At 39.9% G+C, this 261,315-nt stretch overlaps 1 protein-coding gene across 1 annotated transcript; it reads left to right on the top strand.

The window, feature by feature from the left end:
• The first annotated feature begins 43,432 nt into the window (after positions 1 to 43,432).
• Positions 43,433 to 236,826, top strand: AMPH (amphiphysin). The gene is made up of 22 exons (XM_074283200.1): positions 43,433 to 43,489; positions 49,352 to 49,549; positions 137,313 to 137,393; positions 157,165 to 157,219; positions 166,903 to 166,997; positions 173,062 to 173,157; positions 183,090 to 183,197; positions 184,150 to 184,235; positions 184,914 to 184,989; positions 185,908 to 185,990; positions 192,421 to 192,559; positions 193,909 to 194,037; positions 201,601 to 201,717; positions 205,267 to 205,290; positions 207,512 to 207,535; positions 211,217 to 211,249; positions 213,681 to 213,737; positions 214,763 to 214,873; positions 228,706 to 228,918; positions 230,820 to 231,080; positions 232,441 to 232,542; positions 235,126 to 236,826. Exons 1-22 carry the CDS (start codon positions 43,433 to 43,435, stop codon positions 235,231 to 235,233), a joined length of 2,253 nt encoding a protein of 750 aa, XP_074139301.1. The 3' UTR covers positions 235,234 to 236,826.
• The last annotated feature ends 24,489 nt before the right edge of the window (positions 236,827 to 261,315 follow it).

The raw sequence follows: 261,315 nt of genomic DNA, 5'->3' as shown, positions 1-261,315 counted from the left end.
ACTATTGCAAAGCACCTTCAAAGCATTTGTGATTCCTGGAGGGAATCCTTGTTTCTCTACCATCTCTCTTTGCCTTCAACTGAGGCAGGATGGCTCTTGTTTTGTCCCTGGGCTTGTATATTTGCCCAAACTTCAATCTGTGCGGTTAACATTACCCATTTAATAAGGATGAGTAGCACTAATTTTTTTGAAGGGAAAATAAGTGATAGCAATGAAGAGAGAACAGAGGGAATAGAGGGATAGAGTCCATAAAGATATTCAATCAGGGTTGAGCATTTTAGACTCCAGCAGAAATCAGCTTTTCATGATTTAGGCTCTCTCCCTTCAAGAGGAGGAGGAAAAAACCCAAAGCTTGGAGGTCTTATTCAGAAAAGCAAATTGTCTCTGAAGGGGTGGATGCATCCCTTCCCCAGCCGTCATCCACATCTGTGCAGAAATGATTTAAGCAGAAGCAAGAAACAGAAACTGTGGCTGCTACTGTTCTCAGGCTCCAAAAGAAGAACAGGGGCACGCAAGCTCAGGGACCTGATTCAGTCCAAGCATAGAATGTCCCCAAGATGGTGGCCAGACTCCAGATTCTGTCTCCTAACTTAGCCCAACTTTGCATGGCTTCTAGAAATCTCCACAAAACCAGCCCCTAAAGTGCCCGTCACAAACATCAATATCTGGAAGAATCAGTGGTAGCATCTATAGGTCAACGAGAGTTACCGATAGATTGTAGCCAGCCTATGAAAGGCTTTCACTGAAAACACAGGAGGTCCTTCCATGTGATTCAAGATAAATGACCCAATCATACAATTTTATTTATATATACACATATATATAAATATTTATTTATTTATTTACTTACTTATTTATTTATTCCTTAAAAAATAACTAAGGATGGTATCAAGAAGGATCTCTAATCCTTACATTTGGTGCTGGCGACAAATAAAAAAGGTTGAGCACTTTCCAAATATTATTTCATTTGATCCATATTTCAACATACTTATGTAGGTACTATCATTATCCCCATTTTCTATTTGTGGAAACTGAGTCAAATAAAATTAAGTGACTTGCCTAATTTCACAGAAAGTGTCTGAGTTTGGATTTGAATACAAGTCTTTCTGATTTGGGGCTCGGTCTCTCGCCACTGCATTTCCTAGTGCAGGTAAGAGGTGGCAAAAGATTGTACCGGGTGGGTGGCTATATGAGTAAGGATATGGATGTATGCCAGAGATAGTGTGATGGCGGAAACAGCAACACTTGTCAACAGATTGGACAAGCAGGGTAAGAGTGAATGAGATAAGGATGGCATGGAGATTGGAAGCCCGGATGCCTGGGAAGATGACCGTGCTCTCAGGAGTAACAGGAAGGTTTGGATGAGTAAAGGGTTTGGAGGAAAGAGGAGTTGCACTCTCAGCATGATGAACAAGGAACATCTTGTTCAATATTCCACACAGTGAAAGAACGGAGCAGGATGGATAATTGACTGACTTAAGCTCAGAAAGACAGGCTTAAATCCTGACTTTGGCTCTGTATCAACAAGGATGTGTTTTTTTCTCAGAAGCAGTTCTCTAAGTCTATATTTTACCAAGTTGTTGAGATTTCATTTTTGGAGGATGTTTCTACACTGTAAAATCACATCTGGAACACACACACACACACACACACACACACACACACATTACATGAGAGAAATTGTACACCTTGAAAAATAAAACTACAATAAGAGTTTGAGAACTGTCTGACATCCTGGAGTTTGTAGTGCAGAGGGACAAATGTTCCCTTCTCATCCCTGAGTGCAAATCTAGAACAATTGTGTTTTTTAAGCTAGAAGGGAGACTCGAGTAACATTCAGCACACACAGAGTCAGTGAAAAAAGGAATAGAGATTTCAAAGTTTAAGCATCAACAGCAGGGAGAAGATAGCGTCGGCTATGCAACTCAAGCTTTAAGAAATGGATCCACAACTCACTTCCAGCTGATCAATGATGGACAGAAATAACTACACCCAGAGAAGGAACACTGGGAAGCGAATGTAAATTGTTAGCACTACTGTCTATCTACCCAGGTTACTTATACCTTCGGAAGCTAATAATTAATGTGCAACAAGAAAATGGGATTTACACGCATATATTGTATCTAGGTTATATTGTAACACATGTAAAATGTATGGGATTGCCTGTCATGGGGGGGGGGGGAGTGGAGGGAGGGGGAAAATGAATTGAAAAATGAATATTAAAAAAAAAAAGAAATGGATCCAGTTAGAATTTAATGATACAGGAAAAAGGAGGAAATGAATGAAGAGTGTGAAAGAAGAACTGAGAGACAACAGAGAAAGAAGAGATCAAGGAGGATCATCAATCCCCTACGGGCATTTTAGAGCTAAAGAGAGAAAGTGAGACTTCCTTTGGACTCATCTCCTCAACACTGAGGAAAGTTCTCCCCCATAATTTTGTTCTTTTCACAACTTTCCTTTATGAATGTCCAGGAAGAGGTACCATAACATATTCTGCTGGCTCCTTTAATCTAAATATTTCCTATATCTTTCTTTTTCTTTTTTTTTTTTTCTTTTTTACTTTTTTTTTCTTTTTACTTTTTTTACCTTTTTTTTTCTTTTAACACACAAAACACAAATGAAATTAGACAGAGACATATAAAGTTAAATTGGCTCAGATGGTTAAACTTCTGCCTGAATATTAGGGGTTTTTTTTGGTTTATTTGTTTTTTCTTAACTAGGGGCTCTGGGCTATTATGATACCCTTAACTGCTGGTCTGACATAAACTTCATAAAATAGCAAAGGGACCCTATGGAACTAAAATTCTAATAAATGCCATTATTTTTAAAGAGAGCAAGCTGGTTGGTATAATAGATTGGAGTTATTTAAATCTCCTGAGAAAAGAGTTGGGAGAGAAAAGATCACACTTTAACTCTTTCCTCTCCCCCCCTTACCTTTGGGAGGGGATAGGGAAGAACCTAGAAAGATTCCACTGTGGCCCCTATCCAAAAGAAAGGGACTACAGGGAAATCAGAGACTTAGACTTAGAAGGGACATTAAAAGTCACACTGTACTCTGAGCAAAATTCTACAGAGGAAAAATCCAGAGCCAGAGGTTAAGAAGTTCAGTGATGTGCCTCTCACTGTACTACACCAAGTGAATATTTATGTTTACTGATTGATTTCTTTATCCTTTCTCCCTATTCTAGCCCTCCCAGGTTTCAATGGTAGATTTAAGTATTTATATAAACTGCCCAACCTGTGAGTGACCCTGCATGCAAGAACCAGCCCTGAATTAATGCTTAGTTCTTTCTAAAATACTTGGATCTGATTTTGTTTTGTTTTGTTTTTTCTTTCTAAAATGACTCTTATTTAACACAGGAAAAATAGCTTTAATATCCTCTGCTCTGTGGTCACCGAAAACATTGCCAGAAAATGTTTGTTATGAATATCATTTATCTTTTGGTCCCAATGATAATGATATTGCAAACCTTCCTTTTTGCTTTAAGCAGCAGCATTCTTCCTAAAAGCAAGAACTGCATCCCCAAGAAACCAGAGATAAAACTTATCTCAGAAATACATTCTGGGAGATATTATTCTGCAATTCAGACAGTACAAAAGCAGATATATTTGTCATTGGATGTCTCCCACAGAGAGATCTCAGAACCATTGGCAAGTAAGACAGAAATTCTCTATCAGAAAGAAAGTTATAACAAATAATAATTTTAAATAATTCTTTTAAATGGACCATAAAGACCAACTAGTACAATCCTTTCACTTTGCAATTAAGGAAGACACTGTGACTTATGAGAGGCAGGATAAAAACCCAGTCTCATGCTACCTGTTACCCCAGCAAAAAGTGAAACATCTTGTCAGCAAAACAATTGATCTGAAAAACAGATCCAAGAGGAATAAGATTGTCAGATTACCTAAAATCTACAATTACAAAAAAGAACCTAGATACAATTTAATGAAAAATTATCAAGGGAAAGTGCCCTAACTTATAGAACAAAAAAATCCACCAATCATCACGTGAAAGAAATCTCTTAGCTAAGTTTCCAAGCTCCCAGGTTAAGGAAAAATAGTGGAAGCAACAAGAAAAAAGAACAATTTAAATATCATGGCGCTATAGTAAGGATTACACAAGACCCAGTAGCTACTAGGCCGAAGAATGGTTACGTCTTAGAATACTGTATTCAACAGAGCAAAGGAGCTGGGGTTACAACCAACAGTAACTTACACAGCAAAATCAAGCCTAAAACTGAATTTTAAAAAGAGGGGAGTGTTAAATGAACTGAAAAACAGTTAGATTTTTTGTGACAAAATTCATCATATAAGATTCAGGAGAAATAAGATAAACATTAAGAACAAATTATAAGGGATTTAATGAAAATCAAATTGTTTACTTGTCATATATAAAATATTAGTAGTGTTCTTATGACATTATTTGGGTAGTCTGAAAGAAAGGATTGGAGTTGGGCTGATTTGGACATGGTGGAATGAATCTAAAATAACTTAAGGAAGAGATAAAAAGGAGTACTCATCTTATACAAATGAGACAAAAAAGGAGAATTGATACAAAAGAAGATAGTGGGAAGATAGTGCTTATTGGGAATGAGGTAAATTGGATGGCACAGTGGATAGAGCACCAGACCTGGAATTAGGAAGATTTCAGTTCAAATATGATCTCAAACACTTTCTAACTGTGTGACCCTAGCTGGGTGAGCAAGTCTATCTATCTGTCTGTCTCTCTCCTTCTCTGTTTTTCTGTCTCTCTCAAATAGCATTTTATTTTCCCAAATACATGCAAAGAGAGTTTTCAACATTCGTCTTTGCAAACACCTTTGCATTCCATTTTTTCTCCCACTTTCCTGCCCTCTTCTCTTCCTTAGAGAGCAAGCAATTTGATATGTTAAATGTGCAATTCTTCTAAACATATTTCTATGTTCACCATGGTGTGCAAGAAAAATCAGATCAAAAAGGAAAATATTATAAAACACATAAAGGAAAAGAAATCAAGCAAATAAATAGCAACAACAAAAATTAAAAATACTACGCTGTGATCCACATCTAATCCCCACTGTACTCCTTGGATACAAATGGTTTTCTCTAGCACAAGTCTATTGGACTTGGCCTGAATCCATTGCATCACCCAATTTAAACCAATTTTAAGATATTAATTCAACAAACATATATTAAATATATTAAACCTGCCTGTGTATAGAGGGAAGAATCAGTAAAACCCAAATTTAACTGCACACAAATGACTCCTTTTTCTGGCCTTGCTACAAGTCCATTTAGAACTATGGCACCAAAAGATAAAGCTTTCTTCTTTGAAAGTCTACTCCCTGGAGTAGAGTGCACCTCCTGTTGCGTCTGTGAGACCCATCAACATTTCTGCTGCAATAGGAAGTAATGATGGCTCTTCTGCAGACAACAGTTCAATTCCAGTACCAATTTCTGGGTCCAAAACGAACTCCTTATCAAGGAAGCCCAAGTTGGGAGTTGTCGGATGCCTTGATGCCTTCGTGAATTTCCTCACTTCAATGATGAAGGGCCCAACCTGTCCCTTGTCCATATCCTCTTCTAAGCTTGCCATGGCGGGTGGTCTACCCAACTAGCTGGGAGTAGTCCTCGCTTTCTCTTAGAATTTGGGGGATATCAGAAGATTACATGGGTTCTCCTTTGTTCTTTTCCCATGACGTATCTCATAACAAGAGAGCAAGCAATTACATAGAGATGATGCCTATGTAGTCCTGCAAAATATATTTCCATGTTGCAAAAAAAATACAAAAAAACAACAAGATAAAGTGGGTTTTTTTTTAAGTATCTCCAATCTGCCTTCAGACTTGATCAGCTCTTCGTTAGGGGTGAGTAGCATTTTTCGTCATGATTCCTTTGGAATTGTTTTGAATTATTTTATGACTAAGATAACTAAATCATTCATAACTGACCCTTACACAGTATTGGTCAGCCCCTAATTTATTTCTTTGATGACATCTTTTTCTTTACTTCCTCCTACATTCTTCACCACACTTACTAGATAGAACTCATTCCCTCTAGAAATTATTTTATGTAAGCTTTGTATTCCCTTATGTGGGTAGATGCGGTACCCTTCGCGAGGGCAAGAATGGTTTTGTTTCCATAGCTCTGGTACCAGAAGCATGCCTGGCGCATAGGGGAAGCTCAATCAATGTTTGGGGATGCATTGATTTGTAGCCTCACCCCAAGCGGAATAGAAATTTCTTTAGAGCAAGGGATATTTAGCTTTTATCTCCGTGTACCAGGACCTAGCAGCAAGCCTGGCATAAACCAGGAATTTAAAACTGATGAACTGAAGTTGTGACAGTGTGACATCAGTTGCACTATGTCCCTCAATAGGCTAGGAGTATCTTGACAGTAGGGATTGTTTTACCTTTCTTTATATCCCTGGTTATTATCACAGGTCATGGCACATAGAGTACATTCAATAAATGTTTGTCAACTTGACCTTACTCTCTATTATGGAAATTCCTACTATGTTTAAGCTCAGTATTTCAAAACTTCCTGTTCCGCATGTTTTCTGACCACTTTCAGGGAGTTTTCAATCAATTTCCATGGAAACAGATTACTATTTATATCCTCTATTCTCTAGCAGATGGAATTTCATGGGTGGCCCTAGTCTGATTACTGTGACTGTGGTAATCTCTTTCAATTTGATCTCAATCTTAAAAGTAGTCATTGACTTATATTTCTTTTTTCTTTTTTTTTTTTTTTTAATTTTAGGCTGGGGTTAAGTGACTTGCCCAGGGTCACACAGCCAGGAAGTGTTAAGTGTCTGAGACCAGATTTGAACTCGGGTCCTCCTGAATTCAGGGCTGGTGCTCTACCCACTGCGCCCCCTAGCTGCCCCAACTTATATTTCTAAGTGATTATTATGTCATAGAACCCAACTGCTTTTCCACTAGTCCCTTAACTAATCCACAAGCATTTACTGAGTGCCTGTGCACATACTCCCATCAGTAGTTACAAGAGTAAAAGGACGAGCAAAAAGGAAACCACTTCTTCAAGAAGTACAAGCTGTTTCCTTTGAGAGGCAAAGTTACAAAGTACATAAACCGCTGATCTTGGAGTCAAGAGCAACTGGATTTAAATTCTGCCTTCAATTGTATGATCCTGGATAAGTCTGAGCCTAAATTTCTCCGTCTGCAAAAGGGAGGTGAGGATTGGACTTTATAGCACCTGAGATAATACGATTCTCCACTTGGAAGGTACAGTCTAGGTAAACTTATGTAAATATTGTCCAAATCTGTCACTGAGAGCTCTCAATGTGGTCTTGGATTAGGACTTCAAAAACCTGGAAGATCCAACTCAGAACATCAAAAACCAATCTAACCATGTTTGGAGAGGTTTATCACCAAGAATATGGTGAGAAGATGATATTTTTGACCACATCCGTTCAGAAAGACCAGGATGAAGATAAAAGTGATTCAATCTCTCTCTCTCTCTCTCTCTCTCTCTCTCTCTCTCTCTCTCTCTCTCTCTCTCTCTCTCTCTCTCTCTCTCTCTCTCTCTTTCTCTCTCTCTCTCTGTCTCTCTCTCTCTCTCTCTCTCTCTGTCTCTCTCTCTCTCTCTCTCTCTCTCTCTCTCTCTCTCTCTCTCTCTTTTTCTGTGTGTGTTTCTCTCTCTTTGTTTTTCTCTCTTGCTCTTTCGCTCTCTTTTTCTCTTTCTCCCCCCTCTTTCCCTCTGTCCCTCCCTCCTACTATTTTTCTTTCTCTTTTTTCTTTCTTTCTTCTTTTCTTCTTCTTCCCCTCCTCCTTCTCCTCCTCCTTCTCTATCTTCTTCTCCTCCTCCTTCTCTTTCTTCTTTTCCTCCTCCTTTTCCTCCTTCTTTTCCTTCTTCTCCTCCTCCTCCTCCTCCTCCTCCTCCTCCTCCTCCTCCTCCTCCTCCTTCTTCTCCTCCTCCTCACCTCCCTCCCTCTCTCTCTCCTTCCTATTGAATTACCCAATTACGCAATCACTACTCAATACTCAAGAAAATAGAATCTCCAAAATGCCACAAAGAACACCCAAGAAATATAGATGGATCCAATGAGAAGACTGAGTAAGGTTAGGCTCTATTTGACTTTCTGGCTGACTCTCAAGGAAAAGTGTTTGTGAGGAATATTACAACTGATGTTTCTGTCCACTCAGTCTATCGAGGAGGTATCATGGCACAGTCCCAGGGACTTCTTCACTGGCTTACCTATTTTGTTGTTCTTTCTCAATATTTACTTTGCTAAATTGATTTAAATAAGTAGCTTGATGGGGAGGTTTGACCTGAAGAAAAAAAGGCTCTGAGAACACAAGATCTGGCTACAGGTATGTGAAGGTCTGTAACATGGAAGATGGCTCAGATTCATTTTGCTTGAGCTGTGCTGGACTATCTCCAGATATGGTGTTTCTTTTCTCTGGAGATCCTCAAGCAAGGGCTGAGTATCTTTTTGTGACATAAAATGAAGAAAAAAAAATCTTAGATATAAGTTAATTTGGATGGCCTTCAAGGCACCTCTCTTTCTCCCGCTTCCCTTTCCTCTCTGAGACTCTCATTCTGTGATTTTGTAACTTGATTTCAAAAGCTTAATCTTAAAAGCAAATTAGGTAGAGCCCATGGGAAGTGGAAGAAATAGCTCCAAGGAATTATCTTTAAGATTTTTTTCCTTCCAAATAAAGCTTTCAGCACATGATGTTGCTTTTCCCGAGGCTTGCCATTGATCTTATTGACTGGTCTGTGGTCTGTCTCCTCACCTGGATTATCTTGGCTTCCCACATGATAGGATCTCCTGGGACTAATGTACAAAAGCAGTTATCTCCCTCTCCAGGGAGGCTGAGATGCCTTAATACTGTCAAACTGCTTCTAATCTGACTGTCAGATCATGGCCTGGCCGGGTGTCTATATATGAGAGTGATGATTTCCCCATCACACTAAGCAGTTCACCAGCGGAAATGCTTAGATAAGATCTAAGCTATTTCTTACAATTGTCACCTATTGAATTAAGAAAGTCACCACTCCCAACGGCTCAATGGCACCTGGTTTGCTAGATTTGAAGGAATAATAGCTTATTCCTCACCCACCCATGCAAACTCAGTGTGTCAGCATCTCAGCTTTATGTCACATTTTCTGTTATATTTTTGGTTTGTCATTTTAGAAGCTGAAGCTTTAGCCAATCATTGCAGAGAAGACATGACTCATATTCCTAATCCATTACCGAAGCAGCAAGGTCAATAGAATAATAGAATAATAGTTTTGAAGACGGGAGAATTTAATTCAGAAATGCCTTCAGACCCTTAATTAATATGCAATCTGGGAAAATTATTTTGCAATATAGTTTTAGAGCTAGAAGAAACCCTAAAAGCCAACAAATCCAACCCTCTCATTCTCTAGTTGGATAAACTGAGATTGCAGGAGGTGAAAAGATAGGCCTGGTATCACAAAACATGTAAGTGACAGAGAATTTGAACTCAAGTCTTCTTGGCTCCAAGCCTAGCCCTATATCCACTGTAATATTGGACTAATTTCAGTTTCCCCATCTGTAAATGGAGTTAGTAATATTTATTTCACAGGGTTATTGTGAGGATTAAATAAGATAATATTTGTAAATATTAGCAAACATTAAAATACTTAATAAATGCTAGTGATGATGGTGGTGAAAATGATTGATAAAGATTGTGGTGGGGATGGTGATAATTTTGGACACTCATGGAAAATGGGAGAGATTCCACAAGATTGAAGATGGGAAAATATTGTCCTGTTATCAAAAAGAAAGAAAGAAAAAGAAAGAAAGAAAGAAAGAAAGAAAGAAAGAAAGAAAGAAAGAAAGAAAGAAAGAAAGAAAGAAAGAAAGAAAGAAAGAAAGAAAGAAAGAAAGAAAGAAAGAAAGAAAGAAAGAAGGAAGGAAGGAAGGAAGGAAGGAAGGAAGAAAGAAAGAACTGGTCAATTACAGCCCATTGAGTTAGGCTTTGAGTTTCAGAAACATTGAATATGGATTCTGGAATATGAGGATATAGGTTTAAACTGGAGAGGAAAAAAAGGAACCCTGATAACTGTCTTCAAATAGTAAAATGTTGTCTTATGTAGAAAGGACTAGACTTGCTCTGTTCCTTGCCCTGCCCAGAAGGCAGAATAAGGGATTAAGGGAAGGAAAAAGCCAAAAGGAAACTTAAGTTTATGTCAGGAAAAAGCTTCCTAAAATGAGGATTTTCTTCTTCTGTAATGATCTTGAAAAAGAGTTGGATGATCAATTTATTGGATTTTTGGTGTGTGGCTTAGATTAGGTCCCTTCCAACTCTCATATGCTGTGATAACAACAGCACCTACCTCCCAGAGTTGTTGAAAGGATGAGGTGATCATTTGAGAATGTGTAACTTATTCTAAGCATATCATGTTCCACCTCTCTGCTCAGAGAACAGAGGTCTCATTGTCAGTCCTTGGAAATCAAGGTGGGTCACAGCACTGACAAGAATTCTGTTGCCTTCAATGTTGTTTTGAATAACATTTTGTAGTCACTGAATTAACAGTCTATTTTTATGCTGGGAGGACTTGTGTGTGTGTGTGTGTGTGTGTGTGTGTGTGTGTGTGTGTGTGTGTGTGTATTAGAAACACATTATTTGCAAACTTTACAATGCGACATGAGACATCATTTTTATTCTTCCCTCATATAATCATTTGAGAGAAAGTGAATAGAGATCCAGCTTCAGAGTCAGCATATTAATTAGCATTGGCGAATGTAGTCTCCACTTCTACAGAGATAAAATCATATCCAGACCCTCCCCACTTCCCCAAAAAAGTCCTACTCCAATTCAGCCAGTTGATTAGGGTTAAACAGTGACATCCATTGTCACCATTACTATTTCATTTAGTACTAGAAATTTTAGCTGTATCAAAGAGACAGACAAGAAAAAGAACATTAAGGAATAAATATAGAAAGGAAGGAGAAAAAAGCATTTATTAAGTATCTACTATGTGCCAGGCACTGTCCTAGGCATTTTACAAATATTATCTCATTTGATCCTCATAATGAACATGGGAGATGAATGTTGTTACTATGCCTATTTTAAGTGTACATTGATCATTTATCAATTGGGGAATGTCTCTTATTCTTAGATATTTGAATCAGTTTCCTACATATCTTAGAAGTGAAATTTTGTCAGAAAAACATACTGTATTTATCATTTTTCTTTTAATTTCATCTGACTTGATCTTGTATGAGCAAAAATGGGTTACTTTTATATAATCAAAATGGATCTGTGATACTCTTCTATTGATTAAAAAGGTAAATTATTCCTTGTTTCTCTAACTTATTTATGAACTCTTTTGTTCTCCTTTGTGTCTAGATCACATACTCCTTAGGGACATTCTTGGTATATATATACACACATATACATATATAGTTTCTGTCCAATTGCCTTTGAAATACAAGTTAATGGACTTGCCCAGGGTCACATGGACAATATGTACCTAAGGCTGTATTTGAACTTATCAACCTGAGTCCAAGTCTCACACTCTATCCACTGAAACACCTAACTGCCTTTTGTTAAGGGGCAAAGAGGAAATAAAGTTATCATGTTTGTGATGGTTTGCTTATTTAAAGAACTTTAATCAAATAAAATTAATTGAAACAAGTTCAACAAAATTGTAGTATATAAAAATAAACCCACATAAATTGCCAGTATTTCAACAAAACCCAAAAGCAAGTAATCAAAAGAGAAATTCATTTAAAATTACTATGGAATATATAAAATATCTGGCAATCTACCTGGGAAGGATGCATACAGGAACTATATGAATACAACTACAAAATACTCTTTACACAAATAAAAATATCTATATAATTGGAGAAAAATTGGTTGTTCATAAGTAGGTTGAACCAATATAATAAAAACAATATTACATTCAATTAATTTATTTATTCAGTACCATATTAATCAAACAACCAGAGGCTTAATTTTATTGCTAAAAAAATTCATCTGGAGAAAAAAAAATGTCAAAATTCCAAGGAGAAAAATGAAAAAGTAGCAAGAAAGAAGTCTTAGGCATACCAGATTTAAAACTAGACTACAAAGTAGTAATCATCAAAACAATTTGATTAGACAAAAATATAAACAGAATAATACAATCAATTAAGTAAATAATATGTAAAAATTAAATGAGCACAATAGTATACTGACTGATAAACTCAAAGATATTGGGATTAAAAATTTATTATTTGACAAAAATTGCCTGCAATAGCAGAAAGCAATTGGACAGAAAGTATGTATATGTATATAAATACATATATGTATATATATATATGTGTGTATGTATACATATGTGTATATATACACATATATGTATACATATATACACATATGTATACATACACATATATATATACATACACACATATATATATACATATATATACATATACATATATATATATATATATAGCAACCAAGAATGTCCCTAATGAGTATGTGATCTAGACACAAAGGAGAACAAGAGAGTTCATAAATAAGTTAGAGAAATAAGGAATAAATTACCTTTTAAATCAATAGAAGAGTATCACAGATCCATTTTGATTATATAAAAGTAACCCATTTTTGCTCATACAAGATCAAGTCAGATAAAATTAAAAGAAAAATAGACAAATACAGTATGTTTCTCTGACAAAATTTCACTTCTAAGATATGTAGGAAACAGATTCAAATATCTAAGAATAAGAGACATTCCCCAATTGATAAATGATCAAAGGACAGGAGAGGTAATTTTCTTTTTAAATTTATTTTTATTTTATTTTATTAAAGCTTTTTATTTACAAAATATATGCATGGGTAATTTTTCAGCAAAAATTTCTGTTCCAAATTTTCCCCTCTTTCCCCCTTCCTAGATAACAGGTAGTCCAATATATGTTTAATATGTTAAAAATATGTGTTAAATCCAATATATGTATATATATTTATAATTATCTTGCTGTACCAGAAAAATTGTATCAAGAAGAGAAAAAAACCTGAGAAAGAAAATAAAATGCAAGTAAACAACAACAGAAAGAGTGAAAATGCCATGTTGTGCTCCATACTCAGTTTTCACAATCCTCTCTTTGGGTGTAGATGGCTCTCTTTATCTCTGAACAATTGGAACTGGTTTGAATCATCTCATTGTTGAAGAGAGTCACATCCATCAGAACCGATCATCGTATAGTCTTGTTGCTGTGTATAATGATAGATGAGGCAATTTTCAAAATAAAAAAAATCAAGCTATCAATAGCTACATGAAAAATACTCTAAAGCAGTAATTATTACAGAAATGCAAATTAAGTTTCCACCTCATATTCATTAGATTATAAAAAAAAGGCAAATGGCATGTTAGAATGAAGCATATGAATACAGCTACATTAATGTGCTATTGGTAGAGCAGCTAAAAACTGGTTGAATCATTTTAGAAAGCAATTTTGAAATGTGTGTGAAAAGTTACTAAAGTAGGTGAGATTTTTGATTGTGTAAAACCACTACTAGTTATATACTCCAAATAAATCAAAGAAAGAGGAAAACTACACATTTGTTGCTGTTCAGTCATTTCAGTTTGTGTCTGACACTTTGAAACCTCATTTGGGATTTTCTTGGCAAAGATACTGGAATCATTTGCATTTCTTTCTCCAGTTTATTTTTACAGATGAAGAAATGGAGGCAAACACATTTAAGTGATTTGTTAAAGGTTACAAAGCCTAATAAAAGTGTAAGGTCTCAAGTCTTTCTGACTCCAGGCCTGGTGCTCTATTCACTGCACCATCTATCTGGGGGAAAAAAAGAGTCATGTATGACTGAAAGAACTGAACAACAAAAAATCATGCTTATAGACAAATATTTATAGCAATTCTTTCTGGTAGCAATGAACTGGAAAGAGAGGAAGGGAAATGGGTCATTTGCTCATACAAAGGAAGAGGCTAAAGAAATTATGGGTGTATGTGGGTGATGGAATACTATTCTCGTCTAAAAAGGATAAAGGAGATAGTTTCAGACAAAACTGAGAAGTGTAAACTAATGTAGAGTAAAATGTGTAGAATTACAGGCCAATCTCTCTCTCTCTCTCTCTCTCTCTCTCTCTCTCTCTCTCTCTCTCTCTCTCTCTGTATATATATATATATATATATATATATATAATATATGTATATATGTATATATGTATATAATGTATATATATACACACACACTCTGTCTCTTCCTTCCTCCTCCCTCCCTTTTTCTCTGATACAATAGAATCACTACTAGTAAAGGGGTCATTAGATGATTGCAAGTTTCTCTAACTGGGACAAAGTTAACAGAGAATGAGTCTTCAGGACCTGGGAGGTGGACAGCTCTTCACATTAACTAATGCTTTTTGTAGTTCACATTTAAGTTCAATTTCATGACCTTATTGGAGTTTTCTTGGCAAAGATATGGAGTGGTTTCCCATTTCCTTCTCCAGCTCTTTTTTTATCTTTTAATTTTCTTTAAAATTTTTAAATATTATTTTATCTTTCCAAATGCATGCAAAGATAAATTTTAATATGCACCTTTGCAAAACTTTATATTCTCTGCTTTCCCTTCCCCCTTCCCCAAGACAGGAAGCAATCCAATATAGGTTAAACATATGCAATTCTCCTAAACATGTTTCCATATTTGTCATGCTGCAAATACACAAAAAATTCAGATCAAAAGGGGGAAGACATGCTTTTCCAACTCATTTGACAGATATGAAACCTGAAGCAAATGACGTTAACTGACTTTTTCAAGGTCACACAGCTAGTGGGTATGTGGGGCCAGAGTTGAACTTGGGAGGGAGTCTTCCTGACTCAGGCTCAGCACTCTAACCATTGTATTACCACCTAGATGCTCTTAGCAGACTCTTTCAATAAATAAGGTCTTCCAATGAGGTAAAATAATCACTAACATGACCAGGAAAAGTGAGAACCTCTACATTCAGGTAGGGTAGTAAAAACAATCCTTTTTCTTTGTAGTTTGCAGTCATAGCTGGCAAAATTACCATTCTCACCATGTAGTTCCCCTGGCCCCATTTGGAGAAAATTTCAGTGTAATCACTTTCACTGAAAGAGTCATGTCAAAACTGAATGGGGAGGGGATGAAGATGTATGTCACAAACTCTGACATGTTCATTTTTATGCAAATCTCTTTATTCATGACACATCTGATAATGTTTGGGAAATATTGGATAAAGCTGACATACTGGTGGTTTAGCCTTTGTAGCCCCATCTGCAAACTCCCTGATGGGATTTTCAATAACTATCTTCAGTGTCTCTATTCCTTTCCTATTCTTTGAAAATTGGATTATAAATTTCTTATGGATTTCCCACCTCCTCCCTCACACCACCCCCTACACCCAATTAAATGCCTGGTTTCTGGGAAACATTAGAGTACTTTGAAATTTTCTTCCTCTAAAAATAACACAAATAAATATTGAATTGTGTTTATTGATTATGGTATTCTTCTTGTCTTCTAGTCTTTGCTTTTGAATGGAATTAACATAACTCAAAGTTACATTGCAAATTATTGCCACGTGCATTATCTCACATGACTCTCAGAGGCAGATACTAGTTTAATAAGCTCATTTCCCAGATGAGGATTCTGAGGTTCAGAATGGTTATATGACTCACACAAGGCCATCTTAGGCCAAGTTAGGGAACTTGCTGGTTCCAAACCCTTTGCTGTGTCTACAAAGAGGGCAGTCTTCCCTGGGAATCAAAGCTGTAACTCTCATGTGATGACTGGGGCTTTGCTCTGGGTTTATGAAATAAAGAGACCACCTGCAGAACTTAGAGGAACTCTAGTCACTAGTACTATTTTATTACTTGTTTTGGTATCAAACTTCGGCTCGATACCAAAACAAGTAATAAAATAGTAGTAGTGACAATATCACACTCCCAGTTATGATAGGTTTCTTAGCAACATTTGAGGACATATTTCTTTTTTTTAATTTATTTTAATAGTTTTTATTTACCAGTTATATGCATGGGTAATTTTACAACATTGACAATTGCCAAACTTTTTGTTCGAATTGTTCCCCTTGGGAACATATTTCATGCTTCTGGATTTTGGGCTTAACTGAATTGTAAAAAATTGCTAGTTACAACTCCATGGGAGACAACAGTCTACAGCTTTGAAGACCACTTGCACCAATATCTGGCTGGACAAATCCCACTCTTCATGTAATTAGATTTTGCCTTATTTCCTTCTCCATTTGGCTTCCCGAAGGGGATGGAGAATGTGGTAGTAAGGTGATACATATGAAAGGAAAAGAGAAAGTTGTTCAAAGTTGTTCCTGGTCTTCAGAATCTGGGTCTCCCTCTGCTGCCCACTTACATCTGACTCTCCTGCCTCACCCCCCTATCTGTCCTTTTCCCAAACTCCCGCTGTACTTAGTCATCTCAGAATTCAGCCCAAAGCCATTGTAGATCCTCTGACAGTTGTGAGCAAGTATGTCTTGTCTCTAACAAGAGTGGATGGTCCCTGAGGGCAGGAGGACAGAGTCTTCTGTTTCTTTTGTATCCCCTCTCTCCCAAAGTGGCAGTTCAGTGCAGGACTGGGAATATATAATATGCTTGATGAACAATTGTTCATTGAAAAATGAAACTCTCATCAACTCTAGAAATAGCACTGGGCTGCAAGTCAAAGAGATTCAAGTTCATAGGATCACAGATTTGAAGCTGGAAGGAACCTTAGAAGTTAGAAAATTCAATCCTTTCATTTTAGAATTAAATAAATCAAGGTCAAAGAGATTAGCTGACTTGCCCAAGGTCACACTGCTAGCAAATGTAAGAGGCAGGAGTTCAAATCTCTACTCCATTCTTAATTGTCATCCTCCTTAGCTTTTGATATGGTTAGATACTTTCTTCTCCTGGACACTCTGTCTTCTCTGGACTATCATGACATTGCTCTGTGTTGGTGGTTCTCTGTCTGTTCCTTCTGTTTCATTTGCTGGATCTTTCTTCAGCTCATGCCCACTGACTGTGGGTTCCTCCAGGACTCTGTTCTGGGTTCTCTTCTCTCCTCCCCTGTACCATTCCACATAGTAATCTTTTCAATTTTGATAGGTGCTATTTTCCCCAGATCATTCTCTGGGCTCCATAGCCATCCCTTCTCTCTCTTGAACTCTAATTTTACATAACCAAGTGACATTTGTATTCTTTGAATGAGATGTTCCAGAAGGATAGCAAACCCAAAGGGGCCCAAAGAAAACTTAACTTTCCCTTCAAATATTCCCTTTTCCCCACTTTTCTTATTACAATCAAGGTCACCAATCAGTCATCCAAGCTTGCAATATCAGTGCTATGGAGTGTAAGTGAGGAATCACATCCATTCAGACCAAATATTCCACCTATCGTCAAGACTTGTTCTGCCTACTTTCAGGAGAACTCTTAGATATGTCACCTTCTTCCCATTCATACTGCTTCCACCATGGTGGCCTGGCACAGGTCCTCATCATCTCAAGGTTGGACTATTGTGTGATGTTCTCTTTCTCTAAATTATAATCGTTCTCTTGGAGCAGGTTTCTTGGGGAGCTTTTGGAAGCAGCCTTAGTTTCAGTTCAGTTTCAATAATCACCTCAAATGCAACCAGGAGTTAAAGTCCAAATCTTTTATTTTCTCCTCCCAAGTCTTGTCTCCTTCACTTGAGGCTCGACTAGTTTTCTGGAGGCCTTCCTCTCTCTTTGGTTCCCAAGAGCTCTTGTCTGAATGTCTCCAGCCAGCACAAAGGTAGAAGTGGGAATGAATCTTGACTCTGAATCTCCTGAAGTTTTCCTTGGCCCTCCTCCGAAGTCCGCTCCCGAAGTTCTCCCAAAGTTCTCTCCCAAAGTTCTCTGAAGTTCTGAGAGCTTTTCACTTATATGCCTCACACTGAGTATACATCAATCATTATATCACCAGGAAACCATTATTTGTTGTAGGATTAAGTCAATGCTAAATTAGATTTAACCATTGTCTCCTCAAGTCCACTCAGTATCTTCTTTCAAGTTCTGGCCCATAGCATCTCCTTGTAGGATCAGATCAATCATCCTGAACCACGCTAACTTAGATAATTATCATCTCTATCCATTCCACTGACTTAGCACTTTGTAAGAATCCTACCACTATTGTATCACTTGCTGATTGGCTCCTGCCTCAAGTCTCTCTCCACTTCAGTACATCCCCATTCAGCTGCCAAACTGCTTTTCTCACACTGCAAGTCGGACCACATTACTATCCCCCCCTCTTCACTCAATAAACTGAGTGGTTCCTTATTATCTTTAGAATTAAACAGAAAAGCCTCTGGCATTTAAAGCCCTTTACAACCTGCTACCTTTCTTTCTAGTATCTTACATTTTATTTCTTTGCATGTACTCTGCTATCCAGCCAGACCAGTGTTCTTGTTGGTGCTCTAGGTTCTGATTCTATGCCTTTTCACTGGCTGTCCCTCATGCTCACTTTTCTCACCTCGGACTCCTGGCTTCCCTGTTTTTATTCAATATTTAGCTCTAACTCCATTTTCTGCAGGCAGCCTTTCCTGGGACACATCCTTCCCTTTTCACTGGCCTTTCCTCTGACAGAGTCTTGCATTTGGGAATATTGTCTCTGCCATTAGAATGTAAACTCCCTTAGGGCAGGGTCATAGTTTTGCATTTATTTGTAATTCCAGTATTTAGCCTAGAGCTTAATAAAATGCTCATTGACTCACTCAATCCACGACATTACATTGCCTTGTCTTCGAACCAATCATTTTTCTCTCTTTGGGTCTTGGTTTCCACATCTATCACATAACAAGGTTGGACTAGATAAGCTGTAAGGGGCCCTTCAGTTTGTAATATGTTGTTTTTAAAAGTCAGAATATTGGATGGAACAGAGGAATCTGCTGTTGAACAAGGCAAGCTTGGTATACAGAATCTATGGCCCCATCATGTCTCAGACCAACAATTCAACCCCCAAAGGGAAGACCAGCCAGTGGAGAGCCAGAGTATAGTCCCTGGGTCTGGAGGTCAGAAAATCAGAGTTTGAAAGAGCCCAAGGGCAACTGGAGACATTGGAGTACTGTAATGAAAAGGCTCTAAATATGAGGTCAGAGAATTTGAGTTGGTTTGGTAAAAATTGTGAAGAAGATTTAAATCTGATAAAAGAACAGAATTCCTAACTAGAGTCTTTAAAAAGTAGAATGAGTGGTCTCAGGAAGCAGTGGCTTCCCCTTAATTGGAAACTTTCCAGCACAGTCTAGAAGATCACTTGTCAGAGACATTGTAGGGGGATTAGATCACATATAAGATCCCTTTCCACAATCTTGGATATGGGGGACTCTTTAGCTTCTTTCATATATACATATACATATATATATATACATACATACATATATATATATATATACATATATATACATACATATATATATATATATATATATATATATATATATATATATATATATATATATATATCCCCCCTTGAGGCTGGGGTGAAGTGACTTGCCCAGGGTCACACAGCTAGGAAGTGTTCAGTGTCTGAGACCAGATTTGAACTCGGATTCTTCTGAATTCAAGGCTGATGCTCTATCCACTACACCACCCAGCTGCCCCCTCTTTAGCTTCTTAACCAGGCTGTAGCCACTGTTAAAAAATGCAGAAGAAAAATGCTGAAACTGGGTAGCTAGGGAAGAAGAAACATTTTTAGCTACAAACAGAGTTTTCCCCCTGACAACTAAGAAAATGAACACAATTCTCATGAAAGCAAAAACTGGTGGTAAGACTATTTCTATGCGGACTATTTCCTAAACATCATCCATGCTAAATGAAGATATTGTATTCAGTGCAAAATAGGAATTGAGGAAGATAAAGGAACCCTTTTCTCATTTGTATTAACAACAGACAGACACTGCCAAATGAGCATATTTTTCATATTTATGAATTTGTTAACCATGCCAGGAAAAGTATGGAAGGATTAGAGAAGGACAAAAGACTACAAAAAAAAGTATGGAAGGATTAGAGAAGGACTACAGGTCAATGAGAAGCCATTCCCTGGAAAAATTTTAGAAGAGATTATTAAAATGATGGTTAATGAACATCTAGAAAGGGAAGTTCCAAAGAGGCAATATCATTTTGTCAAGAAAAGATCAGGTCAGAATAATTTTTTTACCATATTCATATCAAAGGATATTAAGCTAGTAGATCTGGAGTAGGAAATCATAACAACAACAATAACACTTTTCAAGTTTTCAAATTTGAGTCTCGGAACAGCCTTGTGAAGAAGGTGCTATTGCATCATTTTACATATGAGGAAACTGAGGCACAAAGAGATCTGGGGTATGAAATAATAATAATAATAACACTTTCAAGTTTTGAAAGTTTATTCATACACAATCTCATTTGAGCCTCAGAACAGCCTTGAGAAGTGGATGCTATTACATCATTTTACATATGGGGAAACTGAGGCACAAAGAGATTATGTGAGTTACCCAAAGCAGCAATTCAAGAAATATCTGAGACAGGATTTGAATTTGAGTTCTTTCAGAGGCTGTACCACTTAGCTGTCTTCTTAGATATAATTTATACACACACACACATACATATATATATATGTTCCAGCAAAGTAGTATGCAAAGTTTGCCTTATTATTCTATGGGAAAGGTGGAGAAAACATAACAGTTCAAATTTGCTGACTGTTGAAACAGGTAGAGTGTCCACTTGTAAAGAGTAATCATTGATGATTCAATGTCAACATAAAAGAAAGTTTCCAGAGCAGCACACCGGGATTCTGAGCTTGGCCTTTTGCTCATTAAAACCTATGAGTTTTTTAGAAGAAGACATAAAAAGCACAATTATCAAATTTACAGGTGGCACAAACTGAAATGCTTGATTATACATTAGATAATGGATTCAGAAGTCGAAAGATCTTGACCAGGTAAGACAACAAGAATATGCAATTCAACAGGCATAAATATGAAGTCTCTCATATAGGGTTCAAACAATCAGTTCGGAAGGTATGGGTAAGCAGTAGTAAAAAATCCAGGAGTCTTAGTGGATCTCAAGCTTAATTTCAGACTAAAGTGTGGAATGTCAGTCAAAAAAGTTAATGAAAACTTGGATTTTATTGAGAAAGGCATCATATTTATGATAAAGAAAGGTGATAGCCTTATAATACTCTGTGTTCTGGTTAAGCCATAGGATGAAGATCACATTTAATTTTAAAGGTCACATTTTAGGAAGACTGTGTTGACAAGTTGGAAAGTAATCAGCAAAAGGAGCTCAGGATGATGATGGGTCTCAAAATTAGGAATTTTGAAGAGAAGAAAAGAAGAATCAGGATCGGAGTTAGAGCAAGCATCATAACTGACTTTAATATTTAGCCAAGAGAGCAGAAAAGGGAGCAATGGATAAAAGCTGGATGCAAAGAGGTACATTTGGGCTTAATGTTAGGAAGACATTTTCCTTCACTTGAGAGTTTCCAAAAAAGGCTATACCAACACTTACCAGACATATAGTTTATTCAAGTGAAGTTTCATCTATGAGGTCCCTTCCTACTATGAAATCTGCCATGGATTTTCTGATTTGATTTCTAGATGTCTTTTTCTTTTTGTCTTCTACCTAAACCATTTTTATATTCCTTTAAAAAACACTTTGAACTCACCAATAAACATGTGTATGGAGAGGTAGGCAGGGGGCTCAATTTGCATTTTTTGTGCCCATAGTTTTGATTGACTCTGAAAAAAGACAAAAATATAACCCAAACTCAGAAATGCCTCAATAAATTATCTTAACCATTATCTTCAAGAAGATCTGAAAAAAATCCCCCAGTTACATCAATTCTCCATGCTTTTCCTCTTTATTATTTCTTTCTATCTTCTCTTCACTATGAGGTATTTGTGTCTTCTTTGAGCTAGTCTCATCTGTCCTAATAAAAATATCCCTAAATTGAGTCCTTCCTTAAACATTTTTATAGTGATGGAGGACTCATTGTCTCAGAAGGATACCCATTCCAATTTGGAAGAGCTTACATTGAGAGCAAATTTGTCTCTTTAGAATTTCTACCATTTAGTCTCCCTAACTTAGAGAGTATGCTCCTTTAAGGCAGGTACTATCATTTGAATTTTTTTTTAATATTCCCTGGATATGGCCTAATTCCTTGTTGTGGCCTAATTCCTTGTATATAGTAAGTAGGCCCTAATTTTGTCATCTAGCATAAGTAGAATGACTCTCCCTTTTCAATCGCTGTAGTATAGTTCACATATTTAAAAAAATGATTATGTTTCCTTCATTCTTCTGTTTGAAGCATAAAAAACTTGATAACCAGTACTCTGTTCTATTCCAGCAAGGTTCTTAGGAATAAAAGTATAAAAATACTAAACCCTACTGTCATGTGTACTACCGAACACCAGAGGGCACTGTGGGAGAAGCACCAAACTCTATGGCTCTTTCAATTCAATTCAACAAACATTAAGTACTACCCAAGTGCTAGGCACTGCTCTTGATAAAGGGAGTACAAAGGGGGTGGGGGGGATTATCTGCCCTCAAGGAGTTTACCTTCTATTTTCAAAACAATAGGCTGTCAGTCAGTTCTTGGCTCTGTCCCTCTACAGGAAGATAGTCATATATTTCTGGAATTATAGGTGGTATTTCCACCAATCTGATTATCACATTACAATCAGGAAAACTTTCCCATCATTCTCCCTTATTTTAGGACTTCATTGATTCATTGCTTTCCAGATCACTTATAAATAAGCATTTAATCAGATTAAATAACTTGCAATAAAAACCAAGCTAATTCTAGCATTTAATATAGACATTGGCAGTCAATCCCCTTCACTCTTCAGATTCAGCCCCTCCTAAAGATAGAAAAGCTCTGAGCATTAAAATTTGTCTTTTACCTCCCAGCCTGGAGAGGAGAGCTATCCTAGAAATTCTATTCTCTGTAGCTTCCATTTAGAAGATTAATAAAAGGGTATTTTTTTCTTCACCTACAAAATCCATGCATCTGGCAGACATATTTCCTATTAATCCCATTCAGAAAATTTGGACTATCTTGGGACCCTCTCCTGAGAACAGTGAGCTTCAAGAAAACAAGGTAGCACCAGGTGCTGAAAGTGGGGGTCTTGGCTCCCTCATTTTACCCTGATCTCTTTATAGCTCTGCCTCCTTAAATTTGGGCTTCACCACAGGAAAAGGCACTCTTGTCTGCTGCTGGAGTCCCTTCAAAAGCTAATTCAAAGGCAGGGAGGGGGAGTTAAGTGAAGAGTGAACTGTTACCAATTGGTTGTCATTTTTTTATCCTTTCCCTGCCCCCTTTTCCCAAGTCCCCTTTGTGTGCTAGTGGTATTTCTTATGCAAGTATACTCTGCCTAATGTCAGGTCTCCTTATGGAATAGGTGATCTATATTTTACAAGGTAAATATTTCCAGGTCCTATAACTGCTCTTCAGATTGAAACAATGCAAATACTTGTAGCTCCTATGAGGTCAATTCATTGTCCCTCATTCTGGAAGAGGACCAAAATGATATCATTAGGTTAGAATGGAGTTATAGTGTGTCCAACCATGGCTGATTAGATCAATATGAGCTTGGAGTGTTCTGCCACAGGTCAGATACAGATAGTGCCTATAAACATTTGGAGGGGATTCTAACTTGGCACATCTCACATTTCTTCTGAGCTACTTCAATTCTGCTTTGCTCATGGAGCATAGCACCTTCTCTGGTCAGGGCACGCCATGCTGGATGGTCCTTTTCCAGGTTCTCTCTTGTCATACAATCAATTCTAAAATTGTTTATATATATATATGCATATATATATATATATATATATATATATATATATAAGCTAAAGTTTAGTTTGCCTTTTTCAGCTCATTTTACAGATGAGGAAACTGAGGCAAACATGGTTAAGTGATGGGTCACTTCACTAGTAAGTGTCTGAGGCAAGTTAAATGCAAGTCTTTCTGACTGCAGACCCAGTGCTCTATCCATGGTGCTACCTAATTATATCAGTCATTACCTCTAACATCCCATTGAATCCTAGGAACCTTCTGTAGAGCATGAGTTTTTCTTCATATGGCTAAGTCTTGCCTCACCTCTTAAAGTATAAATTCCTTGATATTCATACTATGGGCACAGTTGCCCACAGACTACTAAATTGAGGGAGCCATGAACAGACTCCATGAGGAAAGAGAAATTGGAAAGATACATTTTGAGGAATAAGAGGAAGTTTAGAAAGACCCTCCTAAAGGGAGCAGTAGTTGGCTCAGAGAGGGTCAAGGAGAGTAGCCTAGGTCAACAGAGAGCAGAAGGATGGGAACCAGTGGATGGATTTGGTAGACAATACAAAGAAGGGTAAAGATAAAGAACATTGAACTCAATCATCTCCGAACTCTTTCCTATCACTTCTAAATCATATTTTCCTAAATTTTGTGGATTCTAGAAGGCATCTTTCAAATCTTAATGGGCAATTTTCTTAATGCAAAGGACCATGGGAATATGTTTCCAAAACCAAATTTCATTACTTCACCATTTTGCCCAAGGCAATTTCTGATGGATTTTCATTACTGAAGAGCAGATGAGAGGTAAAGCTCTGATAAGGGAAGTTAAAGAGAGCATGGCAGATCTAAAGCTGGCAAAGTTTTCTAATCGACCCTTTTATAGATAAGGAATCTGACGCTTGGAGTGGATAAGGGATTGCTAAAAGTTATGCAGACAGTGGATGATAGAGAATTTAAGTGAGGAATTAGAAGGGACTTCAGAGGCCATCTTGCCCAATTCCCTTATTTTAAAGGTAAAGAAGCTCAAGATCACAGGCTGGATTTGAACCTAGGTCCTCTGACTGTAGAATTTGTGCTCTTCTTCCTATCCCTTATTGGGCATGTTCTTGAAGCAACTGCCAGGGACTGTGACCTTTGAGCAATACCAGTGAACTCTGAGAAGGAAGCTGAGAAAGTAGTGGTGGGTGGAAGGTGTCCTAGACTGTGATGGGAGTCTTTCATAATTAATTTCTTTATTCTTGTTTTTGGCACCTATGAAACCCACCCTAGACAGAAATGGCAGCTGACTTGACTATGCTTTATAATGAGTCTGAAATTTTCCATCCCAAGAGCAATTAGCCTTGTTTCCTGTCAACATTTTCCTTGTCAACTGAGTCTCATTAGTCTACAGTCTGGATTAGAGAATGGGGAGCTGGAAGGAACTTTAAAACAAGATCAACAATGCGAAATCCCTCATTTCACTGATTGGAAAAACAAACCCCCAAGAGTCAAGGGCACTTGCTCAGTCAATCAATCAATAAGCATGGGGGATACAAAGAAAGACAGTCCCTGGTCTCAATGGGAGAGACAATGTATATGGATAAATCAACAAGATACAGAATTAAAAAGGTGGGATTCACATTCTGACCCTCTAATTGCAAATATCCTTGTTCGTTTCTGCCAGACTGCCTCATATTGCCTGCTGGAAATCTCCCTTTAGTCATCGTGATGAATGTGATGGTTAATTTTTGCCTGGAACACAGTGCCTGGAACATAGGAGACTCTTAATAGCACTTGTTGATTGTTAATGGGAACCCCTTCAGTGAAATTCACAACACACACACACACACACACACACACACACACACACACACACACACACACACACACAGAGTTTTATAAGTCCTTAGTCTTTACCATATTCCCAAGGCTGGATATGGGGAAACAATGAACAGCACAAAAATACAGAAAGCTAACTGTGCAGTGACAACTTCCCTACCTTTAAAGGGAAATGTGGAAGTCAAAGAAACGAGTGAATTTAAATGAATTTTATTAAATACATCAAAGAATTATAGAAGTTTATGAGTAGATTGTTCTGATCTTTAAAGTTCCTCCAAATTTATGACTAGCTAAAATGTTTCCCAATGATTTTAGGTCTACTCTCTAATTTGTTCCCTCACTAATCAGTTAGACAAATGTAAATTTTATTAGCCCATTTTTAAAGTTAAAAAAAAGTTGGGTCAGAAAGATATTGACATGTAATGGGTGACTCAAAGCACATTTGCGAGCTCTCCTTATTGGTGGCGATGGTTTACCCAGTGCTCTCATCTATGTAAGAGATAGAGTTGGTGAGAGCTTGGGAGAAATCTTTTTCTTCCAAGTTTAAATGAGATGTTTGGATCCAGACTTTCTTCGAGTCCTTTAAGGGAGAGAAAGACTCGGAATATTAGGAAACCCCAGCACATGGATCATGTCCCTAATTTCGAAGTTCCTCATCGATGTTAGAGAATTTTCCCTGGGTTCTAATATTCTTCCTCTCTTGGTTGAGTTGAGTTATCTCATTCCTAATGGGAAACTTTATTTATGCTGTGTATCATCTGGTATGCATTCTCCTGTATGGGCTTTCTCTGCTCCTTATTTTGTTCCTTAATTGGATAAATGGCCCTATTTCCTATTTTCTATGTGTGCTCATTACAGATCAGTCAATAGAGGAGCAATCCTTTTCCTTTAAGGAATAGTGATCAGGAGTGTTGAATTTAAAAATTGTTTCTCCAAAACTAACCTTATTTAAGAAAGAAGTTAAATATGATTCTAGCCTGCCATCACCTCTCTTGGTTCCCCTTTGACAGGAATCAATTTCTTTTGCATAAAAGGGGTGAGGATGGGAAACCAGTCTAGAGATATTTAAAATTGCTTCCCTATCAGCCACATGTAGTCACATATAACCTACAAGGACAAATGCAGTGTTCGTATATCTCACTCCTAACCTATCCCTCATATCTTACAGACATAATAATTATATTCCACATTTATAGAGAGCCTTAAGATTTTACTGTGCCTTTCTCACCATACCTCCATGAAGAAAATAATGATAATTGCTATAATTTATGTAGCCCTTTGAAGTTATCTCATAACTCTGTGAGATAGATGTTATTAAGATTCCGGTTTTTAAAATGAAGAAACTGATCTGCAGAAGCTTTAAGTGATTTTCCAGAGTCATCTAATTAAGTAAATACCTGAGGCTGGACTCAAATACAGTATCTAGTAGCTATGTAAGATTGTGCCAATAGTATTCATTAACTTCTTATTGATGAGGAAATTAAGGCTGAGAAGTTGTGAGTTCTGCCATGATCTCAGAGTCAGTAAATGAATTCAAATTCAGCCATCTTGATTCTTAAACCAGCACTCTGAGGGAGCCATTTCTGGAATTAATCAGCACAGAAAGTTTTAGGGAGAAAACTTTACCCACACAGATTGGCCACAGTGTCTATCTGTCTCTGTCTCCGTCTGTCTCTCTTTCTCTCTCTCCCGCAATAAAAATAGTGAGAGTAAATATTGTGAATGACTTCAGAGCATGGCAGCTTCTCTCAAATTAAGAAAGATATTTTTACAAAAATAATCAGAGCTGTCCATCAAGATAATGAGCTTTCTCAGAAGGCGCTGATCTAGAAACCAAGTATAGATGACCATCTGTTAGAGACAGTATAAGACCAATTTCTTGAATTGAGAAAGAGGCTGTAAAAGAAAATCTCTTTCTTTATGTGATTGACAATGTGGAAATAGCACTGAACTTGGTGTTTATGGATTAACTTTTGAGTTCTGATTCTGATACCGATCACTTGTGTGGTTAAGTACATTTTTTTAATCAAGTATCAATTTCCTCATCTCTAAAATGGATTAATGATCCCTGCACTGTTCAATAAATATTCATTAAGTACCCAAGCATTGGAGATACAAACAGTATGTATCTCTTACCTTCAAGAAACTTTTATTCCATTGAGGGGAGGAGGTTATAATGTATACATGTAAAAATAAGTGGATATAAAGTAATTTCAGGAAAGATAGATCACTAAGAAGGGGATGGGGGGGGGAAAGGTTTGGATTACTTAATGAGAAAAGGTTTCATAAGGGAACAGAAAAAAAAAGGAAAAAGGACTTAATAATGTGTTCTTTTTTCAGTCATTCAGACTGAATGAATAATCAACTAAAATACCCAAATCTTTTTTTCCCCAAGAATGACTATTAAGCCGTCTCCATATCCTGTACTCAATGCAATTTTTGTTTAGTTTTATTGCAGGACTTAACATGAATTCTAATTCAGTTTTGCCTTTTTTTAAACCATCATTCTATCCATTGTATTTTCTGTTGGGTTTTTATCCTGATATTTAATGGCAGCAAGGTGTTTCTGTGGTTAGTTGATAATAGCTAGATAACATGTCTACAATGGTGAACTAGACATTTTTTCTGAACTTCTTCAAGTCTCTCAAAAACAGAATTTATATACAAAAGATAAAGCAATTTTAGCTGTCTACAAGATCTTAAACTCCCAGAATTCAAGAGTATGTAAAAAGGAAAAAAACCCAAATTCAGGAACTGATGCTCACTGACCTTGAACTCTCTCGGCATCTCTTCCCTACTTCCCAAGCTATTGGCAGGAAGGTTGCTCTAGCTGATGCAGGATATGACAAAGGCACACATGTATTCCAGTTCCCCCTCTTTTCCAATGCCATCCTGAAGTGCTAAAATTTGTTCCAGCCTTGATGGTCAATTTTGCCACAGTTTTTCAGGAACAAAAGTCTACCAGGGGTGGCATTCCAGTATTACCAGCATTGTAAAACTCTTTAAATTCTGTTGCTGGGGAAATCAGCTTTTTCTGCTGCTCCAGAGAACTAAGGAACAGAGAGTGCATGTGCATGTAAGGAACACAGTATACATGTGCAGGGCTATGTAACACTCTGAGAGCAAAAACACAGTATCCAGGTGGAACCCAGTTCTGATTATTTAAAAATCCCTTGGGGTGGACAACAAGGCTAGTGAACCATAATTTGCCCAGTGTGGAAGAGTCTGGGATACTTTGAGATCCAGGCCCAGTTTTGAAATCATAACCACAGGGGAGAGAGTCAGAAATTGAATAATAAGAAAAATAAAGAGGGAAGGAGAGTCTGAAAGCATCAAAGATTTCAGGAAGCAGAAAACTTAAAGACCTTAATCATACACAGATAAATCAAGAAAAAAATAATAGCAGCAGAAGGAAATGTAGCCTCTTCCAGACCTGCTAAACAAATTTAGGCACTTATGAATAAATAGTGCAAAATAAAGGAAAATGATTCCACACTTGTTGAGCATCAAATCAAGGGCTAGAAATGAGAAAAAAGATAATTCTATTGTTTCAGAAAGAGAAGAACCAACAGAGTAGGTGAAGAGGTATAGGAAGGATTTAAAAAGTGGGGGGAAGGAGGCTTTACTTTGGAGGTGAACTATATGAACTGATGCAGAGTCAAGAAAACAAAACACAACTACTACCATGTAAATGAACAACCACACACCAAAAAAAAATCAAAAGTAAATGGAACAAAAGTATAAATGTTAATAGCTCTTAAATGAAGAGAAATGAGAAGACACCCCAAACTATCCTTTTCTGGAGGTGGGTGTTAACATGTGACACAAGTTTTCAGATTTTTTTTCAATATATTGATCAGTTATGCTGACTTTTATCCCCTTCTCCAAAAATACTATTTGTCATATGGGATGGCTCTTGGGATGGGGAAGGGATACATAGGATCCTGTGGTGATTTATGAAAAAAGATATCAATATTTTTTAAATGTCAAGCATGCATAACACCTACCAGCAATATCATTTTATTTGTTCCTCACAAAAATTCTGGGAGATAGATACTATTATTATTATTCGTGTCTTACAGTTGAGGAAACTGAAGCAGACAGAGATTAAGTGACATGACTGTGGTTATATATATAGCTAGTAAATGTCTGAACCAGAGTTTGAAGTCAGATCTTCCTGACTCCATGTCCAGTATTCTACACAACTGGGTGAGACAGTAGTTATGATCCAAGCTCTGTTAGGGAAGGATCATTGTGGACAGTAGGAACAGCACCAGATTTAGCATCAGAGAACCTAATTTCAGAACATTCCCCTAATTCATTCCACCTGTGTATTGGGGGCAAGTTCTTCCCCTTCTCAAATGTAAAATGAGAGACTTGGACTAGGCGAGTTATCTTCCAACGGGACACCTGTGATTATATGATTTAGGGATCTGAGGGGAGTGGGTCTGAGCATCTAGATGCACAGAAACATGTCACTTTCATTCTAGTTCATTTAAGAAACAAAGTGATCTTGTTCTACTTGGGATAGAAAGCCATCTTCTTCATCAGTGATGCATTTGGTACCCTAGGCCTCTTTAAATATCGAGAAGGTGCCAGGTGTCAACTGACATTGCCAAGAGAAGAGAGAAATAGGGAAGTAAAAGGGCTTCAGCATTTTGTTATTGTTGTATCCTACTACTTTGCACAGGATTCTTCATGCTGTGCATGAATCACTCCTGTAAACTCCCCTATCCCCGCCCCCATCCCACATCCCTGCCTTCTTGGTTCAGAGAAATATTAAATAAAGTGTGTATTTACCATAATGCTTGCTTCTGTAGAAGTGATCACAATTGCTTTCAACTCAATTTACTAAGTGCTAGAACTTGCTAGAACTTTTCTCTGATTATTGCCAAATTGCTGGTATTATTCAGATATCGAAAAGTCCATGTGTTCATTATTCCTCACATTGACTTTACCAGTAATAATGAATGTCCTTGGAGAAAAGGAAGGAGGTTAGTGTGTAGGGGAGGTTAATAGCCTTGGTCTCTGAAGAGCAGATGACAGTCACCAAAAAGAAAAGGAAGCTGCTGCCTAAAGAGACCCTTGATTTAACTTACTTTTTCACTTTGATTGATTGTACCTAGAGACCTGCATCCAGAACGCAGGGCTCACCAGCCACAATTTTTCACTAGGAGATTGCTCAGGGCTAGCTTCTATGTAAGATCATAGATCAAGAATTGAAGGGGTGCTTTGGTTTTTCTTCTCAATTGTACAGATGAGGAAACTGAGACCTAGAGAGGGAAAATAACTTGGTCGATAATAAATGGCAGGTTTGAAGTAGTATTTGAACTGGTCTTGCCTCAATCCACTGGGCCATACCACCATATAGATGAGACTGAGCTATGCGATTCTGCCTTGAAAGTGAGTCAGCTTGGAACATGGGGAGGGTGTGTAGTTTGTGGAGTGAGTCCTGAACAGAACACAAAACAACTGCTTTCTCCAGGCTTCCCATCTGGGATCATGGCAGACATGGGGTACATCTTTGAGAGCCTCCAATAAATCCTGGTTGGGACTTTCAATTATTGGCTGGGAAGAGCCAGACTGGGAGACACCCTTTCCTTCCAGGGCTTGCCAAAAATGCTGTTCTCAGATACATTCTTCCTTGTTTCACCTAAAAGTTTATTTCTTCTCCATGACTCCTCCTCTTCTTCCCTTTTCTTCCACCTTTTAAGGTTTCTTCAGATGACTAAGAGGGAAGGGTGTTTGCTGCAGTTCTTCCGGGCCCAGTGTCTTCCTTTTCCTTGAAAAGCAGCAATTCAGGGCTAACTGATGGGGATGTATCTGAGAAAAGGGATCCTACCATCATTTATCTTTCCCAAAGAGATTATGGCACTGCTAAAGCTGCTTTTAGAGCTTGATGCCCCATCTTATTCTTTTTCCACCCATCCCACAGACTGCTAAACTGGCAGAGTTCCCAGGTGCCCCTTTAGGCATATGGGCAGTTGCACATGGATTCCCTGGTGATAGGAATAGCTTTCTAGTCCCAAAGAAGAGGAAGAAGCTGGCCCTGAAAAGCTGAGCATGTCTTCTGAAACAAAAACATCTACCTACTGTGATCTGGACCCATTTCCAGGTGCTGGCAACTAAGGTACTGGCAGCAAACTTGATCTCCCTAAACTCTCCTCTTCCCTTCCCCCTCACCCATGGGAGAATTCCCATCAAAAATGACTTGCATGTATATTCACTGCATCAAACACTATGTTCTTAATTCCCTATCTTCATACCATATCCCTGCTCTCCAGCCTTCACCTCATGGGAGACTCAAATTAATATCACTGTACTTGGAAAGGATATGTCAATCAGTTGTTTTATGACTCCATCCACTGTGCATTTGACATTCTGGACAAAAATACTCCTTCCTGGCTTCCACTACCCAATATATATTATCTTCTAAAAGGCTGGCTATGAACTCCCTGGGGTCCAAAACTGACTTGCTTTTTACATTTATGTCTGTAGCACTCAGCACAGTACCTGACATAAACTGCTTCTTTTCTTCCTTCTTTCCCTCCCTCCCTTTCTCTTTTCTACCTTTCCCCCCTTTTTTTGTTTTTCTTCCTTCCCTCCCTCCCTTCCTTCCTTCCTTCCTTCCTTCCTTCCTTCCTTCCTTCCTTCCTTCCTTCCTTCCTTCCTTCCTTCCTTCCTTTCTTTCTTCTCCCTCCCTCCCTCCTTCCCTCCTTCCTTCCTTCCTTTCTTCCTTCCTTCTTTCCCTTGACTCCTTCCTTCCTTCCCTTGACTCCTTCCTTCCTTCCTTTTTTCTTACCTTTCCTTACTTCTTTCTTTCCCTCATTCCTTTCCCCCACCAATTTAAAGAACAAAAAAAAAAAAAATAAGAAAAATAAAACCCTCAAGCAACTATGCATGATTCAGCAAAATAAGTTCTAACATCAACCCTATTCAAAAATAAACATGTCATTCTGCATCGTGAGTCCATTACCTCTCTGACAGGAAAGTGTTGGTGATTAGTAGTTTCCTCTTGTAATTAAAGCTAAACCTAGCTCTTGGAATATTCCTCCAATTCCTCAGAGTTCTTCCTTCTGGGGCCAGGCAGAATACTGATAATCCCTCTTAGCATGATACCTCCTCGAACACTCAGTCAGCTATCATGATCTCTTCCCTCTCCCATACTTCTCTTATTCACACCAAATTCTCCCAATGTCTTTAATAGATCTTCATATAACATGTTCCTAAGACCAGTCATCTTTCTGATCAGTTTCCCTGGATGTCCTAGAGTTTATCAACATCTTCCCTAAGTCCCAGATTAGAATGCAGAACTCTATTTGTAACCTAATTAGAACCATCACAGCCCTCCCCCCTCCCCCCAACACCCTAGGGATAGGCTCATAGGACAAAGAATCAAGATTGAAACTTCAAGGGCCAAATATCCCAATCCCCTAATTTTACAGATAAAGGAATTTAGGCCCAGGGAGATTAAATAACCTGTCCAAGGACATTATTTTTCCATTAATGCAATCTAACATTACGTTAACATTTTAGGCTGCCATTTTGCAATGTCAATAGCTATTGAGTTTGTTGACCACTAAAACCACAAGATCTTTTTTTCCTCATATTTGGCTGTCTAGCTATTCTTCCCTAATATTTTTGTGAAGCTTAAGTTTTGAAGCTAAGTGGAATATTTTGCAAATATCTTTGTTTAATCTCTGTACATCACTCTAGTTTATCAAGAACTTTTTCAATATTTCTCATCTACCATTTTACCTATCCATCCTACCATTGAGTCATTTGCAAATTTGACAGACGTGCCATCTCTGCTTCTGTACAAATCATTGATTTAAAAACTTTGAGCAGTACAAGAACAAGAAGACATGCTTGATCACTGTACTAAAGATTTCTTTTCAAGTTAACATTGACCTATCAATGCCTACTCTTTGGGGTCATTCGTTCAACTAATTTTGAATCCATCTAACTATGTTCTCATCTTTTCCATCTTTTTCCAATTTGTCTATCAGAAGAACATCAGACTCTTCCAAATGCTTTGCTAAAGTTTAGTTAAGTCATTTACATAGCATTCTCCTCACCTCTAAGTCTAATAACCTTGAAAGAAAAGGAAAGCAGATTAGCATCGTATAGTCTATTCTTGATGAAGCCTAACTGATAGTTTGATGAAGCTGTCTTTAAGTGATGACGTCTTCCTTTTCTAGATTTCAAAAGTCCATTTACAACGGACTTTTGAAAGATGATAAACAAAAAATAATAAATGAAAGATAGCACATTAAAGAATTTCCCCAGAAATCAAAATCAAGCAAATGAATTGATACATTATAGATTCCATTCTCTATCCTTCTTTGAAAGTGGAGACAATTAGACAACTCTGAGATAGCACTACACACCTGTCAGATTGGCTAAAATGACAGGAACAAATAATGATGAATGTTGGAGGGGCTGTGGGAAAACTGGGACACTGATACATTGTTGGTGGAGTTGTGAAAGAATCCAGCCATTCTGGAGAGCAATCTGGAACTATGCCCAAAAAGTTATCAAACTGTGCATACCCTTTGACCCAGCATTGCTGTTATTGGGATTATATCCCAAAGAAATACTAAAGAGTGGAAAGGGACCTGTATGTGCCAAAATGTTTGTGGCAGCTCTTTTTGTTGTAGCTAGAAACTGGAAGTTGAATGGATGTCCATCAATTGGAGAATGGTTGGGTAAATTATGGTATATGAAGGTTATGGAATATTATTGCTCTGTAAGAAATGACCAGCAGAAGGAATACAGAGAGGCCTGGAGAGACTTACATCAATTGATGCTGAGTGAAATGAGCAGAACCAGAAGATCGCTGTACACCTCAGTGCTGTATGAAGATATATTCTGATGGAAGTGGATATCTTCAACATAAAGAAGATCCAACTCACCTCCAGTTGATCAATGATGGACAGAAATAACTACACCCAGAGAAGGAACACTGGGAATTGAATGTAAACTGTTAGAACTACTGTCTATCTACCCAGGTTACTTATACCTTCGGAAGCTAATAATTAATGTGCAACAAGAAAAAGGTATTTACACACATATATTGTATCTAGGTTATATTGTAACACATGTAAAATGTATGGAATTGCCTCTCATCGGGGGGAGGGAGTGGAGGGAGGGAGGGGATAATTTGGAAAAATGAATAAAAAAAAAAAGAAAGAAAGAAAGTGGAGACAATTTCCACCTTTTTTTATTCCTATGGCACATTTTCCATCACTTTTCACAGACTATTGACAGTGATTCAGTTGTCATATATTCCAGTTCTTTCAGTTTCTTGGTATGCAGTTCTCTCAGGCCTGAGAATTGGAGCTCATTGAGGGCATCTTGATACCCTCTTACAATCTTCTCATTTGTCTGGGGCTTCAAATCTCTGATTGCCATTTTTTTGTTTTGTGTTTCCTGATGTGAAGATCATTGTTCTTGGGAGAAAAAAAACAGAAGCTAACTTACATTCTAATTCAGCTTTTTTCTCTCTTATCCATTAACATCAGTCCATCCACTTTAATCAGTAGTATGTTTTCTTCTTTGACCTTTCTCTTACCCACAATAAAACTCAACAAATCTCTGTGTTGTCCTTGGCTCCTGGTCAGCTTCAGATCATTCTGGTCTTTTGCTCCTGACACTACCATTACAACCCTTTGGAATAAATTGATAAATGGTCAAAGAATATAAACAGACAATTTTCAGATGAAGAAACTGAAACCATTTCTAATCATATGAAAAGATGCTCTAAAGCACTATTGAGCAGATAAATACAAATTAAGACAATTCTAAAGATACCACTATACATCTCTCAGATTGGCTAAGATGAAAGAAAAGATAACGACAAATGTTGGAGGCGAATGTGGGAAAAGTAGGATGCTTTGTTGGTAGAATTGTGAATGGATCCAGCCATTCTGGAAAGCAATTTGGAACTATGTCAAAAAGTTCTCAAACTGTGCATACCCTTTTTTTCCAGCAGTGTTTCTACTGGGTCTGTATCCAAAAGAGATCGTAAAGGAAGGAAAGAGACCCACATGTGCAAAAATGTTTGTGGCCCTTTTTGTAATGGCAAGGAATTGGAAACTGAGTGGATGCCCATCAGTTGGAGAATGGCTGAATAAATTACGGTACATGAATGTTATGGAATATTATTGTTCTATAAGAAACAATCATCAGGATGACTTTAGAGATACCTGGAGAGACTAACATTAACTGATCCTAAGTGAAGTGAGCAGACTCAGGATATCATTGTACACGACAACATCAATATTATACAATGATCAATTCTGATGAACATGACTCTTTCCAACAGTGAGATGACTGATGCCATTTCCAATGATCTTATGATGAAGAGAGCCATCTACACCCAGAGAGAGGACTATGGGAACTGAGTGTAGATCACAGCATATCATTCTCACTCTTTTTGTTGTTGTTCATTAGCATTTTGTGTTCTTTCTGATTTATTTTCCTTTTTGATCTGATTTTTCTCATGTAGCAAGAGAATTCTATAAATATGTTTATACATAAAAGAACAACCCTTTGGCTTCACATTTCCTGCTCTTGCTTTCACTTTTTTATGAATATGTCTTTTATCTTTCTATTTAATTTTTAAAATACCTTTTGATTTTCAAAATACATGCAAAGATAGTTTTTTTTACATCATCCTTGAAAAACCTTGTGTTCCAAATTTTTCACCCCCTTCCTCTCCCCAGACCGCAAGTAATCCAATGTATGTTAAACATAGCCTATCCATGATAAATATATCTTTTAAAGAAATCTAATGTGATTAGTGCATTTTCTGGGTAGCCATTACATGATAATTAATTAAATGTTCATTTTCCATTTCATCCAAATCATCCTTTATTCTTTATAGTTTAATTTACAAGAATTTCTCATTCTTCTTGGACCAACTTCTCCTGTATGAGATTTTACCTATACTTTCTCTGAACCCTTTAAAATCTACTTTCCAAAGATGTAAGGTACACATCACATCACACTTGGTTTTCTTCTCCTTATCCAATATGAATTCTATAACAGAAGGGTCATATGCCCCAAGGTTACCATTGTTAGTAATTGAAACCAACCCCTACTTTAGAATCCTTGTGATCTTTTAGAAAGATTGAATTATCCTTAAGGTGCATTTTGAATGTTTTCAAGTGTTCTGCTTCTGATGGAGGTTATAACAGATATTGAAATAAATGGTTGTCTTCTTCCCCCATCATGATAATATTGTGATCGATGTAAGGTTTGTTTTAAATCTGTTTCTTTAATTCCTTATGTAATCCCTCCCTCCTGGAATGTAGGATGATTTCCAACAAAATAACAACAAAATACCAGGCTTTTTGATGGTTGAAACTGGCTTCTGGGTTTCCATATACTGGAGTGACATCAGGTAGAGATTGTAGCATGTATTCTGTATAATCCATTTATTCTCCAAGATTTCCAGTGGCCACTCTCAGCCAATCCCCACACAAATATCTAAAAAGAAGAAAAAAGTTTCCATAAAATTAACTAGTTTATATTTTTAAAAGTCTAATATTATTGGGATATTTCATAATTATGGTCCCTTAGCCCTTCAAAGAAGAGGGGAGAGATGCCTTCTAATATTTCTCCTTTGAGCTAATCCTGTTTTTTATAATTTCACAACATTCACCTTTTGATTGCTTTGTTAATTGTCTATTTGTGTAGTTGTCATCATTGTGTACATCGATTACCTGGTTCTGCTGACTCCAATCTGCATCAGTTCATATGAGTCTTTCTATATTTCTGTGCATTCTTCCTGAAACTTAGCATTTTCTCTACTAACCTGATAATTAGAAATTCCTTTCATCCTTTTCATCTTCTTCAGGACAAACTTTTATGTTGTGGATCCCAAGGCACCATGTAAACAGAAATTACTAATAAACATAGTAACCCCTCTGCCTGACTCTCAGATGGACATTTAAACTCCTGGTCATTTCAATTAATGTCTCAATTCCCCAGGTAATTCTTCACAAGTACAAGGTGCAGCGTGCTTGCTATTCTATATTAATAGAGGCAATTTCCTTACTGGAAGTTCTCTGTATCAGTGAAATCATAGATCTAATCTTCCTAAAGAAATCTCCCTAATACAATGGCAGCCTAAGGAAGGCAGGAACTTGCTTTCCCTTTTCTTTTTGTATCTCCAGCATCCCACACAATGCCTAGGACACAGTGGGTGCTTAATAAATAAGTAAAGAATGAATAAAGAATAAATCAAAGCAGATGCAGAACTGTGGAAACTAATGAAACCTTGCCTAAATCTGGTCTCTAAGTGAAACAGTTTAAGGCAGGATAAGGCAGGCACAGGGAGGAAGCATGAATTCAAAGCTGAAAATTGTTATTGAGTTTTTCTGCTGCTATTTCTACCTTTGTCAAGGTATAATTTGGAGTCAATTTTAACAGATTTGCTGCCAAGTTATAAAGTTAATATACCAAATGTTTATTTATCTTAACTGAGCATAGTCCTGTCACCCCTTTTCTTCTATAAATACATCCATAATTTGAGCATGTGATTTCTACTTTTCATTTTGGAGCACAGGATCAGAGATATGAGAGAGTCAAAAGCAGACAAGACATAAATAAGACTCTCCGGGCATCATCCATCAGGACTGAGTTATTAAAAATAAATAATAAATAAAAAGTAAATAAAAAAAAAAAACATTCCTTGGGAAAGTCATGCACAAGCGTGGAAAGGTCTTATGTGTCCATTTCTCCTAGATAGTTTGGTATTACCCATATTTTCTCTTAAAGAGGCAGCCTGACGTAAGGGATAAATTTGACCTTGGAGACAGGAAATGTGACTTCTGATCCACAAGATCTGTGTAACGTTGGAGCTCTCACGTAACTACGTAGCCCTCTAGGCCAGTTGTGGTCTCCAAAGAGAAGGCTGTGGTCTAATATGAAGGAGGTTGTGATAACCTGCAAGAACTATGTGATTAACCAATGGGAAAATCAGATTGGGGGGCTTATCTCATCCTCCATTCTCTCTCACTTCCATAGCCATTAGTCTTGAACATTTATATTGCTTCCTTCAATACTTTCACTCCTTTCCCCTTTACCTTTGGACCACCATGGCTATTGCTATGGGAGGTGAAATCCTCCACTCCTCACTCTAACACCTTTTATCTATCTAATCTCTCCTCAATCTCCTTTGGCATCTCAATCCTAGATATGTTCCAGTTTCCCTTAAGGCTCTATATTATTTTGTTTGGTAATCTTATCAATTCTCAATGGTTAAATTATTCTTTTAAAAATATATAGATAGATATGTATACATATATTTTCTAAAGCTTTTTATTTTCAAAATACAAGCATAGATAATTTTCAACATTCACCCTCGAAAAACCTTGTAATCTATATATTACTTTTATGCAAATGATTCTCCTAACTGCTCCCCCAGTATCCACATTCACGTTTCCAAGTCTCCATTATGCATTTTGAATTGGATATTTTATAGTCATTGTAAATTCAATGAGTTAAAAATTGAAGTCATGGTCTTCCTTTCCCCAGTTCCCCTCCCTCCTCAAGCCTTAATTACTTCCTAACTTTCCTATTATTAGGGAACACCACCAAGCTCATATTTTACTAAGGCTCATAATTAAAGTCCCATCCATGTTTCTTGACTTTTAAGTCCTAGCCAAAACTTCTCTTTCTTCAAGAAGACTTTCCCAATCTTCTTTGGAAATAGTACCTTCCCTCTGTGATTTGTTCTGTCTAGATCTTATTTATACTAAATGTTTTCTTGTTGTCTCTCCTATTAGGAGACAGAGAGAGGCTTAGAGACAGAGACAAAGAGAAAATTATCAAATCTTCTTTAAGTAATCCAAGTGAAAGCTAGGAAAATGGTCCAGAAAGGATGCTACAATTGGGAAACTGAGGCTCAAGTGAGTGAAATTATTTATTGCAGGTCACACAATTAGAAAGTGCTAGATTAAGGATTGAAAGCTGAAGCTTCTGGTTCCAATTCTCCTTCCAAAGCAAAACAGCTCCTCTCCCACAGTCTCATAATATTCATAAAGTGTTCATACATTAGCCAGAGAAGAAATTTCTTAATTGGGAGGAAAGTTTCTATTAAATTGAAAGTAGGAAAAAAAACTATCTATGTGAAACAGAAGATTGACTGAGATTGCCCTTTAATTAAAATAGAATTTGAATCTTCAGGCCAACTTAAATGTCACAGAATGAGTTCTTAAATGTTTAATATATGAATATTTTCAACTGATCTTTTTTTTTACAATAAATATATTCACATTCAATTCTGGATTTTATATTTCTGGTTATATTGACCCTAGTAATTATGAAGATACTTCTTTGAATTATGTATTTGATGAAGAGTCTACATTCTGACAAAAGTCACTATAATAATATGCAAGAAATGCAGTAAGCTACTAAATAAAATTTCCTTGACATTCCCAGGTCCTTTTTGAATTGATTTTTTTCCTATTTTGAGCATATTTTCCTCAGAAATCTTATGAAGAAGAATGACCAACTCTTTGATAACCAATGTATATTGTCCTTGCAATATACTTCACTGGAAATTATCCTGTCTTTGAGAATTGTGGTTGAAGAGACTCCTGAATTCTAAGTAAATCTAATTTTTTTAAAAGTGGAGAGAACAACTTTCTTTAAACAATGATACACACAGATATCTAAAACTAAGAAATTATTTTTTTCATTTAGCACGAATCTTTTTTTTGCTAGAATTCTTCAGGTGTTGAGAAAAAAAATAGTTGCTCAAGACATCAGTCTATGAGACTGTTGTGGTATTGATGGATAAGGATGGTCTGACTTCCTGAAATAGTTTTATCATTTTGTAAAAACAAACAAAAACCAAACTCTGTTCTATTGCCTCACATAACTGATATCCAAGCTTTAATCTTTGTGAAGTCACAACTCACTACATGTGGGCTATACCTTCTCACATTTTTTTCAGCACTTAGTGAATTCCTTTTTCTCTCATTCTCTTAATTTCAAATTCCCTTATCATTACCTTTCATTATTCCCTGCCTTTTCCCTAGTCTCTGACAAAAAGGTGACCCTTTTATTTGCTAAAGACAGTTCTCCTACACATGGATTGAATCCATCATCTCCCACCTTCTCCAGAACATTTTATCCTCAATTATTGACTTCCCTCCTCATTTTTATTCCCCTATTTATTAGTTCTTTCCTACTAACTTCAAACAAGTCAAAATCTTCCCCTTATTAAAAAAAAACACTGTCATTAGATCTTACAATCCTTCTATCAATCACTTTGTATCTCTCTTCCCATTCTTAGCCAAACCTACTAACAAAAGCTGTCTATACTTTCTGCCTCAATTTCCTTTACTCTTTCTCTTAAGACCATTACAATTTGGTATCCAACTGCATCACTCAACTAAAAATGGCTCTCTCCAAAGTTACTCTTAATTAACTCAAAGTGAGTTCTTAAGATATAGATCATCTTTTTCTCAAGATCAAGAAAAGATCTTTCCTCACTCTGAATGCCTCTCAATCTATCTGATATTTATGGCATTGTTCTTCACTCTCTTGTCATTCACATCCTATAAGGTCAGAGGTCTGCTTCTCAGTCTCTTTTCCTGGTTTATTTCCAATATAATTCAATATAATTGAATCACACCCATAGCTGCACCAGATCATATGGCTGTAGACCCTAGTTCCAATGGCCTTTTGAATTTTTTTTTGATCTCATTCACTGAAAATTCCTTAAGATCAGACTGATATAACAGGTGGGGTTTCCTAAATTTCTTTCAATTCTCATCCTGCCTCTAGGAGTTAGCACAAAGATTATGCATGTTAACCCAGAGTTTCACTTTGCAAGAAAAAAAAGAGACATGATGGATTTGGCAATTGTTTTTTACTAGTATCCCTGAAGTTATGCAAACTACTCCCTTTACTATATTGAATTTCTCTGTCTATCATTTCATGCAAATGCTTCTAAGCTCAACAATACTTTTTCTTAACAAAATTAAATTCTCTCTTCCTAATTCTCATTCTTAAAAATATGGCTTTTCTATTTGACTTCAATGTTCCCCAAATTCTTTCTGCCAAAGACTTCCATGACATTGTTTGAGCTGGATTTTCTTCATCTCTTCGACTACTTGTTCATTCTCGTTCATTGGGTCCCAACAGTACCATACAATGGTTAGTCCTGAACTGTTATATTATGCCAGAATTCCTGGCTCCTCACATGATTTCTACTGCATACAATGGCCAAATTCTCCATCTCCATCTGCTGTTGTCTGCCATAGACTTCTACACTTGAAGTTCACTAATTCAAATTTATCTTTCCCTCCCAAATAAAAACCCCATCCCAGATCCCTATAACAAAAAACATTACCTCCATCTTTTCGGTAGGCTCAACACCGTTTTCCTTTGTTTGCTCTCACAATGAATTCATTACTGATCATGTCTTGCTACTTCTTTATCTACCTTTATTTCATCATAGCATCTATTTTACAATGAATTAGAATGTTATATATCCACATCTGGGAACTGAAAACATCCCCTTTGCTTTTTCTTGTGCGGGGAATTATGACATCTCCTCCCCTGGCTGGGAATTTCTTGAACAGAGGTTGTTTTTGTCTTGTTTTGCCTTTCTTTGGATTTATAGCACTTACCACAATGCTTGACCCATGGTAGATACTGAATAAGTTGCTAATGAAGTGACTGATTGATCTCATACTTGATTGTGAATCAGAATAACTTGTACATATCTATATCTATATATCTAAGGCTAGAAATGCAAAAGCAACCATAGATTGTTCCCATCATCACATTCAAGTGTGCTGATTCCTAACACTATACGTGGAATTGTTACGACCTATAAACGATGATTAAGTAAGCCATATACAATTTTTTCAGAAAGTGTTGTGATTCATTAATGCTTTTTTTAATAATCCCCCTGACCTTTCAATTGATTTGTATGCCATGAATGCAGCATAAGCAAATCCATTCTCAGTGTAGCAGTGATCTCTGTGTGTATTTTGCATTATATTTCAATCTAATGCTTTTGTAGTCTCAGAGAATTCTTCAGTCCCCAGTGGCACTGTTTATGAGGCTGGTAAGGTTATTATAGCTTTGTCTGGGTGAAGCGAGTTTGTGTGTCTGTTTTGCTTTTCTGGATACATTAGTGATGAATTATTAATGCAGGTAAGAGATTGTTATTTTTGGACTTGGTCAAATTAGGAAAGAAAGAGCAGAGAAAGAACATGGGGTGATTTAAGAGAAGGATAATCCTAACCAAGAAGTAGAGGGGCCTGGAGAAATGAGCATTTGGTCTGGAGTTAAAAGAATATGGATCTAGGAAGGAAGGAATCATTTAGTCTAGAGCTTCTTAAACTGTGGGTTGCAATCTTATGTATTGTAATTGAGAATACGGGGGTCATGAAATTGGGATTTATTATCAGCAAATGTTTGATTCATATACCTCTTTTCCATACCCACATACTCAGGATAAAGTAAAAATTTCTTAGGAGAAAGAGGGTCGTGAAAAAGGGGATTGGACTAGGTCAGAGCTTCTTAAACTTTTCATAGGTGAAAGCTCTGAGGACCAGAGAAGTGAAAACACTGATCTAAGATCTCACTGACAGAAACATTGGATTTGAATGCAGGTCCTCTAACTGCAGAGCCAGAGATGATGATTCAGGGAGAGATTAGTTCAAATTCTACCTCTGATAATTATCTACTGGGTGACTCAGACAAAGACTGTCCATTGTAAACAGCTGGCAATATGGAATCCCAGGGCTTGTTGGGAAATTGTAAAGTTCTTTAATAACCTCCAAGTTTCTCTCTGAATCAAAAGGGCCATCTGTTCTTTTGATGGTAAGGTTTGGTTCTGATTCTCGGATGGCCATTATCTTCAGAGAATTAAAGGTGAGGATGATCCATGGCATGGAGAGCAATGTAGGGGTGTGAGAATGTCACAATACCTCATGGATAAGGGACAACCCAGGAGAAACAGCTTGAAGGATGCAGAACCACAGACTGCAGATGGACCAGTCACCAGGCAGTCACCTGCCTGAAAAGTTCTTCGGTATTGTCTCTGGATAAAACACCTCGATGTTTGTTTATGACACAATGCATTTTGGTCAGGTCTTTATTTTAGAAATCTCCAGCTGATCAGAAGGCGATTTGGAGAGGGGAGCTTGGAAAGAAGGAGGCTGATGAGTTAGCTTTTAGGAATAAGGTCATGTGATGAGCCTCTGGATGATCTCAGGGGGCTGTGTGGTGGAGGGAAGAGAGGCAGGTTCAAGAGTTATGGAGTGAGCATCAGGAGACTCTGGTAACTGACTGGCAATTCCCAAATTGCAGACCTGGGGTACAGAGAAAATGACAGCACCCTCAGCCTAAATGGGGGAGACTGGAGGACAAATGAATTTAGGCCCTTTGACAGCTGGTATTTGACCATTCCAAGGTGGAAAAGGGCAAGTTCATAAGGGATTCTCATCTTTTAGTGTCTGAGCATGGAGACAAGGTACCCCCTCGTTTCTTGGTATTCCCAGAAATCTAAGACCTTAGATTTCTAAAATCTGGGTTGCATGGAAGAATAAGGTGCTTATTATGTCTTAGAGAAGGAATATTCTCATGGAGGGGATCCCAGATCTCTAAAGAAAATGAGACCTTAAGAGAAGCATGACCCCATTTTTAAATTCAGGATTAGAATGCTGCTTTTTTTTTACCCAAATGTTCATATAGTAGAATCACACTAACTCAAAGGACATTTGTGAAGGGGAAACATTCATTTAGACTCTTCCAAGTGATTAAAGTAGAGGAGTTAATAGCAGTTGGAGAGGGCCCAGGAACTCACAAGGTTCCAAGATTACTTAGATGAGGTTGCACAAATTAACAGATCAATATGATAACAGTAGTAAAACTGAACTGAAGACTTCAACCACATCTTAGAGGGCATCCAAAAGAAAAAGTTTTGGAGGAAAAAGAAAATAAAATCTGACTATTGTAAAGGGAAGCCTGTGGTCCCCTGAAAAGTGCATTAGAGATCTAGTCAGAAGACAAGGGTGCAAATCCACCTTTGTTCCTTATTCCCTGTGAGACTTTGGGGAAAACCCCATGTCTTTTCCCCACTGTGAAATGAGGGGATTTGACTAATGATCTCTGAGCCACTTCCAGCTCTAAATATGTGTTCTTGGTCCACAAGTTTAAAAGTGAAAGATGAGTTTGATATAAGAGATGTCAGGAAGAAAAGTAACAGGATACAGCAGAGAATACTGGACTTGGGGTCAGCAAGACTCCCAGTTCAAATTCTGCCTTATGATCTTTGCAACCTGGCTGATTCACTTGGTCTTTCCAACCCTTGGTTTCCTTATCTGTAAAATGAGTATCTTAGTCACATCCTCACAGAGGTGTTGAGCTTGTATGTAAAGTACCTTGATGACTTAGATGAACAATATAAAAGTGAATTATAATTATTATTCTTAATGATTACATAGATTTGTCCATAGAGGAAGGATTGATTCCTTGGGTCTGGAGTCCTGAGATAACAGTACCAAAGAGTTCTGAGGCCATTCTGGATCCTGCCACAAACCTGTTAGAACTGTCTCCAGGGCAGCCAGGTGGTTCAGTGGATAGAGCACCAGCCCTGGAGTCAGGAGGACCTGAGTTCAAATCTAACTTCAGACACTTAACACTTAACTCCCGGCAAGTCACTTAACTCAATTGACTCAGAAAAAAAAAAGTTGTCTCCAAATATCACTGACATATGGCACAAAAAAAAGAGCCCTGGAGGAGGAGTTCAAACAGCTCTCCTGATACTTGGAGTATCTGTGACCTGGGAAAGTTACCTCAACTATCAAAGCCTCAGTGACTCCATCTGTAGGAAGATTGGACCCAAATATCCTTCCAGTTCTAAGTTGAAGGGTAAATAGCCCTAAGTGTTGAGGGATTTGGAGTAAAGAAGAATAGTCAGTAGAGAAAAATTGACTCAAAAACATGACATGACATCAAAAAATAGCTATTGCTGGAAATATGGGAGCATCCAATGAACAAAAGAGCAGAAAGGCGTCAGATGGTATCAGACTGCTCCCTTTCTAATGGTTTTATGTAACTCAGCACTTGGTGGGGTTGGACAAAGTGGCTGCCTTTTAGCCCTGAAATTCTAGGATTCAGTGACTAAATCTCAGGTCTTATGAGCTAACCCAAAATACTTCCTTTTATCCTAAGTTATCTCTTCAGTGGAAGAAGCATAGCAAGAACCATAGTGGGGTATTAGCCAAGAGGCAACTCAGGAGCTGGCCATCATCTTATATATAAGGGCTAAAGGCTATGTGGGCAGGTTCAGTGGGCTACAGCCAGGACCACATCCTGGACAGGTGACCATCCGGTGTTGGCTAAAAGACTTGAGTTGGGAAGGAGGAGGGATGGATGGCGGAGGTGGAACTACCTTCTATGATATCTGCCTCTGCAACTTCCCATCATTCATGAGTCTAGCAAATCGAATCCCTTTGTTAGATGATGCTCTTTAAAAACCTGAGGACACTCACTGGGGGCCCTCTAGATGTCTTCTCTTTTCCAGGTCAATAAGGCCCAGTTCCATCCTCTCATCTTCACATGGCACCAACTTGAAAGGTCATGCCGCTTCTTTATTAATCAGTGACAAGGTCTTGCTTTGACAAGCTTCAGGCTAAGAAAATGACCCATTATCAACTTTTTATCTAGAACTTCTTCCTCTAGAGTTCAGAGCTGTCAGAACAGAATGGCATCATCATCATACGTGGGATTCTAATACTGATCTGTTTCCTGGCCATTGTGTTCATAGATCTTATGTACTATGGATGGGTTGTGGGAAATGGGGGAAGGACATGACCTTGACCAACTGTAGATCATTTCTATGAGATCTTTGGGAGCAGTCCTAAACCAAGGCCAATGGCTATTACTGATCATTTGTTTAGTTTCCAAAGAAAAAAAATCCCTTTGTTTCAAGGCTTCACAGAATGTTGTAGTGGAATGGATGCCTTTCTTTGTAATTCCAGGGAGTTCCTGGTACATAGTAAGCACTTAATGTTTGTTGACTGATTGATTGACTTCCAATGTGTGAAGGACATTTTCCATAATCCCTTATATTTCCAGGACTCAACATAGGAAAATTCTATGGGCTGGAAATAATTGCTTCAGTAACTGACAGTTAGGAAGTCACCCACTGGAGTGTGGTTTTTATTGCCCCCATCACTCATTCATTGGGCACTTAGCTTGGCTCTAGAGATGGTTATTCCCCTCTCCTTTTGGATATGACTTCTCCCCCCCATAAGTGACCTGTGACTGACTTTCCCTCAGTGTATGAACTCCCAAGGCAGATTTCCCAGGCAGAACCTCTCTCAAGGTTAAAACAACTTTTGTCTTAATTTGAAGAAAAGTCTAAATTCAAAACTGAAAAGGGCTGCCTCAAAAGGTAAGTGGACCTTTCTCGTAGGACAAGCAAAAGCTGAGGGACTCCTTGTCAGGTCACTGTGGAGGATCTGGGAGGACATTCCATGCTTCACATCCTCTTTATGGAAGGAGGCCACCTAGAATAGCCATTTCTTAATTTTCAGTCAGCTGTCTTCCTCTGGACTTCATTATGTCCCTAAATTGGATACTTCTCTGGGTGCCCCCTTTAGAGCTTTTTATATGTTCTCCTGTAATGTCCTTCTGGAGGTGTCTGGATCTCTGGAGGATCTGGTGACCAGCCTTGGTCTTTAGTGGAGAAGTGAGGGAGGCAGGAGACTATGCCAGCAGCATAGTCAAGGATGGAGTGTCTCATTTCCAGTCCTCTCAGCCCTTAAGTACCTCAGGATGATTACGTCATTATAGCACACTGAGCATGTGCTAACTAGAGAACCATTATCATCAATCACCCTGAGCAAGGGCTAACTATAAGAATCCTGTAATTGATATGTAAATGCCTCTTGCTGGAAGTATCCCTTGCTTCAAGTAGAATATAGATGGTGATGCCCCCCTTGACGTCTCAGAAAGGGTGACAGGCACCCAAGGGAGGTGGGGAGTCAAACCAAATGGTGCCAGCAGGTTCCCTCTGGGCTGAAGGGTCTTATATGTTTCCCAGAGTTCCCCCACTATCTGCCGCCCTCTAGATTCTCCCAGTCAATGGTGAACTCCTGGAGGACAGGGAGTATCTTTTGCTTTTCTTGGCATCCCTAGCACTCAGCACAGTGACTGTTACATAGCAGGTCCTTTACAGACTGCTCAGGGTAGGAGAGTACTGCTCTGTGGCTGAGCATCTTGGACAGTTAACCAGGGCACCGAGAATTCAATAACTTGTCTGGGGGATGGCTCACTGCCAGGCTATGTGGGGGGGGGGGACTTGGATTTGAACCCTGCTCTTCCAACCAATATGGTTGGTTCTGTCCATCACCGCACCTTGGGGGGTCGCTATTATTTGCCTCTGGACCGTCACTAGTAGTCACGCATTGGGTTGAATGGATTTGGAGAGCTCCAGGGATATGAAGACTTAGAAGAGTCCCCTAGGGCTTCCTTCCTTCTTGGTTGGTGCTCTGAACTAAGAACTATGGGCATGGGCTGATGGCTCGATGTCCACCTAAAGTTCCATAAGGCTGGGCTGGAGCTGTACATGGGAAGGAGCAGAGGATACTTGGATACTCAGTTACTTTAGTGATGCTGGGTCCTAAAGCCCGCTTCCTCTCCAACACACCACCCACATACAGGGAGGAGTAGATGGGCTGGACAGAGCCTGGGGGAGCTGGAGACAAAGTGCCCAGGCCAGGAGGAGTGGAGCTGTTCAGGGCAGCGCTAAGGACTTTTACCCAGAGACTATTTATAGTCTTTAAGTTAAAAAAGAAAATTTCCCTCCCCCCCCCCCCCCTTATTCATATATCCTGCTTAGAAGGAGAAGCACTTTCTCCAAAGAAAACTTCAGGTAAAATCAGCCCCACCTCCTCTTGCACTCTCACAAATGAGAATGCCCTGGAGCTGTGCAGCAGTAGCTTTTCTTGCCCAGATGTGACCCTCCCCGCCCCCCCCCCCCCCCCCGTCTTCTTTCTCTCTGTGTGTGTGTCTCTGCCTGCCAGTCTGTTTCTGTCTCTCTTTCTCCGTTCCTCCCTCCCTCCCTTTCTCCTTCCCCCCTCTCGTTCTCTTTCTTTCCTCACTTCTCCCCTCTCTCCTCTCACTCTTCTTTTCTCTTTTTCTTTTCTTCTTCTTCTTCTTCTCCTTCCTTCCTTCCTTCCTTCCTTCCTTCCTTCCTTCCTTCCTTCCTTCCTTCCTCCTTCCTTCCTTCCTTCCTTCCTTCCTTCCTTCCTTCCTTCCTTCCTTCCTTCCTTCCTTCCTTCCTTCCTTCCTTCCTTCCTTCTCTCTCTCTCTCTCTCTCTCTCTCTCTCTCTCTCTCTCTCTCTCTCTCTCCTCTCTCTCTCTCTCTCTCTCTCTCTCTCTCTCTCTCTCTCTTCCTCTCTCTCTTCCTCTCTCTCCCTCTTTCCCTTCCTCCCTCCTCCCTAACCGCCTCCCTCCCTCCCTCCCTGCGCCTCTCCCTCCTCTTGCTCTCCGTCGCTCTCCATCATTCTATCCTATACCTCTCCGCCGGCTGCAGCTTCTCGCTGCCTCTCTGCTCTCCCCCTCCCCCATCTTTTCCGCAGCCCGTGCCCCCAGCCCGGGGTTCAGTGCCGGGCTCCCTGGGGCTTCGCTGCGCCTTTAAGCTCCCCCCTCCTCCCGCGGCCCCTCCCGCCCTCGCCCGCGGCCGGTGTCCCTCCCCCTGCATCCCTGGGTGTCTCCATCCTGCCGCTCGCTCGCTCCCGGCTGGCTCCGTAGTCCCCGCTCTGTCGGTGGGTCGGGCTTAGCCGCCGCCCGCCGCCGCCGCCGCCGCCGCCGGCCTCGGCCCGAACCTCCTCCTGCTCCTCCATCCCCTGCCTCCTGGAGCCGCAGCAGCAGCCCCAGCCATGGCCGACATCAAGACGGGCAATCTTCGCCAAGAACGTGCAGAAAAGGCTCAACCGAGCTCAAGAGAAGGTGCTCCGGGGCGCGGGGCGGGGTGCGCGCGGGCGGGGAGAACCAGGGTACGGGACCCGGGACGAGAGGACCCGGGAGGGGGAGGGGGCGGCTCCGGCCAACGTGTTGGGGAATCCCTCCTCCCTGTGCCCACGGCACCCACGGGGACACACACCACGCTGCGGCACACACACATCACTCACGGACACACACACACACACACACAAATCACTCACGGACACACACACACAAACACATCACACACAGACAAACATCACTCACGGACACACACACACAAACACATCACACATAGACACACACACAAACACATCACACACACATCATTCACGGACACACACAAACATCACTCATGGTCACAGACACACGCAAACACATCATACACACAAACACACAGCACTCACAGACACACAAACATCACTCATGTTCACAAACACATCACTCACGGACAGACACACACACAAACACATCAGACACACAACACATCACTTACGGACACACACACAAACACATCACACATAACATATCACTCACTGGCACACAAACACACAAACATCACTCATGGTCACAGACACATATCACTCAAACACATCGCCAAACAAGGATACACAACTTAGAGAAGCACAAGACAGACACAACACATACACAACAACCAGAGAGCTGGCAGACACAAACCCAGCACCCATCCGAACTCTGGGATCCTCAGCCTGGCCTGCTCCGGAAGTCCCCTCTCCTCCTCCCTTCTCCGCCCCTCCCCCACTATTCGGCTTCCCTCTTTCCCGGAGATTAGGGGTGTCGGGCGCGTGGGGAGCAGCACTCCTGGGTTACAGGAGGAAGAGTTGCCTTGGAAGGGGACTAGGGGAGTGGGGCACCCGAAGGGAGCAGCAGGAGCTGCTGGAGGGGCTTACAGGGGGGATGCGGGCCGGAGAGGGATTCGCAAGCATCCTCATCCCGGGTCCGCGGGGCTTGCACAGGGCTTGCACACGCGCACTTTCGTTCCTACCCACCCGTGTGGGTGTCTCCCCCGCAGAGGTCGCCAGTGACCTCTCTCCCTGAAGGGTGGGGGTGGGGGGAGGTCAAGGGGCTGGCCCCGAGGCTTAGTCTTGCCCGCCAAAGTCGGGAGCTGCGGGAGAGGAGAGCTGGCGGGGCAGAGGGAACACGGCGTCCCCCGTTCGGGCATCCTCCTGCACTTGGCTGCAGCGGGATGGAGAGACGCGGGGAAGTGCTGCCCATCGCATCCCTTGGTCCGCGGAGGGAAGCAGCTGGCTTGTTGGCCGAGCAGCTCCGAGCTGGGAGCCGAGGAAGCCGGGTCCGTCTGGGGCTGCGCGCGGCCGTGGTGCAGCGTGTCCCGAGCACACGGACCCGGGCCTCTCGGGCTCTGGCCTGGGCCGCCCCCACCACTCCGAGGGGCTAGCTGGAGACGGGGAGGGGGTGCCCTGGAGCCGACCTGACCCTCGCCAGAGAGGCAGAGCACGTCCGGTTGTGGCCGCTGGCGGCCCCTTCGCGACGATGCCCTCTGCCCGTGGCGGAAGAAGCAGCCGCTCCTCTGTCCAGGGCGACATTCAAGGCAATCTGGGGCGCAGGAATGGCCCCTCTGCGGGACTACGGACAGCAAGGCCGCCTCCCCGCTGAGCCCGAACCCCCTGACACTCGTATTTGTCTCTGCGTGGGGAGTGGGGGGGCCTTGGGGCTGAGCCGGGGACGGGGAAGGAATCTTCCGGGCAATGACAATGGCGCGCCTCCCAGGCCGGCTCGCGCTCACGTGGTGGCAAGCTTTTCCTCCCCGGGGAGGGCCCCAGGTGTGCGAGCAGCGGCTCTCCCGGGAAGGGGCAGGCCTGGGCTGCCCTCCCTTTTGCAATTAACTCGCACCCTCCCGGCTTCTGCCTCCAGCCCGAAATGTATAGCCCTGGAGAGTTGGGGTTGGGAGAACTACTGGAGAAGGCCGGTCCCCGAAGGAGGGCGTCCTCGGGGTCCGTGCAGTCCTGGTGCCCCCTCAGCGCGGCTCCGCACATGCCCACTGCCAGCCGCCTAAGAGGATTGCCCTCCTTTTAATATCCCCAAGCCCTTCTTGAGCACCTGTGACCCGGCTCCCGGGCTGCTCGCGGCAGCTCGGTGACCCACTCTTCCAAGTGCTTCCTGCAGAGTTTCCGGCCCTCACAATTAGACTACTGGCCATTTGACTCCGTGCCGGCTTCTTCTCCTCGTTTTGAGATGCTCCATTTTCCCTAACTGTATTTACTCTTGTCTCTGCCCTGGCTCGCCTTCAGAATGGATACGGATTGTCTGGAGGGCGTTACAGTAGATCCACCCCCATCTTTTAAAAAGATCCTTCCTTCCTTCCTTCCTTCCTTCCTTCCTTCCTTCCTTCCTTCCTTCCTTCCTTCCTTCCTTCCTTCCTTCCTTCCTTCCTTCCTTCCTTCCTTCCTTCCTTCCTTCCTTCCTTCCTTCCTTCCTTCCTTCCTTCCTTCCTTCCTTCCTTCCTTCCTTCCTTCCTTCCTTCCTTCCTTCCTTCCTTCCTTCCTTCCTTCCTTCCTCCCTCCCTTCCTTCCTTCCTTCCTTCCTTCCTCCCTCCCTCCCTTCCTCCCTTCCTCCCTTCCTCCCTTCCTTCCTTCTTTCCTTCCTTCCCTCCTTCCTTCCTTCCCTCCTTCCTCCTTCCCTCCTTCCTTCCTTCCTTCCTTTCCTTTCTTTCCTTCCTTCCTTCCTTCCTTCCTTCCTTCCTTCCTTCCTTCCTTCCTTCCTTCCTTCCTTCCTTCCTTCCTTCCTTCCTTCCTTCCTTCCTTCCTTCCTTCCTTCCTTCCTTCCTTCCTCCCTCCCTTTCCTTCCTCCTTCCTTCCTTCCTTCCTTCCTTCCTTCTTCCTTCCTTCCTTCCTTCCTTCCTTCCTTCCTTCCTTCCTTCCTTCCTTCCTTCCTTCCTTCCTTCCTTCCTTCCTTCCTTCCTTCCTTCCCTCTCTCACTCTCTCTTTCTCTCCTTTTCTAACCTTTACTTCCTCCCTTTTTCTTCCTTCTCTTTCTCAGCTGATGAAATGCAGGCCGGTATATTAGACAACACTGGATTTAGCACTAAGGGGACTGGAACTTGAATGCCAGCTTACCAGGGTGATCTTGATGAGATGTAGTTACACTGCAGAGAACAGAGGTTTTGGAGTTAGAGGAGCAGGGTTCTTCTGCCTCTGTTACTGACTAAGTGACCGAGAGGAAAATCATCACCTCCCTGTCACTCAGATTCTAGACTGCAATTTAAGTGGCACTAGATGCCCTCTGATGGCCTTCCAGATATGTCTATTTATGATTCTGTGACCTTTCTGAGCCTCTTTTTTCTCACTTGCAAAATGAGAGATAACAAATCCTGTGCCATTTGGGGAAAGGGTTGTTTTGAAGATCTAGTGAGAAATCAGGTGCTATATAAAAGGCAAAGCATGGCTTGGCTAGTTATTGTTATTATTGATGTTAATCATAATCATCATTGGGTGATCATGATGGGAGCCTGTGGAAATAGAGAAAAGAACCAAAATGGCAAGAAAAAAGAGAGGTGTGGTGATGAGTAAATGAAACCATCTTCACTAAACTTGGAAAAACACAAGACACTTGTCAAATGAAAATATTTTTATTGTTCCACTTTCAATCTTTTATTTTTTAATTCCATGTAAAAAATTTATATTTTTGCAAGTTCTTTCCTTTCCCCTCCCTCCTCTTTTTCCTCATTGAGAAGATAAGCAATTTGATATAGGTTATGTATGTATAATCATGCAAAACATGAATATATATGTATTTATACATATTAAATAGAACAATTTGGATAATCATTGCCCTTGTAATTTTTATTTTTAGCTCTATGTTCTCTCCTTCCTTCCACCTTCGCCACACCCACTGAGAAAGCAAGAAATAGGATACCTGTTATAATATACAGCCATGCAAAATATATTTCCACATTAGCCAAGTTCACACACAAAAAAAAAAAAAAAATTAAAGGAAAACATGCCTTAAAATGAAATCTCAGTCCATCAACTCCAGTCTGGAAGTTTAGCATTTTATATCATAAATCCTTTGTATTTGTGGTGGATCATTGTATTGATCAGAGTTTACAGTTGATTTTCCTGAAAATATTGCTGTTACTGTGTGGATTGTTCTTTTGGCTCGCTTTGCATCAGTTCATATATATCTACCCAGTTTTTTCTGAAACTACTGCCTTTATCTTTTCTGATAACACAATACTATCACTTTCATAATTTGTTCAGGCATTTTCCTATTGATGGGCATCTCTTCAGGTTCCAATTCTTTGCTACCACAAAAAGAGTTGAGCTGCTATAAATACTTTTGTACATGACTCATTTTCCTTCTTCTTTGATGAATGATTGTTTTCACTGAAAAGAATGTGGTGTGGTGGGAATGGATTTGGAAGCAGGAAGGACTTGAGTTCAAATCCAGCCTCAGACATTTACTAGCTGAGTACCCTTGGCAAGATACTTAAAATCTCTTTGCTTCAACTTTATCATATTTTAAAAAATCATATAATTCCCAGAATTGTTGTGAGACCCAAATGAAATAATGTCTGTAAAATGCTTTGCAAACTTAAAAGTATTAAAGAAATGTGGGTGTTACTATTGTTGCATTTCAATTTATTTCCTCTTTTGTACCCCTTTTCAAAGAAGTAGTTGGAAGGCCTCTGTCTGCCTCAGTTTCTTCAGTTGTTAAAGTGGAAGTAATTCTAGCACTTACTCTCAGGGTTGTAAGGCTCATACAATATAATATTTATAAAGTGCTTAACACAGTAACTGACTTATAGTAGTCACTTAAAAATGCTTATTTCCTTACCTACTATAAAGAAATCTCATTTGGGCATATGATCCTTATTTGGCACCAGTCAGTCAAGAAGTATTTATTAATGCCTGCCAAGCATTGTGCTACAGGCCATGTTCTTCAGATAAAGCCAACTCCAATGATGCTGGGTGTGTGACGGTCCCTGTATGGGCACTGTCTCTCTATACCTTTGTGTTGGTCTTTTTGAGTTGCTAGGGACAAAAAATCCATCACGAGTCAATGTGTGACACTGTAAATCTGTGTCTGATTCTGTGCTCATGTAGTCAGGGTCAAAGGCTTCATTCTTTTGTAAGGATGGATGTGTTCCATGGCAATAGGTGTCTTTCCATACTCATCCTTCATTAACCACTTGCCATGTGAAGACAAAATGGCTGAGGAGGTGTGAAACTGTGATGGAAGCATCGGTCCATTTTTGGTACTCCCAGTGCCTACTACAATACGTGGTACAAAGTAGACGCTTAATATCTGCTTGTTGCTTGGTTTGACTGATGATTAGTCAACTTTGAATAAAGAAAATGTTATCCTTGAAGGTTTCATTGTGTTCTTCCATTCTGTTCCTTCATTTAGCTCCTATTCCCTTTAATAGCATTTTAAGATTCTCCCTTTCCACTTGGACCTTTTTTCTGTGTCTACAGAATATAGTGTTCTCCCCATCCTACTCAGTACTTCCAATGACTTCACCTATTTCCTTCCCTTCTTTTCCTTTCCTCTCTGTCAAACTTGTTACATTGTTCTGCAGTTATGACCCTACCACATAAAGTTCTCTTCACACCTTTTATCAGATTTACATCCCTCCACTTCACTGATGCTGGTGGCCACATCCAGAGGAACTTTGACTTCATGGTCTTTGACATCTCTACAACATCTGCATCTTTCATAAAAGGTCCAGTTGTCCTCTTGCTGAATTTTCTGTGGCACTGGCCAGTCCTGGCTTCTTCCTAACACTCTTTTTGGTCTCCATGTTGGAATTCCCCCAAAAAATCTATACTCAGACCATTTATCTTCCCTTTTGCCTGAGCTTTTACCTGCTCCTAAGGTTTTGACTATTGACCCACATGAATGCTTCTTCTTTCCTTCTTCTGTATATTTATAATTGCTTTCAAACTCTATAGTAATTGATTTTGTCTGCTATGTGATATCTCTTTTAGATTTTTGTTGGACTATTATTTAAATCTTAGATTGTAACTTAACTTTTCATGTTGTAATAATCTGGGGAAAAATTGTGTTTTCATAGTTCTGCTTAAAAAAAATCAGCTCTTAAAGTCCAAGATTGCTGAGATACAGCTAAGTCAGCAATTCATGTGAAGAATATTTAGGGGTCAATTGTCTGTAGAAATCCATAGCGTGACATGAAATCTCAAAGGGCTAAGGTTATCCTAGATTGAATTGGAATACATAGTGATTATAACAAGGTTAAGGATTAATTTTCTGTTTGGTGCTCTAGTCATATCACAGGACTCTGCGTTCAATCTGAGCACCACATTTTAGGAAGGAAATCAACAAGATTGAATGTATGCAGAAGAAGCTAATTGTGATGGAGAAGAAACCAGAGATCATTCCATAAGAAGATTAATGAAAAGAAATGGGGGTATTTAGCCAAGAGAAGGGAAGATAAAAGGCTCATGAAAGTTGTTTTCAGGTAAATGAAGTGCCATCAGATGATAAAGAGATTCAGCTTATTTTGCTTGATTTTAGAGAGAAAATGAGAAACAAAGGGTAGAAGTTTCCCAGAGAAAGATTTAGATTTGAGGTAAGAAAACTCTTCCCAATAATCAGAGCTGTCCAAAAATGGAATGAGTCTTTTGGGAGGCTGTGGGCTTTCCTATATTGGAGGTCTTCAAGAAGAAATAGGATTACTTGGGTATTTTGCAGTGCAAATTCTTATTCAAGTATGGCTAGAACTAGATAGGGACTTCAAAGTCCCTATCAGCTCCGAGATTCTGTGATTCTATGATTCATATAACTGTTGGTATTCACAATATGAAATCCTTGTCCAATGACTAACTAGTTGACATATAACTGGAGGAAATGAACCATATTCAATATTGATATTCTCATTATAAATGAAAAGACATAAGTTTATTAAAACAGAATGAAGAGATGAAGAGAAAGGTCAATATGTAATAGCAAATACAAGCATTGATACAGCTGGTTTTATCATATGCCCAAAGACAACTAGGAACATTATTTCATGAATCCTTGGTCATCTTATTTTTTGTTCTTAGTGATTATTATTTTTTTCTGCTTCTCATCTTTTGTTCTTAGTGATTATTTTTTTTTGCTGAGGCAATTGGGATTAAGTGACTTGCCCAGGGTCACTCAGTCAAGGAAGTGTTAAATGTCTGACGCCATATTTGAAACTCAGGTCTTCCTGACTTCAGGACTGGTGCTCTATCCACTACACCAATTAGCTGCCCTCTCAATGATTATAATCAAAAAGATTACCTTAAAATAATTTCATCTTGCTCAACAAAATCTTTTTTGAAGGATGAAAAGAGAGCTAGGGAAGTTATACAAAAAATCTGATGGGATCCTTCAAAATAATTCCTTATATACATATATTGGTACCATTCTTGGCAAGTGGAAAGTCAGTGCTTTGGTATAAGTGAATCTGGGATGATGAAAATGCTTAGAAAAAAACCTTGGCTATATTTCTGATAAAGGAATGTTTCTCTGATAGTCTCCCTCATCACCCTTGATCACACTTGGGGCATGGAGAATCTCAGACCTAACATTCAGTGAAAGAGTTCTGCTGCCACCATCCTTATTCTCCACGGCAACAGTTGTTTAAGTAGTTTCAGACAACTAGTGAATTTGCAGGACTGAGAACTTCTGGGTTAAATTAACATTTTCATCTATTTCAGTCAACTGCTGACTCTATCTACAATTTCTTAAGGCAGCTGTTTCCAAAAATCATGGGATTTAGGATTAGGGGTAGCGGGGATGTTAGAGAACATCACATATATAACCCTATTTTATAGATAGGGAAATTGAGGAACAGCAAGGCTAAGTTACTTACCTGGGGACACACTACTGGGTAAGGACCTAAAGCAAGATTTGAATAGGAGTCTTCCTGATTGCCAAGAAAGTTCTCTATCCATCATAAAAGTGTGCCTCTCAGTGTCCCATGGTGCATCTCCATGAAATGTTCCTTCTAAAATCCTCTTTGTAGTTTAAAAAATAACAGCATACAGTTTTAATCCATAGGGAGGATCATTCCATCCTAGAAATTCATGATTTTTAAAAATATTTATTTATTTAGTCTTCTTTATAAATTTTGAGTTCCAAATTCTCTCCCATCTGTCTTCTCACCCACTAATAATGCATTCCAGCCATCATCTGCGCTTGTCAAATCATGTAAGACATATTTCCATGATCATCATGTCACTCAAAAGTAAAAACACCAAAAGAAAACAAGAATATTATACTTCAATTTGCACTTAGAGTTCATTAGTTTTCTCTCTGGAGGTGAATATTATTTTACCACTATTCCTTTGGACTTGTCTTGGATCATTGCATTGACTGAAGTAGCTAAATCTTTCATGTTTGATCTTCCAGTAGTTTTACTTTACTTTCCATCAGTTTATATAGGTCTTGCCATGTTTTTCTGAGCCATTCCACTTATCATTTTTTATAGCACAATAGTACTTCATCACAATATTGTATATCAACTTCTTTAGCCATTCTTCAATTGATGAACGTCCCCTCAATTGCCAATTCTTAGCCACCACAAAAAGAATTACTGTAAATGTTTTATAGTCATAGATCTTTTCCTCTTTTTAAAAATTTTTCTTTGGGATAGACCTAGTAGTGGTATCAGTGGGTCAAAGGTTATGCACAGTTTTATAGCTCTTTGGGCATAGTTCCAAATTAATCCTCCCAAATCATTGGACCAGTTTACTACTCTACCAAACATCTCACTAGTGTGGCTATTTCCCTTTGCCCTTCATCATTTGTCCTTTGTTATAGCTTTGAAATGGTACCTAAAATGTTTTAATTTGCCTTTTTTTTCTTTTTTTTTTTTAAATTATATATATATATATATATATATATATATATATATTTTATAATATTATCCCTTGTATTCATTTTTCCAATTTACCCCCCTCCCTCTATTCCCTCCCCCCGACGACAGGCAATACCATACATTTTACATGTGTTACAATATAGTCTAGGTACAATACATGTGTGCGAATATCACTTTCTTGTTGCACAATAAACATTAGAATCCGAAGGTACATGCAACCTGGGCAGACAGATATTAGTGCTAACAATTTTCATTCCCCTCCCAGTGTTTCTTCTCTGGGTGCAGCTACCTCTGTCCATCATTGATCAACTGGAAGTGAGTTGGATCTTCTTTATGTTGAAGATTTCCACTTCCATCAGAATACATCCTCATACAGTATTGTTGTTGAAGTGTACAGTGATCTTCTGGTTCTGCTCATTTCACTCAGCATCAGTTGATTTAAGTCTCTCCAGGCCTCTCTATATTCCTCCTGCTGGTCATTTCTTACCGAGCAATAATATTCCATAACCTTCATATACCACAATTTACCCAACCATTCTCCAACTGATGGACATCCATTCATCCTCCAGTTTCTAGCTACAACAAAAAGAGCTGCCACAAACATTTTGGCACATATATGTCTCTTTCCGCTCTTTAGTATTTCTTTGGGATATAATCCCAGTAGTAGCGCTGCTGGGTCAAAGGGTATGCACAGTTTGATAACTTTTTGGGCATAATTCCAGATTGCTCTCCAGAATGGCTGGATTCTTTCACAACTCCACCAGCAATGTATTAGTGTCCCAGTTTCCCCACATCCCCTCCAACATTTGTCATTATTTGTTCCTGTCATCTTAGCCAATCTGACAGGTGTGTAGTGGTATCTCAGAGTGGTCTTAATTTGCATTTCTCTGATCAGTATTGATTTGGAACACTCTTTCATGTGAGTGGATATAGTTTCAATTTCTTCCTCTGAGAATTGTCTGTTCATATCCTTTGACCATTTATCAATTGGAGAATGGTTTGGTTTCTTATAAATTATGGTCAGTTCTCTATATATTTTGGAAATGAGACCTTTGTCAGAACCTTTGTTTTTAAAAATATTTTCCCAATTTGTTACTTCCCTTCTAATCTTGTTTGCATTAGTATTATTTGTACAGAAACTTTTTAGTTTGATGTAATCAAAATCTTCTATTTTGTGATCAATAATGATCTCTAGTTCTCCTCTGGTCATAAATTCCTTCCTCCTCCACAAGTCTGAGAGGTAGATTATCCTCTGTTCCTCTAATCTATTTATGATCTCATTCTTTATGCCTAAATCATGGACCCATTTTGATCTTATCTTGGTATATGGTGTTAAGTGTGGATCCATATCTAATTTCTGCCATACTAATTTCCAGTTTTCCCAACAGTTTTTTCCGAATAATGAATTTTTATCCCTAATGTTGGAATCTTTGGGTTTGTCAAAGATTAGATTGCTATAGATGTACCCTTTTTTGTCCTTTGTATCTAATCTGTTCCACTGATCTACCGGTCTATTTCGTAGCCAATACCAAATGGTTTTGGTGACTGCTGCTATATAATATAGCTTTAGATCAGGTACACTTAGACCACCTTCCTCTGAGTTTTTTTTCATTAGTTCCCTTGAAATTCTTGACCTTTTATTCTTCCATATGAATTTTGTTGTTATTTTTTCTAGGTCATTAAAATAGTTTCTTGGGAGTCTGATTGGTATAGCACTAAATAAATAGATTAGTTTGGGGAGTATTGTCATCTTTATTATATTCGCTCAGCCTATCCAAGAGCACTGAATGTCTTTCCAATTATTTAAATCTGATTTTATTTTTGTGGCAAGTGTTTTGTAATTTTTCTCATATAATTCCTGACTTTTCTTTGGTAGATGGATTCCCAAATATTTTATACTCTCAACATTTGTTTGGAATGGAATTTCTCTTTGTATCTCTTGCTGTTGCATTTTGTTAGTGATATATAAAAATGCCGAGGATTTATGTGGATTTATTTTGTATCCTGCCACTTTGCTGAAATTTTGAATTATTTCTAGTAGCTTTTTAGCAGAGTCTTTGGGGTTCTCTAAGTATACCATCATGTCATCTGCAAAAAGTGATAGTTTGATTTCCTCATTTCCTACTCTAATTCCTTGAATCTCTTTCTCGGCTCTTATTGCCGAGGCTAGCGTTTCTAGTACTATATTGAATAGTAATGGTGATAGTGGGCAACCTTGTTTCACTCCTGATCTTACTGGGAAAGGTTGCAGTTTATTTCTATTGCATATTATGCTTACTGACGGTCTTAAATATATACTCCTGATTATTCTAAGGAATAATCCATTTATTCCTATACTCTCAAGAGTTTTTAGTAGGAATGGATGTTGGATTTTGTCAAATGCTTTTTCTGCATCTATTGAGATGATCATATGGTTCTTATTAATTTGATTATTAATATGGTCAATTATATTAATAGTTTTCCTAATATTAAACCAGCCCTGCATTCCTGGAATAAATCCTACTTGATCATAGTGTATTATCTTGGAGATGATTTTCTGAAGTCTTTTTGCTAATATCTTATTTAAGATTTTAGCATCAATATTCATTAAGGAGATTGGTCTATAATTTTCTTTCTCAGTTTTCGATCTACCAGGTTTAGGTATCAGTACCATGTCTGTGTCATAAAAGGAGTTTGGTAGGACTCCTTCATCCCCTATTTTTTCAAATAATTTATATAACTCCTACTTGATCATAGTGTATTATCTTGGAGATGATTTTCTGAAGTCTTTTTGCTAATATCTTATTTAAGATTTTAGCATCAATATTCATTAAGGAGATTGGTCTATAATTTTCTTTCTCAGTTTTCGATCTACCAGGTTTAGGTATCAGTACCATGTCTGTGTCATAAAAGGAGTTTGGTAGGACTCCTTCATCCCCTATTTTTTCAAATAATTTATATAACATTGGGGCTAATTGTTCTTTAAATGTTTGGTAGAATTCACATGTGAATCCATCTGGCCCTGGGGATTTTTTCCTGGGGAGTTGATTAATAGCTTGTTCTATTTCTTTTTCTGAAATGGGACTATTTAAGCAATTTATCTCCTCCTCTGTTAATCTAGGGAGCCTATATTTTTGGAGAAAGTCATCCATTTCACTTAAGTTATCAAATTTATTGGCATAAAGTTGGGCAAAGTAACTCCTTATTATTTCTCTAATTTCCTCTTCATTGGTGGAAAGATCCCCCTTTTCATTTGTAAGACTATCAATTTGATTTTCCTCTTTCTTTTTTTTGATCAAATTTACCAAAGGTTTATCTATTTTATTGGCTTTTTCATAAAACCAACTCTTGGTTTTATTTATTAATTCAATAGTTTTTTTACTTTCAATTTTATTGATTTCTCCTTTTAATTTTTGTATTTCGAGTTTAATTTTTGGTTGGGGGTTTATAATTTGGTCTTTTTCTAGCCTTTTAAGTTGTAAGCCCAATTCGTTAATCTTCTCTTTCTCAATTTTCTTCAAATAAGCCTCTAAAGATATAAAATTTCCCCTTATTACTGCTTTAGCTGCATCCCAAAGATTTTGATATGATGTCTCATCATTATCATTATCTTGGGTGAAATTGTTAATTGTTTCTATAATTTGCTTTTTCACCCAGTCATTCTTTAAGATGAGATTATTCAGTTTCCAATTACTTTTTGGTCTATTTACCCCTAACTTTTTACTGAATGTAGCTTTTATTGCATTGTGATCTGAGAAGAAGGCATTTATTATTTCTGCCTTCCTACATTTAATTTTGAGATCTTTATGTCCTAATATATGGTCAATTTTTGTATAGGATCCATGAACTGCTGAGAAGAAAGTATATTCCTTCCTATTGCCATTCAGTTTTCTCCAAAGGTCTATCATACCTAGTTTTTCTAATGTTCTATTTACTTTTTTAATTTCTTTCTTGTTTGTTTTGTGGTTTGATTTGTCTAAATCTGAGAGTGCAAGGTTGAGATCTCCCACTATTATAGTTTTACTGTCTATTTCTTCTTAACTTTTCCTTTAGAAAGTTAGATGCTATACCACTTGGTGCATATATGTTTAGTATTGATATGGCTTCATTATTTATGCTACCTTTCAGCAGGATATAGTTTCCTTCCTTATCTTTTTTAACGAGATCTACTTCTGCTTTTGCTTGATCTGAGATAAGGATAGCTACCCCTGCTTTTTTGGCTTTACCTGAAGCATAATAAGCTCTGTTCCAACCTTTTACCTTTACTCTGTATGTATCTCCCTGCTTTAAGTGTGTTTCCTGTAGACAACATATTGTAGGGTTCTGCTTTTTGATCCAATCTGCTATCCGTCTCCGTTTGATGGGATCGTTCATCCCATTTACATTTACAGTTAAAATTACTAATTCTGTATTTCCTGCCATCGTATTATCCCCAGATTATACTTTTTTCCCTTGACCCCCCTGATCCCCCTCCCCGATATTTAATTTACAGACCCCCCTTGTGACGTGCAACCCTCCCTCTTTTTTTTTTTTTTTTTTTTAGGATCCCTCCCCCCTCCCTCCAAGTCCCTTCACTTATTCTTCTTTTCCTTTCCCCTTTTCCTCTCCCCCCTTTTAATGAGGTGAGAGAAAATTCTCTGAAAAACAAATATGTTAATTATTTACTCTTTGAGCCTCTTCTGATGAGAGTAAGATTCACACAATGATTCTCCCCCTCACTAAGTTCCCTCAGATATGGTGTATTTTCTATGTCTCTTCCTGGGATGTAGTTTCCCTCTTTTTATCACTCCTTCCCCTTTTTCTGAACCGACCTCCTTCCCTTTACCACACCCCCCTTTTTTTCTTTTATATCAGTAAAATCAAATTATCCTTGAGTATTTTTTATATACCCACAACAAAGTTACAGTTCTCAAGGGTTCTGTGTACCTTTTTCTGTTTCTCTTCAGTCTTGTGGATGTAGATCAAATTTTTTGTTTAAGTCTGGTTTTTTTCTTAGAAACATATAGAATTCCTCTGTTTCATTGAATGACCATCTTCTTCCATGGAAAAAGATGCTAAACTTAGCTGGGTAGTTCATTCTTGGTTGCAGTCCTTGATCTTTTGCCTTTCGGAATATCAGGTTCCAGGCCCTTCTATCTTTTAATGTGGAGGCAGCCAGATCTTGGGTGACCCTTATTGTGGCACCTTGGTATTTAAATTGTTTTTTTCTAGCTGCTTGCAGGATTTTCTCCTTTGTGTGGTAATTCTGCAGCTTAGCCACAATATTCCGTGGTGTTCTTTTTTTAGGGTCTATTTCAGAAGGAGTTCGATGAATTCTTTCCACATCTACTTTCCCTTCTGTTTCTATTATCTCTGGACAGTTCTCTTTGATAATTTCCTGTAAAATGGAATCTAGGCTCTTTTTTTGGTCATAGTTTTCTGGAAGTCCAATAATCCGCAGATTATCTCTCCTAGATCTATTTTCCAGGTCTATAGATTTTCCCAGTAAGTATTTGACGTTGTTCTCCAGCTTCTCATTTTTTTTGTTTTGTTTGACTGATTCTTGGGTTCTCTGTGAATCATTCATTTCTATTTGTTCCATCCTGACTTTTAAGGAGTTATTTTCTTCTTTCACAGTTTTTAGTTCTTTTTGTAAATGCCCAATTTCGTTTTTAAATGAATTATTTTGCTCTATTGAGTTTTTTTCCATTTCCCTAATTTTTTTTTTTTGAGAATTATTTTCTTTTTCCAATTCAGAAATTCTATTTTCTTGAGACTTTTTTATCTTTTCCAATTCAGAAATCCTACTTTCCTGTGTTTTTTTTAACCTTTTCTAATTCACTAATTTTGTTTCCCTGCATCTCCTGTGAATTCTTTATTTTTTCCAACTCCAATTTCAGGACATTGTTATTCTCTATCATAATTTCCCTTTCTTTTCCCCATTTTTCTTCGATCTCCCTCAATTTCTTAAGAGCTTCTTCTAGGAGAGAGTTATGTGATGGGGGGCAGGAATCGTTCCCCTTTAGGTTGTTATCTGATTCTCTGCTGTCAACTTCCTCAGGGTTGGACACCCGCTCTTTCTCTGTATAGAAGGAATCTATTGTTTTTCTAGCTTTTTTGCTCATACTTAAAAAAAATCTTTTGGGGTCTGTCTCTGGGGTAGGAAATTATTTACTTCTTTACCAGCTTCCTCCCAGACGGGATGGATGCAGCGGCTCCTGAGCCTGAGCTAAGAGAGAGCTCTGGGAGAGAGTTCCCCACCCTCTCCCTGGGAGTGCCTCAGAGGTGATTAGCACTACTGTGCTTCGAGGGCGTAGAATAGTGAAGACAGCAAGAAGCCCAGCCTATGTGTCCGGGTGGGGAGTGGGTGTCTGCAGCAGGTGACGTAAGAAGCCCCTGCGCTCAAACTGGAAGTGTCTGCCAGAAACCGCGGTCCCTAGTTCAAAGGTTCCGCTTCTCTGGGACTTCCTGGAGCTGAGTTCCACTCCCTCCAGCTAAGCTAGGCAGTGTGTGTTGCCTTGGGCCGTATCCACCCACTTGTCAGTCTCTTAACTATTCTCAGGAGGTAGCTGAGGCCACACCCCCTGGTGCCTGAGTCACCCCCAGGGTCCGGGGAAAATCTAGTCTGAGTTTTAAAATATTTTGGCTTTCTCTTCTGAACTGCTAAATAATTAGCAGAGAAGAGCTAACAGCCTGTGCCAGATTCCTTTACCTCAGTGGCTTCTCTGATCCCAGAGCCCCTCCCAGCGCAATGGGCGCAGCGTGCCCCTACCCCACCGTCTGTGCTGGTCTTTCTTATTCCTCCCCTGAGAACTGACCTTTCCTGTTGAAACTCCAGATTCTCTTCAGCTGGTAAGTCGTGCTTCCAGTCCTTGTGGTATCTATCAGTCCTGAGCTAATTTTGAGACTTAATTTATCTAATTGGTTGTGAGGGAGTGAGGACGTTCACTGAGTCGTGTGTTTCCTCTCCGCCATCTTGGCTCCGCCCCCTTGCCTTTTTTTTCTAATCAATAGTGATTTAAAGCATTTTATGCAATTATAGATTACTTTGTTTTCTTCTGAAAATTGCCTGTTTATATCATTTGATCACTTATCATTTGGGGAATAGCTCTTATTTTTTAAAAAATAGATTTGATTCATTTCTATACTCAATATATTTTATAAATGAGGTTTTTATCAGAGAAACTTACTGTAAAAAATTGATATATCATTTTCCATGATACATTTTAACAAAATGATGTTTCCCTGATTATTCCCTTTAATTTTATCTATTTTTGTCTACTTTTATCTATTATATCTACTTTATGCTGGCATCTAATCCATTCTGTTACCTTCCTCTGTTTTATGGGTGATCTGATCCCATTCACAGTCAATTATGATTACTAACTGTATATTTCTCTCCATCCTATTTTCTTGTATCTTTTCTCTTGTTATCCTGTCTCTCCTCAAAAGTGCTTCTAATTACTTCCTCCTTTAACCTGTCTCCCCTTATATATTTTTCCTTACTTCTTTCCCTTCATATTTCCCTATTGGGTAAGTTATATTCTTATACACAACTAAGGGTGTACATTTGAATTATATATACATGTGTATATGTATATAAATGTGTCTCTACATATGTATATGGATACATATAAATACATGTATATACATATATTTTTTCCTCTTTGAACCAATTCTGGTGGGACTGAAATTTAAGAATTGTCTGCCTACCTCTCTTCTTTTCCTCTCCCACTTCCTTATGTGCCTCTTTTAGGTAAGACATTTTACCCCATTCTGCCTCTTCCTCCATTTTCCAGTGCATCTCTCTTTCTCACCCCTTCACTTTTTTTGTGATCATTCTAACATAATTGACTAACATTCATGCCTTCTATGTAAACTCTTTTTAATTGCCCTAATAATAATAACATTCTTAAGAGTGACACAAATCATCTCCCCACATAGGAGTGTAAACAGTTTCACTTTGAAATCTTTATGATTACTTTTTCATGGTTACCTTTTAGTGTCTTTTGAGTCTTATGTTTGAATGTCAAATTTTCTGTTCACCTCTGGTCTTTTCATCAGGAGTGCTTGAAAGTCCTCTATTTAATTTTAAACCTCCATTTTTCTCCTTGAAAGGCTATACCTAGTTTTGCTAAGCAGATGATTCTTGGTTGTAATCCTAGCTCCTTTGTCCTTCAGAATATCATATTCCAAGCCCTCTGATTCTTTAAGGTATAAGCTGCTAAATATTGTGTTTTTCTGACTAGCTCTCTGTTTGAATTGTTTCTTTCTGGCTGCTTGTAATACTTTCTCCTTGACTTGGGAGTTTGGGGTTATAATATCCCCAGGAATTTTCATTTTGTGATTTCTTTAAAAAAAATCATTGATGGATTCTTTAAATTCTATTTTAGTCTAATCTAAGATCTAAGATATCAGGGCTATTTTTCTTGATAATTTCTTGAAATATAATACCTAGGTTTTTTCTTTAATTATAGCTTTCAGGTAATCTGGTAATTCCTAAATTACCTCCCTTTGATCTATTTTCCCGGTCGGTTGTTTTTCCAAAGAGATTTTTCCACATTTTCTTTTGCTTTTTTTCATTCTTGTGACTTTGTTTTATTATTTCTTCAAGTCTCATGAAATCATTAGCTTTCACTTGCCTCATTTTGAATTTTAAGGAATTACTTTCTTCAATAATTTTTTGTGTACTCCCCTCCCCCCCTTTTAAACCACTAGTCCAATTCTGTTTTAAGGGGATTTTTCTTCAGTATTTTTATGCTCCTTTCACCAAGCTCTTAATTCTTTTTTTTATAGTTTTCTTGCATCAGCCTCATTTTTTTCTCAATTTTTCCTCTACCACTAATCTCTCTCTTTAATTATATCAGTAGTCCTTGGTAGGTTTGGATCCACTTAGCATTTTTGAGGCTTTATTTGTAGCTATTTTCATATTGTTGTGTTCTTCTGAGCTTGTCTTGATCTTCTGTGCCATTGTAGGAGCTTTTTATGGTCAAAATTTTCATTGTTGTTTGCTTTTTTTCCCCATCTTCTTTCTTGACTTTGAACTTTACATTAAAGTTGAGCTCTGCTCACCTTCCAGAGATGAGGAATTGTCCCAAGCTCCGGATGCCATTTTCAGAGATAGTTCCAGGAGTGTGCAAGTTTTCAAAATACTTCCAAGATGGTGGTGTTAAATCTTTTTTTTTTTTTTTTAATAATTTTCTCACATAATTTCTTTTCTTAATTTTTCCTCCACTACTCCCCATGCCTGAAATGTAGTTTCTTCTTATCTCCACCTTGTGAAATCTCTAGGTTTATAGATACCCAGAACATTTATTATGTGTTAGACATGGTGTCAAGTGCTAGAGATACAAATACAAACAGCATGACTGTCCCTGCAAGTAGTCTAAGGGAAGTTTAAGGGAAGGAACAGAACACACATAGAGAATTGATGGAAAAGAGGGATGAATATAGTGGGGAATCTATAAAAGCATCCTCCCAAATAAAGTCTTTCTTGATCTCTCTCTCTCTCTCTCTCTCTCTCTCTCTCTCTCTCTCTCTCTCTCTCTCTCTGTCTCTGTCTCTGTCTCTGTCTCTCTCTGTCTCTCTCTGTCTCTCTCTCTCTCTGTCTCTCTCTGTCTCTGTCTCTCTCTCTCTCTCTCTCTCTCTCTCTCTCTCTCTCTCTCTCTCTCTCTTCTCTCTCTCTGTCTTTATTTGGGCATTCATTATCCACTGTCCTTCCCTTCTTTCCTTGCCTCCCAAATAAAATGGAAGCTCTTTGAGGACAATGTTTGGTTTTGCCATTGTATCCCTTGCACCTAGCATAGTGGCTGATGCATAGTAAGTACTTAGTAAATGTTTATTGGATTAGATTTAAATGATCATTTCCTTTAAAAACAACTATACATGCAAAATAAGCCTTCACTCTTGCCCAGTTGGCTTATAAACAAGTATCTCTATACTTTTCCTCTGGAATTGTGTTCTAGCTGGGATATGGTAACTGTTTTGAGAAATCCATTTTGGGAAAGGTCCAGTTATATTTTATCTCATCCTGTGTGGAGGAGGTCTTGATTGTCTTTGAATTATCCCCAGTTCAGCCTCTCATGGCCCTCTGACTCCTCTGAGCTCAGCCACTGGTTCATAACTGATTTAGGACCTGAATAATAAGCTATATACAAAGTTCATTTTGTAGTGGCCAACTCAGGCTCTGACCCCACTTGCCTTCAGGGGGTTATGAAAGGCAAGTCTCTTTCTTTCTTCTGGGTTACCCTGAATTCAAATTAAAATTTTTGATAGGGGCCCTTGTATGACTCATGTTACTTACACAGTAGAAAATTGTGGTTAATGAGAAAGATTCACTTATTTTAGGGGCATCCTAAACATTAGTGGGCACGGCCATGGGTTTTTCTTTTGGAGAAAATAGAAAAATCAGGCATTGACTGGCTGTGTAAAAAAAAAATCTCAGAAAGGAATTTTCTGTGTCAGCTGTTTCCTCATACTGAATGCAGTACATAGAGAATCAACTTGAAAACCAGAGGACATGAATTTGAATTTCAATTCTGTCACTCACTGCCTCTATGACCTGATAAAAGTCACATCACCTTTTAGACTCAGTTTCTGCATCTATAAAATAATGAGGAGATACTTCTGATTCAGATCTCAAAGCAAAACTCTAGAATGCACTAATAAAGGATTGTGATGTGTCCCTTAAAGGAGCATGTGTTCATAAATGACAAATCACATTGGAATTCATCTCCTTCATGGGCAGGGAGACCAGCTAGGGAGACTGGGAGAAAAGGAGCAATTTTTTGGGCTCGAAACTATGATTTCATTGGTACAGGGAATCCCAAGGGAGGAAACTTCATCTACTCATACAGACTAGTACTGATAAATTGCACTGCCATTTATAGCCTTAGATAGTTACTTGAATCATTGAGAAGTAAAATGATTTGCTTAGGTTCATATGACTAAAATGTATGTATGTATGTGCATACTTATAGACACACACATAGACGATAGATAGAAGCTAACTTTGGAGAGATGAAATTGGCCACTATGCTGTCTGCTCTCTTCATATAAATCACCAGAATTATGGGTAAGAGGGGTTTGAACCTAGATATTGCTTTCTCTCTGCTTTGACATGTGACCTCTCTGAAAAGGAAACACCATACTGGAATTTCTTAAAAGCACTTGAAAAAGCTCCTCACAAAGTCGTTATGAACAAGATGAAAATGTGAGAGAGAAGGAATAATAGAATGGGGTGGATTAAAGACGGGATAAATAAGCAGACCAAGTGACTGATTTGTGGAAGCACATCAAATGTAAAGGATGTCTCCAATGAAATGCCATAGATCTTTAGATTGAGAAAATCATTGGTATAAAGGCAGGATGGAGAAGATATGGTCACACAGAATCTGGAGGTGTGAAGTCTTTTTAATGGACTGCAAGTTCAATATCATCCATTCTATTACTGAGAAATCTTAAAAAGCAAATACAAACATTCATCAGCAATGAACAAATGCTGGTTGATTTCAATTGTCAAATTGAATGGTGGAAAAATTGAATGGTGGAAACTTTGCAAGCTCTGGCTTAGTGGTAAAATCTCTGTGTCAATTGGAATACTGAAGGAGGACCAGGCTTAGGGCTACATGTTGTTTTAGGTCAAATCATCTGATCATGTTCCTGATGTAATTATACATATTTAAGAGAATTAGTGAAGAGGATAAAAGCAGTGATAGTCCCACTGTACCCTGCCCAGGTCAGTTCCCATCATTAGAATTGTAGGTAGTTCAGTTCACTATCTGTGAAGAACATTGCCATTCTAGAGCAGGTCTGGAGGAGGATATTCAAATTAGGGAGTCAACTTGAAATGAAGCTCTCTGAAGCTTGGTGGAAGGAATGGAGATGTTTAGCCTAGAGAGATCAGAGATGGAAGACTCAATAGATTAATGCTTCCTGAGACATTAAAAGAAAGAGAAAATGGCCTCCACCAACTAAATAGATCCTATTTTGTGGAATTATGAATAAAACCTGAATAGGAATGGCGCAGGGGAAGAAGTGGTGGCTTATGAATCAAGGAGTACCTGCTCTTAGCAGCTCAGATTTCACATGAGGTTACAGAAATGGAGAGGGCTCAGATAGAGAACAAACACAAAATCCTTCACCCATGTCGCAATCACTAGCATAACATTATTTCCTTTCCTGCTCAATTAACTTCATCTTCGTTATCTTCATCCTTATGGGATTTTCACATCCTGAGTTACAGAACTGATCTGAGAATGAATTTTGTGCTGCTTTTGTTCAGGCTCTAAGATTGCTTGTTATAATTCTGGTGATTTATATGAAGGGAACGGACAGCATAATAGCCAATTTTATCTTCTCCAAAGTTGGCTTCTGTCTTTTGTCTATGAGTGTGTATATAAGTATGCACACACACACACACACACACACACACACACACACACACACACACACACATATCCAGGTACATTTTTGTGTGTTGTCTCTCCCAGTGGAATACGAACTCCTTGAGGTCAGATTCAGTTTTGTTTTTGGCCTTTCCCAGTACTTAGCAGAATGGCTGATATGTGGCAGGTGCTTAATAAATACTTGTCCATTGATGACTACATTAAAGATCCAAACCCTGTGCCTTACATTTGGCAGGACAATGAACAAATAAATGCTGGTTGATTTGATTTGTCAAATTGAATAGTGGAAATTCTCTTCAAGCTCTGGGTTAGTGGCAAAATCTCTGGGACAATTGGAATACTGAAGGAGGGACAGGCTTCGGGCTGCATGTTGTTTTAGGTCAGTTTATCTGGTCACATTCCTGATGAAATGCAGAGGGGAGGTCAGCACTCTGGGAAGCTCAACATCAGGAGAAAACGGCTGACAGTGCACATATCAGTTAACAGCAGGATCCCAGACTAGTCCCAACTCATGTTTCCTTTTGTTCACCCTATAATATGGGAAGTGCTTTCTGGGTCACCAGAAATCCTAGGGCTAGTATCACCAGTATTTTTCTACAATTATGTTATGGAAACTGTTGCTTGTTTGTTCTTTAAATAAAAGGTGGGGGAGAGTAGTGGCTCACTTCAACTTTAATAAAGTAATTCTAGTTAACGTAGTTGATTAACTATTTAAAGTACTAACTCTCACATTGGTGAAATTCTCTGGACAAAGTATCTTTTTCCTCCTTCCATCCAATTTCCACTTAGTCTGCCTCCTCAGCTCAAATTCTCCTTAAAGTTGTCCCTGACATTTTAGGGCATAGTAGAAATGGACTGTGGTCTTACTCTGATTCTTGATTCTAATTCTTTGAACTCTTCAGTCTGTTTTTCCCCTAAAACCTCTTCTTATTTCTGTAGATTCTCATTTTTTAGTTAGTTTTTTGTTTTGTTTTCACTGTTTTTTCCATTTTTATCATTGTAATACACAGTACTTAGCACAATGCCTGATCCTTAGTAAGTGCTTAATTAATGCATGTTCTTTAATTAATTTTTAAGCATCTATTCACTCATCTTACTGTTTTGTACTGAAGTACTTCTTAGAAATGTGAATGCATCTGAGATGCATAGAATTGAGGAATCAAATTTCAGAGTTCAAAGGGACTTGGGTAGCCATGTAATCCAACACATAATTAAAAAACCCCACTAAAGCATCCAAGAAGTAGTCATCAGATCCCTGTTGCCATGCCTATGAGAAGAAAGCTACCGATTCCCAAAGATGGAGGCTACATTTAGAGCTCTCCAATAGCTGTGAGGTGAGGAACTAGACAATCCATTCTAAACTGGCTTCTTTGCAACTTTCATTCATTAGTGCTGGTTCTCCCCTTCAGGGCCAAAAATGAGTTTGATTCATTTTCATGTAATGGCCCCAGATACTTGAGCAGAGATCTCAAATCCCTCTGGACTCATCTCTTCTGTATGATAAGCCTTTCAGGCTCCTTCACCTTGGACACATGTGCCACGGACTCAAGGCGGCCCCATCCTAGTAGCCCTCTTCTGAGCCCTTTCCTAGTTTTCAGACTTGCTAGATTTTAACATTTAGTGCTGAGTCTTCTCATCCAGCTGCTGTCTAATCAGGGGAGCATCTAGAGCAGAGGAACTTTTTTGGAAATTCTCTCTCTGTTTTGATGTAGCCCAGGATCATATTTGATCTTCGGGCTACTATGTCACACAATATACAAAGAGTATTCTAGATATGGGGGCAGCCACTGCCAACTCCAGAAGAAGGGAGATGGAATGTCCTGTAGGGAACAGGAAGCACTACAATATGGCTGGATTATAGAGGGCAAAGGTGAGAATAATGAATAGCAAGAATAGACGGAGAGGAAAGGGCCACATTGTGAAAATCTTTAAAAACAAAGTTTGGTCCCAGAGGCAGGAGAGAGTCGTTGGGATTTATGGAGGAGGGGAAAATTTATACTTAAAGAAAATCACTTTGCCACCTGTTTGGAGGATGAATTAGAGTGGCAAGAGTCCTAAGACAGGGCTTCTAATTAGATAATTTTTACAATTTTGAGATAAAAGATAATGAGGGCTGGCATTAAAATGTTGATTATGAGTTGAGAGGAGGAAATATGGGTTCAAGATGCTAGAGAGAAAGAATAATAATAATATTATTAATATATTATTAAAAAGAATAATAATATTATTATTAATATATTCAGTAATATTCAGTAATCTCTAGATGTATCGTTGAGCAAGAGGGAAGGGGTGGCATAAAGGCTGTGATCTTGGGAGACGGAGAGGATGGTGAGATCTTCAATAGAAACAAGTAGTCTGGAAGAGAGAACAGTTTACAGTTTTGTTTTTGGCCTATTGAGATTCCTGTAGAACATCCAGTGTGACAAGAACAAGATTATACGATAATCAATTCTGATGAATGTGGCTCTTTTCAACAATGAGATGGTTCAGGCCAGTTCCAATGATTTAAAGATGATGAGAGCCATCTACATCCAGAGATAGGACTGTGGGAACTGAATGTGGCTTACAACGGCATTTTCACTCTTTTTGCTGTGATTTGCTTGCATTTTGTTTCCTTCTCATTTTTCAATTTTTTGATCTGACTATTCTTGTGCAGCAAGATAATTGTTATGTATGTATACATTGGATTTAACATATTTTTTTTTACCATGTTTAACATGGAATTTTGGATTGGAATTTTGTGAGCTGGTTGTTAAGCACAGTTCTCAGTTCAGCCATTATTCCACTAATAATGTTATTTGTCACTTTACAAGAATTGGTGTCAAACACAGAAGAATCTGTCTCCAATATGGTATTATCTACTTTCAGTAATCGTAGCTTTAATAATGAATATTTGAAAGCAAACTTAATCACATTTTGTTCTGATGTTGCTAACATAATGCTGGGAAGAAAGTCTGGAGTAGTCACAAAGCTGTTAGAAAATTTTCCTAAAATATAAATTTGACACTTTAAATCATCAATTGCAATTATCACTTGGCGATTCAATATGTGAAATAAAACAAGTTAACCATTTAGAAGTATTTCTGGATAGAATATATTCTGCTTCTTAACCAATCCAATAAAAATCAAACCAAGCTAGGAGATATAACTAAAGCGCTTGACATTGAAATGATGAAAATTGATTGAGTCCTGGAAAAGGGATGGACAGCACAGAGCCTACAAGCTGCCACTTCTCTCTGGTGAAGATGTCTTGCATCATATATGAATTTCTCTCATTTTTCTCACTGTCTGGGTTTGGCGGAGAAATTGCCTAACGTGAATTCTTGCAAGAGCTTTCTTCAGTGATTGACATTCTTGAAGAATTTTCATTACTTTCGACTGCATTGCAGTCAAGATTGATTAATATTCAGAAAGTTCAAAAAATTAATCAGACACACCATAAGAGTTTTGAAAAATTAAAAAAATTGCTATTGGAAAGATGATATCATGGTGAAGATTGGATTCAATCGGATAAGTTCAATGACATTCTAGTTAATAAAAATTGATATTCTTAGGAATACATAATAAAATAGTGTATGTCTTTTGTTGGGCAGAAACAGTTATAAAATTATTTTAAATTGTTATGATTTATTTAAACAATTTATTCGGTCTCATGAAGAACTAACTTTACCATAAATAACTGATGGGAAAAGACTATATAATTTAAGTGCAGTTTTAAAACCTGAAATTGATTTGATTGATTTTCAGCATTTCATAGATAAGGATGTTGAATCAACAATCCTTGAAATTATTTAAAAAGGTAAAAAACATAATTAGTGCTACAGTTGTCAGTACACATGAAGCTGAAAGAGGTTTTGATTTGATTTAATAAAAAACAATTTATGTGGTGCAAGTAACAGACAGTAGATCACGTAATATGTTTAAAGACAATAGCTTATTGGGAAAAAAGTTAGTTGATTGGGATGATGCTCCATTGGTCAAATCATGACCAATTTGCAACCACAATTTGCAAATTGCAGATATTTTGGTAAAAAATCAACCAAATCACTCTATGAAAATTACTTGGTAACACGTGATTCACAATAAAGAGTATTACATTTTGAATTATTATTTTTAATTTGTTTATTGCACATACTTTAAATCAATAATATTCATTAAAAACTTAAGCATGCACATATATGCATACTTTATCCCTCTACCTTCTCTTAAGAAAGAGCTGATTGTTAAACATTTGCCAGCAGGAGAATGGAAGAAATTGTAGCAAGTCTTTGAAAGAGTGGTGAGGTAAGCAGGATCTTCGGAAGGAAACCAGCTGTCAGTGAGAGCCAGAGATGGAAGGACGGAGAGAAGAATTAATGTAAGATGAAAGGAAACTCATTAATTATAGAGGAGGCCTTCCCAAGAACATGGTAGAAGAGGTAAATAGGTTGAGATGGGCAGTCAGGAATCTGGGGGATAGGACTGAGGTGAATGGGAACAATACTTTCCAAACCTTCTGAGCAATCCATATATTACATAGATTGAATATAGAGAAAAAGAACATGCTCTCTAAGTCTTTCTATGATTTAAAGATGTTTTCAATCCCCAAATCTGTCACACTTGGTTGGTTAACAATAACTATAGTTAACATCATTAGGGCATACTGATGAAAAATAATAAATATTGTGTTATTAATGCAGTGGTTCAAGTCAATTACAATAGATCTGAGATGGAAAATGTCAGTCACATTCAGAGCAAGAACCATGGAGACTGGATCAGTGCAGAGTATTTTCACCTTTTTGTTTGTTTTTTGTGTTTTTTTTACTCTTTTTGCTCTGATTTTTGTTATACAACATGACAAGTATGGAAGTGTGTTTAAAAGGTATATTTGACCTACATCAAATTGAGGAGGGATCAGATTAAGGGGGAGAGAAGGAAAGGAGGGAGCAAAAATTTAAACACAAAGTTTTGAATGTTGAATATTGAATATTGAATGAAGGTCGAATGAATGAATATTAAAAACTATCTTTATCTGTATTTGAAAAAATACTATTGGAAAAAAAATTGTGTTGTTAGCAACTAGAACAAAGCAGTATATTGACCATTTTTAAGGCCAACTAGGATTTATACCCAAGATACAAGCACAATTTAATTTTAGGAATATTCCATAATAAATCTTAACCAGAAAAATTATCAACTTAGATAGTTATCTCAATAAATGCAGAAATAGTCCTTGATGAAACTTAGCATTTCTTTCCTTTCGGGGCAAGGGCTGAATCTGGGATTTCACTGATAGGGAAATTTCCTCTACTAGTGTATGTCTGTACTTTGTCTGTAATTCCCAGTTGTCCGGAATTGCCTAGGGCCCTGAGAGTTTCAATAATTTGCCCAGAGACTCACAGACGCTTTGTGTCAGAGGCAGAGGTTGAACCCATGTTTTTCTGGCTTTGAGGCTGGCTCTCAAATTTTATAATAATTACTTTTAAAGAAAGGTACACAAAAACCTCTCCCAAATACTTCAAAACAAAATAATTGTTCAACAGAAACTGTGACATAGGATAATATAATACAAATAAAACTGAAGAACAGTGAAATAAAGCAAAAAAAGTGAGAGCAAGATTTCTCTATAAAGTGATTAATAAGTCCTCTGACAAAACCCTTGTCTGCTGTTTTTATAAGTAGGATTGTTTGGGCTCTGTGTCATATTAGGGAACATCCTGACCATTGGAAATGACCTTGGAAAGAAGGGGGTCTCCAGGATATACCCTTCCGTAGAATGGAGAAACAACTGCATTATTCCTACCAAAATTGGGTAAAGCTGGGATCAGTGAACTATCTGTCACCTTTTCCAATCTATATATTAATAAAAGTAAGGGTTAGTAAAAGTTAATAAAAGAAATCTAAATAAGTCAAACTTTTTGTTGACAATTTTACCTTTTGCCTCACCTTCATTTTTAAATATGTAACAATCATACCAGTTAATATTGTATTTACTATGCTTGTTACTAAATATGCATTTACTATGTATCAGCCACTGTGCTACATGTTTCACAAGTATTATATTATTTGATTTACTATGGCTCCTAGGTCTTCTCCCCTCCTCAGAGCCATTTAAGAGATGACTTCTACAATAATGAGAAAAACAGAGAACAGTATTTTTCATGTTCCATCCGTCAAACAGCAAGCAATTTTTAAGCACCTACTATGTGTCAGCCACTGTGCTAAGTGCTAGGAGTACAAAGGAAGACAAAAGACAGCCTCTGCCCTCATAGTTTAAGGTGGGAGACTACAAGCAAACAGATCGATGTCATTGAGATAGATCCAGGGAAGGCACTGGGGTACCAGAAAGGCTTCTTGTAGAAGGTTGGATCTAAGTTGAGACTTGAAGGAAGCTAAGAGGAGGACCATTCCAGCTATGGGGACGGGGGTAGCTGGACCAAGTCCCAGAGTAGGGAGGGATGTACAGTTTTTTCTTCTCCAGAATCAAGCTTGTTCACTGTAATCACACAGCTTTCAGTAAAAAGAAATGAAGGAAATATGTATCAGTAAGGAAGAGGTTAAAAAGAAATCTCTAGTTGTAGATGACGTGATTGTCTGTTTTGAAAAATCCTCAGACCTTTGGGGAAAAGCTGATTGGTGGCTTGATTTTTAGTGACCTAGTAGCATGTAAGATATTCTTACCTCTCAAATATAGTATAAGAGAAATCTCTAAACTTATCTCCATTTGACTATATTACTTAAACAATTCAGGGAAAACGTTAGAAAGCTAGCAACCATTTGCAGTAATTACATAATCTATAAAAGATTGTGGCGTTACCTTTACAAACACCAGAAACTGAATAGGAAGGAAATTTTAAAGTCATTTTGACAGATTTAAATGCTTGACTTTCATAGAACAGCTGGACACTGAGAAGGCCTTTTTACTGCAATGATCCTCTGAGACATGCATGGAAAAACTGAGGAGCAAAGACCTTGAGTGATATCCATTGTTCAATGCTTCAGGAGTCAGCTGGAGAATTTGAACTCGTGTCTCCTAACTCCAAGGCCAACAGTTTTCCAATTCTGTTGTACTGATCTCTAGAAAGACATCCCTGGTGGGATGTACCTAGAATTTCATTGGGATAAGGAACTTCCAGGTGAAGGATTCTTTGTCTTCCAGTACAGATGAATGCTTTCTCTGTTTAGAGATTTTGAGTCTTAGAGTTCACACAGCCAGTCCATTTTAGATGTAGTCCAGGTCTTCCTGCCTTTGAGACCAGCTCTCTCTCCATTACACCGTACTGTCTTTGCATATAGCTAATTCAAACCATGGTAGCCAAAATATCAATACTTCCCAAATAGATTGATGGATTTTTGTCAGAATTAGATAAAATGTATAAGGAATTAAAAAGCAAAAACTTCAGGGGAAATTGCAGGGAGAAATTTTTGAAGGAGCAATTGGTCTGCCAGGTTTTAAAATAGCCTCTAAGGCAGCAATTATCGTGACTAACCCTGGATAAAAATAGGAGGGGATGGATCAATGGAAAGGAAGAGACAACCCAGAAAAGTAAGCAAAAGCAACTGAGATGGCAGTGTTTGAGAAACCAAAACTGAAGAAAGGAATAATTATTCCATTAAAACTATTTAGAAGATGGATGTTCATAGCAGATTAGACTTACCTGCCACAAATGCCCATTCTATATCATAGTCGGCAATAGATCCTAATATTTGGGTGTATGTGCATGTGCTTGCCTATGTATATGTTTATTTATGCACAGATATGTATATGACAGTATCCTGAGAAATGCCAGAGACTGATATGGAAGACATTTTAGAATGATTTTGACAAATATAAAAACTTAACATATATATATATATATGTAACATGTGTGCATTTTAAAATACTTTTTAAAAGGGAAAATGAAGGAATAATATACTTTTCTCAGTTGTAACAAGGAGAAATGTTTTTAATCTATCCAAAAATGGAAGAAATTACTGCTGAGAAATTCATAAATTCAATTATTGAAAAATAAAAATAAAAATTAGCATAGAATCTATTTATCTCAAAGAAAAGAACTAAAAAAATACTATAATAAATTTTTCTCATAAGAAAATAGATATCCAAGGTCTAAATGGATCGATTCAGTGTTATAAATTGAGCCACGATGGGAGTTCTCATAGCTGAGAGGGAAGGTTATCCTTTCTAGTACAATTCCCAGACACCACCAGTTGTTGAAATAATATATGAACTGCTTTATTTAATTTATTTATTTAATTTTTATTAGTATATAAATACTGTTATTATTAATTATATCTATTAATAATTATTAATAATATACAAGAATGATATACCTTTGGAAGGAAATAAATGTTAATTATCTTTAAAATTTTCAAACTCCCCAGTCATTTGAGAAATGAAAATTAAAACTTCTCTTAGTTTAAAATATGGAAAATGCTAATTAAAAATCAAATTCCATTTGATTGAACTGTGGGGAACAGACACACACTCCCTTATCGTTAGGCTAGGAGTTTTAATTTGGTTCAGTTTTTCTAGTATCATATGATATAAAACCTGGAAAAGTGAGTAGTACCTTAACTCACTGATCCTGGATGAGGACTGTGTTTTAAGGATATTTTTTAAAGGGAAGAAAAGACCTCAACATTGATAGCTATTTAATCATGATCATGATCTTGAAAACTGGAAGCACCCATTGATTAGAATGGGTGAATGAATTAATCTCAGCATCTTAATGAGCATCAGTGTTGTGTGATGTCACTTGGAGTTAGGAAAGACCTGGATCCAAGTCTTTTCTCTGACCTCTCCCCCCACCACATCCTGATGGTGAGACAAGCCGCTTCCCTCTCTGAAGTACAATGCTTAAAGTTTTAGAAAGAATTTTGCAAATATTATCTCATCTGATGCTCACAGCAATTCTGAGAGGGAGCTACTATTATTGTCCCATTTTACAGCTTAGGAAACGGAGGCAAAAAGGATTAAGTGACTTGCCCAGAGTCATATAGTTAGCAAGTATCTGAGGCTGGATTTGAATGCAGATTTTCCTGATTTCTGGCCTGGCCTTTACACTAGGCCACCGAATGACACCTTTTGCTTCATTTCTACAGGAACACATGTGTACACAGGTGCATATAATTATGTGCCTACAGCCAGATTTATATACTCATGTGCTTATGCTGTGACAGGCGCACATAGCCACACAGACATAGACATACAAACACAGCCACATATATTCACAGATGTAAATTCTACCTACCAAATAGCAAACTCTCTGCTTGATTTTTAAAGCCCTTCATGGCCTGATCTTTCTGCCTTGATAGCCTTTATACATCTTCTTGTCTTCCACAGTGTCTTTGGCCTAGTGACACTGGTCCCCTTGCCAGTCCTTGCATAAGACAATCCATTATCCAAATCTACATGTTGGCACTGGTCATCCCCGGGTTAGAATGTTCTCCATCCCCTCCATCTTCCTCAGTTTCCTTCATGCCTTGGATTAAGTCCCTCTTTCTGGAATAAGCTTTTCCCAATCTGCTTATTGCTAATGCTATGTCTTTATTGATTCTCTCCAATTTATCCTCTGTATATTTTGTTTATACAGTTGTTTACATGTTATCTAGCCAATTGTATCGTGAATTGCTCAAGAGCAGGAAACATTTTTTGCAATTTTTTTTGCATCCATCATTTATCTCAAGATCTGGAACAAATTGGGTATTTTCTAAATGAACTGACAAGTATACACAATCAAAAATATGTATATACATACTACATATACATATACTATATATATATATATATATATATATATATATATATACATATACACATATATAATTACATGTATATCCACACATTCATGGAGCATATAGACTGTGGAGAAGTAGCCACATTTCTTTCCTTCTTTCCACATTTTTGGAAGATTTGAGGTTTACCCTCTTATGGTTTAAGAAAATATCTCCCCAATATTCTTTATTTGCTTTTTAAATTTTTTTCATGAAGAGAAATATCAGGGAGGGACACAATCTTTGCCTTCCAGGTATTTATTTTAAGGGTAATGACCAATAAAAAAAAAGTAGATTTGCTGCAGAGAGCTGAATTTCCACTCTGAGTCAGGGAGAGTGTCCCTATAGTGAGAGCTGCTCACCAGGCTGCCTGACTAGGTGGATGATTTCATCAGTCCTTGGAATTTTCAAGCAGAAGCTAAATGAGAATTTGTCAGGATCCCTGCTCAGAGCGGATTGGATGAGATGCCCTCGCCTTTGAACTCTGTTCTCCTGGGATTGTGGGATTGCAGCAGTCAGGTGGGGACAGATACCCAAAGCTCTCTCTGTTCATCCACATGCCCCAATTATGCTGATGTGACTGAGCTCCCAGCAGCCTCTACCAAGAGATCTGCATATTTGCTGCAAACACAGGAACAAGGACCCAGCTGTGACTTTGCTAGGCTGTTTCTCAAAAACGTCTGGCATGGAAGGCCTTTGCTTTTCCCTGCTGCCATCTTCCCTTCTTCTCTTTTGCTTCTCCCCACCCTCAACTCAAGCTCCAGATGCCCAGGAGAGACAATTTCCTACGTCATCCTGAGCTGGCTGCCACTATTTTTCAGTTAGCATTCTTTTCCAAATCTGTGTCTGATAGTCACTTATATGGTGGGATTTGGGGCAGCAAATGTTTCCACAGCTTCCATTTTATTTAGACATTCTGAAGGTGTTTTTCTTTCCTGCTATATTCAAATAATTTTTTTTCTTGTTGTGGAGTCTTGGATCAGAGATGCTTTGACAGATTCTGAGTAATTCTCTGACTTGTTTTGAATCAGATGCTCCCAATTCAGGAATGCTGGGAAAATCCCTTTATCATCCTGATATTACTAAAGAAGAAAACTAAGGGTGAATAACCATGAGTCCCAAAGACTTAGGAAAATCCCAAGAGCCACAGGCCAAAAATGAGGATGCCTCTATTTAAGGCTCCCCAAAGTTGGGATAGGCAGCTTCTGGGGTCCTATATGATTCTGGAAATCAGAGAATCTACATATGGGACTATTTGAGGCTAAGCACAAAGATCCTGCTTGCTGTTAGTGACTGAGGATTCATTTTAAAAAATGTTCAGTCTAGGGTCCAGGCAAAGGCTCATGGGCTTTTCATCTGAAAGCCAGAAAGGACTGAAGAAGCCATCTGAACTAAGACCTTCATCTTTATAGTTGAGGAGAGTTCAATGATTTTTTCAATGTCCCAGGTAGTAAATGGTAGTACCCCGACTAAAACCTCAACCCTCTGATTTCAAAGCAAGTTCCATTTTTCCTCTACCGTGATGTACATTCAAATCCCACCTTTGCCATTTACTTCTTGCACGTTCTTTTGCTGGTTCCCAAACCTCTATGAGTTTCAGTTTGCCCATCTTGAAAATGAAGAATTATTTCTCAGAGTCTTCTTCAGGACTTCATGACTTGCTGATTCCTTCTCTTAAAGAATATAGAGACAGAACTAAGAGAACCTTTGGAGGCTATTGGTTCCAATTGACTCATTTTTCAGAAAGGGGAAACTGAGGCCCACAAAGGTGAACTGATTTGCCTATGATCTCACAAGTAATGTAACAAAACTGAAATTTGAATCCCAGAGCTTTGACTCCAAATTCAGCTTTCTAGTCTCTCTCTGTAGTCTCCATTTTTATTTGTTATCTCAGTGTAAAAATAAAGAGCGAGTTTCAAAAGTCCACTTTCATCAGCATTCCTGATGCTCCTCCTTGGTTTTGCCAATCATCAGTGCCATCCCTACGAGCCTCTGACCTCCATGGAATCTAGCTAGAAAAGCCATTTATTTAAGTCACCTGGTGACCAGAGGGGGAACACTGGTTGACTAGAAGGGAAGGGAGAAGGATAGGACTTGTAAATGTTATCATAGAAGATTAATGGGCGGACCTCAAGACTGGAATGCTTAGCATCATAGGGTCAAAAAGGGGCCAATCTGATTCTGCTCCTGAGAAAGAAGTTATATATTCCTAGAAATGAAGATGAGGCTCCTGAATATTCCAGGAATAGGGACAGTTTTTGTGAGGGATGACAATTTTAGTGGTAATAAAATTTGGATCAACAATGTGGGCCGAGATTGACACTAACTCATTCAGCACACCCTGTTCTCCTTTTCACAAACATAAAACTAGCAAAGTGCACGATTGCTTTACTTACACTTAAGTAGTTGACAGAAAGGAGTTCAATCCATTCCTTTTTATTGCTTTATCTAACTGTTTTTGTGCAGTGTTCTTTGTGGGGAATTTAATTGAAACTTAGTATTAAAATCAAAAGGATCAGTAACAATTGAAAAAATGTTAAAATATGTTTATCGTTAAATGGTGCTATGTTTGCCTTACCTCTCTTTTTAAACCCATCCCTAGAGTATAAAAACCAGCATTTATTTTTCTCTGTGTGTGTAATTTCTCTTGTGGAGTGCTGCATTCATCAATAGCATTAGTCATGGGTCAAACTGAGATCCAGGAACTCTATTGAAATGGTACAAATGAAAGAGCAGCTAGATGGCCCAGTGGATAGAGTCAGGATAAAGTTCAAATCCAGCCTCAGATACTAACTAGCTGTGTGACCTTGGGCAAGTCACTTAATCCTGATTGCCTAAAAAAGGAAGAAAAGAAAAAGATACAAATGAAAAAATTGAGAATCATAAAATCTCAGAGCTTCAAGCACTGGATGAGCACATTCTGCCTTTAATAAGTAAGAGACAAGGGCTGGAATTAGAGGTATTCATAGCTTTGAAAGTATCATTTAGTTCAGCATCATCTTATTCCCTGATGATGATTAAAAGAATAAAATTGTAGAAACTTCATTCCCCCACCAGTACAATAATAAGTAATAAGTTAAAAAGGGGACATTCTACATTTTCATCTTTTAATCCCAAACACTTAGTACCTTGCCTTTGCAGATGTGAGACATGTACTGAATTCTCATGGAATTGATATTTAAAAGAAGGGATATAGGATGCATTCACAAAGATTCAGAAGGAGACACCAGATAAATTCTCCTTTTGGACACCAAACAAATGTTTATTTTGTTAGGATTTGCATACTTATAATTTTTCCAATCAAAATGAAAATACTCATTCTTTTTCAATTAGTTCTATATTCTATTGGATCATACATTTGGCATATTGTGAGTGAACTGACTTTGTTTACTCCTCATAAAGTCCTTTTGTGAAGCATTGTGTAACCTGCAGGGGTCCCTGTGTTCTCAAGCAATGAGCCACCAGAGCATAAGCCCTTAGCAATCCGGAAAGGGTTCAGGTACAACTCAAGTATGTCCATTATCCACACCTAACCCTTGGAGGCAGGTAGCAGGTCCCCTATCAGTAGAAGTTTTTAAGAAAAGGCTGCTCAGACACTCATAGAATATGTTGTAATGGGGATGCTTATACAAGCGTGAGAGATTTAAGGACCATGGAGAGTTCCCATCCAGCTCAGTGATTCTGTGCTTTAAGGATGGAAAAGTAGGTCAGCCCCAGCCCTTGACCATTGTTTGTTCAAGCTGTGCTGTCAAGCCCACTTGGTGTTTGTAGCATAACAAAGCCTGGCATTGTGTCCCTTGTTTGAATTAACACTTTACTGATTGTCTCCTCCATTTCTGACTCATCAGACCCTTTGCCCTCCGTTCCATTGTCCCCACTGAGGTTTTTTCTCTCTCTTTCTTTATTCTCTTTTAGAAATAGGGAGGGCAAGGCCAGCAGGGACAAGGGCTTTTCTATTCAAAGAGGAATCTGAAACTTGGGACCCTAAGTTTATTCCAAATGCCTTCTATACAAACTTATTGTTTGCTGTGCACAGTTAACATGAGTTTAGGAAACATCTTTAGGTCCTCGGCTGCTTTTGCAGAACATCTTTAGATCTATAGAAGAGAAAAGTAGACTGGGCAAAAGGTGGTTATTCTTTTCCTGCACAGAAATGCATCAGGATGGGGCAGCTGGAGCTCTGCTGGCCAGTTTATCCATATTAAACCAATAGGCTTATACTGAAGGAAAGGAATAATCAATGAAAGAGAGACCCTTTGATTGACATAGATGAGATAACCCACATAAGAGGGAAGGCAGGACTTGTGTTCCTATTTTCTCTGCCAAGGAGAAGGACCTTTGCATTGAAAAGGAAAGAACAGAAAAGGGGAATAGGAAGTTTAATATAAAGGATATCTATTATTATTGCCATCTCTTTTCTTTTTTTTTAACCTGTTATTATTGTGCTTTTGACCTCAACAGAGCTCAGTGTAGAGCAGAAAAAATCCAGCTAAATATAATTCTTGACAAAGGTTCAAGAGGATGAATTCCTTTCTTTCAACTTTAGCCTATTCCTAAGAAAACTCTTCTCACCAAACTCAGAGCTCTAAGACACTGTTTACTATGATTTGGACAATTGCCCTGAGTCAGATTTTCTCCTGCATAGTATATATGCTGAAGTTAATGGGAAATGTACTTGGAATTCATGAATTGAATTTAGCCTCTTGGGAAGTGGCAGTTGAGAGCTTGTCATAAATGCTGAAAAATGTGATGCTGCATCCTGATGTGAAGGGAAGTTTTTCAGAATCATGAGCCATCATATGGGAATCAACCTTCTTTTAATGCTAGGGGCTATTTATACTCATTTTTCTATCTTTCCATAATTCAGCAGACTTGTAGATATTCCACCTCCCATTGCTATGTCTTGCTTGGCCCAGGCTGTCCTCATGCCTAGAACACCTTCTTCCTCACCTCTGTCTCTTAGAATCCCTAGCTTCTGCCAAGGTTCAGCCTAAAGGTCACCTTCTCTAGAAAGGTTTTCCTCATCCTCAGTTTCTAGTCTTCTTTCCAAATAATTCTGTATTTATTAGGTGTTTTGCTTTCCTCTTGGAGAATGGAAGCCCCTTTCTGCTTCTTCCATATTTGCCTTTGTTTCTCAAAGACTTTGTGGCAGTTAGCAGATCTGTAATAAATGCTTGTTTAATCACTGAATTGATGAAGGAATGGATTCATAAATTAATAATTGTCACTTCTTCCTTTGGCACAGATCCTAACTCATCTGTGCCCTCCCTGTTCTAATACAGAGTCATTTGGGAGTTGGAAAGGAAGTCAGAAGTCATTTAGATCAAATCAAATCTGCACATGAATCCTCACTATCACTCCCTGACCAGCAGTCTGCTGGATGGTCTCTGAGGACTCCTTGCCTCCTCTGGAGATGACCATCTGCGTTTTGGACAGCTCTCAGTGTTAGAAAGTGGTTTATGACTGAAAACCTAAATGTGACTGTTTTCATCTCCCAGTACTCCTGGTTTCTCCCTCTAGTGTCAGATAGAACCATCAGATCCTTCCTCCATTTATTAGCCCCTCCTATGTATGACACAGACACCATACTTCCGCCTACCTTGCCTTTTTCTTTCTGGCTCGCACCTGAGTTGTTTCTTCATCTGATCATCCCATATGATTCTATTCAGATCTCTCTGTAAGTTCTTCCAGGAAGATCTATTTATACATGGGAAGATAGTGCATATTCTTCAGATTGGAGTCTGTGAACTCCACTAGTTGGTTTTCCTTCCTATATTGGCATGAAGTTAAATATTTTAAAAGTATTAATAAAAATGCTGATGTTTGGAGTTATTGAATTAATTATGGCCTCATTAAAGATGGCCTCATGACATGGGAGAAGATGAGGTTTAAAAATAAATTCATAAAATGGGAACAAGCTATTCATGCTTATCTGTGTATGCGTACTTTGATTATTTTATTTATTAATATTGGAGATGCTTTTCATTATGATAAAGAAAGCTATTTGGCTTAATGCTTGCTTTTCAGCTCTGGGCTTCTGTGTGCTTTTGGATCATCTGTCTCTGATTTTGATTTGATTTTTTTCTTAAATGCCGCAACTGACTAGACCACAGTTTTTAATCTCTGCACTCCTCCGAGGACTGTTACCCAGGAAACAAAAGCAACAAGTTCATCTTTTGCTTTTGTCTGGTCTTCTGTCTCCCACAAATGGTTTGCAAATCTTGAAAGGGGATTGTTATTAGAAATCGCATGATCTCCAGTTGGCCAATGGTTTTTAGAGCAGCCAGAGGTGATTGGAACAGAGGTGGTGCTGGTCATCCCTCAGGAATGGCTACACTCTGCTAAAAGTAGTGAATGGGGAAGCCACTAAAAAATTGGCAGGTTGAGAGGGAAAATGAGCTGATGCTTGCTTATTGGACCAAATGATCTGTAGGGATGAGAAAATGCAATTCAGGCAAAAACTTAGGCAATTAGAACAAATTGGGATGATGAGGCCATGCTCGTGACCACCTCAGTACTTAACCAGAGTCTATTTCATGATGTTTTCTTCTAAGGGAGTCACATTACATTGCTCCCTCTTGGCTCCCTTCAATCTAGGAGAAGACAGGAATGCTGTTGATCCCTGATGTTCATATGAGCAGGGAAAGAATGAGTGTTAATGATGTTAAAGTCCTTTGGGATTGTTGGTTAGGAGAGGTTGGAAAATGGGATTCTGGGCAGCTAGGTGGCGCAGTGGATAGAGCACCAGCCCTGAATTCAGGAGGACCCGAGTTCAAATCTGGTCTCAGACACTTAACACTTCCTAGCTGTGTGACCCTGGGCAAGTCACTTAATCCCAGCCTCAAAAAAAAAAAAATTCAGGAGGAAGATGGGGTTCTTTGTGTGGCTGCAAGATGCGTTCTCAGCATCTCCTCCACTTCCCTGGAAGAGTCCTGACAATAAAGTTGTGTAGAGACAGCCATTCTGCTCTGGGTTTCTTGCCATCTGTCCTCTAGTATTCTCACCTTAAATGGCACCATTGAGACCTCTCCATTCCTCTCCTAAGTAAGTTAATCCTCTCAATTTTAAAACTCTGGCTTGGAGCTGAGCTGTCCCGATTGGTGAGTGAATGAGCTCAAACTCACCTAATCCAATCTCTCTAGCTAGACCATGCTTCTGACCATTTCCATCTACTATTCATCCCAGGCCTCACTCTGCTCCAATCAGTAATCACATCCATGCTGTCACGTCAGTCTATTATAGAATGGTTCCATTTATGTCACAGTGACTCTTCTGTATGTGTGGTCTTCTATCATTAAAATATAAGGTGCTTAAGAGTGGGAAGTGTTTCATTTTTGTCTTTTTATTCCCAGGATCTAACACAATGCCTGGCACATCTCTAAAAATAGCAAGTGATTAATTAAAAAAAAACCTTTTCATTCAGTCATGTTGAGTTTAAGAGAAACCATTTAATTTCATTCTGTTTGAAATACATCTCTCAAATGAATGAGGATGATGCTTTTATGAGGATGATCAATATGGTATATAGAATCAGAATTATAGAGTTTAGCACTGGGCAGAGTTCTTGAGATTAGTGGGTACCTACAGTGCCCTTATTTTTGAACCAAAGTAATTGAGATCCAGAGTGTGCCAAATCACCTTCTAATTAACAGAAAGTATAGAAATGAATATCAATATGGCACTATCTTCCCAAATTCAAACTCAGTCTTAGACAATGATAGCTACGTGAACCTGGGCAAGTTACTTCACCCTGTTTACCTCAGTTTCCTCATCTGTAAAATGAACTGGAGAAGGAAAAAGCAAATTACTCCAGTATCCTTTGCCAAGAAATTCCAAATGATATCACTAAGAGTTGAATGTGACTGGAAAATGACTAAATAGCTACAAATGGGATCAAAATCCTGGCTTCCTGACTCCTAGTACGTTGCTATTTGACTTCAATTCAGCAAGCCTATGTGGAGAATTAGTGTAAGGCCCTGGGAATAGAAATAAAACAATAATACTTTTATCCCTCAAGAAATTTCTGTTCTACTTGGAAAAGGTTTAATTTATACATAAAATAGTATGAATAGCACTAAGTCTGTACCCAAAAAGAGATTAAAAGAGAAAAAGGAAAAGGGCCTATATGTACATATATATATATAAATATATATACATATATATGTATATGTATATGTATGTATGTATGTGTATATATATATATAAAGTGTGTGTATAGATATATAGATATACATGTATATCTATACATGTATATATTAGCTCTTTTTTGGGCACAAAGAATTGGAAATTGAGGGGATAGCCATTAATTGGGGAACAGTTGACTAAATTATAGTATATAATTATGACTGAATATTATTGTGCTATTAGAAATAATGAGCAGGATGCTCTCAGAAAAACCTGGAAAGACTTACATGAGCCCATGCAAAGAGATTTCCTTTTATACTGCATATAAAGTAACTGCAATATTGTGAGATGATCAGCTATGAATGTCATAACTATTCTCAATAATACAATGATCCAAGACAACTCTGAAAGACTTAGGATGAAAAATGCTATCTATCCCCAGGGGAAAAAAACCAACTGATGGTGTCTAAATACAGATTGAAGCATACTGTTTTAAACTTTATTTTTCTTGGGGTTTTTTTTTTGGATCTATGTTTTCTTTTATAATATGACTATTATGGAAATGTTTTGCATGGCTACACTTGTACAGTGTATATTAAATAGCTCGCATTCTCAATGGTGGGGGAGGGAGGGAGGAAGATAATTTAGAACTCAAAGTTTTAAAAATAAATGTTAAAAATAGTTTTTATATATAGCTGGGGGAGAATAAAATGCTAAATAAGAAAAGTGAGAACCAAGTGTGAAGATATACGAAGCGATTTCACAAGACCAAAGGTGCTCAGAGCAGGAGCATTGGGAAAGGCCTAGTGGGGGAGGCAGCACACTCCAAAGATAGTCAAAGGCCAAGGGGAATTTAGGATTGACCACACCTCCAACAATGACACATCACCTCCCATGAGCATCAAAGCTCCTTTGCTGTTATTATTCCTTTTATTTGTACCAGACTCCCTTCTTTTTCACTTCCTTCTATAAGGGAATAAAAATGCATTTGGGAAATAAAATCCTTGGCCAATGCTCTGGTGGACCATCAAGGGGCTTGGTCAAAAGCCCCAGTTCCCTTTCTAGACCCTGTAGAAAAGTCTGACCGACAAAGGAAGAAAAGGGCAGTTGTTGACTCTAAATCAGAGCCTTCCAAAACACATTGTCCTCTGTTGGCTTTGGGTGAGCCTGCACAGAAAGTGGTCCTAGTACGGTTGTGTGGAAGAGATTTCTGTAGGCCTGTGCTTGAAGTCTCTGTTTTTCCAGTGGCCTCCAGACCAGGGATTAAATAGCCCTAAAGTGAAACCATCTTAGAACATGTTTTTTTTTCCAGAAAAGAAACCTCTAAATAATTTAATCCCTGGTTTAAAGGTATGAGCTGGGAGACGATCAATATTCTGTCACACTGATCTCGAGCTGTGGGCTAGTGATCCTTGCAGGGGCAGAGCTGGGCTCAGCTGGCCAGAGAACTCATTGACGTGAGGCCTGTGTTACAGTGAGCACCAATAGAGAGCCGTGAAGCTGGACCGTGCTGGGGGAGAGGTTCCCCATGGAGTGTGTGGGAGAGCATGGGATTGAATTAGGGGCAGCTAATATGTGTGGCACAGGGGAAAGATAGGATTTTTCCATATTGATTATGGTCCATTTTATAGACATGGCGCAAACATGTACACTATCATTATCCAAATTACATTTGTATATTTTAAATTCTTGGAAAGGATACATTAAATTGATATTTATATTGGTATTATAGGGCTTAAACCTGTTTTCCCCATTGTGCTTAGATTTTTAATATGCTAACATGTCTCTTAATATACTCAATCATAAATTTCCCCTTGATAACCTTCTCCTTCCATTTCTCCCTCTCTCCCTCTCCCTCTCCCTCTCCCTCTCCCTCTCCCTCTCCCTCCCTCCCTCTCCCTCTCCCTCTCCCTCTCCCTCTCCCTCCCTTCCTCTCCCTCTCCCTCTCCCTCTCCCTCTCCCTCTCCCTCCCTCCCTCTCCCTCTCCCTCTCCCTCTCCCTCTCCCTCTCCCTCTCCCTCTCCCTCTCCCTCCCTCCCTCCCCTCCCTCCCTCCCTCTCCCTCCCTCCCTCTCCCTCTCTCCCTCTCCCTCTCCCTCTCCCTCTCCCTCTCCCTCTCCCTCTCCCTCTCCCTCTCCCTCTCCCTCTCCCTCTCCCTCTCCCTCTCCCTCTCCCTCTCCCTCTCCCTCTCCCTTTCCCTCTCCCTCTCCCTCTCCCTCTCCCTCTCCCTCTCCCTCTCCCTCTCCCTCTCTCCCTCTCTCTCTCTCTCTCTCTCTCTCTCTCTCTCTCTCTCTCTCTCTCTCTCTCTCTTCAGCAGTTAACATAAATAATAGAATGAAGTAGAATAATAAAAAGTAATATATCCTGGATGTTTTCTCAGTCATCATATGGAGATCCTAGAAATTCAGTGGCTGAATGTACATATAATTTCTGTACATGTCATTTCCCCCTTTATGATAGGAACTCTCTGAGATCAGAGCTTGGCTTATTTTTCTGCTCATACAGCATATGCTTTACACAGAGTGAGCAATTAAGAAATGCTTTGTTCATTCACTCATGACTATTTTTGGAACTGGCTGGATTTTGTATGAATTTCCAGTGACCTTAGTCTATTGTATTAATGAATATTTATTCCTTCATTTATTTTGAAGTTTGGTATTATGATATGATTAAAAGTGCTGCCTTATCTTTTTAAGATGATAAATATATTTGGATGATGATGGACTCTAGACTAACACAGTGTTCTGATTTCAAAAGAGATTATTGGTTGAGTTGTCCAGGATATACTGAAGTCTGTATTTGTCATTGGGTGGGGGAGGATTCGTTTTTTGTTAGTCAATGAAAGATGATGAGCTAATAATGTATAAAATTCTAGCCAGCAGGTCATATTATGCCAGGTATTCAGCAAATGCTAACTTTTTAAAGCAGGCAGCAACAAGTTCCCATAGTTTCTGACATTTCCTTGTATTATCTACTTTAGTTATGAAATCTTGGCTCTTTAAGAACAGCACATCTGTGGGTTCTAGTAGCAGTGAACCTGGTTTTGAATTTTTTTATGGTAAATTCTGCTGTTTTCACAATCAAATTTACATGACAGTTATTCAATTATTTTTTTGAACCGATATATTGTTGTCTGAGTGTACAAAGGGTGTTGCCTATAGTGGCCTTTTTATTTCACCTTTAGGTCTCAGTCCTTTCCTAGGCTTTATTTGTAGACAAACTTTCAGATAGAGTTGGCTAGTCCAAAAGCGTGCAGCTCTTAGTCTTTACTAATGTTCGAGGGAAAAACTGTCTACTTTGCCTGAATTTATTTTTGAAAACCTCTTTATCATGTGTTCTGAGAATGGTTTACAATCTTTGCCCTTTTTGATGAAAATATATTCATATTTCCAGAGCGTCCTTGAATTAACTGGATTTTTGCTTCATTAATATGGTATAAGTTTTTGTTAGGATTTTTCCATATTGATTATGGTCCATTTTATAGACATGGTGCAAACATGTACACTATCATTATCCAAATTACATTTGTATATTTTAAATTCTTGGATAGGATACATTAAATTGATATTTATATAGGTATTACAGGGCTTAAACCTGTTTTCCCCATTGTGCTTAGATTTTTGATATGTTAACATGTCTCTTAATATACTCAATCATAAATTTCCCCTTGATAATCTTATATTCAAAGTGTTATGTCTAGAGGACAAGGAGATATTTGTAGTTATAGTCTTTGCTCATGAATTGTTTCAAAGTGACTTTCAGATTTGAGCTGAGGATCTTCATTGTCTAGTTCTCTTTGCCAGACAGGCAAAATTTTATACTTTATGCAAAAATGTATATCCTGGGAGTTGGTGCTATTGTTATTCCCATTTTACATATAAGGAAACTGAGGCAAACAGAGCCTAAGTCTAGGGTTATGCAGCTAATAAATATCTAATTACAGATTTGAATTCAGGTCTTTCTGATTCAAAGCAAAGCTCTCTATCTATTATTCCAACTAATTACCTATATTATATTTTATCTTAGACATATCACAAAGGTCCATATTTACTATCTGTGTCTGAGAAGATAAAAAAAGAAGTAGGAAGTAAATGTTTTGGTTTTTGTTTTCATTTTAAGATTTAATCAGAGTCAAATTGAAAAAGCTCCTGCCCTCAAAGAGCTTATTGTCTAGTTAGTCAGTTAAGATATGGTGTGCTTGAGCAACTTTTGCCTTTGACTATTTAAAAGTTACCATGACAACATGTCCCTCTCTCTGTGTCTCTCTGTCTCTGTTTCTCTCTGTGTGTCTCTCTGTGTGTCTCTGTCTGTCTCTGTCCCCCCCCCACAGCACACATACAATCTCTTCAGCAATTATAACAATAAAATAAAAGTAGAAAAATTAAAATATCTGGATGTTTTCTCAGTCATTATATGGAGATCCTACAAATTCAATGAGTAGTGGAGCTGGGGAATCTGAGGCTTTTCAAATTTTATTAGCAGTGTAGTACAGTGGGAAGAATCTTGTCCCTGGAGTCAGAAGGCTGGCATTATAATCCTACTTCTGACTGTGACTTTATCTAGGTTACTTAACCTTCCCCCTTCAGTTGTCTCATCTTTAAAATGAGGTCATTGGACTAGGTGGCCTCTGGGATCTCTCACTTTTCAGGCTCATGATATTTTAGTTAACCAGGTATAGATTTCTCATCACACCACTGGAGAGTCTACATATGTTGTGATGAACTTTAATTACTCCAGAAGCTCTGGTGAATTTGCTCCTTCTGCTTCCTGGCCACTCATGGGTGTGGGTTGAGAAACTTCACCAAGGAAACTGTGCTTCAGGTCTTGGTTCTAAAGAGTATTAGGGGAATTTTGAGGCTGGCTGCAGCTCTCTGAGCCCCAGAACCCTTGGGAAGGCTTGTGAATATTAGTCCATGGCATCTGCTGTGTTAACTAGAATTGTTCTTGACATGGCAAATTACCATTTATGAGAAATACAAGACATTTGTTTAGTGATTTATTTCCAGGAAACCTGTGCCCTGACAAATGGGAGCAGGCTGCTTTTCAATTTTCTGGAAAATTGTTTCCATTCTTAAATTTCTCTAAACAGCATGGATCAGTGATGATTCACTCACACAATGCAGGTCCACACACACATGCACGCATAGACACCTGCCTCCTGATGACTTAAATCAAATCCAACATGTTCATTGTGGGTTTTTGCCACTTTCTTCCAGAACTGGTCCCTTCCCCTCTCAGAATTCTGTTCCTCCTTCTTACTGCCTTGGACTTCTCCTTCTGGAGTTTAGTGTACTCCTTCTCTTGTTGTCTACCTTCTATGTCAAATTTTCCTTTGTGTAGGCCATCTCATATGTCCGGATCGGACTTTTACTCACAAATTGGTTCCTTTCCCTCAAATTCCCCAAATCTAGGATTGGTAGAGATTTGTGAATTCTATGAACTGCATTGTTTGAGATTGCCCCTGTTCTTGCCAATTCTCTCTGGGCAACTCTCATATCAAACTTTCCATAAATCCATAAATCCATCATGGTGGGAATGGTATCCACCTGATATGCTGGAGGCCTTTCTCATATTCTCTGGCGTGGTGTCCAGTGGACCACGTGAGCACTTTTTTAAGGCTTGTGTGTTTCTTGAATGGAACTCCTGTTCTCATAACTTCTGGCTTGTGATGTGAAACATCCCATCTATGCCTTCCGGTATATCTCTTGGAGTGATCCTCGATCTCATCGGATTTCATGATCTGCTATCATCAGTATCATGAGATGAATAGAATATTTCACAGAATGGGCCTTTATTTTAGGGAGAAACTTTGGAGCAATTGAAGAGTTGTGTAGTTTCCCAAAAACCATCCAACTCACTGTCCTTGTGTTCAGTTCTAGGTCTCTTGCATTATTCTTGGGCAATCTCTGCCCAAGATACATATCCTGCTGATTTTATGATCCTAGTGTCATAGATTTAGAACTAGAAGGTTCATGAGAGGACATGGAGTTTAAATTTTAAGTAGGCCAGGACCTGTATTTTGTGTGATTTTTATAAGACAGGGTAGATGCTAAATTATTCAGTATTCAGGTCCAAGACCCAAATACAAAAGTAAGAGCATGGTGATGTGATGAAAAGGTCACGTTACTAGGAAAGAAACTGTTTGGCTTTTAAAAGTAGCTCCATTCCTAAGCAATTATGTGATCTTGGGTGAGTCACTTAATCTCTGAGCCTCCATTTCCTCATCTGTGAAATGAAACAATTGTCCAGAGAATTAGTGGTGAAGCTCAAATAAAACAACTTGTATGAAAGGGCTTGGAATCAGAGTATTTCTCTAAAAGGAACATAATATGAGATTCTGCTAACGGGACAGAAAAGAAAAAAAAAGAGTAAGGGAAATCAGTACCATGAACAAGATGGAGTGTTACTAAGGGGTGGGGGTGGAGATAATCCAAGTCTCCACCATCTATGTCTTGGTCACCCCGTTTTTGACTTCTTTCTCATACTAAGAAACAGAAAAGACAATGGGAAAAGGCCAGTGGAGCAGAAATGTGATGCAGTGGAGAGTCCTCGACTCAGAATTGTAAGGTCAGGGTTTGAGTCTAGTCTCTGCCATTTACAGCTGTGTGACCTTGAGTCAAGTCCCTTCAGTTCGACAAGAAGCATTTCTCATATGTGCACCTACTGTGAGTTACACAGTAGAAACTGAGGACATAAAGATTAACATGAAACAATTCCTTCCCTCAAGGAGCTTACGCTCCTTGGGGGAGATGCAACAGTACCCAAGTAATTTATATAAAATATACCCCAAACCACACAAAGTAATTCCAAGAGAAAGAGAACATTCATAGCCAAGGGGATCAAAAAAGATTTTTTGAGCAGTCTTTTAATGGAAATTAAGGATCTAGTCAGTTCTACTCTAACATGATATGGCTATATTTCCCCCAAAAAATTCATGTGGATCATGGGAGTGACTTAATATTCAAAATTTTCATTAATGGCATATGAACAAGGTAGGACCCTAATTAGAAAGGTAGCACAACATGCTAAATATATTGGTTTTTTTTTCAGTTCTTTCAGTCATGTCCAACTCTTTATGGCTCCATTTAGGGTTTTTTTGACAAAAGATACTGAAGTGATTTGCCATTTCTTTCTCTAGCTCCCTTTACAAATGAGGAAACTAAGGCAAATAGGGTTCAAGTGACTTGCCCAGGGTCACACAGCTAGTGTCTGAGGCTGGATTTGAACCCATGAAGATGAGCCTTCCTCATTCCCCAGTGCTCTGTGTACTATGGAGTCACCTAGCTCTTCAGTTAAGAAATACACAAAACAAAAATAGTGGTAGTGTCCCCTAACTGCAGTTCAGCTTGCACCCCAATTCCCACAGGGATGACAAAGTTAAATACTACAAGGTGACCCTGGCAGACTACAGCTCCTCCTCTGTTCTTCTCCTGCATGAAAAAAAAATTATAAAAATGTGGCGCTTTACCTTAAAAACACTCTGAAGTTTGGTTGTGGCAGTGACATTGGAAGAGTTACAGCTTGTGGATTGTTCTGAAGAAGTGTTTTTGGCATTCTAAGTGTTCCTCACAAATGGAATCACGAATAAGCAAACTTGAAATCATCCTCATCTCTCTCATGTCATCTCCACATCAGACACGCTATCCTGCCACTCGCCACCTCCAACCTAGTGACTTTCCATTGTCCTTTGGCTGCTTTGTAATTTTGATTCTTGCTATGCTTTCCACTCCCTTCTAGTTTAAAGTCAGTATTTATATGCCCTGAAAATCACAAGGTAGAGACTTTGGTGTTCGTTGTGTTTCAGGTAGATTTTTTTTCCTTCTGTTGAGTCATGATACCTTCACACATTTTCTCACCAATCCAAATCTGGCCTGTGGAGCTTAGGCTGTGATTCTGAACACTTAGTCATCCCTCTGAGAAGAGCTCTGATTTGTGCCTTAGACTGAGCTCCAGGGTGGGAGAGATTTTCCAGCCTCTTTTCATTTCCACTCCTTCCTGGAGGCTGAATAAGTGAAGGACGATGAATATGTATAAGGTGGAGATGTCGTCTCTGGGTTATCTTTGTTTTAAGTGGCTTCTTCCTAATTTCATAAGTGCTTCAGATACCCCATGAAGCACACTGTCTAAAGGATGTTCTTGCATTAATTATAGAAAGATCAGGCCTTGCTTGGTCAGACCCCCTCAGGTGAGCTGTCTGCTGCTCCAGCTAATAAATCATCAAATAACCTTTGAGGTGCTTGCTACTGTACTCGGTGCTGAGATCGAGAGATGATGACCCAGCTCCTGCTTTCAAACACCTTAGAAGTAGGAAGAGTCCAAGATTCAGACAGCCTTTGCTATTTCCAATTGTGGAAGAAATTCAGGGGACAAGGGGCTGGGTTTGGAATCAAGAAGAGCTGAATTCAAATCCCACCACTTAATAACTCAGTTATCCTGGACAAGCCACTTAACTTTTCCGGACCTAACTTTTCTCTTCTGTAAGATGAGAGGGTTCTATTTGATGATCTCCAAAGCCCTTTCTATCTGTGAATGGAGGATATTACCAGATGTCATCTCACCTCAGTTTTCTCTTGTGTAAAAGGGTTAAATAAGATGATCTCTAAAGTCCCTTCACCTTTAAATCTATGAGTATAGATTTATAAATCTGGATTTATAATTTATAATCTATGACAGGCAGACAGATCATTGGAGTACAAAGTTGATGGAACTCTGTCTTCCCAGAAATCAGCTGGAGTCAGGATAATCAGGGGATTAGATCTACCAATCTCCACACCTCCTTCCTCTCCCTCCACCGCCAGGAGAATGCCTCAATTTCCTCCTCCTACTCCACCCACACGAGTCACTTCCCCTCCTTTGTCCACACCCACCAATCGAGCCAGCACAGAATAGTTGGGTAGGGTCATCCTTCAAACATGTTAATAGAGAATTGTCCAATTGGCAATTAGTCTCACGTGCTCCATTATCCAAGTGCATCTGCTCAGTTCTAACCCTTTACACAAAGTGATGAAGATAAGATGAAAAAACCATTAAGCATTTATCACAAGTAATGGAGGGAACCAGTGACTATGAAAAGATTATGGAGACATCATGGAGGGCGGTTCAGGGAGGTTATGTTTCTTTATATGGATTTTAAGGCAAAGGTTTGGAAGGATCATGTGCTAAACATGGTAGGAGGAGGCCATCAGTGAAAATGCATTGAGGTTTGAGGTATCCAGTTTGGTTGAAGTGTGACTTAAAAGGGACAAGAGTCCTATAATGTTGGGATGGTGGATTGGAATCATATTAGCAAAGACCGCAAAAGTTAGACTCAGGAGTTTGTATTTTATTATAGAGGTACTGAAGCCTTTGGAGTAAAGGAGGAGAATAGTTAGACCCATGTGTTAGAAAGGTTCTTGATAACTATAGGAAAGATGGATTGGGAGAGAGGAGGAAGCAGAAGCAGGGGGGGCTAGAATCATTGCTCAGACCAATTGCAGGTAAGAAATGAAGAAGGCGTGACCTAGTGTTGTGGCCAGTGGTCAATGTGAAAGATGGAACTTGATAAAAGATTGGCTGCAGGGATGAGGGAGAGGGAAGAGTGAAATGATTCTGGAGTTTGGAGTCTCTATAATCAGGGGATCCCATAATAGAGGCCAACGCAGGAGATAGTTGCTTTCCAAGTTCTATGTAAAATAAAGACTAAGAGCTTGAACCAAACTGGACCTGGGACTATGGGGCGACTTCCTGAAATAGAATAGTGGACCTGTGAGTGGAGAGAAGGATGGATCTGAGATGTGGCAGGGATAATATTGAGATTCTTTGGTGCTATATTGGATATTGGGGATGGAGTGAGAGAAGAAAGTCAGGAATGACTCTTAGTTTATAAAACCTTGTAACTAGAAAGGCAGTGGCGCTCTCAATAGAAATATCAAAGTTCAGAGAAGGCAAGGACTTATAGAGCAGATAATGAGCTGTTTTGGAATTATTGAACTTGAAATGCTATTGATGAAGTAGGCCTAGAATTCAACAAAGAGGCTAGGGTATGATTTTTGCCTAGAGATCAAGATAAAATGATGAGATGAGAAACAAGAGGAAGAGAAAAAAGAGAGCTCAGAACAGACTCTTGGGAAGCAGTCCCAGTGGAAGGGCAAGAAATAAATGATGATCCAGCAAATGAAATTGAAAAGACTCAGCCAGACAGATGGGAGGAGGACCAGGAACACAGTGTCTTGGAAGCCAAGGATGGAGAGAATATGCAGGAGTGGGGGATGGAGAGGAGGATTTAATAGTAGTAAAATGACAACTTAAGAAAGATAAAAAGTGAGAAACGTACAGACGGCAAAGGTGAGGAGAAAGGAGGAAGGGAAGAAGGAAGAAAAGGGAGAGAATGAAGGCAAGAAAAAGAGGAGATGAAGAAGCAGAAGGGAAGAGAATAAGGACAATGCTTAAAAAGGCAAAGTCCTAGAGGAGATGGAAGTGGATAGGAGCAAAGACAAATACAGGGTTTGACTTTGGCAAAGAAAAGGACTTCCCCAAGATGGAGGAAAGGAAAAGACAATAGGGAAGAGGATTGTTGTTGCTTAATTGTGTCGGACTCTTTGTGATCCCATGATGCACACTGTCCACAGGATTTTCTTGGCAAACATCCTGGAATGGTTTGCCATTTCCTCCTCCCAAAGTTTAAGGCAAATAGAGGCCAGATTTGAATTTAGTCAGCCTCAGTGCTCTATCCACTGGGCCATCTAATTGCCCCTGAATATATTTAGTAGATAGTTGTAGTAGGAAAGAAGAGGGAACTCATGAAGGGTGGAGAGCCTTTTTTTTTCTCAGAAAAATTGGGACAGAAGGTGGTTTACTAATAAAAAGTGGGGGAGAAGATGATAGGGAGTTGAAGAAAGAAGATTTGAAATAGCTCTTCAGGGATTGGGATAGAGAGTTGATTAAGAATAAAGAGCCTCTGTGCATTAGTGAGGACCCAAATCTTTGTCCTACTGTGAAATTTTCCTTAGGCACCAACCAACTGGTTGGTTTAAAAGGGGCCCAGAAATGGGTTTTGTGAGCAAGTCAAAGGCAGATGATTCAGTTCTATAATTATAGCCTGGAGGAGTTCCTAGAATCATAAAATCTTAGAGCTGGAAAGGACCTTCGAGACCATCTAACCTAACTGCCTTATTTCACAGAGGAGGAATCTGGACCCCAGAGATTGGGCAGTGTGTTCCTAGCGAGCTATTCTTTTTCTGTTTAATTAAAGAAAAATCTCATAATGGAAATGAAAAGTATTGGATAGATCAGCCTAGAGGATTGCTCCTAGTTCCAACTAAAAATAGTTTCCAGCTATGTTAGACATTTCTGTGTAGTGATAGGAAGAAGACTGAATTGGAGTCAAAAGAACGAGCCTTGACCATTGATAGCTACTACATATGTGACTGTGGACAAGTCATTTAACTTCCCCAATTGCAATCTCCTCATCTATAAAATAAAAATGAAAAATATCTATATCATTTACCTCAGGTGCTCATTACACAGCTTACAGCACTGACATAGTGCTATCATTTGAACTGTATAATTGCTAAATTATACAAATTACCCACAAGTTCAAACCACTTTTACTTTCCAGAAAGAACATCAGCTGAGACTGGCAAAAAGTGAGAGCTTAATATCCTGGCAGGGATAACTTTCTATAATAATTACGGCTTTAGAAATATCCTGATCTAAAATATTAAAGAAGAGGCAACAAAAATAACTGAATGCCGTGTTAATTCTGTGGGCTGCGAAAGTGATGCTTAGCATATTTATTAATCGAGGGCAATTTTTCTATCAAACTGTAATAATATAATGACAGCTTTTAATGTGAAAGAAAGCTCCAGGCAGCTCTGAATTCACGTGAGATCCCAGAAACAACTTGACTTAAGCTGTCAGGCGAATTTTCACTGCTTGTCTCTCTCCCTAGATCTTGGGCTGCAATGGACAGGAGATAGCTAACTATCTGATGGGATTCAGGGGCCCCGTGAGGTCTCTAGTTTCCATTCCTAATCACTTCTAGGGTTTCTCACACCAGCTTTGGAAATTTCACATTTGGAGATTAATTTCTTTGGTTTGTCGGTCAGTCTGTTAGTCAGTTAACAAATGTTTAACACACATTATGTGTCAGATACTGTGCTAAGTGCTGACAAGAAAAACTAAAACAACTCCTTCCCTCAAAGACCTTACATTCTAATTCTATATTCAATACATGAAAAGAAGCTGAGAGTTAAGTGGGTTAGAGGTAAAGAGTGTCAGCATAAGGCAGCTCATTGCAAAATGATAAAATGGTTGCCCTTGGGGCCTTTCTTATGTGGAAGATCTGGAAGGAACCCTCTAATTTCTAGTTTCCACTCTCTGTGTCCATGCAGAAGGAAGGATACCAGATATAGAGGGTACTAATGAGTATCTTTACTCTTTAAAGTAAATATCTCAGGATTGGATCAATCCAGAGATTGGGTTGATTGAATTCATAAGGGGACGAGTAAAGGCAACGCAAGGAAGAAATGGAAAAAACATGTAAAACACTTTGCACTAGTTAAAATGCTCTATCTACCCATAGGAGATGGAAAGATTCTTGCTTCAGCATTTTAAAATGGCTCTCATGTAGTTGGGATAATTAAGCTTAATTTAATGGCCTTTTATTGAACATCTAGTATGTGGAAGGTGTTAGAGGAGCCATACTATGAGTTCCTGGGGAGCAGGGATCCTTCTTCCGGTGCTGACTACCTAAGTGGTATTGGACAAGTCATTAGGAGCCCTTGTTTCCTCATCTGTTAAAAAAAAAAAAAAGGAGCTGGACTAGATGGTCTTTTGAGTTGCTTTTGTTTCTAGATGGCCATTTCTGTTCCCTTCCCCTCCATGTAGAAAGATAAATAAGTTGTACTACTTCCTTTTCTCAAGAAGTTTACAATTTATTACAAGAGAGGTCTACACAAATATTTGTAATAAGTAAGGAGTATTTTCAGTGCTGTAGGAGAGGTCCAAACCAGCACGAGAGGAGGGTTTTAGAGAAGAGAGGACAATGAGATAATACCTGTCAGCTTAGCCATTCTTGGGAAGATTGTATTTTCAATGGATAACTTATTAGGGTTTAGTTATTTGTAATGTCTTCTTTTTCTTATGACCCATCCCCAACTTTAAGTCAGAATAGAGTTCTCAGAAAAGATAATAATGAGTTAAGTGACTGAAATCAGGATATGGCTTTTTGGGGAGTTAATAAAGTTGGATGCCCTTGATGAAGAAATTGATGTTTTCTTTATAATGGGAATTATTTTCCCCAATGACTCTCAGAATTGAAAGAGCTTGAAAGTCAAAAATGATTTTGCTAGTGATTTATAGGTGACTTGGTTAGAGTGGGAAGCAATGGATAAATACAAAGCCACATGGAGGTTTAGTGACAGAAGCACCAAGTTCTCCTATTGTTCTTTTGCTTTTTTTCTTCCTCTTCTCTGATAGCTAGGTGAGAAGGTAAAGTGCACCTAAGATATTTGATTGATGATATAATTGTCATATTTGCTGGAATGCTCAGACATCTCTGGCCCTAAATTTCTGTTAATAATATTATTGTCAATTAATTGAAGTAATTTTGATGAATTATTTTCTTTCAAAGACACATCTCTTAGATGTGCTTTCTCTCCTTGTATTCCTTGTATTGCCAACAAATTGTCTTCTTTTATTCAATATACTTCAGCTAGTCAGGGCCCCTTTCATCTACTTGGTTAAGAAGATGTGGCAAATTTCTGGCTGAGGAGGGCTGTCTGCCATACTTACAGTTCCCGCCCTTTACAAATTGGGGCAGAGAATGTGGAAACAGAAACCCAGGATATCAGAGCCCTTTGAGTCTGCCTCACAGTCAAAAGGATTTCTTCTAGGACAAACCTGACAAGTAGTCCTTGAGCCTCTTTTCATATAAAGATCTTGGAAAAAGAGGAACCCATCACTTTTCCAGGCAGCCTACTCCATCTTGGAATAGTTCTCTTCTTAGAAGTCTTTTATCCCATTAAATCTATTAGTTTATTTGATCTATTGGACAAATTGACCTTGTAATTTCCACTGATTTCTTCTTATCACAGGACAAACAGAACAGATGTACACTAAAACCTCCTCTCCAGATGACAGACTTTTGGATAGCAGGAGACTTTCCTGTGCCTTTTGGATTTCTCTGGGATAGACATTTTCAGTGTTTTCAATTAATCCTCAAGTGTAATTGACTTGAAACCCTTCACTTTTTGTCCTCATATGAATGCTCTCCTGCTTATCAAGGATCTTCTTAAAATGGGAGTTCCCAGAATCAAACCCCAAGTTGTATTCCTACATTAGCACCTGCTAGCTATGTGATTTGGGCAAGGCCTGTCACATTTCTCAGGCTCACTTTACTCTTGTGTAAAATGGGAATCATAGTGGTACCTAAATTAATATATGAAAAGCGCTTTTCAAACCTAAAAGCATTATATAAAAGCTAGTTATTATTATCATCTTCTATATATACATATATGTGTCATATATGCATATATACATATACAAAATAATAGTTTTTATTTTAAAAATACATGCAAAGATAATTTTCAACATTTACCCTTGCAAAACCATGTGTTCCATTTTTTTCTCTCTCCCTTTCTCCTCCTCCTCCCTTAGCTAGAAAGTAATCCATTATATGTTAAACATGTACAATACATACATATATATATATATATATTCACACATTTGATTGATGTTTTCTTTTTTTTTTGTTAGGGAGCTGGGTGGTACAGTTGACAGAGCTCGAGATTAGACTCAAAAACACCTATGTTCAAATTCCCCTTCTTACAATTAACAAATGTATGATACTGGCAAGTGATATAACCCTTCTCACTCTTAGTTTCCTCATCTATAAAATGAAAATTTTAATAGTACCTACTTCCCAGAGTTGTTGTGAGAATAAAATAAAAGAGCCTATATAAAGTACTTTGCAGAGTTGAAAATACTATTTAAATCCTAGGGTTTTGTTTTGGATTTTGATTTTTTGGCATTGCTAATGCTTTTTCTTTTTTTCATTTTTCAAATAATAGTTTTTATTTTAAAAATACATGCAAAGATAATTTTCAACATTTACCCTTGCAAAACCATGTGTTCCATTTTTTTCTCCCTCCCTTTCTCCTCCCCCTCCCCTAGCTAGAAAGTAATCCATTATATGTTAAACATGTACAATTCTTCTATACATATTCTCAAATTTATCTTACTGCATAAGAAAAATCAGATCAAAAAAAGAAAAAAGGAGAAATAAAGAAAAAGAGGGGGCAGCTAGGTGGCGCAGTGGATAGAGCACCAGCCTTGAATTCAGGAGGACCCGAGTTCAAATGTGATCTCAGACACTCAACACTTCCTAGCTGTGTGACCCTGGGCAAGTCACTTAACCCCAGCCTCAAAAAAAAAAAAAAAAAAAAAAAAAAAAAAAAAAAAGATAAGCAAATATCAATAAAGAGGTGAAAATTTTATATATTGTGTTGCACACTCAATCGCTACTGTACTCTTTTGGATGCACATGGCTCTATCCATCACAATTCTGTTGGACTTGGCTTGAATCACATTGTTGAAAAGAGCTACATCCATCAGAGTTGATCATCACACAATCTTGTTATTGCTGTGTACAATGTTCACTTGGTTTTACTCACTTCACATAGCATCAATTCATAAAAATCTTCCCAGGCCTTTCCAAAATAATCCTACTGATCTTTTTTTTTATATAATGCTTTAAATCTTTCTTTTTTTATATAGTTTTTTATTTACAAGATATATGCATGGGTAATTTTTCAGCAGCTGATGCTTTTTCACTGATCCTCTTTTTCTTTACTTAAATGATTAATATAAACCCTAAAGAATATTAGGTCAAGAAAAGGGCTATGGGGTTTTCTATAGGATATTTCTCTTCCAGTTGCCATTAAAGTCATTGAAAATGGTCATTCTCTGGATACATTGCAACAGTTGCAGATCTGTGTCTCTATATTTGCCATGAAAGTAAACATAAAATACTTTGTTAAAATTTAGGAAACCCAAAGTTTTTCAAAGTTTGTTGTACGGCTTGATATAACCTTGCAGAAGTCATGGTAGTTCTTTTTAGAGCACTGCTTTCTTCTGTTTTCACTTTAAAATTAAATTACATTTTTAAAAAGTTAACAAAAATCTTTTCTCTCCTTCCAACTCCACTCAAAATAAAGAAAAACAAAAACTTTGCAGTAAATATGCATAATCATGCAAAACAAATAATGACATTCACCACATATAAAAATATATGTGTCACTCTGAACTTTTGAGTCCTTCATCTTCCTGAAGGTAGAGATCACGTCTCAGCCTGAATCCTTTATATTCAGGGTTGGTCATTGCATTGGCAAGAGTTCTTAAAACTTTCACCATTGTATGTCTTTACCATAGTTGTTAGAAAATGGATTCTTCTCTTGGTTCTGCTCATTTCATTCTGCATAATTTCATACCAGTCTCCCAAGCATTCTCTAAAATAGTTTCTTTCTTCATTTTTTACTGTACAATGTACTGTACCTTATTACATTAATATACAGAATAAGCATTGTATCAATAGTTATTATTTTACTGTCTTTAGCTACTCCCCATTAATGAATGCCACTCTAGTTTCCAGTTCTTTGCCAATAATTAAAGATCTGTTATAAATATTTTTGTATATGTGGGTTCTTTTCCTCTTTCTTTCATGCAGTTGGGGTATAGAGACAGTAGTGGAATTTGATAGAGCAAAGAACATGAAGTTTTTCATTCAGCTTGCCTTCCAAATTGTTTCCTATAATAACTCAACCAGTTTATACCTCCATCAACTAGGTATTATTATACTGATTTTCCAATTTGTCATTTTCTTTATTATTAAAAAAATATTACCATGATGAGTATGAAATCAAACTGTTTTAGTTTGCATTTTTAAAGTATTAATAATTTGGAGCATTTTTTGCATTTTATTCCTTCATCTGAAAAATTGCCTTTTATATCCTTAATTATTGTTGTTTAGTCACTTCAGTCATGTCTGACTCTTTGTGATTTTATTCAGGGTTTTCTTGGGTGATTTTTCTCATTACTTATTTTTCTAGATGTTCTCAATCATCTATTTCATAATGTTATTTGATTATTCCAAGAATCACAGTTCAGATTAATCATCTAGAATTTGAGATCCTATTATTTTCCTTTTTTTGAAAATAAAATCTATATTTGCTTTTTTTGTAGTCCTATAAAAACACCTCTCATTTTCATTATTTTACAAAATTAGTTCCAGTCAGTAGATCAACATGTTTCTAGTTTCTCAACAATAATTCATCTGGATTTGGCAACTTAAATTCTTGTAGGACAGTTAAGGTGCTCTCTTAAAACATCCCTATTTACATTAGGTATTAGTTCCCAGAGGGAAAGCAGGGCATAGTGGATAGAAAGCCAGTCTGAGAGTCAGCAAGATCCAGGTCCACTCCTACTTCTGACACTATTAGATAAAGGATCCTGAGCCAAGGGTCATTTTACCAATAGAGAGCTGGTTTGCCATCTCCACAAGCTCTTTTTTGCCAATAAAATCAGATTTCATTAAAAATAGCTTCTTCTTGGGCATTTATGTTGTCCTTTCCTGTCTGGAGGTTATTCTTGGCAGAACTCATCTTGAAATTCTTGTCATTGTAGCTCCAGAGCCTAGTGCAATGCCTGGCACAGAGCAGGTGCTAAAGAAATACTTGTTGGTTGATTGGCAGAGAAACTAAAGCAAAATAAGCTTCAAGTGACTCTTCCTTCTCTCTTGTCAAGTTTCCTCTCTGCATCTGCCTAGGCAGTAGTCGTAGCCCTCCTTTGAGGTGCCTTTTTTTTCCCTTCTTTGAAGTGTTGTGGTTGTGGATACTCATGGCAATGTGATTAAAAATATCTTTTTTGTTGTTCTTAGCTTTCTTTGCCAGCTTCAATATGTTCTAAGTTTCAACACTCTTGTCATAAATATAAGTATTGTGCCGTGCTTGGTAGATTTACCCTCTGTTAACTGTCCTTGCTTCAGCCTTCTGCACATAGCTTTTTCAAATTTATTTTGTTGGTAAATTCTCTGTGTGTTCCTTTTAATCTTTTCAGACAACTTTCATTTTCCCTTCATCAGAATTATTCCCTTTTGTCTTCTGAGAATTTTATTCTTGCCTGTTTTCCATCTTTTCTCATCTGACTTCCTGAGTAAAATTTTGGTCTACATAATCCTGAGTATACTTCCTCTGAATGCTTTGAAATTTGCTCTTCTAAAATATAAGATACATGTAATAGTATGCTAGGCCTTCCTTCTCCAAGGATAAACTCCTTCCTTTTCCTTCTCTCTAGACATATGCATCCATGTCAGCCACATCAGCCAGTTTTTTCCTCGGGTAGAAAATCACGTCTAGAATGTAATTTCTCCTTCTTAATCCTTCCAACTTCAAAAGGATGAAAATATCATTATGTTAATTCAGGAAATTATTAGCATCACCACTTTGGGGAGAGAGTAAGTGATAGCAGGTATCTGGATAACTAATGTCTGCCATTGTTGTTATAACAGGCATCTGGGCCAAGCTTATATAGTAGGGTTCCCAAATTTTTTGTCTATTTCTTTCTTCATAGGTAGTCAGTACTATGCTCTGATGGAAAAACATGCTTCTTTTCTCTCCTCATTCTGGTCCTAATATTTCCTCAAAAGTTTCTGTATCTTCCTCCTTTCCGCCCCCCCCCCCCTCTCTCTCTCTCTCTCTCTCTCTCTCTCTCTCTCTCTCTCTCTCTCTCTCTCTCTCTCCTTCTTTCCCTCTCTCCCTCTCTCTCTTTCCCTCTCTCCCTCTTTCTCTCCCTCTCTCTTTCCCTATCTCCCTCTCTCTGCCTCTCACATACACCTTTTATCCTGTGTTTCTTTGCAATAAGTTATACCCATCTTGAACCATATTCTAAACATTCTACTCATCAAATCTGTTAGGTCAAATTTGCTTCCTTGTGAAAGAATCTTGAGTTCATTTTGATTTTTGCTTATAATTGGTACACTTGTATAAAGACATTTAGGGATATAGGATTTTACTATTGTTCCCTTTCTTGTAATTTTTCTTCTGTGAACCTCTGCTTTTCTCACATATTATTCTCTTACATCAGAGGTTTTTTTCTATTTAATTTGGTGTACAAATCCCTAATTTTACAGAGGTGGAAACTGAGACTCCAAAAAGCTAAACGACATAAATTGGCATTGGAACCAGAATTTGAACCCAAGTTTCTGGATCCCAGCGCTACTACGTTGCCTCTCTCTGTGTTTGTTGCTTGGGTATTTTCAAGGTTATTTCCTGCTCTAAAATCCTGATTAAGTTCACAAACACTGACTCTATAGGGAGCATGTCATCTTCCCCCCCCCCCTCCATGCATGCCAGCATGAATGTACTAGTGCTTGGCTCAAGATAGTTCAGAATGGCAAGGAATTGAGATACATTTTACTTTGTTATCTTGGTAGTTTTGCTCTGAGGGACCCAATTGGATCTCTGAGCACAAAAACTTTGCTGGCTCAGCATGCTATTTTCAAATGCACTGGGGAGCCTGGAGATGTGCAGTTGTATACTAGCTCAGACATACATTAGCTGTGAGACCACAGGCAAGCCACATAACCTATCTGACCCCCACTTCTCACAGCTGTCAGTGAGACAATAATACTCACAGGAATGTTGTGAGAAAAGCTGTTTTAAATTTTGACTCACTCCAGAAATGGGAGGTAAGGAGGTAAGTGGGATCCTGGGTAGCTGAAGCCCAGTCAGTATTTCTCTGTCAGATCTGAGGGTCATTGGCAGGATTCTCTCTCTTTTTCTACTTTTTCTGAAATATCTTCTGTATCCAGCTTCAATCTGCTTTCTTGGGTTGCTTTTTCAGTTGCTATCATTGTAATCAAGAGATTAGAGAAAACTCAATGAACACTGGTTGACACCTCAACCCCATTTTTAGCTGACCTTTGTGCTAAATTACAAAACACTGGCACTGGCATGTTCCATATTGCACAAAACTAGACAGTTTGGAAAACATATGAATTATAGTGTGCGATAACATGAACATAGAAAGAGCATCCCCTCAGTGATTTTACATTTTTCATTAAACATACTGTTTTTCCTTCATAATAGACATTATTATCTCTTTTCTTTGTTGGTATATTGGTAATAGAGAATCACAGAATCTTAGAGGGGCACATGAACATACCCAAGTGCTCCTCTATCCTTTTCTTGAAGACTTCCAGTGATTCAGAATTCATAAGATCACGGAATTGAGGACTTTTTTTGGCCATCTAGTCCATCACACCCACAGAAGGAATCCCCATACCACACTAATCCTTCATTCTCTGCTTCAAATCTTCCCAGGAGGGAGTCCATCACCTCCAGTGTCAGCCCATTGCATTGGGGGGAGGGGCACCTTTCATCCTTAAGAAGCTTTTCCTGACATTAAGCCTAAGATGGCCTCTTTCCAACTTCTACTCATTGCTCTTAGATCTGCCTTCTAAGATCAAGACAAAACAAATCTAATCTTCTTGTGTGTAAGAGTCTTTCAAATACTTGAAGATGGCATCTCTCATTTAATATTTTCTTTCCCAACCTAACCGTGACTAGCTCCTACAACCAGTTCTTAAATAACATGGAGTCAAGAGCCTTCACCATTCTGTTGTCTGCCTATTAACATTCTTAAGCTGAATAATGTCTTCAAAGAGCAGAACCCAGAGCTAAACATGACATTCCTGGTGAGGACAGAGTCCAGGTGGACTCTCATCTCCCTGATCCTGGAAAGTACACCTCTTAATGCGGCCCAAGATTGCATTTGCTATTTTGGCTCTTCCATCACACTGCTGACTCAGCCTCTCAAAGCAGGCTGTTCCATTTTTGGATGGCTTTAATTATTGGGGTGATTTTCCTTATAGTCAACTGAAATCTGCTGCTCAGCAACTTCTACTGGTCCTACTCTGCCACCCAAGGATAAAACTAATCTCTCTCCCATATGACAACCCTTCAGAGGCTTAGAGAGAGTTATGATATCTTCACTAAAACTTGTTTCCACTCAAGCAAAGTAATCAGAAACAAGTGCTTCCTAGGTACCAGACACTGAGCTAATCCTGTGCAAAGACAAAATCAAAACATTCTCTGACCTGGAGAAAAATCTTCATTTAAATAGAAGAGATACTCTGAACATATTGACATATATGTTTATAGTATCTCTTCTATTTAAATACATAGTATATAAAATGTAGATAAGATAGTTTGCAGGGGAAGGCACTAGAAGCTAGAGGTAGTAGGAAAGATCACAAAACTCTCCTGTAGAAGGTAGAATTTGAATTGAATCTTTATTATAATTATAATTTTTTGACAGTAGCCTTGTATTCAATTTTCCCCTCCCTCCCTCTACTCCTTCCCCTAGATGACAGGCAATCCCATACATATTAAATGTGTTACAGTATATCCTTAATACAATATATTATGTAAAACCAAATTTCTTGTTGCATGGTAAGGATTGGATTTCAAAGGTATAAGTAACCTGGGTAGATAGACAGTAGTGCTAACAATTTACATTCACTTCCCAGTGTTCCTTCTCTGGGGGTAGCTGTTTCTGTCCATCATTGATCGACTGAAAGTGAATTAGATCTTCTTTATGTTGAAGATTTCCACTTCCATCAGAATACATACTCATACAATATCGTTGTTGAAGTGTATAGTGATCTCCTGGTTCTGCTCATTTCACTCAGCATCAGTTCATGTAAGTCTCTCCAAGCCTCTCTGTATTCCTCTTGCTAGTCATCTGAATTGAATCTTAAAGGAAGTCAGTAAGCAGGTTTTGAGTCACTTCCCAAAACTTACCTCTGTCAAGCATTATGTCTAGCAATAGTAATAGAAATAAAAGTAGAAAAACAGTATCTATGCTCGAGGAACGTATATTCTAATAGGGGAAGACATAAAAGGAATCCAAAAATGGATGTGGGCAGGAGCAAAAGGTACCCAGTCTGGGGCATATTGAGGAAGTCCTGAGTAAAGCCTGCAGAGGAATGAGATGTAACTGGCTTGGGTGTACTCCTTAAAGGAAGCTTTTGAGAGGAAATAGGAGGTCAGATGGAAAGGCTGCAGGGAAAGACCATACTTCCTGAGTATGACCTCCAGTAATGGAGTGAGGCTTTGGAATGAAGAGCTTGTTCTATTTCTTTCCCTTTATTCCACTAAAATATCATCCAGTGATTTTCCATATTCTTCATATTCCTTTTTATGACACAGTAAAATTCTATTACAGTCAGATAGTACAATATGTTTAGTTATTACAGTCATATACTACAACATGCTTAGCCATTCTCCAAATATTGGAAATCTACTTTGTTCTCAATTCTTTGCTGCCACTGAAAGTGCTGTTATACTTTGGTGCATGTGAAACATTTCTATCTTTTATTTTCTTATGACTTATGACTAGAAGGAGCATCTTTGGGGGAAAGGATTATGGGATTTTTAATTACTTTATGATAAGCTTTTTCATTACAGATTTGCTCCTCCTTGAAAAGCTATATAGGAATAGTAGCATGTGTTTCCAAGATAGCCATAGGAGGGACAACCAGAAATATACTATTTTCCCAAAGCAGCCATCAAAATAGTTAGTATCTGGAGAAGAGACTTAGAAACATGCCTAATGTCACAAAGCTAAAGTAATACAGCACTGCCATTTCCTAATTCCAAAGCTTTGCCTGGATCTCAGCCTATATATAATCCAAAGTGCCTAAAGACACCAATCTCCCAGCACTAATAATGACCCTTTCCCCTCCTTAAATATCCTGTGATAATGCTGCACTCTCACTTCCACAGACAGAGAAAGCAATCCAGACCTCTTGATCACTGGGAACCAATATTGAGTCACATCACTTTGCATGTGCCTCTCTCCAGGGTGCTGACCATTTGTTGTAGAGCTAAAAGCTACTAAACTAATAAACCTCCCTGAAAAGAGGGGTGAGGTTAATTTGGCAAGAGTAGTTCTTGTTTAATTTTCTAGCTTCAAAGGAGGAAGCAAGGAAGATGAACTCCTTAATGTACAACTTCTTTTTGATGTTGCCAACACTTAGAAATCATAAATGGTCTTATTTTCTTTCATTGATCTAATGGGTAAAAAAAATGAGCATTATCTAAAACTACACAACTTTATCTATGAAAACTGCTTCAGACAGGAATAAACCCAATAGTATACTATAAAGGAGCATCCTTTAATATTTAAGTATTCAATTCTAACATTTTATTTCTCAACTTAAATCTTAAAACTTCCCCATACACCCAATTTAAAAAGCCATGGTCTTTTCAGTCAGATGCTTCCTGGATTATATCCTGAACACATCATCTCTCCCTTCTTTTTGCCACTCCCCTAGATTTAAAAAATAGTGTTTAAATGTGTTTTGTTTAACATTTGGTTTTCAAATATTTAATCTGAGAAGAGTTTATTGATGAAGAGAACTGTTCAAAGATTCTAGAATCCTGATCAAAGTAATGGTGGTCTGGATACTGACTGGAGAGCTCCATGTTTATATTGATATAAACTTCCTGTTATTGATGCAGATTGCAACCTAACTGTGAATTCTATTCATGGGTGATTCTTGTCCATTTTTTTATAAAAAGGAATCTTGGCATCATGAATAGGAAACTGAGTTTAAGTTCCACTTCTGAAACCTGAAATGGTTTTTTAACCCGGGGGATTCACTTAATCTCTTAGTGCTCTGAGAAGTTCTTTAAGGCTCTATATCACAGGAGAAGAAAATGGCCAACAAACAAACAAAAAAACCATCCAGTATATTTTCTAGCAAAATCCCAAATGGGGTCACCAAGACTTGGACATGACTGAAACCATTTCACTAAGGCCAGGGTCTTTTCCAGGACATTAGACAAGATTCCATGAAAGAAAATGGTCTTTAAAGGCTAGGAAACAATAATGGGAATAATCATATGGAATATAAATTCCTTAAGGATATGGAAACTCGAATTCAATCTTTGTCTTTTTCTATCAAAATGTCTATCACAAGGGGCAGCTAGGTGGTGCAGTGGACAGAGCACCAGCCCTGAATTCAGGAGGACCTGAGTTCAAATCTGGTCCCAGACACTTAACACTTCCTAGCTGTGTGAGCCTGGGCAAGTCGCTTAACCCCAGCCTCAAAAAAAAAATGTCTATCACAGTAAATGGCACATAGTAGGTGCTTAATAAGTGTGTGTTGATTGATTAAAATAGCCACACTGACAAACTCAGAGTCCCTTGAAGGGTTCATAAAGTAAGCATTAGACAGAATTTTCTTTCCAGCACTCAGGAGAAACAAACAGTGTCCTTGTGAGGGAGTGAAGCAGTTGGAACTGAGCAGATGAAAAGGGGACAGAAGGCATTCCCAGCACAACACTTAACTTGAATAAAAACACTTCCTAACTTATGTTAGGAAGTTCTGCATATTGCATACATGGGGGATAAAGCTAAAGTAGACCATTCTAAATCCTGTTGTTCTGAGTAGCCATGAGACCCAAATTATCACAATGGATGAGATTAATCAACAATTATCTCAGCACTCAAATCCAAAGACTGTGGCATGCTAGAATATATTTTTCCTGGTGGATGCTGGGATTTCACTTTTAAGACGAGTAAGGTTGCCCTTGAAGTTATCATATGGCTACAGTCGAACACTGGAGGTATTAGGGAAAATTGGGCTCTACTGAGCTCAGCAGGCTGTATAGAACCATTTCTGGCCAGCTGTAAAAGCTGTTATTAAAGCTCAGGAGTTTTATTGAAAAGGGAAAATAAACAAGGGCATTTAGGAGCAAGATCCCGATCTCTCATTGCAGTGAAATATCTTCTGGGGTTCATCCCCTGGTTCTACAGAGAGCTTTGTAGAGCACAGAGCACTAGCTCTGAAATCAGGAACCTGGGTTCCAAGCTTACCTCTGAAGCTTATTTCCTTCATGATCACAGGCAATCATAGATCATGGGATCTAGCCTCCTTAGATCTCAGTTTTTTCATCCATAAATGAGGAAGTTGAACTGGTTGACTTAGAGGTCATATCCAGCTTTAATTTAATGATTCTATGACCCCTTTGGCTGGGGAAAACTAGGAGGGCAGCACCTTTACCCCCTTTGCCTTGTTGCCTCATTCATTACAGCCTGGACTGAGGTCTTGAGAGGAGAAGCGATGTGATAGAAAGAGTAATGACTTTGGAATCAAAGAAATCATATTGGAACACTACATATAGAAAATAAAGGGCCAAAGGGGGTCCCCAGAATCTCTAATACATCCAGTGCTTTGGTTTCTCTCTTAGGATTTTTCTCCACAGTTAATTTATATGCATATACATCTCACATATCCCTAATGAAGCATCAAAGACAGAAAGACGAACTATCATTGATAAAAATTTCACTTGAATTTCAAACTCAGATAACAATGTGTAAGTAACCAAGCCTGGCCACGGTAGTGCAGTGTTTTCTGGTTTTCCTCCTGAAAGATAGAGAGAAGCTTGGCTGAAACCCCCTAGTGGATGAATTTGCTCCCTTAATCTGAAGGAACATCTGAAACCAGATGAGATGAACTTGATTTCGAATCACAAGACCAAGGCTTCTGCCTGAACGATTTCAATTTTAGATGGTTCACTAAAGTTTTCAGCATGAACAGATCTAGGATGATTTCTTTTTGATGGTACAAGAAGACATGTAAATGAGAACATGATATTAGTAATTAACAAAGAGTATACAAGCTGAACTGGGCATTTCACCCAAATACTCTCTACCCTATCAATCATACATGGAACACTTGCTATATGCTAAGCTCCTACTGTATACAAGGCTCTTCATCACTCATTTGCTGAATGAAAAACCATAATTATATACTTGCAAGCTCTGAATGCACACATATGTAGATAGATGTATATTATGTATGTATATGTCTCTACTTTTTATAAACGGACATTCTAATTACATGAGATGATAAATATAGGGGAATAGTAGCCAAGAAAGGAATATTTGCATTCCTTTAGAGACATGTCAGTCAAATGACATTCCCTCTTTTGGAGTAATGGTGCTATTGAATTAAATACTGCTGTCAAGCAAGAGATAGAAAGAAGATGGGGTAGGTTAAGAGCAAATAACAAGGACATGGCCAGGTTGGGGAGTGTGGAAAGTGGGAGGTTGGTCTATTCTAACCCACACCTGAACAAGCACCTTCTCCACATTATAACTAGTTTGCATATATATAGCTCTTTAAGGTGTGCAAAATGCTATGTGCTATATTATTTGATCCTCATAATAACTGTGGGAGGTAGGTGCTATTTTTATCCTCATTTAACATATGAGGAAACTTAAACAGGCAAAGGGTAAATGACTTGCTCAATGTCCCATAGTAAGTCTGAGGATTTGAAGTCAGGTCTCTCCGAGTCCAGCTCCAGCACTCCACTAATTGCATCACCATACCTGACAAGTGTTCATCTAGTCTTTACAAAAAGAAAACCTCATCATGAAAAAGGTCTTCTTTCCCCACTTCCTCCTTCCCTCCTGCGGCTGCCCCTTTAGAAAGGTCAAAGTTAACCTTTCTAGCCCTTTATCCATTGCTTCTTGTTCTGTTCTTTGGGACCAGTAAAAATGAATATCTAATACTTCTGTCTTGGCAGACTTTCAGAACTGTCCAATAGAGCTCCCCCTTCCTGCTGTCTTGACCTCCCAGCCTGTTGGGAAGGTCAGGTGATGAATTCTATTGGTCTAAACCTAAGCCATCTCTCCTCCCCTGACAATCTGAATTCTAAAAAGTCCAAGTATTAGGATGCTAGTCCCCTTGGAAATCCCCCTTGAAATCTTCCTTGAAGTATCAGGGGCAATACCTGCATCTTTCCCATTAACCTGGACTGTGATTGAAGCCTTAGTTGTTATGGGCAGAGAGAGGCAGACTGACTTCTCCTGTGTTTGCTTCATATGTCTCTCTGGAGTCTCTTAAGGTCCAACTTAGGGGTTAGCAAATTACTGCAAAACTAATGCTTTTAATGCTCTCTCATTCTCTCCTATACATGGTTAAGCCTGGAGATGCCATCTGGATGACGGTAGTAAGTGATACAAGGGAGGCCTCCTCGTGACCAGGGCTCCAAATCCCCACTCTGAAAAGCTCATGCTCTCATCCTTAAAGGAGTTTAGAAGAAATCCCTGAATTTAAGGCCTGTGGATCTCACCTAGGCCCCAACAGGGAGCCCCTTTGACCACATACATAACCAGAACTCTCCAGACAGCTTAAAAACTTGAAATACAAATCCATTTGACCTGTTCAAAGTGGAAATAGGTGGGCAAAGGAAGCAAGGATAATGATCATGAAAATTTCCAATTTTTGCAAATGAGGAATTATCCTAGGAGCTGAGTGATAAAAACTATTGGCCTTTTCCAGTCATGAGAAACGTGTTCAAGTGGTGAGTCTAAGTTCAGTACCATAAAAATAGGCTCTGAGGTCAGAGAATGTGGGTTCAGATCCCAATTCTGCCACTATCTCTATAACATTGTGAGAGAGCTAGGTTAAACGACTCTAGAAGTCCTTGCCAGCTCTGGATATAGGATCATATGTAATGACTTTTGGCAAATCAGTTAGCATCTCTGGGTCTCAGTTTTCTCATCTGTAAACTGAGAGGTTTACAATTAGATTTTGGCCACCCTTCTACTAATGAGAGCTCCCGCAGATATGTTTCCTAAAATCCCATGTCTAACAAATATTCTTTCTCAAAAAAAAATGCTCCCCTTGCCATACCAACCAAATTCCCAAGAAATTATTTTACAGACCTAGAAAAAAAAATAACAAAATTCATTTGGAAGAAGAAAAGGTCAAGAATTTCAAGGGAATTAATTTTAAAAATGCTACTGAAGTGACAACTATACTAGACCTAAAACTATATTATAAAGCAGCAGTCATCAAAACCATTTGGTATTGGCTAAGAAATAAAATAGTCAATCAGTGGAATAGGTTAGTTTCATAGGACAAAATAATCAATGGCTACAGCAATCTAATGTTTGAGAAACCAAACAAGATTTAGAAAGAAGATGGGGTATGTTAAGAGCAGATAACAGGAACATGAACAGGTTGGGGAGTGTGTAAAGTAGAAGACCCCAGCTTTTGGGATAAGAATTCACTATTTGACAAAAACTTCTGGGAAAATTAGAAATTAGTATGGCAGAAAGTAGGCATTGACCCATACCTAACACTATATACCAAGATGAGGTTGAAATGGGTTCATGATTTAGACATTAAGAGTGATATTATAAACAAATCAGAAGAACATAGGATAGTTTACTTCTCACATCTGTGGAGAAGGAACAAATTTGTGTCCAAAGAACAGGAACTCATAAATGAACACCAAATACATAATTTTGATTATATTAAGTTGAAAAGTTTTTGTACAAACAAAACTAATATAGACAAGATTAGAAGGGAAGCAATAAATTGGGAAAATATTTTTACATTTAAGGATTCTGATAAAGGCCTCATTTCTAAAATACAGAGAATATTGACTCAACTTTATAAGAATTAATCAAGTCATTCTCCAATTGATAAATGGTCAAAGGATATGAACAAACAATTTTCAGATGATGAAATTGAAGCTATTTCTAGTCATATAGAAAGGTGCTCTAAATCACTATTGATCAGAGAAATGCAAATTAAGGCAACTCTGAGGTACCACTACATACCTCTCAGATAGGCTAAGATGACAGGAAAAGATAATGATGAATGTTGGAGGGGATGTGGGAAAACTGGGACACTGATACATTGTTGGTGGAACTGTGAATACATCCAATCATTCTGGAGAGCAATTTGGAATGATGCTCAAATGGTTATCAAAGTGTGAATACTCTTTGACTCAGCATTGTTACTACTGGGCTTATATCCCATAGAAATCTTAAAGAAGGGAGAGGAAGTTGACGGAATTGTGAATGGATCCAATCATTCTGGAGAGCAAACTATGCTCAAAAGGTTCTCAAACTGTGTATCTCCTTTGACTCAGCAGTGTTTCTACTAGGCTTGTATCCCAAAGAGATCTTAAAAGAGAGAAAGGGACCCATGTGTGCAAAAATGTTTGTGGCAGCCCTTTTTGTAGTGACAAGGAACTGGAAACTGGGTGGATGCCCATTAGTTGAGGAATGGCTGGATAAATTATGGTCTATGAATGTTATGGAATATTTTTGTTCTGTGAGAAATGACCAGCAGCATGATTTTAGAGAGGACTGGAGAGAGACCTATATGAATTGATGCTGAGTGAAATGAACAAAACTAGGCAATGGCAAGATCATATGATGATCAATTAGGATGCATGTGGCTCTTCTTAACAATGAGGTGATTCAGACCAGTTCCAATGATCTTGTAATGATAAGAACCATCTACACCCAGAGAGAGAACTGTGGGAACTGAGTGTGGATCAAAACAGCATTTTCACTTCTTTTGTTATTGTTTGCTTGAATTTTATTTTTTGTCTCATTTTTCTCTTTTTGATATGATTCTTCTTGTGCAGCAAGATAATTATATAAATACATATGCCTACATTTGATTTACATATATTTTACCATGTTTAACATATATTGTATTGCTCGCCATCTAGGAGAGGGAGTGGGGGAAAGGGGGAAAAATTGGAACACAAGCTTTTGCAAGGGTCAGTAGTGAAAAATTATCATTGCATATGTTTTGAAAATAAAAAGCTTCAATTAAAAAATGAGAAAGATGACTACAGAAAAAAAAATTGCTGTCTTAGTCTTTCTCCTCCTTCCACCTTCCCTCTATATACCACCTGAGTTCAAATCCTACTTCTGATTCTTATTGGCTATGTCAGCCTTGGTAAAATTTCACCTTGTCCTCAGTTTTCTCACCTATAAAATGGGGATAATTAAACTATCTACTGGACCTAGTTTTAGTGAGAATCAAAAGAGACATTATATGTAACTTGCTCTTCAAACCACTGAACCCTATAGAAGTTATATTAGTGAATTTCATTTTTACCAATGGGAACAATAGCCCTCAAAGATGGAACTGCCCACTGAGATGGCTGGTTCCAGAAATGATTGCAACGGGCCTGCCCTGAGCCCTGTGCACCTAATATTAATTCCAGGCTGAATTGTCTTGAAAATGGATGGGGGAGGGCCGAGGAGGGAGGTCATTTAAAGAGTCTGTTCTATTTTTGATTCCAATAACAGGTGGATTGTATGGAAGCTCTTTTTTTTTTCTTCTCCAAGGTGCTTTCAGCTTTTTGCAGATGCTCCCCTTCCCCCTCCTTCTCCTGTTGTCTCCAGGACGTAGGAAGAAGGAGATATTATTAGTCACCATTTTAGCAAGGGAGCAAGGTAAGCAGAAAGTGTGACCTGCCTAAGGTCATATTTCCGCAGGAATGCTCCAGGTTTTCTGCTGCCCAGCTTGTCCCACTTGATGTTGCTGTACTAAAGTCCAATTCTGCAAGCATCTCTTCAGCTAATTAGGATCCTAGACTTATAGGTTGGGAGCAACATTGGAGGCGCATCATCTAAAACCTCCTCTTTACAAATGGGGAAACTGAGGCCAGGAAGAGAAGTAAGTTTCCTATAGTTATACAGCAAGGAGTACCTTCTCTTTACAAATGGGGAAACTGAGGCCAGGAAGAGAAGTAAGTTTCCTATAGTTACACAGCAAGGAGTACCTTCTCTTTACAAATGGGGAAACTGAGGCCAGGAAGAGAAGTAAGTTTCCTATAGTTACACAGCAAGGAGTTGAACTCAGATTCTTCAATGCAGCATTTTTTCCCCACAGAACAGGCTAATTCTCACAGAGCAGATCATCAGACTAACATTTAGGAAAACTTGTCTCCAAATGCTCTTTAGGAGAGTTGGTGCTGTGATGCAGGTTTTTTTTTTAAGCCCTGAATTTGAAACCAAAAAACCTGGGTTCGAAATCAGATCAGCTGCGTACTACCTGGATGATCTTAAACAAATTGTTAACCATCTGGGGGCATGAGCTACTTCATCCATAAAAGCGGGGGTTGAGAGGCCCAGAGGGGTCTTAAGCTGTTGTGAAGCTAAGCCTTGGTTTTGAATCATGGTTCTGCCATTTTCTGTTGAACAGCCACATGGGAGTCCCTTAACCTTTCTGGATCTCACTTTTATCACTTGTGACTGGGGGCTTGGATTCAGTGATCTCTGATGCCCTGCTCTAGCTCAAGGTCATTTCACTTTTCTGAAACTCGATTTCCTCATTTATAAAAGGGGAACAGATGTTCCTGCAGCCTCACCTTCAAGGGCTATTGTGAGATTGTCTGTAAAGCACATTGCAAACCTTGAATCTATACATAAACAGCAGTTCTCATCATCTTGCTTGTTATTAGATATTAATTTACTATAACTTTATGTAGCAAGCATTGAATGAAATCATCACGGAGCTACAAAATTTAGGTGAGAGAACGGCCCAATGCTTACCAGCTCCCTGAGATTCAGGGGCAGGGAGACTGAAGTGAAGAAAAGCCAAATTCTCCTTGGTGTGAGCCAAGCCATACTCAGTCAGGTCCATGGGCACAGAGCCTCTGCGGGGTACATGGGGGGGGGAGTGTGCTGCAGCAGCACCTGGCCTTCTGATTGGAGAGATGGCCCCTCCTGCTGACCTACATGTCTCTTCACAGAAGAATTGTGGCCTTTGGCAAAGCAGCAAGGGTAAGAGCAAAAGTTTGTGAGTCCTGGACTGCAGGGCTTTCTGGGGTTTCTGAATCTTTGGGTTATTTGGGGCTATTCCAAGGATTCCATTTTGATTTGATTCATTTGATTTTGATGAATGAGTGTTTTCGAATTTCAATTTACTCCTCTTGGTTCTGTCCTTGAAGCCCAAGCAAGGGGAATTTTACCTTTCCTATTTTCCTTTTTTTACATGAGTTCTTAAAGTACTTGGAGACCTCTTATGTGACCTACTTACTTCTTTGCTTCTGCAGGCTAAGCACCCCCAGATCATCAACCAGTTCACTTTAAGATGGAATTAAGATCCCATAATTATATACTATCTTTCTATCTTGTCACACTCTTTCTTGTAATGTGTCCAGAACTGGACATAGTATTTCTCGGCTTTCTGACCAAGGAAAAGCACAATTCTTTATTCTGCGACAGTATGCCTATTTTATTGAAGCCTAAGATTCTCCTTGGGCGTGTAGGTGGCACAGTGGATAGAACACTGAGCTTGGAACACTCATTTTTATGAGTTCAAACCTGGCCTCAGCCACTGACTAGTAGTATGACCGTGGGCAAGTCATTTAACCTTGTTTGCCTCAGCTTCTCCTCTTTAGAATGAGCTGGAGAAGGAAGTGGCCAACCACTCCAATATCTTTGCCAAGTCCCCCAAAAGGGGTCACAAAGAGTTGAACATGACTGAGAATGACTGAACGACAGCAAGGTCCTCCCATTCGTTTGACTTTTTTCTTAGTCCTCTTTGTCGGGTCTTCAGATTATTCCCATTAGCCATGGATGTCCCCCATGCGACTCCCAGTGGTCTCTCTAATACTATATCATTTAATGATCTTATTAGCTTCTATGAATTCAGTTTTCATGTTTATAAAGATGACTCCCAATTTTTCCCATCCAGGTTCAACCCTCAGCTCTCCAAGTTCCTCTCTTGTTAGCAATTTGAACCAGCATCTTGAATTCAATTTATCCAAAAACAGATCGTCTTTTCCCTAAAACCTTTCCCTCTTCCAAACTACGCTATTATTGCTAAGAGTACCACCATTCTTGCCATTGTGCAGACTTACCTCCTTACAATAGTCAACTACTCACTGCACTCAATTCAGAGTTTTGTGGTTTCTACCTACTTTTCCTATATGTCCCTTCTCTCCACTCACAGAGCTGCTGCCCTAATTCATGCCCTCATCATCTCCTGCCTGGACCACTGCAGCAGCCTACTAATTGATCTTCCTATCTCGCCTTTACCCAATGTAATCCATCTTTGCAGCACTAAAGTGATTTTACTCAGTGTGGATCTGACTTTGTCACCTCCATGTTCAGTAAACACCAATGGCTCCCTCTAATCTCCAGGATTAAAAATAAAACTCCCCATTTAGCATTTAAAGACCTTCACAATCTGCCCCTCCTACTTCTCATGTTCTCATACTTTCCTCCCTTCCACGTACTCCATGATCCAATGGCACTGGCCTTCCCATTGCTTCTCAAATATTACCCCATCACAAATGCCTTGATGCTCCCTTGTACCCCAAATGCTCTCTCTCTCTTCACCTCTATCTCCTGGCTCATTCGGATTCTTTAAAGACTTTGCTCAAATTCTCCCTTATCTTCCTTCTCTTTCTCTGCTTCCCTCCCCAAGCTAGTACCTCCCTTCTGAAATTCCCCACTATACACACACTTATATGTACATAATATTTGAGTAGGTTGTCTTCCCCATTTGACTGAGATCCTTAACAGCAGGGATCATGTTTTATCCTTTCTTTACTTTTCCTAGCACTTAATACATTACCTGCCACATAGAAAGTACTTGATTAATGTTTATGGATCCACTGACCTAAGACCTCATTAGCTCCTTTGGCTAATGTCACATCTTAATCCCATTGAGCTTGCAGATTGTTTGAATAATGATCATGCTCTGGCCCTTACTCCCATCTTGCACGTTTTAAATTGATTTTTTTTTAAACCAAAGACTTAGATCTTATCTTATTCCCCACAGAATTTCATCTTATCAGATTTGGACCTTTGAGATCTCATTGGATCTTAACTCTGCTATGGAACACAATAGCTATGACTTTCAGCTTAATGTCATCCGTAAATTGCCTAAGTTTGTCACTTAGCCAGATAAGTGATGCAATGGAGAGAGTTCTAGACTTGGAGTTAGGAAGACCTAAATTTGAATCCTTCCATAGATATTTACTGGTTTATTTAATATCTCTTGGCCTCAGTATACTTACTTGTAAAATTTGTGTAAAAAAACTGTAAAATGTAACATTTTTTGAGAATCAAGTGTAAAGTGTTTAGAAACCTTAACATTCCAGGATAAGTGTTTGGTTCTCATCCAATTCACTGATAAAAGTGTCAAGCGCATGAACCTATCGGTTGTTCCAGTAAGACATGTCTCCTCATTGACATTGAGCCACTTAGATCTGTTCATGCAACCAATTTCAAATCTACTTATCTGCAGTGTGGATGAACTCACAGCTTTTCATCTCATTCACAAGCATCACGTGAGAGACTGTGTCAAAAGCCATGCTTGAATCTCGATAAATTGTGTCCATGGCTTTTCTGTGATCCACCAGTTTTGTTATTCAGGGGAAAGAGAAAATAAGGCCATTCTGGTTTTCATGAGGAAGCCATGCTGGCTTTTTGTGTTCACTGCTTCTTCTTCTAGATGTCTGTATCTAAAAATATATTGCAAGCTAATAATATCTTCTTGACTTTTGGCAGTAGCGGAAATTAACTTCACTGGCCAACAGATCATAGACAATACGCTGGCTTTCCTGTTTTGACACTTAGCAAATATGCCCTTCTCCAGTCCTGCAGAAGCACTTCATCCATTCTCCAGAACCTTTGTTTTCTTTTTTTTTTAATTAATTTTACATGTTTTATTGATAGCTCTTGTCTTTCAGGGCACAATTTTATTTCCAATTATGTTTTTGCAGTCTTTCAAAGATCACTGGCATTGTTTAGCACCTATATCGTCCAAGTCCTCGGATATAGTGCCCTGGGATATAAATGTCCAAATGAGTCAATTCAGAATAATAAACGGCATCTAGTTATCCCTTTTCCTCCTTGTATTTCATTTCAACTCCATATTATCTATTTTCTTTCTTTTTTTTCTAGTCCAAAGTTCATTCCCCTTGAGGGAAGAAAGAAAAACAAAATGAAGAGCTTAGAAATAACCAGCATCATTTGTACAAAGTTAACATGAGCTCTTTTGAGCTTCTTGAAAACTCTGGGAGACTGATTTTAATAATCAGTTTACAGATAAATAAACAAAAGCTCAGTAGCTTATTCACAAGCATAGGGCTGGAAAGTAGCCAAGGAGCAAACTCAATGTAGTCCTCCTTAATGGCAAGTCCAAGTCTGTTTGAGATTTCATGCTGCCTCTCACTTTGCCTTCTCTAAATTGCCTGTTAGTATCATGCCTTCCCCACCGAGTTATGTCTGTTATCCTTCTTTGATCCTTCACTTTTCTGCAATGCCTTTTTTCATAAATCTAAGCCCATTCTGTGCAGTAGACTCATTAACACTCTTAAATGACCATGTCACCAATTTATACTCTAGATTGTTACCTGTCTTTGCTTCTTTTTCTTTTAAAGTTTGAGTTGGCCACTAAATTCCCTGTGTATCTCCATTGATTTTTTTGTACAGTTATTCCTTTTCTTCTTCACTGGAATTGTTTATATGGATTCTTGAGAACTCCCTAGTTCTCTTCGGTGGGCATGCCTTTTATGTTTAGCCAAAGGATCCTACATATCTTTTTAAATTTTTTTTTACTAAACCCTTGAAAATCTGCTCTCCCCAGATCAAGGATAGTTGTATAACTCAGCCTGCCTTTTTCCCTCCTCAATCATGCATTATAAAATGGAGTGATTTCTTCCCCCCAAGGTTCTCATTATTTCTTCTTTACCAGTTGGTTTCTTTTTTTTTTTTCACAGAATCAGTTCCAAAAGAGTTCCCTTGTTCCCAGCCCCCTTGTTGCTACCTCTATCTTTTCAAAGATGAAATGATCATGAAGGCAAGAAAAGCATTTATTAATGCTCTGTTTTTGGTGTAGAACTCTGGAGGGGGGAGTAGTTTCCATCTCTCAAGTCATGGGTTCATTTTAAAAACCAGGACCAGATTTTCCCTTTTCCTTTATCAACACCTCCATATTTATGTTCTTTCTCTTCCTACTCTCCTTTTCTAGTCCTCTTAAATGAACTTTTCAGTGTCTTCAGCTTATCTTTCCCCCACTGATTACTATTCCAAATATATACTGAATTTAAAAGTGGGCAAGCTAGTTAGGGATCAATGTAAAAATCACATGGGTTAAAATCAATTATACAAATATGAAAAGGTGGAGAAATGTTCAGATAGCTTTTCATCTGGAAAAAAAAAGATCTAAAGGTTTAGTCTATCACAAGTTCAATATGACCCAGCAGCAGGATGGCAGCCAAATAAAAGTGAGTTCTCTCAGGTTGCATTAAGAGAGGCACAGCATCAAGGAACAGGAAGGTGATATATTCTTCCCAGGTCGGGTCATTAATTTGTGGAGCATTGTATTTAGTACTGAGTGTCATGTTTTGGGATATATCTTAATAAGCTTAAAGGGGCCAGGGTAGGGTAATTAGGATGGTGAAGGGCCTTGAGTTTGTAACACATATGGATTGTTTGTAGAAAAGGGAGATTTTTAGCTTGGAGTAAAGTAAATGGAGGCAAGCGTTGGGGATGTGCGTCCTGATGGTTGTATACAAGTATTTGAAGAACTGTGTGATTGAAGAGGGATTCGCCTTTTTCTGTTTGACCCCAGAGCATAGAACAAGGAGAAAGTGGGTAAAGGTACAAAAAGATAGGCTTCATCTGGATATTAGAAATGATGTGCTCCCAGTAAGAACCTTCTTCCCCTCCTAATGTAGAACGGTCCACCTTGGGAAACTCAGATGGATAGAGTCCCTTTCACTGAAGATCTTCAAGCAAAAACTAGATAACAGATTGTCAGGAAAATTGTGTAAAGGGGATTCTTTATCAGGGAAAGATTGGACTACTTGGACTACATAACTTCTGAGATCTCTTCCAACTCTGAGATTCTTTGACTCTCTCAATCAAATTACTCTTCTGATTATTTGTGGTCAAAAGAATTCATTTGCTCTATAACTGAAATACCAAGAACTAGACCCAAATCCATAATGTGCCAAGGACAGAGCCCTCAGATTATCCTTTCTCTTTGTTCCTATTGCCCAAGTGCTGTAAATAGAAAAGAAATGATCTCATTGTCAGATCTTGAACACCAGAAAAATAAACCGAGTTATTCCAGGGCTCATTTCTGCCTCACTGCATGGATAGCCATCAAAAGTTAGACAAAGAAAGCCCTCTGAGCAATGGGAGAAGTACAAAAAGAACAAAAAGGTCTATCCTCAGGCATTTAAGTTCTTGGTCCTGATGTCTAATTCACTCTGTTATTGTTTGGAACCCTAAGAAACTTTTTCCATAGTAAAGTACTTTTTAATCTTCTTGGCAGAAGGTAGAAGAGACCTTGAGGTGACTTATTTAAATATATATGAACAGATTTTCCTCACTACACAACCTCTGATAAGTGGTCAGTCCTTCAACTTCCTCTCAAAGACCTCCAAGGCAGAAAGACCCGAGACGTTGAGAGTATTTCTCAACATGGACCATTGTACTTCTGATCTGCTGATGTTATTAGAAAGTGCCTCCTGATATCAGGTTTACATCTTTCTCTCAGAAACTTTCCCTTTTTGTTCTTTTTTTCTGCCTTCTGGGACCAGGCAGACAAGGCTAAGCGTTCTTTCACCCATTCTTCAAATACTTGAATAAACTTTCATGTACCACCATGAATCTTGTCTCCTTGAACTCAAATTTTCCTAATTTCGGAACCAGTACCATACCACTGTGCTACCTACTTTACCTGTATATTTATTCAAAATTTGATAAAAATATTGAGTAGTATAGAGCAAATAAATAATTCCTGGAACACTTCAGCAGAGATCTCCTTTCAAGATGACATTATTGCATTAATAATTACTATTGGGGACTGGTGATTCATTCAATTTTGAATTCACCAAACTCTATTTTCACCTAACTCACATCTTCCCATCTTGTCCACAAGAATAGTATTTACAACTTTGTTAAGTGTTTTGTTGAAATTGAGGTATACAGCTACACTAAAGAACTCTGGGAAATGAGTGTGAACCACTACATAGAATTCCCAATTGCTCTATTTTTTGTCCCCCTGCATTTTTGATTTCCTTCATAGGCTAATTTTACCTTATTTCAAAGTCTAATTCTTCTTGGGCAGCAAAATAACTGTATGGACAAGTATACACATATTGTATTTAACATATACTTTAACATATTTACCATGTATTGGTCAATCTGCCATCTGGGGAAAGGAGGGGAAAAGTTGGAACAAAAGGTTTTGCAACTGTCAATGCTGAAAAATTACCCATGCATATATCTTGTAAATAAGAAGCTATAATAAAGAAAGAAATTGAGGTATAAGGATTTTATAGTATGCCTTTGATCTATGAAGCCTGTTATCCTGTAAGAGAAAGGAAATAGGGTTAGTCTGAATTATGCATTCTTTTTTCCCCTCAAGAGTGTTTTATTTTTCCAGTTACATCAAAAGATGGTTTTCAACATTTACATTTTAAAGATTTTGAGTTTCATTTTTTTCTCCTTTCCTTCTTTCCTTCTCCCTTTCCCCAAATAGCCAACAAGCAGATATAGATTATATATGCACAATCATTTTAAATATATTTTCCTATTTGTCATTTTGTGAAAGAAAAATTAGAACAAGAGGAAAAAAACATAAGAAAGAAAAAGTAAACAAACAAAAAGATGAAAGTACTATGCTTTGATCCCTTTTCAGTCTCTATAGATCTCCTTCTTCATGTAGACATGTAGACTTTTCCCAAGTCTATTGGAATTGTCTTGAATCATCACAAAGAAAAGAACTAAGTCTGTCATAGCTGATGATGACATTATCTTCTTACTATATACAATGTTCTGCTTCTGCTCACTCCTCTCGGCATCAATTCATATAAATCCTTCAAGGCTTTTTGTTATGGGCCAGAACTTGAAACAAGGTACTGAGTGGAATTGGGAAGACATTGGTTAAATCTAGTTTAGCTCTGATTTAATCCTACAATGAATACTGGTTTCCTAGTGATATAATGATTGGTGTATACTCAGTGTGGAACATATAAGGAGGAGCTGTCAGGGCCAGAAAGGGCTGAGACAGATTCATTCCATCTTCCACCTTTGTTGTAGCTGGAGGCTGAAGCACAAACCCTTGGGAGTCTGGGAAATTCAGAAGTCAGAGAAGGCAGACCTCTCAGAACTAAGGAGACAGGCCTCCAGAAAAAACTAGCCGAGCCCCAAGTGAAGAAGACAAGACTTTTAAGGAGACAATAAAGGATTTGGACTTTAAACCCTGGCTGCACTGAAAGGAGCTGAAAGGAAGGCTGCCTCCAGAGACCCCAAGGAAACCCCAACAAGAGAATATTTTAGAGAAGAATATTATAGCTTTTCTGAAATTAGCCTGCTCATAATTTCTTGTAGAACAATATTGCATCACTTTCATATACCAAAATGTATTCAGCCATTTTCCAATTGATGGGCATCCATTCAATTTCCAATTCTTTGGCACTACAAAAAGCACAGCAACAAACATTTTTGCACATATGGATTCTTTCCCATCTTTTACAATCTCTTTGCATTACAGACCCAGTAGTGAAACTGGATGAATCAAAAGGTATGCTCAATTTTATGCACCTTTGGCCATCATTCCCAAATGCTTTTCAAGATGGCTGGATCATTTTACAATTCCACCAACAATGTACTAGTGTCCCAATTTTCCCATATATCTTCCAATATTTAGGCATGATGCATTCTTGATTATTGCTTCCTTTCAAAATTCTCACTAACCATTCTTTGAAAATTTTACTAGTAATGAAAATCAAGATCCCTGACCTATAGTTTATAGATGCCGGTTTCTTTATTTGTCTGAAACTTGACACTAGTCCCATTTTCCATGATGTTTCAACAATTAAATATCCTGGCATATATTTTGTGTATTTTGTTCATCACAGTCTAATGTTGTAAATTCACTGAGGATCATGAATTATGCCCTTCCATCTTATCACATTTTCACTTGTCTTGAATTTCAATTCCTGTTCAGCTCTCTTCATTTAATTCTTCCCAGGTGCTTCTAAGGTTCCTCATTATAATCTCATTTATCATTCTGCTTATTTGCTGCTACTAATTGTTTGGCATTTCAACTCTTTTCCTCTGATATGTCTCATGTTCTATTCATGCAATTTGTCCCTCCCTTCCCCCATCTATAATCCCATAGCTCTAGAAAAGGGCAGTGATATTTTTCTCTTCCTTGGAAAGGAAAGACTTTTTGAACAGGATAGAAGATTACTGATTAAAAATCTGGGATCTATCGTCTTTTCTCTTAATGTTTTACTACTTCCTTCTGTAATATGAGACAATAGAACCTGAAATTTTAAAATGCTAGCTTTATGCGGTTAAAGTGATACAATATTTGGAGTGTTCCTGTGAGTCTTTTGTGTAAATTGATTCTGACACAATCTAATTAGAAGAGACTCCAAGAAGAATCATAAAAGCTCATATTTACTAGTTAGGAATTTGAATGAAGATGTGATTTCATCATTTCTTTGGGATTTCCTCTAATCAATTAATCAATTAGTATTTATTAAGAACCAGCTATGTGCTAGGCACTGTGCCAGGTGCTGAGGTTACAAGTTCAAAGAGTTTTAAAATCCCTATTCACAGTGAGCATGGATTTGAATGGGGAATTCAACAAGCATTTGTAAATGGCTATATAGCATAAATATAGCATGAATAAACACACACACACACACACACACACACACACACACACATATATATAGCAGTTAAATCTAAAATTGTTTGGGAGGGAAGGTGCTAGCAATTGAGGGGATCATGAAAGATTCTGTGAAAAAGATATCTAAATTTCATCTTAAAGGAAAAAAGGAAGCCTGTGACACAGAGGTAAAAAGGTGTGTTTCCTAGATATAGAGAACAGCAAGTAAAAAGGTAAACAGGTGAGAGCAGGACTGTCATTTGTGAGGAACAAAGAAAAGGTTAAATTGGCTGGATCGATGAGTGTGATTAAGGGAGTTATGTCTTTGGAGACTAGAACAGTAGATTGGGACCAGGTGGTATAGGGCTTTTAAGGACTAAATGGAGGAGTCTCTATGAGATTCTTATGCAAAAGGAAACCATTGTAAGTGATTGAATAAGGGAGTCACAGGTTTATATTTGTAGTTAAGGAAAATCCCATTGGCAGCAGTATGAACATATTCTGGAGTGAGGAGAGACTTGAGGGAGGGAGCCCAAGCAGGAAACTCTTTCTCTGAGAGATGGTGAGGCCCTGGTTTAAGGGAATAGCTGTGGAAACAGAGAAGAAGGGTCAGATGTGAAGCATGTTACTGATCACAACCTACCCATGTCTGCCCCTCTTGTGCACTTCTTGTCCGCATCATCCCACAAACCCTTGATACATCACTTGTGTGGATATCAAAAGGGCTGTCCATTCTTTATCTCTCATTCGCTTTACCTGATTGGCCCATCTTCTCTGGTCATCCTTAAAATCCTAGAATCATAGACTTCGAACTAACAGGATAACCTTGGAGGACATCTAATTCAAGATCTTCCTTTGACAGTGTAGGAAGCTAAGATCCAGAGAGGTGAATTCACTTACTTATGGTAACACAGGTAATAAGTAGTAGAGCCAGGATTCTAACCCAGGTTTCCTGATTCCAAATCCAACATCCATTCCATTGCTCATTGTGTCGCTCCATCAATCATCTCTTTCTTGATACATTTCACCCCATTTTTGTATAGTTATCCTTTGACACTATGCAGCAGCCTGTTGAGGCTTATCATGCTTTTTAAAATTGCCCTGTGGGTGATCTAGAAATGTAATTCTTCAGAGATTGGGATCTTCTTGAGTCAATCATTGAGCATCATTGAAAGAATATTGGCATTAAGAAGATGGACTTTTGTTTCAGGAAGAAGCTTGGGGGTCAATAAAATATCCCCACAGATTCCAAAAAGCCATTCATCCCACTTTCCTCCTCCCTGATCTCATAGTCTAGGCAGTGGTCCTCAAACTTTTTAAATAGGGGCCAGTTCACTGTCCCTCAGACAGTTGGAGGGCCGGACTATAGTAAAAACAAAAGCTCCCACTCTGTCTCCGCCCCTCAGCCCATTTGCTGTAACCCAGCAGGCCGCATAAACATCCTCAGTGGGCCGCATCTGGCCCGCTGGCCATAGTTGGAGAACCTCTGGCTCTAGAAAATAGGCATTCTTTACTCTGTGCTATCTAGCATCAAGTAAGGGAAGGAGTAACACATAATTTCTCCAATTCAAACAGCAGAAGGGTGTCCCAGCTTAACTATGACATTGCCAGAGTTGTCTGGGGAGATCACATTATAGCCCTTCTGTTGGTGGGTCAGGATTCCCATTACCACACCTATTATGCTCAATCATGCAGCCATTTGATTCTGTGGGGAAGGTTCTGTGCTGGTCACTGAGAATACAAATGCACCAACTCAACAGTCCCTGTTCTCAAAGTGCTAAAAATCTACTGAGGGACAGAGTAGAAAGAAGGTTAGAAGCATGTGTCTGCCAACCAGTGCTCAGCCCCACTAGGTTTGGAGAGGCTCATAACTCCATGGTTGATGGTTTTTTCCACAATCACAGCAACACTCAAAGGCTATATGCTAAGACAAAGAAAGGTTGCATCATTTCCACCAGCAGAGGGCACATATATCAACCAAACAACCAACCAACAATGGCTAATATGGGCCAGCCATTGGGCATATGTATACAAAGAATTGGGGCAGCTAGGTGAGACAGTAGATAGAGCACCAGCACTGAAGTCAGGACGACTTGAGTTCAAATCTGGTCTCAGACACTTAACACTGTCCTGGCTGTGTGACCCTGGGCAAGTCACTTAACCCAATTGCCTCAGCAAAAAAAAAAAAAAAAATATATATATATATATATACACACACACACACACACACACACACACACACACACACACACACACATGTAATGTATACATGTATATATACATATATCTTTGTATATGTATGTATATATGTGTATGTGTGTTCCAAGTAAATTAATAATTATCAAAATATTGGGGGGGGGAAGGAGAAGGGATTTTTTTTTCATTTTTTTATTAAAGCATTTTATTTACAAAACTATGCATGGATAATTTTTTCAACATTGACCCTTGCAAAACCTTTTGTTCCAAATTTTCCCCTCCTTCCCTCCACACCCTCCCCTAGCTGGCAAGTAGTCCAATACATGTTAAATATGTTAAAATACATGTTAAATCCTATATATGTATACATATTTATACAATTATTTCACGCACAAGAAAAATCAGATGAAAAAGGAAGAAAAAGAAAAATTGAGAAAGAAAACAAAATGCAAGCAAACAACAACAGAGAATGAGGATGCTATGTTGTGTTCCACACTCTGTTCCTACAGTTTTCTCTCGGGGTATAGCTGGTTCTCTTCATCAATGAACAAGTGGAACTGGTTTGAATCATCTCATTGTTGAAGAGAGCCACATCCATCAGAACTAATCATCTTATAGTCTTATTGTTGCCGTGTACAATGATCTCCTGGTTGTGCTCATATCACTCAGCATCAGTTGATGTAAGTCTCTCCAAGCCTCTTTGTATTCATTCTGCTGGGAATTTCTTGCAGAACAATAATATTGTATAGCATACACAGACCATAATTTATTTAGCCATTCTCCAATTAATGGGCATCCATTCAGCCACTACGAAAAGGGCTGCCACATTTTTGCACATACGGGTCCCTTTCCCTTCCTTAATATCTCTTTGGGATATAATCCCAGCAGATACACTGATTGATGAAAGGATATGCACAGTTTGATAACTTTTTGAGCATTATTCCAGATTGCTCTCCAGAATGGCTGGATCTGTTGAGAGGTCCACCAAACAATGTATCAGTGTCCTAGTTTTCCCACATCCCTTTCAATATTGGTCATTAACATTTCCTGTCATTTTAACCAATCTGACAGATGTATAGGGGTATCTTAGAGTTATCTTAATTTGCATTTCTCTGATCAATCACCTTTTCATGTGACTACAAATAGTTTCAATTTCTTCATCAGAAAATTGTTCATGTTCTTTGACCATTTATCAATTGGAGAATGGCTTGAACTGTTATAAATCTGAGTTAATCCTCTATATATTTTATAAATGAGACCTTTGTCAGATCCTTTGGGTGTAAAAATGTTTTCCCAGTTTATTGTTTTCCTTCTAATATTGTCTGCATTAGTTTTGTTTGTACAAAAACTTTTTAAATTTAATATAATAAAAATGATCTATTTTGTGATCTGTAATTCTTCTTTGGTCACAAATTTCTCCCTCTTCCACAAAACTGAGAGGTAAACTATCCTATGTTCTTCTAGTTTGTTTATAATATCATTCTTTATGTCTAGATCATAAACCCATTTTGACCTTATCTTGGTATACAGTGTTATATGTGGGTCTATGTATGCTTTCTGCCATATTAGTTTCCAATTTTCCCAGCAGTTTTTGTCAAATAGTGAATTATTATCCCAAAGGTTGGGGTTTTGGGGTTTGTCAAATACTACATTGCTATAGTCATTGACTATTTTGTTCTGTGAACCTAACCTATTCTACTGGTCAACTTCTCTATTTCTCAACCAGTACCAAATGGTTTTGGTGACCACTGCTTTATAATATAGTTTTACATCTCGTAGGGCTAGGCCACCTTCATTTGCTTTTCTCTTCATTAATCTTCTTGTAAATTCTTGACCTTTTGTTCTTCCAGATGAATTTTGTTGTTATTTTTTCTAGGTCAGTAAGATAGTTTCTTGGGAGTTTGATTGGTATAGCACTAAATAAATCAATTAGTTTAGCTAGTATGTCATTTTTATTATATTCACTCAACTTGTCCATGAGCACTTGATATTTTTCCAGTGGTTTAGATCTGACTTTATTTGTGTGGAAAGTGTTTTGTAGTTTTGCTCATATACTTCCTGACTTCCCGTTGGCAGACAGATTCCCAAACATTTTATACTATCAACAGTTGTTTTAAATGGAATTACTTTTTGTATCCCTTGCTGTATAGAAATACTGGTGATTTATGTGGATTTGTTTTGTATCCTGCAACTTTGCTAACATTGTGGATTGCTTCTAATAATGTTTTAGTTGATTCTCTAGGGAAGGGAAAGGGATATTGAGGATGGTCCTATGGAGAGAGAGCTTGTCATGGATTCAGGAAGATGAGTTCATACTCTGATTCTGTGTGATCCTGAGCAATCCATTAATTTCTTAACATACCAGGTAACTCTCTAAGGCCATTAGTTATAGATCAGTTGAAGGTCTGCATTATTAGAGGAATTTCTTTACTGAAACTTCTGTGATATTCACAGGTTCCAACACAAAATTCAAATATCCATATCTGTATCTCTATCTCTATCTATCTATCTATCTATCTATCTATCTATCTATCTATCTATATATCTATCTATCTATTTATCTATTTAAAGATAGAGAGAGAGAGAGACATATTTGTATATGGATATAGGTATACATAGAGTAACATAGATGCTAGCTAGCTAGATGATATAAAAGTATATCTACATATGTAGACATTGATAGAGAGAAAAGGAATATACATTTCCAGAGTACCTACTGTGTGTCAGGTCCTGTGCTTTACATTTATTTCATTTCATCCTCACCCTGGGGGATAGGTGCTATTATTAACCTTCATTCTAAGTTGAGGAAATTGAGGCAAGCTCAGATTAAGTGACTTGTGAAGGATCATACAACTACTAAGTGTCAGAGGCTGGCTTTGAATGAAATTCTCTCGACTCCAGTCTGGGCTCTGTTCATTGGTCACCTAGTTATCTCAACAATTTTTCCACAAAGTAATTCAGGATTTATCTTCCCCATTTTTTGTATCCTCATTGCCTGATATCTTTTAAGTACTTAATAAATAATATTTGATTGATTGATAGTAGCAAAGTGGTCAGAATAATGAACTCCAAGCCCAAAGACCCATCTTCTTTTTACTTCCTCACAATTAGTAAGCCTGTGATCTTGGGTTAGTTTCTGAACAATGGTCTTCCCATCTGGCAAATGAGAGTAATATCTGCCCTGACTATGTGAGAATCAACAAGAGCCCAGATGTGAATATTCTCAGAAAATTCTATATCTCCATGCCAGTGTAAGGCTCTGAGCTATGGAACAATCAGAGTTATATCTGGAGTTAGAAAGGCCTTTATTGGCCTCTAATCCAACTATTACAGGAATAAGCTCTTTTTGGTAAATGCTCAATGAGGAGTCACAGAACTCTACTGAGTTCTCCACACAGCACAGGCCACTGTGATGAGAGCACTCAATGTTAGGAAGCTATTCCTGATGTCAGGAGCTCTTTACAATTGCTACCCGTTACTCTCTGTCCTGGCCTCCAGAATCAAGCAAAACAAGTCAGATCTCTTGCCTATGACAACCCTCCTTCTGCTTGAAAGAAATTCCCATTCCCCGGTCCTTGCCCTCAGCCTTTTCTTCCCCAGGCCAAAAGCCACCAGTGTCTATAGGTGATCACATATGAATGGCATGAATTCAAGACTCTCTCCATCCTGGCACGGCCTTCTCTAGACATTCTTCAGCAATATCCTTTCTCAAGTATGGTACCTAGGGCAGAAACCCAAACTTCACACCTCTTGGTTTGAATCCAATTAAAAAACCATAAATTTAAATCTTTTTACGAACAGGGCTCTCCTTATCAGCCGAGACTACAAAGCTGAAAGTTATTTTTACTGAATTCCTAAACAAAAGTAATCACCTTACAAAAATGATTATCATTAGTATAACTTTTACGATGTCCCTCCCACTTTAGTTTTGTTCTAATTTTGTTTATTCATCAGTGTTAGGCTAAGTCAGGCATCAAGCATATTTATGGGCCTGCAGTGTGCCAGACAGTATGCTGCTATAAAGAGAAACAAAAATGTGAAATAAGCCATGCACTCAAGGACCTTATGCTGGGTCACTGACTATGGATCTTCCTATCTTTCTTCCCTTCCTTGCCCTCCCCTCCTCCTTCTCCACCTCCTTCTTCTCCTTGTCCTTGTCCTTCTGCTTCTCCCTTCTCCTTGTCTTTGTTCTTGCCTCCTCCTCTTTCTGGTCCTTCTTCTTTGTTGTTGTTGTTGTTCTTCTTTTCATTCTCCTTCTCCTCCTCTTCTGCTTCCTCCTGCTTTTTCTCTTTTGGAATCTTCTCCTTCTGTCTTCTTCTTTTCTTTTTCCTCCTCCTTCTCTCCCTTCTCCTCCCCTTCCTCTTCTTCATCTTCCTCCCCTCCTTATCCTCCTATTCTTCCTCCTACATTTTCTCTTTCCTCTTCTTCTTCCTCCTCTTCCTCCTTTTCTTATATAGGTTTTTCTACATAGATCTAGATCTGGAGATCATATTTTACACAATCTATCCTCCTTTGGCCATTTATCCCTGGCCCTCAATTTACTTTCCATTATGCAGTCCTCTCCCATCTATCCTTCACTGACCCCCAGCTAGTTGGGTGTGTCCATGGGTAGAGGTCTTGAGATCTCAGAATTTCAGCTTCCTGAGCTCGACATAGGTTGTCTGATGGAAGAAAGGAAGGCAAGAGAAGGATTAGGGAAATGGAACAGCATCCATGATGACTTCTGGAAAGAGGAGTTGATGGTCTGGAAAATATGAGACAGACATGGTCATACATGGAAAGGAACCTCTAAGATCACACTGGCTATTTTCAGGAATACAAAAGGTTTTCAGTCTTGCCCCTTCGTTTTACAGATGAGTAACTGAAGCCCATGAGGGTCAAGTGGAAGGACCAAAATCATGGAGGTGACAAGGCTGGTGAAGAGCCTTGAATTTGTGCCATGGGATCTGGAGAAACTGGGAAAGTTTCACTAGAAGAAGAAAAGATTTAGGACCTGAAAGTTGACTTCAAGAATTGTCAGGGCTGTGACATGCAAGAGGGATTTACCTTGTTCTGCTTGTCTCCGGGAGAAGATTAATGACTAGAAGCGACTGACTCAGACTCATTATATGGGAATACTTGTTAACAATAGAAACTGCCTCCAAGTGGAAAGGGCTGTGCAAGATACCGGCTTACCCCCCTTACTGGGCACATTCAAGCAAAGGCTGGATGATTATTTGTTGAGGAGGCAATTCTAGGTGATCGTAAGAGTTCCTTCCACATTTCCTAGTCATTTAAAGTATCATTTAAGATAGCATCATGGGCCGTGGACCAACAATGGACTGGTATTTTCAGAGTATTGTCTTCCTCTTCTGGATCTGGTATCTCTGGATTTATCTGGTCATTTAAAATGATCAGGAAGCTGATGTCCAAAGACTGGGCTCTTTCTTCAAGTTTATAGTGATTAGCAAATCTATTCCATAGACACTGCTAATTTCTCAAAATAAGACTTGGCCAATTCTCTCTCCAGTGGATATGTAACTACATGGAACACATCCTCACCCCATCTGTGTTTCCCCTCCTATACGTCTCTCGTCCATATCCTCCCAAAAGTTCATCGCAGGCGGTCCTTCCAGTGTCTTATAGATCCTTTTCAATTTCTCCTGGCATTATGAAAGTACCATCTTCCACTTCTCATCCCTTGCTCTCACCAGCTTATCTTCTCTTTCACACAATTTCTGGGTATCATCCTGTTCTTCTTTGGCATTCCTACTTGTTTATATGTTGCAGCTTGCTCACTCCCACCATGTCTGGTATTCATAATGGGCATCTTGAATAATACTTTGGAACTGTATGACAGCTGCTCCTGTTAAGAGGGAGAGCTTTCAGAAATGTTCTATTGTGCTCAGCCTGGGACCACAATGACTTGTGTTCCTCAAAGAACATTACTAGAATGACATTTTGTTTTCTTTGTGTACCAGGTTCTTCAGAAACTCGGCAAAGCTGATGAAACAAAAGATGAGCAGTTTGAGGAGTATGTACAGAACTTCAAACGACAAGAGGTGAGTCCCAGGTTTCTTGTTGAATTCCCCACTGGTTCACATGTAACTCAGATACATTCAGACTCATCAGAAAAGTCAGGTAAGATGCCTGCAGATGCCCTGGCAGCAGCAAATGTTTTGTAGAAACTGGGGTCCATTCCAAGAGATCAAACAGGAAGAGGGCCCTTAATTTAGGATGAATTTATTCCAGGATTTTTTGCAAAGCTGATAACAAACTCAGCTAAAATGAATGACAGTCTTTTTTAATGTACATAACTGTAACTTAAGCATTAGAGAAAATTCTACCCATCTTGTGTCTCTTGTTGGAAAGATCCTTCAGTAGATGGCTTTGCTTAATGCAAAATTATTACAGAAGCAGATGTAACTCTTCTACCTCTTATATCCCCACAAGGATTTCTGGAGCCTAAGGAGGCTCTTTCAATGCAGGATTTTAAAACTGTAATCTCCTAAAAGGTAGAGACTTAACTGCTTTGTACAACAAGGCCAGGTGCTTGTTAAATGATAATAAACAGAAATTTCACTTCTGTTGATTTACTGAATCTGAAGCTGAGAAAGTTTGAAAAGAAAAACAAAGTATAATGTCTGGGAAATGAAATGACTTTTCAAAATTGTAATGTGATGGCTAAAGATTGTAGAAAGTAATAAGAGTGAAAAGCCATTGGCAGAGAAAAGATGAAGAAATAGGAGACAGGTGGACTTCTATGGGTGATGAGTATTTCATATGCCATCACTTACAGTTGGTGTAGTAGTTGACTTAGCTTTACTTTTTAAAAAATGAATAATGGGCACATTGAGAGTTGACTGGTTCAAGAGAAAAGGAGTTAATAAAACTTTAACACAGGAGGAGGAATAGGGGAATGGGACCAGGGACCCATCAGTAGAACTTTTAAAGGCAATATGACAGTACTGATGAGTTGAGTTTGTTGCTACTTTGGTTATATTGGCCTGATCCAAAGGCCACAATAGGCTCAGGAACTGTGGGTACCTGGGAAGTAATAGCAAATTAGAATTGCTCCAAGAATAGGCTCAAAGGCCTTAGTGATCACATGAGAACTTGAAAACAGTCTGAGAAATATTGTCTTCTTCATGTGTGTTGGTATGGCAAGGCTGAGCGTTGTACAGTGACCCATCTCAGCACTTTCTTTCCTTGGAGAATCCAGGTTGATTGTCTTAAATCACAGGAAGTCTTCCTATCCTCTTACCACAGAAGGATTTAGCTGGCCAATGTCACTTAATCCATCTCGAGTTGAGCATTAGACCTCAGGCAGCTTGCCCTAAGAATTGATGCACTGAACGTTCTTAGGGATGCACACAACAGGGGACTTAAATACAGACCCATAAGCAGAGCCCCCCATATAGCCATTTTCTCCAGAGCCACGTGTATCTGTTCAAAGAGATCTCCCCGGCCCTCCTCCTCCTGTTACCACATTCAGTTTACTGCCAAAGGCTATGGATCAGGTTAGAAACTTGAATCCAGAGACTTAGGCTCTCCTGTTTTCATGTGTTCCCTTCAGAAAACCTCAGAGTGGACAACTCCAAGGATCTTCTCAGAGCTTTGGGCAGTGATTGTTGCCTCCCTGTCCTCACAGCTGCCTCTCTGATTATGGTGTCCACATCACTGAAGGAAATTGAACTAGGAGTATGGATTTTTGGGTTCTAGTCCCACTTCTGGTCATTCAGTGGACACATTATTCTTTTCTTTTCATATCTATACAATATGGGGTTTAGAGAAGGCGTTTCCAAGAATCCTTCTGTTCTACAATTCAATTATTTCTATCTTCTTCCCTCTTTGGACCAAAACTGGGAGAGGGAAAATGGGAGAATGGGGAGGAGACTATAAGCATGGAGGAAGAATAGTGTGACCCCTGTACACAGTTTACCTAGCCTGAAGATATACACTCTGACCTTTTAAAAATAATTTAATAAATGTTCGGAGAATCGGTACATCCCTCAGAAGGAGCCAGTTATTTTCACCTGCTTAATGACATTTTCATATCCCCAGTAATCCAGAATTCCAACCTTTGGATGCACCAAGCTGTGTTGGTTGTTTCCAGGAGGAGGAATCGTTTGGCAGGGTTTATGTAGGGTGACCTTTTGTGGCATCTCTCTGGGTTCTGTTGCCCGGGCAGGCTCAGATTGGTGGGTTCTTTAAAGAGTAAAAAATTCATGGAGTCTGTTTAGCCAGCAACTGGCAGGTTACCTTTTCCTGCTTCCAAAGTCATAAGGGGATGATTTTTTGTGTTTCTTCTCTAGCATTTATTTTAGCCAATAGAGTATGAAAACAATAACCAAAGCAACAAGTATTTATTAAGCATCTATCATGTACCAGACACTGTGTTAAGACAAAGACAATCCACATTGCCAAGGAGCAGAGACAACACAAAAGGAACTACAAACAAATGAGCTATGTATAGAATAATTCAGAAGTAATCAGCAGAGGGAAGGCATTGGTATTAAGGAAGATCAATAAAAGCTTCTCGAAGAAGATAGGATGCTAGCTGGGACTTGCACACAGGGAATTCAAGAGATACAGACGAGGGGGAGAGAAATCCAGGCATGAAGAACAGCTAGAGAAAATACCCAGAATGAACAGAAGGAGTGTTTTGTTTGAAAACTAGCAATGAGGCCATTATTACTGGATGGAAGAGTCTGTAGGGGAGAGATGAAAAGAATAAGAAGATTGGAAATGGAGGAGGGGGACAGGTTATAAAGGGCTTTGAATACCAGGTAGAAGATTTTAAATCTTTGTTCCTAGGATAAAGAGTAGTGAGAAAACTGGGGGGGAAGGGTGGCGTTTTAGTTTTAAGTTTTTTGGGTTGAGAAATATTTTGATATTATGAAAAAATAATTGAACTCTTTCTTTCTAGATGTTAGCAGATAGAATTATAAATTTGAAGGGATTTTGAACAAGAAATATATTCCTTAAAAGCCAAGTATAAGCATTTGGGAAGGATTTAGTCAATCACAAAACACACACACACATAACTATATATACATATATATATTCTACATATATATAACCATATATATAATAATTATTATATAGCTACATATATATAACTATAAACTATATATATATATAAACTATATAACTATATATATATATATATATATATGTGTGTAACTATAATTATCTGTAACTATATGTATATATAAAGTACCTACTATGTACCAGGCACCCTTCTTATCTCTGGAGATGTAAAGAAAGATGCAAACAAACACAAAACAGTTCAAGGAGTTTATAATCCAATAACAGAGAGAATTATATGCAGACAGGCTATATATAGAATAGATAGGATAAAATTAAAGGAGGGAAAACACTAGAATTAAGGCATATTAGGGACTCGAAGAAAGTCAAGGAAATTAGACAGCAAAAACTAGGAGAAAGAACTGGCTAGCCAGAGAAAAACCTATACTGTGAAGATGGATGGTCTTTTTTGAGGAACAGCCAGGAGAATGATGTCATTGGATCAAAGAATATGCATCTGGGAGTAAGGTGTAAGTAGACTAAGGAGGTAGGAAGGGGACAGATTTTGAAGAGCTGTGAATAACAAAACAGAAGGTTTTATAATCAATCCTGGAGGCAAAATATGAGTCCTTGGTATTTATTGAACAGGTGGGTGACATGATCAGAATTGCATATTAGGACAATCCCTCTAGGAGCTGAATAGAGATTGGGTTGGAGTGGCGAGAGACTGGAGACAGGAAGAGCATCCAAACAACTATTCCAATAGTCCAGGTATGAGATGCTGAGGATCTGCATCAGGATGGGGGCAGGGTCAGAGTAGAGAAGGGGATGGATTAGAGAGATGCTACAGAGGAGAAATCTACTTAAGTTAATTAACATAAGAATTTTGAAGAAGGAGAAGACACTGAAGTCTGGGAAGATCAAGAGTGGCTTCCCAGAGGAGAGAGGCTGAGATCTAAACCTTGAAGTAACATATAGATTTGGAGTGGTTGAGATGAGGAAGGAATGGGAGACAGTTTATATAAAAGCAAAGAGACTGGAAATAAATGTGTCAGATGAAATAATTGATGCCTATGAGCTGACAGGATATATCATAGCGCAAGATTGTGGAGGATTTTGACTGCTAGATGAGGAGGTTATATCTGATCCTAGAAGTGATGATGAGCCAGCAAAGCTTTATGGGTAAGAGGAACAATATTACTGACCTATGAGTTAGGAAGATTGTTTGGGTGACTGGGTGAAAATTGGATTTGAAATAATTAGTTCCAGTAGTCTAGTAGGTTTTCTTTGTCCCATAAATAGGACTGTCTTCCTACCGTCTCTACCACCAATTTTTTTTTTATTTAAAGCCCATAACAATGGCTCCAATTCACCTTTCCAGACCTAATGTGTGTTCTTCCTCTTCACACACTCTAGAATTGAGTCACACTGGGCTTCTTGCTTTTCCTCCCACTTGGCATCCCATGTTCCATCACTGTTCCTCTGAATGGAATGGCATCTATGCCTAGAATGTACTTTTTCCTCCTTCCCTTGTCTTCTTTGAATGGCCAAGCTCAGATCTGTCTAATAGCACCCTTACTTCCTTTTGCCTTGCTGCTAATGATTCTCCTTCCAAAATGATCTTTTATTCATTATGTGTATAATTGGACTATATTTATACATGTAGATATTATTTCTCCATAGTAGAATGTAAGTCCTTTGAAGGCAGGGCTAGTTTCATGTTTGTCTTTATTTTCCCAATGTTTGACAAATGGTAAATACTAATATGCGTGTTAATTGAAGGATAAATATGATCAAAAAGTATTATTTCATATGGGAAATATGGATTTAGAACTGACCTGATTCCCAATGCCCTGGTCCTTTTGGCATCTACTGCAGTGTGGACTGGGGTACTTCCCTACGGTCCTGGTTTGGCTCCAGATAGGTTTGCTCCTTGTAATCATAATTCTTTGCAGATTTGTCTTCCATCCTTATTTCCATCTCCATCATGTTATATAGTAAGCCCCTTGAGAGCAGAAAAGACATGGATTCTGAATTTTACTTTTAAATATTTTTAATGTCTAGCCTCGGGTCTCATTATAAGTTTGATAAATGTCTGTTAAATCAAGCTAGATAGATCATCCTCCCAATCCTAATGTGAACCATGCATGGAAATGAGAATACCTTCCAGTTTTACATAGATTACAGCCAACTCATCCTATAAAGAGAGTTGGGACCATATTTCTCAGGAACTCATGAATAAGTAAGTCTTCTGTCCTCAAAGAACAAGTGGTTAGATTCAGGGTTTCTAATTAGAAAAATCAGCATTGTATATTCCCTTAGTTTTCTTGCCAATGAAAACCCATTGGCTATTACTTCGGTAGTGATATGTGGGCTTTGGAGGAAAGGAGGTGGGTAGGGATTTAACAAGCCAATTAATTCAGGTTCTCATCCACAAAGTGGAAAATGAATGATCTTATAAAATACCAGCAGAACAAAGCACCAATTGCTCCATTGCTATGTCACAGAGAAGGGGATTAAAAATGCATGGAAATCAAGGCTGGGTGCTGTACTCTCTACAGTGTTGGAAGACCAATGGTTGGTGAGAACACGTCTTAGGACCAATAAGAGCCCCAGAAAGAGTTCTTGGCCTTGTTCGCAGGACAGCCAGCCTTTGTGTGAGGCTGGAGTTCTGTCTGGGATTGTGTAGGGAGAGTAGTCTGTGGAGAGGGGGAGGGACAATGTTGAAGAGGGAAAGAATAATACAATTCATGAAAGGAGAAATCCTCATGAGCTCAACTCTGACTCTGAGACTGAATTTGCCCCTGATCAGCCTGCACAAGAACAATAGCAAACCAAATCTCAATTTTAAAATTAAATATTTTCAGTTAACAAATATTTCTTTTCTTCTCACTTTCTCCTCCCTTTATTGAAAAAAAATGAATATATAAAGTCAAAGAAAACAAATTTGAGTATGAAGATTATTCTATTAAGAAGTGGTTTGAGGGGGCAGCTAGGTGGCGCAGTGGATAGAGCACCAGCCCTGAATTCAGGAGGACCCGAGTTCAAATCTGGTCTCAGACACTTAACACTTCCTAGCTGTGTGACCCTGGGCAAGTCATTTAACCCCAGCCTTAGGGGGAAAAAAAAAGAAGTGGTTTGTGCTCATGGGTTAAAGGGGCAAAGTTTTGCACAAAACAGGATCCCAGGTCAGAGAATCTTACAGAAGCGTCAGTCACATGAGACCTCAACAAACCAGCCCATTCTCCAATCCAGATCCCTGGGCTATCTTATCTCACAAGGTCCCCCCTCAAGCCTCTACCTGAAGACCTTCAAGGAGGGGAAACCCCTTCTCCCATCTCCAGACAGTTCATTCTACTTGGGGACAACTCTGATTGTTAGAAAGTTTCCCTGACCTCTATCTCAATTTTATTCCTTGAAATTTCCACCCATTATTCTCAGTTCTGCCTAGAAGGCACTATGGCTATTCTGTCTCAAATAGCCAAGTCTTTGCCCCAGTTCCTGGAGCCTGTCTATCTGGTTATTTTTGTCAACTTTTGATGACAATTGACGGCTAGAAAGGCAGCTTGATATAGAGGGTAGAGAATAGTCTCAGAATAAGAAGGTCTGGACTGAAAATCTTTCTGCTACACCAGTTAGCTGTGTGACCTTGGGTAAATTTATTAACCTTTTGGTGCCATCTCCTCCCCTCCTTCTCCACTCCAACCCAAGTCCATCAACACTCTGAATAAATGAATCGTTCATTTATTAATTCATCAAGAATTTATTAGGTCACTACTGTGTGCCAGGCGCTGGACGAGATTCCAAAAATATAAACAAAAAGCCCCCCCAAAGCTGGTCTGTTTTAGTGGAGGGCGTATTCTGAGCTTACATGCTAACTGGCAAAACAGATCTTCTCCAGAATGTACCTCATCACTCAAGCTCAAATACAGACAGTAAAACAGCTTGATGGATTCCCTTCGTTTGGAGCTGAGCTTACCAAACGTGTTGGTCAGATCTGATAAAAATTGTCTGTGTATTATTGATAGAATATTTTATGTCTTTCTTCAATTTTTGACACTTCTTTAAATTAATGTGACATTATTATAGGACTGACAGATGAGAAATGGACTCCTCTGTAGAGGGAAGAGGCTGTCGCGAAGTAGAGTTCATGAAAAGGAATAAAGACATTTGCATCTTTCAATTAATGTAAGGTTTAAAAATTCCACGAATTTTTTATTTAAAGCACAGTATAATTTATATCATTTGAGCCCTGGCTTCTGTCATGGATTGGGCTAAATTTTTTAAGTGACAACTTTCACAGTTCTAGTTTATTTCCTTACCAAAGGAAATCCAGGGACACAGCAATGTCTGGCTAATTTTTTTCTTCCCAAAGAGGCCTCAGATCCTATAAGGATCTGGACTAACAGACCCTAAATCTATGGCACATAATTTATTCAAAGCAACAAAAAGTACCAAATATTCTTGTACCCAGGTCCCTTGACCACCAGAAAACTCCTCTCCATTTCCATGATTTTATTTGAAAAATATTTCCTAAGGTTGAAATTGTAAAGCTCCCTTTAGCACCAGTTTTTTCTCCTGTTTTTAAAAAAATTTTTATGAAAAGTTTTGAATTCCAAATTCTATCCTTCCCTTCTCTCCTCTCTCTTCTCTTCCTCCCTGATATGATAAGCAATCAGATATAGATTATACATGTGCAATTATGTAAAACATTTCTATATTCGTCATTTTGCAGAAGACTTGAATAAAAGAAAAACAAGCAAAATGAAGAAATTGAAAATATCATGTTTCCATCTGTATTCAAAAAAACCCAGCTTTTTCTCTGGAGGTGGATAGTATGGTTCATCATTAGTTCTTTAGCATTGTCTTGGATCGCTGTATCGCTGAGAATAAGTAATTCACAGTTCTTCATCGTACACTATTGCGATTGAACAATGTTCTCCTGGTTCTGTTCACTTCCCTCAGCATCTGTTCGTGTAAGGCTTTCCAGGGTTTTTCTGAAATCATCTTGTTTGTCATTTCTTATCCACAATAATATTCCATTACAATCAAGTACCACCTGTTTAGATATGCAATGAGGCAGTCTGAGTTGGCCCATATGGCAATTGATCGAATGTCAAATTGGTTTAATTCTCCAGAATTAAATGACGTTGGACTCAGGCTTAAGATCCGTGTTAACAAAATCTCTAGTGGGAGCAGCTAGGGGGCGCAGTGGATAGAGCACCAGCCCTGAAGTCAGGAGGAACCGAGTTCAAATCTGGTCTCAGACACTTGACACTTCCTGGCTGTGTGACCCTGGGCAAGTCACTTAACCCCAGCCCCATGGGAGGGGGGGAAAATCTCTGGCAACATTTGAAGTTCAGAAGGAAATAAATCATCAAAGAGATGGGGTTTAATGAGGGCATAACAGGGATCTTGCTAACCCATAACTAAGGTGACTATTATCCTGCAATTGATGGGCTTCCCTTTGATTTCCAATTCTTAGTCACCACCAAAAGAGCTGCTATCAATGCTTTTGTACAAATAGGTCCCTCCCCTTTTTATTGGATGTCTTTGGGATATAGAACAATCAGTGGTAATTCTGGATCAAAGGTCATGTATAGTTTTATAATCCTTTGGGCAGAATTCACATTGTTCTCCAACATGGTGATAAGTTCAACTCCATCAACAATGTATTACACATTTTTCTTTTTTTATTATAGCTTTTTATTTACCAGATATCTGCATGGGTAATTTTTCAGCACTACAATTGCAAAACCTTTTGTTCCAACTTTTCTCCTCCTCCCCACCCCCTCCCCAAGATGGCAGGTTGACCAATACATATTAAATAAAGTCTCCAAGCCCAGACCCCAATCTCCTCTAGCTTTAGAAAACCTCAGAGGTGGTGCTGGGGAACAGTAACTCTCATCAGTCTATTGTCAGAATTTTAATTTACCCATCCTGCTCCTGTGTCACCTACACACATGCTTACATAGCTGTCTAAGGACAGTCTAAGGCAGACTCTATCATCTCTATGCATTGAGTGATCACTCACAAATAGACTCAATGCACACTCCTTCCCTGGCCCCGCCCTAACTCCCTAGACCCTGGTCTTATTTCCCTCTCCCTCTTCCCTTAAAAGTCAACCATTCAAAACACATTGCTTAATCCTATTTTATTCAGCCATGTCTATCATGTTAATAAAGGGCATCTTTTGTAACTGTGAGAAATGTCTCATGAGTTCTTCACATTATGAACCGCTCTCTCACGGAGTAGCCAGGTACTTTATACCTGCTACTTCCTCAGTAGTACTTCTCAGACACGGCCTTTAAGAACCCAGATTCACGCATATATTCCAAGAGGAAATGACATCTGCCTTCACTTCCTTCTTTCTCTCCTCATTTATGTATCTTCTTCATTAAAACTGGGACAAAAGATAAATGATATTGTTCTTTGGATTCTTTCACTCCATGTCCTTATGAGTCTGCTGTCCTTGCCGCACACCGTGAGCTGGAGAAATTGTAAATGAGCAAACTCCCGCCAGCCTCCCCTTTGACAGGCTTTTGTCCTCTAGCTTGTCAGTGATCTATTAACTTGTCACACGGTGAGACCGGCTCTAGAGCCCTGGGGACTGCCTGCCTCTCCAAAGCTCCGGGATGCTCCAGCTAAAGCACGCTTTGATCCTCGGCGATTGCAGAATAATAGTCGCATTAGTTATCAGTTAGCAAGGTCCCTAATATGCACTCATTAAACCCCATCTCTTTGATAATTTATTTCCTTCCAAACTTCAAATGTTGCCAGAGATTTTGTTAACACAGATCTTAAGTCTGAGTCCAATTTAATTTTACTCTGGGGAATTAAAGCAATTTGACATTTGCTATTTTGCTCCTAACTTTATTCTCCTCCTGTATGTATTTGGAAAGGGAGAAATTTCTGCAAATACCAAAAATAAGCACATAACTCCTGGGGCCACCACTTCTCCATCAGCCTGTGTTTGCCAAGCTAATGCAAGTCTGCTTGTAGACTGGGAGCAGATGCAAGAGACAGATAGAGGGCAAAAGCTGGGGCATCTTTCCTCCTGGGAGAGAAGGAGAAGGCGTACGGGCAGACCAAGGCAGGCTGGCTGTCCTCAGATTTATGGATTGGTTCAAAGCTTGTACCGGCATCTCTCAGCTATTCTTTTATCTATCTTGTAGGTTTCTTGTAGGCTTTGAGGTAGAAAGACAAAAGAGTCCAGAATTTATTCTAGCTTCCAACTTTAAAGCTGTGCTCCTCTTTGTTCCTGGCCATGAGAACCTGAGTGGTGGTCCCAGACAGCTTATGGAACAGTGAGTAGAAGGATCAGAGCTGAATTTGTGCTTGATGTAAGAGGAACGATGTCTTAACAATGGGAATTCCTGTGTGGTCCTCTTCCCTGGGTTGCTATGTGCTGTTCTCCCTTCCTGCTAACTCCATATTGGCCCCATCCATGGTCATCCCATACTGGTCCCATCCATGGTCACTCCATATTACTCTCTTTTCATGGATGCCATGTGAAGATCCTCACCATCCATTTTCCTTCATTCCCTCACCATTCCCTCCCCCTTTTACCTTGTGTTCTGTCCATCTAAATTTGTCAAATGATCTTTAGGTAGCAGAGTAGAAACTCCGCATTCATAGGCTGGAGGCCTAGATCAGTTTCTCAGTTCTGTCACAATCTTTGGTGTGAGCTGATGAGATTTATATCTGCTCTTGAAACCTCAGTTTCCTCATCTGCAAATTGAAGGGGTTAGATTCAATTCTCTCAAACATTCACCTCATCCCCATGTTCCCAAGATTTTTGAAATTTCTCCATTGGAGTTTGGGGTGGTGGTGAGAATTTGCAAGACAGGAGAAGTGAAGATCCAACAGTTTTGTCTCATACCTAAAATATAAACGATCCTTTTTCCACAATGTGGAGAAGAAAAGAAAGAACTCTTGATAAATGGTTTCAATTTGTTTCTGTGAAATATTACAGTTCTGTGGGGCAGGAGATTGAGCTATTTCTACTATCAAATGAGAACCTACTTTGGTTCCAGTTTTTTGCTGCCCTCAGATCCTAAACTGACCTCCTTCCCAATTCAGAGCCATGTCTGTGCCAGTCAAGTCTCAGAAGCGACCCTGACCTTGACCATGCTTTTGGGATGTTCGTGGACTGCCAGGAGTAGCAGTTCTGGATAACGTGAACTCCTAATTGGCTTGCTCAGGGTTGTCTGCCTGGAAAGGAAGGGATGATTTCTTCCCACCTCCTCTCCTGGGCAAGCTTAGTACTATTTCTCATGAACAAAAAGAACTGAGTACTCATACTCTGTCACAAACAGGGACCTAGTTCACCATCTGGAACTCGTGCCCATATCCTTGTCATTCACTCTCCAAGTTCAGCTGCTTGGGGAATACCAATGCAGTTCACCCCTCCTCCCCCAAGAGAATTGTAATCTGGCCCAGATCCAGAAAAAGGAGAGAAAACAGCCTTCAAGGTCTCATGTGGCCTGTATGGATTTTGGGTTCTACCATTAAGCTTGAATAACTCACCCAAACTTTTTCATAAATTCTGATTTTCAATGTCTATTGGACCAGAGGAAAAAATGACTTTTTAATAAATGTTTATCTAGTCTTAGAATAGGAATTGGTCCAGAGCATTCTGCAGAGTCTAATCTAACATTGGGTATTTGCCAAATTACAGAAATATCCATCTGAAAAGGAAAACCTGGAGTTCCTGGGGCCATACCCTTTAAACTGGACTCATGGGAATATGTCTTGAAGGGGCTAAGCTTTGGAGGACCCACCCTCAGTCCATCCTGCCCTAATGGGCGATGGCCCAGAGCTCACTACTTCAAACCTGTCCCAATCCTTCAACCATGCTTTACCCCAGTGATCTTCCTGCTCCACCACCCTACACCATCCTGTGTGTCCCCCTGGACCTACTCCTTTTACTGCTTGTTTTGGAGACAGTTATCAAATCAATGCTTTTATTCCTTCTGAAAGTTGTCCCTCAATAACATCATGGCTCTATCTCCATTCCTGTGAGAAGCCAGACTAAGAGATTGCCTTTCCTGATCTCAATTTCCCATGTAGATAGTCTTCTAGTAAAAATTCTCACTTCTTTATGCCTGATTCTCTTTTCCATCTGTATCCCAGTCCTCAGCCCATTTCTTGACATATAGAGCCCAATACTTGACTCTTTCCCTCTTTGTTCCTTCACTCCCTCTTTCCTTTCTTTCTTCCACTCTTTCTCCCCTCCCTTCTTTTTCATAAGGGGCTTCAACAAATGAAAACATTATCTGGGGCAGAGATATCGGATCAGTGTAGTGTCCGATGCTGACTTAGATCTGATGGTGAAATGTGCCTGCCACATCTGGGCAGAGAAGGGGGAGGCTAAATGTGTAAATCTCAGACATGAGAAGAGTCCATTTGTTTGGCCCAACTGTACTTAATTTTTTTAGACAACGGAGGTTTTAAATTTTTTTGTTGGATAAAAATGTAGGGGAGAAAATGATCTTGATGAACTGTGTGCTGGTAAACATTTAACAATTGGCTCTCCAAAAAAAAAAATGACACTTTTAAATCTAATCTGCATTGTTAATATTTACTTTATGACTTTTAAAAATCAAAACAATCCACAAAACAATGACTCTAACTCTAACTTTCACATTTGCTGATTTCTGAGTCCCAAATGTTCACATCAAATATTTAACACTCCTCTTTCCAGAGCCAATCTAACTTGACTTGAGAAAACCCCTAGAAGAATTTGATGTCATTTGCTGAATGGCTGGTTAGTGAGGTGAATCAAGTCCAGGATGTTTCTCCTGCTTTGTCTTTAGTATGGTCCCCCTTCACCGGCTCCTCAATCTTCTGTGTCACTTCATGGCTTCTTTCTGACATTTTGGGCCATGATTTTCCTGCTTTATCTCCACCCTTTGGTTCTCCAGCCTGCTTTCCTCTTGGTGGATAATGAGCTAGTAACTTGTCTAATGCTGATTCTGTACCAAAAGGGAATATTAGAAAAATATGAATAAATCAGCAATACAGATTTTCAAGCACCATATTGATTCCATTCAACTCAGAGGCTGTATCCAATTAGCCTCTCAGTGGACCTGGGCCTGTTTAAATGCTATTCAGGGCTAGGATAGTTATGTTAAGCTTTATAGGGTCCATGGGATGTTCAAGGAGGATCAGCACCTCTCGGGGGAGGGCTTGCTGAGTGCTTTCCAGGGCTCCTTGTGCACCTTTGTTGTCCACCTTTCCCAAACTCTCACCTGTGGTTCCAAGAAGCTGCAGCGTAGGCCGTGGCCACATCCCAAAGCCCATCACAGCAGATGGGCTGAAACAGGTTGAGGGGAACCCACTGGTGAATCAGAGGGATGTCTATCTCAAGCATGGGAAGATGTCCCCAGGAGAAATGGGCCCGTGAGACTGATTGTTCCAATGACTACAAAGACAGCTGAAGGATAGTGGCTGTTTAAGTTGGTTAGCCATCAAAGACTGTATCCTGGGTCATTGCCAATGCTTCTGACTTTTGTCCTGTCACCGGGTTTTGATGGATCTGAGAGGGAGGTGGATGAGTGTGCATTTTTGCCTTATTTACAATTCACACAGGAGTCAAGAGAATGTTAATGGTTCTGTTTGAAATGAAGGATGGACAAGAATAATTTGAGTTGGATTAGAAATTTGTAGAGGGCTTCACCCATTCTGAGATTCCATGGGGAAAAAAAAAATCTCTCAGGGTTGGGCCGGGGTTGGCCGTCCATTTGCCACACTGGTGAGACTGAGCCCTTTCTCACCACAGTCCAACCTGGATCCCCAGAAAGGAGCACAAAGGAGATTTGGGCAGGCCGTCCTGCATGATTTTGCACACTGCACTCAGCACCCCTGAAGACACAGAGCCCATCCTCCCTCCTCATTCACTACAAATTAGTCCAGATATTGATCTCTCCTAGGATCATTCCTGATTTATGAGATTCCTCCTTTTTCTCTAAAGAAATTTTTCTGGCTAGAAGCATCCCTTGGAATAAAATATATGGTCCTTGTGTTCTATTGGCAAAATCCTAGAAAATACTCAACAGCACAGTGAACAGAGTGCAAGAACTGAAGTAGGAAGGCCTAGGTTCAAATGTGGCTTTAGGCACTTATTAAGCTAAGTGATCCTGGGCAAGTCACTTAATCTCTGCCTATTTTTTTTATCCTCTAAAATTAGTGTGAGTTTCAAATGGGATAATATTTGTAAAGCTCTTTGAAGATCCAAAAACACTAGAGAAATGCTCATCACCATTATTAGCTGCACTTGGGGCTGGCACCGCCTCATTTCTCTTTAATTTCTCCCCCCCCCAAACTTTATTCAGCTGAAACACCAGAGTGACTAAAGACCCATTAATTGCCAAATCCAGGGGGCTTTTTTTTTAGCCTTCTTCCTTTGTCTTCTCTCAGAGCATTCATTTCTTCCTTTCCTTGGATTCTCTCTCCTCTCAGGATTTTTATGACACATCTCTGTCTTGGTTCTCCTCCTCCCTCTTTGACCATTCCTTCTTGGTATTTATTATTGGTCATCATCCATATCAAACTCCTAACTCTGGGTCTTACCCCAAGTACTGGCCCAGGCCCTCTCCTCTCTACATCTGAGATTTTTAAGTTTTTTTTTTTTTATCTTTTGAATAGTCTCATAAAGTCTACATACCTCTTATCAGAATCATGTTGTAAAAATGCATAAAATACATAAGATTACAAGAAAAACAAATTAGATTATAATCCATTAATCAAAATATTTTTTAAAAATAGTCCTTAAGTTGACAAGTTTTGCTTTACACTGCTCTGTCTTTTCTATTTCTCTGGCTCTCTGGCTCTGATTCTCTGTCTCTCTGTCTAGCTGACTGTTTCTGTCTCCATCTCTCTCTGTTTCTTTCTCTGTATCTCTGATTCCATTTCTCTTTGGTTCTGTTTTTCTGCTCTGGCTCTGATTCTCTGTGTCTCTTATTTGTCTCTTGCTCCATTTATAGCTCTCTCTCTTTTTGCATGCTATCATCCCTATTTTTTTTTAAATAATGTGTTGTGATATGGGAGCCACCTGCCAGTGGCTGCTGGAGATCTAATCAGACCTGTAGAATGGATCTCTTCCTGTGAGAAGATGATGATGATATAAGGAGACTGAGAGGCCGTTGCTGTTCTCTGACCTCTCCACTGAGAGGCAGTTGAGTTGTCTGCCCTCCTTCCTTTTCCCTCTGCTTCCAATTTATCTCCTTCCCAGTCCAGCAACTTGTGGCAGTAAAGGCTGCCCAGCAACTCCTTCAGATGTTGTGATTCACAGCTGTGGAGGCTCTCGGATAACTGACCTGCCCCTTCACCCAAGCATGATCCTTAACAATAATGGGTTTTTATTTTCCAAAATACATACAAAGATAGTTTTCAACATTCACCCTGTAAAACCTTGTGCCCATATTTTTCTCCTTCCCTCTCCACCTCCCTACTCCCCTAGGCAGCAAAAAAAAAAATCCAATTTCTCTCTCTTTGTGTCTGTGTCTGCCTTTGTCTCTCTGTCCATCTCTGTCTCTTTCTCTCTGTTTCCATTTCTCTTTGTCTTTGGCTCTGTCAGTCTCTCTTTCTCTGCCTCTCTGTCTATTTCTGAATCTGTCTCTCAGTCTGGCTCTCTCTGATTCTTGCTCTCTCTGTCTCCTGCATCTCATTAGCTCCCATGAGTTTAATTATCCTCTTATGTAGAGGATTCCTAGATCTATCGATCCAGCCCAAATCTTTCACCTTAAAACTCCAGTCTCATATTGTCAACTGCTTATTGGGCATTTTAATCTGAATATCTTTTAAGGGTCACCTCCACCATGACTTCTACATGAAGCCTTTCTTTATCTCCCCAGACCTAATGCCTCCTCCCTAACCACCTGGAATTTTTTTATGTTTTATAGTTATTACAAATTATTTTTACTTTGCACATATATATATGTATATATATATATGTGTGTGTGTGTGTGTGTGTGTGTGTGTGTGTGTGTGTGTGTGTATGTGTACATTTGAAACCTTCTCATCCACACATCATCTACAGCATGATCCCTAATAGTATGAAAGTTCCATTAAGGCAAGGGCTGTGTCCTTCATGGTTTGTTATCTTTAGCCTCTCACCCTGTGCTTAGTGCATATTACTTGTTTAATCCAAGCTTGTTGGGTAATCAGGAGCACGGGCCAGTAAAAGCAAAAAATTGAAAAATTAATCATTTTCCCTCTCAGATCCTAAGCAATGTAGGAGCAAAAAAAAAGGCTCTTCTTACCAACATTTTCCTTTTTAAAAAACCATTGCCATTCCCCCTTGATTCAAGGACACAGCATCCCCCACTGAATGAAGGGATTCACTCAGTTTTCAGAGGGCTCCTTGTGCAATCTTTTGAGCCAGCAGAAGGAACCGATCCCTCCTCAGGAGCTGGTCTCATCTATGGGACTATTAGAAATGGAGCCACCTTGGTCAGCTCCTTCATCTGCTCTTGAGTGAATCAGTCTCTTAGAAACTGGACGTTTGCTGCTGACGGTGGAAACGAGGGCCTCACTCTGATCTGGAAGTCAACAGTTACCACAAGTTTAACGATCCCAAATAACTGTTTGTATCCTCAGAACCTAACGATTCCTGCAACATAGGAGGTGAGGGACAGGAACAAATGCTCGAGGCACCATAGGACCCATAGCATTGGACCTTGCATCAGTAAAACTTGAGTTCAAATTAAGCCTGTTATTAGCTGCGTGACCCTGAAAAAGAAGCTTAACTACTGTCTAATAATAATAATAATAATAATAATAATAATAATAATAATAATAATAATAATAATAATAATAATAATAATATCTACCTCCCAGGAGGTTCAAATGAGATAATTGTAAACCTGTTAGCAGGGTACACATAGGAGACAGTCTCTTTTCATTTAGATAGTCTTATTCAGGACCTACTAAGTGCCAGATATTGTGCTAAGTGCTTTACCAAAAAAATGTGCCCTTTATTTGAGGACCTTAACAAATGTTTAGTGATTGGTTGGTTGGTTGGTTGATTGATTTCACAGGAATAATGTCCCTGGATCTACTGTGTATAAAGATGGACTGGAGAATACGGTATTTTAATGGTGACGTTTACAAACTCTCCATTTTTCACCCTCTATAACTACAGCCTTGTATACACTAATTGCTGAAGGCTGATGATTTCCACTCGTCTTCCAGGATACATTTCTTTTTTTTTCCAACACTCTGAAAATATCCTTTTGTGTTGATCTCTATAGAAAGTCATCCTTGTATTTATTGCAGCTCATTTCAGCTTCTCTTAAAGAGATTAACTAGCCTTCATTCTAGGCTTACTGTTGGGTCAGACATCAGATTTCATCTGGGATTCCAGAACTTAATACATTTTGCTCTTCCTCTTCTTGCCTTTTTTCATTTCTAGACATTCTCGGAGAGTTTATGACTCTCCAGGCTCACCCTGACGCATCCAATTTCTAGTTATTGTTGTTTTAATCCATTCGTTTTACTTTCCCTGAGACTAGCCTTAAATTGGTGTACAATGTTCTAAGGAAGGTGGGGGGAGGAGGGTGGATCTACAAGTAGAAAAACCCATTTACTCAAGGAAATCTTTATGCCATTGCTCACACAAGGTATGGTTGGTAAGAAAATGGCAGCTACTCACCTTCCATTCTGTTTCTCTTTGTCCTTCTATTTTTTCCCTCTCTCTGTTTCTCCCTCCTCCATCTCTCACTATCTTTTTTTATTTAAAAAAGATATGGAGTTTGTATGAAGAGATTTAGTTGAAGATTTATTTCCTATTTTGTTTATTTGTCAAGTCAGTATTTTGTACAAACTTTTGTACAAACTGTGTAATGTTGTATCCTCTCTTATATTGTACGTTCTTTGAGGGCAGGGACTGTTTATTTTTGCTTTTGGATACTCAGCACCCAGCACACTGGTTGACCCCATATTATCATATAATAAATGTGTTTTGAATTGAAGTGAATTATTAAGATGATAATTGTGAATAGATTTTAATTGGGTCCACGTGGAAGGGCCAAGAGACCACCCTTCCTTGGGGGAGAGGGGTGAAATTTTTTTCACTCCCATCTGAGCACACTTGACTTCTAATTTTGCCATTCTTTTGGCCTTGGATGTATAAGATGTCTAGGAGAAGTTCCAATATCTCTAAGAAAATGTCAACAATTCAACTTTTATTGATTTTTTGCCTGTGAATAATTTATCTTTGCACGTTCAGTGGTTGTCCTACAGTTCTCTGAAGAGAAATTTCTTAAGAGCTGCCTCTGAGTTTGTGTCTCTAGAGAGAATTATTTAGAACTGTCTGGCTCTTGGAAACTTCAGTTCGTTTTGGGGAGGGAGGGAGAAGTGTCAGAGATGGAGGAAAGCACAAAGAGGGAGAAGAATATTCTGTAATAACCAAGTTCTTCAGGAATGACTGGCAGGCCAATTAGAAGAGAATGGGAAGTGTGCTGAGAGAAGAAATAGAGAATGAGGCTAGAGGGGGGAGAAGTTAAACTGAGGAGGGGAATCTTAAATGCTAGACTGAAGAATTGGGAGAGGAGTCTAGAAAGAGCAGCAAAAACAGATAATTATAGGATCATAGAGCATGAAATTTGGCAGAGATCTAGTCCAGTTTTTTCTTTTCACAGATAAGGAAACTGAGGCAAACAGAAGTGAAATGATTTGCTGAGGGTCACATAGCTAAAAATGTCTGCGAAATTATTTAAACTCAAGTTGTTCCAACTCCTCGTTCAGGGTTCTATTCTAGAACTGTAAGACTTGGCTGCCTTCGACCTGTAACTTAGGAAGCTTTTTAAGCAGCTGGTAAGGAGGGAAGAGCCAGGAGCCACGAGGCAATTGGGGTAGTTCAGGTAGTTCAAGCTAGAGAGGTTCGGGCCTCAGCGGGGGTCATGTCTGTGTGACTGGAGAGAAGGAGGCTAAACCCCAAAGAGGCTGGGTGGGTAAAATCAACAACTGATGAATTCTATAGAATTGGGTCTTTTCCTGCATCATGCATGGAGCTATAGCCACATCTGTGTTATAGACATCATCTTCACATTGAAACCGTCCTGATTTTACTAACAATAATAACAGTCCAGCTGCCATTTTTACGTCAACTCACACAGAGTATAAGATGAGAAGAATAAGCTTATAGCAATAGAAGCCACCAGTTCTAACACTCTAGAGTGGTCTTCTCACAACATCCTTGTGAAATAATTAGAGTAGAATAACATTATTTCATGTTTACAAATGAGGAAAATGAGGTTCAGAAAGATGGTCATATGTGGGTATTCTGGATGTGTTTGTGCGTGAGTGTGCTTGCAAATATTGATTCATTTTAGCTAACATTTATTAGACTCTTGCTGTGTACAAAGCATTCACTGTGCTTGGCTTTTAGCTTTAAAAGACTAAAATGGAACAGTCCATCCATGAGCTTCTATTCTGTTAGGGGAAAAGGAAGAACATGCTCTATTACAACTCTCTGTTTTGATCACCTTTCATTTCCCTTTGCTTAATTAATTTTCAGTTGAATCTTATACCTCTTAAAACCTGAGCACGTCAACATCAGTGTGCCTGGAATCAGTGTACCCATTTGGCATAAAGGAACTCCTGGTGAGCAAATTCCCTCCATGGATGCTGATAGGTACCTAGTCTGTACTTAGAACCTTAATAGGTTGCCCAGAGGAGCAAAGAGAGCATATCTTTTGGTTGGATCCAAAGCAAGGTCTTTGAACGAAGTGCCAGACTCTTTTGTGTGTTTAAATTCCAATTATGAACCTCTATTATCTCATTTCTGTTATTTTTCAGGCAGAGGGTACGAGACTTCAGAGAGAACTCCGGGGATATTTAGCAGCTATCAAAGGTAATGTCTCCGAGATGTTTGCTATAAAATAGCCTGCAAGAGATGGGAGAAGAGTCTCATAAAGAGCTGGGGTTTGGTGGGTGGGGGAGGGGAGCAAAGGCCCTCACCCCAAAGTAGAGCCTAGATGATGGCTGAGTGGGGAAACTGGTTGAATACACTTGGACCTTTCAGCTATAGCCAGCTATATGTAACAACACCATAACTGGGGTTTCCTCAAATAGGATAGCAAGATATTTGGTGGGTTTGTGAATTTACCAGTATGAACCCTTCCTTTGCTGAGTGAGATCATGACCCTTCCCTGCCTCAGTAGACAGTCTACAAGTTGCTGTGGCAAAAACATTCATTAGCTCAAGTATAACCTACCAAGGATTAGCTATTTGAAATTTAACTAGACTTGTCATTGGAACACACACACACATACACACACACACACACATCATTGCCAGATCTGTCTTTGAAGTCCTTCCAGCTTTATCGGATCTACCAGAACACATGCTTCATGAATCCAGCCTTTAAGAAGTCTGTTTGTCTCTACCATGATGCAACTTTAGGACATCATCATAACACAAGTCATTGGAACACACACACACACACACACACACACACAGATGCACACACACATACAAAACACACACACACACACACACACACACACACACACACACACACACACCATTGCCAGATCTGTCTTTGAAGTCCTTCCAGCTTTATCGGATCTACCAGAACACATGCTTCATGAATCCAGCCTTTAAGAAGTCTGTTTCCACCATGATGCAACTTTAGGACATCATCATAACACAAGTCATTGGAACACACACACACACACACATACACACACACAAAAAACCACACACAAAAAAAAAAACCACACACACACACACACACACACACACACACACATCATTGCCAGATCTGTCTTTGAAGTCCTTCCAGCTTTATCGGATCTACCAGAACACATGCTTCATGAATCCAGCCTTTAAGAAGTCTGTTTGTCTCCACCATGATGCAACTTTAGGACATCATCATAACACAAATTTCTAGGGTGATAAAATTGTTCGGAGTCATTGTGCAATTACAGCCTTGTGAGGTGGGTAGTCAAAGTTATTCTCATCCCCATTTTAGAGATAAAGAATTGAGGCTCAGAGTGAAATGCTTTATCCGTAGTCACACGGCTGGGCAATAAGAAAGTTAAGACTTAAACTCACCCTCTGGTTCTAAGACCAAGGTTTTTCCATCACAATTTGCTCCATCTCCCTATACTGATATCAATATCATTTGCTGGAATTATTTGTAATGAGCCTGCAGAGGACTCATTCAATCCCAGAAAATACTTATTTTATCCACCTGAGCCAAGGTCCTCAGAGCATTAAACACAAAGGAACTCTAGTTGGAAAGCAACCAGTCCAGCTGCCATTTCTATGGCAACTCACCCAGAGTATAAGATGAGAAGAATAAGCTTATAACAATAGAAGCCACCAGTTCTAACACTCTAGAGTGGTCTTCTCACAACATCCTTGTGAAATAATTACAGTAGAAATAACATTATTTCAAGTTTACAAATGAGGAAAACGAGGGTCAGAAAGAGTAAGTGATTGGTTAATCTAGAAATGATAGAGAAGGGATTTAAACTGAGATTCTCTACCTTGTTTCCTCATTGATAAAATGAGGGGCTTGGACTACATGACCTCTGAAGTTCTTCCCACTTCTAAATCCTGTGATTTAGATACACTGTCCCTTGTACTGTGCTTCCAATGACTAATTTTTTTTAAACAAATCCATCTAAATGAGTGTTTTGCTTCAAAATATTCCATTTGGAAGGTTTCATATCTATTCTAATGATGCTGTTATTGGTTTAGAACAGGGCTTCTCAAACTATGGCCCGTAGGCCAGATGCGGCCACTGAGGACATTGATGCGGCCCGCCGAATTATAGCAAATGGGCTGAGGGGCAGAGACAGAGGGTGAATTTTTGTTTTTACTATAGTCCAGACCTCCAACAGTCTGAGGGACAGTGAACTGGCCCCTATTTAAAAAGTGTGAGGACCACTGGTTTAGAACATACTGGAGTTTGCCTCAATCCATCTCCATTCATTCATTCATTCTTTCAACAAGTAGAAAATATGAAGAATAAAAAGTAGATAAAACACAGTTTCTTCTCTCAACCTTACAATTTATTCAGACTTTTAAAACATATAAATAAATAGCTAGAAAACAGAGTAAGAGAGTGGGATTCCCCCTAAAAAAAATCTTAAAATACAATAATGAAAAAAAAAAAAAAAGGTGAGGAGAAGATAAGTAGCTTGGGAAATTTTGAAATTCTTTTTTTAAAAATGGTGTTAAACTGAATAACTTTGTGGTTAATTGTTTAGCACTGAATAAAATTCAAAACCCAACCATTATTCAAATATACAATTTGGAGTTGTACCCTGCTGTAAGAATCTGGCAAATTATGGGCAACAAGAACGAGAGAGAGCTTTTGTAATGAGGTCAAAGGAAGGAGAAAACATATGTGAACTCACTGAGACGTGCATTCCTCCTCAGGTCACATCGGGGTTTTTCCCATTAAGGTCCAAATACATCATGAGCGACATATGGACGGCTCTTGCCAAGGCTGACAGTAGGCTTCACCTCTTCGATGGGGTGCACACTCATGTATAACAGCTGACAAAAGAAAGCTGCAAGATGATATTTGCTAATTAGAATGGATGTGATGCCCAAGAAAAATAATGCAGGAATGAGAGAGATCGCTTCTGATTAGAATACTCGCTGATGACTTCCCACAAGAGTTGTCATCTGCACTTTTGGGGGATTTCTGCCAGCAGGAAGGGTAGGAAGCTCAGGGTTGACAGAAAGAATGGTGGGAGCGGCTTCTGCTGGTCTGGTCTAGGTTTTTGACAGTCAGCCCTCATGTCCATGAGGTAGATTGATGGTAAGCCAGTTATGCACTGATAAATTTCCATACCTGCTTAATGGAGACAGTTTTGAGAAAGTTTCTTAAACTTTTTCCACTTGCAACCCCTTTTTGTCTGAGACAACTTTACAGAAACCTGAGTGTATGTATGTATATATATATATATATATATATATATATATATATATATATATAATAGTGTATATATATAATTATATAGTTATATAATAGTGTATATATAATTATATAATAGTGTATATATATAATTATATAATGTATACATATAATTTTATATATAATTATAACATATATAATAGGTGTATAAATTAATCATTTATTAATAATAAATCACATTTTGTAACCCCTGCATTCAGCTATGTAACCCCATATGGGGCCCTGACCCACAGTTTAAGAAGCTTTGAATTATGATGATAAATTCAGGAAACATGTGGAAGATCGAGGTATTGACAAGAATATCAATTTTCAAAATATCTGCTTTTTGAGGTTTATTTTTAAACATCAAGGATTAGTTAGAAATGGGTCTTGAAATTTGCCTCCAAGTTCCTTTTTACTCAACACAAATTAACTCCCAGGAATGACAAAAATAAATAAATCCTTTCAACTTTGGCATTAAGCTTCTGAGATCTTTTGTTTTCTTCCCAAGAATTGTGAGGTTCCCTGGCCTGTAACGTTGTTGTGTCCAGGGCAGTAGGGAAAATTGCATGAAGGGTGTCAATAGACCATTCTTCCACAAGCATTTATTAAGGACGTAATAATGAACCATGCTTTGCAATAGGTACTGAGGAAGCAAAAATCGGGGAGCACAGGACTGGGCCCTGAAGAGGTACCCCGCCCCCTGTGGTTTTCTTCTCCCCCCTTTCCAGTACTCAAGTCTGGATGGACAGTATAAAGGTCCATTACTCAATGGCCAGGGCTTCCCAGAGGCAGCCTTAGGATGAGGATGCCGGCACCCTCTGCAGGGCTGCTGCAATTGTGGCTGCCTTTCTATCTCCAACAAGTCTATCATGACCTCTCTGAGGATGGCAGCAAAATGGGCTTTTGCTTATTTGCACAAAATCAGGATGGTGGTGGAGGGCAGGGGTGCCAGGCTTTTGAAGCACAGAAAGAGCAGTCAGAGGGAGTCTTGATGCAGCAGTATGGGAGTATGGTATCACTCCTTCGGGGGAGCTCACTTATTTGGGGGAGTCAGCTATGAGAGAAGAGGTCTGATACAGGGACTTTAAGTCAATGGGCTCAGGGTCGTTTCTCAGTAATGTCACTTCCAGTGTGAGTTCGAACAAATCTCTTAATTCCTCTGTGCCTCAGTTTCCTCATCTGTCAGATGAAGGAGTTAGCCTCTAAGGTCCCTTCCAGCTCCAAGCTGACCTTAGGATTCTATTTGGTAAACTCAACTCTTCAGAAACCAGCCAAGAATAGAGCTGGGAAATGGCCTCTGGGGAGCCCAGACAACTGCTTTACTCATGGGCAATCTTGGAGGACCCAACCAGAGCCCAGTTATTCTGTCTATACACAATTATAACCATTTGGGGTAACTTTTCCCAGGACTCAGAGGCACTGAGACCAATGGGAAATCAGAGGCAGCAGTAGAGAAACACACACACACACACACACACACACACACACACATACACACACGATTTTAAAGATCAAATACAGGAACTGAGAAAGCAAGCAATCTGCAGCCATTTGGTCGAGGAGAAAACATTCCTGTAGCTTTCCCTATACAGCCCCTGCACTCCATCATTCACAAAGTCCACTTTAAATTCAGGACCTTGGTGGGGTGGGTGCTCCTCCAGGGGCCCAGATCCCAGGCCACTCTAATAATTAGGACACATCTAAATCTTTACGTGAATGATGTCATTTAAGCTTTCCAATAACTTCGAGGGAAAAGGGATATAAATATTTACCCATTGACAGATTAGGAAACCAAATGTGTCTTGATTGCAGGCACTTTTGAAACTTCAATTTTTTTTATTCCTTTCCTCATTCTCTCCCTCCCTTTCTTCCCTCCCTTCCTCCTTCCTTCCTTCCCTCCATTTATCTATTCCCATCCTGAACTCTGTTACATTCAGGGTACAATTGCCCAGATCTCCCATGTAGAATAGCTACTCCATGTCCATATCCTTTGTTCTAGAATGTAGATTCTCCCAGAATCTCTCTCTTTTTCTAAGATGTTGCTAAACATTATCTTCTTCATGAACCTTCTCCTGATCCCCCCAAAAGTTGGTGCCCCCTCCCAAACTATTTTATGCTTAATTACTTTACCTACATACATATAGGAGCAAAAAATGCTGGGCCTGGAGTCAAGAAGACAAGTTCAAATCCGCCTCAGACATTTATTAGCGGATGGCCCTGGACAAGTCAACTAATCACTATCTGCCTCAGTTTCTTCATCTACAAAGTGACAAAGCTGACTAGATGACCCAACAAGTTTCCTTCCAACCCCTGACGTTTGCTCCCTGAGTGACTCTGGACAAGTCATTTAACCACTAGCTACCTTAGTTTCCCAATATAAAATGAAGCTCATAATGGCACTTTCCTAGCAAAGTTGTTCTGAGGAACAAGTGAAATAATATCTGTATAGACCTTAGCACAATGCCTGTCACATAGTAGGTACTTAACAAATGCTTATTTTTCTCTTCTCCTCCAATAAAGAACTTTTTTTTCTAATTAGGAAGACAACAAATACCTTTAAAATATATACAGCATAAAGTCAGTAAATTTATATGTACTTGTATTATTGTTGCTTAGTTGTATCTGACTTTGTGACCTTGTAGACCATAACACCTCAGTACTGTCCATGAGGTTTTCTTAGTAGAGACACTGGATTTGTCACCATTTCCTTCTCCAGTGGATTAAAACAAAAAAAGGTTAAATTATACAGGTGGTAAGTGTCTGAGGACATATTTGACTCCAAGTCTCCCCGACTCCAGCTCCTTCTATCTACTGTGCCACCTAGATGCCTGAAATAATAATAAAACTAGCAAATTTTCAATCCTTCCAACAACTTTGTGAAGTAGAATATTTTTTGTTATTCCCATTTTACTGGTGATGAAATTGAAGTAAGAGGTTGTGACTTCCAGGATCTCACAGTTAGTGGTGCCTGGTGCATTTTGAACTCATATCTTTCTGATTCTGCACCTTGTGCTCTATTCACTGTACCACCTGGTGGCCTTAATGGGTACCAACTCTCCCTCAGTAGAATTCTTTTGCCATGGCAATGATGGCCCAACTAAAGGCCTCTGAAAAGTCATTAAGTCGTCAGGTGACTAATAAGTCTAATTAGCACCATATCAAATCCCAATGTCCATCCCAATATAATTTGTGATCCATCAAATAAACCCAAATTGGACAAGTATGCCTGCAAAGAATGGCAACTGATAGAGCCAAACATAATCCCAAGATTAGGAATTTGACTTCTTGAGAACCATCCTTTCATTTGAGCCTCTGGTTCTGAAATCACTTAGTTCCCCCTGTGGAGACACATTTTTTTTATGGGAACAGACTGGCACCTTCTGCTCAAACTGAACTCTTGACTGTGGTTAATGTAGGGTGAAAACTGATCCTTCCACCCTGTTCAGGCATGAGAAGGAAAGCAGCAAAACTTTATCTTCCTCAAAGTTCCAAATTCAGAGGAGAAAGAAATTTCCAATTCATATGTGTGATCATGCTTTTCCCCGCTATTGCTGCAGCGTAAAAGATATAATAGTTTCCTCAAATAAAATTAGCCCTGATATAACCAATGAGAGGCAGGTAGGTGACACAGTGGATAAAGCACCAGCCCCAGAGTCAGGAAGACCTGAATTAAATCCAGATTCAGACATTTACTAGCAGTGTGATGCTGGGCAAGCACTTAATCATGTCTGTCTCGATTTACTCATCTGTAAAATAAGCTGGAGAAGGACATAGGAAACACTTCAGTATCTTTGCAAGAAAACCCCAAATGGGGCCTAGCAAAATGTTAGACAGAACTGAAAATGACTAAACAACAATGAGAGAGCGACACAAAGACACAGAGACAGAAATAGAGAGACTGAGACAAAGAGAACTAAAAATGACTAAACAACGAAAAAGAGACAGAAAGAATGAGATAGACACATAGATAAACAGAGAGAAAAGGGAAGAAAGGAAAAAAGAAAGGAAGAAGGAAAGGAAGAAAGGGAGAGAGGGGGGAGGGAGAGGAGGAAGAGAAAGGAGGGAGGAAGAGTGTATTTTTTTCCTAACTTCAAAACTATATTCCAGAGATATGTGCTCAGCCCAAAGACAGATGACAGTTTTCCAAGATTTTCTCACATCCCTTAGTTAGCTAAGGTTTGCAGCCCACCATCAAGCTGTCATTAAGCTCAGCCTCATGAGCCAGTGTGCCTCCTCCTGCAATTTTAGGCCCTTTTCTACTGCTTTGTATATTTTCCATCTTTTCCAGGAGTCTTTCCCAATCCTCCTTAATTCTAGTACCTTTCCAGTTCATCCTATGTATAGCTTGTTTGTTCATAGGCATTTGCTCATTGTGTCCTCCATTAGATTGGAAGTTCCTTGAGAAAGACTGTAATTCATCTTTCTTAGCATTCCTAGTACTTAACAGAGTGGTTAGCATTTAGTAGGAGCTTAATAAATGCTTGTGGACTAACTGGCATTACATGGTTTTAAATACTCTCATCGTTCCAGTCATCTTCTTCTGAAGTTGTTGCTGCTTTTCAGTCATTTCAGTTGTGTCCAACTCTTTGTGACCCATTTGGGATTCTCTTGGCAAAGAAACTGAAATGGTTTGCCATGTCCTTCTTCAGCTTATTTTCCAGAGCAGAAAACTGAGGCAATCAGAGTTAAGTGACTTGCTCAGGGTCATACAACTTATAAGTGTTTAAGGCCAGATTTAAATTCAGATGAGTCTTCCTGACTCCAGGTCCTGTGGTCTATGCACTATGGTGCCATGTAGCTGCCCTTCTTCTGGAGTAGTATAGTAAAAAGAGCTGTGGCTATTTAGTTTAGAAAATTTGGATTCATATCTGCCTGTGTCACTTATTACCTGTGTGACTTTGGCAAGTAACTTCTCTGAGTTTATTGTTCATCTTGGGGATTTGGGGGAGCTGAACCTTTGCCTCGGGGTCTCCTCATCTGCAGGGGTGCGGAGACTTGAGATGTGGGACACTGGTCCTGGCAGCCATTGGCCAACATTCAGGCTGCCCTGAGGTCTGGATGGGAGGTCAGGCCCACTGTCTATTTCTCTAATTAATGAACAATCAAGGATGTGAAGAGTCTCTTTCCAATGGAAGTTTCAATTCTGAGACTTGCCAACTCACAGAATCACAGAGTTTCAAAGAAGGTAAGGGGGCAGTGAACTGAACCTTCAGGTAAAAAAACCAAGAATCCTCCCTGCAACCCACCAGGCAAATGTTCACTTTAAGTGAACTCAGCCAACTTGCTCAACTCTTCCTAGGGTTTGGAGAGCTCCAGCTCTCTGCACATTGAAACATGAGTCCTGTGGTTTCTGTTGGAAGCTTCTTTGAAGGATAGAGGTGAATTAGAAAAGGGGCTGGATTTAGAAGCAAATGAGCCAGGTTCAAATCCTGCCATTTCCACTTACCTGTGTGTCCTTGGTAAGTCACTCTGAGCTTCATTTCCTCTTCTGTAAAGGAAAAGAGTTAGACAAGATGGACTCTAAGAGTCTTCTCTAATTTTAGATCTATGATTTTGTGTTCTGGGTTCAAATCTAACTTTGCCATCACCGCTTATGTGATTTGGGGGCATTCAGTGTCTCTGGATTGTTTCCTCAGTTCCAGAATGAGGATATTGGATTAGACAGCCTTTGAACTCCCTTTGGTCTTAAGCTAAGGCCTGCCCGTCCTTTCTTTTTCCTTAATTTATTGTAACACAAAGCAGCCAAGCTCTGTGGAGCCCTTGCGTGGGATTGATTTTGTCACCACTGACTCCCCCTCTTCTTAAAAGCTGATTTATGGTTTATTGTTATAATGAAAGCAAATCAGAATTAATTTTGTTTTGAGAGTTCTTTTTACAAAGTCAATGCACCCGCTGAGCTAGATGGAAATGATGAGTAGGGGTGAGTCACTGGCCCCAGCCTTGCCCTCAGGGATGACTTGTGGCAGGGGCGCATGGCAGAGTTCAGATACTTCCTCCATGGCTCACATCCTCACATTGTCACACTATCCCTACTAGCCTCAGTTTCCTTTTCTGTGAAAAAACCAGATGATCCCTAAGGGCCTTCCCAGCTCCACATTTCCTGAGTTTGGTGAATAGAAGTTGGTTATCTCTGCCTCCAAAAGAGACTTTAACTCCGAGTAGCACTTAGGAATATGAATGAGTATTGGAGCTGTCTGTGATATCAAAGAAACTGAAACATGGAGAGATCTCTGGAGTGAGCAGAACACTGAGAGAAATTGGTTCTAATGTTATCCCCATTTTACAGACAAGAAAAATGAGGCTCAGAGAAATTAAGTGATGTGCCCATAGTCACACAGTTGAGAGGAATCTGAGGTAGTATTGAGTCAGTTCTTTCTGACTTCCAGTACAGCCCCTTTATGTTACCTCATCCCCTTATTATTATTAATAATATTGCTAATTAATATTAGTCAATAATTAATAATATTACCAGGACTCCCTTTGAATGAGGCTTATTTAAAGGCATCAACAATTCTTCAAGATTTTTACCTTATTTCCCAAAATTCAGGATGGGCAAATGGTGAGAAAAAAATCAGTTAACTTTCTTTGAAAAAATGTGTCCTTTTTTTACCCAATAGGCATGCAAGAAGCCTCGATGAAACTGACCGAGTCCCTCCACGAAGTCTACGAGCCAGACTGGTATGGACGTGAGGATGTGAAGATGGTAGGCGAGGTGAGAGCTCGGGGAAAGCACCCCCTACACATCTCAGCAGCTCTGACTTCAGAATGAATCCCTCCATTCTACTTGAGCCATTCTGGGGCTTTGATGATGACCTGAAAACATATACCAAGGACTTAGTATAGGTCAGCTTGTATCACCCCCAACTTTCTGGGAAGCTTGAAGATGATTCTCAAATGGTTTTGGAGGGAAGCTGGAACTTTAGGGTCATTTTCATCTTTAGAATAAATAGACATATCTCTCTACCTTATGCTATACTCTGAGGTTTGGGAACATCTCAACCATATAGAGTTGGTTTTTTTTGTTTTGTTTTTTATTTTTCCTGAGGCTGGGTTAAGTGACTTGCCCAGGGTCACACAGCCAGGAAGTGTTAAGTGTCTGAGATCAGATTTGAACTCGGGTCCTCCTCAATTCAAGGTTCAACCATATAGCATTATCTCAAATTCAGCATAGACCAAAGAGAGCTTGTTAAGACTTTTCCCATAAAGCGTATCCATCCTCCAAGCTCCCAAATCTCCACTGAGGGAATCACCATCCAAGTTTTCAACTTCAGAACCATCCTTGGCTCTGTTCTGTCTCTTCTCACCATATTTAAAAAACTGCCAAATGAAGTCAATTTTCCTTGCACAATATCTTGAGTTTCGATTGCCTTTCCTCCACTCAAACAGCCACCACTCTGATTCAAGCCTGCATTAGTAGGAAATTAGGTGACACACGCTATGGAGTGCTAGGCATGACTCAGGTCATCTGCTTCCAAATCATAAAGGAGGGAAAAAGGAAAAGCATATACAAAAATGTTTGTGACCGCTCTTTTTTTGGTGGCAAAGAATTGGAAAATGAGTAGAAGATCTATTCATTTTCCCATCATTTTGGGAATGGCTGAATAATGTTATTCTACCAAAAAAAATTGATGAACAAACTGATTTTAGAAAGGCCTAGAAAGATTTATATGAACTGATGCTGAGTGATTCAAGCAGAACCGGGAATACATTGTACACAGTAACAGCAAAATTGTGCTTTGATCAGCTGTGAAAGGCTTCGTTCTTCTCAGCAGTTCAGTGATCCAAGACAATTCCAATAACATCTGGATAAAAAACACTATCTGCATCCAGAAAGTTGAATTTATATCAACGCATGTTGTATTCACTTGTTTTCTTCTGTCATGTTTTTTCCTTTTTTCTGATTTTTTTTCTCCCAATATAATTCATAAAGAAATGTGTATTTAAAAAGTTAATATACACATTATGAATAAAATAAAATAAAATACATATGTAAGGGAAAACAAATCTGCTTCTAGCACTTACCAACTATATAACCCTGGGCACTGAACCTCTATTGGCCTTCATTTCCTCATCTGTAAAATAGAGAAGGATTGTTGTGCGGTTCAAATGAAATTACATTTGTAAGACTTTAGTACAATGCCCAGGATGTAATAGGCGCTATATAAATGTTTATACCTTTCCTTTCCCCACCCATCACCTCTTGCTTGGATTATTGCAAAAGCTTCTTAATTTGATTCCCACCTTCCAATCTCCCTTCATTCTAATTCTTTTCCATCTAGCTATCAAATGTATGTTCCTCATCCCTTCCCTACTCAAAAGTTGGCACTGGCTCCCTATCGGCTTCAGCCTAAAGTACAATCTGTCTCCCACCTACTTTTCTAGTCTTAGTTCCCATTACTTCCCTTTGTTCCACTCAGACTGGACTGCTAGCTGTTCCTCGTGTATTACATTGCATTTCCCATCCACCCCCATGTCTCTGTATAGACTCCCCATGTCCTCATTCCCTTTTCGCTTTCCTACGTACAATCATCTTACTTCAGAGCACACTCAGATGTTTGTCCATATCTTGGACAGACTTGGATAGATCTCTCTTGGGTCTCCATTCTCTCTCATTGAAATGACTTTATATTTCTTGTCTGGGCTTTTTATTTACTTGTATGTATATTCTCTTCCCTTCTCTTAACTCCTCTCTCTTGAAATTTTTTTAGGGCAAGGACTATTTTGTCTGAATCTCCCTTAATCCTGGTGGCTTTCCTCTGAAATTATCTCCAAATTGTCCTGTTATGTATCTTGTGTGTACCCAGCATTTTCAGGTGTTTTACCCATGAAATTGTGATCTCTTTAATGGCAGTGACTGCCTTTCGCCTTTATTTGTCTCCCCAATGTTTAGGTCAGCACCTGGAACATAGTAGGTGCTTAATCAATGATTGTTAACTAATTGTTTGAGGCTCAGAGGAAGTCTTACTGGTAAATGTCCAAAGAAGGATTTAAACCACAACTCCCTATTCCAAGGCCCTTTTATAAGCCATTGCTTTTTGCACTCTTTGTTCTAACACTTCCTTCCTTTGGGCTTTCTCCCTCTTTTTATTTCATTCTTTAAGTCTCAGACTTCGCAAACCGTCTCTGCTCCTTCTGCACAAAATGGGTTCTCTTTGGGAAACTCTAGTACTTTATGGCTGGTGGGAATTTCAGTCCATGTTATCCCTTCCAGGGCCTAATGAAATAAAAGATTTTCTTAGTATTTAGAGGAGTTTCATACAACAGCTAGTAGTTGAAGTAAATCTGTTTATTTGCTGGTTTACTCTTTTCCTAGATCCCCAACATGGAGATAGCTGTCCCCTTCACCAAAGAGTCAGTCTGGCCCTGAAGGCCATCTAGAAAGAGAGTGAGGAAACTTGGCTGTTTTGCCAACTCCCTTCCTTTTCCTTCCCACACTCTCGGGTTCCATCTTGGCCAAGTCATCCCCTCTGTGTCTCTTCTGTGGTTATCTCAGCCACTTCCACAGATCCAATTCCAATTTTGATGTGGATGACTTACAACTTTGTATTTCCAACCTGCACATCATCTCCAAGCTCCACACTCTTTTTTTCAAGCATCTGCTGAACATCTCTGCCTTGATGTCCCCCCGGCACTTCCAACTCTACACATTTAAAAAGAGATTCTCCCAGTCTCCCACAAAGCCCGCTTCTTTTCCGGTATGGATGGTGCCATCCTCCCAGTCACTCAACCTTGATACATCAAGACATCTTCTATTCCATTTTTCAAACTTTGCCTACCCATTAAGTCACCAAATCCTATCTGTTTTGCCTTGGAGATACCCTACAATTATTTCTTCCTTCTAGTATCACTGTACTGGCCTATTTCAGACCTTTATTATCTTCTGGGCAAGAGAAGCAGCATTCTATAGTGAAAAAAGCTCTGGTTCTGGTGCCAGAGAACCAGGGTTCAGATTTTACCTTTGCCACTTACTACTTGTTTGATGTTGAGCAAGTCACTTAATGTTGATGAGCCTCTGAGCTCCATTCCAGATTTGGGATCTGTGATCTCTCAAAGGTTAGTTCAAGTGATCTCTTTCCCACAAAGCTTTCTGATTCCCTGACTCCTTTCCTGATGGAAATATTCTCTTTCTTCTCTTTCTTTGTATCTTCCAAGTTCCTACCATAAGGCACGTGTGCTCATATATTATCTTTTTCCTCCCTAGATTGTAAGTGAAGGCTCATTGAACGCCCCTTTCCCTTTCCCCCCTTCCCATCACCAAGGCACTCTCCCTGTACCTTGCACATGCTAGCCATGGAGGAAACAATCGTCATAGAGAAGTGAAAAGGATGTCTCAAACTAGAGTTCTAATCACGTCAGAGGGGACGATTGTCACCTTCTCTGCTTCTGTGCCGAGGGAAATGGTCACACTAGAGCGTGGGAAAAATGCAATCAATGGGCTGGTTTCTTTTGAAATCCTGCCATCCTTATGCCCTTGATCCTCAGGAAAAGTTGACAGAGGCAATGAAACAAGAAACTTCTGAGTGTGGCAAGGGCTTGCGGGCTCTGTTCCAGCTTGTGGAAAATTCCAGGGTATGAATTTGGCAAGAAGCGGCCTCCAGACACACATCATTTGCAAATTCAGTTGTTAAATACCTTCCACTCTTGCCCGAGCTCCCTGGTTGCTGTGGGTGGTTAAAGAACCCGCTCCATTGCAGCATCTTTGGGGAGGCTGTGATAAAGGCAAGGCAGCATGAGCAAGAGCGAGATTTGCTCTTTTAAAGAAAGAATGAAGCAAGCTCTTGTCTGTGTGTTCCACGAAAAGATACGCCCCCTGAAGTGAGCTCGGAGCCCCTGCTGTACCTTGTATGTACGCCATGAAACTCAGAAGATCGGCTATTATGAGATCACGTGGAATGGAAGCGCTTCTTGTCTTTCCACAGCTGTGTCACTGTCTCCAGAGGGCCTAATTTAGCCCAAATCTGCATCCTTTACTATGGCGCAGGTGGACGTTTGGAGACTCATAGGTCTAGACTAGGAGGTCTTGACCATTTTGGGTGTTCGGTGTCTATATGGCCTGGTACACCTGGACTCGGGAATCTGGTTTCAGGCCTTAATTGCCGTGTGACACTGGAAAAGTCAATTAACCTCTGCCTGCCTCATCTATAAAATGAAGGTGATCATAGCCTTTACCTGGAAAGATTGTTGTAAAGATCACATGAGAAATTACTGTAAAGTGCTTTCTAAATCTCAAAGTACTATGTAAATGCTAGCTATTGGTATTATTGTGTCAAGCACCCTTTTGGTGGGGTGGGGATACCCATGGACCACTTCTCAGAATAAAGTTTTTTTTTCAACAACCAAAAAATACATTGAAAACCAATTATGCTGAAATACAGAAACCAAAATATATTTTTAAAAAGTGTATCGACTCCCAGTTAAGAATTTGTGTTTGGGGGGCAGCTAGGTGGCGCAGTGGATAGAGCACCAGCCTTGAATTCAGGAGGATCCAAGTTCAAATCTGGTCTCAGACACTTCACACTTCCTGGCTGTGTGACCCTGGGCAAGTCACTTAACCCCAGCCTCAAAGAAAAAAAAAAAAAAAAGAATTTGTGTTTGAGGGTTTACAGGGAACTTATCCAGTTCTCCCCTCCTCCATTTTACAGATGAGGAAACTGAGGCAGGTTAATGTAATTGACTAGTTCAAGGTCATGCAGCTGATGGCTGGAGGTTGGATTTGAACCTGGGGCTTTTCTGGCTCCAATTCCGATGTTCAATCCATTCCTCTCTGTGTAAATTTTTAATCTTATAGAATATTAAAGGAAGCTATCCTTTTGTTGGGATGTGGAGATCTTGGTATAACTCAGGATTATCCTGCAGTCCCATTTCTTTTTTTTTTTTTTAATTTTTTTTAAATTTTAGCTTTTTTATTTATAAGATATCTGCATGGGTAATTTTTCATCATTGACAATTGCAAAACCTTTTGTTCCAACTTTTCCCCTTCTTCTCCCACCCCCTCCCCCAGATGGCAGGTAGACCCATACTTGTTAAATATGTTAAAGTATATGTTAAATATAATATATATGTACATATTTTCACATTTATTTTGTGCAGCAGCCCCATTTTTTGAAATCCCAATCACTTCAGTCAGCACCCCCTGTCCCCAGCACACAGACACAACACATCTATCTCCATCCCAGCTCCAGCTGCGATCTTCCACGTCATCCTCGGCACAGAGCTCTCGGTGGGCCGAGATGGCTGTCACTGACCCCGGTTTCATTTGCTAGAGAAGCCACGTTGGATGATGTAGATCCTTTTGGCGGGCTCCGGTGTTTGAAACATCGAATGAAATGTAATTTAAAGAGAAAGAACGGCAGCATGGGGTCATGGCAAGCGTACCAGGAAGTCAGAAGACTTACCACTCACCTTGAACAACTTGAGCCCTCTGAGCCTCAATTTCTCTATCTGTAAAATGGGCCTAGCAATTGTACCCTGTCTGTCTGACAGGAGGAGTTTGAAAAAAGTGAGAAAATGACTGCATAAACCGACAAGTTATTTATACGAGCTCCTTTTCTCCATTTGATAACTTAGACGGCTTGAATCGCACATGGGAACTGCAAGCCCAAGCGTGTTTAAAATTAATTGCACTATGAAATTATCCCGATCTTTGTGGAAGGTGCAGCATCCTGGCATCTGGGGAAGACTCCCTTCAGCAGTTATCCTCCACGTTCTCTCAGCTGTGAGAGAAATCCACTGTGGACAATCTCATTGTGACTTCTTTTCCTTTGTGGCTCTTTCAGAAATGTGATGTGCTCTGGGAAGACTTCCATCAAAAGCTAGTGGACGGCTCCTTGCTCACCCTGGATACATACCTGGGCCAGTTTCCTGACATCAAAGTACGGTACCTTTTTTTTTTTTTTTAAGGGGGAGGAGGAACTAAATGACTATTGATCCCAGGGAGGGAAAGAAGCATGATGGGGGAAGAGGAAGGAGACAGAAGGGGAAGAAATAGACCATGTCTTACAAGGCAAAGCAGAAAAGGCAGGAATTGCCTCCAGCCTGAATCCCCTGCCCAGTGACAGCCCATGGTGCACTATGGCTCAGGAAATCTCATTTTCTCCTTCGTTTCATCCCCTGGAGCTTGAGCTTCTTGAAGAAGCTTTTTGAATCCAGAAACATACAGCCAAAGATTTGCCCACTACACCACACTGCCTAGCTACCAAGTGATTATAATTTTGCAGAATTATGACCTTTCTTTTGAATTATTTTCTCCCCTCTTCTACATGGAAGGAGGGCTGGGGTCACAGTCAGAGCCCAAGGATCCAAATTCTGACTTTGTCTCTTGTTGCCAGTTTGACCTTGAGCAATTTCCCCTAGCTAAGATTTAGATTCCCCCCTTGGCTTGAATGGCCTCTGCGATATTTTTCTAGCCTGGATTAGCCCAATCAGAGCATCCATAATATAAACTTCCAATGATTTTCTTTTAAATTGAGTGAATGCTCTGTTTGCCCAGAGAATCTCTCCATAAAAATAGTAAATAAATTGAAAGTAATTAGAGCTGGGGACACAAAAGAGTCCACTGTCTTCATGGCTAGGTCGCTGGTTCTGGACCCTCCCTTGGCGTCTTCGTCTATTTATAACACAGCAAGTTGCTGGGGAGTGGTCCAGAGGAATTCAAATGGAAATTCCCCTTCAGAATTCTGCCATCTTGGATGGGTGCCATTGGCTGCCACATGCCCAGAGCCCTTAGATAGTAAAAGGAAATCTTTCTCTAAAACATAGCTTTGTATGGTCTCCACTCCCGTATTCTAACCACCGCCATTCCTTAGTAGACAGTTTTCTTGGTTGCTGTGGACCAAAGGTTTATTCTCTATTGACCAAAGTTGTCAATCAATCAGTAAGCATTTATTAAGCACTTGCTGTGTGTTTGGCACTTTGCTAAAGATTGGGGATTCAAAAAGAGGGAAAAAGACAATTCTTGGCTTTAAGGAGATTTCAATGTAATGAAGGAGACGATATGCAGACTAATAAATACAAAGTGAGCCATATAACATGGCAATAATTAATAGCAGGAAGGGACTAGAAGGAGAAGGTGGGACTTTAGTTGGACGTAAAGGAAGTTAGAGAGATTTGGAGATGGAATAGAGTAGGGCAAACTTTCCAGCATGGGGGAGAGCCACAGAAAATGTCTCGAGCCAAGAAGTGGAGAGTCTCCTTCCATAGAATAGCCAAGAGAACGTGCCAATAGATCAGTGATGAGCCTCTGCTAGTTTGTTGCTCTCTAGTTGTGTCTGACTCCCCATGACCCACCCACCCCCATCTTGTCTATGAGGGTTTGGGGGGGGCAAAACATAGTAGAGTGGTTTGCCAGTGACTTCTCCAGTGGATTAAGGCAAACAGAGGTTAAGTCACTTGCCCCCCAGACATGGTGAGTGTGCGAGCCAGCTTTGAACTCAGATCTTTCTGCATCCAGGCCCAGTGCTCTATCCATTGAGCCACCCTCCTTATGCTAATTTAGCTAGGATGATCCTGTGAGAGCAGATAGTCAGACTGCCTCTAGGTTCTGGAAGTTATTCTAGACTGGTGGATCTCAGCAGATCTTGAATTTCGGGGGGCGTGGCTGTTGAGAACCCAGAGTCAGTTCTACTCTATGATGAGACACCAAGTGAAGGCTTTAATGGAGGATTCCTCCCTCTCTCCATTTGAGTCCATACTCATACTTTGGATATCATATCTGGTGAGATATTATATCTTAGGGATAACTCACTCAACAAGCACGTATTAAACACTTGCAGCACAGCGCTAAGCCTTGACAACTGAGCCGGATAATTGTCCAGAGGATAAATTATATATTCTTCTTTATTCCTCTCCTCCATAGAAGGAGCACTGGACTTAGAACTGGAAGCCCTGATTCAAAGTCTGGCTCTGCTTCTTCCTGCCTCTGAGACTTTGGCAAATCACTGACTCTCATTGGGTCTCCGTTACTTCCTCCATAAAATGAGGGATTTGGATAAAAAAGCTTCTGGACTCCCGGCTCTAAATCCTTTTCTGCCTTTTGGACATTTGATGTCTATTAACATCACCACCAGAGGGAGCCCTGGGGTGAGGAGGGTCAATCCCAGCACTGAACCTATTGCTATATCGATTGAGCTGCTGTGTTAGCCAAGACGTAGGAAAGGTAGACAGCACCCAGGCCAGAGGGTTTCCTGGAACCCCGGGCGTTGCCTCTCCTTGCCCTACCTGTTTTTACACCAGCCTGGGAAGCTCCTGCTCACAATGGTAGAGTTGAACCTTTTGTAGGGACATAGCTTCCTCTGGTGGAGACGGAGCCGCAGCTTGACTGGATCACAAGCTGCTCTTTCCCTGTTAGAACATAAGCTCCATCCATGTTTGACCTATATTGGATTACTTGCTGTCTAAGGAAGGGGATGGGGGAAAGGGAGGGAAAAAATTGGGAACACAAGGCTTTGCAGGAGTGAATGTGGAAAACTATGCGTGTGTTTTTTTGGAAATAAAAAAAAAAAACTAAAAAAAGAAAAGAGTGAATAAGTGATGGAACTGTAGGGGGAAAAAAGAACATAAGGTCCGTGAAGGTAGGGATTGTCTCTTTTTTAATTTGTGTGTTTCTAGAACTTAGCAGAGCACATGGCATATAATAAGAGTTGAGTAAATATGCTTTCATTCATTTTTCATCCCTGTCTCCTATCCCTTCCCCTTTCCTTCCTTCCACTCATCTCATCTCCTTTCCCCTCTTAAATGTCATGCACACGCCAGCCTGTTGTTATTTACTGCAGCCGAGCTGAAGGGGTTCTGTTGTTTCCATAACAACCTTGCTGCACTTTCGGTCTATCCTCTGGTGGCTTTGATGGGGTCTGCTAGCTCTGCATTCACCTGCTCTTTATTGGACTATTTGCCCCTTTGAAAGCATCCTATGGGCTTCCGGCCAAGCTCATTGGTCACAAAGGATAGATTTTCCCCCTCCCCTTTTATTTACTTATTTTAAACTTAAATAGAAAATAGGAAAAGAAAAAAAAACCTTTGACATATATATAAAAGAACATAAGAGAGGACTCAAACTATAAAGCAATAAATTTCCATTTCAAAAAAGCCTATATAATAAACACTAAACATTGGGTTCAGAGCTGTCCATCTTTTCTTTGCTCCCTTGTAGATTTTCTTTTGTTCCCTGTTGTACACTTATTATTTTATTCTTTCCTCTTTCCTCTTTTTTTCCCAGAAGGCTACAATTAACTACATATACATGTGCACACACATACGCATATTCATACATATTGTATACATACATATATACACATACACAGATACACATATACATAGATACACATATGTGCATACATATACACATATATAGAGAGACATATACATAGATATCTATAATCATATACACAATGTTCCAGAACCTGCAGTCTTTTAATATAACCACTGATGAGTTTTGTGTGTTTCTAATTTCAGTTCTGCTGTATTTGAACTATTTTTTTTAATTTGTTGCAAATGTTGACCTGAAGATTTCAGAGTTTGGCTATAACATTCCTGTAGGATTTCCTCATACGATCTCTTTCAGGTGGTGATCAGTGGATTTTTTTTTCCTATTTTTCCCTCTTGTTCTAACATTTCAAAATAATTTTCTTTAATTGTTTCTTATATTGTTGTGTCAAAAATTTTATTGTAGTTTTCAGTAATCAATAAGATTATTCTTCTATTTTGTCTTCTTGATCTGTTTTCCAGATCAGTTGCTTTTCTTATGTGATCCTCTCACATTCTTTTCTATTTTTTCATCCTTTATATTTTCTTCCTTAAAATTTTGTATCTCACTTACTAATTAGTTGACTTTCTTTTCATAATCTTGTTTCTGTGGGATTGTGCTTTTAAAAAAATGTTTTTCCTCAGTCTCTCCCATTTGGTTTTTAAGGTCTTTTTTGAGTTCTATGAATTCTTTTTATGCAGGTGACTATTTGTCTACTTTTTGGGGCAAGAGAGGTTTTTTTTTGCTTCAGTATTCTCTGAAGATGAACTCCAGTCTTCCCTATTCCCATAGTAACTTGTTGTAGTTGAGTTTTTTCTTCTTTGCCTCCTCATTTTGTAGCAGATTGTCAGATAATCAATCACCTCTAGTCTAGCCCTGGGATGTGGTGCCTCTATTCTCAAGGCCTCCTTCAATTCTCCTCTCTGTCCTGGAAACTCTACCCTCCTGTATATGCCCACAGACAGTGTAAATCCTATCCCACTGTTTCTGCACTCACTGATTCCTTCTTGTGCTGGTTCCCAGACAGTGTAAATCCTATCCCACTGTTTCTGCACTCACTGATTCCTTCTTGTGCTGGTTCCCAGACAGTGTAAATCCTATCCCACTGTTTCTGCACTCACTGATTCCTTCTTGTGCTGGTTCCTTCTTGCCCAAGGCCACATGTTGGCAGTACAACTGGGCTTGGTGTCCCTTATAAATAGAAATTCCCTGAATCTTCTCTGCCTCAGATGCCAGATTCCGAATCCACACTTTCTGGAAGATGGGGCAAAGGCTACTTCCCATCTAAGCTAGCCCCAGGGCTCGCACTCACAGTTGGTTAAGCAGAACTCAGCTGAAGGTGTTTACACTTCATACAAGCCAAATCTCCATCCTGGTGTCTTTCTTCTGCTTTTCTCTGATTGTCCCAAAAAGACTTCGGTTCTGTCCCAACTATTTATTTTAACAATTCTACCATTGCACTATTTTGTCTTGTTTTTGGAGGAGATATGGAGAGCTTGTGATTCCCTGACTTCCTCCGTCATCTTTCTAGAATCCTAAAAGTCAAATAAGAAGATCACGTAGCCAAATTCTCTGATTCTCTCCTGCAGCCAAGAAGTAAGGTGACAAGCAGCAAGTAGCCCGACTGAGATGTTACTCATGAGCCCAAATCCCACACTCTCTCTGCTAGTCCAAACTGCACCCATGCCACGAGAGAGAACCCCAACTCCTCCTTCTCCCATCCTGTATCCAAGAGATGGTTTGCCTGACTTTCCACAATATTTTTGTTTGTTTGATATCATTAATATGAGGACATCCCAGTAGGGAAACTCTTCCCAGTGCTGATCAATAACTGAGCTGCTCTCTGACTTCGATTCCTAAAATTATCTAATCACATTAGATGATTGTCTGTAATCACACCAAAAAGCTGCATCATAGGCAGGACCCGAACTCAGATCCTCCCATCTCAGAGACCAGTTCTCTAGTCACTAAGCTGAGCTGGGTAGATTCTTAGAACAAAGCTGACTATGGCAAGTACCCTGGAGGAGCTCCACGTTCACATCCTTGGGTCTTCCCGGATCTCGTTGACCCCGGCACTATCCAAATTCATACAGTTTTGCTACTCAGAACTTGACTGCCAAGCAATAGTTTCAATCATTCATGAAGCTGTATGGAGGGGCTGCTCTCTGTAGCAAGCAGAGGGAGAGCCCGTAGCTTAAATGGTGGATTATTGGAAATAATGAAGTACCAGTGCTTTGCACACCAGGCTCAAGTCTTTCTTCTTGCATGGTGATTGAATTTGGGCAGAATAAATGAGTGGGCCGGAGGTGTGGCAAAGAATTATGACTTAAGACCCGAGGAGAGATTTTTCAAAGCCTGACACCATGAATCCCATTGCAGTCAACAGGGAACATGCTGCTGAAACCTCAGGCAACTTTCAAAATATTTATTCCAGTCCATGAGTAAGAACCATGACTCAGGGCTCCTCCGGGCTTCTGACTTTGTCTTCCTTTGCAGGATGGGATCGACGAAGCAGCTGGCTCAGCTTGCAGGATAAGGCCCTGTCAACCAAATTCATTTTCCCAAATGGAACAGACTTCTCAACAGCTTGGTCCAGTCAGGGAGAGCCGTGGGCACTTCTTGGCAAAGGTCACCGCGATCCTGTCTTGGCTCCTGGGCACCAGCCACTAAAGATGGCTTGGCAGGGAGAGCCAAGACACACTCTTCCAACGGGCAGTGATTAGCGGTTTCCTTTTAAACAGGCTCCTTTGTGTTCTTTGTGGGAGAAGGCTGCTGCTCAGATGGAAATGCCAAGGAGTTTTAATTGAGCTTGACTGAAGGAAAAAGTCGAGTTCTTCTTGTAAAAAATAAGATAACATTGCTTGACCTCTGCCCTCAGTGATGGATGCTTTGAAGATGGCCTTAGAGTCCCAGACGGGAAGCTGAACGGATGAAACTGATTTTAGGAATGAATGAAGTAGAGCTTAGAAGTCCAAATGAGGGGAAGTGCATTGTGATAAATGTCGAGTCTTATGTTTGATTTAAAAATAATCAGCATCCCAAGCGTAAGACAAAGGAGACGTGGATAAATGGCCTTATTTCTGAAAATAATTGGAGGGTTGTAATGGATGACAAACTCACTGTGAATCAGCGGGCAGATGGGGCCACTCAGTCAGCCAAGCCATTGCGGATGACATTAAGAGAGGCTGCGAATCTGGAAAGAAGGAGGTGATGGGGCTCCGGCCCTCAGCCTTGGTCAGACCAGCCCCAGAATATTATGCTCAGGGCTGGACCCTGATGTGAAAGGAGGTATCACTCAGTAAATATCAGACTAGAGTAACCTAGGTGTTCAAGGGCCTTCAATCCATGACACATGAAGGAACTGGCATATTTAGCTACAAGAGGGGAAGACTGAGGGGGCAGAGGGCAGGGTAGCTGGCTTCTAGTTTTCACAGGCCTGTTATGTGATACTTAGTTTGGCCCCAGAGGGCTAAACTTGGAATTATGGGTGCAAGTTCCCAAGAGCTCAGTTTCCCAGCCATTAGAGAATCACAAAATGTGAGGTTGGATGGGATCTGGTCCAAGCCATACAAAAAAGTAAGGCCCCACCATAACATCCCCCATGAGTGGGTTCTAGCTACTGCTTAAAGGCCTCTAAAGAGGCACAGCCAATTCTCTCTTGAGCCAGTCTTTTCTTCACAAAGGAAAAGTTCTTAATAATTAAAACTATATAATGGGGAAATGAGCTCCTTGGGAGATAGTGACTATGTCTTCACTGAAGTTCTGCAAGGAAAGACTAGATTACCATTAGTCAAGTGTCTCATAGTAGGAATATTTTGCCAAGTACTTATAGCACGGAGTCCTTCCCAGATCTGAAAGGATTTGATTCTGCTAAGAGGAGGCAGCTTGATGCAGTAGAATCAGGCTCATTTAGAGTCAGAGGACCTGGATTTGAATTCTGCCTCCATTTCCCTGGGTCTCAGTTTCCCCAAATGTACAGTGATGGGATTGGACAAAATGGGATTGGCCTCTCACACTCTTCCAGCTCTCTGCCTGCGAACCTATGAATCTCCTCAAAGTAGTACCTTGGGGTTTATTCCACAGTGTGTGCAGATCTCATTTGCAAATGGACTTTAGCCAAGCAAAAAGGAGATTTTTTTTCAGTCATGTTTTGTTTTTGACTCACAGACAGTTCCTGGTGTAATCTCCCACTGTCTTCATCAGACTTGCCTCTGAGTTTTTTTTCAGCTACTTCCAAAAATCAAATCCTCCCTCAAAGAACGAAAGTGGGTCACCACCAAGGATGCTCCAAGGGCCATCCTGCAGGCTCAGAAGGCAGAGAGGACCTAGAAAAGTCTTTTCAGAAGGGCATTCTCATTAGCATCATCTCTGCCAAGGGGCTGCCCACGGGGGGCTGCTCTGCAGTGGATGCTGACCATTCAGATCTCTTGAAGCTCCAGTAGACAAGTTACTGAAATGACTCTCATTTTGTTTCAGGTATCCCTCCTGCTTTAGGTTTTGAGCTGTTTCTAGCATCCCCTGACCCGGTTTAACACCATGTCTTGTATTTGGGTATAGTCACGGAGTGTGGGCAATATTGATGGGTGCTCACATATGGAAGCACATACCCTGGATTCAAATCCCTGCCCTGCTCCCACCTACCTGTTTGACCACAAACAAGCTTTCCCTGAGACTCAGTTTCCTCTTTTGTAAATTTCAGACGATGTGAGCTTTAAGGTCCCCTACTTCGCACAAGGCTCCCCCCCATTAGTACCAGCTGGTTGTGCTCAGGAGGTGGGAAGAGAAAAGAAAAGGCAGAAAGCAAGAATAGCAGGAAGTTGGGCAGGAGACTCTAGATTGGTTGAAAGTTGGTGAGGGGGAAAGGTAGGAAAACACCAGAGGAAAACAAGGATGGATGGAGATTGGCTCATTGCCACCCATCTTCCTGCCCTAGCCAATCTTAGGTCACAGTCATCAATCACATCTCGCCTTCAGATGATACGGAAAGAGATATGGCTTAATATCTATCTGCAGGAGGCACATCTGTTCGAGGCAACAAGAAGTGGGATGTTCAATTATCATTTTGCTTTTCTCAACTCAGATCTCAGTTAAAAACATGCTTCATCGGGACAGCTAGGGGGCGCAGTGGAGAGAGCACCAGCCCTGAATTCAGGAGGACCCGAGTTCAAATCTGGTCTCAGACACTTCACACTTCCCAGCTGTGTGACCCTGGGCAAGTCACTTAACCCCAGCCTCCAAAAAAAAAAAAAAATGCTTCATCTATTCACATTATCAAACATATCCTCAGTGCTTACAATGTGTAGCTACCAGGCATTCATTGTGCTGGGAAATGGGGATATCAAAGCCAAAGTAATATGTCCTACTCTCGGAGACCTTCTTGTGGGCAAAGATCGATATATAAAGTCATCATTCTTTCCAGCCTTAAAGGACTTAAAGTCATACTACTTAAAAAGACTTGGGTTCAAAAATCAATTTCACAAGGATGATATATGACAAGATGCATGCAAAAGATGTAGGGATTCTCGTGCCCTCGAAAATCCAGTGTGACTCAATGACCGATATGGCGGCCAAAAAATCGGGTGCAATTTTAGTTGGAGAGAGAGAAGCAGAGAAGACCCTGTCTAGTTCCCTTCTCACTCTATACAGCTGGAACCTTGATTTAAAGGCTAGATATTGGAATTTTGGAAGGACTTTGGATGACTAGAGAGCATTGTAGAAGAGGCAATCAAGATCATGAGGTCCATGAGTTCTTTCTGTACGAGGGCTGGTGGAAAGACTTGTGGATGTTTACCTCAGAGAAGACTTAAAGCAGATGTAGTCGCTTGGATCATCATTATAGGGAGGAGGACTCACTCTTGAGCTGCTTGGCTCCAGAGGGTCAACGAGACCCCGAGCTAGGAGGAATGGGGGAAGGAAAATCTTCCCAATAATTAGAAGCACTGGAAAGTGCAATGAGCTGCTTTGGAAATGATGAATTCTTACTCACGAGAGGTCTTCTAACAAAAGCTGGACGATCATTTCTTCACTATATTATAGAGCAGCGCTGCTTCAACTTTTTCCCACTCATGACCCCTTTCACCTGAGAATTTTTTTTTGTGACCCTGGGTAGATAGGAATATGAAATAAGTATTCAAATCAAACATTTACTGATGATAAATCATAATTTCTCAACCCTTACATTAAATTATAAGACCCAATATTGGGTTGTGAACCACAGTTTAAGAAGCCGGTTATGGAGGATATTCTTAGTTCTCTGTGGGCAGTGCGAGTTTCTTCTGTAGCATTCCCAGTCTCTGATACTCTGCTACTATAGTATTTTCCATTTTCTTCTTCAAGCCAATGTACTCCCATAAGCCTTTGCTGAGAAATTACTGTGATCTAACCTGGGAATATAAAGGCAAAAAAAAAAAAAAGAATCATCAACTTTAACCTTCAAGGCACTGTAGCCTCTTCTTTCTTCCCCTGGTCATCAGCTTCTACAAGTAGATAGAGGAGCGGGTTAGGTCCATCTCGTTCTTAGGGCTTGATCACTTCAGTAAAGGCTTCGATCCTCTCTGTTGGCAGATGCGTATAGCCAAGAGGAGCCGAAAGCTGGTGGATTATGACAGTGCCCGTCACCACCTGGAGGCTCTGCAGAGCTCCAAAAGAAGAGATGAAAGTCGCATCACAAAGGTAAGACGTGCTGGGAGGGCCCACGTAACTCCTTCAACCTCCCCTTGAGACCTGGATGTCTTTGTGGGAAGAATCAAAGCCTCAGAACTCTGTCTGGAATCCAGGAACATCCCAGGCTTATGTGACTGCTCATTTCTAACACACTGTGGGAGATGAGTATATTTCTCACATTACAACACATTTTGGTCTGAGACATTTGGCCAGCCAATGTCTTGGTTAAAAGATATTATTCAGCTGTGAAAATATCTGCTCTACCGTCTACCCCCAGAGAGAGGACTGTGGGAACTGAATGTGGATCGCAACATAACATTCTCACTCGTTTTATTGTTGTTCACTTGCATTTTGTTTTCTTACTCATTGACTTTCTTTTTTATCTGATTTTTCTTGTGCATCAAGTATAAATATGTTTACACGTATTGGATTTAACATATATATTTAACATGTGTAACATATATTGGATTGCTTGCCAACTAGTGGAGGGGAACACAAGGCTATGCAAGGGTCACTATTAAAAAATTATTCATGCAAATGTTTTGAAAATAAAAAGCTTTAAAAAGAAAAAAAAAGGAAAATATCTGCTCTACTAATCTAGCACTGAGGGAACACTGAGTTTGGGACTGGGGGCCAATTGTAAGCACCTACTGAATTTAATGTAATGTCTCTTTCTTCAGTTCCCTTCCGGGTCTCGATTGGTTAGATCCTTTACTTTCTGATCAGATTGATGGGCTAGCTGGCACATGGGAAGCAGGGATCCAGGACCCCAAAGAGTGCTTCCCCATAGCACGAGCTGACTTAACTTGAGTTTTGTAAAGACAATTTTGACATCTCAGGAACCAGCCAAATCAACAAGCCGGCTGCTTCTTCCAAAAGTGTCCAGCTATGCTGGTTTATATCCACATGGTTGCATCGTTTTTTAGATTAGTGGAAATAAATAGACATTTGTTTCTTCTAGGCAGAAGAAGAGTTTCAAAAAGCCCAGAAAGTGTTTGAAGAGTTCAACATTGATTTGCAAGAAGAGCTTCCTTCACTGTGGTCCAGGTAAAGACATTTGTCTGAACATTGTCAGATAGAATGTCAGCATCAAGCGGATGGAGATTTTTGTCTTTAAATCCCCAGGCCCTAATACAGCGCTTGATAGGAAATAGTTATTATTGTCATTCCAATCAATTGATAATTAATTGATTAAATTTTCAAAGAAGTTAAATCATGTCCTTTTGGGGGATTTGCAAAAACCCCTTATTTCTACAAATAGATATCTACTAAAATGACCCACTCTTTGTGTCTAAATTATCTTTCTGCCAACCAAGGCCAGAAGCTTACCATCTCCCCTCCGGAGAGTGTGATTATGGGGAAGAATTCAGTTTTTCAGTTTCCTGGACAAATCTGCAAAGATGGAGGGAGTTTCCTCACTGGGAATTCTCTCTGTCTGTGAAGTTACAGATCAAAGAAATAGATGTGTATGTACATACACCATATGTAAGGGAAGTCAAATCGGTTGTATTGATGTTCAATATTCACCTTTTAATGTAACATTTTAAAGAGAAACTTCATTAAAAATAAATTAGAAACAGAAATATAAAGCCTCATTTTGTCCCTCCCTTCTTTTTTCAAAACTTGGATGGGAATGGAGTAACTGAGATGTTTCCTTAACCCTTACGAGTCCCCTCGTTACCGAATGGCCCCCTCTCTCAGATCTTCTCCTTTCTCTTTTTGCAGACGGGTGGGATTTTATGTCAATACCTTCAAGAACGTGTCCAGCCTGGAGGCCAAGTTCCACAAGGAAATCGCTTTGGTAAGTGACATTAATCATCATTTCCTATATGAATTGTACAGTGGACAGGTCTCTTCTGTCTAGAGGGATGGGCAGCCATGGGATTTCCCCCTTGCCTGGGACTGGGCCCTTTTCTGTTAACTGGGCCTAATTTTTCATATTTCTATTTACATCTTAATTAGTGTTCTCTGCCTGGAAGACTGAAAAGATGTGCCTGATGGAGAGAGCTTTTCTCTTCCTAGAACTTCCTTGTTATTTCCTAAAGAAAGATAATAGAGGCAATGGTTTATACTGATTGTAAAGTCATAGACTGAGACCCAAGGGAGGGGAATCTTAGGAAGGCTCCTCTCCCCACTCTACATATGAGAAAATAAATTAAGAATGCTGGGCAAATGCTTGAACTGCCCCCTTCTGTGGCCCTCAAAGGCCCTCAGAATGCTGCAGCTGAGTTTCCCAATGAAGATCACTTGGCCGCCATTGCTCAGGCACTGATTGATCGATTCTTAAGATTATTATTAAACCGTGTGCCAAGCATATTGTGCCCCTAGCTTCAAATCTCTCTCGGTGCCCTCATCTTGCAGCCATCTTCACCTGCCTGGCCGTGGTACTGTGATACACGTGCAGTTCCTCAATCAGAAGCTTTCTTTTAAAAAAAAATATGTATATATGTATGTATATATATATATAAAATTTAATTTTGCTAAAGCATTTTATTTACACAACATATGCATGGGGAATTTTTCAGCATTGACCCTTGCAAAGTCTTCTGTTCCATATTTTCCCCTCCTTCCCTCCACCCCCTCCCCTAGCTGGCATGTAGTCCAATACATGTTAAATAGGTTAAAATATAATCATAAACTTTCACAAGAAAACAGGAGCATTCTTGAGTTAGGCCTGGAATAATTTTCCTCCAGTGACAAGTGTCTTCTGTCTCCTTAGCTCTGCCACAAGCTTTACGAGGTGATGACCAAGCTGGGGGAGCAGCATGCAGACAAGGCCTTCACCATCCAGGGAGCCCCCAGGTAAGTGGCATTCCCAGGAACCTCGTTAAGAACCCACAGCTCCCACACCCAAGAACTCACACTGATTTTCCACTTGGAAAGTCTCTTTCTAGGATCATATCTTGACCTGAAGTTACAAGAAAGGAATAAATGAGTTAAGTAAGGGCTTACTATGTACATGTCGCATTGGGCTAAGCCCTGGGAATAGACATTAAAAGAACAAAGACAATCCCTTTTCTCAAGGAGCTCCCATTGTAACCGAGGGATGGTCCAGTGGCAGGGCAGATGACAGAGTCTGGGTACATTGCAGGGTCAGGGCATACGATAAGCCCTAGGGGGTGCTTAGGGTCCGTTGTCAGATGACAGTGTCTGGGGATCTGAAGGATGCAGTGTCGGCATAGACAGCAAACTTTGCTAGAAAGATGGCAGATAGTGATACCCAAATGTGTGAGCAGCCACATCCACATCCAAATGTGTGAGCAGCCCCACTGAGTAGTGGGGAGCAAGAGGGGCCTGGCCTACTTTTGAGAAGCAGGCACTTTAGGTTTTCTCTGCAGGGCTGAGGGTAGGGAAGTGAAGTTGTAACCTGGACAACCAGGACAGGAAAGGGAGGAGGAGGATTGGCAAGAAATTTGACAGAAGGGCTTCCTATGGTGCCTGCTGCTGCTGCTGGGGTTGAGCAGGCAGGTAGACCTTCCCTTTATCCCTGAAAATAAAACTGGAAAGGAGAAGCCAGATAGATATGGGGGGGGAGACGAGGAAAAAGCAAGGAAACAGAGAGAATGCAAGACCAAGATAATCAGTAGCAACAAAAGCTTTCAAGAGGTCAAAAAATCTGATGAGGGAGAGAAGGACATTGTACTGAGCAGTTAAGGGACCCTTGGTAATCCCTAAAACAGCCATTTCGATTATGGGGTAGGGTTCAAGCCATATGATATAGGCCAGAAAACTAAGTGATAGTGAGAAAGTAGACACCCCAAGAACTGGTGAGTAAATCTGAGCCATGAAAAGGAGAGATCTGAAATGATGGAGTGGGGAAATAAGCACTTATTAAGCACCTACTGTATATCAGACCCTGGGACAACATTTGAGTTGGAGTGTCAAGCTCTGTCCATTTTTGTAAACAGTAAAGAAGAGTCAGTAGATGGGAGAGATTTAAAATGAGTGTGAGTGAACATAAGGAAGACGGAGGGTCAAGGTTAAAGCAAGTGAGCTAGACTGGGCCAGCTTTCATTAAGGCACTCAGGCTAACACACTTTCTGTGCATCTATTTTTCTGCCCCAGTGGCACCCAGTCTGCCTCTCCCTAGTTATGTCTGTAAGGCCTGAGAAACCGAGGCAAGCTAGAGATTAAAGAGTTATAATATTTAATTTGAAAGGAAGAAATTGTGCTGGGGGCATGCTGCCCCCAGGACTGATGTCCCAAGCATCCAGCCCCTAACGTTGCTTCCCAAGAAGTATATATACACTTGGCTCCAAACTACCAGAGAGTAGACTGAGGCAGGGGCGGAGTCAGAGCACTGAGAGCGGGAACAGACCATCAATCTGGCTCTGACAGGGTGGGGGGAGGCACCAGACATTCAGATAAGATGGGATCAAGAAGAATAATGACAGGATGGGGGAGGCACTGGACATTCTGATAAGTAGGGAAGGGCTGGGGTCATGATGTCTAAGACAGAAGGTCTTTCTTCTTATCTGGATCATGATGACTACGAGGGAGGGATTGTGTTACAGGATTGAGCAGAACTATTAGGAACTGAGACTGAACAATTCAGGGAAACTGAGGCAAGACAATTTAGGGAAACTGAGGCAGGATAAGAGGGAATAGTGGCTCAACATGTCTAGCAGCCTTTCCCATCTGCATTTTCCCTCTGAGACATTGATGAGGTCTATAATTGGGGTACCTCAATGAAATTAGGGTTTAATTAAGGTCTAATGGCAGGTTCGGGGTACAGGGAGTCAAATAGAGCTCCCCTGCAACCCCTTTGGATTCAGTGCAAGGATACAGAGTTAAATGAGGTCTAGTAGCGGCACAAGAGCCCCCTTTAAAGGAATTTACAGACCTGAAAACCTAGATTGAGAAAAGAGGTTTATTATGGGGATTGGAAGTAAAATTAAAGTCTAGTTAGTAAAGTTGAAGGTAGAGATAAGAGGGCACCAGAAACAGTGTTCCAGTGGGCAGAGATCCTTGGCATGCCAGGCGTAAGGCTGCCATGTTTGGAACCTCTGCAAAGAGAGTTCCAATCTGGCTCTTTTATAATAGGGGCTTTCAGCTACAAGCTGAAGGGGGCTTATGGGTGGAGTCCCAGGTTGGCTCCTGGCTCAGCCAGGGTTAAAATTTGAATTGAATTCAATAGGACTGACCCGTCCCTACCCAGATAACAAAAATGAAACTGTTTGTACTTGGGGTGCAGTCCCCTCCCTGAGGCAGATTCGAAGGAGGTTTTCTCCTTTAAGGATTTTTCAGAGATTTGGGGTTTCCTCTTCAATATCAGCACCACCCGCCATTGATGCCGTAATTCTGGAGAGAGCTTTTGGCTAATATGGCAACAAACAGCATCTGCCTGTATCTGCAATGTCCATCTTCTAAAGATGGCATCCGTCCTTTCCTGTGTCATAGGGTTCAAATAAAAACAATCTGAGAGGATCTGAATTCAAATCATATTTAGATATGACTAACTGGATGGTGTAGGTCATGTCACTGGACCTTTTTCAGTAACAAAGGCTTTGGAAGAATGCTTCCTTAGTCTTTTTCTGTGATATGTGATCCATAAGAGAAAATCCAGAGTCAGTCAACAAACACTGTTTAAACACCTACTATATAGGTAGCTAGCTAAGCCACCAGAGCTAGCTAAATGCTCAGGATGCAAAGAAAGGCAAAAACACAATCTGGACTCTCACGGAGTCCATAATCTAATTGAGGAGAGTACATGTAGACAACTATGGACAAATAAGACATGGACAAGATAAACTGGTGAGATCGGAGGATGTGTTCCCTCCCTCAGAGAACTATCCCGTTAATTAAAAATTAATTTTCTTTAAATTAGCAAGACTAATCAATACATCCCAAAAGCCTGGAGCCATGTGCAGTGTTTCTCACCCATTGCCTCCTCATCTCTGCAAAGGAGTGGGTGAAGTTGGAAGATTTCCCCCCTCTCTTTGGAGCTTTGTTCTTTGTAATTTTGCAGATTCAATTTTGATGTTTGAGTATGATGGATGGGTCTTTCCATGTTGTTTCCTTGGATCTTCTGATTTCCCTCTGCATCAGTACATGTAAATCCATTCTCCATCTTCATTACTCATTGTTTCTTATAATCCTCCATTAAATTCAGCTACCATGGTTTGTTTGTTTAGTCAGTCCCCATTCAATGGGTATCTACTTTGCTTCCAATTCTTTACTACAAAAAGTGCTCCCAATTCTATTTTGATGTTTATGGGGACTCTCCTTCTTATCAATGGCCTCTAGGGCATCATTTGCATAATTCCATATTGCTTTCCAAAATGGTTGTAATCTTTCAGAGCTCTACTAACAATGCACTAATTTATCTATCTTCCCACAATCCCTCCAGCAGCATCTCTGCCCTCAAAGAGCCTGTATTTATTCATTCAGTTAGTTGGCATTTCTTAAGCACTGAGTTTAAATCAATCAATGGAGCATTTAAGTGCCTATTATGTACCAACCTCTATGTTAGTCCTTGGGAATACAAAGACAAAAGGGAAACACTTCCTACTGCCAAGATGCTTATATTATATGGTAGTGGGGATACATATCCAGTAGCAAGTATTTATTAAATGCCTACTATGTGTTGGACATCAGGCCAGGTGCTGAGATCGAAAAGACAAAATGAAATAGTCCCTGCCTTCAAGGAGTTTACATTCTATGTATACAGATAAATAAATATGAAAAATAAATAAAAGATGATTTGGGTGGATAGATGGACGTGGAGGCTCAGTCCTCATTACTGACATATGTTTCTTTCATTTTCCCAACGTCTTCCCAGAAAGAGGTGGTGAGTGCATGCTGAGAAACCCTTCTCAAAGCATCTATTTTGCCTTGGTTGTAGCGGCCATGGTTGGTGACTTCCATCCCCAATCATGAGCAGTTTGCTTTCTCTAAAGACCATGAGGACTCCATTTCCTTTGTACCAACCCCTGCACATGTGCTTTTGTCTTAGGTCAAAAAAAGCTGCTTTCTCCTCAAGTTGTAATATGTAGAAACCCCTAGAGAGCAGAGGATACCCTCCTGGCATCCATGTTGGCAATAGTAGTCAGCAGATATCAACTCTACCCATAATTCTTAAAAGTTTTGTCACTGAATGATATCCTTGAAGCCTGAACACTTCAAACCACAAGGTGTGACCCATAAATTCCTTACCTGAAGATAGGAAGAATTAAGAAGAATGGTCAATTCCCAACGCTTCTGTAACCCCTCTGATTATTACATTATGTCATTTGCCCAACAATAGCTGACCAAACACTAGGAAGGAAGAATCTTTACTCATTTTTGATGTGCACTGATGAGGAAATAAATGAGTGCAGGAAGTGGTGGGAGAATCTAACCAAGAGTCAGGAAAACCAGAGTTCAAATCCCACTAGTAACATTTACTTGCTGTTATTCTAAGAAAATTGTTTTTGTTTGTCTAAGCCGCCATTTCTTCATGTATAATATACAGCTGATAGTAACAAAATTTTTATTTCCCTCACAAGGGATTTGTGAGATTTTCTTAGTGATGGGAACTCTAAACTCCCTTATATTCTCTCCATTTCTTCATGTATAATATACAGATGATACAAACAAAACTTTAATTTCCCTCACGAGAGATTTGTGAGATTTTCTTAGTGATGGGAACTCTAAACCAGCTTATTCCCTCTATTTCTTCATATGTAATATAAGATAATAGTAACAAATTTTTTATTTCCCTCACAAGAGATATGTGAGATTTTCTTAGTGATGGGAACTCTAAACCAGCCGATTCCTTCCATTTCTTCATGTGTAATATACAAATGATAGTAACAAAACTTTTATTTCTCCTACGAAGGATTTGTGAGATTTTCTTAGTGATGAGAACTCTAAACCAGCTTATTCCCTCCATTTCTTCATGTGTAATATACAAATGATTGTAACAAAACTTTTATTTCTCTTATGAAGGATTTGTGAGATTTTCTTAGTGATGGGAACTCTAAACCAGCTTATTCTCAAGAACTGCCAAAATGAGCCTGATGTGAACTCTTAACCAATTGATACCCCATTATCATTTCATTGAGATAATATGAAAACACTTTGCAAACCTCAGAGCCTTGTAAAATGTCACGTATTATGCTTTAAAGGCCCATATTTAATATGAGATGAAGATATGGGATATACTACATTTAATATGGTTTAAAATATCTGATTAAAAAAATCTGGCAGTGGGATTATAAGAAGTGACATGTTCTAGGTCAGAAATTTCAAACATTTTTGGTGTCCTAGATCCCCTCTCAGAATCCTGTTCTAAATGCATAGAATAAAACATTGGATTACAAAGGAATCCAATTGTTTTGAAATACAGCTATCAAAATATATTTTAAAACTTCACAGAACCCCTGGTTAAGAATTATTAGAGTTTATTAAAATCATCACCAGATTTAAAGTCTGAAGATCTGGGCTCAACCATGATCTTTACTAACTGTGCAAGCCCTTGAGCCTCAGTTTCCTCATCTGTAAAATGAGGATAATGATTATACTGCCAGCCTCCCAAGATTATTATAAAATAACATGCTTTGAACTACTTAGAAGGGCTACAAGTGTAATGCTGGAGAAACTGAGACAAGTAAGAGATTAGAGAGTTTTTAATATTTTATTTAAAAGGGAGAGATTTACTGGGATTAAATGGCTCCATGGTTTGGTCCCAGGGCTGAATGAGACTACTGTCTCCAATAATCCAGCATCCAGCCAAGAATGTGAGTTCTCCATGACATATTTATACACAGGAGCTAAACAAAGGCAGGGAGTGGAATCCAAACTCTGGTGAGCTAGACTCTCCAGGCAGGAACCATTAATTCAGTTTTGACATGTTTCGGGGTAGGACGATAAATTCTAATGAATTGGGAGTTAAGAAAGTGTCTGGCTACAGACAGAAAGTCTGGATTTCCCCTTTTTGAAGTTTACACATTGACAATTGATAACCTCTGAGTTATGCCAGTCTTAATGTGCCAAGTAAGAGGATTGAGTCAGAACAATTAAGGAAACCGAGGCAGGACCAATTAGGGAAACTGAGGCAGAACAATTTAGGGACACTTAGGACAATTAGGGAAACTGAGTCAGGACAACAAAAGAGAACTGCAGCACCACAGAAAGTGAGTTACATCACTATTATTAATGAAGATTGATTTTTTGGTATTTGTTTAAAAAGAGGAAAATAATTCCAATTCAGGCTCAGGCTACAGATGCTCCTTTCTCTTTCTCTGACTAGTGATTCTGGTCCTCTTCGCATTGCAAAGACGCCATCACCACCGGAGGAGCCTTCCCCCCTGCCCAGCCCAACTGCTAGTCCCAATCACACCCTGGCACCTAGTTCTCCTGCACCAGCCCGGCCAAAATCACCTTCACAGGTAAGAGGGACAAGGGGAGAATGAGGAGGGGTGAGCAGGTGGCAGGGCTAGCGAAGCTTCCATTGGATGCCGCTGTCATGGGGGAAGAGTGTTCCTCAGCACTGAGGACAGCTCCCAGAATATCCGGAAAGACCATTGCTAAGAGAATGACCAGTCTGCAAAGTCTGATCTCTCTCCTAAGGCATTTCTTCAGTCTAACAAAAATGAAAATATCCCATGGGCCGACCATCCCTCATGCTCTCTGCTATGGCTATTGTGCAGAAAATTCCTTCTACTTACTGTGTCAATCGCAATCTTCATCCACCAAGACCCAAGCCGTTCTTCAAGGTTCATCCTAAATGGTGCCTCCTCTGAACCTCCTGAACGCTTGTTGTGTATCATCCATTGGGTCTAGCGATTGGGATTTCTGTGCTTGTTGCTTATCTCCCCTAATTGGCTCCTTCTCCTTGATGGTTGCCGGTGTCCAGTCATTTTTAATTGTATCTGACTCTTCATAATCCCATTTGGGATTTTCTTGGTAGAGATAACAATGGCTTTGCCATTTCCTTTTCTAGCACATTTTACAGATGAGAAAATTGAGGCAAATAGGGTTAAATGATTTTCCCAGGGTCACCCAAGGTGTCTGCATTTTTTCTGACTTTCCATACATTAGAGAAGGCCAGAAGCTGGAGATCTGGGTTCTATCTATTCCTAATTATATGGATTAGAGAAAGTCATTCTGCTTCCTTAGCACTCAGTTTTCTCATCTGTAAAATAAGAGAATTGGAATAGATGAGCTTCCTAAAACTTGATTCTATGGTCTTGCGTTTCTATCTAGATAGTTTCACATATCACCTGAGGCAACATGTGGACCTCGGTTTCCTTATCTGTAAAATGACCTCTGAGACTTCTGTCTAGAAACGTAGGCCCTATGATCCACTCCGGATAATTGAATTTGTGATCTTGGGCAGGCCATTGGTTTTCCTCACCCATAAAGAGGCAGGTGGTTTGGACCCAATGACCTTGAAATTCCTTCATGTTCTAAACTACAATCCTGAGACTTCTCCAGGATCTCCAGGAAGTTTAGAGGATCCTTGATCTAAAGTTGGGGGGAGGTGAGGAGCCCCAGAAGGCATCAAGTCTGACCCAGGGTCCCATAGATAGGTAGGGAAATTCCATGTAGGATTTAACACTCTGGCTCTGAGCCAACATTCTCCCTCTGGGCCTGGCGTAGAGGACAAGTTCTGGCCCAGCCAGGGGAGCAGCTTCCCTGGAAGAAGGCACGGTGCTCCAGAGGAGGACTTAACCCCAAGGCCATTTCTGCAGGCGTGTATCAGTCACTGACATTGACTTTCATCCTTTTTTCCTAGTTGCGGAAAGGGCCTCCTGTCCCACCTCTACCCAAAGTCACGCCCACAAAGGAACTGCAACAAGAGAACATCATCAGCCTCTTCGAGGACAACTTTGTCCCAGAAATCAGCGTGACAACTCCTTCTCAGGTCAGTGGGCCAGCCTGTGCGAGTGGGGCAGAGCAGAGCCCAGGATGCTTGGTGTGTGTGTGTGTGTGTGTGTGTGTGTGTGTGTGTGTGTGTGTCTGTGAGTCCACGGCCCAAGCCAGGACAGGGTTGCTGCTCGTGCCTACAGGAAGGAAAGACCCTGAGGAGATGGAGTAGAGCCGCTGGAATGACTGCCTGCTTCAGCTTGGGATTAGCACATGGTCCCTCCTGTATCCAGGTGGGGATTTTAAGAAAAAATGGAAAGGAGTGGCTTGGGTTCCAAGCTCCTGCTGCTGCTACTGGTTGGTGTAGAGCAGCTCCAGCATCTCTGGACAGCCATCCCTGTTGTAGGTTGACAAATGTCTAATCCATCCAGACTTGGTAATGAGCTGAAGAACAGGATTCAGTGGTCTGGGCTGGCTCTCCTGCTATTTCTGCCCTTCATTCTCTTGGAGACCACGGGCCAGGCCCATAAATCCCCCTCCTAACGGAAGTGGCCACACCTCTTCCTCAGTCTTCTGCAGCAATTATTGTAGCAGCTACAGCCAGAAACCAGCCAATCATAGCCACAGGATTGTAGTAAGAATGAATGGATGCATGGGCAGCTGGGTGGGAAAAAGCCTTCATCTAGTGCTCACTATGTTCTAAGCTCAGCCTTAGGAGTCCAAATGCAGCCGCAAGAAGCCTCTATTCTAAAAAGCAAAACACTGTCTGTTGGAGACTGGAGAGGAGCAGCAGCAGCAGCAGCAGCAGCAGTAATAGTAGCAGCAGCAGTAATAGCAGTAGCAGCAATGGTAGTAGGCTGGTGACTCCCAGGAAGGGTCTAAGGTTCTTCAGGGCCAATAAATTTGAGGATCAGTAGAAGGCTCAGAGGACTCCAAGGCTGGAGGAGACGCCGTGACAGTCTGTCCAAGTATTGGAAGGGCTGCCAGTTGGACGTGGCCTCTACTTGTCCCCTTTGGCCTCAGAGGACAAAGCTAAGACAAGGAGTGCAATTTCAGGGAGCTGGATTTAGGCCGGACATCGGGGGAAATTCCTACATTTGCCGCTCTCCCGGTGTGGAAAGGGCCTGCCTGGAGGGAATGTCCCTCGTCACTGGAGGGCTTCAGGCCATTCTTGCTCAGCCCCAGGATAGACTAACAGTCCACTGGGGATCCTCCCAACTTTGCGATTTCAAGGCTCTCAACTAGCTGTCGTTGCCTTTTTTGCCTTGTTTCCTTTACTTTTTGACATTTTCCTCAGTATAAAGTTATTTTTCTTAATCTAAGTATTAGCAACATCTTGCGGCAGATGGATTAGAGCACAAGATTTGAAGCATTTCTGCTAATTATATCTGGTATTATTGTCACATGCAAAGGGAAGGATTGAGATAGCAACCCAGCTGGGCCCCCCAAATCACTTTGCTTTAAAATATCCAGAAATGGTTTTTGTTTGAATCGAAGTGAAAAATTCATCAATATTCCCATCAGGTGATCTGAGTTTGAACCGCAAATTTACCATTTAGTACTTGGGTGACTTGGAGCAAATGTTTTTCCTCTTGCCCTCTGAAGGGATTGGACAAGATGACCCTGGAGATCTCGCCCACCTTAAATCTCTGCTCCTGCCACAGAAGCTTCTTGCTGTCCATAAGGATACAATTAGAGGGTTAAGTTCCTTGGTTTAAAAAATGGTGCGAAAGATCCCGTAGTGGAAAGACACAGAAAGCACCAGCTTTGGCTGAACTCTGGCATCCACCAATCCCTTTTGGAGGAGAGAGCTCTTGTGCATTTCACAAAAACCATTATCTCCCAGTTGAGCGTTGGACTGGAAGACTTTTTAAGCTCACTTATGTGAGATGGGGATAAAAATACTGGCAGTCCCTCCCTACTGGGGCATTGTTGTTCATGGCCATAAAATGCTTCGAAAACTTCCAAGTTCTCTAAAAATGCCAGTTTCTGTCCCCATCATTATCATTATATCTCAATAGCCTCTATGACGCTTTGAATGTCTAGAAATAAGAGTAACTTCCAATCTGATGGAGAGTTCTAAGTTCTCTTGGCTCTCGCACAAAGAGCATTAACAAAGCCATTTGGATTGTAAAGAGATCAGCTTGAGGGAGGGAGTACACAAGCAGCAGGCTGGTCCATCTTTTTTTTCCAAAGGTGCCATTCTTTGTCATATCTATGGCCACCAGAACGGCCTTCATAACCTCCAGGATTCCTTCTGGTCCAAGGTGCCCATCTATCATCCTATGGCCTACATCCTACTGACATGCAGTTAGGTCCCTGCTCCCATCACTGGGGTAGTTGGGACATTGGCTAGTGAAGTCGCTAGACTTAAGGTCACCTGTATCAGACCTGACCCGGGGGAGTTGGCAGAATTCTCTACAGAGCTGTGCCACGTGAGGAGCGAGTGGATGGAGGCATCAGGAGGAGCTCTCATTTATTTTTAGCAGCACACAAATGAATAGATAAGAGAGAATAAGCAGAATCACAAAGGGAAGATGCAAAAGCAGCTGGGGGGAAACAGGATATTGCAAATTAGAGCACTGGCATGGATCTAAATGGGCTTTGCTTCCTGAAAAACATGCTTTGTATACACAGGGTATCCTATTTCAATTAATTTTGTCTTAATTCTTTCAATAGTTTCTCTCCAAATGAGCTTCTCCTTGGAATAGAAAAGAGAGGTTGGTTTTGCAGAAGGGATGGGATCAGAAAGTAAAAACTGGAAGGGACTCCACAGGGCATCTAGTGGGTAGGATGCCAGACTTGAATTTGTGCCATCCTGCCTTAGATATTGACATGCTCTGGCACCTTAAGAAAGTTATTAACCCTATCAGCCTCAGTTTCTTTAATAATAAGCAGGTTAGAAGGAGAAATCTTATCTCATTATCAGGATAATGAACCATTTCTTGGACTCTGAGTTCCTTAGGGAGTTTATTTTTATTTCATTTCAACAAACATTTATTAAGGGCTACACACTGTTAGCTGCTGGTGATACAAAGATTAAAAAAAAGAAATATCTCCTGCCATCAAGAAACTTACAGTTTATGAAAGGGAAAACACACATATGAAGTAATTTGAGGAAGGAAAGAGCCCTAATACCTGGAGAGGGAAGAGAGGGAGAGCATGGGAAGGCTTTCTGTAGGAGGACACCACATAGGTCCCAGGATCATAGAACTAGGTGAAAGAGAACTTAGCACTCATCTAGACCAAGCCCCTTATTTTGCAGATAAGGAAAGTAGTGGAGAGAGTCACACAGAGAGGAAGTGTCACAGCTCTGCAGAGAATTCTGCCACCTTCCCTGGCTCAGGTCTAAAACAGGTGCCCTTAAGTCTAGAGACTTCACTAGCGTATGCCCCAACTACCCCAGAGATAAGGGGCAGGGACCCAATTGCATGTCAGTAGGTCATAGGTCATAGGATGACAGACAGATAGATGCTCAGCCCTCTTTCCAGAGCATCACACTGGACAAGTTTTAAAAGAGGCTGGTGATTCTAGGAAGCAGAGGTGAAGAAAGCTTGCTATTTATCCACAAGGGACAAAGGTCCCAGAGGTGGGAGAAGGTATATTGAGTTCAAGGAGCATCTAGTAAGCCCATTAGACTGCTTCAGTGTCAATCAAGGGCAGCAGAATCATTTATTTTACTCTGGAAAGGATCAGTGGAAAGTCCAAACTCTACCCTTTATAAACTAGGAAACAGAGGCCAGGAGAAAAAATGAAGCATGACTGGGAAGCCAGGTGGAGGCTGGCATGTAGAGTGTTCAAAACCAGGCTGAGTGTCCAAAAGGAGAATAATCCAAAAGGAGTATCCAAATCTAAAAATCCAAAAGGCATAATGGGTAAAGGAGATCTCAGGAAAAATAATCTCCTGGTTTCACAGCCTCTCAGCCGAAAGGTGATGAGCCATTCTTTCCCTATTCTTTCCCCTAACTCTATAAGTCAGAATAAAAATGACACCATCACTTGCTTTCTTTCCTAGTATCACTCTTAAAAAAAAAAAAAAAGACAGCAGAATGGATCTGTCACTGTGGCAGAAGTGGGAAGAGCTAATGCCAGCAGTACTTCTCCCCTGATAACAATAATAATATTTAGACATTAATAAGAATAAATTCGTACAATAGACTGAAGCATTATGTCTCCTCTTGTCATTTATTGTGCCTCCTTCTCCCCTCTATTTAATAGAACTCTCCTAGGATGCTCAAGTTGGAGGAGAAACTAAAAATTACGTAGATCGATTCCTTGTCCAATAGCTGAACCTCTCCCTAAGTCTCCAGCAAGTGCCCATCTAGCCTCCCTTGGAACACTTCCAGTGACAGGAGCTCATTCCTTTGTTAAGTGAATGCACCGCTTCTGGAAGTCAAGGATCTCGGTTCGATCCTGCCTTTGATAATGCATTTGTGATCTTGAAAAAAAGACAACCAAAAACAAAATTAAATTAAATTTAAAAAAAAGAAAAGAAAAAAAGACAACCACTTCACCTCTCTGACACTGTTTCCTCCTCTAGGGTTAGGGTTAGAGTCGGGAGTCGGGAGTCGGGAGGCATTTTAGGGTTAGGGTTAGGGTTAGATGGACTCCTAGGTGCCTTCCAGCTCTTTATCTACAGTTGATCCTATTCTAGGTCTGACCTTCCCTTTTCCTTTGTTTATAGTGGAGATGGAGGAAGAGAAGATTGGATATTTAACGAGTAATTGATCCATTTACTTTTCCTTCCTAACTTATCTCTAACAAGGTCCTTTTTAAGTGGCCCTAAGCTGTAAATTGTGTCAATTAGCTGTTTTTTTTCCCTTTCTCAACTCTTAGATAATATATTTTTATCCACCCCTTGTCTGTTTAGCAGACAGTTCCCGGTGTGATTCTTCACCCCCATCAGATAGTCTAGACAGCCAGCCTTCTTCTCTGTTGACACCGTTCCATGAATGATGACTGTTGGAGTTCAATAATTTAGCTAGTTCTCACCCCACCACACTGGATTATCCTCCAGTCCCCATCCTCCCATCTTGTCCACAAGGACAGCCTGAGAGACCGGGATACCAGGGCCTTCCAGAGAGATAAGCATCTCTTATATTATGATCCAGCGATTAGAATTTATTACCCTTAGAATTTTCAGGGTTTTTCCTAGAGCATCCACTTCTTACAAGTAAAATGAAAACTGGAAAGATTCCAGAATCTTTGCCCTTCCCTTGGCCTGGTGGGCAATCTCTATGCCTGGAGTGACAGTCCTTGCTGGCAGTTCTAATGTAGAAGGATGGGTCCCTCTTAAGGAAAACAGGAGGAGACACTTTCGAAGCATTCTCATCAGCAGCGCATTCTCTGCTTGTCTGGACACAGGTCAGCTCTAGAACACTGCTTAAAAACAAATGCTGGAGAAGGCCCACCCAGACACACCATTCCCATACTGGGGATGTGCCCATGTGGAGGGGAACGTGGGAAGCTGTCATTTCATGAGGTTCTGCTCTGCTACATTTTTAGTACAGTTTCTGATGTGTTCCCTCCCAAGGTAGTTCCTAAGCCAGTTTCCTTTACATAATGAACCCTATCACATCTTTGTTGGGAAACTGGACCTGGCAGTTCCTAAGGGCAGAAACCCTCTCACAGCAAGTCACATTTTCACTGTGCTTTCCCTACAACAATCCTATGTACCAGGTTTATTTTATAAGTAAGGATGGGGCTCGGAGATGTTCAATGCCTTGTCCAGCTGGAAAGTGCCTGAGACTGGATCCACTGGCCTTTCAGCCCAATATTTTGTCTGCCATCTAGTGGCCTCATAGTGTATTCCACAGACTGTGGGCTTAGTGAATGTTGGGAGGATGTGGCCACATCCTGTGTCCCCCAGGTTAGATGTAGGGTTCTCTGAGTCACCTTAAAGTTTCATGCAACAAGGGAAAGACATGTCCTGTGGACAGTTAGGATGCTCCATTACATCTTCATGATGCTAAAGAAAAGCAAGGAAGGCCCCCATCAATCATGTTGAGAAGAGCCACTGTGACGGAAGCTGCTATTGGACCACATGGATGAGGGTCCCCTAGGAAGGGCAGGCAGAAAAGGGCTGGGCTCTGCAGGGTGTATCTGCAGAAGTGTGACAAGAGTTCTTTTGGAGGTGAATAGATGATTATGTTTTGGCCGCCATTTTGACTGAAAAGTCATTTTAGTTGTGTTGAAATAGATCTTTTGTGGTCAGTGACATTGATTTCTTTCTTTTTTTATTTAATAGTTTTTATTTACCAGATATATGCATAGGTAATTTTACAACATTGACAATTGAAAAACCATTTGTTCCAGTTTTTCCCCTCCTTTCCCGCCCCCCCCCCCGATGGCAGGTCGACCAATACATGTTAAATATGTTAGAGTATAAATTAAATACAATATATGTATACATGACCAAACAGTTGTTTGCCTGTGAAGGAAATCCAAAATGCAGGCGGACAAAAATAAAGGGACTGGGAATTCTCTGTAGTGGTTCATAGTCGTCTCCCAGAGTTCTTTCGCTGAGTGTAGCTGGTTCAGTTCCTCACTGCTCTATTGGACATTGATTTCTTAGACACTTGGCTTCGCTTTTTTTTTTTCACAAGTTAGGGCCTCCAATGCATCCCATCAATTCCCGGATCCCTTTCATTGTGGTTGGAAATAGGGGCAACAAGATTCATCTTCTCTACTAAATAAATGAGGATGATGCTAATTCCCAAACTCATGCCTTACTGATGGAAGCTCAAGAGAACCATCTTTATATAAAAGCTGAGAGCCAAAAGATCTGAGTTCAAATCTTGTCTCAACCATTTACTAGTTTAGGCAAATCACTCATTTTTTGGTACAATGAGGAAGTTAGATCAAGGTTCCCCTCCCCCAAATTTAAATAGTATGTGATTCTGCAGAATTTATGTTGACATTTTCTTACATCATGAGGATATTACAAATGCCTGTTGATGGTAGCTTTGGAATATTGCTTTGAGACATAAATATTGCACCCTATGTTCTCATCTTTCCCTCAGGAATATATTGGGTAATCTCATAGAATTCCGATTATTTTTATCAAATGAATTAAATTGAAAAATCTATTATTTCTAGAAAGTTGTTTTAAAGTAGCTTTTCCTTCTCAAGCAAATTTCTGGTTAGCTCTTGTCTAATGACATGAGTGATGAGTTTATGTTGCACACTTAAGTCTGTAGGAGATCTGGGGTTTTAACAATAAAACTTAAATATTCCAAAAAGTTACTGCCGTTGAACCATCACACAGATCACTAATCTGATTGAGGTTTTCTTGGGAAGAGATTTTTTTCCTCTATGACAAGAAGAGTCCTTATTTAGAAAAGGAGGGGCTTTGACTTTATGATCTCTTCAGTGGTCTCTATGTGGAGTCAGAGAAGATTAGCAAGTCTAATCCATGCCTGGACAGGAAGCCCCTCTATATTTGTAATTATCTTAGTTTTCAAGATAGGTAAAATCTCAAAGATCATCTAATTCATGAGTTCTTCACTCAGAATACACTAATCTTATTTTTAAGTTTTTAAAAATCAGTCTTTGATAATCTTTTAAAGATTAGTACCAATTCCTGACATCAATTTCAAGTCACTGATTTCTTCCTTGACAGAATGAAGTTCCTGAGCCAAAGAAAGAAGAATCTTTGCTCGATCTGGACTTTGATCCTTTCAAGCCAGATGTTACACCGGTGGGATCAGCAGCAATCACCCACTCACCCATGTCTCAGGTAGAGGATTTTTTTGTCTGGGGGGAGATAGATGGGTATGGGTGAGGAGTTGGCAGATTCAGATATTCATTTTTCACTTCTATGCTAGCAAGGAGCATGGCCGTTTATGAAAAGGACTTTGCTCTTTCCATGTCCCATCAGCCACTTCCCTCCTACCCCAGCAGATCCCTTTTTCTTAAGGGAAGTTGAACAAATCAATACCTTCTACATGTCCCCAAACCTTTCCATCCCATTTAGTTCATTCTATGAAAGTTCCTTTGAACAGGTAACATGGTGTAGTGGGTAGAGAGCTGGCTTATAAATCAGAAAGGCCAGGGTTCGGTCATGTCTTTGATACATACTGACCGTGTGATCATGGGTAAGTAACTTAGCTTCTCAGGGACCTAAGCAACTCCTCAAGACTTTAAATTGCTGGGAAAAAAATATTGGCAACCTAAATTGATAGAGGGAATTTCTTCACCTGGAGTTCTCTTTACCAATAAATTTCCAAGTTCTATCACTGTCCCTATACCCAATCTCTCCTATCCCTGGCTTCTCAGGACTGATATCTGTGAGCCAAATAGGATACAGTTCAGAGACTGAGCTATGTTTGAGAATTAATACCTTTGACCCTAGTAACTTGATTCCCCTTCCCATAAGCAACTGCCTTCCCCTTCCTCCACCTAGAAGGCAGTTCTCTAGGAGACAAATGTGATCCACTTATTCTCATTGTTTTCTTCACCCCCAATTACCTTTCTATTTTAACCAGGAAGAATTAAGTCTGCCTCTAAGGCTCTCATAGACCCCCCTGGCATAGAGGTTCTGCTTTGATCCTTGCTTTATGATGGTTTCCTAGGGGATATGAGGGAAATTCTCCCTCCTTGTCCTTTTCCTAGCTATCAGAAGGAAGAGAAAGACATGAAAGGCTGGTTCACCCAAAATAACAAGTATTTTTAATGTGTTTGACCTTAAACTGTTTTTGAAGAAATATATTAAACTGTGGATCTTTCTAAAGATAGATTATTTCCAAACAAAGAACTGAGCCATCCTGGGTCAACTCAACTAATGAGAGATTGATCAGCCTCTCATGGCTTCAACTTGGAGCCTTCTTGGCTTTTCCTTGCGGTTGGGGATGCTTCTCTTGGTATTGGCCTAAATGGAGACCCGCCATGTGGGTTTTTCTGTAAGTGGGTGCCCTCTGCTAATTCTCCTACCTCAATCCCCACTGGTCTGAATAAGCGGTAAAGGCAGCTCTCTTCTAAAATAGGAAAGGACAGAGTAAAAACAGACTCCATCTTGCCTCTTGTCTAGGACCTGGATTTAAAGATCTCCACCCTGTATTCAGTGCTGCAAAGCCCTTAGTGGTTGAGCTCTAAACAAATATCTTTTCTGACTTTAAGGAAAAAAATAAAGTTTTCCAGTCCCAGGATACTTACCTGTTTTTCTTTATTATATTAGTGTGATTTGCTTTCCATCCAAATAGACTTTTTACAGTCTTTCCCCTCAGGTGTGGGGATCAATGTACCTATTAGCAGATTTCTCCATATTTGAATCTTGGCCATGTGTGCCCAGCAGTGAGTTCAGCCTTTACTGAGCCTGAGGACTGATAGATGTGCTATCAAATGGCTCCTTTATCTAGAGAAAAGGGTGGGTCTTGTCAGTTTAGTCAGTGCATGAGCTCTTAGGTAGCATAAATATTAAGGCATCATCTCCTGGGGAAATATAAGTGGTCCTTGTGTTTGGTAGATGGAGTCTTATGCAGAAAGCCATTTTTAATTAAACAGAATTTGAAATAGTCCAAGGCCATGCTGATGCCTTTAGAATTCTGAGAATTCAGATCGTTGAATCTGAATTTCCCCGGGGGTTTGGGGAATGGGAGTGAGCCAGAACACAAGGCCTGGAGTTTTCACCTGAAACTCAGAGATAAATCCACAGAATCATAGACTCAGTGCTGAAAAGTACCACAGAAACCAATGAGTACACATTCCTCACCTTACAGATGAGGAAACTGAGGTTCAGAGAAGTTGTCACAGTGTCTGAGGTAGAATTCAAACCCAGGCCTTGTTGAGTCCAACTACAATGCTTTCTTTAAGGTGAATTTTTTTTATCTTGGCATTTGAAAATGATGGCACTAAGGGAGGGTCAAGTTTAGTTCTGAATTTTCTCCTCTACTGTTTGACTTCAGCATTTCATTATCATTGCAATGAACTTGCCCCACTGTCGCTGACTGGCTTGAGTGAGCATGTGATGATGCTCGTCATGTGGCTCAGACAAGTGATAGATAGAAAGACACTTCCCTTCCACCATTCCCGAATCCCTCTGCTCTCCACCCAAAGAGAAAGGAGAAATTCTGGACTGTTACTTTATGAAGAAGGTACTAGAAGTAATTTAAAACAACATACAATTAGGTTTCATAGGGAAATTCTACTAATTACCAGTTAATTAGTAGGACTGAGAGTCACTTGAGACTTTAAACCAGAAAGTAGAATTGGAAAAAGCAATCTCTTTGGAAATGTTGGAAAAAGAACAGCATCCCGAGCTTCATCTAATGGAGAGTGGCTCGTGTTGACATACTGAACCCTTTTTTTCCCTCTGTTGAGTCACTTTCCAAATGCACAGAATAAAAAACAATGCTGAAAGGAATCTCAAGGTCATCTTGCCCATCCTTTCTTCTGCCTCAAAGCTAGAAAGCGGTCATCCAGTCTCTGCTCAAAAACATCCATTGTGGGAGGGACTCTCTTCCTCTCCAATTAGCCCACTTTCCCCTCTTCTAATTCTCATTCTTAAGAGTTTTTCTTCTACACTGCCACCTGCTTCCCCACTCAAAAATCTTTTATAGCTCCCCATTGTCTACCAAATAAAATCCAAATTCTAACTCACCATTCAAGGCTCCCCACAATCTGACTCCAACCCACTTTTCAATCTCATTATATGGCACTGGGTGTAATAGTCAAACTAAAATACCCGCCATTCTTCAGACTCCTGCTTCCAGACTTTGAGGATCAGAGCCTTTCCATCTGTGTCTCTTGGTGCTACTTCCTTCCTTCAGGCTGTTATCTCCTCCAGGAAGGCTTCCCTGACCTTCCCACCTAGAGATTTCCCTCTCGTTTCTTCTCTGTGTCAAGTTTGAACTTCTCCATGCACAGATATTCCATCCTGTTTTAGCTTTTCGTGTGATCAGTCATAAACTTCTTGAAGGAAGGAAAGAGTCTATTTCATATTCCTGGCATCATGGCGGGCACATAGTAAGCACTTCATAAATGCTTGATGGTTAAGTGATTGCCTATGTGTACTCTCCCATCTACCAGACTATAAACTCCGAGAACTTGCCCATTTCAATTTTATATCTTGAGTGTCAAATGAAGGTTTGTTGTATTGATCTCAACAAGATTTTAGCCTTTGTTATCCATAATCCTTTCTTATTTCCAATTTTTGATATGGTAAAGTAATCCCCCACCGCCATCCCTTGGGACAAGCCAAATGGCTGCTTGACCAGGAGCCCACTGAACCAGCCATTCCCCCAGACTCTGACCTAAAGGACTGATGATGTTTCCTCTGTTTGCTTTTCAGACATTGCCCTGGGACTTGTGGACGGTAAGGCTTTTTCTAAGGGTTGTCTATGCTGATACCTCTGGGTCACCAGAGAATCTGTAATGTTTGAAATTCTTCACCCAGCTTTTGTGCAAAGAGAGCTAAAGTCATGTCACGGCTCGCTAATCTGAGCTCCCTAGAATGCTTCCCAGGCTGTTGAAGCTACACTGGCTCTCTGGAGGTCTGCCACTCATTCAAACCATCGGTCACCTCAGAGTTTTTGGCTTGCTTGTTTGGGACCTGGATCTGTGATTTTACCAGTGTGGGGAGGGGAGGCCCAATGGGGAAACGCCCTTTTTGGTACAAGCCAGCAGCTGATCTTTGCTCCTAGCTTTTGGGAGCCGAGTAGAATGCTGGGAGTCGTCTTCTGGCGTGTGTCGGAGTCAGGCCTTCTTGGCTTGAAGGCCCTCTGCCTCTACCAATCTGATGCACAGCCTTAAGTTGCCTGAACTTCACTCTGATGGACCGGTCAGGAAAATAAGAAAAATAGAAGCTCCAAAGTTTAGTAACAACAATAAATTGCAACAATAATAATAATAAAGACAGGGTTAAGATTAACCCTAACAACAACAACCACAACTGCAACAACAACCACCACTAACATTGATACAGCCTTCTGGGTTTCCAAGGCACTTTGCACCCGTTTTCCCCTTTCACACACAGGCTGGGAAACAGGCAGTGACTTTCGGGGGATCACTCAGCTAGACTGTGTCTCCCGCACTGTTTAAACTAGGATTGTCCCGACTCCAAATCCGGATGCCACTGAGATGTTGGGAACACAAGGTTTAGAGGCTGGATCCTTAGGTCTCCATGCTTCTTACTTTAATTCTAGTTGATATAGTGTCACCCAGGGCTCAGAGGGTGAGAGGAGAAGCCTCACTCCTAAACTATGGCTTCAGAATGGGGACAAAAATAGGTTTAGAGGGAGGTTGTTGCTTTGCATCTGAAGCAACTGCTGTCCGCTTCTCTCCTAGAAGCAGGGATTTGACACCTTTCTTGTGTATCCCTTTGACAGAAGTCTGGTGAAACTAGACCCTACCCTTCTTAGAAAATTTTGTTTTCTACATATTAAAATGTTATAATTATTAAATATTTATATTTAAATGTTTATTTATATAGTTTCTCATTAAATATTAATATTCAACTATTTTAAACTTAATAAAAATAATTAATTTCAGAAACCTCAGGGTTAGATCCTGCGTCCTGGGCACATCTCGATCTCCCCCATCGGATGCGTGTGTCTTTCTATCTGATATTTAGGAATGGAGAAGAGATATCCCAGCTAAAACCTGGGAGCATCTACAGGGCTGAGCCCTCCCAGTGTATTGCTGCAGGGTTCCAAGGGAGCTGGCCATCAGTGTCAAAGAGCTGATAGTGAAGGCCATTTTCTGCTGGTCTCTGCAGCATAATCCAGGAAAGGGGAGCTGCGCAGAGTATCTCTCTGGACTGGGATCAGATTTAGGCCCAGATCTCCACCTCTGCCTCTCACTTGCTATGATCATGAGCCATACGGTCACTTAATCTCTCTGAACCTCACCTGTAAATGGATATAATAATGACTACACTTCACAGGATTGTGAGGAAAATACTTTTGTCGACTGGGGAGTTCATTACCTGGGATATCTACCGTTCTGCTCTCCCAGCCCTCCCGGGGATTCTCAGAAGTGAAAAGTACTGTCTTGGTCAGGGCCAGTCTGGGAATTCTAGAATTGAAGATTTCCCTTCAGCACGAGGCACCATTGCTTATGGCTCCACCTGTTAATGCAGATTGTGTATCGATAAGGTGCCCTCAAAGCACTGACCTTGACAGTTGGAACTGTCCATCAGTCCAAAGGATGGGACTAAGCCCAAAGGCACTATGGGTCCAGATGAGTAACTACCCTATTTCTAAGCATCCAAGCCCTAGCTATGTAAGTCTGAGCAAGGCTGTGGTGCCGTCTGCTAGTGAGACCTTTTCTGCTCACCCTCACCTCTCCTCAGCCTTATGAACCCTGTCTCCTTCTCAAAACGAATTTGTATCTTCTTTGCACCTGCCCATAAATGTGTGGGCATTAGAACGGAGGTATTCTCTGACGGCAGGGATTTTTGCTTTTGTCTTCGTATCCCCAGCGCCCAGCTCAGTGCCTGGCGCACAATAGAGCCTTCATAAAGCTTTTCTGCTTGACTTTGTCATATCCACCTTTGTCTCCCTCTTGCCTCATTTGTCTGATTTTCCTCCCCACAGACGAGCAGCGACCTGGTCCAGCCGGTAGGTTGACTTTGTGCAGTTGCTCCCTTTGGTGTCGTGACGCGTGTGTGGTGCTTGTGCTCTTGTCCCTTCCGAAGATTAGCAGCTTTTCTCCTGCCCTTGCCGGCTGCCCCCGTAGGCCCCGAGGCCCTCGCTAGCTTCTCCTTGGCATTGGTGTGGTCGTGCTGACACGTTGACCTTTATGTTTTCTCACCCACTCTTGCCATGACCGATTCATCTTACTTTGTTTTTTCCCCTTTTGCTCTTCTGCCTGCTTTAAAGCCTGATGCTTCAAAAAGCCTTTCCTTGTGTAACCTGATCATGGAGGAAACTCCAGACCTCGGGTCAGCTGAAGACATTCCCGACCCCCACAGTGACCTAGGGTCATTCGTCTGGGGCTTAGAGGTTAGCACAGACAGTTTGAGCCAGGAGGCTATAGCAGGTGATCCTGGAGAGGAGCCTCTGTCTGAGCCTGGGGAAGAGCAGAGAGTGACCACTGAAGCAGTGCCTCCTGGTACCATGGAGAGCGACCATCAGCCATGGCCGGCTGTCACCGAAGAAAACTCATTGATTTTCCCAGAGGCCGAGCCAGAAGTTAGATTGGCCAGGGATCCAGAGATGGAGCGGCCTTCTGAATCCTCACTGGCTTCTGAGATCCCACTTACGGAAGCTGGAGTCCTTCGAGAAGAAATCCAGCAAAGTATGGACCAGACAAAGGAGGAGGAAGGGAAGCGGGGAGCCTCGTGGGGAAGCTTGGAGACGTGTGAAAAGGTAGACACCAGCAGGGTTAGCACGCCAGGCTTAGAAGGTGCAGAGGAGTGTGAAGAGGAAGCTGGGGCAAGTGGAGGAAGCAGAGACCCCCAGCAGCCTGAGGCAGGAGGAAAGGGAAGGCAGGAAGCATTCAGAATCTCAGAGGAGAGCAGGATTTGTGAGAAGGAGGGCTCTTCAGGGCAAGGCCCTTTTGAGGAAAGGAAACCTGGAGGCAAAGAATTAGATCCTCCAGGTCCATTGAGCAGTGTAGCCCAAAGGTTAGATCGTGAGGTACCGATAATCGTTAATCACTGTGAAGTTGTCAAGGGCCTTGAAATTGAACTTGAGGATGCCTTGGGCATCTGGAGTCCAGAGCACCAGGCAGAGCATGTGGCAAATATTGAGGGTATTAGTGTGGTAGGAGGAATTGGAGCCTTGAAGGAAGGAGTAGGTATTTGTGCAGGTTCTCCTGATCCAGAGGTGGGCCGTGACTCAGAACAAGACTGCATGGCTCTGGGCAACATTCACTGGGATGCTGGGCTGAGCAGTACACCGGAGACTGCTCATCAACTTGAAGGTGGCAGTGTCAACACACTCCCAAATGCCGGCCTCAGTGATGAGCCCCCAGCTGCCTTCATGCCCATCCAGGATGAAACGGCCCTGCCAGTCAGAGCCCAGGCTGCCTCTTTTGACGGCACCGGGACCAAATGTAGCAATAACCTGGGCTCGGGTCAAGCAGAAGATTCACTGGGAGAAGGGATTGAAACTACAGTCCCCCAAGACAGTGAAGCTAGCATTAGCAAGCCAGGAGGCTCAGAGGCAGATCCTTGGGGGATAGATGCGAGTCAGATTTGGCTGCCCAACTGGGACCCTACTGTGACTAATGAGGATTCCTGGAACTTCACTGGTCCGCCAGATGGCCCACAGAATGGCTTGGATAACTGGCCTGAATTTGTTAATCAGTGGCCCACCCGAGACGTGGGAGGTTCCGGTAGTTGCTGGGAAGATGCAGGCCTAGATGCCAACAAGAGGATGTTGGAGGCTCATTTGAAAGCAGGGTTATCTGGGGAACAGGCCAGCGTGAGTGTCTATCAGCAAAGCCAGGATGTAGCAAGACCCATGGTTCTGTTCCACGTGGGCAGCTCCCCAAATGCTAGCACCGAGAGTTCAAATAGTCCCAAAGACAGTGAGAACAACAACTCAGACTTATCTGAAGATGAGATTGCTAACCGGAGATATGGAGTGTTGTTCCGAGAAGTAGAGGCTGAGAAGGAAGAGGTACCTACCCCGGTGTGTAGCCTAGACTAGCCCGAGACCCCTCTAGGCCCCGTTACCCCGTGTATTCTACACATCCATGAGCCCTGCCTTCCTTCTCCAAGTGAGCCCTTGCTGACCTCCCTGACAAACTACCCTCCATCCTCTGAACTCTGTGCAGCCTTACCATACAAATAGGTTGACCAAAAAAAGGGTGACCATATATAGACTGGAGTGATCCTGCTCTAGGCCTCTGGCCTGGCTCCCGAGTGTGGAGCTGACTGAGTGTTTGCCTTCCGAGCTGCCATATCAGGAACAGAACAGACACGATTCATGGGGACTTAGATTCTGAACAGGACCATAACCGTCTCTCCTCTAGGCTCTTCTTTCGACAGGGGAGGATACTGGGACCTAGAGAGCTCTCAGAGAGTGGTAGAGCTTGGGTTTGAACCCACCTACCCAAGGCAGGTTCTCCACCATTACATTGTACTATTATATTTGGTACTCTCAAGGAGCTTACAGTTGAGCAATACAAGAATAACATATTTACACACACACACACACACACACACACACACACACACACACACTCACACACACACTCACACTCACACACACTCACACACACTCACACACACACTCACACACACTCACACACACACTCACACTCACACACACACTCACACACATACACACTCACACACTCACTCACACTCACACACATACACACACTCACACACACTCACACTCACACACATACACACACTCACACACATACACACACTCACACACACACACATACACACACTCACACACACACTCACACACATACACACACTCACACACATACACACTCACACACTCACTCATACTCACACACATACACACACTCACACACACTCACACTCACACACATACACACACTCACACACATACACACACTCACACACACACATACACACACTCACACACACACTCACACACATACACACACTCACACACACACTCACACACATACACACACACATTCACACACACTCACACACATACACACACACTCACATACACACATACACACTCACACACACATACACACACTCACACACATACACACACACACTCACACACACACTCACACACACACTCACACTCACACACACTCACACACACACTCACACACACTCACACTCACACACACTCACATACACACTCACACACACTCACACTCACACACACACTCACACACACACACACACGAATTGGCAAAATCTCACTCTAGGTAAATTCAGAACTTTGCCATTTAGAAAAACCAAGGAAATCTCTTCTGACAATGACTAAACCCATGATGGCCACAGCCTGATGGTGGAGAGACCCCAAGGCTCACCTTGGGAGCTCTCTGCTTTGAGCTACTCCACCGTTGCTGAGGGAGGGAGTCTTTAAGAATAAAGAAATAGTCACCAGAAATTAATGGAAAGAGCATTGGACCTTTTTTTGCTGGCAGCCTATTGGATGTGCTCCCTTGTGGCTTCCTCCATCTCATGAGTTCTCTTGCTCATGGCCTTTCCTCTTTCTCTCCATTTTGGTTTCATTGGTGATGTAATGTCGTTTTTTCCGTGTCCACACGTAAAACTATGTGCATGTTAACACGGGCGATGAAGACTTAACAAATAACGCGTTCTGGTCTCCACTTCCACTTAGGCTTCCAGTGGCACCTTCAATGGATTCACCCAGGTAAGAAATAAATGAGTTTGAGGGCAACTCTAGGCCGCCAATGACTGCACTATGCATAGATGAGTCTCCAAGTGAGTGCATCGGATGCCGCTTCTTTAAGTCAAGATGTCGATAAATGATACTTATGAGATTCGAGCTTGATGGGTTCTCGGAGGCCACATAGTCTGGCTCCCGCATTTGGAGATAAGAATACAGAGGCCCCGGGAAATTGTGACTTGCTTAAAGCCAAATAGGGAATAAATATATGAAATGATCCCTTAGCCTTCAAGGCTCCCAAGGTTCTGCTGTCAAAAGGGAGGGCTGGGGCTGGGGACAGGAAAAAAAAGGGGGGAAGAGATTTGTGAGGAAGACACAACGTTTCTGAAGAAATCCCTCCCTGAAGCTCAACATAGAGGCACAGAAAGCAAAAATAATAAGAATGAAAGGCATAGTGTATCCAGGGAAGTGCCATGTTCTCTGCCCTGCTCAGATCAGAGTGGAGAACTATATAGAGTGGAGGCCAATGAGAAGCTGGGAACTGAAGAGCTTTGATTCCATGTCACATGGATGTCAGCTGAAGTAACTGGGGTCATTTAACTTGGAATATTCTTAACTTAGGGAGGAAAAGGAAGCTCCTAAGGTGCCTCACGGAAAAGGGATCAGACTTGGGCTTTTTGGCATCTGGAGCAGAATGGGTACAAGCCACAGAGAAGTAAATTTAGGTGGAAGAAAGAAATGATTTGAGCTGCCCCTGATAAAATGGGCTGTTTCAGTAAACAGAGGCCAGATGACAACTTATCAGCCAAGACTGTGGTGGGGATGCTTTGGCAGGTAGGGGTCGGGCTAGATGGCCACTGATGTCCTTTCCAATTCCACAGTTCTGGAATTCTTCCCTCCAATTTGGTTTCCAGTGCCCACAGTGTCTCCTTCTGGCTCCACTGGTGTAGGGCTGGTGGCTATCTCCCAATCTCAGGATTCTACTGCCCCTGCCCCCTAAGTTTAAGAGGATGCCAGGATAGTGCTGCTGCCAGAGTGTTCATTGGTTCATACTAAGTGCACAGATGGTTGTCACTGGCAAAGAGTGAGCACCCAAGGATGCTCAGTCCTTTTAAGAGAGAGAGGTCATTTAGAAACACGTTCTTTGCCTGTGGCTTTTTGAGAAGCTATTGAGTTAGGGAATATGACAATAGCAGCCCTAAAATCACAATTAGAGAAGAGACCTGAGTGACCATATACCTTAATTTGTTTTCTCTTATGAATTCCTCTGGCAATCTGGAAGCCACAGAATCTTCCCAGAATTATGTTTTTCAATATATGAGACAAAATAAAAATCACAAAGGAGACCAATTATATTGAAATATCCATTTATTTCCTTAAAAGCCAAATTCATAGACTCCAAATTCGTACCCATGATCCAATGTAACTTAGACCATAAATGAATCCACCTATGATAGACCCATCTCACGGTCCGCCGTCTTCTTCCTGACGCCCTCTGTCAAGGGCCAAAGTGCTACCTTTCAAGGTCGGCCATTCTATATGTGGTTAATTCGGTGAGAAAGTTTTCCTTCATGTCAAGTCTAAACTTGCCCCTTTTACAACTTTGACCCATCATTCCTAGTTCTACTTTCTGAGGCTAAGATGAACACAGTCTGATACTTCTTCTGTTACCATTCAGAAACCTAAAGAGAGAGATCATGTTCCCCATGAGGCCTCTCTAAGTTAAACATCCTTAATGAATCCTTGTATGACATGGACCCAAGACTCTTCATCACCTTTTGGCCTTTTGTTAGACTATCTCTGGGTTATCCATTTCCCTCTTAGATTGTGCCTTGAATTGAATGCGCACTCCAGATTTTATCTGATCTGGGGTCAGGGTCTGATTGGTCCTAACTATTAGGACCTAGTTCTTATGACTAAGACAACTACTAAGGAAAGGCTGTCTTCAGCTGGGGTTCTGGGCTTTGAGGAGAGAGGGGGACAAGGGATACTCAGCCTGAGCCCTCTGGGTCTCCAAGACTAATCGGCTGTGAGTCTCACTGACCCATTCCCAAGATGCATCAGTACACAGATACAGATATGTGTTAGCCCCTATCAAATTCAAGGGCCTAGGACCTCACCAGTTTCTAGTAGATGCAACATTTTGGATCCCAGAAGGCACCAATTTGGGTCTCAGCAGGTGTGCAGAATGAGGCGGGCAACAGACAGCCGCTGAGGAGGATGTATTTTTAGGAATCTTTTTCATCTCATTATGTTGTTTCTTCAAACCCAGATGCATATTCAATGCAAACACACAAGCGATTGTGGCTGAATCTTTATTTTTTTGTTCGGTTTCCTTATTTAAATTTAGAAGACTTCTAATTACAAGCATTAAGGTGACATTATTTAAATGTTCTCTTGGGGAGTTTTCAAAATGCCGATGATTTAAGAGCTCCCTTTTTTCCCCAATGCCCAGCCTCAGGACACTTCTCTCTTCGCCATGCCCGCCAGTCAGGCTGTGAGCGATACCTCGGTAAGTAGTTCTGGTTTGTAGACAAGTGAAACAGAAGCACTTCCTTTCTCCCCTACTTCTACTGACAACTCTCTCTATTGGGGGTGGACACTCAAAATGGTGGATGTCCAAGGACCTCTGTTCTACACAAACAGGCTGGACAGCCGGGGAATGCCGTTTCCCTGACTTCTCAGTTAGTCCTAGGCATCTGTAGAACAGGGATTCTGAACCTGGGTTTATGGGGGAAACGTCCCTCTTTATTTCATAGAATTGGTACCCTTGGTAAGCCCATGCATTTGATTTGCTGCACTTCAAACTATTCTACTAGATTTTATACTGACATAAATTAATGTTGTAAGAATCCTCAGAAGCCTCCCATTTTACTAGGGCCAAGTGATTCTCCCAGGGACACTTGCAGCTAGATTGTGTAGGAGGCAGGTCCAAAACTCAGGTTTTCCTGACTCCAGGCCCAGCTCTGTACCCCTGGGTCACTTAGCAGCCCATCTGGCTCTCTTTCCTGTCCCACGTGCACTGTCCTACTTATATGAAGCAGTGTCTATAACGTTTCTTGTTTTCAGTTGGAGAGAGTGTTTTTCCATGAGGACATTCCATCTTCACCTATTTCGGCATCTCCCGTTGGACTTCTAGCCTGCTCCTCCATAGCACCCATTTCGCTTTCAGTCATTCAGAGCTGAGATCTCAGGGCAGTTTTTCCCAAAAACAACTTTCCTTGTAATTTCTGGAAATATATGTCCTTCATCCTCAGGGAAATCTCAGAAAAGGGGCCCTATTTTTTGGTACCATGTTCTGAGGTGAGCCCAGTGTTCACCAAATGAATATTTATGGAAGCTCAATGGCATCATGGGAGCTTCCTCAGCAGGGCCATACCATAAGGCCAATGGTGGCAAGTTTGGAAAATTTGCCAAAGTTGGTCAGATGGAGGATACTATTCAGTAGCCTTAACTGCCAAACTTGCCTTGGTGATTTGGGTTCACTTTTCATATTTTCTCTTTCTCCTAACCACCCCCAAAATAAATAAAACAAAGGCTGAGTCGGAAGAGGTGCCCCCCACAGAACCCAAAGCTGAGGAGCCCTTGGCTGGAGCTCCTGTTGAGGGCCAAGACATCCAGCCTAGTGAGGCAGCAGAGGAGGCTGAGGTGAGTGTCAGCTTCCACTACCACCCATCATGCCCTGCTCATCTCCCCACCACCAGAGTCATCTCTCCATTCATTCATTCATCTCCCATGCCATCATTCTGCTTTACACATCCCTGGGGACACCGGCTTCCATCATGGATATCCCAGCTGAAAGAGAGTTCAAGTGGGTTTTCTGGTGCCTTTGACCTTTTAACTCTCTTCCATTCCATAGCCCTCTTTCACTCACTGACCAATGACCCTTTTCAAGCAAATGTGCTCAGACCTCTAGAGGACAGAGGTTCTGTTCAAGCAGTTATAGACCTGATTTTTTGGATAAAACACACTGTGGCATTGACACTTTTTCAGGCATCAGGTGTTTCTTGTGGTCAAATAGTTCTCGTGTTTGTGTATATGTGTGTGTGTATGTAAGGGGGAGAGGGAGATAGAGAAGAAAGGAGGGAGATAAGTAAATAAGAGGAAGAAATGGAGAAGAAAAGAAAAAAGGAAGAAGAGAGGGAGGGAAGGAGATAGAGAGAAAAAAGAAAGAAGAGGAGGAGAAAGGGAGAGAGAAAAAGAAGAGAGAAGATGAGGGAGGGATGAAAGGAGGGAAGGAAGGAGATAGAGAGAAAAAAAGAAAGAAGAAAGGGAGAAAGAAAGAGAGAAGAAGAGAGAGGATGAGGGAGGGAAGGAAGGAGATAGAAAAAAAGAAAGAAGAGAGGGAGAAAGGTAAAGAGAAAAAGAAGAGAGGATGAGGGAGGGATGAAGGGAGAGAAGGAAGGAGATAGAGAGAAAAAAAGAAAGAAGAGAGGGAGAAAGAGAGAGAAAAAAAGAAGAGAGATGATGAGGGAGGGAGAGAGAGAGGCAGGGAGGGAGAGCGAAAGGGAGGGAGTGGGGAGAGACCTTTGGTAAAAGTCTGATGAAGCTTTTCAGAATAATTTTTAATACATAAAATAAAATGCATAGGATTTCAAAAGAAGTCAATTATATTGAAATGGTTATCACAAAGATTTTTATTTTTTAAGTTCATATATCTTAAGGTAAGAACTCTATGTAAAACATTCTATAAGGATTAGCATAGAAACTGAGGCTTTGGGATAGAGAAGTCCTGGGTGAAGAAGCTTCCTAAAGCATTGCAGGCCAGCAGCTTCTTGGCCGCTTCTATTCTTAGACAGCTTCCCACAATCCTGAGTGGTTTGCCTCAAGTCAGAATTATGAACACATGCGTGAGCCATTACCGGCTCCCAGTGCGAGTCTAATCTGCCCACATTGGCTGGTGTGAACTACAGCTGGGAAACATGCTGGGAAATGGAAGGATAGATGCTGAACAGAGATGAACTTGATAGTGCAACACGTAGGAAAGTCAGGAAGTGCTCCTAAGGAAAAGTCACTTAAAGATGAACAGAAAGGGAAGATCCATTCATTGCTGGAATTCAGGAAAAAGTCTCGGAAGAATTTCAATCATTGTGTCATTTACTACAGGCTTCCACAAGAAATCATACCTAAAATAACATTTTTTTGAGATGGGATAACTAGGAATTGAGAGTTCAGGCTGTATTTGCCTTAGGTCATTTTTGCAATAAGGTGTGTAGACCATCTGTCAAATCTGCCATTTATTGGTAGACTAGAAGGAAAAAGTCATGTAAATAATGAAGTGATGGTCGGAAGACTGAATAGAGAAAAGCAGAGGGGATCTGTCCTATTTTTGTCTGAATTATTTCCAGTGGACCCCGTTAGGAAGACAAAAAAGCCCACACGTTCTGTCTGAATACTCCTCTATAAAGTGTTGCCATTTTCCTTGTTCTGGAATATTGAGTGGAAGATACAGTAAGGTCACACAGCTAGGAAGTCTTAAGTGTCTGAGACCGGATTTGAACTCGGGTCTTCCTAACTTCAGGGCTGGTGCTCTGTCCACTGCGCCCCCTAGCGTCCCCCCTCCCCCCTTCTAAGGGAATTCTTTGCTTAGGAGTTAAGAAGAAAATGGAATATGTATACCCGGGCCCCTAATTTGCATGCCCATAATTAGCTCTAATGTCATACATAGGATCAAAGATTGGGAGTTGAAAAGAATCTTAGATGTTATGTTGAACCACTCTTGCACTTTAGAAATGAAGAAACTGAGGTTCCCAAGAGACCACATGACATGAATATGGCCAGGCAGTTACAGTAGTACTTGAACCAGGATTTGAACGTGGCCCCCCTAACTCCAAGCCCAGTGCTCCCTCCACCACAGTAGGAAGCGGAACCCTTCTAAAGATTTGGTTTCTCCTGGGATCAACAGTATGACATTTAAAGAAACAATCATTTCTACCTGTAGCATCTTTCTACCTCCAGTTCACCCCTACTTTCAAGTAGTTAAAGACTACTGGAGATTCAATTTACTTTAATTAATGTCTACAATCCTCTCAATTATATGACATATTTTTTGCTAAAAATAAGTAATTAATTTCAAAAATAAAGGCACTTGAAAAAACAAAATAGACCACAGGCCTTCCCATTAGCATCCCTAGAACAGTCCCCACACCATTTTGGGGGGGCCAAGTCATGAATTCTTGCAAGTTCCTTCTTTACTCTGAATTGCAAACAAGAGAGAAGAATGTAAGTGCTTTCTCGGTAGATGAAAGTTGAAATTGTGATGTTTGGGATGGGCTGTTTCTCTCAGCATCTTCATGGAAATTAGTGAAAGCTTGAGGTCTTCAGAGGGTCCCCACATCAGTGTCCCCCAAATCTAATGCCAGCATGGCCCAGAAAACTCCTGTTAATAGTAGCAGAAATAAGATGAGGATCTGAGACAAGACTTGGCTTCCTTGTCTGAGCCCCTCCTTCCTCCACCATCTCTCCAAAGCTCCAGTCTTGGCCCTTAATCTGCATTTCTCTGGAAACTACATCTCAAATACTTGACACACCCTACACATCACCACCAGGGGATGTGGGCTAACCAGCTATAGCCCTGAAGCATCTATTAATGGCAGGAGCCCCCATTGCATGCTGATTTCTTTTTAACATTCTATTTATTGATACAACTTATTTTTACTTCATTTTCACTTCTAAATATCTTTCTTCCCCACCCCAATCCAACCAGTCTTCTCTTGTAACAAAAAAAATTAAAAAGAAAGTGGGGAGACAGGGGAACAATTTAATAAAAAAAAAATGCAACATATCAACCAAGTCTCCAATATATGCCACGTTTCCTATCCGTAGTCCTCCACCTCTGCAAAGAAGGTCTATTTTCTCATCTCTTCTTTAGGGACAAGTTGGGTCTTTGTAATCACAGAGATTTCAGCTTTGTTGTTCTTTTTGCTGATATTATTTCCACATCCTATTCACAAGAGATTTCTCTTCTCTAAGCCCACGATGAGACTTTTGCGTATTGCCATGAATCTTGTAGTCATAACGCTCCCTGCTGCTGGTGACCCAAGCAGCCCCAGAGATGAGTGAAGGATGATTATCTACTTATGGGGACTTAGTCAAGGAGAAAGATCAGGTTTTCCTTTCATTTCCTTTCATTTTCCTTTTTTCCTGAAGATTGTGAAATTTAAACTGCCTTCCTCCCCCCCTTCCCCCATCTTCCTCTCTTTCTTTCACCCTTTGTCCTTCTCTCTCTCTTTCTCCCTTTCCCTCTCCCTCTCCCTCCTTCCCTCCCACAAAGACTATCAATAACAACTGGAACATTAGGAAGATGTCCCTCATGTCAAGCTCAATTTCATCCCATGTTTTTTATTTCCCAAACATATGGGTTTCTAAAGTTGACACCCAGGTACCAAATCAGTTTTCTCCCTGCATCTTTCCTCCATTAAAGGAGAGCATCACATTCTTAGCCACTTAAGGACTGTCCATGACTTCAATGTATATACATAAGATCATAGAATCATAGAATTCATCTGAAAAAAACCTGAGACCATCTAGTTCAACTTCTTTACTTAATGGATGAGGAAACTGAGGCTCTAAAGAGGGAAAGTGACATCTAAGGTCACAGGTAATCAGTGCAAAGATCACTATTTAAATTAGGGTCACTAATTAGGGTTGACCTGCCCTCTTACAGAAACAATATGGCCCCTGAATATCACTGAATATTTTAGATTATTTTCCAGAAGAATGAAGCCAAAATTGGAATGTTGTTATGAGAAGGGCAGACAAATGTAACTCTGTGTGTGTGTGTGTGTGTGTGTGTGTGTGTGTGAGAGAGAGAGAGAGAAGGGGGGGAAAGGGGGAAGGGAGGGAGGAAACAGGAAGGAAGGAGAGAGAGGGAGAGGATGGGAGAAAGGAAGGAAAGAAAAAGAAATGAAGGAAGGAAGGAAGAGATGGAAGAAGGGAGAGAGACAGGGGGGGAGAAGGGGGAGGGAGAGGGAGAATAGCAAAAAGCAGGAGTCCATTGAGAATACTGGCTCTGATGTGAGGACTAAGCAGACTCTCCATTTGCTGTCTTTGATTTAATTTCCTTTCCTGAGTCAGGAAAACTATCTTTACTATTTGCATAAGAGACAGGCCTGTGAGGAATGAAAAACAAACTATGTGGGTTTCAATAATGCATGGTATAGATCCACTGAAAAATCTGGCCTTGGAGGGGAACCAATCTTCCCAAAGGGGAGGAATCGTTCCAATATTTATTTCAGTAGAAAGTCCAAAGATTCATAGTAAAGAATAGAAAAATGAAACAAGCAGATTATGCACATTCATTTTCAAAGCCATCACCCTTTGCCAAAATGAATTGATTATCCATAATGTGGGTGTCATTTTGTTTTTAGAAAAATGTTTTTACCTGAAATGTCCAAGGCATAAACTATTTTAGCATTTTCCAGGCAGAGTTGTCACCTGATTTTCTGTAGCTTTGCCTCACCCCCCACCGCCATTTTTTAGTCTTCTAACAGAGACAGAGCAGTTTAGACAAAGGAAGCCACCACTTCCTTCAAACTATCTTCTGTGACTTTATTTTAAATCACCATAACTGTCCTGGTCCACTTCTTCTCTCATCAGAACTCTTCCTAAAGGGTCACACTAGACTGAAAACTATTTCCCTGGCGGGTTCTACCTGGGGCAGAATATGGAGGCACTCCCCTTAGGATCTTGTCTTGGGCACTAGACTGCCACTAACAAAACCAAAGTTCACTTTGGTTTTTCTTCCCTTCCATATGACACCGGTGACTCATGTTGAGTTGTTAGTCCACTGAAACCCCAGGGGTGTGTGTGTGTGTGTGTGTGTGTGTGTGTGTGTGTGTGTGTGTGTGTATCTGTGTGTGTGTGTATCTGTGTGTGTGTGTGATCAAACCCTGCTTCCCTCTTCTACCCTGAGGGCCCTGTTTATTTTTCCTTCCTTGTCTTCGGCTCAGCATTCTAGCCTATTGAGATATCTGTGAGTTGTGCTTCTTCTTCCATCCACCACATTAGCTCCCTCTTAGATTCAGTTCTCTATTGTTAACATTTAATCAAAGTGCCATCAGTCACCCATAAATCAGTCCGCTTCTCTGAATTGGAGTATTGGCAACTGAGCTCTCCTTGAGCTTCCTGAGATAGAATTTAATAAGGGATCGCTTCCTTTTACTGAACAAAATCCATTTGTTTCCATGACACTAATTAGTCACAAGGCAAGTTACTGGTGGGTAGAACTCTACTTCCCCTTCTTTTGTATTCCCTGTAGCCCAGCACAGAGAGCCATTTTGTAAATAGACAGTGATTCTCAACTAACCAGTCAACCTACCGAGTATTTATGAAGCAATAACTGTGCCAAACTCTGTGCTATTCAGGAAAGATTTTCAAACAAAAGTGAAAGTTACTACTCTCAAGGAGGGGCTGGCAATAGCAGCTTGTGGTGGAAAAATAAGTATCCCCTCTCCCTGGAGTCTTCCTTTTGACTTTGGACACTGATTCCCAAAAACCTCCTACTTCATCTTCTTCTCTTCCTGCCCTCCCAGGGCATCTTGGGAACGTCCACTGCCCGCTCTGTTTTCTGATGTTCTTAGAAGGCTCTCCCGGCCTGTCTGGATATTCTTCTGCATCCTGTGTTTTGGCACATCTAAAGAAGAATTCATCCATTTCCACAAAGATGATTTTAAAACCCTCTCATTTTCACTGGATGGAGCTGTTAGAAGTTGCTATGGCAACAGTGTTGCCCTCAATAGAGATGGTCCTGCATCTGGTCAGTCACAGAGTTTATGACGAACCACAGCATATTAAAATGAAGACAAGATTGGCTGTGGAGTTCAAATATTCTCAGTGTTACTTTATTGGAAATGAAACTTAGAAATGCTTTTGGGGTGGGAGGAAAGGAGGACCCAATGAGCTGGGAAGGGACAGCCTCTCTCCCCTTTGGGACAATGCAACAGGTTCCGGATCAGAATTTCTCAGAAGCTTTTGCTTTGATGAAGCACCCAGAAGGAGCGATCTGACTTGGAGTGTTTGGAGTCTAGACCACATGAAAGAGAGAAAAGTTAATTCTGCTCAGACTTCCACTACCACTATTTGATGGTGCTTCTGTTCAAGACCTGAAAAAGTCATCTGTTCACACTGGGTGTTTCTCGGGCTTTCAGGCTGATCAGAATCTTGTTTTCTTAATTAATTTCTTAATTAATTGATGCTTGTCCATTGCTGGGTGATCTGCAGGGTTCAAGTAGCTTTGACCCAGGATTCACTGATGCTGGCAAACTCTGGAGGAATCTCAGCTTAGCTTTATGATGGGAGAAACTCATTGAATATGAAAGCAGCATGCTCAACCTCGGGCCTAATCCTGCTCCCTGCTAGCTCTGGGATATTGAGTAAGGGATCTCAATTCTCTGTTGCTGCAAATAAATGAAGATACTGTGGCAATAACAGAGCTGGGCTTTGAGGCTGGCACAGCATTACATCTGGAAACTTGCTTTATTCCCAAGACAACCTCTGGAGTCAGCAGTGCAGACATGATTAGTCCTGTTTTACAAATCAAGAAACAGAGGCTGAGAAAGCTTGTGATCTGCTCAAGATCGCCTGGGTGGTTATGTGAGAAGTGGGATTGGAACTCAGCTCTTGCTTTCCATAATACCAGGCTATCTCTCAATAATACTGGTAGTATCTTCCTTACAGGACTATAAGGATAATTACATAAAGCAACATCAGGAACAATAGCCATTGATCTAGAACCTTAAAATTTATGAAGTTCTGTGCATACATTGTCTCATTGTCTTCAAGGACAATCCTGGGAAATAAGTTAGCTTCGAGCCTTATCTTTAAGTTACAGATGAGGAAACTGGGATTAGGGTGAAGTGACTTATCCATGGTCACCTATCTGGTAAGTATCTGGGATAGGATTTTATTCCAATTCTAGTGCCCATATTTACACTCACGGCTAAGGTTCTAGGAAATAAAAAAGTGTTCTATAGACGCTTAATTATAAATGTATGTTTTTGGTAGTCAGCATAGACAAGTCAGTGTTACTTGGCACAATCAAGGAATCCAAATTCTTCTTCCCCAGAACAGGAATATTTTTTATTAATAACTTTTTATTTTCAAAATATATGCAAAGATAGTTTTCAACACTGATCCTTGCAAAATCTTGTGTTCCAAATTTTTCTCCCTTCTTTCCCACCACTCCCTCCATAGTCAGCAAGCAATCCAATATAGTTTAAACATGTGCAATCCTTCTAAACATATCTCCACATTTATCATACTGCACCAGAAAAAATCAGATCAAAAGTGAAAAAAGAGAGAGAAAAAACAAGCAAGCAAACAACAACAAAAAGAGTAAAAATGCTGTGTTGTGATTCACACTCAGTCCCCACAGTGCTCCCTCTGGATGCAGATGACTCTCTCCTTCACAAGTCTATTGGAATTGGCCTGAATCACCTCCTTGTGAAAAGAGCCCTGTCCATCCGAATTGATTATCACATAATCTTCTTGTTGCTGAATACAAAGTTCTCTTGATTGTACTCCCTTCACTCAGCATCAGTTCCTGTCAGTCTCTCCAGGCCTTTCTGAAATCATCCTGCTGATCATTTCTTCTAGAACAATAATATTCCATAATATTCATAGACTTATTCAGGCATTCTCCAACTGGTGGACATCCACTCAGTTTCCAGTTCCTTGTCAATACACACACAAAAAGGGCTGCTCTAAGCATTTTTGCACATGTGGATTCCTTTCCCTCCTTTAAGATCCCTTTGGGATACAGACCCAGTAAAGACATACAGTCTGATAGTCCTTTGGGCATAGTTCCAAATTGCTCTCCAGAATGGTAGGTTCAGTACACAACTCCACCAACAATGCATTAGTACCCCAGTTTTCTCACATCCTCTCCAATATTTATCATCATCTTTTCCAGTCATCTTAGCCAATCTGAGAGGGTGAAATGGTACCTCAGAGTTGTCTTAATTTGCATTTCTCTGATCAATAGTGATCAATAGTGATATAGAACATTTCAATAGACTAGAAATGGCTTTGATTTCATCTGAAAATTGTCTTATAATAATAAATCTTAATTTCATGACACTCACATTCAGTTACAAGACCTCATCTGGGGTCAAAAACTACAGTTTAAGAAGCTGGGGACTAAACTATAGAATTCATAGAGAAGAGCCTGTATGAGGAAGCTGTAAAGATAGGGTTGTGTATTTGATTCTAGAGACTATAGAAAGCCACTTCAGTTTTTAAGGAAGAAGAGTATATTCCTTGGCTGGAATTCCAGTCAAAATGATTGACATTCTCATTTTCTTTTTTTTATCATTTGGAGTATATGTCCCAAAAGTATTTTCAGGAAATTATCTTAAATTTAAAAAAATAAAAGAAAAAATCAACTTCACTGTAACAGGGAAGAAAGGGAGACAAGTGAACCCAAACTGTGATGGCAATATGAGATTGCCCAATTCCCAAAGGCTCACTGCACAACCGTTGAGAACTACCATTATCAGCACAAAGAAGCAATAAAAATGAAATCTGGAGATGGGAAATATCCCAGAAGTCTATTACAGCTCATAATTTGAGGTCTTAGTCATTGCCAATGTGCTTCTATAACATAACCTGGGAACAAGGCTGATTTGCTTTGCCATTCTTCCCCATAACAGAGCTTCTTCTCATTCTTTTCCACACATACCCATTTCCTTGTGCCTCCATTAAGTTTTGTTAATGGCTACTGCAGTGCTTTAAGGATGCCATTGTGAATGATGTTGTCTCATATCTGTGAAGGAGGCTGATGGGAAGAGGGAGGCAGCTGCATGGACCTAGACAGCCAGTAGTGAAATGCCTCCAGTGAGACCTGTTTGATCCAGTGACTGGTGTTTTGTGCCTCCAGAAGGGGAGGTCTCCAGAATTAACATGGGATTAATATTTAATCCTCTAGACCTGAGTTCAAATCTGGTCTCAGACACTTAACACTTCCTAGCTGTGTGACCCTGGGCAAGTCATTTAACCCCAATTGCCTCATCAAAAAAAAAAAATCCTCTAAAGGGTTCTAAAGAGCTCTTAAGCATTTAAGGGTCTCCCAGATAGACCCCACTCTGCATCCAATGGGGGCTTATTTTAGAATCTCCTAGAGATGGGAGTTCCCAGAGTTCCCAAATTTCTCAGACCCCTGAGCAGCATTTCATTTGATTTTAACACAAAGAGAAAAATATGATACTATGGCTTCTCAAAGGCTGATGTGTATTCAGCAGATTCATTTATCTGCTCTTTAAAATAACTAATATTAGTCTTTTAATTAGGGTTATTTCCCGCAGCAGTAACCTACAGCAGGCGGAGGCTAGAAAGCAGTGTCCTTCCCTTAAACAAAGTATAAAATAGTGGTACTAATATTGGGAAGAATAATCATGATGATGACCACAATAGTAATACATTTAGGAGTAACCTCTTACTTGACTGATCAAATTTAAGAGTTTCTGGGAAACTCTTGGTGGTTTTATCCAGGAGATAAAACCATGGGTTCTATGAGTTTGAGTAAATGATTTCACCTCCCTAGTTGTGTTTCCTGATCTGTAAAATGAGGAGTTGAGGAGGCAGCTAGACAGTACCAGAGAGGACTAGGCCCAGAATCAGGTAAACCTGAGTTCAGATTTGGCTTCAGACCCTCACTAGCTTTCTGACCCTCTATGCCTCAGTTTCCCAATATGTAAAATGAAGATAATGGTAAATCACTCCAATATCTTTGCCAATAAGCTTCCAATGGGATCATGGACAGGCAGACATGATTGAAATGACTGAACAATAGTAATAAAATGAGGGAGTTTAACCGGATGATCTCAAAGGTTCTTTAAAGCTCCAGACTAATTATATGAGCCTAATCTTAGCACATGAACTCCTGTCTTCAGTTCTAATTGTCTGATATGATCTTTTTCTAACAACTTGATGATAAACTCCTCCAAGTATTTATCTGTTGGAAAAAAAAAAAAAAAAACAAAACAATGCTCATGTTTGTGTCATGGTTTTAAGGTATATGAGACACTTGATAGAATGTCATTTTTTTTTTACTATAGCTTTTTATTGACAGAACATATGCATGGGTAATTTCTACAACATTATCCCTTGCACTCATTTCTGTTGATAGGATGTCATTTTAACCTATTACAAGCTGTTGGCATTGTGATCATTGGGCACCTGAGGAAACCGAGTCTTTTAGATGCTAAGTGATTTGCTGATGGCTATGCCCTGCTCAGTATTGTGGAGAGATTAACCCAGATCTTTCTGATTCTGTGTCCAATATATGTGTGTGTGTGTGTGTCCTATATATATATATATTATATATATTATATATTATATATATATTATATATATATAATATATATATATATGTATGTATATAATGTGTGTGTCCTATATATAAATAGGTCTAAGTGTGTGTGTGTGTGTGTATACTGTTTTACATATATGCTTTAACTGTAAATATAAATTCTCATGTCCACTAGATCCATGGAAGTTGATACTATTATCATCCTTTGACCCCAGATTATGGACGGTTTAGGAAAGGTTGTTCACATTTGCCCCCAGTCCTTCGGACTGTGATGAACAGGGCCCCTTCTTAGCTTCCACACACAAACCGCACAGCTGATGCAGCACAGAGAGATAAAGGGACTTCTCCAGGCCACAGAGCCAGGAAGTTGGAGCAGAATTCAAAACCACACTTTTCTGATCCCAGGCCATACTGCCTCTCATATATAGAGGAGCTAGCCAAAGAAATGGTCCGAACCCCAAAGGAGCAGCAACCTCCAGGCAAAAAGATTACTGTGGTACATGAAAAATAGCTTTTTAATTTTAAAGGCTCCTTGGGCCCTTCATCCCCCTTCCCCCATCCAGCCACTCCATCCCTTTAAGGCCGATTAGGGTTCTGCTTTCCAGACCCCAGTCTTGCCAAGAGCCCAAAGCTCTGTGACATGGACTCCCTCTGCTGGCCTGCTGACTGCTTAACAGCAAGCATAGAACTAACTAGCCAGAGTTTGGCCGTTGGGACACAGAGCAGGGGATGGGGACTGGGAGGAAATCTTCTAGTCAAACTGATCTCAATTTACAGAAGTGAAACGGAGGCAGGTCCTCAGCCTCCAAAGTCAGGGCTTCTCCCATGAGACCTATTTACTTTAATTGGGAGAAGTATCAAGTTTCAGATCTAGGAGTTTTGGATCCTTCGCTTCCGACTCAGGAAGACTACCCTGGTCACTTCATCTCCACATCCAAGCTATAGGTGTCAATCTGGGTTATTAGATGGAGTTTTCTTAACAGGAGTTCCCTATTTTGATAAAAAGAGATCAGGACATGGTATCTCCTGCTGCTGGAACTCTGTCTTCCCAGAAATCAGCTGGAGTCAGGATCACTAAGCGTCTTTATTCCTGATCTTTTACAGTCAAGGTCAGGGGGTTAGGCCTAGAAACCTCACACACTCCTTCCTCCCTCAAACTCCAGGAGAGACTGAGTCTGCGTCTGCGTCTCACTTCCTCTTCCTCCTCCTCCCACACACATCACTCCCCCCTCTTTGTCCCACCAATCAAGCCGCACAGAACAGCTGGGGAGGGTCAGCCTTCAAACAAGTTAATAGGGAACTGTCCAATTGGCAATTAGTCTCACATGCTCCATTATCCAAGTGCCTTGCTCAGTTCTAGCCCTTTGCATCCTGCCTGTGATGTGCTGCAGAATCTTTGAGCTCAGGAGGTCTTGGTTAGTAATAATATCTGCCAGGGGAGACATGACCTACATTTTCATCCCCTTCCTATATTTCCCTTCAGAAAAGGACTATGTCCCATGATCTGTCTTCCTGGGCCAATGTAGTCATGAGCCTTTTTCAGATGGCAGCTGCCTTCCAGCATCAGGCTTGTTTATATTGTTGTGGTGATTGTGTGTTTGTTCTCCTGCTTCTTTCTACGCTCTTCATCAGTTCATATAGTCTTCCTATGTTCCTCTAAATTCCTTAATTTGTCATTTCCTTTGTTTAGTCATATTCCATTACATTCATATAAAAATGTCCCCAATCAATGACCTTTGTACAGCATTTTTATTTAAAAAAATATTTTTGCCAATATTCTGGTCCCCACAGGATCTGTATTTTTATCTTTGATCTCTTTGGAGGAATATACTTAGTAACAAAACTCCAAAGTCAGATGAAGTAAGTAGTTAATTAACTTTTTTCACATAATTTCAATTTTGTTTCCAGAATAATCAGTTCACAACTCTAACAACATGTGACTTGTAACATGTAACATGTAAGCCTCTCCAGTTTACATCTGGTTTATTTTAAGAGATAATTTGTCCAAAAAGTGTATCCAGAAAACTTTTTTCTTCAAAACCTCTCCTCTTCCAAAGGTTCTTCTGAATAGTTGGAGTCTTTTTATATAATAAGGTCATGGAGCTATAGTTTAAGTGAATACGCTAACCAACAATATGAATTATTGGTCTTCCAAAGCAACTTCCTATTTTGTCTTTGTTGTCCTTGTTCTAATTAAGAGACCGACACCCTTGCCTCTAATTGGATCTTTTCACGGATGAAACTATGACTGTATAGAAGCTTTGTGGCTAATAATGCAGCTCTTGGGAGCCAACAGGCTTCTTTCCTTTACGCCTTCAATAGAATCTGAAGTTGAGTATTCCTGGCAATGAGTGTCATTGAACAATAATGATGATGATGATGATGATGATGATGATGATGATGATGATGATGATAGCTAATATTTATGTAGGTTTTAAATTTTGCAAAGTACAACATATATGTTGCATATATATGTATTAAGCACCAAATTTATCATCAAAGTTGTTTTAAGAATTGATTTAAGAGCACATAAAAGTTCTAATTTCAGAGCTATAATAAGGGCAGGCCCTCTGGACTTTTCCCGTGGCTGTAAATTAAGAGGAAACCCACAGCAACATTCAAGGATGTGTTTCCTCCACTTCCACCTCTTCCCTTTTATACCCCACCAAGGATGGTAGCCTTGACCTAGACCTGTTGTGGATAAGAAACTTTAGAAGTCTAAATTGCACCCAGAAGTGCTTATACCCCAGCTAGCTCCATTTGTTGGTGTACTTGATTCATATTCAAGTTTTCATGACCTCATTTAGGGTTTTCTTAGTTTACCATTTCCTTCTCTGGCTCATTTTACAAATGAGGAAACTAAGGCAAACAGGAGTCTTTTTGGTAACTATTTGAGTCTATATTTGAATTAAGGAAAATGAGTTTTCCTGACTCCAGACCCAGTGCTCTTTCCACTGTGTCGTCCAGCCAGCCCCAAAGTCATGGTTGGTTACAATTTGCTATTTTTTATTTAATGTAATTCCCCTCAGTACTCAGATGGACACTGGGATCCAGTGAATTTCAGTGCCCCAGAGAGCTCTCTGAAAAAGTAGAATAAAAAATTAGGAAACAGGCTTTGGTCAAATTTGAATGCCCAGGTGTGACCTCTTTGGGTTAATCTTCTTATTTGTAGGCGGTGACAGCAGAGGATGTTGACGTGGTCCCTGCAGCTGCTGGAGCCCCAGTGGGGGCTGCAGAGGGAGCCCTAGAGGCTGTCACAGAAGGAGAAGCCCTCCCCTTGGGTGAAGGAGAGAGTCTTGTTGAGACCCAAGCTGTTACAGAGACCGCGGAGACCACTGAAAGTGACAGAACTGGGACAGAAGGAGTGGAAGCAGCTGGAACCCAGGTAAAGGCCCTGGTGGAAAATGGCGGCTCCATGAGGGCAGACATAGTAGCGTGTGTTACAAAATGGCAAACATATCTGCGGATGCTGAAATGGTGTGTTTCTGTTCCAGGTTATAAGCCTGAAGGGTCAAGCCAAAGAGTAGTTGCTAATGATCCGGTGTCACCAGGGCATGTCTTACCTGAGACCTGGCTTGTCCCTGTGCTGTTTCACATTTTATCAATGGCTTGGATGAGGCCATAGATGGAATAGTCATCAAATTTTCTAAAGAGACAGATCTGGGAGTCATAACTAGCCTAGAGTGTGACAGAATCAGGATCCCAAACTATCTTATCGGGATAGGGCAAAGGCCAACAAAGGTCAATTTCAACCTGCTGCCCATTTTGTTTTGTTTTTGAATAATTGCATCTTAAAATATTAAAAACTATTCTTAGCTGGAGGGTCATACAAAAAAAAAGCAGCTGGTCAGATTTGGTCCATGGTCAGTATTTTTGTGGACTAGAACATTGGGCTGAAATCAATAAAGATTGTTGTCAATTCTTGCACTTAGGTACCTTTTGTCGTCACTATTGATTTTATCTGCAGGGAGTATAGGGAGCTCCTGGAAAGAAACTCCTTCATCCCCTGTAAAGACTTTCCCTGCAACTTCTGATATTACATAATTGTCTGGGAGTACTAAGAGGCTAATGACTCTCCCAGGGTCATTCAACCAATATGTATAAGAGAGAATTTGGAACTAAGCTTTCCTATCACTGAAACCAGTTTTCTGTCCACTAGATCCCTTTGACTTTCTTCTCTGGTACTACATAGGAGGGATTTAGAAGTGCTTGATAGATGAGGAAATGAATAATACTAATAGGTAATATTTAAATTTTGCCAACTATGTGCCAGGAATTGTGATAAGGGTTTTGCAAATGTTTTCTCATTCAATTTTCACAACAATCCTGGGAGGTAGATCCTGTTATTATCCCCATTTTACAGATGAGGAAAATGAGACAAACAGAGGTCAAGGGACTTGCCCAAGATCACAGATAATCTAGTAAAAGTCTGGGGTTGGTTTTAGACTCAGTTCTTCCTATTCTAGGCAGTACTTTAGTGGGAAAAGAAGGAAGGAAGGAAGGAAGGAAGGAAGGAAGGAAGGAAGGAAGGAAGGAAGGAAGGAAGGAAGGGAGGAAGGGAGGAAGGGAGGAAGGGAGGAAGGGAGGAAGGGAGGAAGGGAGGAAGGGAGGAAGGGAGGAAGGGAGGAAGGGAGGAAGGGAGGAAGGGAGGAAGGGAGGAAGGGAGGAAGGGAGGAAGGGAGGAAGGGAGGAAGGGAGGAAGGAGGAAGGGAGGAAGGAAAAAGGGAGGAAGGAAGGAAGGAAGGAAGGAAGGAAGGAAGGAAGGAAGGAAGGAAGGAAGGAAGGAAGGAAGGCAAGGAAGGGAGGGAGGGAGGGAAGGAAGGAGGAAGGAAGGAGGAAGGAAGGAAGAAAGAAGCTGCTATCTTCATTAACCCTTGATCTAAACCAATTTTCTTCTTCAGAAGAGGAGAGAGTTAAATTGATCATGAGAACTGACTTTAGAATTTGATAGTCTATCATTTGGAAGAAAGATTCGAATTATTCTTCTTTTTTCAGGAGAGGACTAGAAGAAGTTGCAAAAGTTGCTTTCAATTCCATGAAAGAAAAAAAAATCACAGTGAACATGAGTGGAATGGATCTTCTCTGGAGATTGTAGTTCACCCTCTGGGAGACCACCCCATTGGGGATATAGAAAAGGGAATTCTGGTTCAAAGTAAAAGTAAAATCAGTGGCCTCTGAGGCTTCTCCTTGAACCCTGGACATTCTACTATTAATGTTTATTGAAATGCATTTTTCTTCTAGTTAAGTGACAGTTTGGAGAATTTCTAAGTAAATTGTCTTCTTCAGGAGAAAATCATTCCTTCAGTTGTCATTGAGCCTGCATCCAACCATGAAGGGGAAGATGAGCACGAGGATGAGCTTGGGATGGCTGGAGAGGTCAAAGAGGCAAGAGAAGACATTTCTGCCCAGGATGATTCCAGTGAGACCCCGGCACTGGCCAGTGACCAGAAGCCACTGGAGGATGCTCAGCCTGCAGCTCCTGGTGGAGTCTCTCCCCTCCCATCCAGTGGTGAAGCTGCACTAGTCCCTCCGGGCTTCCTCTATAAGGTGAGGTGGTTCCCCCATCATACAGTCATTTAGGGTGAGTGCCAGTGACAGCAGGAGCATTGCTCTGGTTCTCAGTATCTGTTCCCGCCCACTTGAGCTCAGAAGTGACCTGGGCGGTCCTCAAAGCTACGATTCCTTCCCTCCTTGCCTCCCGGATCTTTGAATATCCTTAACTTCCTTCAAGGCACTGCTAAGCTGCCCCTTTTCTTGACCTCTCCAGTTATCAGATCTCTTCCCTGTAGCCCCTCAAATTATTTTACACGTTCTTCCTATATATTTTATACCTACTCATTTCTATACATGTTATTTCTACCAATGAAATATGAACTTCTTGAGGGCAGGTCATTTTTTAATCTACAATGCCTAACAGAATGAATGGATGGATGGATGGATGGATGGATGGAGAAATGGAGAAACTCAGAGAAAATCTTAGAATCCCTAACTTGAAGAGACCATAGGGTCCAGTGGCCCGACTCTCTCATTTTACAGATGAGCAGACTGAGGCTGAGAGCAGATTTGCTCAGGGTCACAAAGCTAATTAGCATGGGAAGCATAGACACAACCTAGTTGTAACTCACTTCTTGACTCCAAGCCCAGTGATCTCTCCACTCTGTCACCTAGGTGCCTCCACCAGATAGCTAGACTCTTTCATTTTATTTATAAGTTAACCAAGTCCATCCTGAAAATTGGCTTGCCCCAAACCCCAGAGCAAAAAGGATCAAATGCAGATTTCCTAACACTCAAACTAAAGCTGGTGCTGATTTTGCAGATACTTACCATGTGCTAGGGTTGAAAGAAAGCGTAGCTAAGTCATTGTCTCTGCCCTCATGCAGTTTATAACCTAGTACATGAAGGTGAAGTACCTTGGATTATAAAATGCAAATTACTGACCCTAACTGATGCCTTGAATTATAATTTTCAGGAACCAGACTTGAATATTGAAGCACATGCTGAGATGACCTTTGGATAGTCAATAAATCTTGATCATTCAAACTGTCCCAGCTGAGGGCCAGGACTCTGTTGTCTCCCTCCTCCATGAACTGCATTTGCTATGGGCTGGTCTTCAATTTTGCATTTATTTGTTTTAAATAGCACTTTGAAGGCTGCATGGGTTACAGTGACTCAGCAAAGAAAGTACCATAGGTATTACTATACCCATTTTACAGATCAAGAGACCAAGGCTCAATGATTTGCCTAGATTCCCATAGTTCCTCCTGAGAGTCAAAGGAAGAATTGGACCCCAATCTCCTGGACCAGTGGGCTGTGGATTTTTCAGAGAATGTACTAAGGAGGGTTGGGTTTTTACTTTTTAGCTCTCCTCTCTATGCTGGCCTGATGGTCTTTCATCTCATCTCTTCAGGTGGAAGTGCTCCATGATTTTGAGGCAGCTAATTCTGATGAGCTTAACCTGAAGCGCGGTGATGTGGTCCTGGTGATACCGGCAGAAGCAGAGGCTGAGCAGGTAAAGCCTAGGCTGAACACCTTGGTGCCTTTCCTCAATTTTCCAATCCTCCTCCCATGGTTATGGCTCTTTTCCATCCCCAGATATTTTTGTCCAGGGACTAGATGTCTTCCTGTCCTGGAGAGTTCATGCATTTGGCCATGGGCTAGAGTGACTGAGGGACCTCAGAAGGCCCCTTTCAGTTGAATTCTAAAAAGAGGCTCCTTTTGCTTGGCTTTGGGGACTGAAAGGAGAGCAGTGGGTAAATGTGACAGAAAGCTGGGCTCCAGTTCCCTCATATAAAACACTTCCTGCTCATTAAGCCCGTCCAGAAGTAGAAAGGACTGTCTTGGGTCTTATCACAGGAAGTCTTCCAGGAGAGACTGGATGGCTGCATTACAGAAATTCTGCAGAAGAGCCCGGTCAGCATCTTAGGGACGGACCCCTTCCAGCTCAGAAATCCTAGGATTCTCTAAGGGACCATTTTGACTTGTGTTTGCTGCTTTAAGTGACCACTGGGATTCTTAAACTCATATACTTAGCAGCCAAAGGGACTTCAGAGACCATCTAGACCAGTTCCCTCATCTGAAAGTTGAGGAAACTGAGGCCCCAAGAAAAAAAAAGTGATTTGAGCTAAGATTTGCACCCAAATCCTCTGATTCCAGATAGCCTGCTCTCTTTGCCTCCCTCTGTCTCTTAGAAAGGGAGCTTCTTTGCAGAAGTTTCTTTTGCTTCCTCTTGGAACCGGTTTCTTAGTTCTCCACCCTATATTCATCTTTTATGTATTACGATGGCTAATGCTTCTCACATCTCCCCCTTTATAAGCCAGTTATGAGTATTTATTGGCAAGAATCAATTGAAAACATATTTATGCCAGACCTGACCTTTCCTCATTCAAATCCCTTCAAGAGAAATCCTTAACCTTGGCCACCTTCCTTTATTTATTATTCTCACGAGCTTCGATGGAATTAAATGTGGGCATTTGTGAGAAGAATGGACCTCTTATATACTTAGGAGAAGTGGTCAAAATGCTTCCTCTATCATCTATCTATTCAAAGCACATCTTAGTCCTTTATGTGGATGACATCATCATTTCCAGAAGGGTGTTTTTCTCATCAACTAGGATATTATTCATTATTTTATTGAGTCTTTTAATTTCCATGCTTCTTTTCCCCCTTCTTCAAAATTTGCCTAAGGGCTTCTATTTCTTGTCTATTGGGCTACTGCTCAATATTTATATGTTTATATGTTCCTAACATCAGGGATGCAAATGGATGAAGCTTTCTGTGCTCTTACTTTTAATGTCCTTGGGCTATGTGGGGCACAGACTCAGATTAAATCTGCTCCCACACTAGCCCAAACTGATTCATCTTCCTTTGAGGATTCAAGGAGTATCAATATTGCCCAGGAGCTAAAACGTCTCCCAATAGGTTCCCTTTCATCTTCCACAACCAAATCATCCTCAGCTGCACAAAGTCCTTTGAAGCCACAGCCAGAAGTTTTCCCAATAAACCACTACGCTGTAGAGTTTAGAACATGAAGGGACCAATAAGGGCACTTGTCCAACCCCTTTGATTCCCCTTTGTCTAGTCTGTTTGATAGACCTATCTTGACTTTTTTAACCAAGACCAGAAGTTTTGAAAACTGCTGCTTCACAATATACTTTGAAGTCAGGAAGTGCTCTTCCTCCTTCATCACTCCTATCTTTTTTTAAAAAATCATTTTCCTTGATAGAGATAGAGCGCAAAAGCTTTTCAAAAAAGAATTTTATTATTATTTTATTAAGTTCTATGAAGTAGTCCTTTAGTAATATGATTGATAGGGTATTTATATTAAGTTTGATAGTATAGCCATTTTTATTATATTGGCACAGCCTAGCCATGAACACTGAGTATTTCTCTATTTAGATTATTAATTATTCACATTAATTATAAGCTAATTACATATTAATAACTTGTGATTTAATTTATTCAAGTCTCTTGTGTGCTTTGATAGGTTGATCCCCAGATGTGTTATGCATTTTGTAGTTATTTGGAATGAGATTTCCCTTTCTTTTGTTGCATTTTGTATTTTGCTATTATTATGTAGAAACACATTCATTTTTGTAATGAGAAATGTTGATGAAGTTACACATTGGCTTTGAAGTTACTAGTCAGTGTTTCCTTAAATGTGTGGTTGTTTCCCCCTAGAAGAGTGCAAGTCCCATGAGAGCAGGGATGGTTCTGTTTCTCTTTGTATCGCCACAAAATAGTGTAAGGCTTGGCACATAAAAGGAGCTTTTAAAATGTTGAATTGATCTGTTCATATAAAGCCATACAAGGGAATCTTCTTTCTCCTCCTCCTCTTCTTCCTCCTTTTCATTATCATCATCATCACCACCATCTTTCTCTACATGCAATGGAGGGATCCCTGACAGAAGTCAGTGGACATGAGTTCAAATCTTTCCTCTGATGCTCACTCAACCTCCCCAGCTCTTAGTTACCTCAGGATAAAGTGAAGGGCCTGGACTACCCAGCTGTTGGGGTTCCTCCCACATCTAGATCTCTTGCTCCCCTCCAATGTTCAACACGGTGATCCTGAGAAAGCTTGTCCTTTCCCTTGCAGGATGCAGGCTGGCTCAATGGCGTGAAGGAATCGGACTGGCTCCAGTACAGAGACCTGGACACCTACAAAGGCCTCTTCCCAGAGAACTTCACCCATCGCCTGGATTAGTCACCCCCTCTCCCCGGCCCTCTGGGGCCGAGGTGAAGCTGCTCTGTAGAGAGCTTGGCCAATGGCTTTCCAAACCGACGGGAAGATGAGGAGCCCGCTTGGGGGGCTCCACCGCTAACGCTTTACAGACTGGTGTCCCGCAAAGCCGGGGGAGACATATTCAAGGAGCATGTGTTGAAAAAAAAAGTTAAATTAAGTCAAATTTTAAAAAGTCAAGTGAACTCCTCCGAAGCAGCCAAGGAGGCCGTCCTCCTTCGTTCTGTCTGTGACAACGGGTTTGTTTGTGCTTTCTCTGAGCTATGGTGAATCCCGTACTTGATCCCTCCCCATAAAGTCTCAATTAGCTTCCTCAAGACCAGAACCTTAATTTCTCTGCACTAAGTGTATTGTATTGAGCTGCTGTGCTGCAGAAAGTTTGATAAATAATCTTGTGGTGAGGCACAGTCCTCCTTCCCTCTCCTCCTCCTTCCTTCCCCTTCTACTTTCCCCTTTCCTCTTCCTTCTTTTTCCCCCTCTTTTTCTCTCTCTTTCCAAATTTCTCTCCTCATTCTCTTTGTCTCTCTCTCCCTCCTATTTCTCTCTCTCTCTTCTATCTCTCTCACTGAGTCTCAATTCTTTCCTCCCTCTGTCTCTCCTCTCTCTTTCTGTCTCTGTCTGTCTCTGTTTCTCTGTCTCTCCTCTTTCTCTCCCTGTCTTGGTCTGTCTCTTGGTCTATTTCTCCATGTCTCTCCCTCTCTTTCTCTCTGTCTCTCTCTTTCTCAGTTTCTTTTTTTCTCTTTCTCTCTCTCTTTCTGTCTCTCTCTCCCCATTCCTCCCTTCCTCCCTCCTTCTCCCATTTTCCTCCCTCTCTTCCTTCTTCTCTCCCTTCTTCCTTTTCCCTCTCCTCTCTCTCCCTCCTCCTCCTCCTTTGTCTCCCTTTTGCTCTGGGTTGTCTTTGTTTAAATCTTAACTGCTGCAAATATTTTCAGTGTTCTTTTCTGCCATATCTCTCTATCTCATATATCTCCAAGCCCATTAAGCCCTCCGATGCAGCCAGAGATCGCAGGCCCTCTGTGCACACTTGCAGCCCCATAGGCCTCCCCGCCTCCTTAGTCCAGCCTCTCCTTCGGTTCTGTACCTCGGTGTGTCATGGGGACGCGTAGTGCTCTTATCCTGTCTGGCATTACAGTCCATGGTTTTGTTTCCCGAGCAAAACCCGCAGCCCTGTTGCCAAAGCATGGGACGGCGTCTCTGTGTGTATAATGTGCACTTTTCCCAGTGAGATGATGAACAGTGATTTTAAAGCTGCAAAAGAATCTGACATCAGTGACTTCTGTTGCTGAGGATGAGTGAGTAAAATGTTCCTTATCACTAATGTGACATAAAAGAGTATACTTTTGTATGAGATTGGCTGAAAGATGGGGGAAAGAACCTATCCCCAAACACACCTCCATGAAAAGGAAATCCCCCATTTACTTTCACTCCTTATATTTATGCAGCTCGCCTTCACAGATCCTTTAAACAAATTCAATGATATATCGTGTATCCAGAAGTCATCTGTAACGATTACGTTTTTCAGTGTTGTGTCATTCCAAATAAACCTTTGATCCTCCACCCATGAGCTGAGTTCCTCTCGAGGAGCGGCGTTTCTGAAAGGTTGGTTCGGTCTGGAAGTCAGAGTGTGGGGAAAATGGAAAATTTCCATTTTACAGATTAAGAGCTTGAGATTTGGAGAGGTTAAGGGACATACCCAGGGTGTTATGTGTCTGACTGCAGATCCAGAAGGTAAATAATGACTTGCTCAGAGTTAGTAGGGGCACCAGAACCAGAATTCTGGCCTCCTGCTTTCCAGGACAGGATTCTCCAAAGTGGGGGACAGAGGAAAGGGTAGAAGGGGGTGTGAATTCAGAATGAAAGGACCTGGCTCTGATCCTGCTTCTGCCTCTATGTGACCTTAGACTCAATTTCCTTATCTATCAAAGGAGGAGATTGGAGTAGATGACCTCTTAGGCCCTTCCAGCTCTAAATCTATAGCCTTAGGAGTTGGTAACATCGGAAGCAGGGGCCTCTCAATCCTGCTCCCTAAGGCACACACCAGAAAAATGAAAGCCCACAGAAGTTTTTGGTTGGCAGATGATTAGGCCTTCTCTCTCCTTCCTAACAGCTCTTAACAGCAGTGAGATGACAGCCCCTGAGGAAGGGCCCTGTCCAGAGTTCCACTAGTGAGCACCAAGTCTGGATACTAGTGGCAAGTCCAGGTTTACAGCCTTCATAATCAGCAATTCCTTTTCCCAGCAGCCTCACTCACGACCATATTTCTTCCTGGCATTTTTATGTCACTGTGTCTATAGATGAATAGATCAAAGAAATAGGAAAGTCAGTTAGTGGGTCCATTGTCTGCAGGAGATAATTCTTCACCCAAGCAAAGGGACTTTTTGGTGATTGAGTATGTATTAATCTCCCAGAACTCTCTCCACGATATATGGTGGCCAAGGCTCCGTATTTGCCACATGTTTGCTTTGTATATGCTCCTGATTCATGGTTAAAACTCCCCCGTGCAAAGCTACTGACTCCCATACTTTATGGAGCTCAAGGAAATAGTTATTATTAGGGTCAATTTTTTTCCTGGAACTAATTTATGACAAAGCTATGGCATCACATATGACAAGAAGAAAAAGGGATAATAATATGGCACACATAACAACATAATTTCTTCTGCATAAAATGGAATTAAGAAAGATTTAGGGTCTGAAGTAATACTGTGAATATTAAAAACCAGTATTGAAAAATTGGCCAGGGAAAGTGGAGCCAAGATGGCAGAGCAAAAGCATAAGCAGGGACTTACCTGAGCTCTCCACCAAAATACCCCCAAATACCTTTAAGTAGTGACTATAAAATTCTAAAGTATCAGAAAAAGATGAAATTAAAATATCTTATAGGTCAAGGTAACTTAGAAGGCTGGCAAGAAAGGTCTATTTCCCCAAGGTGAGAATGGAGTGCAATCCAGCACAGATTGTGCTGGCACAGACCTGGGCCCAGCAAACCAGGAACAGGCATCCAAGTGACTGGATCAGTGACAGCAGTGGTAGTTTCCTACTTCTCAGCCCACAGACAACAAGGGGATATGACAGTTGGTCAAAAGGAGATTGATGGGGGTCCCTTTGCTGACACCAAGGGCCTATAGTTGGATCAAGGTCACTTACCTAGATCTCAGTAACAGTGCAAGGAGGAGCACAAGCGTATCAAATGAAGCAGTGGAGTAGGGACCCTAGTCATAATTTCATGGTTGAGAAGAGTGTTCATAGTCACTCATAGACCAGTGTGCATTACAGTGAACATACATCTTCTTAGATCATACTGCCTTTAAAGGATCAAAAACTTCCAGGTCCCCAGAATTATCTCTGAAAATAGCTACATAAAAAAACTGAGGCTTGCTCCCTCCACTTGGAAAGCAGAGCCCCACTTTAGCATAGAGTTAAAAGCCAAGAAATAGGCTGTGAAATGAGCAAACAAAACATATGATCATAGAAAGCCAAACATTCAGAAGAAGACAACAAAGTCAAAACTCCTTCATCCAAAGCCCCAAAGAAAAATGTGAATTGGTTTCAGTCCAGAGAAAAGCTCCAAAAACAATTTTAAAATCAGGGAAGAGAGATAGAGAAAAAATTAGGAAGGGGAATGACAGTGATGCAAGAAAAATCATGAAAAAGGTGTCAAGAGTTTGGTAAAGGATGCACAAAAAATACTGAAGCAAATTATTCCCAAAGGACTATCAAAGTGTGCATTCTCTGTGATCCAGCAGTATACCTACTGGGGCTGTATCCCAAAAAGATCATAAAAGAGGTAAAAGGACTCACATGTGCAAAAATGTTTGTGGCAGACCTTTTGTGGTGGCAAGGAACTGGAAACGGAGTGGACGTCCATCAGTTGAAGAATGACTAATAAGTTATGGTACATGAATGCTATGGAATATTATTGTTCTATAAGAAATGATTAGCAGGAGGATTTCAGAGAGGCCTGGAGAGGCTCACAGGAACTGATGCTGAGTGATGTTAGAAGCCCAAGAGAACATTGTACACAGTAACAAGATTATTTGATGATCAGTGATGGACTTGGCTCTTTTCTACAATGAGATGATTCAAGACAATTCCAATAGACTTGGGATGGAAAGTACCAAGGGCTTCCAGAGAAAGAATGGACACTGAATGTGGATCAAAATATTATTTTCACCATCTTTGGTTGTTATTGTTGTTTGGTTTTTTGCTTGTTGTTTTCTTTCTCATTTTTTCCCCATTGTGATCTGATTTTTCTTGCCCAGAATGACAGATATGAAAATATGTTTAGAAGAATTGCACATGATTAACCTATGTCAGATTACTTGCTGTCTTCAGGATAGAGGAGGGAGGAAGATAGGAAGAAAAAAATTTAAAGTCTTTGTAAAGACAAATGTTAAAACAATCTTTGCTGGGGCAGCTAGGTGGCACAGTGGATAGAGCACCAGCCCTGAAGTCAGGAAGATCTGAGTTCAAATCTGACCTCAGACACTTAATGCTTCCTAGCTGTGTGACCCTGGGCAAGTCATTTAACTCCAATTCCCTCAGGGGGAAAAAACTATCTTTGCATGTATTGGGAAAAATAAAATTACTCTTAGGAAAAATACTGAAAAAAAATCATAGGTTAAATAACAGTGGCACAATCCAATGAAGAGAAAAGTGCCTTGAGAATCAGATTTGGCCAAATGGAAAAGCTTGTACTAAAGCTCACTGGAGAGAATAATCCCTTAAAAGTTAGGATTAGGCAAATGGAAGCTAATTACTTTATGAAGCATCAAGAAACAATCAAACATAATCAAAAGAATTAAAAAATAGAAGAAAATATGAAACATCTCATTGAAAAAACTGACATAGAAAATAGATCCAGGAGAGAGAATTTTAAAATTTTTGGACTACCTGTAAGTCATGATCAAAAGAAGAACCCAGATATCATCTTCCATATTAGGGGAAACTGCCCTGATATTCTAGAACCAGGGTATAAAATAAAAATTCAAAGAATCCTCCAATTTCCACCTGAAGTTAAATACCCAGGAATGTTACAGCTGAACCCCAGGTCAAGGAGAGAATACTGAAAGAAACCAAAAAGAAACAATTCAAGTATTGTGGAGCTACAGTCAGGAAAGCATAAAATTTAGAAGCTTCCACATGAATGTATCAGATATCAGATAGCTTGGAATATGGCATTCTAGAGGGCAAAGGAGTGAAGATTATAACCAAGGATCATCTACTCAACAAAACTGAGTATAATCCTTCAGGATGCAAAATACATATTCAATGAAATAGAGGGCTTTCAAACATTTCTGACGAAAAGACCAGAGCTGAATAAAAATAATGACTTTCAAATATAAGATGAAAAATAAGGATAAAAAGATAAACAGGAAAGCAAAATTATAAGGTATTTGTTAAGGTTAAATTGTTTATATTCTTACTTGGGAAAATGATATTTATAACTTCGGAAAACTTTCTCATTCAGGCAGTTAGAAGGAATCTACATACAAAAAAAGTAGTGCAACTATGCCCAAAGGGCTATAAAATCCATGCCCTTTGATCAAGAAATATGACTTCTAGGTCTGGATCCCAAAGAAATTAAAAAAAAAAACAAAAAGGAAAAGGATCTATGTGCACAAAAAAAATATTCATCACAACTTTTAGTGGAGGCCAAAAAATGGAAATTAAGTAAATGTCCATCAATTGGGGAAATGACTGAACAAGTTGTTGTATATGATTATGATGGAATGCTATTGTGCTTTAAGAAATAAGGAAGAGGATACTCTCAGAAAAACAGATTTACATGAAGTGATGCAAAATGAATTGAGTAGGATCAGGAGAATGGTGTACATAGTAATAGCAATATTGTATGATGATCTTTTAAAATGAATAGCTTACCTACTCTCGGCAAATACAATGATCCAAGACAATTCTATAGGAGTTATGATGAAAGATGCTGTACATTTCCAGAAAAAGAACAGGTAGAGCATGAATAAATTTAGAACTCAGAATTTGAAAACAAAAAACACCACTTATATAAACTCATGTCCTCATCAAAATGACAGTAGACCAAAAAAAGAATGTTCTTTCCAATGTCATTCATGCAACTCAACAATTGCAAATTGCCCCTGCTATGACTCTGGTTTGTGACCTCCCACACAGAGAATCCATCCAATATGCCAAGGAAGTAAACCTTTCTTGTTAACATTATGAGAATACTGATGTAACATATAGGCTCCTCACCATGTGACCAGCTCATCTTCTTTTTCACTAATATATCCCTTTTTGCCCTTTGTTCCATCTTTCCTTATTATCCCTAGTTTAAGCCCACACCGTCCATTTCCTGGAGAATATTTTCTGAGTCAGCTACAAAACACAAGGAGAATATTTGCCTTAAATAGATAGATCTTGGCTAAAGGGAGAAGTTTGAGTCATTAAAGGAGTTTGGTAATTTTTGTTTTTTAAAAACAATACAGCTATTCTGTTTAAGTCTGAACTCAGCTCCTTCTCAGATCAAATTAAGCCAGCAATTATTTATCAAATTGGTACAATATTCCAAGCACTGTTTTAAGAACTGGGAATATAAATACAAGCTTACATTCTCAATAAGCTTATATTCTAGTGGAAGAAGATAACACAGCTGTCATATCGATATAAACCCACAAACTCATACATGTGTATGTAGATAAATATAATATAAAGTCATAACCTTATTTCAGGGAAGAGAAAGGTATCTCACTTTTAAAAGAAAATTTTAATATAATTATGGGTTATATATATTTATATGAAGCATTGTGTATTCCTTGATGACTGACAAGGTAAGAGAGGTTTCAAAATAAAGAAATATCTATTTAGATGTTGCTTATTATCAGAAAATTTATCCATTTTCCTGAATTATTAAGATATATATATCTTAATAATTCAGGCTATATTTGTATATGTATTTATATCTATATATACATACACACACATACTTACATACAATTTCATACACAAGCTGTTCTGTTGTAACATGACATGCATTCCCAAAACTCAAAAATTTTATCAGTGAGACACAGACAAAAAAAAATAAGGACCTACTAAAAATGGTAGGATGATTTTATACCTGTTAAATAATTAAGATAAATAAAGATTAAGTAGTGATGATATCTGTGGCCTCTGGGTGCTTCTCTGCCTGGACTTTGGTTCCCAGGCAGCCTTTGGCTGGCAAAGGCAGTAACTAAGGCCAATGATGGATGATGGGTGTGAGTGGGACGTTGTTCTGCAGCAGAAGATACATAATAAATATGACATTTTGCCTGATGTTTGTTTATGGAAGTAGGTATTAGAAGGATTGCAGTTGTGAATTATTATTAAGAAATAAAGCTTTCTACTTTCTTGATTTTTCTTACAGAGGAAACTGCACATAAACAAACATATTTCTCATTATGTTCAAATTTTCCCCCAACATCAGTTGCTTTGAACAAACTTGTATTTTCAAAATGAATGTTGTAGCTGAACTAACTATATGTAACCTCAGACAAACATATATGCAATTCATGTTTATATATCTTAATATGGACGGATAGATAGATAGATAGATAGATAGATAGATAGATAGATGATACATGGATAATGTCAGCTAGGTGGTGCAGTGAATAGAGTGGTGGGCCTAGTATCAGGACTCAGGAAGATCTGAATATCTAAGATACTAAGCTTAAATCTTAAAATCCAAGAATCTTAGATACCTACTAGCTGTAGGTCCCTGTTTGCCTCAGTTTCCTCATCTGTAAAATGAGCTGGAGGAAGAAATAAGAAACCAGAATCTTTGCCAAGAAAACCTAAAATGGGGTCATGAAGAATCAGACATGACTGAAATGACTGAACAACATTAATAGGTACATGCATGTATGTGTGCATATAGCATAAATGTATGTAAGTGTGATAAATGAGCACTACGACTTGATCAAAAAAGAAGACGGCCTTTTCATCTAGTGAAAACCTTCTTTGGAATAATTCATGTGCTCTAATAAGTTCTTCCCAATGTCAAAGCAAAGTGAGGAAGATCCTTCATATATTGGGTTCCTCCTTCCACCTCATGGAGAATTTATGTGAGACCTTAACCTGGAGCTGTCCAAGGTAGATGAATAGGGAAGAACTACAATCTCTGTTCCACATGAGGAAGATCAATTCATTTGAATATCTGAGCAGTCAAATAGAAAGATTCAATGGGATCAGTTTCTGATTATATTGAATGAGATCTCCAAAGGTCACCACTACCATCTTCTCTCTCTTGGCTGTTTCCTTGGCTACAAAAACTATAAACAATCTCCTCCTCCTCTAAGGACATCTAAGGACAGGTTCTGCGTTTCCAAGCCCGCAATCCCTACTGCTCAAAGCCTATGTTGCCAAACTAACAATTCTCTTTCCCTTCAAAACTTAGGAAATGCCATCTGATTCCTGACTCCCTTTCTCTACACTCCAAAAGAACACAGTGAGTTGCTGTCTTCATACAAATGGCTCAGTGTTATGTCACAACCCATAAATTTTACAGCCACTCTTCTTATACACTGCCCTCTTTCCTGCTAAACCCTAATTCATTTCATTCAAGACGATGGACTATCTAGATTGAGAGCTGAGAGTATCTTAAAATTCCCAGCCTCCACTTTCATTTGAAAAGGAAGAAACTGTGGCTAATAGAGGTGAATTGGTCTGCTCAGCATCCAGGATTTGCTGAACCAGACTTCCAGCCCACAGGTTGCATTATCGCATGCTTAGTTACCCATAGTGCCTAGCAGCTCAGCATTTTCAAGCAGTCATTTAGGGTATTGTTTGCCAACTCATTATATGGAGCAGGTTGAAGTTCACCTTCCTAAACTGGGATGGCCATGTTATCATGATTTCCATCTCAAACCAACATTCAACCCCACTGCCTTGGCCCACATGCTCTGGAAGGCTAAATCGGTAGAAAGAGAATGAAAGTTTGAGTTTTCTTATGGGTTCCACAAATTCCAGAAAAACTCCAAGACCCTCTCTGAGTTTCTGCAAAAGAAGAGGTCAGTAGGAAAACTTATGTGTTTGAGAGGATGAGAATTGTACAAATACGAGGCACCCAGAACTGGTCACATACCACCTGTGTGAGACATTCAACAGATCACAGAAGGGACTGTGCAGCCCCTCTCACCCCCCAACCATATCCCCAACCATGGTCCCAAGGCTTGAAATCCAGGAGATCTGAGTTAGGGGATGGCAGGGAAAGAAGATGCTCCATACCTCCTATTGAAGCACACCCCTGGAGACTGATCACAAGGTAATTTTAGCTTAAAGTTCTTCCTGATTCGGAGTATACCCTAACGTCCGACCATATGGAAACCAACCAATTGTCAAACATTCATTAAGTGCCTCACTTCCATTTGTTCTCATTTCTGTATCCACTGGATGTAGCCAGCTAGTGAAGTAAATGACAATAAATATCCCTGCAGATTACAGGCAAGCCACCAAGGGTGGCTCTGAGGTTGCACCTGCCTTGCTGGGTTGTGGTCAGGCTCAGTTGAAATCATGTCTCTGTAGTGTTTTGGAAAATGATGTGCTAAAGTGATAGATAATTGTATCCACATGAGAATTAGGCAAGGCTTGTGGGTAGTGTACATAGATATGATCTGAAACCTCAACTCTGCAGGGGAGGGGAGCCAAGAACTGTATCTGAACCATAGGCATGCTAGGTAGGAGGGCCCTGGGAGCACTTCGGAGACTGAGTACTTTTATTCCCATAAAATATCTCCAATCTAGGTGTCTATGGAGTAGGGGTTGAATCTGAGTTTAGATGGAAAACCACTTATCAGGGATATGATATTTTCTCCACCAATCAAAAGCCACAAATCCTATCATATATACATCTACCGTCTCCTCCTCCTCCTCCTCCTCCTCCTCCTCCTCCTCCTCCTCCTCCTCCTCCTCCTCCTCCTCCTCCTCCTCCTCCTCCTCCTCCTCCTCCTCCTCCTCCTCCTCCTCCTCCTCCTCCTCCTCCTCCTCCTCCTCCTCCTCCTCCTCCTCCTCCTCCTCCTCCTCCTCCTCCTCCTCCTCCTCCTTCTTCTTCTTCTTCTTCTTCTTCTTCTTCTTCTTCTTCTTCTTCTTCTTCTTCTTCTTCTTCTTCTTCTTCTTCTTCTTCTTTCTTCTTCTTTCTTCTTCTTCTTCCTTTATTTCTTTTTGCTACTGCTATTGCTGCTGCTTCCTCTTCTTTTTCTTCTTCTCCTCATTATTATTTATTCATTTCCACTTATATCTGATTCTTTGTGATCCCGTGTATGATTTTCTTGGCAAGGATACTTGAATAGTTTGCTATTTCTTTTCTAATTCATTTTATAGATGAGAAAACTGAGGCAAACTGGGTTGTGACTTACTTAAAAAAAACCACAACTAAGTGTCCGAGGCCTGAAGTGAATGAGCAAGATGAGATTCCTGACTCCAAGCCTACACTACAGCACCACCTGGCTGCCATAGCAGGCAAAAAGTTATGGGTGGAAGCTTGGTTACAATAGAGATACCCACTATTTTCACAAACATTATCATTGCCTATTGATAGGTGTTCTGATGCACTGGCTAGAGAGCCAGTCTCCAAACCAAGAAGACAGGGTTCAAGTATCACCTCTAATATTGCCCATGTATCTATTCACCTCTCTGGGTTTCAGTTTCCTCATCTGTAAAATGAGAAGAAGAATTGTTTATGTTCTACCCACCTCTCAGGATAGTTGTGAAGAATGTATTTGTAAATCTTAATTTATATGCCAACGAAATACCAGTTATTTATGTAATTTCTAGGATGTTTGAAAGATGTGGGAGAGAAATACAAGGTTCTGAGCCTCTCGGTACAAGCTTGAGTCTCCATTATAATCGTCCTCTGCTGGAGAATGGACAGAGAATTTCAGAAGTAAGCAACAGAAAAGAGTTGTTGAATTGTGGCCTGTGGATTCTCTTGCCTCTGAATGGTTGTCGTGGTTGTCGTGTACTCAGTCTTGTGCCAGAGACAGATCTAAAGAGAAAGAAGACCCTATCTCTACTCTGAAGAAATGTTTAATCTAGAAGGAGAATGAAGATATGCATTTAAATAATTTTAATGTGACATAAAAAAGATGACTGGCCCACAAGGGAGGTACCCCAAAATACCAGGAGAGAGCAAAAGCAGCCAGATCCCTTCTAGCAAGGGAAAGATCCTCCCTTCTTCCCTCCCTACCTTCCTTCCTTCTTTCCTTCCTTCCTCCCTCCCTCCCTTCCTTTCTTCCTTCCTTCCTTCCCTCCTTCCCTCCTTCCTTCCCTTCCTCCCTCTTTCCCTTACTCTCTCCCTCCCTCTCTCTGTCACTTCCTCTCTCCCTCCCTCTCTCTTTCACTTCCTCTCTCCCTCTTTCCCTCCCTTATTCCTTCCCTTCCACTCTCCCTTCCTACTTTCCTTCCCTCCCTCCTTCCCTCCCTTCTTCCCTCCCTCCTTCCTTTCCTCCCTCTTTCCCTTTCTCTCTCCCTCCCTCTCTCTTTCACTTCCTCTCTCCCTCTTTCTCTTCCTTATTCCTTCCCTTCCTCCTCCCTCCCTCCCTTCCTTCCTTACTTCATTCCTTTTTTCCGTCCTTTTTTCTCCCTCCATATATTGGAGTTTACAAACTACATTGAAACCCAAATTACTGTGATTCTCATTCATTTGCTCTACCATTTGGTTCATAAGTGGTATCATTATTACTTCATTGTTTATGGTACCTTTTATCAATATGTACTTTCCTTTCTTATCTTTCTTAGTAAGATCTATTTTTACTTTTGCTTTATTTGAGATCACAATTGCTACACCTGCTTTTTTTTTTTAACTTTACTTTTTAATTTACTACATAATTTTATTATTTAACATAATAAATTCTAGTCCAGTCTTTTACCTTTACTCTGTATGTGTCTCTTTGTGTCAAATGTGTTTCTTGTAAACAACATATTCAGGATCCTGTTTTTTTAATCCACTATGCTATTCACTTCCCTTTTATGGGAGAGTTCATCCAATTCACATTCACAGTTATGATTACCAGCTCTGTATTTCCCCCCATCCTATATTCTCCTCTGTATATACTTTTGTTTTCTCTTTCCACCCTGTCCTTAGTTGCTGTAATTCTCATTGATTGGCCAACAAAAGATTTTAGTTCAAGCCCATTTGGTCTTTGTTTCATCTTTCTTTGGTTTAGATATTAGATTTATAATTGGCTCATAAAAGAATACTGGTAGACTGATCTCTTTCTCAATTAAAAAAAAATAATTTGTGAAGCTTGAGTACCAACTTTTTACTTAAAAGTTTAATGGAATTCTCCTAATAAAACTATCAGGATCATGAGGTTTTTTTGTTTTGTTTTGTTTTGTTTTGTTTGTTTGTTTGTTTGTTTGTTTTACCTTTGTAGTTCCTGTACTACTAGAGCTGTTTTCTTTTCTGAGGTCTGGTTACTTGAGATCTATATCTGATCTTATGATAGTTTGGGTAATTTATATGTTTGAGGGTATTCTATCTTTTTGTATTCTCAGTTTTGTTAGTATATTATTATGCATGATGTTTTCTGTATATTCTTACTGTTTTTTCTGATTTTGTGTGATTTCATCTTTCTCATTTACTATTTTATTGATTTGATTTTCTGCTCTTCTTTTTAATCAAATTATAAGAGTTTATCAATTTTATCCGTTTTTTCAAAGAACCAACTTTTAGTTTTATTTCATTTCCATAGGATGTTTGTTTATAATTTTTTGATTTCTCCCTTAACTTTTCATTCTCTTCTTTTGTGACTATTTTAGGCTATTTTTTAATTTGTTGGTTTGCTAATTTCTAATCATTTTCATTTTATTAATAATTTTTCTATTTCAATAATATTTGCTTTTGAGGATATAATTTCCCTCCAAAGCCTCCTTTAGCTACATCTTAGAAAATTTATGTTATATCAGAATTATCATTTTCTTTTAAGTATTTATTGTTTATGTGATTTGTTCTTTAATGCACTCATTATTTAAGATTTCACTGTTAAGGCTTTACTTGAAAATGATTTTTGTTTGTGATCTTTGTTGCTATTTATTGAGTTTTGGTTTACAAAGTATTATCTATTTTTGCCTTTATACATTTTTTTCAATATTTCAATGCTCTAGAACATGGTCAACTTTTCTAAAAGCTTCATGTGTCGCTGAAATATATGTATGTTATTATGCTGTGCCATTTAGAAAGCATTGTAATTTCTCCAACAATTTGTTCAGTCCCATATTTTCCTTTTTGTTTATCTTTCTTCTGAACTTATCCAAAACTGAGAAAGGGATATTGAAGCCTCTTTTCATCACTGGGTTATTATCTTTTTGTCTTAAAACTTTGAATGTTTCTTTTATGAATTAGGATGCTAAGGCATTTAATTTTATATGTTTTTTGTTATTGGTTATTGTGTATAGTTCATTTTAGCACAGTATAGTTTCCTTATTTATCACTTTTTTCAATTTTTGTTTTTGCTTTTTCAGATAATATAATTTCAAATGGTGACCTTTTACAAATTCTCTTGATATAGAGTATTTTCCCATTCCTTTGTTTTATTTTGTACATATTTTGTTTTTTAAATGTGATTATTATAAGCAACAAATTATAAAGCTTTGTTTACATTATTCAGTCTGTCTTTTTTATTTTATTGATTGCTTAATATATTCATATCTGAAGTTATAAGCTTCTTCCTTCATTTGTCTTTAATGTTAAGGGTTTTTTTTTCAAGTTATGATTTTCCTCATTTGCCTATAAATATGATATCTTGACCCTATAATTACTTCAATCTCTTTTTTAAGTTGGCAGAGCCCCTCCCTGCTCATACCCCTGATTGTACAGCCACTACTGAGTTCTACACCCTCCCCTGGTTACCTTCTTTTCCCCCTATGTTTGCCTCAAAATCTCTTCTCTTTGCCTATACTCTCCCACTTCCCTGGATGCCAGGTTTTAAGTGCCCTAAACCAATATAAGACAAATAGACTTTCGAAGCACTGAATTCTCTAGGCCACTCTCATTATAAGGTCCCCACTTACAGAGGTCATTTCTCTTTATCCATAAGGTCATTCATCAATGTAATATCCCACCACTACAAAAGTAAGGACTCCTTCCTTTTTCTCCCCTTTATAATTCTTCCTTCTTCCTCTTCACCTATTCCTCTATAAGTTTTTCTCTTTCTGAGACCACAGAGGTCATCTTGCCCTCAATGGATCTTGATTTGACCCTAGAACATCATTCCATTTTTCCTTCTTCTGCTTTATGTACCCACCCATGTTGTAATGGATCCCCCCCAAAAAAAGTCCACTTATTCACCTATACGTTATCAAATTTGCTGCTGTCACTCTGTTGCTGTTGTTGTTTTTGCCTATTGAATTTATTTACAATTCCTCATCCTCTTTGTTCTATTTTTCTTGCTAAAAACATTTTGATTTCTTTGTTATTTTTGAACATCCATCTTCCTGTGATGTTCAGATTTGGAGGAGAGGTCACCCTCAGTTGTGTCCTTAGATTTATTGCTCTTCAGAACATATTATTCCATTCCCACTATCTTTTCTAGTGAGTTCAGAATATCCTTGCATTATGCAAATACCCTTTTGCTTGTATTTGAAAGTCTTTCTCCTGATTACTTGCATAATTTATTGTTTCCGAACTGAAATCTTTGGATTTCTTTCATCATGGTGTTAAAGTTTTTGCCTTCTTATGATCTTCTGGGAGATATATGGTCCTTAAATTATCTCTAAACATCATTTCTTCAAAATCAAAATATTTTGTTTACAAAATGAGCCTATTTTCTTTTTACGTTATTGTTTTGCTTTATTCTCTTTTGTACCACCCAGGACCAGTAAATTATGGTTCCATGTTCTTCTCAATAGCCACAGAATCCTCTGTTTCAACAAATACTGGACTGTTTTTTTTTTTTTTTTTGTTTTGCTATATTTGTTCATAGATGAACTCATGTACTAGATTGGAAGCCATATTTCCTTCAGTCAAGACTTTTTTTCTGTTGATTTATCTGTTTACATTTGAAATCTTGGAGTTTTCTTCTTCCTAAAATCTCTAGTAATTTCAGTCCCCCCCCACCCCCAATTATTTTCATTTTCACTCACTGTATCCATAGTGAAACATTATTTTTCCTATTTGACATTCAAAAGTAAAACACAAAGAACAATGATCTGATATCCTCAGGCTCAAGAGCATGTCTGCCAGTTATTTGATTTGAGGGTCACCTGTCACTCAAACAGCATGCAGGTCAGATGTGACTCAGTTGGGGTTAAATTCTAGGGCTCTTCCTGAAGGAGTGTAAGATCTTGTGTCTCTGTCTTTCATTCTGCCTCCTGTCCTTCCTCCCTTCTTTTGGAGTGTTACTTCTTAGATTACTGAAGGATTGGGAGTCAGTTGAAAACCAGTCCCCCAAAAGAGTTTGGGATTGGGTGGAAGTGGGTGAAAGGGGGAGGACTGAAATCCTGGGACGGGCACCCAGAGCCTCTCTCTGAGAAACCAGGGTGTGATGCTTCACTATCGACGGGCTTGTAGTAGATGTGGCTCAGAGTTTTGAAGTGAGTAAATTAGATGTCAGTGCAGTGCTGAAGTGGCCCTGGAAACATTAATCCTTGAAAAGAAATGAGGACAGGAGCTCCTGGGGAAGAATCTTGGGTTGGATTCCTCTCTCCTCTGGAGGATGCTTTACTAGAGACACACACACATACATATACTCACTTATACACATGCACACACTCACATATGCGTATACACTCACTTTCACACATTCGCTCACACATATTCTCACATACACTACACTCACACATATACTCATATACGCTTTACACTCACATACACTCACACATACACTCTCTCTGTCTGTCTCTCTGTCTCTGTCTCTGTCTCTGTCTCTGTCTCTCTCTGTCTCTCTCTGTCTCTGTCTCTCTCTCTCTCTCTCTCTCTCTCTCTCTCTCTCTCTCTCTCTCTCTCTCTCTCACACACACACACACACACACACACACACACACACACACACACACACACACACAAACATCAGGCAGTGCTCCCTTCCCATCACCATTAGGTAATTTCCACAGTGATGAAAAAATATTCTTGACTCCTGCTAGTAGGGATTTCTCCGAGTTTATTCTGTTTCAGTGTCATATAGTTTAGTGAGAAGACTATCAGTGTGAGGAAGTTCAAGGTCCATCTCTGCCACACACTATTGGGTGACCCTGAATAAGTCACTTATCTCCTCAATATTCCAGACACCCTCTAAGGCTCCAATCTATTAGGCAGGAGCTGATGTACAATCAAAATAGGAATTTCTCACTGGGAGTTCCTTTCAATAATGGAATTACAGGTCTCATGCCCTCTTCTCCAACTATGTGCACTCCCTGATATATAGTAGGTGCTTAATAAATGCTTATTGAATTTAAAGCATCGTGCTAAGATCTAGAGATCCAAAGACAAGAATGAGACAGCTCATGCTCTGAAGAAGATGACCTTTTGCTGAGAAAACAAACATGTATAACAAAGTTTCAGAAACAGAAAAAAATCTTTTTTCATTCATCTCTGTGTGTTTGGTCATCCTCCTGGCCCAACTAGAACATCAGCTCTTTGAGGACACGACCCATGTCTTTTTCATCTTTGTGCCTGGCATAAAGTCTGCACATAATAGCCACCTAATAAATGGTCATCGATTGATTTGGATCCCTATCCCCCCAAAGTGGCCACTCCTAGAAGGCGGGACACGTCTTTTCTCCCCATAATGAGAGTGCATCTGGACCCTGGCATGGGGATGCTGAACAAGCAGAGGGACAGTGGGCCTCCCCAGCAAGGCAGCACCTGCAGCCAGCCCCCACTGTGGGCTCTCTGAAGACTCCCCATCGTCACACACAAGCACCTCCCTCGGCCCCACTTTAGAAAAAGTGAACTCCAGGAAGAGAGCAGGTGCCTGCTTCGCTGAAGCTCCACGCTGACCTTCTCCAGGGGCTTTCCTTTTATTCCTTCTCCTCTGAAGGCCACAGCTTGAGAGGCACAGAGATGTCTGGGTACCTCACCCTTCTCTTAGCAGCTGCTCTGGTTCCCGGTAAGTTGTCTGCCCTGCTGCTCTGGGAAGTCTGGGAAGAGCTGCCCCGGCTTTTTGCTCACTACCAACTTCTTTCTGCTCTCCCTGTAGCTGGCCAGACTTCCATCATCCTGGAACAGAAGGTTATCTCCATAACTCGCAACATAGATGGATCTGCAGCCTTGATCTGTGAGATTTCCGGTTCCCAGTTTGATAATATCCACTGGTACCGTTACCAGGAGGGGAGAGCCCCACAACGCCTGCTCCGCTATTCCATGAACAAGTCTGAGTCCGTCCTGGATCCGGGATTCAGCTCCGAAAAGGTCAGAGCTTATAAGGGGAAGGACAACAGCTGCCGACTTATACTGAGTCAACTACAAGTGAGCGACTCTGGGATGTATCACTGTGCCAGCTGGAACGGAGCACAGCAGCACAGCTCTCCCCAACTCCTGGACAAAACACGTCACATGAAGGAGCTGAGGTTTCTACCTGGGAAGCAAGCTTTACTTTGGGAGAGACTGGACACCACTGAGCCTTCACATGGACTGACACAACCATTAAGCCCCAGAAATGTCCCCAGGCCCAGGAACTTGGGTCAAGTCTTTCAGAGGTCAGTAGAATCCCACTCCTTCCTCTACCTAGAACAGACACCGTGAATTCAGAGCACCTGAGTTCTAAGACTGAATACCTATGTAAGGGGGCAGCCAGGTGATACAATGGATGGAGTCAGGCAGACCTGAGTTCAAATAACACTCCAGACACTTACTAGCCGTGTAATCCTGGGAAAGTTTTTTAACCTGTGTTAGTCTCAGTTTACTCAAAATGGAGATAATAATAGCACTGACCTCCCAGGTTGTGGTGAGGCTCAAATGAGATTGCAAAGACCTTAGGTAGTGCCTGGCACATAGTAGGTGCTGTATAAATATTAATCATTAATCATCATTGAACCAGCTACACCCAGGGAAAGAACTCTGGGAGATGACGATGAACCACTACCTAGAATTCCCAATCCCTCTGTTTTTGTCCACCTGCATTTTGGATTTCCTTCACAAGCTAATTGTCCACTGTTTCAAAATCCAATTCTTTTTGTACAGCAAAATAACTGTTTGGACATGTAGACATAGATTGTATTTAACTTATACTTTAACATATTGAACATGTATTGGTCAATTTGCCATCTGGGGGAGGGGGTGGGAGGAAGGAGGGGAAAAGTTGGAACAAGAGGTTTTTCAACTGTCAGTGCTGAAAAACTACCCATGCCTATATCTTGTAAATAAAAAAGCTATAATAATAATAAAAAATAAAAACAAATCATTTAATCATCACTTAATCTTCTTGGACCTATTTCCTCATCTGTAAGGGGAAATTATACTAGATGTTTCTGAGATTTTCTCTAGTTCTAGATCCTGAGCCTAAGCTACTCAACCTCCCTGAGCCTCAGTTTCCTTTTATATAATAGGAAGTTGGATTAGAAAAATAATATCAAGATTTATATAATATTTTCAAGTTATTATCTTAGTTCATGCTTATAATATCCATGGGAGGTTTATGTTATTTTTAAATAATGGCATTTTATTTTTCCCTAGATCCATGACGAGAACATTTTTAGCATTCAGTTTTACAAGATTTTCAGTTCCAACGTTTTCTCCTTCCCCTTCCCTCTTCTGAAGAAGATAGAGAGTTTGATTTAGTTTATACATGTGCTATCATGTAAAATATATTTCCATATTAGATACTGTTATGGAAGAAGAATAGATCAAAGGGGGAAAAATAAGAAATAATTATAATATATATATATAATATAATATATATAATATAATATAAATATATATTGTATGTAATATATAATATAAATAATATATATAATATTTATACATATATTATATATAAATAATATATATAATATTTATATGTATGTATATAAATAATATATATATATATTTAGACCTGCATTCAGAGTCATCAGTTCTTTCTCTGGTTATAAATAGCATTTTCCTTCATGAGTCCTTTGTATTTGACTGGGATCATTGTGTTCCTGAGAAGAGTTGAGTCAATCAGTTGATTGTGACACAATGTTGCTGACACTGTGTACAGTGTTTTCCTGGTTCTACTCATTTCACTTTGCATCAGCTTTGTGCTATAATTATCTTCATTAAGCGATTTGCCCAGAACTAGTAAGAATATGAAGCAGGATTTGAACTCAGGTATTCCTGACTTTAAGTCTAGCCAGCCTAGTTGATCTCTAGGATTTCTTCCAACTTTAAGACTCAAATCCTGTAATACTGAACTTCTCCAAACAGGAGACCAGGAAAGGGCTATTATTTTAGATATGTCTTTTTTTCCTATGTTGTCCTTCTCTAGTTTGATCCAATGCTCAAAGGTGAATTGTTCACTATCTACAGCAAAAAAAATATTGTTTGACTGTCATTTGTTACATAGGTATTGAAAATTTGAGGTAGAAATCACTTCAACAAAGGCCCTTTCCTTCTCATTTTTCCACTAAGTATTATAGCTTCTTATACCCTCCTTTGCCTCTTTTTCATCTCCTGAATGTCTATCTATATTTTGAAGCCTAGTTCACATGCTACATTTTCCCACAGGTCCTTCTGTTCTCTTCCATAGGTAATAATCTTCCTCTTGAACCTCACATGGTTCATTGCTCTACAACTCTCAAATTCACTTGATATATAATGTGATCAATGACCACGTGTCTATGTATTACTAGAGACATCACCTACACTTCATAGAATAGATGTTCAGTCTTGCATATTATTTGCATCCAAATCTCCTTGATAACATGGCTTCTGAGCCTCCACCAATATGTTTACCCTTATTAATAAGCCAAGGGACAAAATTAATTCAAAGAAAAGGCTATTTAATGAAATATCATAAGAAAATCATAATAAAACATTTCCCTTAAAATATTCTTGGGCACATTATGTCACAAATGCATATACTTTTGGTGGGAAGAGATAATACATGTATGGAACACATATGACCCACAGAAAATAAGTGGAGTCATACATATAGCAGTCAAGGAGTCCCATGCCTCCAGTGTTACAAAGTCACTATTATCTTCTGATGATTCCATCATATGGTACCCACTGGATTTGATTCTTGGTGATCTCTACTAGATCCACATCTCCACCAGATACAACTCCACTGTCATCTCGAATAGGATCATGCTACATCCTCCTCATGAGAAGAGTGAACTCTCCCATCCTCTTTTAGTCTAAAGCAGCTGAAGTTTTCCAAAACACCCCACTTCCAAGGAACCTTCAGAGAATCATCTTTACTTTAAAGCCTTCAAAAAAAACAGAACTGAAGGGCAGGTGTAGCGAGCTGTTGTCTCCAGAAGCTGCCATATCGCTCTCTGGGAAGAGATCTGCTGTGTCTACTCAAATCTTTCAGACAGATTCTTCTTCCAGTAGTGAACCGTTGTCTCCAGGCAGTTGCTGTTAACTCTTGTCCAGAGAAGTGACTTCCCTTCCTGCAGAGAGCTGCGTCAAGCCAGATGTAGTGCAGAGTCTTCTCCTTGAATCCTGACTCTGAATCTCCTCCAGCTCTTATCCTTCTCCAGGCAGACTGCTTTCCAGGCCCACTGTTGCCTCTTTTATCCTCCCAGAGAATGGGCGTGGGATAATGCAAGGGCTTCTGGGAAGAAGCACTTCAGCCAATGAGCTTGCTCCTTCTATCAAGTCAACCTGAGTTCTCACCTTGTAATTGTCCAGACAACCTGAATTCTCACCTTGTCACTGTCCAGACAACCTGAGTTCTCACCTAGTAATCCTAACAGGCAGGAATCACCCTTTTAATATACCCATAGAGTTCTAGCACAATGGCCAAAGGAAATACTTTTTATCACCCTGAGTCATCATGGCTCACAGGAAGAAGTCAAAAGATATCTGGGACTGCTCTAATTTGGAGAAAGAACATTTGGGAAACATGCTTTCAGACACTTAAGTGAGCATGCTGTAAGGCTGAGACAAGTGTCTGGGGTGAGGGACATTTCACTTGTCCTTCTAATAAGTGACATCCAAAACTAGATGCAAAAACCCAAAAAGTGATCTGTAAGTAAATGAACTGAGGATCGGATGCACAAATGAATGGATGGATGTATAAAAATGCATTTATGAAGAGTTGTCTTTGTGTCGGGCACTGTGTTAAGCACTGGGGAAACAAATATACAAATGAAGACCCTACCCTTGAGCTCAGGGAATTTCCATTCTAATAGGAAAAGACAACACATAAGGAAGTAATAGACAGGGAGGTATGTTTCTGCCTGGGAATCATAGAGATGGTGAGTGAGGACCTAGGACAACTGACCAGCGTGAACTTTCTGGGAATGTTAGTATGATCACTTTTCTAAGTGAAATAAGTGGGGGGTGTGTATGTGTGTATTTTGTGGGTACGCACATGCATGTGTGCATCTATGTATATGTGTATATGCATGAGTGTGTGCATATGTGTGTGTTTGTGTGTAAGTACATGTGTGTGTGAGTATGTGAAAAAGGCTACAAGGATGGCAAGTCGTGAAAATGTCTGTGCGGATCCTGGAGATAGATACAGAGACACACACAGAGAAAGCATTTGTTGTTCATTGTGCTAAGTCCTAGAGGAGACAGCAGGATTAGGGTCAGATTATTGGATCCTATTTCTCCCTTAATGCTATATAAATTCAAATTACCTTTCTTGGTTACCATTTTAATTCAAATTTGTACCCTAAAAGCTCCAACCGTTTCCAAACTGCTCTCTAGCCACACTTCTTATATTTGTAAAGTTGATTGTTTGTCCCCAAGTATAATTTGTTTATCTTCATTCATTTTCATTGGATTCGATTCAGCCCAACATGTTAATCTCCCAAGAGGCTATTAAATCCTGATCATGTCCTCCACTGTGTCGCTCTCCCTCCAGACTCTCTGTCATCTTCAAATTTAATCATCATGCCATTTATGTCTCTCTGTGTCATCAATAAAAATTTTTAAATAACACTGAGTAATTTAACACAAACCGTGGGGAACTCCACTGATGACTCTCTTCCAGGTACCTTTGAATTGTTAGTAACTACTCTTAATACCTGTCCATTCAACTAGTGCTGAATCCATCTTTGTGTATGGAAGAACAGGATATTCAATAGTCAAGGCCACAACTCATCATCTTGCCAAAGAATACTATGAAATCTTTTACCAATTAATTTCTGAAATACTGGGTAAATTTTAGCTACCAAATGGCCCTAATCTGTTAGGATTACTGGGTGAGAACTCAGGTTGTCTGGACAGTGACAAGGTGAGAATTCAGGTTGTCTGGACAATTACAAGGTGAGAACTCAGGTTGACTTGACAGTTCTCTGGCTCAGACCTTTGGTTTGGGCCTTTAAAGGGAGTTTACACCTCAGGAATTCTAAGAGGAGCAAGCTCATTGGTTGGAGTACTTCTTCCCAGAAGCCCTTGCATTATCCCATGCCCATTCTCTGGGAGGATAAAAGAGGACAACACTCCAGAGATAAGAGAAGTCTCTGCATTACATCAGGCTTGAAGGGGCTCTCTGCAGGAAGGGAAGTCACTTCTCTGGACAAACAAGAGTCAGCGGCAACTGCCTGGAGACAACGGCTCTCTACAGGAAGAAGAATCTGTCCGAGAGATTTGAGTTGACACAGCAGATCTCTTCCAGAGAGCGATTGGCAGCTTCTGGAGACAACAGCACACTATACTAATCTACCATTTAGTAACCTTGTCAGAAAGGGGAATAAAGTTAGTTTAGCATGATCTATTCTTGATAAGGCATCTAGGTGGTGCAATGCATAGAGTCCTGGGCTTAGAGTCAAGCAAGATGACCTTAGAGGAAGTCTTGCCTCAGAAGTTTACAAGCTGTGTGACTATTGCCAACTAATCTAACTTCTTTTGGCCCCAGGTTCCTTATCTGAAAATGTGGATAAGAATTGCACCTTCCTCATTGGGTCATTGTATCATATGAAATACACTGCAGTTCTCTGCCTACTTTATAGAGTGATATAAAAATGTGATTCCTGAAATTGGCCAGCTTCTTTTAATGCTCTTCCTTTCTTAGCTGCTCATTTAACCTAGCTTTAACAAGACATTATAGAATTGTATCAGTAATTAAAGAAAAGAGCACAGGCCAAAAAATCTCTAGATTACATTTGCCCTTCTCTGATTGGGTAGGATTTCTCTCATTCTCCATTACATTTGACAGTGCTTTCAGTACCCAAGGACATAATTTCTCTAAAAGAGGTGACAGATTCTTTGAGAATAGCTAAGTATTCTTTTATTACCCTCCTAGTTCTCAATGGAAGTAACTCCCTATTAACCCTTTGTGTTTTTCTTTTTCTGCTCAAAGGTCATTCTTATTGGCAGAAAATCCACATACAAAAGAATTAGTATAATATATTCAATTTTATTAGTTATTGTCTTAACATTCATTTCAAATTGGGTTCTTATTTATTCTTTGTTCTTCCTCTTTTCTTCAGTATTGCTTCTTTAAAAATAAATTTGTAATTCTTATCTTTCTTTCCTCAACAGGTTTACTCCATCATCTGCTTTATCACCCCAAAGCTTTTTCTAGATTATGCCACATTTCTTGCAATCATTTTCTGTTACATATATTTGCTTTTGTCTTCTGTGTATATCTTTTTAAAAAATCCTAATTTGTTAATGAGCTCCCTGTGTATCCCCGTTGGTTTCTTTCAACAACTACCATTTTGCTTCTTTACTAAATTTTTTCTGCTTGTATCTTCAAATCTTGATAGGAGTTTCCCAGTTCTCCTAAATGACCATCCCAGTAGAATTCTGGGACCATTTCTATGTATTTTTAGTCTCTCTCAATATTTAGAACACACAGCATCCTATGACCAGTTTTCCTTTTTTTCTATATTACAAAGTCTAAGAGTAATCACTTGCTATATTTTCCCCCCATAAGCCATTTGAGCAAAAATAACAATAAACAACAATGTCATAAAATACCATCATTTATGAGGACTTCTTTCTGAGTCTGTAAAGTTAGATTCAATGATATCTATGATATTTTCTAGCTCTATCATTCTAGCACCCTCAGATGCCTTCAGAAGAATATGAGCAATCCCAGTATTGCCCAATAATGGATAAACTTTAGTGGAGAAATTATAGTGCCTGGTATACAGTTGGGTAATTACAAAAGGGCAATGGGTTTAGGGAGAAAGGATAGAAGAAATAGGAATGAGAGGAGTTGGGAAAGGTAAAGTTTGGGTTGAATGTGCACTAAATAAAATTAGAAGGAAGTCAGTTTTCTTTGTTGATTAATGGATGTTCATTCTCTTTTGACTCACTTTGGAAAACCAATCCTTAATTATTTACCTTAATGATAGCAGAATGACATTTTATCCTTCCCCCTTTGTTTACCTCCTTTAGGTTTACCTCCCTTTGTTTTCTCTCTCTTTTATTTCTTTTTCTGGCACTTGGCCTGGGTTCTGGATACATTACTGGACCACAGCACCTGAATCTCTCCCCACCCCAGCCAAAAAGGAAGTGACTGTAGAAGAGCAGCATTGGGAGGGGCCTTTCTACTGCCTTCTCCCAGCCTTAAGGGCTTCTCTCATCCAAATCTCTCCAGAACTGTGCCCCAGTAGAAAGTTTTCTTTCCAGCCAGGAGGATGGGGGGACCCTTTTTCTTACTTTTGCTTTCCCTGCTTCCTGGTGAGACTGTTGTGGTCATGGCACCTTTAATACTGGGGAAGAGGGAACAATCCCAGCCTCCTTCATTCTCTTCTCTCCTGATGGTTTATTCTCTTTACAGCTCATATGTCTAGTGCCCATCTGGAACAGGAAGTCTCTTTTGTGGGCATTCAGGGAGGCTCTGCCATCCTCACTTGTCAAATCTCTGATATTATTTCTACCACTGTGCACTGGTACCGGCTCCAGGATGGGAGGCCTCGGGAACACTTTATTTACTTTAGTTTAATATTAGACATAGTCAGGTTTGATAAAGCTTTAATATTAATAAATTCCAGGCCCTTATGGATGAGTTTAATGATAGGAAGAGCATTTTACACATCGAGAATCTGGATGCGAGTGACACTGCCATGTATTACTGTGCTGTCTGGGATAACCAGGGCCTCAGGATATATCTCCTTTGCACACCAAAGCCCCTGTTGTCTTTGGCATTTTAGAGCAGGTAATATTCAATTCAGCAGGAAAAACTTCTCCTTCAGTCCTACACTGTCCTTGCTCCCCTCAACCTGTGTGAGAATTCAGCTAATTTTCCCTCCATGGATGGGGAAAGTCCTTCCTCCAGTCCCTATATGTTTAAGAGTCACATCAACAATAGGGTAGCTCAAAAGAAAGAATGGCAGAGTTAAAGTAAAAATAGTAATTATATAAAAGAGGCGCAGAGGAAGAGTAGAGGCAAAGAAGGGAAAGGAGTGCTTGGAGTTCTCAAAACCTATTCACACCAGGAATGGGTTTGACAGACAATACTACATATATACCATGAAGGGTACAGCACCCTCCAAAATCTGTAAAGAAACAAGGGGCGAAGGATGGGTGGATGGGGAAGCAAGGGACGTGGGAAGAAGACAAGGGAGGGATTCATGGATGGGAGGAGGTTAAGTAATAGCAAAGCAAAGTTAAGGAGAACAATTAAAGTAAAGTTAGCAGGGATAGGAAAGATGTGGGGGCGGGGGAGTTGTCTATGTATGTGTTTGTGTATTTACATATGTATAGCTAAATATATCTTTTCTTAACTATAGCCTGCTTGGGAATGGTGGGGGTGATGAAAGGAAAAAAGAATAAAGTAAATAAGGTGCACAGCACAGAACAAAAGAACAATTTATAGGGAAGTAAATAAAAAAAATGGATATTGATGAATACAATTTATTTTACTAATATATATATATATATATATATATATATGTATATATACTTTTTTTTTCCCCTGAGGCTAGGGTTAAGTGACTTGCCCAGGGTCACACAGATAGGAAGTGTTAAGTGTCTGAGACCAGATTTGAACTCAGGTCCTCCTGAATT

The sequence above is a fragment of the Sminthopsis crassicaudata genome, chromosome 1, assembly GCF_048593235.1.
Source record: "Sminthopsis crassicaudata isolate SCR6 chromosome 1, ASM4859323v1, whole genome shotgun sequence".
NCBI classification, from domain to species: Eukaryota; Metazoa; Chordata; class Mammalia; order Dasyuromorphia; family Dasyuridae; genus Sminthopsis; species Sminthopsis crassicaudata.
This window is presented reverse-complemented; position numbering and strand designations above follow the sequence as displayed.

Excerpts from the sequence above, each read along its gene's own strand:
- AMPH (XM_074283200.1), top strand. The coding sequence starts at position 43,433 with ATGGCCATTATCTTCAGAGAATTAAAGGTGAGGATGATCCATGGCATG. Across the intron at positions 185,991-192,420 it reads ACCATCCAGGGAGCCCCCAG|TGATTCTGGTCCTCTTCGCA; the intron begins GTAAGTGGCATT and ends TTCTCTGACTAG. Across the intron at positions 213,738-214,762 it reads AGGCTGTGAGCGATACCTCG|GCTGAGTCGGAAGAGGTGCC; the intron begins GTAAGTAGTTCT and ends AATAAAACAAAG.